The following is a 288,358-nucleotide window of genomic DNA, read 5'->3' as shown; positions in this document are numbered from 1 at the left end:
CATCGGTGTCATCATATACCACAGGATGTCGGCAGGCTTTCCTCCAGTCTTGGTCCTGAATTTCTGCTTCTGGTCAGCCAGGTTCTCTGGTTATTTGCTCAGCATACAGACAATAAGTGTGGTGAAAGGATACACAGCCCTCACATCCACCTTTCCTGATTCGACCCTGTGCATTGTTCTGTTCTTGTTTGGGTTACTGCCTCTTAGTCTATGTAAAGGTTGATAATGAGCATAATGGTGTGTTCTGGAATTTCCATTCATCTCAGTGTTATCTATAGTTTGTTATGAGCCACACAGTCAAATGCCTTGACATAAACAATAAAATACAAGTAACATCTTTCTGGTACCCTCTGCTTTCAGCCAAGATCCATCTGACATCAGCAATGATATCCCTTGTTCCACATCCTTTTCTGAATCTGGCCAGAACCTCTGGCAGTTCCCTGTTGAGGTATCACTGTCGTTGAATGATAAAAATGACAAAGTTTCCACTCTGTTGAATCATCTTTCTTTAGGATGAATACAAATGTGGGTTTCTTCCCATCAGTTGGCCATATAGCTGCCTTTCAAATATCTTGGCATAGGTGTGTGAGTGCTTCTAGTGCTTCATGAACTTGTTGAAACATTCCATTTATATTTCATCAATTTTGGAGCCTTACTTTTTGCCTTCAGAGCAGCTAATATCTGTGCGTGTATATTTAGTTATATAATTATTTGTGTAAATATATATTTATTTAAGAAAGAATAGAGGGAATGACAAGATATTTTTAAAAAACAACTACTCATGAAATGCATGTGTTTCTAACTTTTTATTATTTATAAATCCAATTTATAGAGAAAAATTAAACCCCTTTTAGGACTCCTTCAGTCTCTCTTTTCAAATCGTTATGTTACTGCTGCTGTGCATAGTTGAGACAGTTAGAGTTGGGAACAAAACATTCCTAGTGGCTCCTGAGATTCAGAAACAGTTTACAAACACTTTATAACAAAACACTAGCAAATAATTAGGTTAGTATTGTCTACGAGGGGTAAATTCTGTGGCACAACTTTCAGTTCCAGACGTCTTCCTCAATCCATTCTTGCCTCCCCTGGAATGTCCTTTGCCTGCCTTGATCTGAGGAGTTAGTTTCATTTCAAAAGACAGAAATATTAAGTATAATATCTCCATATAATAAAAAAGTCTCCAAGGAGCACTGTCTTTGATATGTATTTATTTACCTGCTTACTTACTTCTTTACTGGTTGCTACCCCTAATGAAATTCAGCCTGAGAAGATCAACTATTCAATGTCCAGTGGCCTGGGCTGACAGACCACATCCAGAACTGTCGCCTAGGGTGAGGACAGGACCAGACTGAGGGCAGTGGGACTGACAGGGAATCCCTCTGTGAGGCACATACAAATGCCACAGCTTGAGGTCAAGCTTGTAGATTCCTCTCACTTTCCCATCCTCCTCAGCTTATAGCCTAGCTGTCAGTGATGCTCAGCCACTTCTCCCAGGCCATCCAGAGAACACCATCTTCATCACACTGGCCTTTTTTTAAAAAAATTCCTGCTTCCCAAGGAGTTCCCAGCTCCCCACTGTGGCAGGATTGAGCATCCCCCGTATTTCATGTCATTATTTTGCCATTTCCTATCCCCTGCTGCTCATTGGATTCTAACAGTGTGGTCCATTTATATTCTTAAAAGGCAAGAGAAGCCGTTAGACTTGCTTATGTACTCAAACGCTTCTTTTCAGTAGCAGTGGGAGATGTTTGGGTTGATGGATTTGGGGAGCTGAGATCTTTGACATATAAAATGCTTTACAGAGCCTTTAAATCCTAGGACTGAGTTATTTGGGGGTAGAAAAACATAATTTTCCCAGTGGGTTGTATTTCTTGATGATTAATGTTTGTACCAAAATAATAGGTCCTATTTTATAGAAAAAATATCAGATGAAAAAATTTAGCTCTTCACATGAATTACAGGGATTTCATTTTTAATCCCACCTTCCCCTCCAATCAGGAGCTCTGTGGGCTGGGCTACTGACAACAGGATTGGCAATTCAAACACACCAGCTCCTTAGCATAACAAAGACAAAAATATTTGATCACCACAAAATTTGAAGACTCAGAAAACCTATGTATGACCATTATGGGTCAAAATAGATTTGATGGCAGTATGTGTGTTGCCCCTCCAAGTCCTGGTGGTGTAAGTGGGTTAGATGTTGCCCTGCTAACCGCCAGGTCAGCAGTTCAAACCCACTAGTCCCTCTGAGGAAGAAAGATGAGACTTTCTGCTCCATAAAGATTTACAACTCTGTACTATAGGTTCACTAGGAATCAGAATCGACTTGATGGCAGTGAGAGAAAGAACACTTATTCACCATGTCAAGAAAAGTATTAAAAAACAGAAAGAGTAATAAAATTAAAATTATTCCTTCTGTATTCAGTTCAAATGGTAGTCATATTTCACCCCTTTCCCACAGTAGCAGGTCAACACACAAAGAGGTCTTACTTTTTGGTTAAGACTTTGTGAAGAAAACAGAGGAGCCTATGAAAGAGGAAGAAAAATAAGGAGGCTTACAGAAGTGAAAAAAGTTGCCGGGTGTGCATTACATACTCTACAGAGGATGATGGTATCATTGCCAATGAACACTCACTATCTCCCTGCTGCCTTCAAATTCACTCTCTGAGATGGGAGACAGGGGTACTAGCCAAATGGAAGGACGAATGGACATAGCCCAGGGAGTAGATGACACAAGTTTACTGAGAATATACTACAAAGAACATAGTGATGTAGTCTCTTTGTCTGCCTTCATGTTACCCTTGAATTAAGTCCTTTCAAACAAAGTCTCTAAAACACAACATAGGGGTTGGGGGTTCAGCAAAATGAGCCACAAAACTCCCACAAATGAATGCCTAGGAGGCTGTTAGAAATGTTCTCGACATTCTAGTGGTTTCCTCAATTATTTTCTAAGCTGTTTGCAAGCCACGTGTACATACTCAAACCTTGACACGCTGTCATCAAGTCAATTCCAATTCATAGCGACCTTCTCGGACAGGGCAGAACTGTCCTTGTGGATTTCTGAAACGGTAACCCTTTATGGAAGCAGAAAGTTCCATCTTTCCCCCATAGAATGGCTGGTGTTTTGAACCGCTGACCCTGAGGTTAGCAGCCCAAAGAATCAGCACAACTCCACCAGGGCTCCAAACACATACACGTACATCACACGCATTCATGAAACTGTCGTGGCATAAGGAAGATTTGTCACTAGACATAAGGCTAAACAGTGAGCTGATCTCTCCTGACTCTGCCCGTGGAGATAAAAATGAATTAAGTAAATACACTTTCTGTCTCAAAAATGCCTATGTGATGGCTGCATTACGTAACCAACTGTGGCTGTAAATGGAAAACTCTGAAGAATTTGGAAAAACTAAAACTAAAGAATTTCCAAAGGAAAATCAGTGGCTGGTTCGTAAGCAAAGGTGATTTGATTGAATTTCAACACGCTTGAAGGACTAGATAAACTGACTGAGCATGAGCAGAGGAGAAAGCCAGATAAGCACATGGCAGAGAATGGTAGTAAAGTCCCAGCCTGCCCTTCAGAGGACAAAAGGAAACTTGGAGGGTGTGAGCTTTCCAAATAGGTTAGCTTATTGTAGAAGACACACTAGTCATCAGCCGTCACTCAGCCTGAAGGAAACGTCCCTTCAAATCATTTCACCACCGTTTGCTCTGATTGAATGCGTGCTTACTGAACAGCTTTCTGCTTCTCCATTAGGCTTTGGGGTAATTTGATTCCAGAGGTGAAAACATGCCCTCAATTGAGATTGCCGCCATCCCACTCTAGCATTGAGATCTGCCAGGGCATAATCATAAATTGTTAGGCTACCTATGTCCATCTCTTTGGCACTTGATTGGTATTAGCATCCCCGAGTCCAGTGAACCCCGGGATACAGGTGATCTGGACCACTGCAAGCTCCCCAGGGTGGCACAAGGACCACGGCCAACCTTCAGGCTCCTTAGTGACACCCTACTTTTCTCTTCCTTTTCATACTTACAACAGTGATCAAATATCCTGTTTAGCTTCCATTGGAAGGTGGGAGCAATTTTTAAATGACAGACAGGAAATGAAGAAGATAATCCTTTTGGGTGGTATAATAGAAAATCATTTCCTCCAGTTTCTTTGTTTTTACTTATTTTTCTTCATTTATCTTAGCTTAGATGTGGGAGGGAGTACTTCTCAAATCACACATCTCAAATGAAATGTACCAAATTGTAAAACAAGAATGAAAAACATGCCATAAAAACAGATCCATATAGGGGACAATTCCAATGATCTCAGAAGCATGGGATCCCAAAGCAAGATAAAATGCAAACTTTTCCAAAACAAGAAAGTGAGATATACTTCCCCAAAAGAAATCTACAGGAAACTGTACCTTAAAAACATACATATATATGAAAGGCAGTGTAACTCAATTATTGCTACAGGTCCCACACAGTGTTAATGTGAAGTACATCTCATTTTATTGTGCTTGCCACTGAAAATTGAAAACAGAACCACATTCAATCCACTTTGTTGGACTATTCAAGATAGAGAACTGTCTCCCAGGTCCTTTGGAAAAAGTGGCAAAATTCAAGAACAGTACTAATCCACTAAGACCTTCCAAGGGTTAATATCAACTACTTGACATGACGATAGCAGTAACACCACTGCTGTTGACTTCACTTCCATTTCTCAGAAGTATTGCTTCGCTGTTGAACCGTGGCTTTAGGGGCTATTTGGACCCCCACCCCCTAAGCAGCACTCGTAATTTATTCCATCTGGAAGATTTGCATCAAGCATAATTTAAAATCTGCGGGCCTATTCTCCCTGTTGCAGAAGCATAACTAGCATTCGCACTAATGAAAGCTATCTGTACATCTCAAGAGTGTACCTTTCATAAGTGTTTAAGAACCCAAATGTTTAATCCTTGGAAGAGAAGCAGCATTAGTGAGAATTTGGATACAATTTAACAAGGTTAAAATGCAAAGTGTGGACAGTTTTCCAGGTGACTGCATCCCTTAGAAAGTGTGTCTCACACACACACACACACACACACACACACACACACACACACACACACACAGTGAAGCAGGGCTCTCACAGACCCACAAGAATAAAAGGTGGCCCAATTGTGCACACACATGAAGAATAAATGCTTCCATTAAAGAAGCAGCAGCTTAGATTTGCGACTATTGGGTTGCTTTTATTTTGTAGTGGCTGCGATCCCCACGGCTGGCAGTTTGAAACCACCAGCAGCTCGTGGGGAGAAAGAGGGTGTTTTCTATCCCGCTGAACAGTTACTGTCTCTGAAACCCACAGGGGGTCACTATGAGGCAGCATTGATTGACTCCATGGCCCTGAACTTGGCTTGTTTTTTTTCTTAGTTTCTTTTGAGAAAAGCAGGGTGTTTGCTTTGTAAGAGTAAGATACTATCTGCTGAGTACTTATTAGTCCTGGGTGGTGGAACCAATTAAGTACTTGCTGACTTCCAGCTGAGAAGCTGGTGGCTGAACCCACACGGAGGTGTCTAGGGAGGTAGGACTGGGGATCTGCTTCTGAAGTCACAGCCTTTGAAACACCAGGCAGCAGTTGTCCTCACCTGACATGGGGTCAAGATGAGTCACAATCAGCTTGATGACAACTAATCACAGGAGGTGTAACCAGCCTTGGGTGGCCATATATTGCCCCTGTTGGCTTGATTATGATAGAACCCGAAAGGTTGCTTGTTTGGTTCAGTGTTTGAATAAAGGCTTGCTATTTCACTTCCCCTTTGCTTGTTACTGCAGCTGTGTTTCATCTTCTCACCAGTGTGCGGCTGCAGTTCACACAATGCCCCCATCCACCTCCTCCTCGGAACCTGCAGCCTTTTCTTCCTTCAGCAGCTCCGGCATTTGATTTCCTCCTGGAAACTCCACTTGCCTGTGTGTGAGCAGGTTTGGAATACCAAATCCCTGGGCTGTTAGAAGCGCAAATATACCCCATGCTCCCACCATCGATGCTCCGTAATGCAACCAGAGGGATATGCAATGCTTCCCAAAAGCTCAGAAGTAATCCTCAGGAAGATTAAAGGAATGTTATCATACTTTGGAATCAAAAAAAACTGTTCCCCAAACTGGGACAGTCTCCAAATTTTGATGGCAGAAAGAACTTGGTGATCACAACATTATCGTTGTGGCTATACACCGCACAAAACATGGATATACTGCAGCACTGCTGATTAAACACTATGAGCATATCCATTTGGAAACAAGAATGTAAACACAGATTTCCAATGTTTACACCACATACCCTTGTAATATTCATCTTTGTTCAGAAGGGAGCAGAGACTCTGAGACAGGAGGAAAGCTGTTGTGCTCAACTCTAAGAATGTGTAAATGACTGCTTACAGCGACTTAGGAGGTTTGATTAAATAAAAAAATAAACTGGCTCAGTTCTCTCTCTCTCTCTCTCTCTCTCTTTTCCCTTTATAGCTTGTAGCTATTATGTACTTGTGGTCCTGCCAAGTGGAATGTTGCTGGAAGCATCTGCTTAATAAAAGTGTTTGTAGGCACACGAGCATGCATACACATACACACACACACACATACAGGACATTAAAGCAATATCACGATCCCCTCTTAAACGGAGAGATGCCAGGCACTTTGGGAATTGGAGCACTCCTGTGTTTTAACTCTACACATTATGCTCAGGCACTTGAATACATTTGAACAAAGGGTAAGCTTTCTGCACATCAAGCACGGGGTGAGCTGACAGCAGGCTGGAGCAGTGAAGTTACTTTTGTTTATATGGAATTTTTTTCTGTATCTTTCCCTGACTTTTGGCTTGATATATTTCCAAGGTACCGAGAACAACTTGGTATATGTTGTGTCTGGGTGATATACTCTGTACTAATCTCTACCAAACAAAATGTATTGTTAAAAGTCACCTCCCATTTCTTCATGGAATAAAGGTAGTCATAAAGGAACCAATTTCATGGAAAAACAGTAAGATTATGATGTGAACTCATGTTTACGTTGGCACACATTATACTTTCTCCTTTACTCTGTGGACATCAAGAATTGAAAAACAAAACAAACTCACTGCCATTGAGTCGCTGCTGACTCATAATGACACTCCTGTGGGTTTCCAAAACTCTAATTATTTATGGTGGTAGAAAGCCCTGTCTTTCTCCATCTGAGCTGCTGGTGGTTTAGAACTGTGAACCATGTGGACCTCAGCCCAACACATAATCACTGTACAACCAGGGCTGCAGCCATCAAGGATAGAGTATCTAAAAGAAAATGTGCCTTGAAGTCAGAAATGAGTTCACACCCAGATTTTTCCATTTGCTAGTAAGGATCCCTGGTGGGTGTTAACCTCAAGTTCAACAGTTGAAATCCACTACCTGCAACATGGTAGAAAGAAGAAGTGATGGGCTTCTGCAAAAATTTGCAATCTCAAAATTTCTGGAATCAACTCAATGACAGTGGGTTTAGTTTTGTATAATGAGAATAATAACTATACAATTTTCTTCTCATCACTTAACCATTACAGGCTTTGTTGCTCTATGGACAGGTGCAAATACCTATGTGGTTTTCAGGTTGCTTTGAGTTTGGTGTTTTGGTTCTGTTTTCAGTAATAGAAGCTATTTTCATACAAAATCTTACCTAGAATTCAACATCTAGGAAAAACTGGGATAGCTGAAGTTGAAGCTGATGGAGTTTATAAGGCCTCTCCCATCCTCGTCCTGACATCACATTTTACCTTTACCACTATCTCCCCTAGTACCTCCTCAGAGGAACCTTCAGAGTTTTAAGGAACAGTACTGAAAACCTGGGAAGTACATCAGCCCATGAATCTGTTCAGATCAATATTATTGTATTCTAAAATACCTGGACTATATGTGATACTCAGAACTTTTCGTGTCTATATAGTATGGGTACCAACCAATCAGAAGGGGCTATAGCAGAAAACAACAAGTAACCTATACCTCAATATCCTAGGTAAATATGAACCATGGCTTAGAGTTTTGTAGACTAAATGAGCTAATAAATCATCAATAAGAATAAATTCTGTGTTCTTAGAGGCTGAGGAGGTGGTGAGATGAGTTGGGAGAATACAATGAGAGAGGAATGGTAGAAAGCACAATGCAAGTTATCACAGGTCACCCCAGTGAAAGAGAAACTAAAACTCCCCGAGCAACAATCCCCAAATATGAAGCCGATAATCAACCTCAAATTTCCAACAGAAATCCCGTTGGAATTCTGGATTTCGGCAACTCTAGGTGTGCAGAGGAGAACTGTGACCTACAGGACTTTAAGGATGTGATCTTTCGATAGCAGATAGACATGCCTTCTGAAGTACCTCTGGGTAGGTTTGAAGAGCCAATCTTTTGCTTCGTAGCTAAGCACTAACTTGTTTGCCCTATACAGGAACTCCACGCAGAAACACACATTTCCGCACAAACGAATAGAAACTTTCATATATAAGGCAATCTAAATCTTTAGTTTGGGGGCTAGGGGGGGTCTTCACTAAAGGAAATAGAAACCTCATAAACACCCACCCAAAGCAAACCAACCCCACTGCAGCCTAGTTGGTTCCATTGCATAGTGAGCCTATAGTACAGAGGAGGCCTGCCCTATGGGGTTTCCAAGGTAGTCATCTTTATAGACGCAGATTGCCACATCTTTCCCACAGAGCTGCTGCTGGGTTCAAGTTATCTACCTTTTAGTTAGCAACCAAGTGCCTTAACACTTGTTATCAGGCTTCTCTCATAGACACAGATGAGCTAAAAATTGCACCCAATTTGACATGACACTTAACTTCTGAATTTCCAGTGCCTGGCATTCAAATCTTACCTAAGGGGGTCAGGAGGGCTGGTGATGGTTTCAGGTTGGGTATTGGTATATGCAGTTTGCATAATTTTATTGAGTTATGCTTTTATGATATGCCTATTTTTCTCTATGTATTTATGCTTCAATAAAAAAGTTTTTTTAAATGTTTCCCAAGAACACTAGGCAGGTAATTCATTTAGAGTTATATATGTGCATTGGTTTTGGCTTTTGCTACATAACAAGTTTACAGCACATTTATTTACTAGCTCATGGCATGGAAGGCACTCTGGTGGTGTAGTGGATACAAGTTGGGCTATGTGGTACTTACATAATCTGCTGTCACTTTGAGAGGATTTTGAGTGGAGGGGTGGATTCTGTCCTATCAATGAAGATATAACCAATGAGGCCCCTGTGTGAACATGGTCTTCTCCTGAGAATTCTGAGAACTCTGGCATTTCTTCCTTGGAGGCAGGAGACACAGTCTATCTGTTCACTTCCTGGGAGACATTGCAAATGACGAGACACATGGAACTACACTAGTTCCTGGAGCTGGAGAAGACACATGGAACTATCATGATGAAACCAGACCTCTGAAGCAGAGAAGCCACATAGAGACCCCTGCCAGCGCTGAGATGCTTACACCGCCACTGGATCCAAAGACTTTCTACCCACTGGCCTGTGACCGTCCTACATTCGGCATCATTGTATGTGTTTCATGAGTCTGAAGAGGACTTTATAGATTGGTATGGGACATATGGGCTAATATTGGACTTATGGGCTTGGACTGGACTGGGTTGGGATGCTTTCTTAATGTACAATTGCTCTTTGTATAAAACCCTGTCTTATACATATATGAGTTTCAATGGATTTGTTTCTCTAGTCTATCCAGACTAAATCATGGTACATAGGGAATGGGGCATTGAAGAAACAAATCATAAAAATGGAGAGTAGATGTTTGTTTGACTCATGGTAGTGCTTCTTCTTTGGCTAACCAGAGGTCAGATACGTCCATGCAATTTACAGGGTTGTTTTCTGGAAAGAATATGGGAAGTGAAGGTTTTGATTATTTTGTTTAGTTATAGTTTGGGGTTATACCTATGTGAGTGGCAAAAGTGAATGTGATTTATGTATATTTTGAGCTCAGGGGTAGCAATCGCCATTTGAATTCCTCAGAAACCATGCTCCTTAGGGAAAATGGCACACAGAAGGTCAAAATGACCGACAGAAAGTCTGAATCTGTTTTGATGCTCTCACGGGCCTAATCCCATATTTTAGTACAAATAGAAAGTTTAGATAAGGATTTAGATAAGCTAAAGAAGAATTAAACTTGACTTTCAAGAACTGAGTTTAATATATGATTCCACTTTTTTTGTACTGATTTCTGCTGCTTATTACTGTTGATATAAGGTTTTATAGAAATATTATTGAGAAGTATGAAAATAGCTTCTAAGTCCACTTGCTTTGAACCATTACAATTCTTTTCTAATCCCATTATAATTCTAGTATATATCTTTAGATGGGTTTCCCACACACCTGAAGGAAGTCTCAGAAAAGATAAGGCCCACCCAGTGCTTTAGAGTACTCAGGCCATTTGCATTTCAAGATGCTTGCCTGGGGGCAAGATTGACAAATTAAAGAATGAGGAACTCTGGTTTTTTGGAAATCTTGAACTAGTGGTTTTTGTTAGAAACTTGAAAAAAATCTGGAACCATGAAGAAAATTTCTCTCAAGGACTGAACATTAAAGAGAGCCCATAGGCAGGCTGAAATTCTTGCTAGGTGACCTCCTGGATCCACTTGTTGAGTAGAAGTGGGAGAGATGTAGCAATAAAGAGATGGGTTGAGTCTGGCCACTGATACTCATGGACTTGGTTTACAAGAACTAGAGGAGAAGATGAGAGCTGATTTACTGATTTAAGTTCATGGCCTAGTACAAAGGGGCTAGGCTTGTTGGGAATTTGTGAAGGGGCCATGGTCTAAAGGCAAGGTGACCAATGGACACCCTGGTGAGGCCAAGTGAGGCAGCCCACATTGTGTTGACCAGAACCCGACCAGATGAAGACAAGACATTTGAGCCTGTGAACTGGTGCATAGTGCTGCAGATTTTATGGATGCCTGTCCTGATCTGACTTTGCTTATGGATGTAGACTTCACAAGGTTCCAACTGGAATGAGGATTCTTCATATTGAAAAAATATTGATTGTCTCCTCAGAGTACTAGGTTGATGTATTGGGCAGTATAGAAATTAGATACCAAAATTGGGGGAATAAAAGCATGAAGTGGTTGTCTTACAAACTTTCAAAGGTGGGGGAATATACAGTCATAGAATTATAATAGTAAGGTGTAGGTGTTACTTAACTGCAATTGTTAGGCACAGGATATTTTTGTTTTGTTCACTTATAGAATGTTCTGTTTAAACAAGGGTGGCACATATTGAATTGTATGCATTTTAGTTTTTTCCTGTTAGGTACAGATATGATTTTATTATTTGTTTGAAAATTATATATGGCGAAAGAATGGGAGTAGATATGCTTCCAAGCTCATTCTGGTTGTAGAATGCCATATTCTTGTGCTAATAGGATGTATTTCCCTGTTTCTTATGAGCTTTGGGGAAGAAGCCACATCCAGGTCCTAAATGCCACCTGCAGGTCCAGGCCATGTGGCCCTTTGGCAGTTTATAATGTGGCAGTTGTTTTCTTCAAGGTCAATAGATTCTGCAAAAAAAGGATTCCTATTTTTAAGATTTAGGAAGTAGGGGAAAAACACACCCTCTCTGCCATAGTCTAGGAGAGAAAAGCAAATCACAGTTTCACCTGCACATAGGGAGGGAGCAATGGATTATACAGACCCGTGCATCATTGGGAGGGTGTCCAATGCAACACACAAAATTACCTGCCCTCAGTAGTTGAGTTCTGTGCTTATTTTCCCCAAACTATTTTTAAAAACCTTCTGCCATTGAGTCCATTCCAACTCATAGGGACAGCAAGCCTTCATAGGGTTTCCAAGGCTGTCAAACTTTACCAGAGTAGACTGCCTCCTTTTTCTCCCCAGGGTGATGACTGTGTTTTTCAATCATCAAAAGTGCAACCAGCAGCTCAATGCTTACTTACCTGGTGCCTTCAAGATCAATGTTGAGACCATGATGAGACATTGTCTGAGTCAACAACTGAGACAACAATGCCACTGTTGTTTCTAAAAGAGAACTCAAGCCTTCAACACATGACAGCTTCTAAGTCCTTCTAGCCAAGGATTTGGCCTCATGAGGATCACTGTGTTACCCAAATAATCAGTGAAACAAGAATGACATATTACTTCATGAGCTTGGGAGAAATGTCCAATCTGGAGAACGAAATTTAGGAATCAGTAAAAATTGAGAGAGGTTTGACACCCCAACATCCTTACACTATTTTGGAGTTGTGTCATCTCAGTTAACAGAAGCCAAAGGGATCCTGATGGAGAGATTTTGAAACTATGGAAAATGTGGGATTGATCTGATATTAACTTTGTGTGTCTCAACTCATGTTACATAAAATATACATATCTAACAAAATCAAACCCACAATGAACTAGCATGGGGGTTCATAGGTTCCTAAACTTATTTTGCCTGTTGCTCCTTCTTCAGAAAAAAAAAATCATTCAGTGCCCACCTGGCAATTAAAAGTTGTTGTGCTATAATTCAGGATAAAATATAGATTTCTTTTCTTGAAGACTTCCCCTGGACTGTTTCAGTACCTGCAAAGAGGTGGTATCACCCTGTGTTAGGACATGTTGACAACAGAAACCATTCCAGTGACACTTATATATGTGTAAGGGACAGTTTCATATCAAGGAGTAATTATATATCAAGAAGACAGCCCATTCACATCTGATTAAAATCCATCAGGCTGATACTCATCCATACATCCCTCTTGAAACACACAACCATACGCAACGATGCAGAATGCAGGAATATCACAGGTCGGTGAGTGCAAAGTTTTGTGGATCCAATGGCAGTGGAAACATCACAGGGCTCTGGCAGGTCCCAGAGCGGCTGTCAGCGGGAGGTGAAGGCAAAGAGAGACGGGAAGGTTCCCAGGGCCCTCCTTATGAGAAGGTCACACCCGCAATGCGGCCCCAGTAGGGTGCAACCTGATTGACAGGTTGAATATCACCCGTAAAATTTTTATATCTTCAAGTTGACATGAAATTGGGCAACTACAACACATGCCTTTCGGTAAGCACTGGATTAGATTGAAGCAGGTTTTTAAATGATCATATTATGACTATAGACCTATTATGGGTGTTTCAATTTGAACTGCTTGTGGGCATCTTTGTCTAAATAATAAATGATAGGTCTTCACCATCCTGCTCACAGATTATGTCCTAGATCTCTTGAGATTTCAAAATAAGCACACTCTGATGAAATCATTCGGGAAATAAAAGCTGATGGCTCAGGTTACTGACAATTGTGTTTCAGGTATTGCAAAGAAAGTGGTAGCATGAATTTTAAAAGGAGAAACAGTATCCTTTGCGTTCTTTGCAGCTCAAGCATCCAGGATATTTCTCTTGAGAAAAAATATATAAAAATACTTAGAAACTGCTCGCCGTGAGCTGTTTCTCGCGTGGAGCCATGGACCGAGGCACACCTGTCCCCGGAGAGGTCGAAAAGAAGCGGTGCTGTGTGATTTGGAGCTATGAGGTGAAAGAACTGGAGAAGCGGGCCTCTGGCCAGGCCTTTGAGCTGATACTCAGCCCCCGTTCAAAAGAGGCCGTCCCAGAATTTCCTCTTTCTCCTCCAAAGAAGAAGGACCTTTCCCTGGAGGAAATTCAGAAGAAATTAGAAGCTGCAGAAGAAAGACGCAAGTCCCATGAGGCGGAGGTCCTGAAGCAGCAGGCCGAGAGGCGGGAGCACGAGAAGGAGGTGCTGCAGAAAGCAATCGAGGAGAACAACAACTTCAGCAAGATGGCCGAGGAGAAGCTGACCCACAAAATGGAAGCCAACAAAGAGAACCGAGAAGCACAAATGGTGGCCAAGCTGGAGCGCTTGCGAGAAAAGGACAAGCACGTGGAAGAAGTGTGGAAGAACAAGGAATGCAAAGACCCCGCTGATGAGACTGCAGCCGACTAGCTTGTCCTGAGGACTGACTTTCTCCCCTCCCTCCTCGAGATCCAAAGACCGTGCTGGCCAGTGTCATTTTACTACTATTACTATTTCCCTCCTGACAAAGACTAGAAGCCAACGTAGGACGTAAATAGGTAGATCCAGACCATGTGATGTTGTTTTAGGGGCTAAAGGGGAGAAACAAAAAGTGTTTGACTCTTTTTTTCTAAAGTGTTGGAGTGTTTCTAACGTAGCTATTTTTCTTGTTGCCTCTTTTCTACTTCGGTGCACTCAGTGCGCTGGGTGAATGGCTAGCACTGTATTGGCCCCGTGGAAACATGTTTGTGAAAGAGTATGTAGTGGCTTCTCAAAACTGTTAGATGCTGAATATCTGTTTGCTTTTAAATCCCAGTTCTGTCCCGATTTTACCAGATGCTACTGTACTTGAATGGTTAATAAAACTGCAAAGTGCTGCTGGTGGCAGTGAAAAAAAAAATACTTAGAAACTAAAAGTACTTTATAAAAACCATTATTTTATGTCATTTTATAGACTTTGTTCAATAATGCTATGTGAATAATGTGTTAAGTCCAGATAGACTAGAGAAACAAATTCAGACACTCATATGTGTATAAGAGAGAACTTCATATCAAAGAGCAATTGTACAATAAGAAAATATCCCAGCCCAGTCCAGAGTCCAATGTTACCCCATACGTCGATCATAGTCTAATCTATAAATTCCTCTTTATACTCACGTAGTGGTAAAATGACACCGAATGCAGGAAGATCACAGGCCAGTGGGTGGAAAGTCTTGTGAATTCAGTGGTGGTGGTGGAAGTGTCTCAGTGACGCTGTGGGTCTATACGTGGCTCCCCCAGCTCCCACACCCTGGCTGTATCAGTGTAGCTCCATTGTTTCTTAATGGCATGTCTCGCAGACAGTCTGTGTGTCCTGCCTCAAGCAAGCAATCTGTCTCCATAGCGCCTCCAAATGAGGTCATCAAGCTGCTTCCTGATTGACAGGCTAAACCCCACCCCTTGGCAAGTTGACAGATTACGCAACTGCCACAAATAATAATTAAAGAACTTTTCTAATGAATAAAATAACACTTAAATTTTAAAATAGATTGATTGTCTGCTATCACGTACAGTTAGATGCTGTAGAGTCCGTTCGGGTGGAACAAAGCAGCACAGTCCTGTGCCCTCCTGGCACTCGTTACTAATCTGGATCATTGTTGCAGCTGCCATGTCACTTCCTCTTGTTTTCATCACTGACCCTCCATGCTTCTGCTCCATAGCATTAGGTTTCAATATTTTCCCAGTTTCTACATAAGGAAAGATAATAAAAAGGTATATAAAAGTCCCCAAAGTACTCAAACAGTAAGTGAATGCCCAGGTCTCAAACACACATTTTTTTGACTGTAATCTACTTTTTCCCTGTTCTCAGACTAGGTCGCTTTAAAACAAGCCACTTGATCACCTAGGAGTTTCGGCAAAGGGTACTCACAAAGGTAGTTTTCATATTGTTGATCGGAGAACATCTGCAGAATTCATTGCCAGAATCTCTGCTTTCTTTTCTGCTTTGGTTTATGTTTTTGTTTTGTTTTTTCAGATCTGATTATTTGTACTATAGAACTTCTTGCCTATAATGAGGTCTTTAGTTTCCCAAATTTTCCTGCATCCACCATTTAATACCACCTTTCCCCGATTCTCTAGCACAGTCACACTCATAAGCTCCTTGTTTTCCTGGCAAAAAAAAGTTTCAAATAGGTAAAAGTTGAAGCGGCTGTCTTATGCTGAGAGTGGCAAAGGATTGTAGCAACACATGAGTCCATAGTAGATTTCTTCATCCCGGTAATGTTAGTGTCAGTAAATTTCATCTTCAGCTCGCCAGAGAGTATATCAGGTTTATCCAGATTTCTAACTTTTAAAGTTTTTCCTAGCTTGATTTATTATAAGTTTTAAATAATGTTCCTGATGATTTTGCTTGCCAATACTCTAAAAAAGAGGGAGCAAAGAAGAAAATATTTACAAAAAAGAATTAGCATGAAACCCAATAGCTCTTTGTAAATTAAAATGAAAATTCAGGAATATATAAAATCAGCCTAGATTATCTTATCATGCCAGGAAGTGAGGAAGTGCTTTTAAATTTTTGAGTGCATTCAAAGAAACACAAGAGTCGATGGAAAGAGTTCTCAATAGCCAGTGCTAGAACATTTTGTTTCAAATATAATAGTATTGAATTACAACACAAAGTGTAAACTAGATGTCCATGAGTCATAGTGACATAAATCAATGATGGAATAAATAAGTTAATGGGAAAGATAAGTCCCCAAATAGAAGAATTCCAAATTCTACATCTAGGACAACGAATAAGGACAAGTGCAGAAGAGGTGATGCGTTTGAACTATGGTATCGACGAAGAATATTGAAAGTACCAAGGACTGACAGAGAACAAGCAGTCTGTCTTGGAAGAAACACAGCCAGAATGGCTGTTAGAAGCAAGGACGGTGAGGCTTTGTTTCGTGTTTTATGGATTTGGGACCGGTTATTTAGAGAGACTAGTCCTTGGGAAAAGACATAGTGCTGGGTGACGCGGAGGGCCAGAGACAGACAGTGAACCTTCCGTGACATGAATTGTTACAGTGGCTGTCACAGTCACATCGGCTCGAACACAGCAGTGACTGGGAGCATGGCCCAGGACCTGGCACGTTTCCTTCTGCTGAGCACTGTGCTGCCGTGAGGTGGAACCCACTCCAGGGCGCTAACGACAAAAACACATGCAGCATTCCTGCCCCAGCTCTCATGAACTTTAATTCCCCCCTTTTAAATGGGGACTGTGCATGTTGACTCTTCTCCTAACATCCCAACATGGAAAGGGGTCAGGGGATAAAAAGTCTGTAGCATAGAAATATGACAAACATTATCTCAGTCTAAAGTTGACACTTTCCCTCAGTGGTCTTGTTAGGTTTCTCTCTCCGGCCTAAATCTCAGCCTCAGTCCTTGGCTCCACGCGAGAAAGATTTCACGCCGAAGCCGGGCTCGTGATCCAAGTGAATTTAATGAAAGTTCAAAGAAGCATCAGATTTTACGCGGCACCCATAGGATTCCTTTGACCATGCGGCCTGGCAGAGACTGCTCCGGGACACGCAAGGGTCTCTCCCCTCCCACGAAGACGACCAGACGGCACAAGCAAGCCAAGACCAAGAGCCCCTCTCCCTTCCCCTCCCTGCCTTTTCAAGGGTTCCCGGGGGAGGTGTGGTGAACGACCCCAGGTCGCTCCCATTGGCTGAATTGCTATCACCTGGCCCAGGTGGGCTGCTCCAGGTGTAATGCCCATCCGAGCCCACCGGCGGGAAAATCCAGCTTTGTCCTTTGCTGGCTCTCCTGGGCATGCGTAAATGGACTTCCCACTTCCCTAGGCTAAGCTACCTAACATTCTTTTGTATTCATTCTAATAATGAGAAAAACATGAGACAAATTTATAGTGAGAGCTGTAGAACAATACAGCTGTAGAACAATATTCTTCATAACTGTCATGTTTACCAAAACAAGAAAAGTTTGAGGAACTGTCGCAGCTGGGAGGAACCTAATGAGACATGACAAATAAATGCAATGTGGTATTCCAAGCGGAACCCTGAAACAAAAGCCCAAAAGGAACTTGACTGCATACAGCACAGACTTTTGCTAGTAAGAACACTAGGAGATGCTGGAACGGACTATATGTGCATTCTCTTTAATAGTTTACCAATTTTCTGTAAATCTTAAACTTTCAAAATAAAAATTTAAGTTTAAAAAATTGTTTCAGAAGGGGTAAAAGAAAATGCAGCCATACCAAACAACCATTCAACTGACAGGAATCCGACTGCATATGCCAGTACAGAGAGAGTGTGGTAAAGAGCGAGCATAAACATGAGAGTAGTATGCTATTTGAAACGTTCAAGGGCATGTTTCTCCTACGTTCTCTGCTCTTTCCTACTCACCTCCCACATTGTACAGTCAGTCTTAAAGCGCTCACTGCAAAACCAGCAGCAAAGACTATGAATCCCCAACTGCCAAACGTTAATTTCTTCTCTGAGACCAAAGAGAATTCAAATGCATCTTAAAAAAAATAAACTATCTCCCTCTCTGAAAACTCAAACCAAGCTTACTTCCATTGAGTCAATTCCAACCCATAGCGGCTCTTGAGGACAGATTAGAATTGCCTCGGTTGGTTGCTGAGATTATAACTCATTTTTAATAGAAATCATTGTATTAGGGGCTCTCACAGCTGTTATAACATTCCATACAAAACAATTGTATCAACCACATTTGTACATTTGTTCCATCATAATTTTCAAAACATTTTCTTTCTACCTGAGCCCTTGGTATCAACTCCTCTTCTTTTCCCTCCCTCTCACCCTCATGAACCCTTGATAAATTATAAATTATTATTATTTATTATTATATCTTACACTGCCCCCTTCACCCACTTTTCTGTTGTGGGTTTAGGTCAATCGTGGCCTTCAGTTCCAACTTTCTCCCCCTTCTTCCACCTTCCCCTACCCTCATGGAATCGCTATTCCCGTTACTCTTTCTGAGGGGTCTATCTGTTCTGGATTCATGTGTTGAGAGCTCTTATATGTACCAGTGCACATACTCTGATCCAGCCAGATTTGTAAGGTTCAACTGGGGTCACAATAGTGGGGGTTGTCGGTGGTGGGGGTGGGGTAAGAATGAAAGAACTAGAGAAAAATTGGATGTTTCATTAGTGCTATACTGCACCCTGGCTGGCTTGTCCCTTTCTTGTGACCCTTCTGTGAGGGATGTCCAATTGTCTAAAGATGGGTTGTAGGTTTCCACTCCATTGTCCTCATTTGCATCAATATGATTGGTTTGTTTGTTTGTTTGTTTGTTTTTGGTAGTGTGGGGGGGTGGCGTGTCTTCTGATCCCTGATACCTGATCTTTCGATACCTCAAGATCACACAAGCTGGTGTGCTTCTTCCATGTGGGCTTTGTTGCTTCCCTGCTAGATGGCCTTTCAAGACCCCACATGCTATATCTTTTAGTAACTGGGCACCATCAGCTTTATTCACCACATTTGCTTCAGCAATCTTTTCGGGGAAGGTGAGCATCACAGAATGCAGGATTATTAGGGGGAAAAAAAGTGTCCTAGTGTTGAGGAAGTACTTGAATAGAGGCCCAACATCTGTCTACCTTACCACCCACTAGCCTGTGATCATCCTGCATTCAGCATCATTACATGTGTTTCATGAATCTAAAGAGGAATTTATAGATTGGTATCGGACTAGTGGGCTTAACACTAGACCTATGGACTTGAACTGGACTGGGCTGAGATGTTTTCTCAATATTCAATTGCTCTTGTGGGTAAAGCTCTTTCTTTATAGTGAAAGCTCTTGCCCTCATACACATATGAGTGTCTATGAATTTGTTTCTCTAGTCTACCCAGGCTAACACAATCTCTATCACTATATATAAATATAATTATATATGTACATGGCTGTATTTATACCTCTGTAAATGTCTTTTGCCTCTTAGTTCTTTCCTCTATTTCCTTTTACTTTCCTCTTGTCCCACCATCATGTTGGACCTTCATTCGACTCTCAGTAATTCCTCTTGGCTACTTTGCTCTTGATCAAACCCCTCCAGGCATTCTACACCCTCCTTGCCATTGATTTTAGATCTTTTGTTGTTCCCTTGGTCCTGGGTTTGTTGCCTCACCTTCCCTTTCCCCCACCTCCTCCTCTCCCTTGTACCCCCGGCACCATTGGTTCCATTGTTTTCTCCTCAGGATTATTTATCTTATCTTATATAAACAGACATGGGGGAGGGGAGCCTATAAGCCCTGCTTCCCAAAGTCTATTTCGGGATTCCTTGGGACTCCATTGCTTTGTTCCTCTCGCTGCTCTCCTGTGATCCCTTTGTGTTTCGCCCGGTGTGGGAGGGTCAGACTGAACACCATTCCCACCCCGTGTCTCCAGTGTTATACTCAGTAGTGCTATGGGTCAGTGAGGGGATGTCATGTCTCCTGCTGAGGCTGACCCTATGGTTCTCTCCACATTGGCTGCACAGATATTGGCAGGAACGTCGTCCTTGGGACTTGGTGGGCCAGGCTGCAATCCTCTCTCTCTTTCTCTCTTAGTTTGCTCCCATGGTCTGCGCCCCCCTCCAGTGCCTGTGTCTTAAGTGCTGTCTTCTGCAGTGCATCCTTCTGGGGAGAGGTTGATGTAGCTCAGATTGGGGCTGGTCCAGCAGATCTCTATGTTAGTTTCCTGTTTCATGCAGGGATGTAGCAGCAGGTGGAGGTCTAGCTCCTCTCACCCTTTCCTGTAGAGATCTAAACAGTACCCTCCCCATGGCTAAATTAGTGCCCTGTTCTCCCATTACCCACATCCTGTTTCTTTGTTTTTGCTTTTCCTCTCTTTTTCATTGGCTGCCATATGTATCCATGGGTTGTTCTGACCCCTGACAGAGGACCTGGAAATGTTTGCATTTAGTAGATTTTCCTCTCTGCCCATTGTGTTTTTTAAGCTTACCTCAATGGACTCATGTTGTACTTGTCTATTTGTGCCTGCCTTACTTCACTCAGCATAATTTTCTCCAACTCTTCCCAGGTAACGATATACTTCATGCATTCATCACTGCTTTTTAGTGATGTGCAGTACTCTACTGTATGTATGTACCAGAATTTTTTAATCCACTCATCCATTGATGGAAATTTAGGTTATTTCCAAAGTTTTGCAGTTATAAACTATACTGGAATGAACATTGGAACGCAATTGTCTGGCCATGGTCTGTTTCTTACCTCTTCTGAGTATATGCCTAGTAGGGGGATTGTAGAGTGTTAGACTGGGTAGACTAGAGAAACAAATTCATAGACACACATGTGTATAAAAAAGGGGTTTATATATAAGAGCAGCTGAATATTGAGAAAATAACCTAGCCCAATCCAGATCAAGTCTCTAAGTCCTATATTAACCCATATGTCTGATACCAATCTATAAAGTCCTCCTTAGACTCATGAAACACATGAAGAAGAACACAGGCCAGTGGGTGCAAAGTCAATGGTGGTAGAAGTATCTCAGAATTCGCAGGGGTCTCCACCCAGCTTCCCCAGCTTTCAGGGCTGCATCAGGGTAGGTTCATGTGGCTTCTACTAAGAGATGTCTCACAGGAAATCAGTCTTGTCAATAGAGTGTCTCTCAGAGAATGAGGCTGAAAGAGAAAGAGAATCTGTCTCCAGCCTCCAAGGAGGAAATTCAGGAATTCCCAGAATTCTGAGAAGAGGGTCATGCTCACACAGAGGCCTCCCTCCTTGGCTATACAAAGACTGACAGACTAGACTCCACCCCTTCACTCTTCATCCTCTCAAGTCCCAAATTGACACCAGATTATGTAACTACCAACAGCTGGGTCATATCGCTCAATTTCCATTTGTTTTAGGTATTGTCAAATTAATTTCCATAATGTTTGCATATACCTACCGGTCCCCCAGCAATGGATAAGAGTTCCTATCTCTCCCACTCCAATATTTGTTGCTTTCTGATATTTTGAATTGGGCTATCTTTGAGGGTGTTAGGTGGTTTCTCATGGTTGTTTTAATTTGCATTTCTCTTGTGGCTAATGATGGAGAACATTTTCTCCTATGTTTAATAGCTATTTGGATTTCTGCCCTTCTGAAACTTCTGTTCAGGTCTTTTGCCCACATCCTCAATGGTCTATTTTTTGTGTTTTCTTATTGCAGGCCAGCAGAGTATTGTCTATTTTAGTAATAAGGCCTTTGTCTGATGTGTCATTGGTAAAATGTTTTCTCAGTCAGTGGGATTTTTTGTTACTCTCTTGTTGAAGTCTTTTGATGTACACAGGTATTTTATCTTCAGTATATCCCACTAAGTCAATTTTCCTTAGTCAGTATATCCCACTAGTCAAGTTTCCTCCACGTTTATGTCCTCCCCTATTTCTGATGGCCTATGTATTCCCTGTGCTAAAGTTCTTAGGTTTGTCCCAATTCCCTCATTAATGGCCCTAATCGTTTGGGGTTCTACTTCAAAGTCTGTGATTCACCTTGAGTTTATTCTTGTGCATGGAGTGAGGTAAAGGTCTTGCTTCATTTTTCTGCAGGTGGATATCCATTTATTCCAGCACCACGAGTTGAAGAAGGCATCCACTTTCCATTTGATTTTTTTGTGGGCCTTATCAATGATCAATTGTCTATATGTTGATGATTTCAATTCTGGGGTTTCAATTCTTTTCCATTGGTCTGAATATCTGTCAATATACCAGTACCATACTGTTTTAATTACTGTGGCTGTATAATAGGTACTAAAGTCAGGTACAGCAAGCACTCCAACTTTGGCCTTGTTCTTGAGCCGTTCTCTACTAATCTGGGCTTCTTCCCAGATTAAAAGTTGGTAGTCACTTTTCCTAATTCTTGGAAGAAAGATGTCGGTGTTTAAATTTATATAGTGCCTGGGCAAGACTGACATCTTTACTATATTAAGTCTTCTGATCCACGAGCGTGGGTTATTCTTCCATTTGTGGAGGTCACTCTTGGCTTCTTCTAATAGTATTCTGTAGTTTTCCTTGTTAAAAAAAAAAGTCGTTTTGGTTAGGTATATCCCTAGGTAATTCAATTTGTGCTTGGCTATTGTAAGAGGCCTCTTTGATTTCCTCTTCCATGGTCTCGTCTAAGGTATATAGCATTCTGATAGACTTCTGTTTGTTGATCTTGTATCCTGCCACGCTGCCATATTCCTGTATTACTTCCAGCAATTCTCTTGTGGAGCTTTTGGAGTTTTCCATACATAAAATTATATTATCAGTGAATAACAATATCCACCTCTTTCTTTTGCCATACGAATGCCTTTGATGTCTTTCTTTTACCTTTTGTTGTTGGCAAGCACTGCCAGTATGATGTTAAATAAAACTGGGGGCCAGGAGCATCATTGTCTGGTCCCATTTTTAAGTGGGATTGCTCTCGTCTTTTCTCCATTGACTAACATGTTGGCTGTATGTTATGCATATATAGCTTGTATTATATTGAGAAATTCTCCTTCCATTCCTATCTTTTTGAGTATCTTTAGCAGGAATGTGTGCTGGATGTTGTTGAATGCTTTTTCTGCATTTATCAATATTATCATGTGGTTCTTATCCTTTTTCATGTCAATATGGTGTAAAATGCTGATGGACTTTGGGATGCTGAACCATCTCTACATCCCTGAAACAAATCCCACTTGATCATGGTGGATTATTCATTTTATAAACTTCTATATTCTATTGGCCAGAATTTCATTAAGGATTTTTCCATTGATGTTAATTAGAGATATTGGTTTGCTGTTCTCAATCCTTCTGAGATCCTTGCTCCCTTTAGTTATCAGTGTTATACTATCTTCATTGAAAGAGTTCGGAAGATTGTCATCTTTTTCTATGCTCTGGAAGAATTTGTGTAGGATTGATGCCAGGTCTTCGCTGAATGCTTGGTAGAATTCTGTAAAGCCATCTGTCCTAGAGGGGTGAGGGTGGGGGCGCGGATTTTTGTTTGTAATCCCTTTATAACTGTGTCTGTTTCTTCTATTGCTATGGGTCTGTTGAGATTCTTGATGTCCATCTGGGATACTCTAAGGAGGGATTGTTTTTCCAAGTATTTGTCCATGTCTTCCAAGTTGTTGAATTCATTGGAGTTGTGGCCTTTGTAGTACTGGGCAATTATCTGTTTGATTTCACTGGGGGTCAGTTGTAATTTACCGATTCATCCTTCATCCCAACTATTGATATTTGTTCCTTCCTTTCTTTGGTTAGATTTTCCAACAGTCTATTGATTCTCATTCATTAGGCTGTGGACGTTTTCCTCGAAGAATTCCCTGCCTATTGATGCAGTTGACTTCTTCATTGTGTCTTGTTCTGGTAGTCCAATTATTCTAATGTTGGTCTTCTACATAGCATCAGATATTGTTTTCAGGTTTTCTTTAGCTTCTCTGATTATTTGTTTTACTGTCTTTCCTGTTTATTAAAGTCTGCTTGATTATCCTGTAGGTTACTGATTCTATACTCCTAGCCAGTTGGTGAAGTCTGTAAATTTGTTACTTGCTTTTGTTATCTTTTCCCTTAATTCTTGTACTTCCCTTTGGTGCATGGCCTTTATCTCTTCTATCATTTCATCCTTTTTCTGTATTAATTCTCTCATATCTTTTATGACTCCAAGTAGCATTCTGAAGAATTCTTTCTGTGGCGGATCAACGTCTGCTTCTTCTATAAACGCCATTAGGTTCAGGACGTTTTCTGCCACTGCATTTTGTTATTCCTGTTTTCTCCTTGAGGTTGTTAAGGCAAGTTTCTGTCAGTGTGGTCTTTTGGAGGAGCTTGGTACCATTTTCCTTGGAGTTGAAGAGTCCCGGTCTCTCTTTGGGAGGTTGGTAGGAATGTTTCTGTAGGCTGCCTCTAGTAACTGCCCTGCCACTTATGCTGCAGCTTTGACCCACTGGGGTTTCCCTTTCAGCCTAGCCTATCAGGATTCCATTTGGGTTGGGGCGGGGGGCAGGTTGTATGGTCCCCTCAGTTGTCAGGGGGTGGTCATGCTGTGTTGCACTGAGCACCAGTCAGGCTTCTGTATGAGTCTGTTTGCAGCTGTGAACGCCACATGCAGTTATTCAGGCTGCAGTCCAGAATTAAATACTGGCTCAGGTGCCAGAGCGTGAAATGCAGGGGGTGGATGGAGAGGGTTGAGCAGTATTGTAGGGTCTGTCCACAGCTAGAGGCACAGGGGGGTAGGGGGGGGAGGTGGAAGGCAAGCCTAAGCTGCAGTTGTCAGAGTTCAGGTCCAAGTTTGGGCAGCAGGAAAACACTGAGTGGAGCAGGGGAAGGGCAAACTGCTGCTTCAAGAACCTCTGCTGAGAAGCAGGGGAGCGTGGGGTGCAGCTATAAGGGTGCGTCAGACAATCAGGGATGGTAGCCATGGTGGGATCCATGGCAGCACAGGCCTGAGCAATCCTTGCACCAGACCTTGGATTCCTGGCACTCCCCAGAGGGTCCAGGAGAGGGTGTGAAAGTCAGCTCCTGGTTCAGGGAAGTGCTATAAGCTGTCACAGTGATTAACTGACAGCCTCAGATTCCCTACTGGGCCTCCCAATCTCCCTACTAGCTGATCTCCACAGAACTCCCAGCCCTAGCTGTCCCACTGGTGGTCATTTGCCAGAATCCCCCAGATTGTAAAGCTTATGGTAATAGAAAGCCTCGTCTTTGTGTTCCAGGAGTGGCCAGTGCTTTCAAACTGCTGACTTTGCCATTAGCAGCCTAACACATCATCACTCTGCCACATGGAGGAGTCTCCTTCTCTGAAGTACTAAGTAAGAAGACAGTAGGTTAAGGGAGAGAAAGGGTATAAGGAGTCCGAAGAATGGGGGAGTGACAAGGTAAGAACTTCGACTGGAACTTTCCCTCATTTTAATAATATGAGGTGAGTCCATTCTCCTCATTGCTTTCTAGAGAGGACGCCAATGATAGAAAACCCACCACCTTCATTTCCTTGCTTGTTCAATGGGTCAGAGAACGCATTCCAGCCTTTAGGGTTTTAAAGACCACACATTAAAAGCTCTTCAACCATGACAAATATTAACTGAAGAATTGTGGTTATAGTTTTTAATCCATTCATATGAAGGGGCAAAGGCTGCCCAAATTAAACGAAGAAAAAGATTCCATCTTTACACTAATGATCCTGAAAGAACACATATGGAATATTACTCAAGTTACCTGATTTTGTTATTTCTGTTTATTTCACAGATATTTTTATTTAAATAACATATCCTGGCAAAAATTTTATGGAATATAAGTACTGCATTCTGCAGAGAGAGAGAGAGAGAAAGAGGAAAACTGAACAGCATTCCCCCTCCAGAGGCTGATACATTAATTATTTTGAAAATCCGCCAGACTAATTTCAGGACCTCTCTTAAAAAGTCTACAGCCACGGTGACATGGCTTGTCTCTCCTGCTATACGTTGAACTTTTGCACATAAGGTCATCCTCACTGTAGGGCCATTTTGTGAACGCCAGACTGAAGAAGTTTGGGGAAGAGAAATAGCAGTCAAATTGATCTCAGTGGTTAACATTCTAATACAAAATATTCTATGCAAATTGAGATCAAATTTTCCTCCTTCTGGAATTAACTATTCTAAAAATAATTTTTTTCCTATCAGAGAAATAAATAAGCTAATATGGGCCCTAGGTATGGTCAGTGGCTCTCCTGAAGGAATGTTATCATTCTACCAAATAACATATGTCTTAAAAAAAATTCTGGATACAGTCCAAAAGTATTTGTGACACAAATTCAGTATCAGTCATTCAGAACTAATAGTCCATTTGGGGCTCTTATGTTCTATGAGGGTGCCAAATAGAATAGCAATGCTTCAGTACCAATTTTTAAAAAAAGAAAAAGGATTGTTCAGAGCATGAAAGCAAGATAAATAACCCTTCAGCAACAGTAATGAGAGTAATGATTCCCTGAGGGTATGAGAAGAGAGGTGGGGAAGAAGGGTATGGAGTGCTGATAGCAATGATGACTAATGATGTATAAGCCCCCTCGAGGGGAATGCATAACAGAGTTTCAGGGGAATGGATATATTGGATGGTATAAGATTTGGCAATAATAATAATAAGGGTTCCTGAAGGGTAAGGTGAGGGAGGGAGGGGATAAAGGGGAGCCAGTATCAAAGAGTTTAAGAAGAAAGAAAATGTCTTGAAATTGATGGTTGTAGCAATTGTAAAATTATGCATGATCTAACTGAATTATGGATTGTTATAATATATGTAAGAGCTCCCAGTATCATTATTAATTTTTTTAATGCCGAGGAGCCCTAGTGTACTGGGTTATGTTTTGGACTGCTAATCTCAAGACAAGCAGCTAAAAGCCGCCAGCCACTCCATGGGAGAAAGATGAAGCTTTCTACTCCTACTAGGAGTAACAGTCTTGGAAACCCACAGGGGCAGTTCTACCCTGTCCTACAGGCTCGCTATGAGTCAGAATTGACTTGATGGAAGGAAGGGTTTCATATCTATTAAGAATGGCATGTACATTGGTACAGATAAGTGCTTTCTACACACAGATTCTAGGACAGAAAACCTCCTCAGAAACAGTAATGGGAGTAGCAATACCATAAGGGTGGGGAGAGGGGTAGAAGGGGAAATGATAGCAATGATGGATGTATACCTCCTCCTCAACAGAAATGTGAGTGAAGGGATACAGCGGACAGTATAAGATATGAAAAATAATAATAACATGTAATTCAATAAGGTTTCATGATGGTGGGATGGGGATAAAGAGGAGCTGATATCAAAGGATTCGAGTAGAAAGATAATGTTTGGAAATGATGACAACATATGTACAGACTTGCTGAATATAATTGATTTATTGATTGCTATAATATCTAAAAGAACCCCTAATAAAATGATTTTTTAAAAGAATGGTGGTGCAAAGTGCTGAAATGCACAGTGCTGGGATAATAGTTAGATCTAAAGCAAAAGGAGTCTTGAGTTGTCCTAACTGTTGCGTCTTTCTTAATAGGATCGAGAACAGTGAGATGGGCTGAAAATCCACAACCCGGTTAAGTTTTAAGTCAACTGAGTCACAGGGTGAAGGGAAGCCCCTTTAATGATTGATTATTTTGTTCAGGTCCAATAAGAAATAAAATTTTATGTGGTGAAGAGAGTGGATGGTGCCGGCTATCAAGAGATATAATCTGGGGTTTTAAAGGCTTGAAGTCAAACACGCAGCTATCTAGCAGGGAAGCAAATAAACCCACATGGAAGAAGCACACCAGCCTGTGTGATCATGAGGTGTTGATGGGATCAATATCAGGTATCAAAAGGTCCAAAAGAAACAACTATATCAATGCAAATGAGGGGTCTCAAAGTGGAGACCCAAAGCCCATCTGTAGACAATTGGATATCTCCCCACAGAAGATCTATAAAGAAGGGGTGATTCAACCAAGGTGAAGTACAGCACCTATTAATCAAAAACCATTCCTCTAGTTCCTGAATACCCCCCCCAATCACCCCCACCCACCATGATCCATTTCTACCTTACAAATCCGGTTAGACCAGAGAACACATATTGGTACCGATAAGTGCTCTCAATAGATGGGGTTCAGGTAAGATAAAACCCTAAGGAACATAACGGGAGTAGCAATATCACAAGGGTAGGAGCATGGTCAAGGAGGGGGAAAAGAGGATCTTATACCAAGGACTCAAGTAGAAAATGTTTTGGAAATGATGATGGCAACATATGTACAAATATGCTTGATAAAATTGATGTATAGAATCTTATAAGAGCCCCCAACCAAATGACAATTTTAAAAGATATAGAATTTTAGATTTCCAGCTATCTGACCTGTTGTGATTTTGTTTTGTTTGTAGCTTTTTGTTTTTTCCATCTAAAATCTGTTTAGGGAGTTGTGTCCTCTTGCTCAGAAGACCAGCTAGAATGAGCATGAAAGGCACCTGTGTGGTACCCAAAGGAAACTGGGCATGAGCGAGGATTTTATGGATACAGACAGTTTGAGCACCACTAGAACGCTTGGTAAATTTTTGCAAATTAAACTCTTAGTTCATAAAGTATGATGTCTGGACGTAGTTGGCTCTTAGAACTATTAGAGACCACACATTTAAATGTTTTCTCCAATCGCGTTCATTCTGCTTATACACCGGCCCATTCTTTCCTGTATCCATCCCTTTATTGTAATGTTTTGTTAAATACATTAAGTAACAATCAACAAGCACTGGTTTTTCTGGCCCTTTTCAGCTATTTTGTGACAGCTAGATACTCATCAGGAATTTAGTCTATATTCCATCCATACTATCTATGACTCATGAGAGTTTTAGTAAAGTTGAGGCCTATTTTTATAACATTCAATATATGTTTCCTCACCACCTATGCTTTAATTCTTCCCTTAGTATAATCTTTAATTGAACCCTTACTAATTAAAATTTTGATTAAGGCATTACCTAATTTCAATTCTACATTATTTTAAGATGATGCTAAATCTGTAGCAAATCAACTCCCAAAATTCATGGGTTTCATATGACATATATAACAGTAGTGAATGAATGATTTAGTGAGCCTATCAACCCTCATATAAGGTAGGCAGGTTAATGGCCCCCTGAAGATATCCACATTCTAATTTCTAAAACATTTGCAAAAAAAGACTTCACAGATGAGACGAAGAATTCTAAATTTCTTAGATTATCCTAACTAATATCCTAAATTGTCGAGCTGGATCCAATGTAATCACAAGGGGCATTCTTCAAGGGGCTCAGGTGGGTCAGGGAGAAGAAAGTACGACCATGAAAGCAGAGCTTGTTGTAATGCAAGGAAGAGACCACAAGTCCAGGAATTCAAGTGGCCTCTAGAAACTAGACTAGCGTGCTGGGTGGGGATTCTCCCCTTCAGCATCCGGCCCAATAACTTAGTCAAAGAACCATATACAATGGAAGTGAAAGTATGAATCATGACTTTCGGTGGAAAGCAGATCATTTCTCCTATAATATTGAACTAGAAACAGGGTGGTAAATGAAACAGAGTGGTGGCTTTCTATCTCCTTTCTCTCATCTAGCTTCCAGAATCCCAGCAGCCAGGCTTGCACTTCCCAGATCTCACACAGATGAAGTCTCTTTTGGAAGAACTGTGCAGCTCAGTCAACACTGATCCAGATCATCCTGCACACATCTCACTCCATTTCCTTCTCTGCCCGCCAATTAACAAGACTTTTTCCCCACCTCTCTTCATCCGTGTGCACAAAGAAACCACAATCTAGTATGAAAAACAGAGGCCAACATATAAAAAAATAAAACAGTAGCAATGCATTAAGAGGTAGCAAAAAGAAAACTAACGTTAAAATTAGAGTTCCTGTGTTTTCAAAAAGAAGAAAATAAATTGAATTCTGGATGCTAGAAGAAAAAACTTTATAAAAGAGAGAACAAGACAGGGAAGTGCGCTTAAAAATGAAAAACATGACAATGAAATTTTAAATAATTATGAAAAGGTCAAAAGAGTAAGAGGAGTACTCGGAGTATTGATAAAGACACCTGTAGCCATCAAATACTCTGCTCAAATATATTCCCAAAGTAGGAAGGTGTGATGATAGTTTTTTGTGTCAACTTGACTGAGCCATGATTTTCAGTGCTTTAGCGATTAACACCTAACAAACACTGATCTGACCTGAAACAATGTTATCACAGCCAATCAGCTGTAAGAAGGTTAAAGAGGGATGCCACAACATAGCTCAGATCGAGGACCTATTGCAGTCACTTGGAAGGAGGTTTCCTCTAGGGGTGTGGCCTGCTTCGTACATAAGTGGACTCTGTGGAAAAGATAACTTGTTTTGCTAGGTCTGGATCGGCAAAGCTCCCGTTAATTGGACTTGAGCCAACAGCTGGGCAAATTTTATTGCAGATTCTGAAAGTTGTCAGCAGCTTGCAATTTAACCTGAGGGCCTTGGATACATTTACCTCTGCCATCACAAGTATGACCTGCCAACCTTGTCTTCTTTGCAGCCACAGCTCTACGGTATGGCTGCCCATCTTAGGTCCACCAGCCTCCAGAGTTCCAAGAGTCCAAAGAAGGCCCCCGCTAAAGGGTTTGACTTACACACTTAGACCCTGCCTGTATTCAAACTTACCTGCTTCTGCAACTTTATGAGGCATTTTCTTGACTTAAATTTATATTGATATAGATAGGTGTGTGTGTGTGTGTGTGTGCGTGTGTGTGCGTGTGTGTCTGTCACTGGTTTGGCGTTTCTAGTGAACATAGCCTAAGACAGAAGGTTTATCCTGGGAAATGTACTTGAACAACAACCACAAAACAATTGGGATTACCGTTTGTTTTTGAAACGTCACAGCCATGAAAACATGATGAAGCACAGTTCTACTGGCCACACACAGAGTTTTCCTAAGTTGAAATCCACCTCAGCAGCAACCACCAAAACCAAAGGATCGTATGGCCAGTTATGGCCCATGAAGTGTGAGCAGAAGTAGCATGGGCATGCGCAGACTGGGGTAGTGAGAAGTTCAAGCAAATACTCCGGTCTCTTCCCTGCTGCCGCGACACTGCTTCAGGGAGCTAGGGCTTTCACTGGCTTCGGTGGCCACGTGGACCAGAACAAACCACTCGTCTCACATGAACAAGAAATGAACATGTGTTGCATTAAACCACGAAGACAAATCTCACAAATGAGATGTATTATAGCCCATCTGGTTTATACAAGGAGTCCAGGACAAACGAAAGTTTCAGAATAAGAATACCAAGAAAATTGCTTGACATTTATAGTAAGACTTTATAGGTCTCGTTTACTTTTAAAATTATACATATGCAAGAGGACTTCAAAAAGATTATGGGAGATGAAATTAAAATAGTAAAATATAAGCTTTATTGCTCCACATAAGTTCCACCAAGAACAAGATACTTTTTAAAGCAATGATACCAGCCCATTCATAGAGAACTGAGGGTCCAAGGAATGTCTCTTTTATATTACCAACTGAAGGAAGGTAGGTCCCCTTTAAATGTTTTTTCAAGATTTGGGGACCAAGAACATACTATAAGCCTGGTGACTTCCCACTAAAATTCTCACAGAAGTGCCCTTGTTTGAGGAGAAGAAGGAACAGAAGTGGTGTTGTGGTGAGGAAGGACTCTGCGAAGCTTTCCGAGGTGTTTTGTTGTGTCTTGTTTGCTAATTTTCCCAAAACATTTTCATAATAAGCACACATTTGTGTTCTTTGGCTATCAAGAAAGCCAATTAGCAAAATGCCTTGAGCATCTTAAAAAACTGTTGTCATGACCGCTCTCCTGACCAGTCTGCTTTTGCTTTGACTGGACCACTTCCACCTCTTGGTTGGCATTGCATTGATTATTCGTGGTCTTCAGCATGGTTCTGGAAACGTCATGTTTCACCTCCTGTTTCAACTCTTCCAAGAAGTGCAGCAGGACCTTGATCCACTTGTTTAAGCACCCATGGAAAGCTACACGTTTATCTGCAAATTATGGCACTTGTCAAGAGGAAAGCTCCCTCCCCTCCAAGTGCTCAGTTAGAATTGTGAGCTGAACCAGTTGAGATGTCATGAGCTGTTTTTTATACTGGTAATTGTCAGTCCTTTTCAATTGGAGCACAATAAGGTTAATAGTTTCCTCAAAAATTAATATGAATGGTGTGCCCCTGCATATTTCATCTTCGACACCATCTCGCCCCTTCTTAAAATTAGTTACCCCTTTGTTCAGATAACTGATGAGCTATTTGGCACATATCCCCCATTTAAACATTTGTTCATAAAGCATCAATGATTTCACCACCCTTCCACCCAGACTTCACCATAAAGGTAATGCTTGCTCTTTCTTTTATGTTAGCAGAACTCTTGGTGCTCCATTAGAGATTCTTTTAAAACTTATATTTCATTCACTTTTAGTGCCTTAAACAAGAACCAATCCAGACATTTACAACATTTTAATACAAGTTTATTTAGTGCCAAAAAAATCCATCATATAAATTTTCATCATATAAATTTTCAAAGAGTTCTAAAAATTCTTAGGTAAATTTGATAAATATTTTTGGTCAATAAATTATTTAATATTTAGATTTATTTTAAAATATTGATATTAAGCAGTATATAGAAGAGAGTAGAAATGGGGCACTTATGAGTTATTGATGTACACATACATCAGTATGACCTTTTTAAGAAAGCCATTTGGCAGTGTCTACCAAAATTTAAATTTAAACACATTTTGACTCACACAAATGTGTCATATATTAAAATATTCAATAAGGCATCTCTTAGAATAGCATAAAATAAAAATAACAAAATATGAGTGGAGCAAATGCTACATAAAGCTTATCCTTACTAATTAGATAGATACATAGAGAGATAATATAAAACTTGGTATGTTTATAAAGTATATGTACCTGTATTATTATGAAAAGCTATCCATTAATAAATTGGTAAATGAAAGTAGCAAAATCCAGAGCTATATATATGTGATGATTTCCCATTTATCTAACTAAAATTTAGAACAAGAATCTGGATCTGTGAGTGAATGTGTATGTGTTTTCACAGAGAACAAAGAAAAGAGGATTAAATTATATAAGTAATCAAAATGTGCAATGTTTGAAGTATGAATCTAGGAAAATTGCAAGTCTTCAATTTTAATATATGTGCTGCTGAAGCATCACAGAAGTCTTCAAGAGTGAAATGGGACTCATAAAGATTGATATTCTAGGCACTGGTGAGCTGAAATGGACTAGATTAGCCATTTTGAACTGGGCAATCGTGTGGTGGAAATGACAAATTCCAGAGAAATGACATTGTGTTCTTCATCCAAAATCCTTCAAGACAGTTGTACAGTAAAGTGCTGCATGTGACAGGGTATGTGACATGTGTTGACGTACAGAGGCCACACGTAGCCACCTCTGGCTACACAAGAGACAAGAATTCATCTTCACAGCTGCCCAAATTCCCTCCCTTCTTGTCCTCCTAGTGACCTTTCTTCCCTGGCTCCCTCCTCACACTTCCTCTCTTCATTGCTTTCTTCTTTGTTCCCTTTTTGCTCCTCCTCCTCCTCCTCCACTTCCACTTCCTCCTCCTTCTCCTTCTCTTCCTCCTCTTTCTCTTCCTCCTCCTCTTCCTGCTTCTCCTTCTCCACCTTCTTCTCCTTCTCCCTCTACTTCTCCTTTTTCTTTGTCTTCTTCATCTTCTTCACTCCTTCATTCTTTGTTTTCTTGAGCAGATAATTGTTGTGTACCTTCTGTGTGCAACTGCCAAAAAAAACATGGAAGGTTATATCTGACTTCCTCTGGCTTCCCCATTGCCACAAACAGAGGTCAGATATGCCTTCCCCCATCCCTTCCTTTACCTATTCTGGCACCAACCATTCCTTGCACAATACTCTACTATTTTGCTGGGTTCAATAATTTGTGGCAATGGCCATACAAAACTCACAGTGTTTTATTAAGAAAGTAAGCATATCACTACAAATAAGGATCAGTAAACAGTAAGGATACGTCACTGGTTCACCACACACAGCACTTCTTCTCAGCCAGCTGCCAACTATCTCAAGGTCCTCAACCTTTCAGCTGCATGGGTGGTCCCTTGGCTGCTGCCCCTATGGGCCATGAAGCCACCTACCACTACACCTCACTGTCTCACCAACTCAGACCTCAGAGCATGGTCCCTCTGCTCTGTCCTCTTATTCCTTTGTTCTGTCCCACAATCCCTGGGTCACTGCCACTTCAGACAGGCATTTCCAACATGTTTGCTAGTGACTCTTCTTCCTCCATGATCGCAGGAACTCTCTATGCCTCTGAGATGATTTTCTTACACACGGAGGAATGGCTTTGATAGGGGTGTGGTTTCCTGTCTTTCAGCAGACCATCTTTCAAGGAAACAAGGGGTGATGATGTGATTCACACCGTCTAGTGAGGTAAAGGGAAGCCTGGTGGTGCAGTGGTTATGAGCTGCTTTGCAAACTACCAAGTCAGCGATTCAAAACCATCAGACCGCTCAGCAGGGAAAAGACAGGACTTTCTACTTCCATGAACAGTTAGAGTCTTGGAAACTCACAAGGACAGGTCTACCCTATCCTACAGGGTCACAACGAGTCAGCATCACCTTTATGTCAGTGATGTCAGATATTTTGCTTTGTTTTGTGTTGTGGAAGAGGAAGACTCAGAATATATCCCACCATAAACCTGACCATTACCATAACAGAGACTCCATCCTAAATGGGACCATACCCATGGATAGAGAGGCTGGAAATTACAACATATCATAAAGGGAATATGGCAAGAAGGGGCTATGAATTGGCCTGGTTACACATCTTCAAGGAAGACAAGATAGGACAACTAATATTCAGATTTACAGACCCAACACGAAAGCCAAAGATGAAGAAACTGAAGAATCCTACAAAATTCTTCAGGCTGAAATTGATCAAGCAAGCAATCTATTGGTCCAACAGAATACAAAAATTATTGAACAATGCTATTACTAGCCCATGCAAGAAAAATTTGAATATAATTATATATGTGTATAGATGTATTTATATATATAATTTGATGTGCTGTTGCAGTAGCATATCAAATGAAAGCTGCCAGAAATACAAGCAGGATTCAGAAGAGAATGTGGCATGAAGGATATCATTGTTGATATCAGATGGATCTTGCATGAAAGCAGAGAATACCAAAACGTTATCTTCTTGCACTTTATTGTCTATGCAAAGGCATTCAACTGTGTGTAGCATAACCAATTATGAATAACACTGTGAATAATACCAAGCTCAGTTTGCTTAATTTGGCTCATGCAGAGCCTGTTTATAGACCAACCAACAGGCATTCACTGGAACAGAACATGGAGTTATTATACAATTGAAAATCAGGTTATAGCCTTTCTTCTTTTACTCAACCTGTATGGTGAGCAAACCTGTAAAAATGAGCTACATGAGCAAGAACACGGCATTGGGATGAGGGGAAGACAACATGCAGAAGGCACAGTGCTGCTTGCGAAAAACAAGGAAGTGTTCAAGCACTTCCTGTGGAAGATCAAGCACTACAATTTTCAGTACGAATTAGAGTTCACCGTGAAGAAAGCACACATTTTCACAAATAAACTAATAGACAACACCAGCATAAATGGAGAAAAGGTTGAAATTGTCAAGGATTTCACTATACTTGGATCCAGTCAGTGGTCATGGCAGCAGCAGTCAAAAGCTCAAACCATATGTTTCATTGGGCAAATCCACTACAAAATACCTCTTTAAAGTGTTAAAGAGAAAATGTGCCACTTTAAGTACTGAGGTGTACCTGGGCCAAGCCACGGTAATTTCAATTGTTTCTTTTTTTGTTGTTAATACTTTATTAGGGACTCATACAACTCTTATCACAATCCATACGTACATCAATTGTTTCATACGCATGTGTAAACTGGACAACAAATAAGAAAGACAAGAGAAAGGTTTACGCATATGAATTCTGGTGTTGACCAAAAAAAAGTATTGAAAGTACCCTGGCCTGCCAAAAGAATCAGCAAATCTTATGGAAGAAGTACGGTTAGAATGCTCCTCAGAAACATGGATGGGTAGATTTCATCTCAGGCACGTTGGACATGTTACCGAGAGAGACCAGTCCCCGGAAAAGAAGCTCATGCTTGGTAAAGTAGAGCATCAGCCAAAATAGAGGAAAGTCCTCAACAGCATGGACTGGCAGTGGCTGCAAGTGGCTTCAAGCATCACAATTGTGAAGGAGTCACAGGACCAGGCAGTGCTTCATTCTGTTGCACTTCAGGTTGCTATGAGTCAATGTTTAACAACAACACAGATTGAAAAGGAGAAAATTTTATTAGTATTCAGCATCTTCTCACTCAAGTTGCACTTCCCCCCAAAATAGAAGTTTCTTGGTTGCTCAGCAAGCTCCAGAATTCCTCCATGTGTGGAAGAAGCAAAATTGATGGATGTCATAGCGAGCTAAGTAAGCAAGAAGAGAAAGGATGGTTGCTTGAGGCTGTTTGGAAGGAGAATTTAAAACAAACTTTTAAAAGAAGTTACACAGGGTTTTAAGAGCATCTTCCCTTTAGACAGACATTTGTGTGGGAAACTTGGATAATATTTACTCTCCAAGATTGCTTTCTATTATTTTTGATCTCTAGATTTCTTTTAATATAATTATATCAGGGAGAAGCTGGGAATATAAAGGTTATGGTTATACTTGTAGGCAGAAGATAATAGATATAAAATAAAGGGGAAATCTATAAATATGAAAACATATTTGTATTTTTCTGTTTAAAAAAATTATATTTATAATTAGACTCCAAACTATTCCTAATTCTTACCTCAGAGATTGTAAAGTGGGAGATAAGAAAAGGGATATTTTTAATATATATGTGAATTGTTTGTAATATTTGTATCTGAAACAAATAAAACAAATAAATGTAAGCTATATCCTCTTCAGAAATACGTTTGCTTATATTTTCTAATTTAAGAGTAAAAACTGTAACAGACTGATAAATTGGTATTTCATAGGTAACGTGATTTCCTAAAATTCAAAATTCCTCATAGTCAGTAGGCTATACTGACAGGAATATACAGAATATAACAGCCCTTCAACGAAAGCATGGAAGTTATTGAGGTCAAAAATAGTTTCTAAACTGGGCATATGCTTTCAATTCCATTCTTCAATTACAAGCATCAGTACATAAGATCGAAAGATCAATATCCACCAAGATTATTTTTTCTCAATAAAACTCCTTCTGGACCTGTGTAGTCTCCTATTCTGTAAACATAAATATTCCAAGTATCTAGAGGAAAACTGGTGTCCAATATTTTTAGACAAAGTAGCATTCTGTAGACAAATGTTATTTTTAAGGTAGTAAGGATTTAAATTAAACAAAAATGGCTGTTTAAAAATCATCAAGGACTGCTCTCTAAATCAATTTATACAGAAAGAAAGACAAATGAAGACAGCGTTATAGATGAGAGGAGAACTCTAGCGCCACCTAGCAAATCTGCGGGAGACCATCACTAACATTCTCTCCAGATTCAAAAAGCAAGGTTTAGACTCTTTGTTTTTTAGGTTGGAGAAGGTGGGAGGAGACTGGGTATTCACTTTTTCATGTATTTATTGTGATTTGGGTGAAGTTTAACTGAGTGAGTTTTCCATTCACCAAGAGATATGCATTTTCTTTCATGTCACTGGTTGTAATTCCTTCACTGTAACATCTTTTATCCTATTTTCTTCTTGTGTTTTTCATTTCCGTCCATCCTTGTTTCCTGACCCTTTCTGCCTTCTGAACTTTGTCCTTGCCTAAGGCTGCCCCTTTGATCTCAAATGTTTGATTATTCTGTGTATACCTACCTAGTTATTACTCTCCCTGCTCTCCAGGACCGTCTAATAGGGCCCTGTTCAGCAGGGTCAGTAATGGTAGCTGGGTACCATCTAGCTCTTCTGGTCTTAACGTCATGCGGACCTCGGTGCAAGCAGTTCATTATTCCACTGGACTAATTATTTCCATGTGTATGCTAGTTTCCTCATTTTTCTTTGCCCTGGACAGGAAGTGATGGATAGATGCTCCATAGACGTCTTTTAAGAGTCCAGACACTGCTAATCAAAATAGGATATCGAATATTGTCTTTGTGAACAGCTGTGCCAATTGACCGTGGTGTCCACTGAGACTTTGGTTTTGAACCCACAGTTGATTCTGACTCATAAGTATTCCATAAGACAGCAGCAGTTAGTGGCTTTGAACTGGTGACCTTGCAGTTAGCAGCTCAATATGTAACCACTAAACCACCAGGGCTTTCTAGGCATAGCCAAGGGTCACTGAATTTTATGTTGAATGCTGAGCTTGAAAATTCTACTTAAACTTATCTTTAAATTTTAAAGTTAAAGGAAAGGGGGGGAGAGGTCTTTTCAGTTACATCATGCCTCAGAGAGGAAAAGTGGCTTGGCAAAGAATAAAGACAAGCAAATCTAAATTTGATAATGCATCATTGTCATCCTCATAAAGGCAGGGATATTTAATGACAAATCACAAGTGTCATAATAAAGGGAAACTATTGCTAAATTTGTTCATTTGTAATAGGGCTATTTTTAGTCATTAAAGTAAAAAGAAACAAAACACATTTACCTTTGCCACCTTCCCACCCAACACACACACACACACACACAAAACTTACTTATATTTCTAGTATGCCCATGTATACAGTTTGTCAGCATTTGTGAGTACTTGTGAGTACCTATTAGAAGTAAGTTAAACGTGTGTGTTGTGTTGTTCATGGAACCCTGGTGGGGTAGTGGCCATGCACTGGGCTGCTAACTGCAAGGCTGACAGGCTGAAACCACCAACTGCTCCTTGGGAGAAAAATGGGGGTCAGGGGGGTTACAGTCTGGAAACACACAGGGAGCAGTTCTGCCCTGCCCTATTGGCTCACTCTGAGTCAAAATTGACTTGATGGCAGTGAGTTTGATGTTTGGTTTGTTATTGTTTGTGAGTCTATCCAAACCAGCTAGTCAATAATTTTCTAGGAAAAAATGTATTTAAATGAAAATCGGTGAAAAAAAATTGGTTAAACCAAAAAAAATCTCTCTTGACCTTCCAAGACCTTAAGGTCTGAATAAATATTATCATGCATATAAAAAGATAGTTCCTGACACTTGGCTGCTAAAATATCTAAGAGTATGAAAATATATTGTAATAATAAAATCACAAGTGTCACAATTCCAGATAGATTTTAGTAATAACAGGAAAAATGTCACTTCATAATAAAGAAGACATGTATGAATGACTACTAGAAGTATGAATAAATAAAATATCTATCACTTTGCTATAAACCACAGAAAATATTTCAAAAACAGCATTGATCTATTACTTTCTACTTATAAAGAGATTCTTCTAGAAATTTAATATTTTGAACCTTCTAAAAGTTTATATGGTATTGTTTTTGCTGTTCTCCAAACAGCAGGAAAAATATAAATAGTAACATAACCTTGTGATCTATAACAGAGATAGTCTTTCATATCTTCAAATAAAAAAGACCCGTGAAAAAGGTTCCTTAAGTGCAGATGTCCAATAAAGTAAATTCATTTGTATTAGTCAGCATCTGATCAAGAGACAGCACCCATATGGTAATTTGAACAGGGAACTTATAATGCAAAATATGTTCATTAACTTCAATAAAGGAATGCCTAGTAAGAAAAACCCAAAGAATCAGAAAGAACAGATAAAAAGAGCTGTCATTACACTTCTGACTGAAGGAAAGGCTCTCAAGGAAGAGGCTTGCCTCCAAGCAAGGCCTGAGATCCAGATGTCCTTGGTGAGGATGCCCTGCATGGCAGAGAAACCGTTGAATTCTCTGTCAGTGGGATTTACTGAACATTGACTCACTTGAAGATGAGCGAGGTTGTTGACAGACTAGTCCTTCACTACTGGCTCTGTTGTAAAGCTACTTGCCAGGGTGCCAGGAGAAGCTGCTGGCCTTTGGGTGCTGGAGAAGATGCCCACAGGAGCCAGATTTTCAAGACGGAGCTATGTGTGAAAATTCCGTTGCCATGGAATTGAATACAAGTCATGGTGACTCTGTGTGTGAGAGTAGAACTGTATTTTATAGGCTTTTGAGTAGTTGATTATTGATTGTTATTTTTCAATAGATTACCAGATGTGTTTTCTAGGAGATTTCTGGGGTAAGACTCCAAACCCCATCTTTTTGGTTAGCAGCTGCGTACCCCCATCATTTTCAGCCCCCACAGTGCCTAACAAGAGAGCCAGAAAAGAAGAGCTCAGCGGGATAGCAGCATGAGAAGCATCTTTCTCCTTCGTGTCTGTCCGGTGCGCTTTACTAACAAAGCTCAACATGGCGCCAACTGACAAGGCAGCCTAGCTCTGTTTGTACAGAGCACACGCTGAAAGGTGGATTTGGATCTGAAAGCAATACATTGATAGTTCTTTTATCACTCTTTATTTGTACTCAATAGCACACACTCTGCTTTAGGAATGGCTTATTCTCAGCTCACCAGTTTCCTCAAACTTAATATCCAACACATGATCGTTGTTTTGCTTTTGGAACCAAATGATTTTTAAATGCCTGATAAAAAATCTACTATAAATTTAGAAGTATGCAATGAATGATGATTTGACTAAGTTATAGCAACTCCAGACCATTGCAGGCATTAGTTCAGACATGTGTGAGAGACATACTCAGTCTCCAGGAGAGTAGTTCCATCAAATTACGTAGCACCCTGTTTTAATTATTGGTTCACCTGATAATTTTTCCCACTAGATAGAGTACTTTATGAGAATAGTTATGATCCTCCTGAGAATCAGTCACTTCAGTGTTGCACACAGGTTTCTTAAATGACATAATAGCCACTTTTATGTTCACACCCCAGCCCTTCCAATATCTCTGTAAGCCTCTAATCTCCTGCATTAGACCTCTTCTTATTCAAAACACCTACATTAACTTTCACGCTTCTCATTTGCCATGGGCCTGCTAGTAGTTTACTGCCTGCCTTGTCAATTATGTCTTCATATGTAATTAGGTTACCTGCACAGCTCACCTTCTTTTTAAAACTAGTTTTTTGTTTTTGTTTTTTATAAATAATTTTATTGAGGAATCTTACAACTCATAACAATCCACACATCGACTGTATCAAGCACATTTGTACATATATTGCCATCATCCTTTTCAAAACATTTTCTTTCTACTTGAGCCCTGGTATCAGCTCCTCTTTATCCCTCCCTCCCCACCCCACCTCCTAACCTCATGAAACATTGATAAAATATAAATCATTATTATCTTCATATCTTACACCACCTGCTGTCTCCCTTCACCCTTGTTTCTACTGTTTGCCCCCCTTTTGGTGGGGAACAGTTATATATCGATCATTGTGATCAATTTCCCCTTTCTCCCCTTTTCTCCCTCACCCCACCTTCCCCATACCCTCATTATATTGCTATTCCCAGGACTGTTCCTGAGGGGGTTATCAGTCCTTAATTTTGCTTTTTTGGGAACGCTTATGTGTACTAGTGTACATGCTCTGGTCTAGCCGGATTTTTAAAGTAGAACCGGGGTCATGATGGGAGGGTGGGGACTAGGAAAGAAGCATTAAAGAACTAGAGGAATTCTATCTCATAAGTGCAATATTGAAACTTCTCTTAAAAGAACAGTTTCAATAATTATTGATTTGATTAAATACAGGTATAAATAAATTTTAACTGATATTATATTAGCTATCTTTTCAAATGTTGAGGCAAAATTTAAACTACCAGGCCACTATTCAGAGTTTCTATGGGCTAAGTTTTTCTCATAAGTACCACACACTAACTGATTCACCACTGGAGCTGCCCTGAAGTTAGAGTTTCAGATGATCTCTTCTGCCAGTAAACTTACACAGCTGTTTAGAATCAAGTATTTGCATCCATTCTAAATATCTGTAAACATTTTTATTTGGACAACTTTGGGTCAAGTAGGCTGTTACAAGCAAAACTTCCTGCTCTACTTTGTCTAGCTATTGCTAATTTTTCACCTTGCTAAAACCCCTTAATATTATTTCCACCAGTCTTTTCTAACTGCTCATGCATCTAATTTTTCTTTCCACTCTGGGGTATAAGAGACTGTACATAAACAGAGAGAACTGTACAGAGCTTTGTTCTTAAGACACAAACTTCTCTTCCTATTTTTTCTGGCTTTAGCAGGTTGGGTATGAATCCCTCTAAATTCATGTTGACCTAGAACATCAACACAGGGCCTTATTTGGAAATAGAGATATTGCTGTTAAAAGTAGTTAAAAGCTTGGAGATGGAGTCAATCTGGTTTTAGGATGGGCCTTAAATCTAGGGATGATGTTCTTGTAAGCGAGAAGACGGTCAAAGGAAACATACAGAACAGAGCGAGGGGTGGAAGTTACGCTGCCAAAAGCTAAGGAATCCCCGAGACCAGCAGGTGCTAGATGAAATGAGCAAAAATAAATTCTTTTCTAGAGACTTTGGAGGAAGCATGGTCATGCCAATGCCTTGATTTGGGGCTTCTCGCCTCCTGAACCAGGAAAGAACAGATTTCTCTCGTTTTCATACAATCAATTGTGATAATTTGTTACATCAGTTCTAGGAAACTAACAGATGAACATAGATAATATATATGTTTTCATAAAATCCAAATAAACCTGTAGACATAAAAGTATACATTAACTTGTGAGAAAGTTGATATCACAAAGTATTTCTAATGCACATTCACCACTGTCTTATAAGGTTCACAGTCAGAGGTCAGAGTTATGAATAAAGCTTCTAGTGAAAAATACCTATAGTTAATAGTTCATTAGGAAAGTCACTATGCCATTGAAAGATAGTTGTGTTATTGTTGTTGTTGTTGATGTTGTTGTTGTTGTTGTTGTTGGTAAGAGCCACGGAATCGGTTCTGACCCATAGCAACCCTATGCCCAACAGAGGGAAACACTGCACGGTTCTGTCCCATCCTTACATTGGTGGTTATAGAAACAGAATTATCCTGGTAAAATATAGCTCTCTCTTTTTAAATTCTGAACACGAAATTTTGGAATGTTTTAAACCTTAAAACTCCATGTCCATCAACACATAATTCTCTTTTCCCTCTGGGGACAAAGCCACTGAGAAAACATTATCTAGTATATAAATTTCTCCTCATAAACATAACACCCAATCTGAATTTTATATCCTAAGTCATGACATAAAACGTAAGTGCATAAATGGTTGCATCCCTCTATTTGTAACACAACAAACAAATTTAAAACACATTCCAAAATTACAATCCTGAAATTGAGCATTGATTCTCAAAGCTGATACAGTAGATGAATTTTTATTTAAAGAATATATTTTATACATCATTTCTTTCTCAAAGGAAGGTGGTAAGATTAGGCAATTAATAACCTTCAACTAAAGAGAGAAATGCCCACGAGTCGCTCTAGCCAGATGTTGACCAGAAGAATATGTCATGCTGTGTTGTTTCATGCCCTGGAGTCAATATTGACTCCTTGCAGCCCTCTGGACAACAAGAGCCCGGCCTCGTTCCATCCTCACCACTGCTCTTCTGTCTGAGCCCAGCTATGCAGCCACAGTGGCCACACAGCTTGTCAAATGTCTTCCTGGGTGTCCCTGCCCCACTACCTCAGCGAGAATGACGTCCCCCAAGTACTGGTCTCTCCTGACAACAGGCCCAGAGTCCATCTAAGTCGCACCATCCTTGTTACTCAGGAGCATTTGGGCTGTATTTCTTCCAAGATAGATTGATTTGTTCTGTTGGCAGCCCGTGGTCCATTTAATATTCTTAGCCAGCACCATAATTCAAATGCATCCATCTTTATTTGACATTCTTTATTCAATTGTCAACTTCCACATGTATATGAGGCAATTGAAAATACCAGGGCTTAATCCTCAAAGTAACCTACTTGCTTTTCAGCACCTTAAAGAGGTCTGTGCAGCAGAGTGGCCCAATGTAATGTGTCACTTGATCTCTTGACTGCTGCTTCGATGAGACTGACTGTGGATCCACCACTTCTCTGTCAGTCTGTTGCACTGTGGTGGCTTGCGTGTTGCTGTGACGCTGGAAGCTAGGTCCCTGGTATTTCAAATGCCTGCATCCAAAGTGAACAAGTTTCAGCAGAGCTTTCAGACCAAGAACAAACTGCAAATAAAGAGAAGGCTATCCAGTTCTGAGGAATTAGCCACTGAAACCTTATGGACAGAAACAAAACATTGTCAGTTGTCAGTCGAGAGGGTGGAAAATCCTAGACTTTTTCTTGTTATTGTTCTTCATGTGTCATCTTTCCAAAAAACAATGGCTTCTAAATCAATGGCTATGTGTGACTGAAAGAATCTAAGTTGTGGTCTGGAGTCTTAACCGCATTCTACATTTAAAATTCATCATGAATATGCAAAAATTCCAAAGTTCTTCTATGGTTTTTCTAAGTATTCAAAATTTCTATGTCAAAGAAAAGAGGTTTCAAGAACAGCTAAGTATGTTCTTCTCTGAAATCTAGTTGGCACTGTGGGATAAGCATTGAGTTTTGAAGAACAATGTTAGCAGTTCAAACCCACCATTTGAGAGGCAAGAGAAAAATGAGGTTATCTGCTCTAAAAGATTTACAGTCCAAAGAAATCTTTATCGAATTTCTATGAGTCAAAAAAAAAATCAATTCGGTGGCAGTGGGTTAATTTTGGATTAATGACTTTAAGAAGTAACACTCAATAATAATTCTGAAGGGGGAGGATATGTTCCTGAAAAATGAAGAAATTGGAATGATTCGTACTGGGATCCCAATTAGAGACAAGTCTTAAAAGAAGGCACCTCTGCCCCAGGTTTTCCAATTTGTGTCAGACAACCTCTAACATGTTGTGTTCTGGTTAGGTGACATGAAGTCAGTTCCAACCCACAGTGACCCAAAGTTCTATAGAACAGAACTAAACACTGCCCAGTCCTGTGCCATCCTCACAATTGTTCCTATGCTGAGTCCCTTGTTGCAGCCACTGTGTCAATCCATCTCCTTGAGCATTGCTCTCTTTTCTGCTGCCCCTCTACTTTACCAAACACGATGTTCTTCTCCAGGGACTGTTCTCTCCTGACAACATGTCCAAAGTGTATAAGATGAAGTCTTGCCATCCTTACCTCTAAGAAACACTCTAGCTTTATTTCTTCCAAGAACGATCAGTTTGTCATTTCAGCGGTTCATGATATTTCCGTCTGCAGCACCGCAATTCAAATGCATCAGCTCTTTTTCAGTCTTCCCTAACATGGCCTCAAATAACTCCCACTGCCTAGTGTTCATGGCCTTGTGTGGGCCACCTTCTTGAATGTGGGGGTGAGCTCCACTTAGCAACTCACTTTCAACAAACAGAATAAGAGGATAAATCTAAAAGTATTGCAACAAAATCATAAAACCTTTCTTAAAATTACTAAATATGAAGCTATTGCCTCTCAATATGTACTCTGTGTAGCTCTGTACACTTCTGAAGTCAGTGTGAATGCTCTCGCTGAATAACTGTCCCCTTCCTTTTACTCCGCATCCAAATGGAAGTTTTGACTTCCTTGAAGGCCTCGAATCATGTTTCTGCTCAATGTTCTTTTAGTTTTAGGAACAAAAAGAAGTCTGAAGGGGGAAAATGAGGGCTGGAGAATGGATAGAGTAAAGTTTCCCAACAAAATTTTCATAAGATAGCTTAACCTCACGAGACAACCTCTCTACGTTGAATTTAATTGACCCAATAGATCATGGTAGTGATTATACAGCACTGCTTGGTATGACTGAACTAGTGAATGGTATGGTGCCTGGGTTGCCCTAATAAAATAAGGGTGTGTTTTTTGTTTTGTTAAAAAAAAGCAACCATTTTGATTGAAACTGGTTCTGAGTTTTGTTGTTTTATTATATTTTTAAGGCACCCTATCAAGCATACCACTGAGAAATATGCCTGCAGATAATCCACTGATGAATGAGACATGTTTGTTACACATTTCGTGGAATAAACCCATATATATGAACTGGAACCTTGGTAGTAATGTATTTAGACATACCCTTGTACAGCAAAGATGAAGGTATGCCACTTCTGAGATAAGATTATCAGGAAATGTGTCCTTTCTATATTTTGAGGGGAAAACACAACAAAACAAAACCAATTATTATGAACTGCCATATGCACAGTACCAGGCTGCAAGAAGCGTAACCCCTTCATCCAACATCCCACGAGAGACTGAATCTAGCTAACAACCACGTGAGTGGGCTTGGAAGAGGACCTTCCCCATTGAACCTTAAGATGGCTGCAGCCCTGGCCTTAGTCCAGTCTTGTAAGAGAACTTGAACCAGAAGCACTTTACCAAGCTTAACCCAGATTCCTGAGCCATGGAAACTATGTGATAATAAATGTTCTTTCTTGAAAAACAAAATAGGTAACTAATAGATAGTGCAACTCCCATATCTAATGTTAGTATATTCTTAGTTTTCAGGGGCCTGAGTGGCAATAGTAGTGACTCAATGGGCTGCAATTCACAAAGTCAGAAGTTTGAAACCAGCAGCCAGTTGGAGGGGAAAGACAAAGCTTTCTACTCCTGTAAAGAATGACAGTCTCAGAAACTCACAGGGCAGTTGTACCCTGTCCTCTAGGGTCTTTATGAGTCAGAATCCACTCAATGGCAATGAGAACACACACATCTTCCCTTTCATTTGTATAAGGTCATATTATTGCTTGGACAAAAGTAAAGACCGCTGTCTTTGGAGCTGCATACTATTTTGGATGAATAAATTTAAGAAACAACTGCTTATAGCCAAGGACTAGATTATCTCCTTTTCAAAAAAAGCCGATTCAGAAAGTGACTAAAACTGATATTAGGATAGTCTCCCTTACTAAGACAAAAAAACTATGAAAACCATAAAGACTACTGTATCAGCACCGTCACTCCTCCTTTTAGGACGAGTAGAAAATAAACTCATTTTATTTGAAAAAAAGCCCAGCCATGTTGTTGTAATCCTTTTCAATTCAGTGAGTTATATATACTCACTACCATCGAGTCAGTGCTGACTCAGAGGGACCCCTGTGGGTTTCTAAGACTACAGCTGTTCATGGGAGTAGAGAGCCCAGATTTTCTCCTGCGCAGAGCAGCTGCCGGCCATGCAGACCGTAGCCCAGTGTGTAACGTAACCACCGCAGCACTGGGGCTCCTAGTGATCAATGTGGGAAATGGAAAACAACGAGAAGGGCCACCGTACCTCCTCTGAACAACAAAGATAACCTCCATGCGCCAAATTGATTCTAGGCACTTATTCTGTAAAGGAACATAATTCCTCTGCTTGCTGCAAGATACCGTTTTATTTCAGATTCTATTCATTGCTTATTCATTTCCCCAAACAATTCCTTCTTGATCAAACTTGCCTATACCAATAAAATACTTTGTTAGATAATGTTTACTAATAAACTGGAGGCAATGGTGACTATTAAAATAGATAAAGTATTCAATTAGAATAGCTTAATTACAATGTGACTTTGTGCAGAGTTCTAGTCTATAATTTTATCTGATAGCAATGTTGTGTTCATTCAAAATAAGACATCACACAGTTAGTTCCTTTCGGATTTAACTGGATGAATTGGACAATGAAAGAGTTATACAAAGATTCTGAGTGTCTAGGTCTTCATAAAAATGCTGACATTTTCTGTGTTTTACGGTGGAAACTATAGTCATCGGACACCCAGTCAGAGCACACAGCTCACAACATGAGCTTCCACCATGAAATTTTGTTTGGATGATATTCAAGTTGGGGCTAAGATCGGAACTTCTCCTTCAACATCTGTTCTGAATTTTCTTCTCACAGGCTTCCCCCTTCTGATGGCCGCTAAATTTATAACTGAGAACAGGCGTGTTCTCTTCCCCTGGAATCTTTGAGACTTATTTCTTGATGGATAAAATGTTCCAAAGATTCCCTTAACTTCTCACTTTCTCTACATTAATCCTAACTGAGCCAGTGATATTGGAAAATGATAGTCTTGTCCAGTTGGGTGACTGAATACATTCTTGCTATAATCTATAAAATTGTCATTACCCCTCTCTTGAACAATTATTGAACAAATTACTAGCAACTACATATTGACAGCTGGCTTAACAAAGTTCAGGCTATCTTAAGATCTCACTTTTACTTATTGATTAAAATATAAATCAGTCCTCTTAACATTGTATTTTTCTTCTTATATTTTGCATCATTGATAACATATTTTGTTTTATTATCTTAAAAATGGGTATCCTATCTGAAGAAAAAACATGTGATATTTCCTTCATATAAGCTCTACTAAATTATCTACTATATTTATAAAGGTCTATGACTAGCCATAATAACTTAGGTGGCAATTCTCTGGAATTTTTTTCAAAGGATAATCTGAATTACATAACTGAGGACAAATTATTTAATTCTGATATACGTACTTTTTCTCTCATTTTTTAGTTTTGTGCTTTAGCACTGACTCCGGACAGATGGCTCATTCACACCTACTTTTCAACTACAATCAAGTCCCACAACTAACCACCAGAAAAATTAGTGTGAAAATATAAAGTTGTTTTCACTTTTCTACTTAAAATTCTTCAGTGAGTCCTTAAGAACTGGCCTGGTTCCAAGCCTAACCTCCTCTGAATGTGCAAAGGAAAATCTACCTCCGCAGCAGCTCAAGGCTGATTGCCACAAAGGAGAGGTGAGACGTGCCTCCACCCTCCATCCTTCTTTACCCTATTCAGACATCAATCATCCCCCCAAAGACCCTACTTCCCCTCTGGGTTAGAGAATCTATTGCAATGGCCACATAGAATTCACAAAAAATACTCACAATTGTGGGGTTTATAACAGAAGCTAACAGTTTACAAAATGTTAAGGATACAGTTCTTCTGTCCACTATATCTCCTCTTGGCCATGCTGAAAGGCATCTCTCTAGGCCTTGGGCTTCTCAGTCACATGTTCCCTTGACATCTGCTCTGCCTTATAATCTTGGTAACTGATCCTCTGCTGTTTCGTCATCTTAGTGTTATGACCTCTGTGGCCTCTGTCACTTCGGAAACAGATCTCTCATGAGCTCCGAGGTGACTCTTCTTTCTTAATGGGCACAAGCATCTCTTTCTTCCTGCTTCTGAGATGGCCCAGCTCTATACCTAGTGGAATAGCAAAACTGACCAACACCCTCCATTAGGGTTTCACAGATTCTATTTTCATGGTGCCACCAAAGCATTTGGTAGGAATTCAAGGACATAGATAAAAGAGCCATGTTCAGCATTTCACATCTCCTCAATCCTCTTATTCCTTTCAGGACAAATTTAACATTCTTCAGACTCATCTATGAGGCATTAGTTACCTGGATGTAAGCAATCTCTTCAGTCTCATCCTGTCTACTCTTACTTTAAGCCTACTCCTAAGCACGCTTAGCACACCTAAAGCGCTGACGTCACCATGTTCAATTTCACCTTATATCTTACGATTTAAGCATCTTATGCAAGAGCCATTGTTCCTACCAACTTTACTAGTGACCAATTCCTATAACTTTTTAAGGCCCCCCTCAATTTCCCTCCATCTAAAAATCTCTTTGTTTTTACTTCCTGAGTTAGCTAAATATGTTTCTTATATGTTCACATAGCATTGTTGAGATAGTAAGTTTATTGTGCCAGCCTGGCCGATAAACACCTGTGGGATTAATTGAAGGGTGGAAAGATGAATGGCTCGGTGGGCCTCACCTTTCTTGTCTCTCACTCTTTGATCACGGACCAGTGTGCGGCTGCCTTGCTTGTTCTGTGCCTCAATTTACAAGTTACACTACCTGTGGGACACCTAACCTGTGAACTGTGTTGCTGTAATTTGAGGACCCTTTAAGACTTACCTCGCCAGAGAATTAGAATGTACATCTCTGGAGCTGTTGACTGACAGTTGGTGACCTGGCTGACAGTTGGTGACCTGCCTTTCTGTTTGCTGCCTGTGCTGGCATAGCCTAGCTCTCTCTACGGAAGACTACCTGGCGGCCCTCAAGACTTGAAGGACTGCTAGTGTCTCACAACTCTCTCACGGGAGTGAGTTGCACTGAGCCCTTTGTACTGCTTTATAATTTAACAGTTCATTTCTTGTATTATATATCTATCTTTATATAATTTAACAGTTCATTTCTTGTGTTATATATCTATCTATCTTTATAAAAATATATATAAAATTATCAGCAATCTGGTTTTATCTCTCTAGAAAACCCTGTCTAACACAATTGTGTTCTACCATCTGTCACTACATTATCACTCTGTATTGTCCTTGAGAAGCTTGCTCTGAATCCACCACTAAGCATGAGGTCTTGAGGAAGATGTAGCTTCTTAATTTTTTCTCTCAAAATGCTAGTGTCTGGAATATAGTAGCCACTCAGTAAATATTTGTTGAGTTAGCTAGATTATATGAGGAAGTGCCCAAAAAAATAATTTTTTATAAAATGTGTATTTAAATTTTTTTATGAAATAACATCATCTTCAAAATACCCTCCAATACACTTAATAGATTTGTCAATTTTGTGATTCCATTCTTGGGAACATTTTTCAAACTCATCTGTTTGAATGGCTGACAGCACCTCCATTTTTTTTTCTTCACCTCATCTACATTGTCAAATGCTGTCCTTTCATGTCCCTCTGCATTCGAGGAAATAAAAAGAAGTCACACAGAGTGAGATCAGGTGAGTAAGACGTGTGGGGAAGGAGAGGCATGCTGTTTTTGCCAAAAACTGGCGCACTGGCATGGCTGTGTGAGCAGGTGGCAAAATCAGTACCCCATCTGCCACAAATCAGACCTTTTTGTCACATTTTGTTATGCAATCTTCTCAGAACTTCTAAATAGAAGCTTAATTAACAGTTTGACCTGGTCGAAGGAAATCCAAAGGCACTATGAGTCAATATTTGCATCCATTTGGGAAGTTGACAAACATTCAGAATGAGATTTGTCATCAATAGATATTTCACCTTTTTGGAAATGAGAAAACCACTGTACACTTGAGTTTTTCCTAAAGCATTGTCCTGGTAAGCTGTGTTCAACATCACAACAGTTTCTGCAGCATTTTTCCTGAGCAGGAAGCAAAATTTCACAGCCACATGCTGTTCTCTTAAATAGGCTATCACCAAAAAAATGAGGTTTGAGTGAAACTGATTTTATGAAAAAAAGTCACTGTGACCAGAGATAACCTTCCCAGGTGACGCCACTGGGTGAACTAACTCAAAACAAGTAGCTTGGTGCTCATCTAGTGGGGAAAATGCGTAATACAAAAGTTCTGCTCTACCCAGCACAATTTTGGGGGGTGACCCCTTGCAAAAGTAAATTACGAAAAAATATTTTTCTTTTAAGAGAATTCCAAGACTAATGAGCCACAGCAGAGATAATAATTTAGAATTTGCCATTTATAACTCATTTATGAAATACATTCACACATTTTAGGGTATCAGTTATCTTTCCAATCACCTACTGGAAAACCCAGCTAGATAAGAACTTAAGAGCTGTGCTACTCTTTGATCAAATAAAATCAAAAGCTATGAAAAATAAGGACTTATACACATTATTGAAATGTGAAATAAATAAAATATGCACCAGAGAGAACCCTTGTGGCATAGTGGTTAAAGTGGCTGTTTGGTAAGTATGAGGTAAGAAGTTCAAAGCCATGATCAACTCCACAGGAGAAAGATGTAGCCACCTGCCTCCATACCCTGCCCTGGAGAGCTGCTACCAGTCAGAGTAAACTCAGCAGAAGTGGGATACCTAAGAGGCAGAGAAGAATGGGGAGAGAAAGAGAAAGCTTTTGTTTTATTTAATCAAAAATGTGGAAAACGCCTTCTGTTCTTGTAAAATTACCCTTTCAGCATTTGATCGACAAGGCACTGAGTCTAAAAATGGAAAAATAAACCAAACGTAAAAACATCATTGCTGTTCACGGTTTTTCCATCCTAAGACCTTTCTCAGGTTTATCCTGTGAAATTTACCATGTCACAAATTTTACACTTCTGGAGTGTAAAATTTACCTGGAAAACAAATAATGCAAACACTTTCCAGTTCTGAAAGCTAAAAGCAACCCCAATGGACAATCTGTAGTAGCAGTAATTTCAAAGGAGTTTATTTCATTCCACATTTCACTGTTTTTGAAATTGTCTCCTATTAAGAAACCCATTTCAAACACACATGCTCCCTTCACTGTGATTCAAACGCGCTCTGCTGAAGATAAAAAGCCTTCCATCTGAATTTATGAAGATGCCCAAACCCATATATAGGTACATACTCTTATTGCCTCAACTGTCAAAAGAAAGGCAAGTTAAATTAAATCCTGCAGTGCAGATGTGGGATGGTAAAGCCGCAGATGGCAAACCCTGCGCTAAGTGAAATCCATACACTCTACTCAGAGAATACATCTGATTTAAGCTACTTTAGGAAAAAATCAAGAAACAAACACCAGTTTGACTGCAAGATCCCCAAATCACTAAACCTATTGTAGAAAGTTATGGCTGTTATGTTTCATCAAGTCCGCTCTAACCCAGAGCAACCTAAGATGCACAAGAGAAAGAAACACTGCCCAATCCTTCACCTTCCTTAAAATTGTCCCATCGCAACTACTGTGTTAGTCCAACTCTCTGAGGGCTTTCCTTTTGGCCCCGATACACCTCTACGTTACCACGCATGATGTCCTTCTTCAGGGACTGGTCTCTCCAGACAAAATGTCCAAAGTATGTAAGATATAATCTTGCCATGCTTGCCTCCAAGGAGCACTCTGGCCTTACTTCTTCCAAGAAGGTTTGTACTTTGATCAGGCCATGGTACTTTCAATATTCTTCACTGGAACCACAATTCAGATGCACCCGTTTTTCTTCTCTCTTCCTTATTCGATGTTCAATTTTCACATTCATATGAGGTGATTGGAAATATCATGACTTGGGTCAGGCCTACAGTAACCCTCAAAGTAGCGTCCTTGCTTCTCAATACTCTAAAGAGTTCTTGTACCTCAGATTTACCTAATGCATCTTTTGATCACTTGACTGCTACTTCCATGAGTACAATTGTGGATCCAAGCAAGAAAAAATCCTGGGCAACTTCTAGCTTTACAAAGTTTATCATGTTGGAAACTATTGGTCCAGTTTTGAGGATTTGTTCACATTGAGCTCTAATCCATACTGAAAGCTACAATTCTTGATCTTCATCGGCAAATGCTAATTTAGGGGAAAATGACATTTTGATAAAGTTGAGTCTTCTCGTTTATATCTATTATATGACTCAATTATGTCAATATTCTTTCATTCATTTTGATAAAGTTTTACATTTTTCTCTGTAAATTTATTTTCTGTGATTTGTTATTTTAATCCTGTTAAAACATGATCTTTCTTAGGCTGGGTTCTCTAGAAAAGCAAACCCAGTGACACTTATATATGTATGTATATAATTTTTTTAATTGCTGTCAAGTCAATGCTGACTCTTAGTGACCTCCTGTGTGTTTCTGGGATTGTAACTATTTATGGTAACAGAAATCCCAGGCTTCATAGCTGCTGGTGTTTTCAAACTGCCAGCCATGTGGCTCACAGCCCAACATGCAAGCACTATGCCATTAGAGCTCCATGTGTCTATATAGAGAAAGATGTATATCAAGATATAGCTCACACCATGACAGAAGTGGATAAATCCAGTCCAGTTCGAGTCCATCGGGCAGATGTAAGCTGAAGGGCTCCCTGGTTCCTGAAGCTGCAGGGGCGGATGAACAAGAAGCAGGAAGATGAAGCTGGGAGACGACAGGCTGCTGGATGCCACACTGAATGAGTCTGAGATGGGCAGAATGAAATCCAAGGCTGCCCGTTTGCTGATGGCTCCTGGGATCAGTAGGCAATATAAAAGGAGACGGGGAAACAAGAGGCAGGTTCCAAATCTAGGGAACATGAAGGGAGTGCAACAGAGCAGCAAGGGGAGCAAAGCAAAGAAGCAAAGCAAAGCAAAGAAGTTCCCAAAGAATCCTGAAAACAGACTTCTGCCCCAGGGCAGGGCATGGTACCTTATCAGGCCTGATCAGAAAACACGCATAAGGGCCCGCAGACAGACTTGGGCCTATTTATAGACTTTCTTTCTTTCTTTCTTTCTGTTTCTTTCTTTCTTTGTTTTTTTTTTCTATATAAGATAGGCAGCAAAAGCAATCCTGAGGAGAAAACAATGGGACTGACAGTTCTGGGGGAACATGGGAGAGGAGGAGGCTGGGGAAAAGGAGGGGGGAGCCAACAAACTTAGGGACAAGGGATCTAAAATTGATAGTGAGGAGGACGTAGCATGTCTGGTGGGGTCTGATCAAGTGCAATGTAGCCCAGAGGAATTACTGAGAGACGAATGAAGGTCGAACATGATAGTGGTACAGGAGGAAAGTAAAAGGAAATAGAGAAAAGAACTATGAAGCAAAAGAGATTTATAGAGGTATAAATATTGACTTGTATATATCTAACTATATTAATAAATAATGATAGGGATATAGGTCTATGTACATGTATTTGTATGTTAAGTATCAAGGTAGCAGATGGACAACAGGCCTCTACTCAAGTACTCCCTCAATACAAGAACACTTTGTTCTAATAACCTGGCATTCTTCGTTGCTCACCCTGCTGACGTGATCACTGTAGTCAAAATGGGTACACAAGCAATTGTGGTAAAGAAAGCAGATGGTGCCTGGCTCTTAGAAGATATAGCATCTGGCGTCTTAAAGGCTTGAAGATAAACAAGTGGCCTTCTAGCAGGGAAGCAACAAAGTCTACATGGAAGAAGCATACCAACCTGTGTAATCACGAGGCATCAATGGAACAGGTATAAGACATCAGAATATTCAAAAACAAACAATCATATCAATGTGAACAAGGGGGATAAGAGTGGAGACCCAAAGCTCATCTGTAGACAATTGGACATCCCATCACAGAAGGGCCACAAAGAAGGGATGAGTCAGCCAGGATGCAGTATAGCACTGACAAAACTCACAACCTCCCTCTAGTCCTTTAATGCTTCCTCCCTTCACTATCCTGACCCCAGGTCTATCGTACAAATCTGGCTAGACCAGAGCATGTACATTGGTACAGATGAGAGTTCTCGACACAATGAATCCATATTGATAAAGCCTCCAGGAGCAATAATGGGACTAGCGATACTCTGAGGGTAGGGGGGAGATGGGGGGAGAGAGGGAGAAAGGGGAACAGAAAGCAATGATTGTTGTGTAACAATCCCTCCACCCGCACCCCACAGGGGGACGAACAACAGAAATGTGGTGAAGGGAGACAGCGAATGGTGTAAGATATGAAAATAATAATCTATAATTAATCAAGGCTTCATGAGGAGGTGAGGAAGGGCAAAAGAGGAGCTGATACCAAGGTCTCAAGTAGGAAGAAAATGTTTTGAAAATAATGATGGCAACAAATGTGCTTGATATAATTGATGCACGGATTGTTATAAGAACTGTAAGATCCTCCAATAAATTTTTTTTTAAAATAAGGGATAAGAGATTCAGTGAAACAAGGCTCGCTTTCTGTGGGAGATACTGTTTAAATTTTCTGAATTCACCTCATTTTCAGACACCATTCATCAGTCTGCATGTTGATGTGATGTGCAGGTTTCAGCCAACTTTTCAGCCTAAAATAAATTAGGAAGAAAGACCTGGATAACAACTTTCCGAAATCTAACAGCAAAAAATCAGAATTATCTGATCTGCAGTTGATCATGAGGTGTTGAAGGGGTAGGCAGCGCTGTTTCCATTATGCATGATTTTGATATGAACCAGTGGTGACTCCACCACAGCTAAAAATAACAAAGCATCATAAAATAAACTGAGAAATAATATTCCTCAGAAAAGGATGTGAAAGATGGAAGTTATTTGTAAGCCAAGAGGTTGGTAGAACGCAGTTGCCTATATAAATAGTTATGTCAACTATATCAACCTGACATTTTCCAAAATTTTTTGAAATTATCGTTTCAATGTTCTTAATAGCTACATAGTCACTTATATTTACTGCTTTTATCTGAGTGAACTGTAATTTCCAGGAATGCATCCATTTCATTCACATCTACATATTTTGTCATAAAAGCATTCAAATCTCTTGTTTTCATCTCTTTTGATGCTAGAAGGTATGTGAGTATTATTTATTATTTATAATATTTTCTCTATCTTCCTGATTGATCTTGATTTTTAAGGAAAAAAAGACACACACAAAGTAAGAATAAAATGGAACTTCTTCAATTTGATGGAATTACCTAATAACCACCGACAGCCCCTCAAGTCTGAGGAGTTTGGTAGACCTCCATTGTGTACTTTCAGCTCCTGCCATATTCTCTTCTCACAGCGAGCCAGACAACCTTTCTCTTTTTCCAGTTCCTTCTCAGCTACAGCAGAACTGCCGCTTTCCTTTCAGAGGAGGTGCACAGTGACTCACTGACACACAAATTTCACTCAAAGAATAAGATCGTTGCCTAAGACACAGTGAGCTTCTGCTGTGATGGAAAAATCTGAACATTAGTAATGTGATGACTTCACAACACAACGAACATCTCAATGTCCCTGAATTGTACATGAGAGAACGTTGCAGTGGCAAATGTTCGGTTCTTTGCTCATTTACCACCATTGAAAATAATGCAGTTGTTCTTGACAGCCAACTGGTCCAGCAACTACTGGGGCTGTGATAGTCATGACATCCAGACTATCAATTGGCAGGGTCTGTGGAAAAACTGGGAAAGAATAGATCTCTATAAAATATGGAATACATGTGAAAAATAGATATTAAACAATCTACCACAGAGTTTAAAGACAGTGCAATGACTAGGTCATTATTTTTGGTATAAAGGTAAATGTTACTGTTTTTACTTTTAATTTATAATAAACCCTGTTGGCAGCAATGAACTCAGAAATGGAACGAATAGTTAATAAAAAATGAAATACTACATATATCACTGAGAAACTTAATGATGATTGTGCAACTTGGTAAACTGATTGACACTTACCATCCATTATGGAGGCTATAAAAGTGCCTGGGTGTGCAATAGTTCGGCTGTACCTACCACCTGAAAGGCTGGTGGCCCACATGCAACCAACAAAGCCCCACAGAACAATTCATGACGCTCCATAGCACAGTCACTGTAAGTTGGAACGGGCTCCCTAGGCAATGGATTTGGTTTTGGTTCTACAGTGGCTGTGATAAATACACCCAACACATGGAAACCAGAAAATAAATATTTTCTGAAAAATTACAGCATCTGTTTAAAAAGTAGCTAAGAAGTCTGAGTCAGAACATAACAATTCAACATGGGCAGCTGCAGAAGCGGCATTTGCACAACAATAATCTATCTTTTTATTTAGACCAAATGCTTCTTCCTCTAAATTAATTTCACTGACTCCAGATTTTAGTGTAACACATACAAAGAGTGAAGTAATCTCTATGGCTTTGTTAACTCCATTAGCCATTAGCAGCAACAGAAATTTGTGAACTGTTAAATGTCGCCAGATTTTAGAATAATATTTTCAGAATGATCTGACACAATTATAAATTCCACTGTAAACTCTGCTTTAAGATGCACTCAATAATGATTAAATTACAAGTTATGAGGTGTAATACAAGCATATGTGAAGTATAATAATCTGGTCAAAAACAATGTTCTTACCAAACTAAGAAATCTTTATGCATACATGTGTGTGTTCATTTTCATAAGGAGACTTAATAAAATTTGTAGAAAACAGAATTGTTGATTATGAAACTGATGATCTGTTCTGTAAACCTTCACTTAATTCACAATAAAATGTTTACATAAATAAGTAGATAACGCAATTTGGGCAGAAACACACAACCATAAAAAAGGAAATCAAATTTTTCCATGAATTTAAGTTCCTTTGTATTAGTAAATAGGTCCTGCTTATATATATATATCCACATACATATATAGGCATGCCTCATTTTATTGTGCTTTGCTTAATTGGCTTCCCAGATTGTACAAATTTCACAAATTGAGGGTGTGTGGCAGCCCTGCACCAAGCAAGTCTACCCACACCATTTTCCATAAGCTCACTTCATGTCTTTCTGTCACATTTTAGGAATTCTCACAATATGTTAAGTTCATTAGCCATCAGAGCTACATAACTTGGCGAACTGTTAAATGTTGCCAGATTTTAGAATTTCTCCATAATGCCATTGTACACTTAATAGACTACCATAAAGTGAAGCATAACTTTCATATGCACTGGGAAGCCAAAGTGCTTGCATGACTAACTTTATTGCAATATTTGCTTTATTATCATGGTTTGGAATCAAGCCTACAATGTTCCTGAAGTATGTCTGTGTATGTACACATATATGTATGGATATATAGTATTTATAGATGTAAAATAGGTTTTTTACCATTAGTTAATATATAACTGTATCATAAAATTCACTTCTATTATATATTGTATAGATGCATATAAGTGTGCATATGATATGTAAAGGTCACTATATTTGTTATTCAAATCTTCTATGATTGCTATTTTTTCTTCTTTTTGTTTTATCAGCTATTGAGTGGTATATAAACTGTCCTTATCTAACTATAAACTCATCCATATATAGGATATGTTGAGTGCTCTGAGGTCTATATTTTGTAAGTTAGAGAAGATTCTCAGCTACAATCTCTGGGTGTTCAAACTACCGGTAAGTATTCTCTCTCCTGGCCTTCTTGGGCACAAGGTAAAGTTATGGTAGCCCTTCTTGCTGTATCCTCTATATCTGTTTCCCATTTGCGTAAGGCTGGATTTTCTAGAGAAACAAAACCATGATGCTTGCATATGTATAAGAAAGAACTTTATATCAAGAAGTAATTTTATATCAAAAAAGAATCCCAGACCAGTCCACCTTAAGTCCATCAGTTCAATGCTAGCAGAAGCCCTCTTCAGACTCAAGTAGCTACAGGCCAATGAAGCAGAATGGCAAAGCAGCAAGCAGGAATGTCACAGGTTGGTGCAGGCTCAGTCAAGTGGATCCAAGTTCATTGACAGGGCCATGTCAGCTGTCAGGTCAGTGGCCCACATAGGGTCACCCATGGAGGCAGACACAGATTCCAAGTAAGCAGGGAGGCAAAGAGCAAGAGGTAGAGAGACAGGTGCCCAATGTCTCTCCCATAAAAAGGTCATAACCCCAAGAAAATATCATCAAGCCATGACCTGATCGATAGGTTGAACTCCACCCTACACTTCCTTCTAGGTATAAATTGAGTTAAAATCTAACCACCATGCTTCAATATTTTCAAGAATTTAATCTTCCTATACTTTATCGTAATTAATTTCTGAGTCATATAATTCAGTTAATTTTCTTTTCTACCCTAATATAGACTCAATTGTGGTGTTTTTCTTTTTAACTTTTAAAATCTGTCTCACCATTTATATTTTAAAGCTATATCATTTTGTAGCACTTGCAGACATCAATCAAAATTGCATACCGATGATGTCCTGACTCGCAACCTTCGTGCCACCTGTTCTTGGGTCACCGTTTCCTTTGTCTGCTTTCTCGTGGTCCTTGCCGAGAGGAGCGTCTTTCCTTTGGACCCAAATGATTAGTGTTGCATGTCAAGATTTAGCTTGAAAAGTTATTAGTAACACACATTTAGTTTCCAAAGATGATTTGCCAGAGTGTTTGCCAAGCCCTTGAGAAAACTAGAAATCTAGAGTGACTTAAATCTCGAGTCAAAACTTAAGAGTTGCACCTGATTAGAGCCTGGCTTTATAATACAGTCATTTTGAGAAATGTTTTTCTTCTCTTTCAACGTTGCTCCTTTTATTTGAGTGTACCACCCAGTTACACCCTGTATATAATTTTATTTCAGCATCACAAACTCTCTAAAGCATCTATGTGGGGGGAGGGGGTTCCCACTTAGGTGTTTTTATCTGTCTTCACTACTACTGTTCAAAATCTTAAATCAATGTTTATGTAGTAAATATGTCAGTAGTTTTAGAGCCTAGTATAGTACCTATCCACTAGTTAGCACCCAATCATTTTCATTAGTTCTCGATTTATTGAGCTCTTTCAAAGGCCAAACACCATGATGTACAATTAGAATCCATTGTTGAATATATATATGATTTCTGACCTTGTGGCACCCAGTCTAATTGCAGAAGCAGACAGTCAACAAGCAAATGACATATGAGTGTACTTCCATGTGGAGGGTATTGTTTATGTCTCCACAGAAAAGGGGGAGAGGGTCCAGACCTCACTCTGGAGTGCCAAACCCGAGAGTGTGACAGGGCCAGGCCCAAGCGGAGCTATGCTAACCCCCTCCCCAGAAGAATATAATACAGAGAACAACACTGACGATATAGCTAGGGGAGAGTGGTGGGTCTGTCGGGAGCACATGGGTGCAAACTAGATGGAGGGAGAAAGAGAGAGAGAGAGAGAACATGGCCTACCAAGCCCTAGGGACAACATGTCTTCTCAGAGCAGCCAGTGTACAGGCAGGGCAAACAATCCCGAGGAGAATACAACAGGACTGATGGTCCCATTGGGTCATAGGAGAGGAGGAGAGGGGTGGGGTATCAGGAAGCCAACAAACTCAGGAATAAGGGAATAACAAGATATCTAAAATTGATGTCCTGGGGGCATATAATACCTGGTGAGGTTTTATCAACTTTAATGTCTCTGAGAGAAATTGCTGACAGCTGAAAGGAGGGTGAGCGTGATAGTGCGACAGGAGGAAGGTGAAAGGAAATACATGAAAGAGCTAGGAGCTAAAAGCTGCTTATAAAAGTATAGCTATAGGCATGTATATATGTAAATATATTCATTTATAATGATAGGGATAGACGGAAATGTTCATATATTAACATGTTAAGTATTAAGATAGCAGATAGACTTTGGGCCTCTACTCAAAACCTCCCTAAACACAAGAACATTTTGTTCTAATAACCTGACACTCTTTGACACTCACCTTCCTGACACAAACACTGATGACAAAATGGATGCATAAGCAAATGTGGTGAAGAAAGCGAATGGTACATGGCTATCAAACATTATAGCATCTGAGTCTTACAGGCTTGAAGTTAGACAAACAGCCATCTAGCAGGGAAGCAAATAAGCCCACATGGAAGAAGCACACCAGCCTGTGTGATCATGAGAAGTTGACGGGATCAGGTATCAAAAGATCCAAAACAATTATATCTACATGAAAGAGGAGGGTTGGAGTGGAGACCCAAAGCGCATCTGTAGACAATTGGATCTCCCCCCACGGAGGGGTTATAAGGAAGGGACAATTCAACCAAGATGCAGTATAGCACCAACAAAACACACATCATTCCTTTGATTTCTGAATGCTTCCTCGCCACGCCCCCGCTCCCAGAAGCATGACTGAATTCTACCTTACAAATCTGGCTAGACTGTAGTACACACATTGGCACAGATAAGAGTTCTCAATACATGGGAATCAGGATTGATGAACCTCTCAGGAACAGCAGTGGGATTAGCAATATTATGAGGGTAGGAGGATAGTTGTGGCGGCTGGGGGGAAGGAGGGCGAACCCACCACATGGTTGGAGATATAGCCCCTTATCAAGTGGGACAAATAACAGAAATGTGGGTGAAGAGAGACAACAGACAGTGTAAGATATGAAATATATAATTGATCAAGGATTCATGAGGTTGAGAGGGTGAGGGAGGGAAGGGAAAAAGAACTGCTAATACCAAGGGCTCAAGAAGGAACACAATGTTTGTTCATGGCAATATACATACAAGTGTGCTTATTACAATGAATGATGAATTGTTAGAGCCCCAAGATTTGTAAGAGCCCCCCAATAAAATAATTAGGTTAAAAAAAGATATGTGTGTGTCTATTTAATATGAGTTTTAATAAGTACTATAAAGAAAAATATTATACAACAGTGATCAAGAATCAGGCTACGGATCACGTGGAGAGACGGAGAAAGGCTCAGAAATGACCGGGAATCACCTGAGTGAAAGTAACAAGGCAAATTATTCCAGGTAGAGGAGACTCGGGGAGAGGAAGATGGCAATAGAAGATGACAGAGTGCGACACAATGAAGATAAAACAATCAACTGGAGCCAAAGGGGGAAAGTTTGGAAGTCATAACAAGAAATGGGATTTTTATTTGAAATGCAATTGGAAGAGTTCAAAAAATGCCCTAAATATAGAGGGGCATAGGGAAAATTCATCTTAAAAACATACCTCTATCCATGAGGAGCAGAAGGTACTAGGAGGACAAAAACAGATGCAAAAGGATAAAAAACCCTATGGCAATCATCCAAGCAAAATGCAAAGTGGCTGGTTTTTGTTGGGTTCTGTTCAGTCAAGTTCAGCTCCCAGCAACCATGCGTGACTGAGAAGAGCTGTACTGTGAGGTCTTCTTGCCACCAAGCTTTGCGAAAGCAGATCAACCGGTCTTTTTCCCACTGAGCTGTGTGTGGGCTCTACCTGCCAACCCCGCACTAGCATCAGAGTTTAGCAATGGAGATGGAGAGGACCACACATACTCATTATATGTTTCAAAAGTTACAGACGACACAAGATTTGTTGGCAAATTGCATACAGAAGCTGACGGGCAAGGCTGGATCCTAGGTGACCATCAGTGTCGTGGTTTGAATGACTGGAGGGGGCAGTGACTGAAATTTGGAAGATCAGAAGTGGGACGAATTTGAAAAACAAGCCTTCAAATTTTGACATGTTATTTTGAAGTGCCTGTGAGATAGCTAAGTGAGATGTCAGATAGAATTAAAATAATGAAGTTTAAGATATACATTTGCATTTAGCAGTATAATAAGTGGCATGTATAGCCATGGGTAGAAACTGTAATCCCTAGTGAAAAAAAGTCTAGCTAGAGGAGAAAAGCTGTTCTGAGGCTGGGTCTTGAACGTCACGGTTGAGAAGTCAAATAAAAGGAGGAACTTTGAGAAGCAGATAAGTAGAAGTAGAAACACTGCCGTGGTAGTGACGTGGGCACCAAGAGAGGTTTGTTTCCACACAGATATTCCCACCATGACTCTAAACAGCAAGCAAGTCATAGACAGCAAAAGAAACCATCTGATTGAGTCACATAATGGTCACAGCTGCTCTGGACAAGAGCATTTTCCATGGAATGAAGGAGCAGAAACCAAGGCTTTAATTTTGTTGAAAACAAACCAAGATGAGATGATCCCAGGTAACAGTATTGTACTGTCTCCTATAGATTATCAATATATTCCATTATCAGACTGCTCATCTCACAGTACAGGTACCCATCTCTCCCTTTGGACTCTAATGGTATCTAAGGAGCATCCACTTCTTACAGATCCTTGCTTCCTCCAAAGCTGACTCGTTATTTTTTGCTATTTCTGTGTTTGTCTAGGTTGACTAGAGAAACAAAACTCATGGACACTCATTTGTGTGTAAGAGATAGTTTTATATCAAAGAATAATTGTATTTTAAGGAAACATCCCAGCCCAGTCAAGATTGGGTCTGTAAGTCTGATATTAGCTCATATATCTAGTACCAGTCTATAAATTCCTCTTCAGACTCATACAACACATGCAATGACTCCAAATTCAGGAAGATCATAGGCCAAGTGAGTGGAAAGTCGTGTGGATCCAGTGACATTGAAAACATCTCAGCACTAGCGTGGGTCTCCATGTGGCTCCTCCAGCTCCCGGGCTCTGGTTCCATCAGTATAGCTTCATGTTTCTTGTCAACAGGAATGTCTCTCAGGGAGAGTGTGTGTTCCGCCTCTAGGGAGGAAGACCAGAGTTCCCAGAATCGTCAGGAGAAGGCCATGTCCACACAGAGATCTCATTGGCTATGACTTGATTGACAGGCTAGACTCCACCCCTTCGCTCAAGTTTACAGATTATGTAAATGCCACAATCTGTGTTTGTTGAATTAATAAATTTGGCTCTGGTCAAGTCTCCCTCCAAGGGAACACTGTGAATTTAATATCATAGTCTCTCTGCTATATGTCAACCATTGTTGTAGTTGTTAGCTGCACTGAGTCAGGCCCAACCCATAAGAACTCTAGGGGCAACAGAACTATATACTGCCCAGTCTTGTCCCACTCTCACAATTATTACTATGATTGAGCCTATTGTTTTAGCCACTATGTCAACCCACCTCATGGAGGGTCTTCCTCTCTTCCACTGACCCTCCACTTGACCAAGCATTCCCTCCTTCTCTAGGGACTGGTACCTTCTGGTAACATATCTAAAATATTTGAGACAAAGTCGTGCCATCTTAGCTTAAGGGGAATATTCTTACTGTACTTCATAATGTGTTTTTCTTCTGTGGCAATCCATGGTAAAAACAAAAAACTCACTGCCATCTAGTCGATGACAACTCAGAGTGATCCTACAGGACAAAGTGGAATCTTCCCCCCACCCCACATGAATTTCCGGGATTTAAGCTCTTTATGGAGGTAGAGAACTCCAGGAAGATACTCGTGGATTTGAACTGTGACCGCGAGGTTCACAGGCCAACTCCGTTAGCCACTGCGAACTCCACAGCACTTCAATATTCTTCACCACCAGCATAATTCAAATGCATCAACTCTTCTCTGGTCAACCTATAACCAAAACCAAACTCACTGGCATAGGGTTAATGCTGACTCAGAGTGATCTCCTGTGAGTTTTTGAGAGTGTAGCTGTTTATGGGAATAGAAAGTCCAGTCTTTCTCCCGCAGAGCTGCTAGTGGTTTCCAACTGTAGACTCTGCAGCTCGCAGCCCAACACTTACCCCTTCAACCAACAGACTGCCATTTGACCAATAGGCACTTTGGAAGAGAAAACTTAACGGCATCCACCACTAGGGGGCTCAGCTCAACAAATGTTTTGTTTTGTGTGGCCCTCCAGGTATGAAGCTGGGAGCACTGAGATTTCCAAATGTCTGAGCTCACAAGAGTGTTTGAGATGTTGAGGGGCAACAGCAAATCTTGACAAGAAAAACAAGTTGGAAATTAGCTATGGGGAGCTCCTTCCTATGGCAGCTGTTTTTGAAAGGAGCAGGAGCATTTTTAGAACAAAGAAGCTTCTTTCCTTGGAATTCTATCCTCTGTAACTTTGAAGGAAAAATGGTCTGCGCTAACTCAGGGCTTCTCATCAAAAAAGAGTTCAGATTCTTGGTTTGTCCTAAATTCCTTCATTGAGGAAAATCTATAAAAATGGAGATCGTGGAAAAAAAGAAAAAAGATGCAGATAGAATTCCTCCTGCGCACATTTAGTAAACGTGAGCTAGAAGCTATATGCTTTGCTCACATTTCAGAAGCAGCATGAACGGTGGGAGCCAATAAATAAGAAACCACGTGTACTGAGGGAAATCAACAGAATGCTTCATAAGAGAGGAGAGGAGGGCCTTGATGTACTCTTGAAGAAGGAGAGGGGAAAGGGAACTCATTGCTGCCTAGTGTTTCCAGCCAGACAGGACAGAGTCAAACTGCCCGTGTGGTTTTCTGAGACTATTTAATGTTGAGGGGGTAGAGAGCCTCGTCTTTCTTCAGCGGAGGAGCAGGTGGTTTTGAACTGCTGACCTCGTGGCTAGCAGCCCGGCGCATAACCCACTAGACCAGCAGAGCTCCTCTTGAAAAATAAGGGGGGGGGGGCACCTGCAAAGGTGCAAACCACTTTGGTTTGTCCGGCAAACCAAGCTTGTGTATGCAAGAAATATAGCTTTATTACAATATAATATAATTTCTTTTTTGAAGTCCTACCAATGAAGTAGCATATATAATTTAATTACTGTTTTTGCCTTATCACTCCATGGTTTGTTTTTAATGTTGGGGAATGTGGGGCTTACAGAATGACAAGGCCAAGAGACTGGACAAAGACAGAACAGAAGGCAATTGTGGCCCTCTGTCTACACTAGTATCGTCTAAGATCTTCATCTCTATGAGTTCAAGAAGAAGAACACTTGCTCACTCGTTCACTCGCACTTATTGCGTGCTATTTCAGGAGACGCAGGAAATCATTGACTGTTCTTCAGCTGTGTGCAAGCATGCGGAGGAAATCAGCAAGCCCCCATTTCTGCCTGCACACCACGCCAGCAATGGGAGACTCGCTGCAGCGTACGTCAACATTCCACCTCACCTGGGAGACAAGGCATCAGCTTGCTTTGCTCTGATCCCCACGCCTATTTGGAGACGCATCAGTATTCCTCCGACCAAGGTCCAGTACCCAGAGGTTAGAGGAGTGTTGGACTCTACACAGATCCGCCAACGACTCCCTGTGCTTCCCTTGGATTCTCCTCTCTCGCATCCTTTATTTGAGTATCAAGAAAACTACCTCTGACTAGCAGCCCATTCCTTCATATCTGTCACTCAGGGTATAAATTGTGCCCACTGTTCTCAGGGCCAAGGTCTATGATACCTAACATCCAGGTATTTTTATTCTGTGAACTAAGGAACCCTGGTTGCATAGTGGTTACAGGTTGGGGTACAATATGAAAGGTCAGCAGTTTGAAACAACCAGCCAATCCATGAAAGAAAGACAGTGCTTTCCACTCCGGTAAGGCGTTCCAGTCTCAGAGCCTCACAGGGACAGCTCTAGCCTGTCCTATGGTTTCACTATGAGTTGACGATGAGTTGGCCTCGACTCGATGGCAGTGAGTTTGTTTTATTTTTATTCTCAGAACTATGCTCTGAAACTCCTCCCTGAGTTAAAGACCTGCAGTTCAAAAACATTTAAAAGAAAACTTGTCTCCAAAGCTGATAAAATACAGTCATGAATGAGTATGCCAGCTCAGTCTGAATAGGTGTGCCAGAGAAGGTCCTCTACCTGTTTGCATACATGAAGTACAAAGGAAAGGGTATTCTGGCTGTGTATATGCCCTTCATTGCGTCATCTTCTAGACACCTTCTCATCGTTCACGGGCCTCATAATCTGGCAAACTTTGCAGGGTTCAAGTTGGCTCTGACACTAAAAGAACTTCCCTTCATTTCCTATAACCCATAACAAGAAACATTGTTATGGAATATAATGGAAAGGCTGGCAGCAAGTTAAGGATCTAGCCTAAGACTTAAAATGCTGCAGTGATCAGTCAGTCACACTACAGAGCAGGTCATGCATAATAAACAGCTGCTTTATTAACTTGATGGAGTATGCAGCAAATATGAAATGATAGAATGCAGCTACAGACCAGAAGCTGGGGAGTCACAGGAAAATGCGCTGGTGTGGGCCAAATGGTGGGTGCCATTGGCAATAACACCGGAGATCAATTCTGACCAGTGCACATCCTTTATCAGGAAACCCCTGGTAGATGACAAAGCACAGGAGTCACAGGCAAGACAGCCAGTGTCCATATTGAACTGCACTGTTGGTTGAATAACAAATCCATTTTCCTCAGCACTGGCATATGTGACTAAATAAATAGTTACCATGAATGCAAGGATTGAATGCCTATTTTTTATAGTAAAGAAGCAAAAATATTTGGGATTTGTTTCATAACTTCAAGTCAGGCAGATTCCCCTCTCTTATTTGACTGAAACAGACTGAAGAGCTAGTGTGGCTTTCTCCATCCTGGGAACATTTGTTGATGACATGCAGAAATAGTTGTCTAGCCAACAAGTCACAAAAGACAAGTAATATGAGGCCGAAGCCACTGTTGGAAAGTGTCCTGTGATTCCACTTCCATGCCTTCAGACCATGAAGGTTATTAGAGGTTCAAGTCCACCTTGTGGTGCTTTGGAAGAAAGGTCCGGTGATCAACTTCAAAAAAAAAAGAGAGAGCCAGTGAAAGCCCTGTGGTGCACGGTTGCACTCTGACCTGGCGTGGGGTCAACATGAATCATCATAGACTCAACTGCAAGGAGTTCTGTTAGTATGAGAATAAATCCCCACATCCCACCTGAAAACTCACAACTCAACACACGCAAATTTTGGCTAAAAGCTCTCCCAATCCTATTTCCACCTATTCTTTTCGGCCTTCAATAGCCACATCAATCAATTTTGACTTTCTGATCCCAAATAATCACATAACAACATATTGGCCTAGTTGAAATCACCAAGCTGCAAAAGCATGTGGCTACGTCAAATTAAATTGGAGCAGTTTATTGGAAAACAAACAAACCTAAAACCTTACATAGGTATTCCATATTAAATCCTTCAGGTCACTATGTCAACTTGATGCCTGTTTTCTTGCATCGTCCAAGTACTTGTCACAATTTTCCATTTTACTTTGTGTGAATTCCCCAACATTAGGCATAACAATTTGAAGTATTCCACCACAGCTAGTTAAGACTGACTCTATATGCAGTGATCTTATTTCAGAAACAAAAATGAGTAAGCTTGAGCGGTAGCAGGCCAAAGGGCTTTACATGGACCGGAGGCTGTGACACTGTTCCTTCTCCATCAAGTCAGTTCTGAGTGCTGTCACTGTCATTAGCTCCCTAAATTTAAAATCTTATCATATGCTTCAAACCCTTGACTGTCTCCCCTCTATTCTACCTCCTCAACCTCACACCTAACTCACTGACATCAAGTCTCACTCGCTGCGACCCTACAGGACCAGGTAGGACTGCCCCTCCGGTCTCTGACACTGTAATTCTGTACAGCTGTACAAAGCCTCATATTTCCCCTGCAGAGTGGTTTCTGGTTTTGAAATATTGACCTTGTGGCAAGCAGTCCAACGAGTAACTCACTACACCAACAGAGCTCCTGAAACTTCACAGAGTCCAGCCAGGATGAACTTTTGACCAGTCCGAGGTCACAAAATTTTCTAGATTCCATATCTTGTGCCTATCGTCCTTCCTGTAGAATGTTCTTCCTACACACACACACACACACACACACACACACACACACACTTCTATTTATTGTACAAGACAGATTCAAATGCTCCCTGGGTATCTTTCCCAGATCTGCCAGGCAGAGTTAGTTGTTTCTTGGGAACTTATTTGTGCCTCTATTAAAGCAGTCACCACATTTTGTATCCATTTGGATCCATTCCTAAATTGTATATACTTATGTATATTTGATTCTTCTCCTAAACTAAAACATGATGCAATTGTAAATAAACTGCACTGAGAAATAACTGCAAACGATAGCAGTTGGCTGGAATCTGACTTTCTTTCTCCTCACCATCCATCAGGAAATGTTTTTGTTGTCGTTGTTGTTTTTCAGGAAATGGGTTTTATCTGAGTCCAGACCACCACCTGGGGGAGATGTTGTAAAGATGGTACCAGCATTTGAGGAGAGGAGGGACAAAGTGACCTCTAATAACCTAAAGTGTTATGTATACAATAATAGAAATAGTGCAAAACACAGGGCTCTCATTATGACTCATGTAAAGAAAGAGAACATATTAATTATAGATCACTCAACAACTTTATATTCAAAACATAGTTTGGGTCTAATAATCATGATTTTGATTTATCTAGAGAGCTAATTGCAAAAAGTGCTCATTCCAATTTTTTTGGTAACGAAAGAAGAGCGTGTGTTCATGTGTGTCTATTGGAAAGTCCTGAGAAGCTAAAACAAGCAAAGAAACTCAATATCATTAAGTCAATGCCAATGGAGAGTGACCCTACAGGTTAGGGAAGACCAGTTGCCACTGGGGGTTGCCAGATTGTAAGTCTTTACAGGAGTAGAAAGCATCATCTTGCTCCTGTAGAAAGCCTGGTGGTTTCAAACCGCTGACTTTGCATTTGGCAGCCGGCTGGGTAACCACTATGTCACCAGGGCTCCTGTAAGAAGCTAAAGAGAATGTTAATTTGAATAGGTGCTAATTCCAGAGAAGAGGGCATAAAAGTAACAAAAAATATACTTTCTTCCCCTTTCACAGATGTTTCTTTCCACTATAATTAAGTATTAATCCAGGCAAATGACATTGCTTCAAATGCATGGGAAGCTACTGGTACTCTGGGTCTCTGAGGAAGTGATCTCCGTCATCCCAAAATATGCTCATTGTGATCTTAGAGCTCTAGAGTTAATTAGGACCCACACCACGTCCAGGTGTAGGGTCTGTATTTTAACTACAGAAAATGGTAACAATAATTCACGGCATCTCATCTGCAAGATAAAACAGCTTTAAAACAATGTCCAAAGAATAATAGGGAACTTCTTTGTCTCTTCATGGGGTGGGGGGTAGGCAAGGGGCAATCTAAGGGGGAAAAAAAGTTACCAAAAATAGGCTATTTTTCTCATTTCTTAATTTTCAATGACCTGATTTACAAATTGTTTGTTTGTTTATCTTGCCTAGAAAACATAACCTCCTCTACTGAGTATCTGAAATAATGCAAAAGCTTTTGTTCTGAGAACACACAGCCTTGCACCGGGCTGCGGAACCTTAGAGGTGCAGTCTCCAGCTCGCGTGCACGAACAGGGACATATGAACATGCCTAGCTGTGTCTTCGGCTGGTCTCCGCCTTGTCACAGGTCTGAGGCCAGTTCAGCCATGGTATCTCTTCTCACACATCAAAGAATCTGATTCTATGCAGAATGAGAATGTAAGATGTGCTGACATTGGACTTGATGGAGTTCTGCAGTAAGATTAAGGATGAAAACCCTATTCAACATATGGATTCTATGCAGTTATAAGTCCCGGTTGGCTCCTATCTGCAAGGCTTTGCTTCAAGTGCTTGCCTGTATCTCCTTCCTCAGGAGCCTCCACACCCATGTGCCACATCTAGGCCATTAAAGAAGAAAAGCTATGAAATAAGCAGAAAGTAAACCCACGCTGAAGGGAGATACCAGGGAGCAATATACACGAACAATTTATCATCACCTCCAGATGGTCAAATTGATCAAAATAACAGGGCCCTCACAAAGTGGCCGCCTTTCCTCATCGGTACACTTAGCGAAAAGAATAGCCCATTTCTCTAAAGTGTCCATTCCCGGCGGAATTCTGCTTCACAGAACCTTCACACTTTGGGTGTGCTTGCTGCCTCTTTCCGGAATCCTCAAAGGTCGCTTCGTCTCGACATGGGCACCAAAGGCAAATTATTCTGAGACAAGTAGTATGCAGGCCAAATTACTTTAATGCCAAGTATGTTCATAAGAATAGCTATTCAATGTAAGCATGCAGGGTTCAGGGGGCAATTTTAGCAATCCTTTATCAGACAAATAGCCGCATCCTTCAGCCTCTTGCTCTACCCAAACAACGGAGTTAATACACCCAGAAAGGAGCAGAGGCTTTCACGGAATTTGCATTTCATCCCCAGCCTGTTTCACTTCCTCCTCCTCCCAATTATGACAGTGCTTGCCTCTCTTCCTAATGATGAAAGCCAAAATAAAACCTCAAAATCAGATGTTAACACCCAAGAGCAGTCGGATTTCTTAAGACATGCTTACATTGGACTTGATCTAATTTGGCAGGAAGATTAAACATGAAACACCTACTCAGCACACATCTAGCATCTAGGCTGCTTTGAGGCAATCCCACATTTGTGTTTCCTCCTTGTTGGGGGAAAAATTACACAGAGAGACAGTACCACCTGGACAGTGAAAGAAAGGATGGCCTCGGCCTGGGGAGGCACTGTAACCACGTGCAAGCAGTTTATCATTCAACATACTAACACGGCCCTTAACAAGCCTGCGCCGACGCTCTCATCTGTCCTGTGATAGAGTGCTCGTTGCATGGGAATTTAATATCCCCAACCCGATCAAACTCTGCAGCGCTCAGAATGTGCCTATTGTCTATAAACTAGAACTCACAGTACTACCGTACTCACTCCATCCTGGCCTGGGGCCAGTCTGCCACCCAACCAGTGGACTTTCAACCCTGATAGAACAAAAGACGCATCTGGGGGTGCCTGAGCACAAACGGTTACGTGTTTGGCTGCTCACTGAAAGGTTAGCACAGTGTCACCAAAGGACCAAAGACCTGGGGACCTGCTTCTCCAGAGACTGCCACTGTTCGGTGCCATGGAGTTGATTTTTGACTCAGAACAGTGTCATGGGACAAAGCAGACCACCCTAGACTGTAGGGCCTACAGGGTTCCTGACAATAGAATCTTGGAAGTAGATTGGTAAGACTTTTGCCAGAGGAGCCACTGGGGACATTCAAAAAGTGGATTTTGGTCGCCAGCTGAGCAGTAAAAATTCTAGCCAGGAACACCCTGTAGGGCAAGCAGCTTCCTCCGTCACATGGCGTCGCGAGGACTCAGACGCTACTCGATGGCAGCCCACGGCAGCAGCAGGTCTTGTCTCAGAGTGCGGCGGTCAGGGTGGTTGCTGTCGTGCTGACCTTCCAGTGCCTGTTGCTGAAGCAGTGTTTTGAATCCAGTCAAAGCAGCACACGTGCAGACAAGTCAAGCAGCCTCACTTGTGGCTGCTACATAAGAGTTTTCCCTGCAGGTACCCTCTGGGGAGCGCACTGAGGGGTGCAAATGCCCCTTTCCATAGAATCAAGCCAATCTCCTGGCAGTTCCCCTCCAATTAACCGGGACAACCTTGGGTTCAGACAAAGCATGTGTTGTCATCACTTTATCAATAAAGAAATGGATAGTCTGAGAGCTGAGATGCCTTTCCCAGTTTCACACATTGACGAAAAGGTGTTCAGAGCAAGGAGTAAGATGTTCAGTTTCTAATTTTGTTTTTTTGGGGTTTTTTTTTTTGTTGCTGATTTTAAAATGTACATTGTATTGTAACTTCACCGATGAATACAACTTAAGGTTTGGAGCAAAAAACAAGTTTATTTTAAAACATTGGTCCTGAACTGACAGCATCCGAGTCATGTGAGAATTTACTGGAAATGCAAATGATCAGGCTCCATGGAAGACTCAAAGAAGCAGAACCTCTGGGTATGATGATGTTTCCCAAATTTCAAGAACCACTGTTTTAAGCAAAATTCAAACTACAAACTCTTTCCTCAAAACCTTATTTAAGTAGAACCGTTAACACCCTGTTTTAGAAATTAAGAAAGCAAACAGGACTTCCAGCAAGATGGCAAACTAGTCAGGTGCATTGTACAGATTCTTAGAAAGGCTAAGGATGACACTCCTAAATTGTGAGCTTTCGAGGGTAGGCTAGAGAGGTGGGTCAAATACTAAATAGGAGAGGGAGTTGAACAAAAACAGCAAGAAATAAAACAAATGGAATAGGTGAATGGTCGGCTGGCCTGACTGGACACAGCCGTCTTAAACTTTTGCAAGGGGCATTTCATGATGTAGAGATCTGCAAACACAGACCAAGGGCAGGTAGGGAGAAGGTTAAATGCTTCCCTGTCATACATCCCCGAAGCATGGCCAACCACTAACCTACCGATCCAGTGGCCGGTGATACCGGGCATGACCCACGTCTACCTAAGGTCAGGCCACACCCTCCTGGACTGGGCTCCTGGGCTACACGCCAAGTCCGGAGGCATATGAGTCCCACCTCATCAGACCCTCACAACTCCAAAAGAGGGGTCTTTGGCCACCCGGTGTGAGCAGAAGCTCCTTCCAGAACCAGCTGGCCTGCCAAGAGCTGTCTTCTGGGCCTGAAAGGATTCCTTTTAAGGATAAGCACCCAAACTTCAGCCACCATCTGAGCCAGCACAAAATATGTCCTGATTCCAGACATCCAGACATCATCTACACCCGCAGGAACTACGTCTCAGACTGAGCATCTCACTGCCCACTCCTACCCCTGGGCCCCCTTGGCAGGCAGAGGGTGTCCAATCATAGCAGATTCCCGACGCCCCACAGTTTTTCCTCTCTGGGTATTACCTTGCCCCTATCTTCTCCTTTCGTTGTCTTTTGTTGCTTATTTTTCTCTTTTTTTCCTTTTCATTGTTATTAATCTTTCTTTTCTATTTCCTCTTTCATTTTTCTTCTGTCTTGTTTCTTCGTACCCTTCTATTTTCTGTCTCCCATTTTTCTTTTCTCTTAGTTTTCTCACTATTCAATTTCTCTTTTCTTTCCCCATCCTTAGATGTCTTCTTTCTTTATATTTTCCTTCGTTTTTATTTATCTTTCCTTCTTTGTTGTAACAGTTACATAGCTGGTGCCAACACAAGAAGCAGATAGCAGCACTTTTTAAAAGAATTTTTAGTTTTAGACAGCTGAAATAATTAAGGATATGAATAATTTAAATATCATATTTTTTAAAACTAGTCAAATATGTGTATATATTTCAAATAAATAGTATATTGAGGGGCTTGAAATAGATGAGTTGAGAAAAAAATTATAAACACCATTTAACATAAAAATTGAGGATCCACTTTGTTAACTTGTACCTAATTCACAGTGAAAAAAATAATTACAGAAAATTAAAAAAAATAACTTATTGCTAATCTGTTAGAAGACCAACCAAATAAAAAAATGAAAAAATCTGAAAGAAGCCTAAGAAGTATGAGGCGCATCCATGTCCAAAGCACATGGGACAAAGTCTCACCATTCTTGCTTCTAAAGAGCATTCGGGCTTCCCGTCTTCTAAGACAGATTTGATTGTTTGCTTGGCAGTTCGTGATATTTTCAACAGTCTTTGCCAGCAATAGCTCAGACACAGTGATTCTTCTTTGGTCTTCCTCATTCGGTGTCCAACTTTCAAGAAAATAGAAAGCAATTAAAAATACCATGACTTCAGTCATGCGCACCCTAGTCCTCAAAGTAACATCCTTGCTTTTCAATACTTTAAAGACATCTTATGCAGCAGATTTGTCCAATGCAAATGCATCGGTTGATCACTTGACTGCTGTGTGCATGAGCATTACTGTGGATCTGAGCAAGGTGAAAACCTGGGCAACCTCAATTATTTCACTCTTTATCAGGATATGACCTATTGGTCTAGTTGTGAGAATGTGTGTTTCCTTTTCATTGCACTGTAATCCCTATTGAAGGCTGCAATCTATGATCTTCATCAAGAGTGCTCCAAGTCCTCTTTCATCCAGTCCAGTTTAATCAAGCAAGAGAGTGTCGTCTGCATATCACCGATTATTCTTAAGCCTCCCTCCAACCCTGATGCTGCTGTCTTCTCCGGATAATCCAAGTTCTCAGCCTACAGACTGAATCAGTATGATGAAAGGACCCTGATTTTAAAGCCTCGTTCTGTTCACCTCTTTATCCATGCCCAGGTTCCACATGAGCACAACGTAATGTTCTGGGATGCCCATTCTTGTCCAGGCTAGCCAGTTTCTTGTGACCTCACAGTAGAATGCCTTGGAAAGTCAGTGCAACACGATTCACATCTCTCTGGTATTATCAGCATTGAGCCAAGGTCCATATGACATCAGCAATAATATCCCTTACTCTATGCCCTCTTCTGAATCTGGCCTAAAATTCTGGAAGGTACCTGTCAATGTACTGCTACAACTATTGTTAAATGAGCTGATATTGTTCTATAATTTTAGCACTCATTAACCTTTCTTTGGCATGATTACAAATATGGATCACATCTTGTCTGTCGGGTACTTAGCTGTCTTCTAAATTTCTTGCCATCCATGAGAGTGAATACTTCCAGTTCTTCATCAGCTTATTGAAACATTTCAACAGCTATTCCATCAATTCCTGGAGTCTTGTTTCTTGCTAATGGCTACAGTGCAGTTTTTGGACTTCCTTCAGGATCATTGATTCTTGATAATAGGAAACCTCCTGAAGTGGTTGAATGCTGACTTGTCATTTCTGGTGCGGTGGCTGTGTGTTCTTCCCATCCTTTTCCAATGCTCCCTGCATTGTTCCATATTTTTCTCATAAACTCTTACAGGATTACAATTCAAAGCTTTCTTGAGTTATTTCCATTTATTAGCTGAGTATATTTTTTTTCTTCTTGGTTTTCTAACTAATGACTAAGAACAAGTTTTATAATTGCTTCTGACATCCACTTTTATCTTTTATTTTTATTCTTTTTTAAAAAGTCATTTTATTGGGGACTCTTACAGCTCTTATCACAATCCACACATACATCCATTGTATCCAGCACATTTGTACATATATTTCCATTATCGTTTTCAAAACATTTTCTTTCTACTTGAGCCCTTGGTTTCAGCTCATGCCCACCTTGCCCAGCCCTCCCTCCCACATGAACCTTGAAAATTTATAAATTATTACTTTTTTCATATCTCACACCAACTGTTGTCTCCCTTAACACACTTTTCTGTTGTTCATCCCCCTGGGATGGGATTATATTGGATAAGTTCCCCCTCTTCTCCGCCCCCTTCCCCTCCCCCTCTTGTTAGGGCTACTCTCATTATTGGTCCTATTAAGCTGTGGGAAACAAAGATTTCTCCCAAGTTGTTCCAAACTTAGCTGCCTGCTACATGTGCCAAATGACTGCACTTGGAGGTCATTGAAAGTAGGTCAGAGGTTATTCTCCCTAGGACTATCAGCCATCTAGAACAATCAGGTTGTGTAGTCTGTCCAACCCTAAATAGGGCCCACTCCCTTCTGATAAGTATAGTAGTAGATTGTTTCCCTGAATGAGAGCCCAGGAAGGTCAAGCCCACTTAAGAGTGACCGAGGTTAGGCCATCATCATGAATCTAGGGTCCACCCACCTTGCCACATATAGACCTTTAGTCCCTCCTCTTCCTATCAGCTCATTCCCTTCCTGTTAATGCTTATGCCCATTGTATATCCCCCTCCGATTGCTCTTATTGCCTATTGTACAACCCCTTCCTGTAATGTATGTCTTTACCTGTAATTAGGAGGCATGCACACCCCCAAAGCTATATAAACCCTGGTAGCAATCACTCTCTCTCCTGCTGTGTACTACCAAGAGGAGATGAGGTGAGAATGTGACTATGCAATGTGTCTGACATCATTATTTCTATCTCTCTTCTATCTCTCTTATTTTCTCTGACTTTACTATCATCTTAACTTATTATTGCTGTACAATTGTGCCTACTGGACCTGTGATGATTTGTGAGGGGCTGACTCCTCTGACATTAAGCAAATGTGGCGAAGAAAGTTGATGGTTCCCAGCTATCAAAAGACATAGCATCTGAGGTCTTAAAGGAAAGAAGATAAACAAGCAGACATAGAGCTAAGAAGCAACAAAGCCCACATGGAAGAAGCACACCAGCCTGTGTGATCATGAGGTGTCGATGGGATCAGGTATCGGGCATCAAAGACCCAGAACAAAAAGTCATATCGATGTGAATGAGGGGAAGGACAAAGTAGAGACCCAAAGTCCTTCTGTAGGCAATTGGACATCCCCTCACAGAAGGATCACAAGGAAGAGATGAGCCAGTATCCTTCTTCTTAATACATGTGTCATTTACTTGATGTCTTCCCACAGCTCATCAGTTCTGTTATTAGTCTTTAATGCATCACATCTGTTCTTGAAAAGTTCTCAAAATGCATATAGGATATACTCAAGGTCATATTTTGGCTCTTGTGGATTTGTTTTAATTTTCTCCAGCTTCAACGTGAACTTATATGCTATGTTCTACAGTTAGCCACTGTCCTGGACTAAACTGATGATTGAGCTTCTCCATAGTCTCTTCCCAGAGATGTAGTCAGTTGATTTCTGTGTATTCCATCAGGAGAAGTTCATGTGTATAGCCACCATTTCTGTTGTTGAAAGAAGGTGTTTTTGATGTAGAAGTCTTGCAAAATTCTATCATAAGACCTCCATCTTTGTTTCCACCACCAAGGACATTTTTCTAACTCCTGTGCCTTCCTCTTTTTTTCCAGCTTTTCCATTCCAATCATCAATTATCAATGCATCTTGATTGTGTGTTTGATCAATTTCAGACTAAAGACATTGCTAAATTTCTTCTATTTTTTCACTATTGGCTTTAGTGGTTGGTACATGAATTTGAATAACAGTTGTGTTGATTGGATTTCCTTGTTTGTGAATAGATATGGTACTATTAGAGAGAGCATAGTAGGTCAAGACAGATCCTGAAATGACCTTTTTGATGATAAATGCAATATCATTCCTCTAGAAATTGGTCATTACCTGCATAGTAAATCATATGATTGTCTGATTTTAAAAATGCCAAAATACCAGTTCATTTCAACTGACTCCTTACTAAGATATCAATTTTTATGCACTCCATTTCATTTTTAACAACTTTCAATTTTCTTAGATTTATTCTTTGTATCTTACGAGGTCCAATTATTAATTGATGCTTGTGGCTGTTTATACACATTTTTAGACATGCCCCTTCAGCAAATGATTGTCTCCAAGGCTTTACTTCATTTTGCCTCAGTCATATTTTGAGGCCTTCTGATGTGAGGGGCTGATCTTCCCGCACTGTAATTGACAAAGTTCCACTGCGATTCCTATTTTCAATGGTTTATTCCGTACTAGTCTACAGTTTATGTCTTCTTCATCATGGTATGTTCTTTGTCTGGAAATTCTGCTGAATTTCACTTTGGGCGCCTCGGTAATGCCAGTGACATAGCTTCTTATATCGCAGCAGCACAGAGACCACCACAGTACAACAAACTAGCAGACAAGGGGTAGAAAACAAGCCTGCAAGATGGAAGCTAGAAAACCATGAATATCACTTTAGAGCAAAGGTAATTACACGCTAAAAAGGGAAAATAGTATAGCAGAATTTCTAAATGAAAAATAAATCAAATAGATTGAATGTTTGAAAAAGGAGAAGGCAATACACAATAATAGGGAGTAATTGGAAAAAAGAAAGAAAAATAATAACAGGGAGGCTAGAAATAAAAAGGGAGGGAGGGAGGAGGGAAAGGCACTGAGATGAATGCAGGAATTAAAGGCAACAGAGTTAAATATGGCTCTCTTAAAAACTTCATTAATGATGATCTATGAGTGAATGCATGCATAGGCACTCGGGCTGAGTAACTGTAGAAGTATACCCACAAATATGATAGACAGATTTGACAGATGATATTTGGGCATTGGTATTTGCCTTTCTTCAAATATAGCCACAAATACATGAACATCACAGGGGGATAAAATTATAAAACTACTTAAACACCAACACTTGGAGGAAATGAGTCACAGTATCAGGGAGCCCAAGAATATGGTCTCAGGAAACATAAAAGCAAACCTGCATAATGTAATAAAACTCAAACCAAACGCCTGCCATTGAGTCAATGCTAGCTCATTGCGACCCCTCTGTTAGTTGATAAGACTGTAACTGTTTATGGGAGTAGAAAGCTATGTCTTTCTCCCACCAATTGTCTGGTAGTTTTGAACTACTGACCTTGCGTATCACAGCACCACGACACCATTGGGGCTCCACAAAGACAATGCTTAGCATCCAAATTTAATGAGTATGAAGTGGAGTCTGAAAAGCTCACAACTCGGGTACAGCTGTGAGTCTCTCTGTGCTTGAAGGGAAGAAGAGGAAGGAAAACTGAAAATACATGGAAATAATTAGCCCAATAGACTAACAGATCATGAGAACATCAGTCCCCATGGCTGAGAAAACAGATGAACTATGTTAGGTCCAGGAACCACTTCTAACTTCTCTGGAACAGATCACACTAAAAGGTCCTTTATAGAGTGGGATAAAAATGGGAACCAGAATGAAAAATTGTTAGAAATCAAAAAGCAAATCCAATAGACACTGATTCAACTTTTGAGACTATATGGCCTTTTGTCACTTTTTCATGTCTGGAACTAACATGACAATTTTCAAACAATAGACAGGTCTATAAATAGAACAATAACATTAAGTAACACATCTTAGAATAACCAACCATTTGCGTTCAAAATAGCTGCATTTACCTGAGGGTAAAGTTGAGAAGGATAGGAAAAAGAGAAGGTATAGAAAGGGAGAAAGTGGGAGGAAGGTACAGAGAAGGGGGAAGCAGTAAAGGATCTGTAATCAATGAGATAAATCAAAATGTGTGTAGGCTGTCAGAGTAAAACTGATGATCTCCGTCAATCTCCACCTACTTCACAATCAGGACTTTAAAAAACAAACAGAAACCCAGGTAGAGATAGAAGTAATAGTTCTTTGGGGAGGTCAACAAGTCTGATGGATAAGGTTGTGGACTTTTGGGCCTGATAACCATGTGAATATTGTGAAGACTGACTTCAAAATTATATTTGATGAAAAGTTTTTAGGCAGGCAGAGACAGTTCATGGATAGAAACTGAATAAAGAAAGTTAGTGTTCTCTGACAAGGAAGACATCAGGGCTGAATTAGCAGAATATATGGAGAAAGGATCCTGTAGAGAGAAATAAACAGGTTTTCTAATCCTGCTTCCCTTTTAACTTGGGGGCTCAACTGGGCTCTATTCTTCAGTGTCTCCAACAGCAAAGGCTAACCTCACCACCGGGGTTTGACCACAGTACTAAGAATGTAAGGGATGGACACTGTGCACCAACGTGCCACTTTCTTGGTCTCAAACAACTTCTCTACCAGTCTCATGGCACCTTTGTCTCTTCTTCTAAGCTTCTATTTTACTCCATTTCCATCTCTAAGATCCTAGTTCAACCTCCATGATATGCTTAATTTTTTCTCTTTCCTAAGCCCTCTCTTAGAATGTCTGCCTACCTATATGTGCCCGGGTCATAATTTTGCATTCACTTGTCAGGTTCTTTGATCAATGTCTATTATCCTCCCTGACCCACGAGAAGGCCCTGATGGTAGTAACTATGTTTTCTTTTGTTCCACTCATACCTTCAGCCACGAAGTCATGTAATAAATATTTATGTTTTAGGATATACTAAAGATACCATAATAATGATATTGCAGACAGAGTAATAATAAAACAGAGAAAGGTCCTCGCAGTACTTGCACTATAGTGATGATAGGCAACAACAAAAAGAAAATAGATTTTTAAGATGAGAATGAGAGATGATAAAAGTGGTACGTAGAAACAATAAAATGGGGTCATGAGATAGGATATGCCTGGATGGTTGCTTCAGACTTTAAGACTTTTTTGGAGTGATGGCATTGATCATTATCATTAAGATTTGAATGAAAGCTAAAACCAGGCAAATGAAGATCAATGGGAAGAACATTCCAAGCAGAGTGAACAACTGTGAAGGCCATAAGGTGGGAACAAATTCTTGGCACAATGTCAAATTCATTGCGAGTGTTCAATAAATATGTATGGATTTTTTTTTCAGAGGAAAAGCAGGCTTATGAAAACGGCCGGTGGAACAGCCCGTGGCAGCATCTTTGAGTTTTCAGGTTGTGAGAGATGAAGACTGTGGGGGAGGGAGGGGCAGGTGACTTCCATGGTTTCTGATGTAGCAGCTGTCGGATGGCTCTGCTACTGTGCTGCTTTCCAAGGAGTTGAGGTGTGACACATTGGTTTCTGTAATTTCTATGATGAGGCAAGGGTGGCTGGTCTTGCTGACAAGAGTGATGCCGTAACTTGCACACCGTACAACTATGGACTGGCTGTAGCTGCTGCTGCCCCTAAAGTACAGCTGACATCAGTGAAGCGAATCCTATGTTCTTGATGTAAGGCAGTGTCTTCAAAGCTAAACAGGTAAACAAATTCATAATGTCTAGGGGATATCTTGAACATAAAACACAATGTTTAACTCGAGACTCCTCTCGGGTCTGCTTCCCAGCCCTCGGGGACTCTCTCAAAGTGCAATCATCCTCCGTTATTTTTCTCCTCCTCCAACTCTAGCGTGACAATAAAATCTTACACGGCGCATGATGAAGCAGATATGCTCTTCCCCAGGCAGAAAGCAGGATCAAAGCGAACTGCGTTGCTCAAACCTACAGCCTTTTTGAAAAGCAAATATTTCTTCACAGGGTGAACTAAAATATTTAATGCTTGAGGAAAATGCAGTCTAGAATATGCTTTAGTTAGCTGTTCAATTCCATAAATACGTTGTTCTACGGAATACGAGTTTTAAAAAATCAGGTTTTTAGTTAGACTTTTTTTTCTTAGTGTAAATGTGGATAGGTAGATGGGTGTGTGTGTGGTATAAAGAGAGCAAGGACATTTCCCCCGCCCAGCCGCCCCCACAAAAAGACCACTGAAATACAAGTATTATTATGTCTTTATTTTTTACAAAGTAACTTTTGAAAACAAGACTTGAGGATGGTGTCATTCATGAACTAATACTCAAAATGTAAGTGTTAACTAAATCAGTTTGCTCAATGTTCATTCTTCTGAGAAAGTCGCTTAACATAGCTGAGCCTCAGTTCCTGGGAATGACGGCTGCTGGTAATAATGGCTGTTGGCTGCAGTCATCAACCCTCCTGGCGACATCATGAACAATGGGGGAAAGGCTGCGCCCGCCATCTTGAACCATCCCCAGAATCAGGAGACTGGACGACTGTGATCCATAGAATAATACTTGATTTGCAGAAGTAGATTGACAAGCCTTTCTGCCTAGTTCACATTAATCTAAAAGCTCCCCAGAAACTTGTTCAGCATCACAATAAACACAAGTCTTCCCTGACAGATGGCTGGCAGTCATGCGTGAGGCATGCTGGTTAGGAATCAAACCTAGGTTCTCCGTGTGGAAGAAAAAAATTCTGCCATGGAGTTCTCCCACTGCCTCCATGGTGATAGGAATGTCTCTTCCATGTTTAAGAAATGCACGCCGCGTCTTCCGTCGCCCACATGTAGAAGGTGGTGCGTCAAGGTGCAGCTATCGTTGGTTTGATGTCTTCTAAGGAAGATAAGAGGACTGTGAAATTTGAAAGCAGGCGATAGTGAGCCCATGATCCAGCTTCTCTGATGAGCTGCTCGACACACAGACTGAATGGTGAGCGAAACAGCCCTGGTACATACCTTGGATTTTAAACTGTGCAATATCCCTCGTGTTGGGTGCACCATGGCTTCCTGGTCCGTTGGCAAGGTCTGCATGTGCACAATGAAGTGTTCTGAAATTCCCAGGCTTCTCATAGCTATCCACAATTGGTTATGAGCCACGCAGTCAAATGTCTTGACAAAGTCAAGCAAACACAAGTAAATGGCTTTCTGGTAGTCTCTGCTTTCAGTCACATCCATGGGACGTCAACACGGATATCACGAATTCCACGTCCTCTTCTGAATCCACTGTGAACTTTTGGCAGCTTCTGGTCAATGACCTATTGCAGCAGTTATGAGATGACCGTAAGCAAAGTTTTAGTTGCACGTGTTATCAATGATATTGTTCCATAATGTGAGCAGTCTGCTGGGTCACCTTTCTTTGGAATGGGTAGAAATATGGATCTGTTTCAGTCAGTTGGCCAAGTAGCTGGCTTTCAATTCTCTTGGCATATAAAAGCGAGTGTCCCATGGCTTCTTCAGCATTTGGAAACATTTCAATCAGTAGTCTATTAATTTTTGGAGACTTGGTTTTGGCTAATGCTTTCAGGGCAACTTGCACAACTTCCTTCAGCATCACTGGTTCTTGCTTAATGCTGAAATGGTGAGACATCAGCTAGGTTTTTGTGGTCCAGTGACTCTATGTACCATCTTCTTTTGATGCTTCCGGTATCGTTTAATGTTTACTCACAGACCCTCTCAATATTGTCACTCGATGTGTAAATATTTTCCTGACATACTTCAGTTTAAGATATGCTGAGCGTGACCTTCCTTTTAGCTTTCCTAACACTAGGTCCTTGCCTATTTCATAATAATACACAGTTGCTAAAATTAAAGGAATAAATGAAGTAAAGGAACTGAGTAGAAGATTTCTGTGGGGGCCTCCAGAAGACAAGGGAAATAGGTTAAAACCCCAAAAGGGAAAGTACACTTACCATTTCTCAAAGAACTAAAGAAAAATCCTAAGTTGTATTGCTTCAGGATTGTGTGACCAAAATAATAATAATAATATAATGATTCAGTAAATACCAAAAATATTTCATTGAAATGTAATCATGTCAGAAAATGTTATATGGTCGAGAGCTAAAAGTATTAGAAAAGTCCATGCTAAACCGATGTCACATGAAACAAGGTTCCATAGATATAATACTAGAATTGTTCGCTCATTTACGTCAAGAAATGCAAAACACAGTTAACTGGTCAACCAACTGGAAGTGTTCCATACTGTGAAAGTTACATAATCTTGTGTCAACAGGAAGGTATTAAGAGTGAAGGGGTGGTGTCTAGCCTGTCAATCAGGTCACAGCCTGATGATGCCCCCTAGTGTGTGTGAGCTTCTCATGAGGATTCTGGGAACTTCCTCTCCTCCCTGGAGGTGGGTCACCCTTTCTCTCTGCTTCAGCTTCCTGTTGAAGAGCTACACTCAAAGAGCTGGAGGAGCCAGCCCTGATGCGCTTCCTCCATCCTGGGTTCCATGAGATTTCCGCTCACCAGCTTGTGGTCTTCCTCCATGCAGCAGCACTGCGTGTACTGTGTGAATCTGAAAGGGAATTTATAGACTAGCATCGGACACATGGGATAATCGCAGTGTCTCTGGATTTGTTTCCCTAGTCAACATGGACTAACACACATTTTTGTGCCCATTTAAAAGAAAAGTTATTCAATAAATGCAGACTTTATTGAAAAAAACTATTAATATAACACTCAAATAAGATTTTGCTGAATGTAAATTTAAAATAGTTCCATCAGTGTATCAACAGCAAACTGCCAGAAATTAAAATCAATTTCACAAGAGGACATGGCACAAGAGAGTAATAGATTTGGGTTGAAAGTATAGATGTGTATTTGCTGATTAGGAAAATGTAATAAACTATATGGATCATAAAAAGAATTATGGATAGCATTATGAAGAAAATAAATTCCAGACCAATCAACTCTGCTTATGTGAAACCTATGTAGTGGTTATATGCCAGCTGCTAACCAAGAGGTCAGCCAGCAAATTGAATCCACCGGTTTCCCCAAGGGAGAAAGATGAGGCTTTCTACTCCCAGAAAGATTTACAGTCTCAGAAACCCCACAGGAGCAGCTCTACTCTATCCTACGGGATCACTATGAGTCAGACTCAATTTGATGGCAGTGAGTTGTTTTTTATTTGTTTGTTTGTTTGTTTGTTAGTTTGTGCACATAGACCAAGAGGAAGTCAGTCAAACAGAACAAACAAGTAGTGCATGCCTTCAAGTCAGAAAAGATGTATGTCAGAGTTAACTTCACTTCCAAATTTATTCAATCTTCTGCTCACCAAATGCTCTTGAGAAGCTGGAGTATAAAAGGAAAAATATGGGACATCATGATTGGAGAATGGTTCATTGGCCGTCCCCAATATGCAGACAAAACAACCTTGCTTGCTGACAAGAAGGATGACTTGAAACACTTACCGACCAAGATCAAAATCTACAGCCTTCCACATAGATTATGCCTCCATAAAGAAAATAAAAATCTTCACCTTCACCTAACATCATGGTAAGCAGAGAAAATATTAAAGTTGTCAGGGATTTCATTTAACTTGAAGCTAAAATCAATATCCACTGAAACCGCACTCAAAGAATCAAATGACATATTACATTGGTCAAATGTGCTGTAAGAAATGTCTCCGCCGTGTTAAAGAGCAAATAAATGTTGCCATGAGGGCTACAGTGTGCTTGACACAAACCACAGTATTTTGAATTGCGTTATACTCAAACAAAAGCTGCATAATGAGTGAAAAAGACAAAAAGAATTGATGCACTTGAATCACGGCATTAGCAGGGACTATCGAAAATATGGACTGTCAGAAAAATGAGCAAACTTGCCTTGGGAGACATACTATTCAAATGCTTCTTGTAAGGATGGCTAGACTTCATCAATCGTCTTACTCTATATTCATCAAGTTCATCTTACCATAATTTGGGGAATGTTATCAGGTGGGACCAGATTCGCTGACTTGGCATAGGCGCAGCAACCAAGAGGAAGACCGCAAGAAGATGGTGTGTTACGCTGTGCTGACTAGAGAAACAAATCCAGAGACACTCTTGTGTGTATGTGAGAGCTTGCTATGGAAGAGCAATTGTATATTGAGAAAACAACCCATTCCAGTCCAGATCAAGTCCTTAAGTCCAATATTAGCCATAAGTCGATACTAGTCCATACCAGTTTCTTCAGACACATGCAGCACATGCAATTATGAAAAATGCAGAAAGATCACAGGCCAGTGGGTGAAAAATCTTATGGATTCAATGGCAGCGGAAGCATGGCAGGGTTGGCACAAGTCTCCACATGGCTCAATGTGTCTTGTCAATAGGAAGGTGAAGGCAAACAGAGAGGAAGTTCCCAGAACCCTCATGAGAGGCCATGCCCACAAGGAGGCATCATCATGCTGTGTGACCTAACTAACAAGCTACTTATTCAATTATCACAGATGGGTTGACACAGTAGTTCCAACAGTGGGCTTAAACACAGTAACAATTGGGAGGTTGGCACAAGAAAGGGCAATGTTTTCCTCAGTTGGATATCTGGATATTTTGACTTGGAACCACCTCTACAACACCAAAAACAACAACAGCATTTAATCAATAAATTTTTGTAACCCTCAAACCCCTGCAGGTAAATCTTTAAAATGGGATATGTCTTTAAAATGAGAGATAAGTCTTTAAAATGGGATATGGTGCCTTATTGTGAATAAGGATTGTATGTTTTGAGTGTTTGGTTTTTGGAATCATTTTATTGGGAGCTCATACAACTCTTATCACAATCAATACATACATCCATTGTGTCAAGCACGTTTGTACATTTGTTGCCATTATCATGTTCAAAACATTTTCTTTCTTCTTGAGCCCTTGCTATCAGCTCCTCATTTTGGGGGTGTTTTTATTAAATAGCAAAACTAAGGGAAAATACGGGCAGCTGAAGGAAGATGTCTTAGTGTGTGTGTGTGTGTGTGTGTGTGTGTGTGTGTGTAAGAAAGAGAGAGAGATTATTCAAGAAAATGAGGCAAAGAAGACATGTAATATCACTTTGAGTGACATTTCTTTCTGTCCTAAAATTTCTAATTTATTGAATTAACTCAGATTGGTTGTTAAAAGAAAATATAATCTATAATCTGTTTTAAATGTAAACTCTGGAAGACTCAAATTTAGGTTTCTAAGATAAAAAAGTGTGTTCCTATTGAAGTGTTTAGGAAAATTATCTTTCTTAAAGTTTATACATTTCATTGTGAACTATTCTAAGACTGCTTATAATCAGAAACTATCATGGGACTTTCACCCCTTCTTTATAGTATAACTTTAATTTTTGGTTAGTTTTATTTTAATAGTTACCATGCTTCTAAATCTCCATATAAATTAGATTTTATAGTAGATGAGCACATTCATAAAAGCAAAGAACAGAATTAAAAAGTCATACTGGTTTTAATGTATATGCTAGAGAAACAAAATGGATTTTTCCTTATGAATGCAGAATGAATTTTCATTTATGAACCTAGACTATGGATAATGAGACAATTGCAATGGTTATATAAAATAAGCATGTAACTCTAATGCCAGCTTTCAAAAGGATGTATATTACACGTCATCCAGATGCGTAGGAAGTAACCACTTTAGACTCAAGAATAAAATGTTTTCCCATTTTTTTTAACTCTGGACATTGAAAATCAGACTAGATGAAAACACCCAGGACATATAAAGGACATAATCTCTGAGACAACCTAAGATAGGTAAGATCCATTGGCACCTAGCAGGCATCCCAGAAGCAATTAGGAAACACTTCATTGAAAAGGTACTCACTGTAAAATTGGATGTTGACACTGGAAAGGTGTTTGGGAGGTATTGCCACGAGGTAGAAAACTAAAAGAGAAATTGAGGAGGCTGATGCAAGAACTCCAGAAGGAGAATAAGAAAAAATGCCTTAACCATGACAAATAGAAGAGATTATTCAGTTTTTGTTTGTTTGTGTTTTGAATGATCTAAAGTATGTAAACAACAGTAGAAAAGAGTTCTAGAAAGGAGAAAAGGAATTTGGTCAAGTGAGATACCTGGATCCAAATTAATCCAAAAGAGCAACTATTCTCTTTGCTTTAAGTCTGAATTCTTCAGGCTATATCTTCTTATGCCATTTGACCACCTAAGGGGATCTAACCACAGTAAGACCTCAAATATCATGGACCAAAACTACCTCCTATTGTAAACCAATATTAACTTTCTGCATTACAAAGAGGTCTCTTGAGAACTTGTCTAGCTGCAAGAAGTCTCCTGGAAAGGGAAAGCAGAGCAACTCAGTGGCAGAGGGCAGCCGTGTTCATTGGGGGTAGGCCAACACAACATGACAGAGGTGGCCAGAAAGACAGAGGAGGGGAGACAGACACTGAAAAGAGTGAAAGAGCTCACAATACAGATTAATACGATTATATATGAAATTCTGCAATAGAAATCTACAAGTGCATGGATAGAAATGCAGGCTGAAAGGACATGGGAAGCAGTAGATGTATACCCACAGATCGATACCAGTTTAACAGAGGATATTTGTACATGGATATTTATCTTTGCTGCAAATATGCCAATTAATGTGGCAGAACATAAAGGGGACACAGTTATGCAAAGTTCTGCAACACAAACATAAAGGCACAGAAATATAGTCTTGGGGAATATCCAGATCAATTAGAATAACATATTCCACAAAGACAACATTCTATATCCTACTGTTCTGAGTAGCTACTAGGGTCTTAATAAATCGTGAGTGACCATCTTTGGTGCAACTTTTGGCTTCTCCATGTCTGGAAAGAAAGAAAGAAAGAAAGAAAGAAAGAAAGAAAGAAAGAAAGAAAGAAAGAAAGAAAGAAAGAAAGAAAGAAAGAAAGAAAGAAAGAAAGAAAGGAAGAAAGAGCTGCTATCAAGTCAATCCCAATACATAGTGAACCCCGGGCGGGGGGGGGAGGGGGGGAGGGAAGACCTGCCCTGTGGGTTTCTGAGACCATAACTCTTTACAGAAGTAGAAAGTCTCATCTTTCTCCCACAGAGTGGCTGCTGGTTTTGAACTGCTGATACGGTAGTCAGCAGGTGATCATAGAATCACTTCACCATCAGGGCTTCTTGTGAAAAAGGAAGAGTAATAAAAATGGAAAGACGCATAGAAACAATTAGTCTGGTGGAATACTAGTCTCCACCCTGAGATCAGAAAAATCACTTGATGCTCAGCTACCATCACCAACTATTCTAAAAGGGAGCACATTAGAAGGTTCTGGATAGAATGGAAGTAAAAGGTGGAATGAAACTCAAAATTCTAAAAGACACCAGGCATGGTGGGCAAATAGAAACCAATGGAACACTTCAGGTCCGGAAATGAACTCAGGCCTGTGGCTCAATTTTCAACCAAACGATAGGCAGGGAAATACTTACAGACACATCTTAGAATAAGGTAAATTCTTTGAGATCAAGGAAGCAACATTTGTCCAAGAACAAAGTTCAGAAGGGTTTGGAGAGAAGGTAGAGTGGAGGCGGGAAATACAGGGAGCAGGTGGGATGTGTAGTGTTGCTTTGAAAGGGTTGCAATGCATGAGATGAGTCAAAATGTGTGTGGATTGTTGAGTGTAATACTTATGATCTGATATGTAAATGTTCACCCAGCTGACCTTAAAAATTGTTGAAAGTCTCCCCGAGATTGCTAAAGCAGTGCCTAAAGGAGACTAACAGAGACAGCTCTGTGAAAGTACAATGGTCAGAAATATCACCTCTATATACAAGCACGCAATCACATAAGCATACACACAAATGCAAAAAACACTGAAATGTCAGAAGACTCGGACTTCATAAAATATCACACAGAAAAATTGAATTGTAAGATTTGGCTAATAAAAAATATGAATGGCAGCTAAATTTAAGTTTCAGATAAAAAAATATATAAACATGCTCCACACAACATTTAGAAGGAACCACTGAATGGTGCAAACGTCTGAACCCTCAGCTGCTGACTACAGAGTTAAGATTCCTATGCCCTCATGAGGCGCCTTGGAGGAGACGTCTCCCTGGGGAGTGCTTTCCACGCTGCCGCACAGGGAGTAACCATGAGTCACTGGTTGATATTTGGGACACATGTAAAATAAAAATTATTGGTTGTTTGCCCTACATCATACTGTAACCAAAAATACCAAATCAACTGCCTTTGATTCAATTCCAACCCATAGCAACCCCATAGGGCAGAGTAGAAGCACTGTAGGGTTTCCGGAGCTGTAGATATTTACAGAAGACTGACCCATCTTTGTCTTACAGAGCAGCTGGTGGATTTGAACCACAAACCATTGCTTAGCTGCCAAACACTTGCCCAATACACTGCCAGGGATCCCGTAGGAACGACAAGATGAGAAAGAAAGAAAAAACCTAAGAAAGGAGGAAGGCTAGCCCAGCCACTAGTTGCCATTGAGTTGATCTTAGCAACCGGAAAGAGAATGTGGCACTGCCACATACGATTTCCCAGGCTGTACTTTTTATGGGCGCACATCGCAGAGTCTGCCTTCCACAGGGCCCCTGGTGGGCTCAAATCACCAGCTTCCCAATTAGCATTCAAGCACTTACTCGTTGTGCCACTGAGAGACCAGGGAGACTGTACCCGAGGCAAGGCTGGATTGACTGAGATGGAGCTTGGCGGAGAACGTGAAGGAGCCTGCCGGTGACCGTTCACCAGGTGATGCTCCATCTCAGCACCTCACAGGGAGGGCTTCCTGCGCTGCTCAAGCGCCCATGCTGTTGCTCGCGTAATGAAGTGTTCACGTTGTCAGAAAAACAGCAGAAACTACGTAGATACATGTGTTGATAGGAGTAATCCAAAAGGGCTAAGGTTATGCTCGTGTTTTATTCTCTAATTTTTATTTGTGTCGTGTCTAAATTTCTTTTACAATCTACAGAAAGTGCTCCGAGTAAGAAAACCATTGTGAATCTGGAGAAAAGATGGCTTTTAGACAAGAAAAAGGCAATGTTTTCGGCATTGTTTCCTGTGTGACAAAACACATTGCCTACTTCTGGAAAAAGCAAGGCTAGCAGAAAACGTAGAGGTGACACAGTTTCTCCCTCTAATCTTAGAGACACTAGGGTTTAGAGATGCTCAGCTGTATACACTATAGACCACAGCAGGAGAGTTGGAAATACCGTATATTTGTTGGTTCTTTTCTCAATATTTTTATGAGATGGCAGGAGAATCAGCATCAAAACAGCTTAAGGTATTATAGTGTCTCCAAATAATTCTACCTAAAAGAAGAAGAAAGGTGGACAGGACAGAAAGATTTGTAGGCCAACTACAAAAGAAATTAATCGGCAAGACTTAATAGTTTTAAGTGGAACCAGTGTGGAAGGGTTGTCTTAAACCAATGGCCAACATCCCCGGTTGCATTGAGTGCATAAAGATCTATAGTATGCATCTCTGTGATCCGTGTTCTAGATCCACTCCCTTGATAGCCTGTTGCCCTGGGTGAAGCCTGTCCATGCCCTCCCCAGAAAGTGGAGCAAACATTCTAAACATCACCTTTTCTCAGTGTCATGTTTTCAAATGTCTGTCCCTAACTAATAAAGAGTAGACACTTTCCCTGCATCTGTCTCTTATCTCTTCCTTAAGACGAGAGCGTTAAGGAAGATTTTGACAAGTCATGCCTCCAGCTCGCCTCCGGGAGAATGAATGTGACAACATCTACAAAGTCGCGTGAGCCCCTCAAACACAGGCATCACAGAGGAGCAGTGGAAGAGATCTCCTAAGCCGGGAAAATCTTCAAACCAGAAAACAAGTTTCCCACAGGGTACCTGTTTCTCTCAACTCCGTGGAGAAACGGAAGCTAGCGTAAAATCATTGCCAAAATAGCTCTGCAGGCTGCTTATGCAAAACGGCGAGCTATTCAAAGGGAAGCTCTCTGAAAGCGGAAACGGTCATGAAGTCGACCTTCAAGTGCACTTCCTCCTTTCCCACGTAATCTAACTCTGTCGTCTTTCCCATCGGTCTGCAGATGGCACCGCGTGTTGACTGTCATGATCTCGGAAGGGCAAAACTGGAACTGAAACCAACAAGCTGTGCCCCTGCGGGATCAGTTTTATTCGCGAAGTCAGCCCTGACTCCTTTCCAAGAGCCTCCCCCACAAACGCCACTCCCAAGAGGGAGCGCCCTGGCCCTTTGGTGTTACCTGGCCCTCCTAGCGGTCCAGTTTTAATCTAGCTCCATGACAATTCAATACAGTTAGTTTACATCCATCTCGAACCTGATTTTGTGATACTGAAGACTGAAGCTTCCTGATTGATAAATCTCACCCAGCAAGGAAAATGATTTTATATTATTATAAAATATTGTAAGCTACTATAAAATAATATTTAAATTTTAATGTTTTATATTAAAATTGCCACCAAATAATTACTGTATACCTGGATTCCATCACCAATTGTTATCACACTTGACTTGGGATGAGACCCACCAGCCACTTTGTGGGAGAGATATGGCAGGCTACTTCCATAAAGACTGCAGCCTTGGAAACTTAAGTTCTAGTCTGTACTGTAGAGTCGAATTCACTTTCTGCTTTTGTTGTTTATTGGTGATGTTTTGAAAGTAGAACATCCATTCTTTCCTCTGAAGTGCCTCTGGGTGGTTTTGAACTCTCAGTCTTTCAACTAGTAACTGAGTCATAAGCCATAGGCACCACTCAAGGACTCCTTAAATGGTTCTTTTCTATTGGAGGGTCTATTCACATCCATAAAGGAAGACTTCTGAAAAGTCCTGTAAGTAGAAAAAACATTATATTTTTTCTTCTGGTGGGCAGAAGAAAGCATGGATTTGAATTAGAATGACCAGGAATTACTAAAAAGATAAAACTGTTGCAAAAGTATCCACAATATTGATGCACATTTTATAGCATTTGCACCTTTGGCATAGAGAGACTCAGAAATGTGTGCAAACTATTCAGCCAAATGGTAAAGATCCCTATATTCATCAGAAGAAACCACTGCCAAGGCCTTTGCCATTTTCACAATTATTATGTTTGAGGGACTGTATCAATTCAGCTCTTTTTCTTTGTCTCTGGCCTTCTCCTTTAACTACTTGATGTCCTTTTCTGGGAACTGGTCTCTAAGCTTCTGTATATAAATAACATAACTCACTGCCACTGAATCGGTGCTGACTCAGTGACCCTAACTTACTGCCATTGAATCGATGCTGACTCATAGTGACCCTATAGAACAGGGTAACATTACCCCTGTGGGTTTCGGAGACTGTCACTCTCCAGGGAGTAGGAAACATCACCTTTCTCCTGTTGAGAAGCTGGTGTTTTCTGCTGACCTTGTGCTTAGCAGCCAGTGCATACCACTATGCCACCAGGGCTCCAGTTCTGTCTATAGTGGATAGTTAGCAAAAAGGAAAGAGGAGGAAAACAAGGAAACACTGTCTTGACTGAAACCCAGTTTAAGAAATTTGATCAGTGACTGCAGCTTGATTCAGAGATAAACTGAGACAGATAGAAACCATTAGAATGGCCCTAACAGAAAGTGAGTGGGTAACCCGAGCAGTTTTCTTGAGAACCCACTGCGCGTGGGAGGCTGTGGTTAACTAAGTGTGAGACGCACACAGAAGGCAGCATTTGCCTGCAGAGAACACGGAGTGGAGTTAGAGGGCCAAGAAAAATAATAAAGGGAGCCCATACTAGATGGCTAATGACAGTTACATAAAAATAGTGCTTTGAGGCTCACAAATGAAAGAAGTCAAGAGACTCAGGGGTCAGGAGGTGATGAGGTTAATTTATTGTGCCAGCCTTGCCAATAAACACGTGGAATTAATTGAAGGGCGGAGAGATAAATGGCTCCAGAAACCTCGCCTTTCTTGTCTCTCGCTCTTTGATCATTAGATCTATGTGCAGCTGCCTTGCTTGTTCTGTGCCTCAATTTGCAAGCTACACTATCTGTGGGACACCTAACCTGTGGACTGTGTCGCTGTAATTTGAGGTTCCTTCAAGACCTACTTCACCAGACCATTGGAATTTACATCTCTTGAGCAGGGGACTGACTGTTGGTGACCTGACTGTTGGTGACCTACCTTGCTGTTTGCTGCCTGTGCCCGGAGAGCCTGAATTTTCTCTACAGAGGACTACCTGGCATTCCTCAAGACTTGAGGGACTGCCAGTGTCTCACAACTGTCACTGAGTGAGTTGCAGTGAGCCATTTGTACTGCTTTATAATTTAACTGTTTATTTCTTGAGTTACATATCTATCTGTATAAATATATACATAAAATTATTAGTAATCTGGTTTTGCCTCTCTAGAGAACCCTGTCTAACACAAGAGGCAAATAAGAAAGGAGGTAAACAAAGGAGCAAGCCATTGGAGCTAGAAAATTGAGAGAGTTGTGGGACATTTGGGAGTAAGTGTAAAGAAAAGGCAGTTCAAAGTTATGTTGAGCTGCTCTAGAGGAAGCTACAGAAAGCATAATGAACTGTGGAGCACACCACACATGTTCAGGGAGAAACAGTGAAACCATCTGTATCCCAGGGGCTTTCCAAGTTGTGAAATTGCAACCAGGCCCTCAATGAGTTAAAGAGAGCCTTTCACTGGACGCATGTGCATATGCCAAGACATTGTTTTACACTCATCCTCGCGACACCTACCCAACTATGGGCTAGAGACAGATCTCATTCTGGAGACTGGAGAATAATACCTCTGGTTGGAGTAGCACAATTAATTAACAACACTTTCGGGGACACAGTAAGTACCTATAAGCCTATGTATCTCTGAGCTGCATTCGTAAGATGTATTGCACTTCTATGCCTCCACAGAGTATCTTCTATGAAGCATGGCCTCATATTTTAAAATATTTTAAAATATAAAAATCAATCTCTTCTGCTGTGGAAATGAGGTGGAAAATTATGTTCTTTTGTGCTTTATTTATGCAAATATGCATTGTATGTATCCGATAAATTATTCATTGACTTGCCAATGCAATCAAGACTCAACCATCTCCCAAATATTCAACTGTCCCTTTAAAGTGCCGCAAATATTTGTACTCTATTAAAAATGTAAATAAAATATCTGTAAGAATATTCAAGCAACTTATTTTTTAATTGTTTTAGTGCTCTCTGTTTGGCAATCAATAAAAAGTGTTATGGCAAAAGGAAATGGTTAGAGTAAAATCTGATCATTTGTTGTAGATAGGAAAATGTCCACATTCTAATTTTCAAAATTAGAAGACCCCAAAAAACTTTTTTATGTGAATTGGGAAAGGCAGATCATCAGTTTTACACCCAACAACTCATACACACTTTATTTCGACCCATTCATTGCAGTTGCCTCAGTATGCCATCGCTTATCTCAATTACTGCCTATGTTTCCTATATCCATCCCTGTTTCTTTCCTAATCCTCTGAACTTTCTCCTTGGGAAAATACCACCCCTTTGATCTTACATGGTTGCTTATTCCAGAGTGTGCATGCCCCAATAGAGTTATTGTTCCTCTTATTGGCTCGGTTAATATTGACTGAAAATTGAACGACCAAGTGAGTTCAGTTCAAGGCTGATGGTTAATGGCCATAGTCTTGGGGAGGGGGGTCCCACCAATTTCTATCTGACCAGTAAACCTCAACTCTTTTATGAGGCTGAGATTTGTTTCACCTTTCTCTCCCCCTCAGATCCAGTGCCTACCTTCAGAATAGCTGGTAATGGAAGCAAGATACCATCTAATTCTTTTGGTTGCACAGAAACTAAGAATGATGTTCAAATAATTCATTAGTCCACTGGAATAATTGTTTCCATGAATCTTTTGATTTTCATCACTCTTCTGGACGGGAAGAAATTAACAGTTGTGCCTTAATTGGCCATTCATGAGCTTTTAAGACCCTTGGGCTATTCATTGAAGTTGGAGGTAAAGCCATGTTTCCCCAGTAGGATTATACCACTCCACTGAGAGGCAGTGGAATGAGCCAAGAGAACTGAAAAGGGAGATACCTCTACTTCATCATAGATTGTGGGCTAGAGCACAAAAGTTTTGATTGTCAGGGGGTGCTGAGTAATAATTTTTTTTCCCGAAAGGAGGTGGAGGACTAAATAAGTTTGGGTGCCTACGTTCTACACTGTAGACCCTTGTCTTTGTGAGCTAGGGTACACCAATTGACCTTCGTGCCCACTGAGACTGGTCCCAAGCTCCCAGCCCCATAAATTCATTCCCTTGGGCTGTTTGGCTTGTCGAAGAACTTTTCATAATTTTGTCCCTATACTCCATTAAATTCGTGGGTGGATGTATTTACAGAAACGGTAAATGCACATATACAAATACCTCTGCCAAGCCTACATATATGTTCTTACCTGATCCCTAAATGTTCCTAATATATTACTTTAGAAAGCAAAGGAGACTTTCCAGATGAAGTTAAGGATCTTGATATGAGGAGACGATTCTAGATCATCCCAGTGGGTTTAATGTAATAACAAAGGTGTTTATAAGATGGGACAGAAGAGTCAGAGCCTGAGAAAGAGATGTGATAACAGAAGCGGAAGTTAAAATAATGTGAGAAGGGGCTGCAATCCAAGGGATGCTGATAGCCTTTAGATGCTAGAAAAAGCAAGGCAATGTTTTCTCTCCTCCAGTCTCCAGAAGCAGTACAGATCTAACTCATTGGACGTATTACCTCCAGAACTGTAAGATAATAACATTGTGTTGTTTTGAACCAAGAGTTGTGATTTGCTATGGCAACAATAGGAAACGACTACAAAATCTATCTTTAAGGTCAAAATCTTGCCGCTAGTAAGATCAGCCTTCAACCCTGGGTTAGGTCTTCCCAACAAGCAGAAGGGAGCTGCTTTCCCACTGATGGAAAGAGGATTGATGGAGAGTTCAGTAAGGACTCCCACTGAGCAGCCGTAATCCTTTACAAGGAAGCTTTCTGGGGTTAGTGATGTAAAGTAAATGTAAGAGACCGATTTCATTATGCTCTGGCCAACTACTCTTAACTACAAACCTTTTCTGCCCAATAGCGGATCCTCTTGTCCCTGCAGTGCAAGGACCAGTGCTGCAGCTGAGGGTTTCAGCCGCGGCGGGGAAAGCAGCCGGAGTGCACGCACCAATGAATCGGCTGTGTGCCAGTAAATTTAAAAAAAGGAAGGGGGGTTGGGATTTGCCCCGACGGCCAACCCATGAACAAGGTACAGAAGTTCATCAGCAGTCACAGCAAGGTTAAATAGTCCCTCTTTGAGATTAAACAAAAACCCACTGCCATCCAGCAGATTCTGACTAATCCAGCTGGACCTGCCCCGTGGGTTTCTGAGGCTGTAAACTTCCGGGAGCAGAGACCCCCATCCTTCTCTTGTGGCTACCAGTCTATTGCTGGTCTGATCGCACATAATATGAAATAGGTCAAAATACCCCTTTCACGGGAATAAATGTTTGAGAGGAGTCAGAGAGGTTGATGGAACCCCTTGGCTGACAAAGAACTCTGGGGGTTTCACAGGAGCACACCAGAGATGAGTGTAAGAAACTCCCTCTGTGTGGTTAAATATGCATGGATTGCCCTGTCTGGAGCAAGGTATTCAAGGGTACCTGGCCCTGTTTCTCCACCCTGCCAGTTAAAATGTATTTCTTGCCGCAATTTCCAGTCCCTACATCTTTTCCACCACAGGCAATAGCAAATTTTCTCTGAGAAGAGCATTTCTAGCCTACAGAATTCTCCACTCTTAGTGTTGTGACGGCAAAGCGTAATTTCAGTCATACACCGGGCTCATTGCCAACATAAAGGGAGGGATGGCGTGCTGCATATCTTCCTTTGTTCCTTTTATACAGTTGAGTGTCTTCGTGTTCTACTGGAGCGTAGGAAATATTTCAACTCCAATTATCACCACGGGAATGAGGGCTTTTCCCCGCCCCTATTTTATAGTTCAGAGGTGATGGCAACAATTTTTTTTCCTTTAAATCTCTGCATTAAATGTGTTCTTGATGAGTAATTCCACTGAAGGTAGATTTTTTGTTTGCTTGCTTGATTTTTGTGACTGCTTTAAACATCGTTTACTCAAAAGAAATCGTATGTAGACTTCAGAAGAACAATGCAAAGATTCTCATTGTAATTTCAATTACTCTTCCAAAGGCCTGGGCCCATTGCCCTAAACCTAGTCCCACATTTCAAGTAAAATGACTACTTATTTTCCTCCTCACCACGCCCTTCCTTTCCAGGGCTTTTTTTTTTTCTGTCATAATTTTTCATCCATCTTGTTAAGCTAATCAATCCTTCAACAAGAATGTGATGCCTGTATAATAAATTCGCCTGGGGGTGGGTGGGTGTTTATCTTTTACCCAGAGAACGGTCATCTTTCCAATGGTTCCTCGATGTCTCTCTTGATGCACCACCTCAGCATTTCAGTGCCCCCATGTGGTCCTGCATGGGAGAAGCATGGGAGAGCAGGGACAAGCATTATATTAAAGGGGCACTTAGGAGTGCGAGCTTTTTGTCCGTGTAAAGGAAGAAATCATCTTTCCGTTCTTGCACGTGAACGTGATGTCAGGGAAAGTGTACACTTGCAAGTCTGGATGGAAAGATTTGAGATCGCACCTCTAGCAAAAAGAATGTCGAAAGGTTAACTGATGCCCCAAGTGGTCTAGCTAGATTAAAATACAACAGTGATGACAGGCATTCGATATTGAAGTCAACAGAATGGAGCTGATTGAAGTGACTCACACGTAGTGACTGAATCTTTTTTTCCTGTAAATCATGTGTGACTGAACCTTAACAAGAGACTTTGCTGTTCAGACAAAATTTGTTTGTGACCATTTATTTTTATCTTAAGAAACCTGTTTATTTTCAAACATTTCATTGTTCTGGGGGTTTCGAACTGCGGACCTTGCAGTTATCAGCACAATGAGTAACCACTCCACCACTAGGGTATTACCCCATGTTTCTGATTAACATGAATGAATAAAGCTGCTATACACAAAAGAATGGGTTTTTAATGAAAAGATGCTTATAATTATGAGTACAGCTGCTAATTATGAGTACTCACACCAATATTTATGGCTGCTTTTTTCATCTCTTCAGAAATGGAAATCAACTAACATGTCCCTCAGTAGGTGAATAGATAAATAAACTGTGGTACATCCGTATAATGGAATATCCTTCTGTGATAAAAACGTTACAAAGCCACATGGAGGAACGTTAGATACCTATTGCTAGGTGGAAGAGGCCAGTGAGGAAAAGGTATACTGGTTGATACAAATATCTGACATTCTGGAAAGGGCAAAACTACAAAGGCATTAAAACGAGCAGTAGCTGCCAGAAGTTCAGCGGGGAGAGAGTAGATAAAACAAGAGGGCATCAAAGGGTTTATGGAGAAATGAAAATTTAAATTAGTGAATTTGGGACGAGAGCTCTTTGAAGTCACCACAGGTGTGAAAAAGAAGGTACTTCTAGAGCAGTGAAACTGCTGGATCACACTGTCATGATGGACACACGACATTAAGCTTTGCCTTAACCCCTAGAACTGGACAACACAAAGATCAAATCCGAGTGCAATAAATGCACCCCCCACACACACACCACAGACAGACACACTGCAGTTGCTGTTAAGTTGATTCCACTTGGCGGATACTCCACATGTGTCCAAGTGGACCTGGGCTTTCAATGGCTGGTTCTTCGAGCATAGCACTGCATCTTTCCTCCCAAGGCACCTCCGGAGGGACCTGCACGGCCCACCTTTGCATTGGTGACGCAGTGCTTTGAACCCTTGCAACACCCAGGGACTCCCTGTGGACTTGAGTTCATATCAATGCATCAAAATTGGTTCGTTACTTGGAACCAACGTGCCACATAAATTAGTAATAGGAGAAAGAGTGTGCAGAGGGGAGAAGCAGTAGATGGAAGTTCTCTGTATTTTGAACAGTTTTTCTGTAAACCTAAAAATAGTCTATCCATTAAAGATGATGTGACAGAGTAAATGAAGTATGCTACAAGGAGACGGGTAGCATGGACCAGACCCTGAGAAGGGGCTGAGAGGAGACGACACATACATCAGCGGCGGCTGCTGCAGCCTCCGGTCCTAACCCCCGACACTGCACACCAGGGCAATGCAGGACCCGGTGCTAGCAATGCAGGTGCAGTTGCTGGAACTGCTTCTCTCAGGTGAGATGCTTGCTGTTGGCTGGTCTTGATCTCGCAGACCTCAGACAGCTCGTGAGGCAGATGCTCCACCTCTACCAGCAGAAAGTGGCCGTGAGTAGCTCAGCGCACTCCCTTGATCAAAGGGAAGTTCAAGCAAAAGGAAGCCCCAGGGCATTCACCCAGGAAGTCCTCTCTAGCCGCTGTCATGAGCTCCAGTGAGCAGTCCACTTACACTCTGCTTTTCCTTTACCACTGAAAACCCTAGTTGGATTTTCGTTTTCATCAGAGGCCATGCTCTATATCTCTGTATTTAATTGCCTTTCCTCCTACAATATTAGTACAGAGTAGATGTTCAATAAATATCTTTGAATGAATAAAAGTAATAATATCACTACTTTTTAACATTCTTGGTCCTTAAAACCTACCCAGAAAAAAAAAACCTACCCAGAAGCATCTCTGAATAAAGGCCTGATGAACTGCTTCCAAAAGATCACAGCCACACAGACCTTATGGAGTTCAGTTCCACTCTGGAAGATGTGAGGTCCCCATGAGTCAGAATCAAATTCACGGCAACAGGAGTGGGTTTGGCTCATATTTCTTCTTCTTCTATTTTGTTATTCTCACTGTGTATCTTGCACAAGGTACTCATTAATTGAAGTGGTATTGTATAATCAATAATGGTAGTACTTGTTTTATTACACATGCTGTACACCGAAATTAAATAATGAAGTGAGGCTCAGCGAAGGAAATGGCATCTTATGGTGACATAGATACAGGATGAAAATTCAGTTCCCTCTTGCTCAGAATACATTCTGTTACATAAACTGCTCTTTAAAGAGTTACATTTAGGCTTATACACAGAAAAAAATAAAAGGAAAACTAGTGATTATGCACAAAAGTCTTACAACCTCTATTATTTATGTTTCCTTAACCTTATTTTGTATTTTAATTAAATACTGGATTTGATGGATATGTGCTGTGTAAGTCTTATTGCTAAGGAACTCTAAGGAAAGAAAAGAGGTCAGCATATTTTAGCAGGTCTGTTTTGAGCAATGCTTGTGACAAAAAAGAAAAATCAATAAAAAAAATCCCTACTTGCAAAGAAATATTGGACTAATGGTGAATCAGAATGCTTTAAGCAAAAAGCAGGGCAGAAATTGGATAGACTAATGTCATTCTTCAAAATCCATTTGACAAAACTCAAGAGGAAATTTTTTTTTGATAGGTTTGAGTGAGAGAACAGATTCAAGCCACTTCGTGTAAATTTGAGTTGATACCCAAGAACTTCAGTTCTCACCTTCTTATCAGCAGCCTTGGTGCTATGAGAGTGTAAATGTGCCCAGCTAGGGAGAAATAGCTCCCAGCTTGCAGAAAAACTCAAAGAAAGAGGTACCATCGAAAATTGATGAGCTTGACCCCCAAAGAGAGGCCACCATCATCCGGGAGCTTTTGAAGTGTCCTGGTAATGTGATGGGCCCCTAAAACAAATACTACCATCATTGGCACAAAACTGATTTCATTTAAATTGCTTCCCAAGGATACTTAAAATGTGATGCAGTATATGTATGTGTGTATTTGTGCACATGCGCACATGCCCCCACTCACACACGTAGGTGTGTTATGATGCATTTGTGATTGTGATTTGTGGTTCTGTGTGTTTGCACTGATGTGAATATATGATGAGAGTGAATGAATGTTGAAGACAAAAAGTAATTATGTCTTTGCTCAGTGAGAGTGGAGACTGGCAAAAGCCAACAATTACCAGCAACACACTAAATGAAGAGAGGGGAAAGGGTGAAGTGCATTAAGAATGTTTACTGAGGAAAACACAGCTCCTTACAGATACACCAGCAGAGAAAGTAGTTCTTACATAAATTAGAAACTAGTCTTTACCTGTCAGTTAGGGGAAAGTCGAAAGAATCGATCGCCTGCCCTACTGGTAAACTGGAGGATACAGTGCTATTGCACTGATCTAGTGGAGACGTATTTAGTACATGTTTTAGGACCGTTCTTAAGTGAAATACGATAAGAACATTCCTTAGAAGGCAGGAGGGGGAGACCTTGACACACTTAGTTTGGACGCGTCATCAGGAAAGACCAAAAGAAACTCAAATTATTTCTCTCGAGTCGATTTCTGACTCATCATGACCCTACTGGACCGTGGGAACACTGCACAGGATTCCCAAAGCAGGCCGCCGCAGTTTCCTCTCCAATCACTGGTGAGCTGCCCTCTTCTGTGGAGTGCTCCAGCGCTTCAACCTCCGCACCACCAAGCCTGCTATACCATTCGAGAGAACAAGACATCGTGTTTAATCGAGGGAAACGTTCAGCGAGATGGATTGGGACAAAACCTGCAATGGACTCAGACATATCAACGACCATGAAGATGGAATAGGACCAGACAACACGTCATTGTGTCATACGGAACATGGCCACGAGTCAGCGATGATTCAACGGCAACTAATAGCAACTACAACGTAGCCAACACGATGTCCTACGATGTAAATGATGTAGGCTGTTTGACCCAGAAATTCTATTGAGAAGAAATTTTTCATAGGAAATGAAAGGATAGATGCGGCAAGATGTAGGTGCAAAGACAATCCTTGCAGCACCATATGTAACAGAGGACATGCCTAGTAATAAAAGACGTGTTCAATAAATAATAATGACGTTTGCAGGATGAGCTGTAGGTCCCTCTAATGTGGAGGTGAAAGATCACATTACAAAATGAAATATGTGGTGTGGCTTTGTTTCAGTAAAATAAAATATGTTCACTTTTCTGTGAAATAATTGAAATGATAAACAAGGGGTGCACCACCAGAAGCACTGCTGGGTAACCATTGCATTGCTAACCACAGGTTGACAGCTCAAACCTACTCACTGCTCCTCAGGGGGTGGGGGGTGGGTGGGGAGGTGAAGCTGTCTGCTCTGGGAAAGAGTACAGTCCTGGAAAACTATATAAGATCTCTAGGAATTGGGATCGAAACAGTGGCAGTGGGTTCAGTACGTACTACATCTGGGTGTGCTGGCATTGGTAGAAAGAGAATTTTACATTCCATTTTATGCATTATTGTTTTTTCCAAACAGCATTTAGTGTTTTACATGCAGGGGGAAATCACAATAAGGATGGTGCCACTTAGGAAGGAAAAAGAGGGAGGGAAGGAGGAAGCAGAGAGGGAGGGAGGAAAACGGAAAGAAGATGTTTCTAATGTCCTTTAGTAAAGAACACACAGTTCAAATGTCCCCATTTCTGATCTGAGGTGGTGGCTAGAGAACTAGGCTATGAAAGAAGCTAAAATTTATATGCCCTGATTTCTGCATCTGTGTTCCCACTGATGCACCGGCTGGTGTTTCCTGCTCCGCCTGTGCATTGCAGCCCCTGCTGCAAACCAGAGCTACTTCAGTAGACAAAGCAAGGGAAGTGCTCTTACAGGAGGCCACTAGTGCTAGCTAACAAATAGAGAGGAAAAAGACAGCTTTGGCTGTTTGGGGGCTTATAGATGGTTTAATTTTCTTCTGTAGTAAAAATGAAAGCAAAGGCTAAATGTGCTCTTACAAGAAAACCTTCAAAAGGCACTAAGAATGCGTGCCATTCAGCATACAAATGTACAGTGTACCTTATCACCCTTCATAGATAGCAGCAATGTTTAGATCTCAGAGAATGCGTTAGAATAAAGAAACAGCATCATCCTACTTCCAATATTGCTCGATCTCTATTCACTTGGCTTGGGCTTTGTTTTCTGCCTGTGCTTTACCGAAATAGAGCTTTTCATCATTTATAGCTTGTCTTGTTTTCACAAGTACAGTCCCATACCTCTCCCCTGTGTGAAGAGATAGCCCTCGTTATACGAACAAAGACAGCTTCATTTTAGACACCATAAGGAAATTTCATTTTATATCACATTTTTCCTGCAATTACTCTGAATTTAATACTTTACTGGCCTTACAAATTTTCCAAATCTTTGCCATTTTTATTGATATTTAATCAGTGCTATTTCCTGAAAGATTTATCTTTCTCTGTCTGCTCTTCCTTACTACCAGCAGCTTCTATTTCTTTGTGCTCTATGAATAAAAGCCTAGCTATTTAGACTCATTCCACTTAAAAGCATCTTGCTGGAAAGGCCTTTCATAAATCATGAAAGTATGCAGACTAATTCGGCACTTCAGCTGTTTTATGGCAGAATTTGACAATGGTGGGGTTTTTTCCAGTGGATATTTCTATATGAGGAACTGCAAAAATGTTTATGGAAAAATTCCATTGTCTTTTATGTCCATTTTACCAGGAACTTTGGAAATCCCCTCAAATCGTTTCCCTGTTATATAACTATAAAGAGAAAATAAGGAATGGGAAAGCAATGTTTTGAGACAATTTGGGGTTTATTTTGTTTTATTTTTCATTTGCAATTTAATGTTGCTTGAATCAAGTCTAAGTCTCAGATACAACCAAATTGTTCTTAGGATTAAGCCAAAGAAATTTAAAACCCAACCCCAAACTCAAGCTTGAAAATTGACCTTCCTTCAAAGAGAAGCAGGAATCCATTGCTAGTGCTAATTTCTCTGAGAAAATTACTAGTTAGCTATACCTAGCATCAGCATATTTTTCTTGGGTAACACCAAAGACTTCTAAAAATCACTTGGTGTCAACACTTCATTGATCGTCTTGCATGACCTGGGAAGCAAGAAAACAAAAGCAAATAACTGACGCCATATACAAAGGCTGGCATTATAGGAAAATAGTCAGAAATACAACCTGTCTGGTCATCAATTTTATCATCTTCAGATGACAACAGAAAAATCCACATGGGAAAAGGCAGTGGACCAGATAAAATGCATTGCTAATGGTCCTGAATCCTTTGCTGTTCTCTGATTTTGATAACTAAACTACTTTCTGTTGGAAATGCAATAGCTCTCCAGCTCGATCTCCCTCATTTGCATGCAGTTTTTTAAATTGTTTTATTAGGGGTTCATGCAACTCTTATCACAATCCATACACACATCAGTTGTGTAAAGCACAGTTATACATTCATTGCCCTCATCATTCTCAAAACATTTGCTCTCCACTTAAGCCCCTGGCATCAGCTCCTCATTTTTCCCCTCCCTCCCCACTTCCCCTCTCTCATGAACACTTGATAATTTATAAATTATTATTTTGCCATATCTTGCCCTATCCGACATCTCCCTTCACCCACTATTCTGTTGTCCATCCCCCAGGGAGGAGGTCACATGTAGATCCTTGTAAGCAGTGCCTCCTTTCAAACCTACCCTCCCATTACCCTTCAAGTATCTCCACTCACACCACTGGTCCTGAAGGGATATCCGCCCTGGACTGGATTCCTGTGTTTCTGGTTACTATCTGTACCAGTGTACATCCTCTGGTCTAGCCAGACTTGCAAGGTAGAATTGGGATCATGATAGTAGGGTGGGGGGCAAAAAGGAACAAGAGGAAAGTTGTATTTTTTAACGTTTTATTAGGGGCTCATACAACTCTTATAACAATCCATACATACATCAATTGTGTAAAGCACATTTGTACATACATTCATTGCCCTCACCTTTCTCAAAGCATTTGCTCTCCACTTAAGCCCTTTTCTGTGCCCTGGTTGACTCATCCCTTCCTGTGGCCCTTCTGTGAGGGGATGTCCCATTGTCTACAGATGGGTTTTGGATCTCTGCTCTGGCACCACCACCCCCCATTCTCAACATGGGTGGAGCTTTTGTAGTGCACATTTTCCCCACTAGGTAAGCATCAAGCAACTCGCTCTGAGATAGTGCACCCAGTGGCATCACATGGGAAGGTTCTCTGGTCACAGTGAATTTTTTCATAAAAGCATGTTCAAACTCATTTTATTGTGATGGTGGATTTAAAAGAACAGCCTACACTATGATATTTTGTTTCCTATTAAGGAAAAATGCCACAGAAGCAGTTGTGATGTTGAACATAGCTCACAGCGACAGAGCTATGGGAAAAATTCAAGTGCACAAGTGGTTTTCTCCTTTCAGGAAAGGTGAAATGGTGATTGATGACAAACCTCATTCTGCACATCTGTCAACTTCCCAGACAGACAAAATGTCCACTTCTAGGGCCTTTGGATTTTGTTCCATCAGATCAGACTGTTAATCCAGCTTTCTATTAAGAGGTTCTAAAAAGAATGTGTAACAGCATGTGCCAAAACACTAGGCCTGATTTGTGGCAGACGGGGGCCTGGTTTTGCCACCACGACAATGGACCTGCTAATGCAGCCACCTCAGTGCACTAGTTTTTGATAAAAAAAAAAAAAACAGCATGTCTCTCTTGCCCCATGCACCTGATTCACCTGGCCTTGCTCCTTGTGACTTCTTTTTGTTTCTACAAATGAAGAGGCACATGAAAGGCCAAAGATTTGATAACATAGAAGAGGTAAAGAATAAAACAATGGGGGAGAGGGGGAAGATGGCCGACAGGGACACCCGCATACTCTGAGAGCTCCTCCAAACAAAGCGAGATTGGCGACCAGGTAGCTGAATAGTAAGAGTCTGGTGAGTGAAATATCCCCCCTGGGACAGCACCCCAGTCCTACCCCACGTATTTGTCCGGAGCAGGGGTCTAGGTGAAAGAGGACCGGACTCGTGGGACGTCTCTGGCCACTAAGCTGCCGTGAGCTCACTGGCGACCGGCTTAGGCTCCATCCCCAAACCGGACGCCAGCCCAGAGCCGATTGCCTGCCCTGCCTACTCCAGCGGCCCACTCCCCACTCCCTATCGCGGATCCCCACTGGGAGAGAAGCTTTCCTCTCCCGCGATTCCCCTCTCCCCGCAGGGCAGCGATCTGCCCTCGGGCCCACGTCCCTTCCTCCATTCATCCAAGCTCAGGGGAGCGGACCCGCGGGTTGTCTGGCGACCCCCACGGGGGACCATCCACCCGCACCGCTGCCGCGGACCTCTCCACCTGCCCTCCGTGCGCCGGCCTCCCACCCCCGCCCGCCCCCGCCAGCCCCTGGCAGCCTAGCGCCAGCTCCACTCCTGGTGGGGACCCTGCGCTGAGCACTTCCCGCCAAAAGGAGCCATAGCCCAACCCGCGCCTGTCCCGGACCCTGAGCTTCCGCGGAGCGCCGCGCCCCGCGCTGCTGAGTCTGCCCACCAAGGGCCCCCCCCTGCGCAAGGCACAAGAGTAGGTGCCCTCCCCAGGGTGCTGCGGGGACCCCGGCGGCCTCGACTCTGAGCCTGAGCAGAGGAAGGGCGCCATTGCCCCCTGCGGTTTCGCGCCAAGCCTCCTTTGCCGGCGCCATTACCCCCTGCGGTTTCGCGCCAAAAGGGCGGAGAGCGAACACCATTGTTCCCCGCAGTGTCCCGCAGCTGCCTGCACAGCTATCCAAGGGGCCTCCCCGCGCCCGCTCACAGCCCGGGCAGATCAAACACTCCACCTGCAGTGGAGCCTGGGTCTCGGCTTTGCAGTCCCTGAGGAGCCATCAGTGAGCTCCAGCCAGCTCTCACCACCTGGGGCCCTGTTGGGTCCCCAGTGCCAGCCCTAAGCCTGCCGCAGCCCGCCCCAGCCACCCCAGGAGACGGCACAGTGGCCTGAGCCTCCACACAATAAGGTTACTCCTGTCTCCCAGAAGCATGGGGCCTATTAAAGGATCAAGGAAAAATCAACAGACCACATCACTCCCAACAAAAAAATCAGAAAAACGAGGCACTTTAACAGACCTAACGTCACTCATAGAAGAAACAGATATAGATCAGCCACAAAAGGAAATCTTCAGAACTCTGCTTGCAGTAATACAGGAGCTAAGAGAAGCAAACCAAAATAAGGATGCAACGATAGAAGGGATGAAATGCACAATAGAGGGGATGAAGTCCACAATAGAGGGGATGAATACTATCCACCAAAAGGAACTGCAGAAACTAACAGAGGAGGTAGCAGAGGCCACACAAAAGGTCACAGAAGCTATATCTAGGCTTGAGGAGGCTGAGAACCGTATCAGTGAACTCGAGGACGCTCAAACCAAACGAAGCAAGCGAGAAAAACAATCAGATAGGAAAATTAAAGAAACAGAAGACAGCCTGAGATCAATGACAGATGCTATGAAGAGGAATAATATTCGAATAATCGGTCTACCGGAACACAACATAACACACAAATCGACCGCCAAGATAGCAAAGGAATTCCTGGAAGAAAATTTCCCCAACCTAACAAAGGAGAATCCGACTCTCATACAGGAAGCAGAGAGGACGCCGGCTAAGCTAAACACCAAGAAGAACACGCCAAGGCATATAATTGTAAAATTATCCAACTTAGAGGAAAAAGAGAAAATTCTACGAGCATCAAGAGAAAGGAAGACAGTCACATACAAAGGAGCGCAGGTAAGGGTATGCTCAGACTTATCAGCTGAAACCATGAAGAGGAGGAGAGAATGGAGCAGCATCTTCCAAAAACTGAAAGATGAAAATGCCTCCCCCAGAATCCTATACCCTGCCAAGTTATCCATTAAGATAGAGGGTAAGATAAGGGTCTTCCAGGACAAGGAAGAACTCAAAAAATATACTGCAAGTCACCCGACCCTGCAGAACATACTGGCTGACTCACTATGGCCAGAAGATCAAGCTCCAACTAGAACCACCAGGAGACCACCATATAGCCCATCTCCATCTAGAAGCCAACATGCCAGCAACACGTACCAGGACAACACGGTCTCAGATGGAAAAGAGGACAGGATAGAAACCCTCCACTCAAACGCAGTACACTGATATGAAGGAAGATAGGCAAAGACCCAAAACACAAAACAGAATATGGCAACCATGAAGCCAGAGATTGTAATAATCACTTTGAATACAAATGGGCTCAATTCATATGTTAAAAGAAAGAGGCTGGAGGATTGGATTAGAAAACATAACCCATCAATCTGCTGCCTGCAAGAGACACACCTTAAGCAAGCAGACAAGCATATGCTGAGAATAAAGGGCTGGCAGAAAGTTTACCAAGCAAATGGTAACTCCAAGAAGGCAGGAGTGGCTATCTTAATCTCCGACAAAATGGATCTCAAGATCCAAAACATAAAAAGAGACAAAGAGGGACATTACATAATGCTCAAAGGCTCAGTAAACCAGGAAGCAATAAGCATACTGAATATTTACGCACCTAATAATGGTGCGGCAAATTTCGTCAAACAAACTATTAAAAAAATGACAGAAGAAATCACGGAAACAACAATAATAGTGGGGGACTTCAACACTCCACTATCAGAGAAAGACAGGTCACAGGGAAAGAAGCTCAGCAAAGAGGCCAGAGAGCTAAACAATGTAATTAGGCAACAGGGCCTGATAGACATCTATAGAGCCTTTCATCCAAAAGCAAAAGGTTTCACATTCTTCTCCAATCCACACGGATCTTTCTCAAGAATAGATCACATGCTGGGGCACAAGGCCAGCCTGAGTAAATTCAAACACATAGATATTATCCAGACGTCTTTCTCAGACCACCATGCCATAAAGCTGGAGATTAATAGAAGGGCACCCAGAAAAGCAAGGGCCACCAATTGGAGAATAAACAACGATCTCCTGCGACATGAATGGGTTAAGATCCAGATCAGAGAGGATATCAGGAAATTTCTAGAAACTAATGAGAACGAGCATACAACATATCAAAACTTATGGGACACTGCAAAGGCAGTTATCAGAGGTAGCTTGATATCACTGGATGCATATATGAAAAAAGAAGAAAGGCGTATGACAGATATGTTAACACAAAACCTCCAACAACTAGAACAGAGTCAACAGAACTACCCCTCCAATAGCAAGAGAAAAGAAATAATAAAAATCAGGGCGGAGTTAAACCAGTGGGAAGACAAAAGAACAATGCAAAGGATTAACGCAACTAGAAGCTGGTTTTATGAACGAATTAATAAAATTGACACTCCCCTGGCAAAGCTTACCAAAGATAGAAAGGAACAATCATCAATAGCCAGGATGAGGGATGAATCGGGGGCAATAACAACAGACCCCAATGAGATAAAAAGGATAATCACAAAGTACTATGAAGGTTTGTATTCTAATGAATTCAGAAACCTGGAAGACATGGATAAATATTTAGAAAAACAATCTATCCCTAGATTATCTGAGACAGAGATCAAGAACCTCAACAAACCCATAGCGAAGGAAGAAATAGAGAGTGTCATCAAAAACCTACCAAGGAAAAAGGCCCCAGGGCCAGATGGCTACACAGCAGAATTTTACCAAACATTCAGGGAAGAGCTGACACCGATCCTCCACAAAGTATTCCAGAACATAGAAAAGAACGGCAAGCTCCCAAACTCATTTTACGAAGCCAGCATTACATTGATACCCAAACAGGGAAAAGACCCCACAAGTGTAGAGAATTATAGACCAATATCTCTAATGAACATAGATGCAAAAATCCTTAACAAAATATTGGCCAATAGAATACAAAGGAACATCAAACATATCATTCACCACGACCAAGTAGGATTCATCCCAGCGATGCAGGGATGGTTTAACATCCGAAAATCCATCAATATCATACACCACATCGAGAAGAAAAAGGATAAAAACCATATGATAATATCCATAGATGCAGAAAAAGCATTTGACAACATCCAGCATCCATTCCTAATCAAAACACTCATGAAGATAGGATTGGAAGGTAAGTTCCTCAAGCTCATACAAGCTATCTATGAAAGACCAACAGCCAACATCATAGTCAATGGAGAAAAGACAAGAACAATACCACTGAAAAAGGGTACAAGACAAGGATGCCCCCTGTCCCCTCTTCTATTCAATATCGTTTTGGAGGTTCTGGCTAACAACATAAGACAGCGGAAGGACATCAAAGGGATCCAGTTGGGAGAGGAGGAGGTGAAACTATCGTTATTTGCAGATGACATGATCTTATACATTGAAGACCCCCAAAACTCCACAGTTGGAATACTTACAGCAATAGAGGAATACGGAAGGGTAGCAGGATACAAGATCAATAAACAGAAGTCAGTAGGGTTTCTATACACATCGGACAGGGCCATGGAAGAGGCGATTAAGAGGGAAGTACCCTTCACAGTAGCCAAGAACAAACTGAAATACCTAGGAATATACCTAACAAAAAATACTAAAGACCTATATAAGCATAATTATAAAACCCTATTACTGGAAACCAAAAGTGACCTTCACAAATGGATGAAGCTCCCCTGCTCATGGTTAGGTAGGCTGAACATAGTAAAGATGACAGTTCTTCCTAAAGCACTCTACAAGTTCAATGCTATACCAATCCAATTACCATCAACCTTCTTCAAAGAATTGGAAAAACTGACCACCAACTTCATATGGAGAGGGAAGAAACCCAGAATTAGCAGAGAACTCCTCAAGAAGAAGGACACAATTGGAGGACTCGCCCTGCCTGATTTTAATGCCTACTACACAGCTACAGTGGTCAAAACAGCATGGTACTGGCACAATGATAGACACTCAGACCAGTGGAAAAGAATAGAAAGCCCAGGAGTAAAATCATCAGCATATAGACAACTGATCTTCGACAAGGGTCCCAAAAACGTCAAGTGGGAAGCAGATGCCCTCTTTAATAAGTGGTGCTGGAAACAATGGATATCCACATGTAGAAAGTTGAAACAAGACGCCTACCTCACCCCATGCACAAGAATACACTCAAGGTGGATCACAGATCTAGAAGTCAAACCCCAAACCATCAGGACCATTAAGGAGGGAATCGGGACTAATCTCAGAGCACTGGCCCAGGGAGCACATAGGCTCACTGCAACAGGGAAGGGGACACACACAGGTGATCTGGAAATCGACAAATGGGATCTAATAAGAATAAAACACCTGTGCACCTCGAAAGACTTTGCCAAGAGGGTGACAAGGCAACCCACAGACTGGGAGAAGATTTTTAGTAATGACACGTCAGACAAAGGGCTCATTACTAAAATCTACAACACCATCATGACCTGCAAAAAGAGGAAAACAGTTAACCCCCTAAGGAAGTGGGCAAAAGAAATGAGAAGAACTTTCACTAGAGAGGAGATCAATATGGCCAATAAATATATGAGAAAGTGCTCGAAGTCCCTTGCCATAAGAGAAATGCAAATCAAAACAACCATGAGATACCACCTAACACCCCTGAGGCTAGCCCAGATCAGTAAATCAGAGAGCAACAAGTGTTGGAGGGGCTGTGGTGAAATAGGAACCCTCCTCCACTGCTGGTGGTCGTGCAGATTTGTACAGACACTGTGGAAAGCAATCTGGCGATACCTAAAGAAAATGGAAATTGATCTACCTTACGACCCAGCCATCCCTCTACTGGGCATATACCTGGTTGAAGCAGCAAATAAAACACGACCAGTCATATGCGCTCCAATGTTTATTGCGGCACAATTCACAATAGCAAAGACTTGGAAACAGCCTAAGTTTCCATCGATAGACGAGTGGATTAGCAAACTTTGGCACATACACACAATGGAGTATTATGCAGCACTAAAAAGCACCGATGAGCACATGAAACACGTTATTTCATGGGAAGAGCTGGAAGGAATTATGCTAAGCGAGGTAAGTCAGTCCCAAAGGGACAGGTACAACATGAGTCCTCTGAGGTAAGTACAATCAGCATGACAGAAATGGGGCATTAATCCACCCAAGGGGAGGGTATGGCTTATATCTCCACAGGGAAAGTGGGACCAGACTTCAACCCAGTGTCGCAAGGTGTGAATGCAATATCCCGGCGTGGAGGACGGAACCGGTGGAGAGGTCTGGGAGGCAGGCCCCAGCACCATAAATTAAGTGGATTCCTGCCCCTCCCCCGAAAAGAACTTGTTCCAAAGGACGACATTGACCCTGCAGCTATGGGAGAGGGACATATTTGATCAGAGCACACGGGAGCAGATGAAGGGGCAGGAGGAGAGAGTGGAGCACAGCCTGGCCCACCAGGCCGTGATGATGATGTTCCTGAGTAGAGCAGCCAGTCCACAGAGAGAACAACATGGCTGGCCCTACTATGAGACATGATGCCCCTCAGTGACTAAGGGCGATACAGGGGACAGCACCGGAGACACTGTGGGAATTGCACCTGACCTGATCCCACCACACCGAGGCAATGCACTGGGGGAATGCAGCGGAACAGCAAGGGAATGGAGTGGCAAGGTCCCCAGGGAATGCTGAAAGTGGACTTTGGGGCCAGGGCGTGGTGCCCCAACAGACTGGACTGGAAAACGCTCCTAAGGGCCAGCAAAGATCCCTGAACTAACTACAAGCTTTTCTCTTGTGAACTGTTTTGTTCTGTTCTTTTTCAGTGGTTTGTTTTGGTTGTTTTGTTGTCTGGTTGTATACTGTTGCTTTGTGTTCCTCTGTCTAGTTTTCGTGCATGTTAGTGACTCCACAGGTCTGTCTGAATAGGACAGGCTGGATGAACTATCTGGATGAAAAACAACGGGACCGACAGTTCCGGGGGGACTTGGGGTGGGGGGTAGGGGGGGTAAGGAAGTGGTGTTAACAAACCCAGGGACAAGGGAAAAACATGGGACCCCAAAGGGTAGAGAAGGGGGAGTGGCAGGCCTGGTGGGAAATGATCAAGGGTAAGGTTGCTTAGAGAAGAGGTATACTCTAGCCCAGGTGGCAATGAAGCATGGTAGTAGGGCAGGAGGAAGGTCAAGGGAGATGGAGGAAAGAGCTAGGAGTCAAAGGGCATTCATGGAGGTCTAGATAAAGACATGTACATGCAAATATATATAGGAGGTTGGGGAAATAGATCTTTGTGTCTATATTTATAGGTCAAGTATTAAGGTGGCGGAAGGACCTTGGGCCTCTACTCAAACACTCCCTCAATACATGAATACCTTCTTTTATTAAATTGGAACTCTATGATGCTCACTCTCCCGACACAACAGCTGGAGCCAAAATGGGTGAACAAGTAAATGTGGTGAAGAAAGCTGATGGTGCCCGGCTATCAAAAGAGATAGTGACTGGGGTCTTAAAGGCTTGAAGATAAACAAGCGGCCATCTAGCTCAGAAGCAACAAAGTCCACATGGAAGAACACACCAGCCTGTGTGATCGAGTGGTCCCAAAGGGATCAGTTACCAGGCATCAAAGAACAAAAAATCATATCATTGACTGCACACCTCCATGATAGGATCGCTGAAGACAAATGGGTGTACAAGCAAATGTGGTGAAGAAAGCTGATGGTGCCCGGCTATCAAAAGAGATAGTGTTTGGGGTCTTAAAGGCTTGAAGGTGAACAAGCGGCCATCTCGCTCAGAAACAAATAAGCCCACATGGAAGAAGCACACCGGCCAGTGCGATCACGAGGTGCCCAAGGGACCAGATATAAGGCATCATGCAAAAAAAAAAAAAAAGATATAAGTGTGTGTATGTATGTGTATTTATGTGTATATGTATATATGTATGCGTATATATATATTATATTAAATGAAGGGGGAAGTGCAGAGTGGAGACCCAAGGCCCAAGTGTCGGCCAATGGAGATCCCCTCATAGAGGGGCTTAGGAAAGGAGATGGGTTAATTAGGGTGTGAGGTAGTATCGATGAAGAACACAGCTTTCCCCCAGATCCTGGATGCTTCCTCCCCCCAACTACCATGATCCGAATTCTACCTTGCAGGGCTGGATAGGACAGAGGCTGTGCACTGGTACATATGAGGGTTGGAGATACAGGGAATCCAGGGTGGATGATACCTCCAGGACCAAGGGCGTGAGGGACGATGCTGGGAGAGTGGAGGGTGAGTGGGTTGGAAAGGGGGAACTGATTACAAGGATCCACATGTGACCTCTTCCCTGGGAGAGGGACAGCAGAGAAGGGGGGAAGGGAGACCCCGAATAGGGCAAGATATGACAAAATAACGAGGTATAAATTACCAAGGGCATATGAGGGAGGGGGGAAAAGGGAGGGAGGGGGAAAAAAAAAGAGGACCTGATGCAAGGGGCTTAAGTGAAGAGCAAATGCCTTGAGAATGATTGGGGCAGGGAATGTATGGGTGTGCTTTATACAATTGATGTATGTATATGTATGGATTGTGGTAAGAGTTGTTGGAGTCCCTAATAAAATGTAAAAGAAGAAAAGAGGAGAAAAAAATGATTAGGGCAAAGACTGTACAGATGTGCTTTATACAATTGATGTATGTATATGTATGAACTGTGAAAAGAATTGTATCAGCCCCAATAATTTGTTAAAAAATAAAAAATAATTTAAAAAAAAAAAGAATAAAACAATGGAGGTGCTGTCAGCCATGCAAACAGATGAGTCTGAAAAATGTTTCCAAGCATGGAATCACATATTTGTATTAAGTGTAATGGAGAGTACTTTGAAGGTGATAGGTTGTATTATAAAAAAATTAAGTACATAGCTTTGAAAATTCCATTTTTGGAGGGTACCTCCTCACATTGGACATAGTCACATAAATGTGCACCATAACTTGCCATCGGTCCTGTCTCTCAGCGTGGTTTCATTTCCTATATTCCATATCTTGTTAAATAGTTCCACTATCAATTAATTGTCTTTGCTAGAAATCTTAAAAAGATTCTTGATCATCTATCTTCTATATACATAGGGCAGGAAGTTCTACATATTTCATTGAAATATATCTTAAAGTCCATTTCCCTTGCTCACATATCCTATTCCATCCATAGTTTTGGTTCTCCTAGTCATTTGCCTGTACTCTTGCAACCTTGTCTTCACGTACCTTCTGCAATTTCTCATTCATTCTGTTTTCTAAAATTCAAATCTGGTATTTTTTTACCCTCCTCCTGCTCACAGCATTTCAATGAGTGACTATCATTTATAGAAAGGTTTGTCAGAGTTCAGTCATATATAGACCAACTTTTTAAAAATTGTTTTATTAGGGGCTCATACAACTCCTATCATAATCCATACATGCATCAATTGTGTAAAGCACATTTGTACATTCATTGTCTTCATCATTCTCAAAACATTTGCTCTCCACTTAAGCCCTTGGCAGCAGGTCTTCATTTTTTCCCCTCCCTCCTTCCCCTCTCGCCCCTCCCTCATGAGCCCTGATAATTTATAAATTATTATTTTGTCATATCTTGCCCTGTCCGACGTCTCCCTTCTTCCCCTTTTCTGTTGTCCATCCCCCAGGGAGGAGGTCACATGTAGATCATTGTAATTGGTTCCCCCTTTCCAGCCCAATCTCCCTCCACCCCCCAGTATCGCCTCTCACACCCCTGGTCCTGAAGGTATCATCGCCCTATATTCCCTGTGCCTCCAGCTCTATCTGCACCAGTGTATATCCTCTGCTCTATCCAGACTTGCAAGGTAGAATTCGGATCATGATAGTGGTGCGAGTGGGGGAGGGGGGCACTAGGCAGGAAGAAGCATTTTGGAATTGGAGGAAGGCTGTATTCCTCATCGGTGCTACATCGCACTCTTACTGACTCATCTCCTCCCTTAGACCCCTCTCCAAGGGGATCTCCAGTGGCCAACAAATGGGCTTTGTGTCTCCACTCTGCACTTCCCCCTTCATTCACTATGGTAAGATTTTTTTGTTCCAATGATGCCTTACACCTTATCCCTTCGACACCTCGTGATCTCACAGGCTGCTGTGCTTCTTCCATGTGGGCTTTGTTGCTTCTGAGCTAGATGGCCGCTTGTTTATCTTCAAGCCTTTAAGGCCCCAGATGCTATATATTTTGATAGCCGGGCACCATCAGCTTTCTTCACCACATTTGCTTATTCACCCACTTTGTCTTCAGCGGTTGTACCGGGAGGGTGAGCATCATAGAATACCAATTTAATAGAAGAAAGTATTTTTGCATTGAGGGAGTACTTGAGTGGAGGCCCAATGTCCTTCCACCACCTTAATACTAAACCTATAAATATAGGCACATAGATCTATTTCCCCATCCTCGTATACATAGTTGCATATGTACATGTCTTTGTCTAGAACTCTATAAATGTCCTTTGACTCCCAGCTCTTTCCTCTATTTCCCTTGACTTTCCTCCTGTCCCATTATCATGCTCTGTCCCCACCTGGGTTTCAGCAATACCACTTCATTACATTACCCTTGATCATGCCCTACCAGGCCTCCCACACCCACCTCACTACCAATTGGGATCACTTGTTTTTCCCTTGTCCCTGGGTTTGTTAACACTACTTCCTTACCCCCACCTCCCGCTATCCCATTTCCCCCAGAACTGTCGGTCCCATTGTTTTTCCTCCAGATTGTTCATCCAGCCTATCTTATTTAGACAGACCTGCAGAGATAATAACATGTACAAAAACAAGACAGAGCAAAACCAAGCAAAAATATACAGTAAAACAACAACAACAAACCACTGACAAATAACAACAAAAAAACACAACAAGAAAGAAAAGCTTTTAGTTAATTCACGGATTGTTTGTTGGCCTTCAGGAGTGTTTTCCAGTCCAGTCTGTTAAGGCACCACAACCTGGTCCCAAAGTCCACCTTCAGCATTCCCTAGGGATCTTGCATCTCCATTCCCTTGCTGTTCCACTGCACTCTGCCAGTGCTTTGCCTCAGTGTGGTGTAATCAGATAATGTGCAATGCCCACTCTGAGTCTCTGATGCTGTCCCCTGCAGGGCCATGGGTCAGTGAGGGACATCATGTCTCATAGTGGGGCTGACCATGTGGTCCTCTCTGTGGACAGGCTGGTCTAATTAGGGTCATCGTCCTCAAGGCTGGGTGGGCCTGGCTGTGCTCCACTCTCTCCTCCTCCCCCTTCATCAGCACCCATGTGCTCTGATCAGATATGTCCCTCTCCCGGAGCTGCAGATTCAATGCCGTCTATTGAAATAAAATTTTATTTGGGGAGGGGTAGATGTCCACTTAGTTGTTGGGACTGGGGCCAGCTCCCCAGACCTCTCTACTGGCTCCCTACTCCATACCGGCATGTTGCATCCACACCTTGCGGCATTGGGTTGAAGTCTGGTCCCTCTTTCCCTATGGAGATATAAACAATACCCTCCCCTTGAGTGGGTTAGTGCCCTGTGCTCCCGCTATCCATTTCTTTTTTATTATTTTTTTTTCCTTTACCCACCTCATTTTTCGTTTTCTACCATGAGTATCCATGTATTTGATCTGGTTCCTGCCATATTACCTGGTCCTCACCCCAGGAATGTTTATATTTAGTAGCTTTTACCCTATGCCCCTTTTGCATTATTTTTTTTTTAAGCTTACCTCAGCGGACTCACGGTGTACTACTTGTCCTTCTGTGCTTGGTTTACTTTGCTTAGCATGATTTCCTCCAGTTCTTCCCATGCCGCTATGTGCTTCATCCGTTCATCACTGCTTTTTAACGATGTGTAGTACTACTCCATTGTATATATATACCACAGTTTTTTTTAATCTAATCGTCAGTTGATGGAAATTTGGGTTGCTTCCAACTCCTTGCAATTGTGAACTGTGCCGCAATGAACACTGGAGCACAGATGTCTGGCCTTTGTTTGTTTCTTCCCTCTTCTGGGTATTATATGCCCAGTAGGGGGATTGCTGAGTCGTATAGTAACTCGATTTCCATCTGTTTAATATATCACCAGATCAGTTTCCATAGTGGTCGTACATACTTACAAGTCCACCAGCAGCGTATGAGAGTTCCTGTCTCCCCATAGCCCCTCCAACACTTGTTGCTTTCTGATTTTTTGGATTGGGCTACCTTTGAGGGTGTTAGGTAGTAAATCATTGTTGTTTTAATTTGCATTTCTCTTATGGCTAAAGATTGGGAACATTTTCTCATATGTTTGTTAGCCATTCAGATTTCTGCCCCTGTGAAACTTCTGTTCCGGTCCTTTGCCCACCTCTCAGGTGGGCAATTAGGTTTCTTTTTTTCTTTTTGGAAGCTAGCAGACTATTGTAAATTTCAGTAATAAGGTCTTTGTCTGATGTGTCATTGCTAAAGATGTTTTCCCAGTCCATGGACTCTCTTATTACTCTCTTGGTGAATTCTTTTGATGTACACAGGTGTTTTATCTTCAGTATATCCCATTTGTCAATTTGTGCCTCCTCTGTGTTTGTGTCCTTCCTTGTTTCTGATAGCCTGTGTATTCCCTGCACCAAATTCTCAAGTTGTTCCCAATTCCCTCATTGATGACCCTAATAGTTTTGGATTTAACTTCAAGGTCTGTGATCTACCTTGAGTTTATTCTCGTGCATGGAGTGAGATAAGGGTGTTGCTTCATTTTTCTGCAGGTAAATATCCATTTTTTTTTCCAGCACCACTTGTTAAAGAGGTCGTGTGCTTCCCATTTGATATTTTGGGGGCCCTTATCAAAGATCAGTTGTCTGTATGATGTTGATTTTATTTCTGGGTGTTCAGTTCTTTTCCATTGGTCTGAGTATCTGTCATTGTACAAATACCATGCGGTTTTGACAACTGTGGGTGTATAGTATGTTCTAAAGTCAGGTAAAGCCAGTCCTCCAACTGTGTCCTTCTTCTTGAGGAGTTCTCTGCTAATTCTGGGCTTCTTCCCTCTCCATATGAAGTTGGTAATCAGTTTTTCCATTTCTTTGAAGAAAGATGAGGGTGATTGTATCAGGATTGCATTAAACTTATATAATGCCTTTGGCAGAACTGACATCTTGACTATATTGAGTCTTCCAATTCACAAGCATGGGATATCCTGCCATTTGTTGAGGTCGCTCTTGGTGTCTTGTAATAGTGTTCTGTAGTTTTCCCCCTATAGATCTTCTGTTCTTTTTGTCAGATATATCCCTAGATATTCTAGTTTGTGTTTAGCTATTGTGAAGGGTACCACCTTTTTGGTCTCCTCTTCTGTGGTTTTATCCGCTGTGTATAACAGTCCAATGCACTTCTGTTTGTTGATCTTGTATCCTGCCACTCTGCCAAACTCCTCTATTGCTTCCAGTACTCCCCTTGTGGAACTTTTGGGATTTTCCATATATAAAATCATATCATCTGCAAATAACGATAATTTCACCTCTTCCTTCCCCCGACAAATACCTTTGATGTATTTTCTTTGCCGTATGCTGTTAGCTAAAACCTCCAGCACGATATTAAATAAGAGTGGGGATAAAGGACATCCTTGTCTGGTCCCCTTTTTCAGTGGGATTGTGTTAGTCTTTTCTCCATTGACTACCATGTTGACTGTTGGTTTTTCATATACAGCTTGTATTGTCTTGAGGAATTTTCCTTCCATTACTATCTTCTCAAATGTCTTAAATGGGAATTGGTGTTGGATGTTGTCGAATGCTTTTTCTGCATCTATCAATATTATCATATGGTTCTTATACTTTTTCATGTCAGTGTGATGAATAATACTAATGGTCTTTCGTATGTTGAACAATCCCTGCATCCCTGGTATGAATCCCACTTGGTCATGATGAATTATTTGTTTTATATACTTTTGTATTCTGTTGGCTAGTATTTTGTTAAGGACTTTTGCATTGATGTTCATTAGGGATATTGGTCTGTAGTTCTAGAATGTTGTGGGATCCTTGCCTGGTTTGGGTATCAGTTATACTAGCTTCATAGAAGGAGTTCGGGAGTTTGCCGTCTTTTTCTATGTTCTGGAAGAGTTTGTGTAGGATTGGTGTTAGTTCTTGACTAAGTGTTTTGCAGAATTCTCCAGTGAAGCCATCTGGTCCAGAGGATTTTTGTTGTTGGTAATCCCTTGATAACTTTGTCTATTTCTTCTATTGCTATGGGCCTGTTGAGATTCTTGGTATCCATCGAGGATAGTCTAGGGAGGGATTGTTTTTCCCAGAATTTGTCCACGTCTTCCAAATTGTTGTGTTCATTGGAGTACAATCCTTTGTAGTACTGTGTAATTATCCTTTTGATTTCATTAGGATCTGTTGTAATGTCCCCTGTTTCGTCCCTTATTCTTGCTATTGAAATTTCCCTCCATTCTTTGGTTAGGTTTGCCAGTGGTTTGTTGATTCTGTTTATCCTTTCAAAGAACCAACTCTTAGCAACATTAATTTTTTCATGCTTTTCTTATTTTCCCTGCACTGAATCTCAGCCCTGATTTTTTTATTTCTTTTCTTTTGCTATTAGTGGCTTACGAATAGCTGGATGCTTTGCATGTTTAGCATAGGTTTTTTAAAGTGCCTAAGACACAGTCAGAAGAAGCCACACTTTCTTATGACCTACTCTCATAAGCTACACAGCATCACTTCTGTCATACTCTATGAGACCAAGTAGTCACTTATTGGTGGGTGAAATATCTCCTTTTAAGAAGAGCTTATATATCAGATAGATAGTAAGATAATCAGATGAAAAATAGAGCTCTTGACCCTGTTAGGCAAAATTAGTTAAGTGCGGTGTACTAACCAAAAATTTGGCAGTTCAAACCCACCCAAAACTACCTTAGAAGAAAGACTTGAAATCCAAAACCTCGAAGTTATGGAAGCCCTAGAGAGTGCACTTATACATGGAGGCCATCAGGTTACCAAGGGTGAGAATCTACTCAAAAGAACTGATTTGGTTTTCAGTTTAATACTCATGTATATACACACAAATGCTCACCTTTGGAAAACAGTCTACCACAGTCAGAATTAAAATACAAGATTCCCTCGTTCATGTTTTGGCACATTAATTTTGAAATACCTTAGATTAACATAACCAGAAGTTAACACAATCCAAGGTTATGGTCATGAGGGAGTGATGCCTAAAAGGATGCCTAAAAGGTCCCAGCTAAGAAAGAAATAGTACCAAATGGAAGTAAGATAACAACATGATATTAGAACAAAATGCATTCCCACAAATACTGCCTCGCCATATCCCAGCCTCCTGGGGGGGTTGCTATACAAATGAACTGGTAAAGACATCAAAATTCCATGAATTATAACACACAGAGGAATGCACAAAATGACTGGACTATATGCCCGGCCCCAACCACAATCAGCCTGACCCCCACCATGAAAGGGAGTGCCACAGAAAATTAAAATAGACCGTCTGGTGAGGGAAAGGAACCAACCTACCATATCCAGAAGGAAGCTGAAGCAAAGGAAGGGGGAGGAAGTGAGTGGAGAAGAACAGCAGGGACCACCAAGCTTGGAGGACAATAGCCCTGCTTGGAGAGGCCAATGCACAGAGAAGATCATGTGGCCAGCCCCATTGTGAGATGCGACATCCTACACTGACCCATGGTCCTACATGGGACAGCACCAGAGACTCAGTGTGGGATGTGTGACCGAGCTGACCCCACACTGAGGCAAAACACTGGGGGCATGCAATAGAGCGGCAGGGGAAGCAAAACAAGGAAGTCCTGGACTTTGGGGCCAGGGGGTGGCACCCCATCAGACTCGTCTGGAAAACACTCCTAAAGGTCAACAAACAGACCTTGAACTATGAACAGGCTTTCCTTTCTTTTTTTAGATCTTGTATGCCGGTGGCTTTTTTGTTTGTTAATTTGTTAGTGTTGCTGCTGTCATCGCCTTGTGTTTATGTGCCACTTTGTTTGGTGCTGTAGGAGCCATCCACATTTATGTGCACACAATTATCTCTGCAGGTTTACCTAGATGAGATAGGCTGGATAAACAATGTGGAGAAGAAAACAAGGGTGAGATGGGACATGGGAGAATGGGAGGTGGTGGAAGGGAAGAGGTGTTGGTCAACCCAAGGACAAGGGAGCAGTGAGTGGTTCAAAACCAGTGGCAGGGAGGGGATGGGAGGACTGGTAGGGAGCGATCAAGGGCAATGTAACTGAGAGGAATTACTGAAACTCAAATGAAGGCTGAGCATGGTAGTGGGACAAGAGGAAAGCAAAAGGAAATAGAGGAAAGAAATAAAAAGAAGTAGAAGGCAAAGGGCATAAATAGAAGCCTAAATATAGGCACGTACATATGCAAATATATTTATGATTATGGGGAAATAGATCTATGTGCATATATTTATAGGTTTATTAGTAGGATAGCAAGTGGACATTGGGCCTCCACTCACGCACTCCCTCAATACAAGAACATCTTGCTCAACTAAATGGTCATTCCATGATACTCACCTTCCGGACATGATCGCTGAAAACAAATGTGTGCATAAGCAAATATGGTGAAGAAAGCTGATGATGCCAGGCTATCAGAAGATATAGTGTCTGGGGTCTTAAAGGCTTGAAGGTAAACAAGCAGCCATCTAGCCCAGAAACAACAAAGCCCAGAGGGAAGAAGCACACCAGCATGTGTGATCACAAGGTGTTGAAAGGATCAGGTAACAAACACCAAAGAACACAAACCATCATTGTGTGCTCACCTTTCCTATATAAACGCTGAAGCCAAATGTGTGCATAAGTAAGTGTGGCGAAGAAGGCTGATGGTGCCCGGCTATCGAGAGATATAGTGTCTGGGGTCTTAAAGGCTTGAAGGTAAGCAAGCGGCCATCTATCCCAGAAACAACAAAGCCCACATGGAGGAAGCACACAAGTACTTGTGATCATGAAGGGTCAAAGGGACCAAGTACCAAGCACCAAAGGGGAAAAAATCATATCATCGTGAATGAGGGGGAGTGCGTGATAGGGACCTAATTCCCATCTGTAGACAACTGGACATCCCTTGCAGAGGTGTAGTGGGGAGGAGATGAGTCACTCAGGGTGCATGGTAGCATCAATGAAACACACAACTTTCCTCTAGTTCTTAAAGGCTTCCTCCCCCCACCACTATCATGATCCCAATTCTACCTTACAAACCTGGTTAGACCAGAGGATGCACAGCAGTGCAGATAGGAGCTGGAAACACAGAGAATCCAGGATAAATGGACCCCTCAGGACCAGTGGTAAGAGTGGTGATACTGGGAGGAGGGAAGAGGGAGTTGAAAGGGAAAACTAATTACAAGGATCTACATATAAACTCCTCTCTGGGGGATGGACAACAGAAAAGTGGGTGAAGGGAGACATCAGGCAGTGCAGGATATGTTAAAATAATAATTTAAAAATTATCAAGGATTCATGAAGGAGGTGGAAGGGGGAACAGGGAGGGAGGTGGGGGGAAAAAGAAAAGAAAAATGAGGAGCTGATTCCAGGAGCCCAAGCAGAAGGTGAGTGTTTCAAGAATGATGAGGGCAACGAATGTATAAGTGTGCTTTACACAATTGATGTATGTGTGGATTGTGATAAGAGTTGTATGAGCCCCAATAAAATGATATTTTAAATTCCATGAATTTAAAAAAAAGAAAAAAAATTCCATGAATTTAAATTTATTAGTGCCAAATCTGAGCTCCAACTTCAGAACAAACAGTTCTAACAATGTGGCACTGCTAGATACTCACCTTCATGAAATGACCACTGAAGATAAGAGTGCTGCAGCAAAGTGTGGTCAAGAAAGCAGATGGTGCTCAGCTACCAATGACAATAGTGTCTGGGATCTGAAAGGTTTGTATTCAAACAAGCAGCCTTCTAAGTGAGGTGTCAACTAAGTCCACACGGAATAAGCTCACCAGTTTTTATGTGCCAAAGATGAAAATTAGAAAATTTGAATATGGTGAAGAAAAAAGTATCCAATTTAAAATTATGAACACCAAATTTATAGAACACTACGGAGATCAGTGGGCACCCAAAACCCATCTGTAGAGTATCTTAGTCAGACTGAGCCACTGGCAGATCCGCTCTAGCCACAGGCAAGAGTCTCCATCAGCCAATCAGGCAGAGACCATTGTCATCTTGATTATATTGGATCAAACTTGATACGTAGGCAGTGGATCACCCTATACACGTGACCTGGATTTGTTCAGGGTGCAAGTATCTTACTGGTTCCATGACAAATTTGTTCCTTGGCTTTTTGAATGGTGTTGGGGGCCCTTTCCTTCTTACGCATTATTTGTATTTTTGTCTGTATACTATTATGTTTTTATCCGTAACATCTTAGTGCAATTTTGTTTTTTCTTGTTTTCTGTTGTGTCTCCCAACTGTGCAGCACAAGAGGAGTGGATGCAAGATGATAATAGCTACTTTAAGGGGACACAGGGAAGCAGGGTGGGGGTGAGTGATAGGGGGTTAGTGACAGGGGGGGAGGGGGATTTCTGCATAAATAACAAAGACTGGAGCGAAGAGGGAGCACTAGGATGGATTGGGATTGCATAACTCCTTTTAAAGATGATTTAACTATGGTGGTGATGGTAAAATTCTTCCTAATGTGATTGAATTGGATATGTAAATTAATTGCCAATAAAAACTGTTGGAAAAATAATCACTCTTGTGAATATTTGTATATAGATTCTCTGATTTTTAGGTTGTTTATAATAACTGGCTAATTGTCTGAGTCCTTTTGAATTGGTTTCTGTAGACATTTGACATATGGTATTTAAATAAAGCACAACTTTATTCTACACAAAATATTTTTGAAAAATTATTAGTGTCATCATTGAAATAACTGTTTCACCTACCTTACTGGCAAAAATTAAGGTGATTAGCATTAAAACTGAGTTAAAATTGTGTTAAAATTATAACCTAAATTGAGTTTTAAGTTGTCATTAAAAGGGAACAGTTTATTCATGTTTATATAACATTTTAATCTCTGTATTAATAAACATTTATATAAATGATATCAACATCTAATATCCAAAGCTTTTACTGAATGACCTTTTCAGCAGATGATTACTAAAATAAGTTAAGTATTATATTAATTAGGTTAATGGGAAGGCTTTCTTATAAACACATTGGTAAGCTCTTCATAAATGAATCTAGTTTCTTTAACTTCTGGGCATAAAGAAAATATCTAAAAAAAGAAAATAGGCTATAAACCAAATTATTTATTCAGAAAGCTTCAAGATTTCTGGAATCTGAGTACTGAACAGAAAGCAAGCATCCATGGAGAATAAACTATTGCATAAGGAAATGATCCAGCAGAGATTTTGTCAGCATTCCTGAATTATTTACATCAAATTGACCTGATGGATTCTGCTAGTGTGATTTGAAATATGCACAAAGAGTTAGAATAACAGCAAAGCTTTGTATAATGAAAATAAAAATGCTGAATAAAAAACATTCATTTGTGCTGTACAATTTTATGAGGGGGTACATGTGTTGTTACTTCATGGACATAATTACTACTCAGCACTGTTTCATTGGCTACATTTTTTATATACAAGAATTTCTATATGTACTCTATTTCATCAATGAGGCATTAATGGACATATTAACCCCTGTGCCAGCTCTATTGTCTAGCTCTTAATAAAAAAACAACATAGATTTTCTACTGAGTGTCAACTTTTAATCTTTATATTGGTACTATACAGGAACATATTTTAATGGAACTAAATAGTAATTATTACATATTTTTAAGGATCCATAAGTGGATATAATTAAACAGTTAATCTTTTGGATAGCAATAGCACAAAGAACAAGCTCATTTGGAAATGGATTTAAGACACTTGATCATTAAAGGGAAAAAAAAACTTTCTTTTTCATGCCAAAATTTCCAGTTTGAAAATGTTGTATGAGCCAGAATTCCAACTCACTGTCCCTTGAAAAGGTGGTGTATTGGTTCACATCACTGAACAATCCAGGAATCAATATTCATGGACAATTGGAGTCCGCTACTCAGGTGATGCCATCAGTTCTTCACCAGATCTATGGCATCCAGTCTTTCTCCAGGGAAGCTCCTCCGATGTCAGGACTTGAAACATGAGGATTTGCTTGAAAACAGTTCAACAAAGAAGAAAAGAGAAGAGGGAGCGGCGGGAAAGAAAACGTGTTTATGAAGTGATTTGTAAGAGTCTCTGAGTAGCAACAGTTGAGCACTTGACTACTAGCTGAAAGGTTGGCACTTTGAGCCCATCAGAGACAACTCAGAAAATAATTGAAGTGATCAGCTCCTAGAAAACTCGATGGAGCGCAGTTCTACTCAGACCACGTGGTCACCATGGCTTCTAGTCAACTCAGCTGCAGCTCACAACAGTTTAATGTTACATGACTTTCAATGCAATACAATTTATTTTTTTAATCATTTTATCACAATCCATACATACATCAATTGTGTAAAGCACATTTGTGCATTCATTGCCCTCATTCTCAATACATTTTCTCTCCACTTAAGCCCCTGGCATCAGCTCCTCAATTTTCCCCCTCCCTTCCCACTTCCTCCTCCCTCATGAACCTTTGCAATACAATTTATGTGTAAGTAGTTTTGATTCTATGGGAGTGAAGTTGACTTGTGTTAGGTCTTATAGACATAGGGTGGTTTTTCACAACTGTGTTCTTTCTTTGTCTTTTGGGTAACTCGATAGCTGTTAGATCGTGAATTCAGATCAAGGGAGGGTGCAGGCTGATCGTAGGGAAGCAGAACGAGCACTGAACTCAAAACCACAAGATCTGATTTCTGATATTACCTAAATATATGACACTGGGTGGGTGATTTCAGTGTGCTAAGCCCCAAATTCTTCATCTTTAATCCTCTACAAATTTGAAACCACTGTGATTTTGAACTTGACTCTAATGTGAAATTCCAGATATGTGAGAAGAGAATAGAAGGCTGGTTGTTTATGTTTTGTTTGCACTTTTAATATTAGGCTTCTTGCCTCATTTTTACTTGAAATCATGCATGGTTTTTCTCATAAAAAGAATATTTAAAATATATGAAAGAAACAACTTCCCCTAGAGCAGTGGTTCTCAGCCTTCCTAACGCCGTGACCCTTTAATACAGTTCCTCGTGTTGTGGTGACCCCCAACCATAGCATTGTTTTTGCTTCTACTTCATAACTGTCATTCTGCTACTGCTATGAATCGGGCGACCCCTGTGAAAGGGTCAATCAGCCCCCAAAGGGGTCACGACCCACAGGTTGAGAACTGTTGACTTAGAGCAATTGCAGGCAAAAGCTAGAAAGGATTCTTTTAAAGCCAAAAGCAGCAAAATATCTTGTCCTTTAAGTTCCAAATGGATTTTGATGAACACACACACACACACACACACACACACACACACACATCTGAAGGACAAGAAACGGAATGATGGCTTTGTGGAAAAGGCTATTGGAAAAGCCCAGGTGAATGAGATGAAGCCCGAACTCTCACTCACTCTTCTCACCACAGTCCATCTACTTGGCCTTGAGCTTCAAGGACTCAGAAAAATTACATATTGCCCACTGGGACCAGACAGATATGGGGAAATAAAGTAAGTTAATAAAATGGAGCCAAATTTGGGGGGCATACTTAGATGATCTCAAGGCTTTTAAAATTTTTAACTTTTTATTGTGAATTAAGACAAGGTTTACAAAGCACTCAACAATGTGTAGGTCACTCACCAAGTTGTACGTATCTCATTTCAACTCATCCTTGGCAATCTCCCAAATGCACGATCCCCTTTTCTGTTTTCTCCTCATATTCCTGTCTCTATGCCGCCTTCCTCCACAACCCTCTGGACTCTGACGACGAGTAAATGGCGAATGCTTCCCTTTTCAGTTTAAACGTTTGATGATTGTACGGGTTAGTTCAGTTCCAGACTGACGGATGCCTGGTCTAAGGGATTGTTTCTACCTGACATGAAACTTAGTCTCTTTTATGTTGTGTCTTTGTTCGACGTTTTCTCCCACTCTGACCAGGACCTTCTAATGTGATCCTTTTCAAAATTGTTGGTGATCCTAGGGAGTTACCTCCTGGTCTCATGGTTGTGGAGACTGAGGATTGTGTGGTTTATTAGTTTATTAGATTAATAGGTCCCATATGTCTTTGGATTTCTATCACTGCTCTTTCCTCTAGACAAGAAGAAACCAGTGATTACACCTTAGATGACAGCTTATGAGCTTTGAGACTCCAGTCATTACTCACCCACATAAGATGGACGACATGGTCTTAATGGATTATCTTATGCAATAGACTTTGGGGTCCCCTAGACTACAGTCACCAAGCTTTCTTTTACGTCCTAGTCTGCTTTAGGCTTCGGAAGAAGCACTTGCCTGCTTTCTACTTACCTGCCTTTCTCCAAGCCCTCTCGGTGTCTCTCTGCTAAGGCAACCCAAAGTACTTTTTCTAGGGTTCTGGTTCCCTCATGCACAAGTTGATCAAAACAGGTTAAAATTTTTCTCTGCAACCAATAGAGGGGTGTATACGAGTTTTCCAAATAACACATTTGTTTTCTTCTCGTTAAGGTGTCTTCAAACATTACTGTCTGAATAAAACAGTGACGTCCACGGGGATGGCTCTGCTGGGCAGAAGGATGAGCTCAGAGGGTGATAACAGCCATTTGGGGGACTCCAGAGGGTAATCTTGACAGATTTTCTAAAAGGACACAGGATCATTACAGGGACTTATTAAGAACATTTAAGAAACTTGACAATTGCCTTGGTCAGAAAAGACCAGGAAAGTGGAGCTGAGGAATGTGTTTTTCCTCCTGACAATGCATTGCTCCTTCCTCATCCCTAGGAGAACTTCACAGAGAAATGAGAAATGTTGCCCCGCCCACCGTGCTGCCCCAGCATGCCCCTCTGTGCTGTCCTTTTGTACCCCAATATCAAAGAACATGTCAAAGGAACCCACTCTGAGTGCCTCAAGGGTGTTTCCATGTGGTGTTAATTGAAGAATGCAAAAACTGGGAGGAGGGGATGGGCCACTAGAGAGATGGAAGCACCTCCTGCAGCAGTCTACGGACCTAGATGTGAAGAAACAATAGCTTCACATTTTTCTCTTTGCTCTTACTTGGAAGGAATATTTTAAAGTTATCTTTGTACATACACAGTCTGTATCTCCTCCCTCTGGGTTGCTTTTAGGTTCAACTGAATCCATTTCAACTCATAGCAACCCCACCGGACAGAGTTCTAGGCTGTAATCTTACTGGATCAGATCATGGGGTCTTTTCCCTGCAGTCACTCTGTGGATTTGAACTGCCAATCTTTCAGTTAATGTGGAGAGCTTAACAAGTGTGCAACCAGGGCTCCGACACTAGCCCGCCCCCACATCTAAGCCTGCACAAATGCCCACTGCAGACAGACTCCTGGAGGGTGTAACAGGACAGCACATGAGACCTCTGGGCAGGGCAGTGTGACCAAGCGGGCTAGAGCCAACCTCCAGAAGGAGGCCGCCTTTTCACTAGTGTCAGCTAACTTGTCACTAGCACTATCAGAGAGCAGTTTCCCTCTTTCTGGGCTGTGAGTCGTCAATGCCTGTTTTCTCTGGCCGTCTTCCTAGAGGGGCCTTCCCTCATTTCAGTGGTCAGTCAGCACGTTGAACTCCCAAGAATGGAAACCGTGAGGAAGTCGTAAAACTAGGGTTTATTGGAAGTTTATCATCAGTTACATGAAAAAATAAAATTAGGTATCATCCACCCTGGATTCCCTGTACCTTCAGGACCAGGGGTGTGAGGGGCGAGACTGGGAGAGTGGAAGGTGAGTGGGTTGGAAAGGGGGAACTGATTAAAAGGATCCACATGTGACCTCCTCCCTGGGAGATGGACGGCAGAGAAGAGGGGGAAGGGAGACTCCGGATAGGGCAAGATATGACAAAATAACAATCTGTGGATTATCAAGGGCTCATGAGGGAGGAGGAAGTAGGGAGGGAGGGGGAAAAAACAGAGGACCTGATACAGAGGGTTTAAGTGGAGAGCAAATGCTTTGAGAGTGATTAGGGCAAAGAATGTGTGGATGTGCTTTATACAATTGATGTATGTATATGCATGGATTGTGATAAGAGTTGTATGAGCCCCTAATAAAATGTTTAAAAAAGAAAATTAGACTTGTCTCAATATTTCATTTTATATATTGAAAAAGTTGAAGGTCAAAGTGGTTAAGTCCCTTTGCCCAAAGCCATCTATGGTAGCTGGATACTTTTATATCAACTTGAATTTGTATGAGAGTGTAGGGGAGGACCTCACAGAAGGGTCATAAGGAAGAGACGAGCCAGTCAGGGTGCAGTATAGTACCCATGAAACATACAACTTTCTTCTAGTTCTTTAATGCTTCTTCCCTCCCACCATCATGATCCCAATTCTACCTTACAAATACGGCTAGACCAGAGTATGTACACTGGTACAGATAAGAGCTGGAAACAGGGAATCCAGGACAGATAGACCTCAGGACCAGGAGGGTAAGGGGAAGGTGTGGGAGAGAGGGGAACCGATCACAATGATCTACCTATAACCCCCTCCCAGGGGGACGGACAACAGAAAAGTGGGTAAAGGGAAACATTAGTCAGTGTAAGACACGAAAAAAATAATAACAATTTATAAATTATCAAGGATTCCTGAGAGAGAGAGAGAATGGAGGGGGAGAGGGGAGAGGGGAAGGGATGCCAAATAGAAAGAAAATGTTTTTAAAATGATGATGGCAACAAATGTACAAATGTGCCTGACACAATGGATGGATGGACTGTGAGAAGAGCTCTATGAGCCCCCAATAAAATTATTTTTTAAGTTATGGGTGGAGTCCAACTTTTCAATCAGATCACACCCCCTGGCCTTCTTTTAAGGGAGGCAATGGGAAGTTGCCTCTCTCTCTCCCACTCTGCTATCCTGCTTACTGGGATTCTGCCTGTCTCCAGGGCAGCCCATGATTGCTCTTGACTCTGAGAGCAGTTTGTCTATCCAATCCCAGGTTCTACAAACCGTCCATCTATACCACAGTGGTATCCATGGAAGGAACGGCTATGCGATTGCAGCAGCCTGCCTAGAGCACACAGGGTGGGGGTGGCTAAAAGAGCATGGCGCGGTTTAACAGAGTGGTTCACAAACCTTATAACCTCGCAATCATCTCTAGAACTTGTTTAAAAACATATCCATAGGTTCTTCTCCAAAGCTAATACACACCTCTGGAGAGGGTCCTAGAGAACCCAGATCTTGACCAAACTCCACGAGGTATTTTCACACAGATGGTCTTGTACCACAGGTTGTGAAATACTTGTTTCATAATTCTCATTTCAAGGATCTTTCTCGAACCCAATGGATCTCAAATTGTGGTCCCCAGATTAGTGCATCTGCAGTACCTGGGAACTTGATAAAAAATGTAAACTACCAGACTCTGGGAATAAGGCCTAGTGATCTGTCTTAATTAGCCCCCAGGTGAGTTAAAGACCCATGGTGGCACAATGGTTATACACGGGCCGCTAACTGGAAGGTGAGTCTTAAGACACTGAGTGTGTCTTAAGCATGTTGCAGCAGCAATAGAACAAGAATGCATGGCACAGCACCAGGTTTAGAAGGTTCGCTCTATGAAACATAGTGCTAGGGGAAGAAAGCAAAGCTACATGCTGAGGGGAAATAGTATGTATTATGCAGATATTACAAATATTTTATTATTAATACATGTGGCTTCACATTTTAACATTGTTACATGCATGTGCGTGCATATGCATGCATTACATGTGTAAATATGAAGCTATGGTGGAATGGTGGGTAATGTGGTAGACTAATTGCAAAATCCGCAGATCAACTTCACCCGTTCCTCTGTTGGAGGCTTTCTGCTTCCCTAAAGATTTACAACCAAAGGAGAAGGAATACTAAAACATGAGTGCCCCAGAACATAATTAAAAATATTACAACTCCATATAGACAATCCAATTTTTAAAAGTTAGTTGAAGCAATTTTAACAATTCCCAAAATAAAGTGGACAGATGAGTATAAACTCATGAAAAAAATGTCTTAACTGGTTAGGTCTGGGGAATACAATTGAAAACTATAATGGACTATTGCTACATACCCACTCAAATGGTTAAAATTTAAAACATTATAATACCAAGCTCTGGCAAGAACATAAAGCAACTAGAACTCTCTGTCACTGCTTCAGGGAATATAGTATGTTATAATCATTTTGAAAAATCATTTGGCATTTTATATTAAAATTAAATGTACATTTACTTGTGATCAGAAATTCCACTCCCTTTTATTTCATTTAATAGGAAAATGAAAGCACATGTTCACATAATGATACAAATTCATATTCACATAAACTTTATTTATCATAGCCAAACATGGAACAACATTATTCATTAACCAATGAACAGGATATATATAATTTCAGGATCTTCACAATTTTCATTGAAAAATTCCATGATCTTTTCATTTCAGTTCCCCATGAAAACTGCAATACTTTGGCTTCTTGACCACTGTTTCCATGGGAATTGATTATGAATTTAAGTAAAATGAAATCATTAATAATTTCAATATTTTTTAATTTATTGTGATGATGCCTCGTAGTCTAGTTGTGAGTATTTTTTGTTTTTTTGTGAAGTGTGATTCAATTGAAGCTGTAGTCTTTGAGCTTCATCAGTGAGAGTTTCAAGTCTTCTTTGCTTTCAGCAAGCAAGATTGGTTCATCTGCTTATCACAGGTTGATGATGAGTTGTTTTTTGAAGCCCGATGTCAATTTCTTCTTTTCATAGTCTAGTCTCTTAGATTATGTTCTAAGCATAGAGACTGGATAATGTGGTGAAATGATGCCATCTGGATGCGCCCTGTCCTGTGTTTGAAACCGTGCAGTACCCCCTCATTCTGTTCCAACATTGGCCTCAGTGGGTGTGCAGGCTCCACACGAGCACAATTAAGTGCTCTGGACTTCACATTCTTCACAATGTCACTCACGATTTACTAGGATCTAAACAGCCAAATGTCTTTTCATAGTAAACAAACAAAGACTCATGGGTAAAAATATCTCTGGCATTCTGCTTTCAGTCAAAATCTATCTGGTACCAGTAATGATAGCCTTCATACGACACCCTCTTTTGAATCCAGTGTGGATTTCTGGAAGTTCCCTCTCAGTGCACTGCTGCAAATATTTGTGAATTTTCTTCAGCAAAATTTTATTTGTGTGTGATATTAATGATACTGGTCAAAAACGTCTGCATCTATTATATCACGTTCCTTTGCAATGAGCACAAATATGGATGTATTTGCGTGTTGACCAAATACAAATTTTGTCAATTTCAAAATTTCTCAATGCATTAGCCTTGGTTCTATAGAGAAGCAAAATTAATGATTCTTAGATATATGAAAGGAGACATTTACACTGAGAAGACTGGCTCAATCAGTTGTAGGAGTAAATAAACCCAATGTAGTTCAAGTTTGTCTGTCAAGTGTTAAGCTAAAGGTTTCTCCTGCCACATGTTGCTCTGGGGGATTATGAACCGGGAAGCTGAAACTAGAAGACCACAGACTGGTGAATGCGCCGTCAAAGGAATCCAAGATCAGCAGTACTCTGATGGCTCTTGGTATCAGCAGGCCATCAGTGACAGGAAGTCAACAAACCAGATGCAGAATCCAGACCCAGCAGAAGTGACAAGTTTTTCCACTGACACAGCTTTCAAAAAAACAGGCCACACCCCTCATGAGAGAAGTCTTCTGATTGAATCAAGACTGTGACCTGACCAAGATGTTGCTATTGTTGTTACTTGCCATCAAGTGGGCTCCAACCCATAGCAACCTGATGTACAATAGAATGAAGCACTTCCCAGGCTGGCATCATCCACCCAATTGTTCCCATGCCTGAACCCATTGTTGTCGCCATGCCAATCCCTCTCCTTAAGGGCCTTCTTTTTTGCCACCCCCCTATTTTACCAAGCATGATGTCCTTCTCCAAGAGCTGGTCTCTCCTGACAGCATGTCCAAAGCATGTAAAACGTCATCTTTGTACCTAAGGAGCTCTCTGGACATCCTTCTTCTAAGACCGATGTGTTTGTCATTTTAGCAGTCCATGGTACTTTCGATGTTCTTTTCCAGTGCCACATGACAAATTTATCTATTCTTCCTCGATCTTCTTTATTCAATGTCCAACTTTCACATACCTATGAGATAACTGAAAAAAACCATGTGATATCATTGATATCACATGAAAGTAAAACTTTACCTGAAGATCATTTAACTGGTTGCAGCAATACATTGACAAGGAGCTGTCAGAGCTTCCGGTCTGATTCAGAAGACAAGGAGCAAAGGGTTTCACTCAGAGTTGCTGACAACTCAGAGTTGGTTACATTCTGTTAGATCTCATCATAGAGTTAATTTCATTGTACTAGTTCACACCATGGAGGATTACTGAGAATCCTGACACAGCCACGTTGACACAAACTGAGTTATCACATGTGTTATAGAAAATAAGAGTTGCATCCATTTTTGAAGCATCTCAACTGGCATCTACTTTCTGGAGCTGTGTTTTCCCCCAATGCCTTCAAGGCAGCTTGGAGTTATTCCTCCAAGACCCTAGGTTTTTGACCAGATGACACCATCTGAATGGCTGAACACCAAACAATTCTTTTTGGTACAGTGACTCTGTATTTCTTCCATCTTTTTTGACCTTCCTTTGTCATTTGATATTTTGCCCATGTCATCCTTCAATGTTGCAACTCAGTGCTTACATTTTTCCTTCAGTTATTTCAGCTCAATAAATGCACAGCATGATCTTCCATTCTGGTTTTCTGTCAGTTTTTGGACATTTCATTATAATAATTTAACTTTTAAAGTTTCCACTGCTGTCTCATTTATGATCTTGTTGTAACTGATATTAAGCTTCTTCAGCATCACCACAGATGTAGTCTATTTGATTCCCATTGCTGTCTATTTTGTTGAAGAAAAGACTGTGTGCAATGAATAAACTATTGTCTCTGCAAAAGTCTATCATGTGTCTCCAGCCTCACTCGTATCACCGAAGTCATACTTTCTGACATGTCTTCCTTGCTTCCAACTTTTGTATTTCAATCACCAGTAATCATCTTAATTGCATGTTTGATCTGTTTCAGACTATAGAAATTAGTAATAAAAAAAAGAAATTAGTAAATATCATCAGTGTGTTAGGCTGGGTTGACTCGAGAAACAAATCCAGGGACATTAATATAGGTGTAAGAGAGAGCTTTACATTAAGAAGTAATTATATATCAGGAACATCCCAGCCTAGTCCAGATCAAGTCTTTAAATCTGATACTAGTCCATACATCCCTCATCAGACTCACGCAGCCACATGCAATGATCTAGAGTGCAGGAAGCTCACAGGCCACCGGGTGCAGAGTTGTGTGGAGTGAATGGCGGTGGTCGCCCAGCAGGGCTCGCGCAAGGCTCAGCGTGGCTCATCAACAGAAAGGTGAAGGTAGAGAGATGTGGGCGGGGGGTGGGGGCGTGGGGGTCCTCAGGACCCTCCTTATGAGAAGACTACACCCACAAGGAGGCACCCTCATCTGTGACCTGATGAACAGGCTAGACTCCATCCGTTTATTTTCACTTATCAAGCAGGCATGAAATTATGTCCTAATTGCCACAATCAGTTTCTACATCTTTGACATTAGTGGTTGATACATAAGTATAAATAATTGTCATATTAACTGATCTTTCTTATATGGATATGGATATTATCCTATCGCTGATCACATAGTACTTCAGGATTGACATTGAAATGCTCTTTTTGATTAGTGCTATGCTATCTTCTTTAATGTTTCATATCGAGCAGAATAGACTATCTGATCGAAAACATCTGCTATCAGTCCATTTGAGTTCACTAATGCCTAAGATATTGATCTTTAACCCTTTCGTTTCATTGTTAACCACTTCCAATTTTTCTAGATTCATAATTTTTCTGTTCCACCCTCTAATTATTCCAAGATATAGCCAGCTGTTTCCTTTCATTTTGAATGAGCAAGTGAAGGTATCAGCGGTTTTGTTCCATCCAGCTCTTTCAGATGGCCCCAACTTTGAGCTTTTCCCAGCTGTATTTTGCGTGCCTTCCAACCTGGTGGCTTCATCATCTGGCACTAAACCAGACCAGGGTTCCCTGTTATTCATAAGATTTTCACTGGTCAATTTTTTAGAAGCATACCACTAGTTCTTAGATACCATGGGATACTACTCAGCAATGGGAAGGGACAAACTATTGATGTATGAAACAGCAGGAGTAAATCTCAAAACATTATGCTGGATTTTTTAAGGCCGATGCAAAAGAATATACACTGCATGATTTCATTCACATAAAGTTCTAGAAAAGGCAAATGATTCTATAGCAGCAGAAAACAGATGCATGGTGACTTGGAAGTCAGGGTGCAAGGGGGATTGCGAGGGCGTAATTACAAAGGAAGAGAAGGGAATCATGTGGGGATGGGAGTATTCTGCATCTTGAGTTACATTTGCTTAGTTGTAGGCAAATTAAAAACTCGGTGAAGTTGTATTATTAAAAAGACATAAAAATGAAGAGAATGGTCAGGGTTGGGGTAAAATGAGAGCAATAAGGATCATGACACTGAGACTGTAGCCAGAACAGCAGGATCAGGGGCTCCTCGTGTGTTATCAGGAGTCACGCGAATGATCACTTAGAGTAGTTTCATAGACTGTGATTTCAATAATAGGGCAAGTGGCACTGGGAAAACTTGGGTTTTATTCAATGTTTGAGAAAGTCTTTCTAATGAGAAGTTGTTGGGCGAAATATGAGAACATCAACTACACATTTAGAAAGAAATCAATTTTACATAGCAAATTCTTGTGCCTTATATGTACCTTATATATCAAAAGACTGAATTGAATGGACATAATGAAAGAGCTACCTGGAGATAATGTCAACAAGAGAGCTTTCTGGAATTGTTTGAAGAGTCATAAGTCTATAACAAAAATAAACAAGGAGAAGTACCACAGTCTCTGTCAGAGCCGCAGGGATTGTCCACTTATTAAACCATTACCCCTTTGAAAGTGGATCGTCTTGGGTTGAGAGAGGCTTCCCACTGGTTCTGCAGTAAGTAAATGAATAAATTTCTTCTATGACTCTATATCTAAACTGGCTCGTGTCAATGCTGTCCAATGCAGAGACAGTGGGGGCATTCAGACAAGAAATAGACTAAGCAGCTGTCCAGATGTTACAAATAAATGCAGACATTGTTCTTAGAGATAATGATGCCTAATAATTTCACAAAAAGCTAAAAGAATACATGGGTGGGTTGCATGCCCTTGTGACTGGGTTAAAACTCATGATGACAACCAGGATTGTAGCCAACGTTCCTCATTCCTCCCTTGTGCTGCTCCCTACTGGCCCCTCCACTCCACCAGTGACGAAGAAGCACACAGCTTCTCTGTTCCTTTAGTCAACAAGTAAAGGAGGGTTTTATCATGTATAAGTTACACTCACAGAAGGGATTACATTGGGGTGTTCAGGAATAAGCCCACCCCTACGCATCAGTAAGGAATGCTTAGGGCAGGGGGTCACAGAGCAGTGTGTCCAACCAAAGATGCCGACATCTTCATCCTCAAAACATACGGAGGCTGCCTTTCGAGGCAAGAGAGACTGCACATGCAACCACACTAAAGCTAATAGGACAGGGATGGCATCCTAGCTCATATGGGTGGGCCAGGGCAATCACAAGGGTCAGAGAGAGGCCCTAGAGTTACCATCAGAGGAGACAGGATGACAAAAGCAAACATTAACCATTATTAGCTTGAAGATGGAGAAAGAGGCCACAGCCCCTTGACTTTAACCTGGAGAGCCCAGTTCAGATTTATTAGCAACAGAACTGTAGGTTAATGACTTTGCGCTCTTATGACCCCCTATATGTATAGGAAGTTGCTACAAAAATGGGAAATGAATACTATCAACTCTACGCCACTCCGCAGCCAATGTGAAGCATTAAGATACTAACATAAGCTTCAAAATGCTAAGTCCTTCGCTCGTTCAAGCCCCAAACACCCTGCCTCTCCTTCTTTACCTCAATCCTTATTCTTAATACTCCCTTTTCCCCTTCTTCTTCAGTAAACCGTCTCAGTTGACTTACTGATGGAAGGGAGTCGATCTAGGGAACTGGAAGTTGGAAATAGACTGCCTTATTCTCATTCATCTTCTTTGGTTCTCTCCTTGCTCCACTTGGCTCCCCACAAATGTAAATAAATTGTTTACTGCACATAGGTTTGTTTACATATACCTACTTGTCTTTCTGGTAGAAAAAAAAGTTCTGCTTTGTCTTCTTATAACTTAAAAAGTCTTCCCCCTGTCCCTAATCCTAAATTCATTTCTCATTCTCAAGGACCCACTTTTTCCTTACTTCTATTCCTCGAAAGAGCTGACGATTTGACAGAGGCTGCATTTATTATGAAATCCCATTGAACGTTAATGCTCCCTTCTGACTAGGAGCCCTGCTGGCACAGGGAGTGTGCATTGGGGTGCTCCCTGCAAGGTCAGCAGTCCAAAAGTGCCAGGTGCACTTTGGGAGAAAGATGAGGCTTTCTACTCCCAGAAAGAGGTGCAGTCTCAGAAACTCACAGGGGCAATTTTGTCCTGTCTTCTGGGGTCTCCGTGAGTAAGAGCCAACTCTGTGGCAATGAGTCTGGTGGTGGTAGTGCCGACTGGGGTCTGAACAGGGTAGAGAATGGGTATCTGGAAGGTCAGTCTAGCCTGATTTCACAGGACTGACCACTGTGCCCAGAAGCATTACATAAGCACTCATTTTATCCTTAAATAACCCTGCAAACTATCACTGTCTCTTTGGAGACAAAGAAACTGAAGGACAAAAGAATTAGGTAACCTGCCCAAGGTTGTCCAACAAATAAAGTAAAAGAGCTGAGACCAGAACTCAGGGCTTCCTCCGCATCTTGTTGGCTAAGTACAACTGCACCAGGGTTCTGGGTAAGAGGGACAGCGTCCACCGTTCCCTTGTGTGATTTCTCTTAGTTCCCACAACCTCTGGGTTATTCTTGTTTTTGATACTCACTCTCAACACCCCCCTCATTCTAATCCCCAACTCTAATCCCATCCTCAGTTAGAGAACGCATCTGTTTCTTATCTACCAGAACACAAGGAATAAAAGAAATCTCATTTAGCAATTCCTTGTTTTCCAATAATTCAGGCTCTAGTGCGCTTTCCTCAGGCTCCTGCAACTTGGCTACTTTGTCAACTTTCTCATCAAGCCCAGGCTTCCAGATGAAAAACAAGCACTCTCAATGGGACAACAATTCGGGCACAAAGAAAAACACCGTCACCATTTCCACCAGCCCCATCCAGAACCCAAACCCCTTGGCCTGAATCAGGGACAACTTACAAATGAGGGCAGGTTGTTTGCAGTTCTCCAACTCTGTAACTGCATGATTCTCTCGTCCAAGATCACTAGGCCAAGCATAAGCCCTGGAGGGGTGGGACAAAATGAGTGCAGATGCTTGGAAGAGACCTTGAGGCCAGGCAGAAATTGGCCTCCTATTTCCTTTTTCTGTATCCCAGAGAGACATCAAGAGAAATATATGCTCTTCCTAACCTCCAATTCCCAGTGGAGGCAAAAAGAACCACAACTAACCCCCTGCCTAAAAAATCAGTTTTGAAATAATGACTCCACAAACTATCCACCATGCAATTTTGTAATTTTTGATAAATTGAGGTCAGGAAATGTTCTCATAATTGGTAGGCTGGGTTTAGGTCCCTAGTGTTCACAGAGCATTGAGTAACCAGAAGAGGGGCGAGAATGATGAAGAATTTCTATTTCAGGGCTTGTTCCAGGCAGCTCATTTATGCTTGATGGCCAGCCCGCCGCCACCAGCGCTAGCTCATACGCATGCAGCGCTGTGCCTCCTCTACTGCTCCCTGACATGCTGTTGATTTAAGGCTAAAACCCCTCACAATGGAGAGTCTCACCGGTCTCCAACGGTTCCGAAATAATGATGTGCTGAGGATGAAGACACACCATTTATTCTAGTCTTCTTCCTCCAGCAGAGACCCAGAGAAAGAAAGGAGTTATTTAAAGGCAACGGTAAGAAAAAAAGCACTTTAATACAATTACATTTTCAAAGGAGTTGCCAAGAAAATATTTTCAGCTGCCAACTCAGCACTTTTCCACAGATAGCCTATGATAGAAAAAAAAAGAATTAATGGAAAAGAAATTATCAGGGGAAATTTAACTATAGTTTAAAGAACAGCAGGTGGTGCACAGCCCATTATTACTGTTGTATTCATTACTTGCCTCAGACCCAAAAAATAAAAGTCCAACCAAGCTGACAGACAGCAGCCTGATATTATGGCCTTATGAGTAGCAAGTCTGTGCAATAATAATAGCAGGCTGACCTTCGGCCTCATCACCTACCTCATTCGTGTGCTCCATGGTTGCAGAGAAGAAATCTGAAGCATCAGAGTTGGAAAGATTGACTGGAGATGACATGAAAACACAACATGACTGGAGTTTCCCGTGCTACAGTATGCGAGGCGAGGGCCTTCCACTCTCCCAGTCCCACGGCTCCCCTCTCCTCTCCAATGGTGCTCTTCAATGCCCTACCCCTCCATCACCAACCTGGGACTCCTTTCTGATCCTGGCCAGAAGGATCCTTCTTCCAATTCAGACCAACTGAATGAAAATGGGGAAATGGTGACCAAGCGTGAGCAGTTAGTTCAAAATGACTCCTCCATTTTCCTTGTGGATTTTAATTGAAGTAGATAAAAATGGATGCCTTTATGGGTGAATTGAAGAACACTGTGAATTGTGATATACACGTGAATTTTGGTAAATTGCCATGGGAAAAATAGGAGGACTTTTCTTGGTTTGTATCAAGTTTTAATTTATTCTAGAGCTGTTTATCCAGTGTGTGTTATTTCTATTCTTAATTCTCTCTCATGAAGTCTACCATTTTAATATTCTCCAAGCTTTCACAGTAACATGACATGTATTATTTCACCACTTTATAGTGTCACCACCAGAGTATGGAGAGAAATTTAAAATCCTAATTACTTCATCTTTTCAGCAGCTTAATACAGTGAGCATGGTAGGAAAGAAGTATAAGTCAGTGTTGTAATTAAAAATTGAGGGTTGTCTGTGCATTTCATTTATTTTTACTATAAATCTATCAAATAGTATCTGGTAAATACCTGCTGCATGCAAAATATTTTGGGGGGAAATGTGTGATAGAAGAGTAAGGGGGAAAAAGACACATGGTTTTCAGCTTAATAACCACATCTCATATTTGTTTAGTGTAAATGTCAAAGTGTTCTCCTACGTGGTATTTATTCCTTCAGTGTCACATGTTGAGTGCCTACTGTGTATCATACTCTCCAATAAATTCCAAATATATATTACATTGCTAACTTGAAAAACAATGGGAAATTCAAGTAAGAGTATACTTCATAATAAGACCGACCTTTTTATTAAGCACTTATTATATGTAAGTACTGCATAATATTTCATTTATGGCCAGGATGATTAATTTCACATGTGTTGGGAGATAATTCTCCATGAATCCCTTGTGTTCCTTCACCTTTCAAGCAAATGTACTGACTTCCTGGATTATTATTTCAAAAATATTTGCGTAGCTAACAACCTTGGAATAAAGGTGACTCTCTTTCTCCTTAGCAGTGGAATATATTTACTGACTACTCATCATGAAAAAATGGGGCTTGCTAGAATTAGAGCTTCTCGCCTGTAAAGAAGCCCACTGGGTCTACAGCCATTGCCTAAGTTTTTCCTTGGGGTAAGTGGGGCCCAGGAAAGCAGTGTAGTCACCGACTGTCTCCTAATATGCTGGGAGTCATGAAGCCCTTGGTCTCTGACCCAAGACCCGCTATCTTTTACCAGAATCCAGGACACTGACGCTGGTGAATTTGTGCATTTCAAAGTAGAGTACAAATTCAGAGCCATTCTAATTCTCGACAGAGTTAAATGTTTTATATGTACTATTTCACGAAATCTTTACCAATCATTAATACGATTCCTACTTTAAACATGAAGACCTAATGGAATTCAAGAAGCCGTTCTAGGGGCCAGAGAGCCTTAAACTGTAAAAGCTTAAACACACAACATGCGTCCATACCCTGCCCCCCCATCCCAAAAATAATCACTAGAGGTGCACCCTACTGTGAGTGAGGTGGCAAGTTCGGGGCAGCGTGCGGCAATAGATGCGGCAGCATGTGAAAGGTCTGTAATGCCAAAGTAAGACAGTTAGACTTTCTCCTGTAGGACGCAGGCCTTCTTACACGTGTTGTACTTGAAGTCCCTTTCCGGTTGATGCATTTTGCCACAACCCTGGGTATTTGGTATATAAAAGAAGTATACAAATCAAACAGCACTTTTAATGCATGGTTTTGATAGCATTTTAAATCACAGCATCTAACTCTGGTGATTTTTTTTTAACTACAAGCTGATTTTGTGTGTTCAGAACCACAGCTGTAATGAGGTCCCCGGATACAGCATGGGCAAGCACTGCCACAAACGCCTGGGATGCCTTATGTACTTGATTTTGAAGTACACTTTGACCGTTAGGCATTCAGAAGCCAGTTACTGTTGCCACATGCTCCCCAAACCCCACATTCAGTTATCCCAGCCCAGGTGAGGTCATTACCCGCGATGGAGCCCAGACCTCTCCGTTTAAGAAGCTCCATCGAGAGCTGGCCTTCAACCTCCGACTTGTTCATGTTGTTTGTTCATAATGACTTTCCTGACTCCAACCGCAGGTGTAAAGCCCAAGTGGCCAGGTGTGCAACATGACTCGGAGTGGACACCCAGAATAAGGGCTGAGACATGCAAACCTTGGAGGAACACCAGGAGAGGATGCTGTGCAGTGAAAGGAGCTGATTTAGAGGACTTCTCTTCAGGCCAGCCCCCAGCGTGGCACTTGATGGCACTGAGGTGGAGAAAGACTGAAGGAACCACATTTGGTAAAGTGATTCTATTGAGAAAGATGTCGCTGGAAAAGCACCAGGCAGGGCTCGAAGACAGGCAATGGCATCTGATTGGAGAAGGGAGAAATCCAGCAGAGCTATAACCACGGAGGCTATTACTATATCTCAAACATAGCGTGAAAAGGCCTGGCAACGCTCTCACTTCAGAGTCACTGACAGGAAGGTGACCTATAGAACTCGCCCACCTGTAAAGAATACTGAGAAACCATTCTGGAAATAGTAAGCAAAAACCAAGGAGAAGCCTAATCTCTTAGTCTGTGTCTAGAGTTTCATTTTCATGTTACTCCAAGACAATGTAAGAGGCCACAGCAGTGGTTCTATGCCATGTCACCTCAGGAGAACACATTCCGAAGCTCGTAAGCCCTGCTCGATGGGGAAGCACGCTGTCCTCCTGACAGAGACCCGAAAGTGGGCCTCTTATAAACTCGGTTTGATGGTCCAAGATCCCAATCTTGTCCCTAGAAGAGAGTTTGTCGCTAGAAAGGGGATTGTCAGCAAGATAGACAGGCTGGGGAAGAAGCCTGGCTTTTCCAGAAGAGACTATGGCATGCAGGGAAATCAAATTATTATCCTCAGGTGTGATGGCTTAAGAACAAAACAACTCACTACCACTGACTATATTCTGATGCTTGGCCACCCTTGGACAGGAAAGGACTGGCACTGTGGGTTTCCAGAACTATCCATCTTTTTTTTTAAGGATAATAGTTATTTTTATTTCTTTTTTAAAAGGCATTTTATTGGGGACTTTTACAGCTCTTATAACATTCCCTACATCAATTGTTTCAAACATATTTGCGCATGTGTTGCCTTCGTCATGTTCTAAGCATTTACTTTCTATTGGAGCCCTTAATGTCAGCTCCTCTTTTTCCCACCACCCCCCCTCCCACCCTCGTGACCCCTTAATAACTTGTAAATTATTATTGTTTTCATGTCTTATACTAAAACCACTGCCTCTCTTCGCCCTCTCAGAACTATGCATCTTTATGAGAGCAGAAACCCTCAGCTTCTCAGGGAGGTAGCCAGGGCTTTAGAACTGCTGGCCTTCAGACTAGCAGCTCCACAGGCAGCCCACTAAACAGCCAGGGCTCCCAGCCTGTCCAGATGTAGACCACCTCCCCAAAGGAGGCAGAATCCTAAATAGCACTGTTTGAGTGATGTGGGAATTTCAGAACACCTCATTGTGCTTATGAGGGACGTGTCCATATACAGAGCCTTCTCTGCAACAGAACAAGGGGATACGAAGCAGTTTCAAATGAGGACTGGGCTGCGTGAGTTCTTCATCCTCCCCCACAGTTATTCAGTCACACAGGGGCAGTTCCACCCTGGCCTGTAGGGTCTCTGTGCGTCGGCATCCACCTGATGGCAGTGCGTGTGCGTGTGCGTGTTGAAGAAACGTCCAGGAAGCTGGACTGCATGGCGACAAGTGTGGCATCGGCGTTGGTGGAGGACTCATTAAAAACTTGGGATATACAGATGACAGAACCTTGCTCGCTGTCAGCAAAGGAGAGTCGGGGCACTTACTGATGAAAGTGCCGAAATCTTCAGTATGGATTATACCTCCCCTAAAAGACAACAAAAATTCTCACAATTAGACCAAGAAGCAACACCATAAAAACAGACAAACAGAAGGTGGAAGGGGTCAGTGATTTCGTTTTCCTTGGGTTTACAATCAATTCCCATCCAGCATTAGTCTAGAAACCAGACGATGCATTGCCCTGGGCCACTCTGCCACCGGAGACCACTTCAATGCCTTAAAAAGCAAAGATGTCCCTTTCAGGACTAATGTGCACTTGACCCAAGCCAAAATACTTTCAGTCACCTTAGATTCATGTGAAAGAAACACAATAAATAAGGAAACCTGAAAAAGAATCAATGTATTTGAATATGGCATTGTACAAGAATACTGAATATTCCAGGAACTGCCAGAAGAATGAGCGAATTTAGCTTAGAAGACGTATAACCAGAATGCTCCTTAGATGGACAAAATAGTGTGTGTGTGTGTGTGTGTGTGTGTGTGTGTGTGTGTAATGGCAAAACAGAAGTTATAAGTAAGAAGTGCTGTCTAAGAGGTAAAGGTTAGACAACACTGCTTAATATACAAAGCACTGAGCAAAAGTGCTGATACAGGAGAGATGACTATTGATTAAATCTGATGCTTCAAATCCCTGCTAATACCGTAAAATTTAATGGATTATGAAGTGAACGCACGAGCCCCAAGGAGAGGCAGGGGAAGTGCAGCTTTGGTGACTCACCTCATTCAGACAAGCGCCAAGAAAAGCTATAGAGGCTTTGTTCTTCACCAAACCTTTGAAGCTGGGAGAAAATGGCATCCTTATTTACCCTTGCCTAATGCAGCATTCTCTGTGCCGTTCGTGAAGGAAATTGCCTGCTGGCAAGGGGACCGCCCTGGACACTGCAGGGCTGCTGTGCCTCTCATTGCTGCTGGCATAGTGTCAGCTTGGCAAAGTACCCGCTGGGCAGCCCCTGTCGGATGCCCTGCCCTGCTGTGGGAGAGCTCAGAGCAGCCATGAGCTGCCTCTCGCCGTGGCCATTCTCTGTGGCCGCACATGTCCAAGAAGGACGACAGCGGGAGAGTCTGCTTCTCTCTCTGCTTTCCAGTGTGGTTGCTGTACTTCTTGTCACACGGGCACAAGACAGCTCCACCCAATGATGGCTGTGGACTCAATGGTCTCTCAATGTCCTCCACTGCACACCTGCCAGGGTAGCCCAATCAAAACAAGTCTGCCCCTGTGACTTCGCTTCACAAGAATCTCAGGTGTATACAGCAGACACCAACTCTGACTTAACTCAGACACACACACACACACACACACACATATGTTAGAGAATCAATGTGTAGCCTTGAAAATCAGACGTTGAGAAACGACAGCATATGTCAAGGGAGACAAAGAACAGGCCGGCTGGGCCATAGAAATTGTCTGTGTGAGTTCCCTGGCCACCATGACACCTGCTGCTGCTGCTGACCACCACGTCTGAACACTCAGAAGGGACAGACTCACACTGGAGCACCCATTTGACCAGGACAAGGTTATATGCCTGCCCCTAATTTGCCTGGTGGTTGTTGGAAAATATACCTCAACAAAAAAAGAAAGAAAGAAACTGAAGAGTTCACTGCTATTGAGTCGTTTCCACCTTACGGAGACCCTAAAGGACAGGGGAGAACTGTCCCTGTGGGATTCTGAGACTGTAAACTGTAAGCTTTTACAGGAGTAAAAAGCTTCGTGTTTCTCTCGTGGAGTTGCTGGTGGTTTCAACCTGCTGACCTGACGGCTAGCAGCCCAAAATGTGTCCTACCGTACCAGCAGCGCTCCCAGCAGAAACAAGGGAAAGAATCAAATGGCATGCCGCCCAAACTCAACATTCTTCAATAAATCTCCATTGCCTAGAAGGGAAAGTCCAAGCTCCTTGAACCTGTCATAAAAATGGACTGAAGATACATCCTAGATTTTTCCAAGCCAGTTCTAGTTATTCCGTGTGGCCCCTGAGAAATTATTTTTAAAATCATTTTATTGGGGGGCTCTTACAGCTCCTATAACATTCCATACATCAACTGTATCAAGCATATTTGTATAGATGTTGCCATCATCACTTTCCAAACATTTGCTTTCTATGTGAGCCCTTGGTTAATAGCTCCTCTTTTTTCCCTCCCTCCCCCCTCCTAAGTAAATTTTATTAATAGATCTCTTTCACTCTCAAAAATGCCCTGGTTTGGAAAACACACATGGTCATCCCATATGTAAAAGATAGATGGAATTTTGCCAATGGGACAAGCTGGTTTGTCAATGGAACATGGCTTCTTCCCGCTTCTCTAGCTTCAGTCTTACTCTTTCCTGATTCATCTTTATGGTTCAGCATAACTAAAATGCTTGTAATTCCTTACACACACAATTCTAATTTTACCACCAAATCTCTGTTCATGCTTTCTCCCTACCTAGGCTCTCCTTTTTGGATGTTCAGCTTCTAGACTGTGAAAAAATCAATTTCTGTGGTTAAAAACTACCCACTTAAGTTATTTGTGTGATCACCTCACTAAGAGATTGAGGTAGAAGTGAGGAAAGACAAGAAAAGAGACAAGAGTGCAGCAAATCGTGTGGCTGACGACACCTGGCAGAGAAGTAAAGGAATCCAAGTGACAGGCATCAAAACAGCTTCTTCAGTCAAGCTCAGAGGAGATCCGACTGGCAAGTGGCTGGAGACGGAGACGGAAAATTAGAGAAAGAATGTCTCCAGATGGTTCGCTAGACTTTATAAAAAAGACCCAGCCAGGGTTTGGGAGGTGCTCCCTACCATATGGTGCCCCCTCAATAGTTTGGGCAAGGTCTCATGCCCAGCAACTCCACTGGAGAACAAGCCAGGGACAGGCCACCGTTTACAAGGGAAGCACACAGGAAAGAGGCAGAAGCCTCTGGAGCTCATATGTACCTTGCCTGGCTCCAACGACAAAGGCTCTACTAGAGCAATAATGCACTGATCCTGCGACAGCAGAAATCCCAGTTCAAGAGCCACAGGGCTTGCCACTTAGCAGGTCAGAGAAAGGCAGGGGCTGTGATGAATGGCAACCTGGAGCAGGGCTTCAGATAAAGGAGATCTGTTTGGGGAGGGCAAGGAGCATCCATATGCTCACCTTCTGAAGAAGCCAATACAGATGTTTGGGTCTATTAAACTACCTGTTCATCTTCCTTCAAGGCAAAAAGGATCATCTGTCAGGGAGCCCTTGCCCTTAATTGCCATTGTGAAGACTAGGTTTCATCAGATACTAAAGGCAAGTCCTGAAAAGGGAAAACTTACAGGCCTGAGAAGCAGGAGAAGCCACGCAGAACTCCCCCTTCAAGGCTCAAAGTGGACACCTGGGTGGCCCTAGCATGTGTTCTCTACATAACATTTCTTTAGCTAAGCTGTGTCCCCCTGTTGCTCGTTGTACTGTGTCTAGGCTGCCACGGGGATAAACTAATGCATAACTTTTTCCCATCAGCACTTATTTCACATCTAGTTATGTAAGCCTAGAGAAGGAATTGGTTAGAAGACGTCAAAAGACAGACAAAGAGCTGTTGGTTGACTGTCACTTGAGCCCTGGGAAGTCGAATAAGCGTGGGTTCTAGTCTCCTCTCCACCATTTACTAGTTTTGTGTTCTTGAACAGTTCTGTTATGCAACGAGCATAATATTATTACCTACTTCAAATTTGTTAGGGGAACTGATTTGTATGAGCATGATTCTTGACACACACAGTAAAAATGCAGTAAAGTGTGTGTGTGTGTGTGTGTGTGTGTGTGTGTGTGTGTTCCAAGTGTGTCTTGTAGTGCTGGTCCCGAAGTCATAGGGCTTCAGAGAGAGCAGTCCCTCCTGCACTACTCTTTAGACTGTAGGCACTTGGTTCTGTATTATCGATGCTACTTGGAATCAAATTCAAGGGCCAAATTTCAGAATGTCCCAATGACCAGAGCACTGCGACATCACCAGCAAAGCAAGGTCCTTAGTCTGTCATCTTAAATAACATTTCTGTTTTTCATGATCATTTTAGGAGCCTAACAAAAAGAAAATAGCTCCTGAAAGTAGATCTCCAGCTTTCAAAACCCCTGGTGAGTAAATCATAAAGTCTTATTCAAAAGAAATGATGTCTGATTGGACAAAACCAGCTTGTCTCATTAGCAAAATTCCATATATCCTGAGTCATTTTTTTTCTCCATGGAAAACGCAGATAATGAACTCATTCTTTAATAAATGCCAACAAAATTTTCCTGTGGAAAAATATAAAAGTGGCCTTTAGGCCTATGTTATAATTATCGTAGTCATCCTAAGACAGAATACGGAAGTGCATGCTACGTAAGAACCATGAGTTGCACTGTTTGTGAGGATACATCAAAAAGTATTGATACAAAATCATAGAAGCATTTTTCAAAAAAAATACCAGAAAACAAAGCTATTGTTTCTAGACATATCATCCATCTAGGCCTACACAGGGCCGAAGGCAGTGTTTCCCTCTCTTGACTCTTACTCCAAAGAATGAGGTACATGCCAGTTCATACCACACTCAAGGGGCAGAGCTGACATCCTTGAGAGACTCAAATTATATTCCCTTTAAGTGTCTGGAGTTTGAAGAATAAAAAGAAGCCTAAAAGCACAAGATCAAGGCTTTAGAGGGGATGAGTTTGTTTTCCCCACCAAGTTCTAGTAAAAATTCTCACTCAGAATGAGCATCGGTGCGTCCCGATGGAAATAAATTCCTCAACCCAACTTTCCAAGCCTCTCTCTGTCCGTGAAGTTTTCAATTTTCTGAAGACTTTTTTATGATAAATCCCCGTGACCAGCTTATGTTCTTTGATAAAATCTATCCAGATTTCCCCCTGGGAAAAAACAAGGGACAGAATTCAAATTCTTTAAAAGTCCAGGCATTCTGGACCAACTGAGCTTGAGGGACACCCCTGAGACCCTGAGCCTGAGATATTCTTTGTACCTCGAACCCAAACTGCCCCCTACGAGTCACAATTTATCAACATAATGGAGTGACACACACAGAAAAGGATATTACCTTGAATATAATGCTCAATTTTTAAAAGATTTATATGATACCAAAAGGTCAACAATTGCTCTAAAGTGAAAATGAGAGGATAAGGGATCATGGAAACTCGAGTACTAGAGTTGAACCATTAGGGACACACTGTAAAAAATAACATAACTAATGTCACTGATAAATCTGTGTAGAAATTGCCAAACGGAAACCTAATTTATTTTGTTAGCTTTTATCAAAAACACAATAAAATATTATTTGTTCCAAAAGAGAGAAAGAGAGTGCGCATGTGTATAACCAAGAAGATATGTGCAATTTTGACAGAGGGTAGCTGTACCTGTGTAGAAGTGCACACAGACATTTTCTCCAAGAAAGCCCATAAATGTGGTGGAGCATACGAGAGATAAAGCTATAAAGATGTCTTAGACATAACCAAGCAGCTTGAGGAATGAGTCACGGGACCTGGGGGCTCAGGACCACCTTAATCTCAGGAGACATCAGGTCAACTGGCATACCATAGTCCACAAAGACAATGCTCCACATCCTACCTTGGAGAGTATTGACTGGAGTTTTAAACACTAGTGTCCACAGGTCTGAGTCCAGAAGAAATAGATAGTGCCTGGTCGCTACCACTACAAACTGCATTGAAAGGGATCACACTGAAAGTCCTGGATAGAATGGGAAGCAAATGAGTAAAGTTCTACAACATAAAAATAAACCAGGTTTCTTGGTCGGATAGAAACTAGCAGAACCACTGCGGCTCTAACCCTCTCTTCCCCCTCTGGAATTGAACTCACCTCCCCACGGTTCAATTTCCAGCCAGACAGACAGAATTATAATGGAAACAGGGTGCGCCAGAAAGCAGTGGAATGTGATATTGTATTGTGGGGGCTGCAGTCAAGAAGAGGAAGCAAAACGTGTATAAATTGCGGAATGTAAAACTGATCGAATGTAAAACTTGACCCGATCACAATAAGAAAGCTTTAAAAAATAAAAATGAAACTGTACACACACACTCTCTCACACACACACAGATTCCTGAGAATACAAAAATGGGTCACTATAACCTTGTGAGCGGACCTCTTTGCCTTGAACTGAGGTGGCCCAGCAGATGCCCTCAGAAGCCACTGTTGGATCAGACGACTGTTGAAGGCACTCTACTGGCCCTTAAGCCAGAGTGCCACTGGAAGGGCTTGTCGCGGCCAGCCATCAAATACAGAGACATGGTTAAGCATGTCTCTTCTTTCCAATAAACTGAAACTCTAGATACAGTCCTTCCTGACTGTCCCTTATCATTGAGAATGGAGCAGCTCAAAGGGAGGCTGAGGAAGGCAGGCACAGCTCTCCTGGGGCACTGGGCTTCCCAGCGGGCGACCTGTCTTCCTGCACAGGGCTCCCACCTCTGACTCACCTCTCCAGGAGGGCAGACCATGCTCACGAGCATCATGCCCTTCGATGTTACACCTCTGTCACCAGCACTTCTGTGAAAGCATGGTGCTCTCCTGATCCAGTACTTGAAGGGTTGCTAGCTGGCTCACTGGTTGTTTTCTCACATTTTAAGGTCAAACAATTCTAACTCAAATAGGTTAACCAAACCCTGACCTTCAAATAAAAGTAAAAGAAAGAAAATCACAGCAAAACTCACCTTCTGCCTGACCTACATGGGCTGAATTCTGATAACTTACTAAGCACATGTCAAGCTACATATAGATCTACTTCTGAAATCTGTAAGGTCTCCATGAGTCAGAATCAACTATATGGCAGTGAATAAAACCCTATTAGGGAATTAAGGAAATTCGATTCACACAAAAACTAAAATCAACAATTCAACTTTTAACTACGGAATCAAAACTACTGATTTCTGAAGACAAGCATCCTTAACAATAACTGCTCTTATTTTAAAATCACCAATAACAACAACGCATTGCCATTGAGTCAATTCTGACTCAGAGTAACCACACAGGACAGAGCAGAACTGCCTCTGTGGCTTCTGAGACTCTCAGTCCTTGTGGGAGCAGCGCGTCCCCAGAAAGGCACAGCAGCAGACTTCAAAAGTGGCCAATATGCTTGAAAAAGGAATGATCTATGGATACTAATTTACCCTACCGTGCGTAGTTAAGGTAAACAGCGAGCATGCTCTACAGCTAACTGAAAGACTAGAGGTTCACTTCCTATCCGCCCAGAGGCCCTTCAGAAGAAAGGACTGAAGACATATTTCTTTAAAATTTTGCCAATTTGGGGGGATTTTCTTTAAACCTATGGCTGAAAAGGAGTAGAAAGCTCTCTCTCTCCTGGTGGCTTCAAGAGGCTGAATGGTTCGCAGCACCTGTGACCACCGTGCCACCAGGCAGCCCTGTTGTGCAAACCCTCAGAGGCAATTCCGCCCCATCCTAGAGGGTCACTATGAGCTGGCATCCACTCTACGGCAACATATTTGGGTTTGGTTTTCTGTTTGTTTGTTTGTTTTTGTGGATGAAAGGGAGAAAACTCGGATCAGAATTTCTCATTTTCATGGACTCCAGACTCAGTGGAGCCCCAGAGACTGGGCTAGCCCCTGAAACTATTCCATAGAGATCACCTTTAAACCTTCAACCCAAAAACATCGCCTGAAATCTTCTTACCACCACACACGGTTTAGCATGACAGGTAAAGAATCTCTGCCTTGAGCACTTAGCTCTCTCAGGAGCTCTTCCCAGGGCATCCCACTGACAGCGGCACCTTGAAAGATTAGACAGGAAGCCCGGGGGACAGTTAGGCTATGTGAAAGTGGGAGGGACCATTCAGAACAGGGGAGGAAGAATGGCTTCGCAACCAGAAGGATATAATGTCACTGGATTATTCATGTTGAAATCCTTTCACTCGTGTACGTTTTTCTGCATATATACGCAACTAAAATAACCAAATTAGGAAAACTTTTAAAAATCATTTTATTGGGCGCTCGTACAACTCATCACAATCCATACATGCATCCACGGTGTCAAGCACATTTGTACATTTGTTAGCGTCATTCTCAAAACATTTGCTTCCTGCTTGAGCCCTTGGTATCAGCTTCTCATTTCCCCCCTCCCTCATGAACCCTTGATAATTTATAAATTATTATTATTTTGCCATATCTTACACTGTCCAAGATCCCTTCACCCACTTTTCTGTTGTTCATCCCCCAGGGAGGAGGTTATATGTAGATCCCTGTAATCAGCTACGCCTTTCTACCCCAGTCTCCCTCCACCCGCAGCATCTCCACTCTCACCACTGGTCCTGAAGGGATCATCTGTCCCGGATTCCCTGTGTTTCCACTTCCTACGTGTACCCGCATACATTCTCTGGTCCAGCCAGATTTGTAAGGTAGAAATGGGATCATGATAGTGGAGGGAGGAAGCATTAACAAACTAGAGGAAAGTTGTGTGTTTCATCATTGCTACACTGCACCGACTGACTGGTCTCCACCCCACGACCCTTCCGCAACTTTTTAAAAACCCTATTTGGCAGAATTCTGCTCCCACAGTTAATTGCACCCAACCGGTTTTGTTGTTTGTTTGTTTGTTTGTTTTTACATCGCATAGCTTAAGGTGAGTGTAGCTCCAGGAAGAAGGAAGAAAGCCCTGGGACCAGCCCTCAAATCCCACGAGGTGTCCAGCGCCGAGCTCTCTCTCGCCCACTGGATGCTGAGCCAGGCTCATGGGCGCCCGTGTCTCACTGTGGCTCTCAGTGCCAGCTCTCTCCTCCCATCTCCCTCTTGAGCTCATATCCAGGGCCCACGGTCCCTTTATTGCTGAGTGAATTTGTACTTCCCTAAAAGTAGCACCCTCGAGTGGCTTTGATGCCCGAGCACCCCTGACACCCTGCAAGCGCCTTCTCAGGATGCACTCCCCCTCTGATGGCACTCTTCCCCTGTTGCCTGTGAAGTCAGCCTCCATTCGTATTTCTCCCACCCCCTCTGCACCCAAGCACACAAGCATCCTATGTGCTAAGGGGTTAGAGGCCTTTTCCCTCTTAGCGTCCACCTCACTGAACTGAGCCTGTCTTGCAATTTAAGGTGTCGGGCTATTCAATCATAAAGATCCAATGGCCCACAATCTGCAGAGGAAACGCTCCCTGGCAGTGGCCGCCAATAAAGTCCGTTCACTAAGGAAGGACTGTGGCCATGGGCCCGATCTCTCGACCACTCCATGACCAGCATCTCTCATGCAACCTCTCAATTCTTTTCATCAGTGAGATAAATGTTCATCTTGGTTGTGATAAAATCACAGGACTATTTTCCAGGAGCATGAGATTTGAAAAGGTTATAAACTATTCCTAGGTTAGCAGTTTTCAACACAGATTATAGCAACAATCCAATTTTGGATTGTGTGGGTTTACAAAGAGACCCTGGGCTCCAACTGTGAATGATCTGTCACTTGGGCTAAGGAATGTATCTCCTGAGACCCAGGATTCCTTATTAGTTCCCCTTCTTCCCTCAGCTTCCCCGACTCCTAAGACTCAAAGCTAATCTATGAGCTTCCTGAACCGGTAGAATCATTGTTTATGGTCCACAGTTCCCACTCAGAGAGAATTTCTCACCCAGTTCAAATATTCTTGATTGTCTAAAGAAAGAGCTGTTCCCGTCTCCAGCTTCATCTACAAGTAAGCTTCTCTTCCCTGGGCTTGGGAATAATTAAAGTTCAGATCATTATCCCAGTGGTAACAATAGAATCCTTACTTTCCCAGGCTGCAGGAAACCTCATCCATTATTATTCTGGGAAAGCACGCCCTGTTTCTCCACCCTCCTTCCACTCCTCCAATCCAGCAGAGAATCCAAAGCCTCTGGAAAGCTGCCCTCACTCTTGATTTCCCATTTGATTCCCCCCAGCTGTTCCTATTTTCCTCTACCACACGGTGGCGTTGTTCTCTGATAGCGGCTCCCTTGCCCCTGTATTTTAAAAAATAAAGTTCCCATTACTGTCCTCAGAGTTGTTAAAGCACCTCTCCTGCTCAAAGAATGAATGTTGTTCTGTATTCTACCCCCAAATATAGCTAAGTCTGTTTCATTTCCCTCTCTCTAAGGAAATGAGTTTTAAAAATGAAATATTTCTGTTCCATCAGCCTGCATTGCATTTAAACGTCCCTCCCACACTGAACAGGAACTAGGAAGTAAGACAGCTCCAGGGCTCCAGCCTCCTTGATTCTCCCAAATGAAAATAAGTTCGCTAACCCCTTCAGTCCACCCTTCAGTCAAAAGTCACATATGCCATTTTCCGCAGGAGGTCCTTAGACAAGTGTAAAGAACCCCGATGGCCCAAGTGATGTTCCCAATTGCAGTCTCCATCACACTCTGTGTTAGTCCAGGTAGACTCGAGAACCAATCCAGAGCCACTGAAATGTGTGTACAAGAGAACTTTATAACAAAGAGCAATTGTACATTAAGAAAACATCCCAGCACAGGCCAGGTTAAGACCATAAATCTGAGATAAGCCCATATATCTGTTATCAGTCTACAAATTTTTCTTCAGACTCACACAGCACATACAATGATGTCAAATGCAGAAAGATCACAGGCCAGTGGGTGGAAAGTCTTATGGATCCAGTGGCAGTGGAAACAACTCAGCACTGGCATAAGTCTCCACGTGGCTCCTCCATCTGCAGGGCTCTAGCGTAACTCTATGTGTCTTGTCATCAGGAATACAAGCAGAGAGTGTGTCTCCCACCTCCAGGGAGGAAGATAGGAGTTCCCAGAATGCTCAGGAGAATGCCATGCCCACACAGAAGTCTCATTGGCTATGACCTGATTGACAGGCTAGACTCCACCCATTTGCAGGTTGACAAGAGATTACATTATGTAACTGCCACACACTCTCATACTCCGCTAGCATTGAAGAAGAATATTTAACTTTGGAATGAACCTGCAGCTGATTCTAACTTTATCCTTAGTGGATAGATAGCCAAACTGTCCTGCTAAGTCTCAGATTCCTCAGCTCCAAAATGGGAATAACAATATCCAGCTCAGAACTTAAATGCAATATTTTATTCAATGCGCCTGACATAGTACATGGTGTGTAATTGTTGTTGCTGTATAATTGTTGCCATCAATTCTGTCTGGACACAGAGCAACCTCATGTGACAGAATAGAATCGATGGCAACAGCAATTACATACAGTAATTATTGCCAGTAGCTAATTGACAGACTAGCTACAACTGTGGGATTAAATATTACAACAATTGTGAGGCCAGTATGGGAGTTGGCAGTGTTTATTCCATTGTATATATGGTACCCATGGAATCAGAGCCAAGTCAATGGCCACCTAACAACAAAATATATGATCTTCCTTTTCTTCTCTTATCCAAATGCCTGATTCATTATTCTGAAAACTTTTGTTTGTCTAGGCTACAGGACCCACTGATATAACATATATTCAACATATAGCCCGACTGGATTTTTTTAATCAGTTTTGTTGGCATATAATTCACGTATCGTACAATTCAGTCATTCAGTCAAAGCTGCATGATCAAAGTTTCAGAGCCTTCTCTTTGTTCTCGTATTCATGGTTATTAGCTCCCCATTCCCTCCACCTCCCTTGCCAGACTCACAAGGAACAATTAATCCAGTTACTATCCCTCTATATTTATCTATCCTGGAATTCATATCCAGAAAAACATTAAAGAAGAAAAGCAAAAAAATAACAACAACAACGTAAAATAGATAAAACCTTAATTGGAAAAAATAGAAAATATTAAAAAACTAGAACAAATTTTAAATGAATCAAAAGGGAGATCAAATGATATATTAAATTTTAACCTAACTGCATCTGCAATAATCCACTTTTCAATGCATTCTGTATAATAAGGTTATTCACAGCCCTGATCTATGGTGAGAGGGGATTCACTATAGGCTTACTGCATGTGTATTTCCACCTCACTTAAAAAAATCAAATAACTTTAAAATGGGTCAAAAGGAAGATCAAATGATAGAATATTATCTTTTATCCTATGTTTACCATAATCAAATTTATAATGCTCTCTTCTGATATTAAGTCTATTCACATTCCTCAACTCTGATCAAAGGAGATTTACCAAAAGCTAAATTAATATGTAGACCCACCAAAAGGATTTTGGGTTTTCCCTGTGATCCATACCTTTCTGTAAACCAAGCGTTAACAATTTACACTACCATTCCATTTACATACCATTATGCTACCATTCCCTCCTTTGGATTTGGATTTTATTATTTTCAATCCTTAGATCACACAGTCTGGTGTGCTTCTTCCATGGGAACTTGACACCTCGCTTAGATGACTGCTTGTTTGAAGGCAAGGTTTGGGGTTTTTATAAATCATTTTATTGGGGTCTTTTACAGCTCTTATCACAATCCATACATATATCCATTGTGTCAAGTATATTTTTACATTTGTTGTCATCATCATCTTCAAAACATTTTCTTTCTACTTGAGCCTTTGGTATCCGCTCCTCATTTTTTCCCTCCCTCATAAATCTTTGATAATTTATAATTTTTTTTCCTGTCTCACACTGGCCAATGTCTCCCTTCACTCACCTTTCTGTTGTCCATCCCCCAGGGAGGGGGTTATATGTAGATCATTGTGATTGGTTTTCCCTTTCCTCCCCCCACCACCTTTCCCTTACCTTCCTGGCATTGCTACTCATATTATTGGTTCTGGGGGGTTTATCTGCCCTGGATTCCCTGTGTTTCCAGTTCCTATCTGTACTAGTGTACATCCTCTGGTTAGTCAGATTTGTAAAGTAGAACTGGGGTCATGATCGGGGGTGGGGGGAAAGCACTAGATATCTGGGGGAAAGTTGTATGTTTTATCAGTGCTATACCACACCCTGACAGAATCATCTCTTCCTTGTGACCCTTCTGTAAAGGGAGGTCCAATTGTCTACAGATGGCCTTTGGTTCTCTATTCCGCACTCCCCCTCATTCACATTGATATGATTTTTTTCTGGGTCTTTGATAGCTGGTACTTGATCCTATTGACACCTCGTGATCACACAGGCTGTTGTGCTTCTTCCATGTGGACTCTGTTGCTTCTCAGCTAGATGATCGCTTGTGTATCTTCAAAACTTTAAGACCCCGGATGCTATATCTTCTGATAGTTGGGCACCATCAGCTTTCTTCACCACATTTTCTTAGGCACCCATTTGTCTTCAGCGATTGTGCCAGGAAGCTGAGCATCACAAAATGCCAGGTTAATAGAACAAAGTATTCTTGCATTGAAGGAATACTTGAGTAGAGGTCCAATGTCTGTCTGCTGCTTAATACTTAACATATAAATATATGTACATAGATCTATTTCCCTATTATATATATATTTACATATATGTATTCCTGTATTTAGATTTCTTGAAAGGCCCTTTGCCTCCTAGTTCTTTCCTCTCTTCCTGAAGGCAAGTTTTTAAGACCCCAGACACTATTCCTTCTGATTAAACAGCATATAGTTTTATATAGCCCTATATAAACATTTGTTTACTAATATGAACATCATTTTCCAATATGATGCAGAGGAATTCAAATAAAAAGGCAAGCCTGCTCTCTTAATGATCTGGTGATACTGCAACAGAAATACCACAAGTAGATTTTAACAAACAAAATTTATTCTCTCACAGTTTAGAAAGTTAGAGATTCAAATTCACAGAGTCAGCTTTAAAGGAAGTCTCTCTCTCTCTCTCTCTCTCTCTCTCTCTCTCTCTATCTATCTATCTATCTATCTATCTCTCTTTCTCTCTCTCTCTCTCTCTCTCTCTTTCAGGTTCTCACATCCCCATATGTCTCTACACCAATCTTTCCCTAGAAGTTCCCCACGTAGCAACATGGGTGCAAAGAATGAGCTCCAAACTTGGTTCTTCTTTCTTAGTAATAGGTCCCCCTGCCCCTTCTGCTCAATTTTCTCTCTTGCTCTCTATACAATGATCTGTCTTATTCTCTCCTATATAATAAAAGGTATCACAGGCCACATTCCAGAGAAGCTCAGTTACAATGGGTCTGGGTTGTGATGGGATTAAAAGTGGTTCATCTCAGCCTTACTCCCCTTTACAACTGATTGGCTTATCACATCAGATCATAACATGAGGAATCATTACATGACTGCCAAATTATATCCTCACACCCTCATAACTGCTAAAGCACTGAGAATCCAGTCCAGCCAAGGCAACACATATTTAGGAGAGTCATAATTCAAAACCCCTGGTGTGTTTTTAGGAGACAATTTAACATTTAAAACTAAACTGACACCAAAAAGAACAGCTTACTTATACTACCTCAAACCTAATACAAAGCCACGGTTGTCAAAACAGGCTGGTACTGGTATAATGAGAGGTACTCAGGCCAATGGATCAGGGCAAAAAGTCCAGAAATAAAAACAGAAGCATACAGACAGCTGCTTTTTGACAATGGCAAAAGCAAAACAAAAAACATTAAAAGGGAAGCAGAAGCCCTCTTCAATATATGGTTTTGGAAAATATGCATACACATGTGCAGAAGAATGGAACAAGACCAATATCTCACTCCGTGCGCAAAATCAAACTCAAAGTGGATTAAAGACCTAGATGTAAAGCCCAAAGCTATCAGGATCATCAATGAGGAAACTGGGACAAAGCTAGGAGCTCTAGTGCAGGGAATACACGGGCTAGCAGAAGTAACAAAGGAAACACACGCCGTGGAAGATAAAATAGATGAGTGGGACCTATTAAAAATAAAACACTTGTGTATACTGAAAGATTTTATTAAAAGGGTAATACGAGAACATATAGATTGGGAAAAGATATTTAGGAACAACAGAACAGACAAAGGACAAATTACTTAGATTTACAGAACTTTGACAATTTGAGAATGTGGGCAAAAGACCTAAGCAGACAATTCACAGAGCATGGCAATTGAATGGCTAATAAACACATGAGGAAATGCTCCCAGTCATTAGCCATCCAGGAAACACAAGTCAAAACAAGAAGATACAACCTAACGCCCATTACTGTAGCCCACTTTAAAAAAAAAATTGAGAACAGCAAATGTTGGAGAGGGTGTGGTGAGACAGGAACACTTACACACTACTGGTAGACTGAAAATACATACCGCCACTGTGGAACACAGTATGGTGATACCTAAAACTGATGGAAATTGAATTACCATATGACCCAGTACTAACATTACTGGGCATATGGCCCAAATCAATAAAAAACAGGTCACGAACAGATGTTTGCTCCCCCATGTTCACCGCACCACAGTTCACAATACCACGAAGCTGAAGAGAGCCTCAATTCCCATCAATGGGAGAGTGGATAAAAAAAAAACTGCTACATACACACAATGGAATACTATGAATCCCTAAAAAAAGAGGTGATAAAACTATGAAACACCTAAAGTCATGGAGGGATCTGGAAGACATTATGCTGAGTGAAGTTAGTCAAGTGCAAAAGGACAAACACTGTCTCAGTCCACTGAGGCAGGGACAAGCAGCAGAACTGGCACAAGCTTAAGGTTGCAGGCCATCCAGTCTTTTGGTCAGGGACCAGACAGCCTGGTAAAGAGCTGGACCAGTGCCCATGAACCACACATCATCCGCTCCAGGTAAATATACTGTGGGTCACTTGGCTGGAGAGCGCCTCATGACAGCTGGGATCAAATGATCAGGGGGGGTGGGGTGCTGTCTGCTGAGTGTGTGCCAGGTGGATCTGTGGTGAGGTAGAGGGAGGAGGCCCTGTCAGAGGGATGAGTCTTACTGATGGGGGAAACAGCACAGAAGAGGGGGGAGGGAATGGTCAAGTCAGGGCAAACAGGTGCATGGCTGTTGTGGGGAAGGGAGAGAGAGCTGACTGCCAGGTTGGGAGAGGAGAAACTGAGGATGCCCTTGAGATCTCTAGGTAGGGAGGGTATTCAGTGGCATGTGGAGAGAGGGCACAATTGACCTAGGACTTCTGGGGGTATCCTGAGAACCCAGCACAGGGCCTGAGGTACACTGGCACACTGAATCCTGGATCTTTGGGATGCACGTCCTGTTCCAGAGACTGCATCGGTGAGATTCCAAATGGAAACTCCACCGGTAAACAGGACTCTACCCTGGGCACATTTATAACCTGAGGATGTAAGCTAGAAAACGCAGATGTCTGCGGTAGAAGAAGACAGCTGTACCAAGAATGGTCTGCTGTTGGTCTTCCTACACCAACTCCCTGTATGCTGTATTAAGATATGTATTATCCCAGCTATCCAGTGATGGCCATTCAGTTATATTCTGCTTCTGATTGTTTGTATTAGGGTGTATCTCAGAGGGGCGTCACCACTGGGGCTCTCCCTCTTGAGGTTGTGTTATTTGTTCCTTTGTTTTTTGGTAAATGAAACCCAGGAACGTTGAGCCTACAGGGAAAAAATATATAAGAATGGCTTGTGGAAAGGGGGGTGTAGACGGGCTGGAGAGATAATAGGGAGATGATGTTAAGAAGTACAGGAAGGATAAGAATGTTTTGGAAAACATGTATGCTTTGGGAAGAAATTGCACAATTACATTTGACATGATAGAACTACAGACTGATATGAAAATAAAATAAAATAAATTTTTTAAAAGCCTGGATCCAGGAATGGGTTTGGGGCTCACACTAAGTCCTAGCTCTAACGTAAAAGCAATCAGTTCTTACATGCTGGCCTGCTCTATACTCACCCTCATGAAATGATCACTGAAGATAAGGGTGCTACAGCAAAGTGTGGTGAAGAAAGTAGATGGTGCCTGGCTATCAGTCGGAATACTGTCCGGGGTTTAAAGCCTTGTATTCAAACAAGCAGTCATCTAAGTGAGGAGTCAACTCAGTCTATACAGAAGAACACACCAGCTTGTGTGATTGTGTGATTGTGTGATTGTGATGACAATCACAAAACTCAAATAGGGGGAGGAGAAAAGCATCCGAGCAAAAATTGTGAGCACCTGACTGGTGAAGGGCTATGGGGGTTGGCGAGAGCCCAGACCCATCCTCAGAAGATCTAGTCAGGTTGGGCCACTGGCAGATCCACTCTAGTCACAGGCAAGTCGTGAACAGCCTTCCTATCAGGCAGAGAACACTGTAACCTTGATGATGCTGGATCGACCTTGATACTTGGCCAGTTGACTACCTTTTAGATTTGACCTGAATCTATTCTCTGTGCAAGTATCTCTTCCTGCTTCCATGACAGATTTTTCCCTAGATTTCCTAATGTTGTTGGGGGGCTTTTCCTTCTTACATATTATTTGTATTTTGTCTATGTACTGTTAGTTATTATGTCTATGTACTATTAGTTATTATGTCTATGTACTATTAGTTATTATGTCTATGTACTGTTAGTTATTATGTCTATGTACTATTAGTTATTATGTCTATGTACTATTAGTTATTTTGTCTATGTACTGTTAGTTATTATGTCTATGTACTATTAGTTAATATGTCTATGTACTGTTAGTTATTATGTCTATGTACTGTTAGTTATTATGTCTATGTACTGTTAGTTATTATGTCTATGTACTGTTAGTTATTATGTCTATGTACTGTTAGTTATTATGTCTATGTACTGTTAGTTATTATGTCTATGTACTGTTAGTTATTTTGTCTATGTACTGTTAGTTATTTTGTCTATGTACTGTTAGTTATTATGTCTATGTACTGTTAGTTATTTTGTCTATGTACTGTTAGTTATTATGTCTATGTACTGTTAGTTATTATGTCTATGTACTGTTAGTTATTATGTCTATGTACTGTTAGTTATTATGTCTATGTACTGTTAGTTATTATGTCTATGTACTGTTAGTTATTATGTCTATGTACTGTTAGTTATTATGTCTATGTACTGTTAGTTATTATGTCTATGTACTGTTAGTTATTATGTCTATGTACTGTTAGTTATTATGTCTATGTACTGTTAGTTATTATGTCTATGTACTGTTAGTTATTATGTCTATGTACTGTTAGTTATTATGTCTATGTACTGTTAGTTATTATGTCTATGTACTGTTAGTTATTATGTCTATGTACTGTTAGTTATTATGTCTATGTACTGTTAGTTATTATGTCTATGTACTGTTAGTTATTATGTCTATGTACTGTTAGTTATTATGTCTATGTACTGTTAGTTATTTTGTCTATGTACTGTTAGTTATTTTGTCTATGTACTGTTAGTTATTATGTCTATGTACTGTTAGTTATTATGTCTATGTACTGTTAGTTATTATGTCTATGTACTGTTAGTTATTATGTCTATGTACTGTTAGTTATTATGTCTATGTACTGTTAGTTATTATGTCTATGTACTGTTAGTTATTATGTCTATGTACTGTTAGTTATTATGTCTATGTACTGTTAGTTATTATGTCTATGTACTGTTAGTTATTATGTCTATGTACTGTTAGTTATTATGTCTATGTACTGTTAGTTATTATGTCTATGTACTGTTAGTTATTATGTCTATGTACTGTTAGTTATTATGTCTATGTACTGTTAGTTATTATGTCTATGTACTGTTAGTTATTATGTCTATGTACTGTTAGTTATTATGTCTATGTACTGTTAGTTATTATGTCTATGTACTGTTAGTTATTATGTCTATGTACTGTTAGTTATTATGTCTATGTACTGTTAGTTATTATGTCTATGTACTGTTAGTTATTATGTCTATGTACTGTTAGTTATTATGTCTATGTACTGTTAGTTATTATGTCTATGTACTGTTAGTTATTATGTCTATGTACTGTTAGTTATTATGTCTATGTACTGTTAGTTATTATGTCTATGTACTATTAGTTATTATGTCTATGTACTATTAGTTATTATGTCTATGTACTGTTAGTTATTATGTCTATGTACTGTTAGTTATTATGTCTATGTACTGTTAGTTATTATGTCTATGTACTATTATTTTTTAACCTTACCACCTTAGCGCGATTGTTTTTTATTGTTTTCTGTTGTGTCTCCCAGCTGTGGAGCCCAGGAGGAGTGGATGCATGATGAGAATAATGGATACAAGGGATGTAGGGAATTGGGGATGGGGGTAGATGAGAGGGAGGGTATGGAGATTCCGGGAGTAAATCATGAAGACAGGTGGGGAGGGAGCATGAGAACAGATTGGTTGCATAACTCATCTTAGAGGCGATTTAACCATGGGGGGGAGGGCACGGGGGTGGGGCAATGCTCTAAAATTGATGTGAGGGTGATGATACAATTATCCTTTAGATGACTGAACTATTGAACTATTGAATTATATGATATATAAATTATTTGCCAATAAAACTGTTGGGGGGGAAAGAACAGCTTAAATCAGATGAAAGATATTCATTCTCTCTCAAAAATCAGTTTCACGTGACAGTAGCTCCCTATTGGGACTCGGGTCACGTTTTCCTTGTCACTAGAATATTGCACCCATTACTACAGTCCCAAATGCCAATGGCCACAAAGTACACTGCTGTCACCAGAGAATGGAGAAAGCAAAGGATGACCCTTTAGAGTACGCAGCGCTTACAGAGAACATATTTATACTCCATTATCTCATATTCAGAACTTAGTCACAACCAGCTCCAAGCAGGCTAGGAGGCCAGATGCTACTCTGCAGCCAACTAAAAATGCTACAAGAATGAAATTAAAGGATAATACTTTTTTTCACAAAATTTTTGAAACTCCTTCCTATTACCGTGGAGAAGGAGGGAACAGGTGTAAGTGAAAACACGTCATTCCTGCCACAGGGCTAATGAGGAATGTTGCTCTACCAAGCAAAGGTCAGAGCCAAGGTAATCCTTGTAAGCTGAGAACTATTCAAGCTGCAGGTAACGACGACCCATTTATTGCCAACAAATCCATAAAGAAAAATTAACATCAGCCCCAAACATATATATAAGTGACAAAGACTTTCATCTAAATCAAGGGACTCTACGCCGTATAAGAAAGCATTAAGCATTTTACCCTATAAAATCCCCAGTTCTTAGAGCCAGTGGGCATCTTACAGGTGATTTAGTGCAACCTTCTACTTGATGCCAGAATTCCCCCTGCAGCAAGCTTGACAAAAGCCATCCCGTCTCTGGCCTGCCCACACACTTTCAGAAGATGGTGCCTGCAGCATAAAGACCCAAAGTTCCTGGGAGCTGAGCAGTAAGGAAGAAGTACGAGGCCTGCGGGAAGCAAAGACATAGTCTGCTCCCAGGACCGGAGCCCGCGTGCAAAGGGAGGAGGTAAAAGTTCCCCAGTCCCAGGATCGCCAAGAGTACAAAGAGCCATGTTTTCATTAGCTCAGATCTAGAGATAAACTTACAACAAGAATTTTATTTTTTTGCAGCATAGTTTTGGAAATCCTAAATTGCATAATTTAGCTGTCAATGCTGGAAAGTAGTAACTCATAATAACTCATAATTATTTTGAAGTTAAGGTAGTTATCATGTGTCTCCACATGATCTGGGAAGCTATGACACCAGTAATTCACATACCAGCAGGATCCCTCCTGGGGGAGCATGTTCCAGAGGACCTTCCAGAATAAGATAGGTCAGGAAGTAGAGCCAGGCCATCTACTTCCAGTAAGCTAGCCAAGAAAAATGAGCCAATGGATCCGAGTCCAACTTACTTGCTTTTGAAGGATCAATTGCTGGAAGAAGTCGTGGTGGTTGGCCAATCAGTGGGCCAGAGAGGGTATGAGAGACCTTTGATGAGAGAGAGCGGCTCAATAGCCACAGTGACATCTAAGTACTCACACCTGTGAGGAGTCAAATGGAGGACGCAGGGCCAGACACTGTTTCCCACGTGTCATCATCAACTCTCCAGCTGCTACCTTCCTAGCTACCTATGAGACAGTCAGGGGGAGATTTCAAATAAACACCTGAAGATATGTACCTGGGGCTCAGGGACAGGACCGGTACTAAGTATGTTTAATTAGCTGTGTTGTCAGGTGCCATACAGCTGCCACCAAGGCAGAGCCACAGTGCGCACAATAGAAAACGCACTGTCCCCACACGCTGCGTTAGCCCTGCAAACTTCTCAGACGGAAGGGCCAAGCCTGCCCCTCGCAGCAATTCTTATGAAATTGTTATTATTATGAAATGCTATAATTTATAAATTCTATTTATAAATAGAATTCACAAGTATGATTATCTAAATGATATTATTAAATGATATTTTAATTATTAGTCATAAATTTATTTTTACTAGCAAATGAAATGTCCTTATCTGAATGATAGCCCTTAAAATGTTTCCATTTTACCAGCAAGCCACATGTACGTACGGAAAGAGCCACCTAAGGCTTGGGAGCTGCAGTGTGCTGGCCTCTGCTATAGCCCATTGTTAGGGCTGCGTGTCAGGCCCTCTCCATGTCAGGTTCTCTCTATCAACGATGATGCCATTTTGGTGGGACTGGGCTCACCTGATATCAGGTGCAAAGCACAGGAGACATCACTGCGCCAACCTCACCTCTAAGAAGCATTCTGGTGGCACTTCTTCAAAACATATTTATGTTTATTTTACTTCTGGAAATCATGGTAGGTTCAATATTCTTCACCAAAGCCATCATTTAAGTACATCAATTCTTTAGGCTTCCTTGGCCAATGTCCAGTTTTCACATGCAACTGCGGCACGTGAGGCTGGTGCACCTTCGTCCTCAAAGCGGCATCTCTGCTCCTTAGCCATTGGCCTCGGTCTTGTACTGTCCATTTCCCCGGGCAATAATAGTTTTCACTCCTTGACCACTGCTTCCATGAGTGTCCATTGTGGATGAAAGTAAAATGAAATCCTTCTCCGCCTTAATCTTTTCTTCATTTATCTTGATGTTGTCATTGGTTCTGTTGTGCGGATTTTTGTTTTCTGTTCATTGAGTTATAATCAATACTGAAGACTGTGGCTTTTTATCTTCATCAGTAAAGGCTTCAAGTCCTCGTCACTTTCAGCAAACAAGGTTGTGTCATCTGCGCATCTCAGCGTTGTAAGGACTGTCCCTTCTCTCCTGATCTTTCCTTCTTCTTCATATGATCCAGCTTCTCTGATTATTTCCTGATCATAGAGATTGAATAAGGTTCTGTATGAGCACAATTGGGAATTCTAAAATTTTCATTGTTCACCAGGAGATCCATATAATTTGTTATAATCCTCGGAGTAAAATGCCTTTGAATAGTCAATAAAACACAAGAAAACATCTTTCCAGTGTTAGCTGTTTTCACCCCAGATACAGCTGATGTCAGAAAGGATCTCTCTTGCTCCATATCTTCTTCTGAAGCTGGCTTGAATTTCTAAAGCTCTCTATTGATATACTGCTATTGCCAGTTTTAATTATATTTAGCAAAATCTCCTTGAGTACCATATTAATGATATTGGTTGATAATATCTGCAACCTATTGGATCTCCTTTTTATGAAATGAGCACAAATATGGATATCTCCCAGTTGAATGATCAGGTAGCTATCTTTCAACTTTCTTGGCACAAGGAATGAGTGCTTCTAGTCAGTTTTTTCAGGCATTTCCTAAAATATGCTATCACTTTCCATTATTGTTTTCTGCAAAGCTTTGATTTTTTTTTTCAACATCATCTGTCGCAGGCTTGGTTCTCTAGAAAACCAAACTCAGTGCAGCTGAGAAAGATAGATAGATAGATAGATAGATAGATAGATAGATAGATAGATAGATATTTCTATATATGTGTATAGGTATATATGTGTGTATATATGTTTGTGTGAGTGTGTGTATGTATATAGATAGGTAGATAAATGGTAGACATTTTATGTCAAGGAAATGGCTCACAAAGTTGTAAAAACAAGTAAGCTCCAATTCTATGGATCAGATGTCAGACTGTAGACTTCTCAATAAAGTAACTGCAAGGACTGATTAACCCAAGACTAGTGGTCAGATGACAGACTTGTGGCTGCAAAGGTGAATGAATGCAAAGTTTGCAGCCATTTATGATTACTAGGACTGTCAGGTAATGTGGCAAGCTGCAACCTCAAGTTCAAGATCAATGAATGAGCCCAAGCAAAAGTCAGACCCATCAAAAAGCAGGTTTGTTTGTTTGTTTTTTGTTTTGTTTTTCTCACAGCATCCACATAGACTGGAAAGAGATGAGGAGAGCTCCTTGTGGGTGATTACTGCATCTTAACTGCCAAACAACTGCGGATCCGGGCCTAGCCAAGGTGTCACGAAACAGTAACACCGTCAGTTCACGATATCCAACCATACTGCGGAGATGAAATATCAACAATTCTGTTTGGTATAGTGACTCGGTAGATCCCTTCTATCTTCTTTGGATGGTTCTTTCACCATTCAGAATTTTAACCATGAAATCCGTCAATATTAGAATTCAAGGTTCGAGTTTTTCCCCCTTAAAATATGTTTTCAGCTTAAAATATGTTGATTGTAGCCCTCCTTTTTGTTTTAACTCCAGCATTTTCCTTTTGCATCTCATATAATACTCTTCTCACACTGTCTTTTGAAATTTTCTGTTCAGTTCTTCCATATCATCATTTCTTCCATTCACTTTAGTTACTTTGCACTCAAGAGCAAGTTTCAGAGTTATTTTGACATCCACTTTCTTCATGCATGATGTGCTTCATGTTATCCCTCAACTTGTCTGCTCTGAGGTCATTAGAGCTCAGTAGATCACATCTGTTCTGAGGCCGTCTCTAAATTTAGGTGTGGTGTAATCCAGGTCTTAAGTTGACTCTTGTGGACAATAAACAGACAGAAAAGCATCACTAAGGCTCTATTTGAAGTTGTGTGATACAAGAGCAAAATTTAGCTAATGTTTTTTTAATGACTAGAGAACTTCGTTTTGTTTTTCCGGATACCATTTTTTATTATTTATATATATGGCCCCCACAAGCACAATTACCCACAAATATTTTATTTATTTTAAATGTATTCTTAATCGGAAGTTAATACATATATCAAATCATTCCATAGTTCAAGTCACGTCAAGCAGAACTGCTGCCACAATCATTTTCAAACATCCTTTCTCTTTCTAGACTCCTTGACATCGTCTCCTTTTCACCCCCCCACCACCCCTGTACCCTGCCTGCCCAAAGTCTTATTCTACTTGCTGTCCCTATAGGTTCATCAATCCTGGATTTCATTTACCAAGAAACAGAAAGACATATAAAACAACTTCAAGAAGGTGACCCCCAACAATATAACACCTCTAAGATATACCCAAATATGAACAAACAAAGACAAAATAAAAGAGAATGCCTGTCACCGGTTTGCCAGACAATGCATGCCTTAGTAAGGCATATCGGACATTGATGGAGCAAGACCATGTTTGGGTGACTACCAACAGCTCAGTAATGTTGGCACAGTTGTCTTCTGCCTCCTCAGACACCATGTATGTTCCAACGTAAGTCCTCACGTTGTAGTTGCATCTGTGGTACAGTCCAGATGGGCTCTCTTGGTGCCGCCCCTGGAGCATGCTGTCTGTCCTGAAGATCCAGGATTCAGTGTCCCAGAATTCCATGACCCATGGCCTGGGTCCCTAGACACACCCAGAGCCTGAGTCAATGTAGCCCATTCAGTGTACACCACCAAAGACATCCCTTGGCCCTCCCCTAGGTTCCTCAGAAGCATTTTCAGTCATTCTTCCCCCCAAATGGAGGCCAGGCCTCCCTCTTTGCCTACCGACAGACATGCATTTGTGTTCCCCCAGACGTGCTTGCTCCCTTTTCCCTCTCCTGGGTTGTTTTCCCCAACAGTGTCCCTCATCCCTCTGATAGGACTGCCTACCTGTCCAAGGGACCTCATCGTAGATTTACAGGCGTGCCACTCAGCCAACAACATCCCTTTCCCCTCCATTGACCATTTGTCCCCAGCTGATGCGAGGCACCCTTGGGCCAAGTGACTTTCAAAATGCTTTTCTACAGCAGGTGGTGTCTGGTTCATTGGCACCTGTCAGGCTCTCTACCAGGCTGTCTGACCTCCAGCGAGCAGACTGTATGCCCTACAAGCCTGAGCTTGTGCCCGTTCTGCCCCTACAGGCATGGACTTGTACAGTATTTGACTTTTTGTTCCTGACTAATATCATTTAGTACAATGTCCTCCAGGTGGCTCCACGTCTTGAGGTGTTTCTTGGTTTCCTTGCTCTTTGGGGAGTGATGTATAGTATTCCATTGTGTGTATGTACCAGAGTTTTTTTATCCACGCTTCTACTGATGGGAATTTAGACTGTTTCCAGCTAACTTGCTATAGTCAACTGTGCTGCAATGAACACGGGGGAGCAAACACCTGTTCATGATCTGTTTCTTATTTCTTTGGGGAATATGCCAAGCAATAGTATTGTTTGATCACATGGTAGTTCAATTTCCTTGTTTTAGGAATCACCATATCACCTTCCACAGTGGCTGGACATATTTACAAGTCCACCAGCCATGGACAAGAGTTCCAATCTCACCACACCCTCTCTAGCATTTGTTGTTCTCGTTTTGTTTTTAAATTGGGCTGCACTATGGTTGTTAGATGATGTCTCAGGGTTTTTCACTTGCATTTCCCGGATGCCTAGAGGATGGGAGTATTTCTTCATGTGCTCATTAGCCATTCGAGTGGCATCCTTTGTGAACTGTCTGTAAATAACTTTGGTTTATAGGATGAAAAGTAAAAGTTCTACAAAAGACGTAAGATAAGAAACAGTTTTGCTTTTTAAGAAACAGAGCAGATGAAAGAAGGGAGGACCAGAGGAAGGAAGAGAGGGAGGGAATGGCTTTTGTGATCACAGCTTGGTAAGACCTCTGATATGTAGATAAGATATGGAAAATATTCATGATGTTTCTTTCACACTCTGTACAGAATTAGAAGAATACAAATCAACTCATTAGTTGGAGTGAGTGCATTTATTAGTAATCTTCAGAAGAGATGTTCAAATAAAATAGTCGATAGAGAGCAAAATCAAGAGTGAAGTATGAGAAAGTATAGAAACAAGAGTTGACTATGCTTTCAAAAAGTTTAGTTCTGAAGAACAAAAAAGTTAGACTCATATAAATAGCACTACTAAATTGAACTGAGATGGTTAGACTTGAGTTATGCCCCCAAATTGCATTAAGATTCCATCCTTACAAGCGGCCATCTAGCAGGGAGGCAACAAACCCCACATGGAAGAAGCACACCAGCCTGTGTGATCACGAGATGTCGACAGGATCAGGTATCAGTCCTAAGAAGACCCAAAGCAAACAATCACTTAGATGCAAACAAGAAGGGTGGGAATGGGGATCCAAAGCCCATCTGCAGACAAGTGGACAACCCCTCACAGAAGGCTCACAGCGTGGGAGGAACCAGCCAGGATGGAATGTAGTACCAATGAAGCACACAACATTCCTCTAGTTCTTTAATGCTTCCTCTCTCCCCGCCCCCATGACCCCAATTCTGCCTTACAAATCTAGCTAGACCAGAGCATGTACACTGGCACAGATAAGAACTCTCGACACATGGAATCCAGGACAGATAAAACACCCCCAGGAATAGTAATAGGAGTAGCAATATCATAAGGGTAGGGGAAAGGTGGGGGGAGAAATGGAAACCAATTGCAATGATTGATGTATAACATCAGCCCCTCAGGGGTATGAACAACAGAAATGTGGGTGAAGGGACACAGCAGATGGTGTAAGATATGAAAATAATAATAATTTATAATTTTTCAAGGGGAGATGAGAGGGGGAGGGTGGGGGAGGGAGGAGGAAAAAGAGGAGCGATACCAAAGGTTCTGGTAGCAAGAAAATGTTTTGAAAATGAGGATGACAACATATGTACAGATATGCTTGATACAATTGATGTATGGGTTGCTATAAGAACTGTAAGAGCCCCAATAAAAGGATTGATTTAAAATAAAAAGAGTCAGTCCTGACCCCTGATAATTGTGAACATGAACTTGTTCAGAAATAGGGTGTTTGTAGGTAAAAAGATGCCAAACTCTAACTGGGTGAATCCTAAACTTATATGCTCAGTGTCTTCACAAAAAGATGAAACTATACAAAGACAATGAGACAGAAAGAAAGAAAGAAAGAAAGAGAGAGAGAGAAAGAGAGAGAGAGAAAGCCTTGTGAAGATGGAGACAGAAGCAGCATTACACTGGCACATACCCAGAAACCCTAAGGATTCCCTGCCATCACCAGAAAGTAGGACAGACTCAAGACCAGGTTCTCTCAGAGCCCGCAGATGGAATCAGCATTGACAGCACTCTGATTTTAGACTTCTCGCCTCTAGAACATAGGTTCCTAAACTTATCTGACTACTGCCTTTTTCAGGACAAAAGAATTACTCAGAGCCCCCGTGACAATTAAAATGTGTGTCACTAGAGTTCCTAATCCAGACTAAAGTGTCGGTACCTGGTTTTTGCAGCCCCAGAATCATTCTGGTGCCCCCCTCCAGGGGACAGCACTTCCCACTTTGGGAAAAGCTGCTCTTGAATGGTGAGAGAATACATTCACATTGTTTGAAGCCACTGCGTGTTTGGTACTGTGTCACAGCAGCACTAGGAAACCAATAGGAGGCATTTGTTGACAAATGGAATGGATGTGGTAATAAAGGAGAAGCAAAAGAGAGGCAAGGAGAACAGTGGAGGGTCAAGCGGAATTCTCATCTTCCAGCTGAGACTTGGGCCAGTGCACTTCAAGAACAGCCACTACCCATCGGTCAGAGCTTTCAGACTAAGACAGACCCAGAAGAAAGGAGGAGCATATACTTCTGAAAATCGCTCAATTAAAATGATTGTTCGAAGTGGTCTGGTCTACACCCATCATGCAGATGGAGAGGATTTTGCTCCACTATTTGAATCGGGGTCACTATGCATTGGAGGCTCTGCCTCTAGAACCAGAGAGTCAAGGATCTGTGCTGGTTTCCTGGCTCTGATCGTTAACAAGCTACATCACCTTCATCTTTCTGTATAAAATAAATGAGAGTAATTAATTTATCCGATGATAAATATAGAGATGCACAGCGATAGACATGATTAAAATACTTGTATGGTATAGGTGACAGAGATGCAGTCAGGACATGGGTTTTAGATGAGATCTAGGATAGATAAATCTATAGAGACAGTAACTTGATTAACAATTATTTATGAGCATGGCAAAGGACGTTGGGGAAAATGGGGAGCTAACAATAATGAATACAAGCAGATAATATTTTGAAGTTGATTGTGGGGGTAATTGCAGATCTCATCTTAAAATGATATTATATTATTATTATTGCCATTGAGTGTATCCTGCATCCTAGCAGCCTTATTAACAACAGAACGAAACACTGCCCTGCCCAGTGTCTCCTCAGTATTGTCCCAATCCTTGAGCCCAGTTTTGCCCCCACAGTGTCTGTCCATCTTATCAAGGACCTTTGTCTCTTTTGCTGCCCCTCCACTTTACCAAATATGATGTCCTTCTCCAGGGATGGAGCAATTATATTGTGTGACATCTTGGATTACACTAGTCAAGACACATTTGGTGCCTCAGATATTAAATTTGTTTCTGGGCACACTTAACTTGCTGATTGAAAAATGGAACCAGTTTCCCCCATTAGCTCTAGTTTTTAAGCTACAGAACATAAGCCATATACCACTCCTCACTCTGCTAGCCCATAAGAAATCAGAATATGCTAATGTAGTGTTACCGTGTTTCCCTGAAAGCAAAACATCTCCCGAAAATAAGACCTACTTACAGTTTTGCATCTCTCTGAAATATAAGACATCCCCCCCAAAAAAAGCCCCCCGAAGCTACCGTAACCCTGGATTCTGTACCATAGCGGGGGCACCGCCACGCAGCTCACTGCTGGCCGCAGAGCAGCACAGAAGACAGGAAGTGCAAGGTCTCTTTTAATAAAACAATAAACGATAACTGTGTACCATATCCTTCTTCATGGAAAAATAAGATATCCCCTGAAAATAAGACTTAGCACATCTTTGGAAGCAAAAATTAATATAAGACACTGTCTTATTTTCGGGGAAACAAGGTAGCTATCTTGAGATAAAGGAAGTGCACAATGACTTTATTTAAAGTAGTTGGTGTTGGATTAAATATATTTAGGTCAAGTTATAATTCACATGGTGTCCTTTGAACCAAAGATACATTTGAACAAGTGTAAATTACATGAACTTGGAATTTTCTTTAAGTATTATTTCACCTTTATTACAAACTGAATATCAAGCAGTTCCAAGGTGTTATCTTTAAAGGGGGCCAGAAGAGTTTTCGCATAAGTAAGGAGCCCTGATGGATGAGTGGGGTCCATGCTTGACTGTGAACCACAAAGGCAGCTCTCTGAGCCCGCCAGCTTCTCTGCCAGGGAACAAGGAGACGTTCCAACCCCACAAAGAGTGACAGCAGCAGAAATCCGCACAAGTTCTGATCTGACCTGTGGGGTCACTCTGAGTCATAATTTGGAACAATTAATAGAGATTCAAATGTTCAAAACCCCAAAATTGGCCTATTGGAATTCTAACTCCTTTCGTAAAATTAACTCCTTACACCAGCCTTGTTGTAAGATGGCATGACTTTTCCACCTGTGCACAGAAACTCTTGAAAGTTGGATTTTTTCTTTTAAAGAATCGTAGCGTTAACCTCCACCTCTGAAACATTTAATATGAATTAGCTATTGATTTATACATATTCAAATATGTTCTGACATTTTTATTGCATAATTTGAGGAAAATTTAGGATGTCAAAATATGTGTGAAAAGTGCTATGAGGCTTAGCTTTGCAGCATGCTAAACTGTTTTCCACCTTCCACAGAGGTGCCTTTTCCATTTTCTTTTGTATTTCCCACTCCTCTCAAACTGTGTTCTCATTCTGCTGTATCCAGCTTGTAGTCTCTGTCTAGAGTGTACAGCCTCCCCACCATAAAGGAAACCCTGCTTCTATCTAGCCGATTGTAACATATAGGCACCCGATAGGACAGCGAAGAACTTTCCTTTAGGGTTTCCAAACCCTTCCATCTTGTAAAGGCTGTAGAGTCACTGATGGGTTTGAGCCACTGATCTTCTGATTGGCAATGCAGCGCAGAACCAATGAGCTGCAGTGCATCCATCCGTGGACAGCTTCCCTGGGAAGTCGCCTAATACCTCATTCTTTTTCAGGTATTTCTTGCTTTTTTGTCTTATCCTGTAATTTGTGGACCTTAAATCTTCTAATATTTAAAACTCCATATGATATAAGAATAAATCAGTTTAACTTGAGAGAGAAAAAAATAATGTAATACCTTATCTAAGAAACTAGATCTGATGCAGTTTATGAATGCGGCTTCCTGAGTCAGCACCCCAAATAAATCCAGGTCAGACCTACAGACCAAAACACCAGGAGAAAAATTATTTGGGGCTGGGCTATGTTACATGCCAATAAAACTGCTTTAAAAATAAATTATTAAAATAATTGAAAGACCAGATGGCTCTCTTAAGTGAATTCTCACTCTGCCACCTATCACTCCCATGGAGACCGGGTAGAAGATAAAGAGAGTAAATACGGCCATATGTTCCTCTTAGAGAATGTACATGTATAGAATCTACAAAAGTCTCCAATCGCAGAGCTTTCTCCTCCATGAATGAAGAAACATCATACAAACTGTAGGGCAGTTTTTAACTTGTGCAGGTGTGTTGTGTCTCCTAATCCAAACAGTCTGACTTATTGTAGCATGAAAGAGTAAACATCACTAACTCCCAGACGCTCAGCAAGTCCCTGAAGGACGATCCTTCGGTCAACTCAGAGCATTCCTTTTGACCGCTTCCTTCTTTCTCTCTACAGCCCCCCTTTCCTCCCAGCCTGCCCATGTGAACCTTTTAAACTGTGTTTTCTCAGAATTCCTCGCCTGTGTTTTAGCTTCTGCTACTATGTTTTCCCCCAACAAAATACTAAGCCTGCTCTTAAACCTTGCAAATGTGTTCAACCTCTAGCATGAGTTATAAACAATAACCAATCTTTCTTACGCCCATTTCCAAAGCTTAGTCTTGAGAAAAGGAAAGTAGGGGATGTAGATTTTCACTAAATAGCTAAATATGATCATGGTGGTGGTGGTGGTGGTGGTACGGAGACTATAATCTGAAAGTTAATTATCCTGGAGGGTGGGAAAGCTCCCACTGATTTTTTGTATAAGATCATGGCTTGCCTAATATCATAAATTTTACATAATGTTTCAAACATTTGTCTCCTTCTTGACCTCCGTCATATTCCAGTGCTACTGCCATCTTCTTGACACTAACAAAGGTCATTTCCCTGGCCTAATTCCTGAGTGATTGATATGAGAACTGGGGAGTGGGATAAGAGATATTAGTGAGAGAGGAAAAGATTAGTCACTCAAAATAGAATGGAAAGATAACTAGAAATTCAAATACGGAGGTTAACTATAGATAGGAAGTGGATGTTTTGTACTCTAAGTTGGGAAAGAATGAATAAAAACATTTTTTTAATCATGGAAAAGAGGAATATGAAAAAATTCTAATAGCTTCATCTCAATAAGCCTTCAAGTCAAATTTTCTAGATTTCAATCATCAGTAAAATATGAATTCAAATGTCTCCATCGTCCTAGTAAAAAGAAAACTTCACTTTTTTCCTTTTAAAACATTGACTAAATATTTCTCATGTATACATGCCTATTAATAACAAAAATAAATAATGTAAGTATTTAATTTTAAAAGAGTGTATTTCACATAAAGAAGGGGAAGTGGGACAAGGAGAGGGAGAAGCGGGGTGGGGAGAAACCGAGTGGATGGTATGGGGGGAACAGGGCACTAACCCACCCAGGGGAGAGTACTGGTTGTGTCCCCACAGAACTGAAACATGCATAAGGACCCCACCATGACACACCAAACTAGGAGGGCAACGTAAAGTACGGAGGATTACATAAAGAGACTGGCCCATACACCGGCCCCATCCAGAACTAGCCCAACCCCCACAATTGAAGGGAGTACCACAGAAAATGAAAATAGATCGTCTGGTGTGGGAAAGGAACTGACCCACCACACCACACCCAGAAGGAAGCTGAAGCAAAGGAAGGAGGAAGAACGGAGCGGAGCACACCTGGGCTCACCAAGCTCAGAGGATGATAGTCCGGCTTGAACGGCCCATTGTACAGAGAGGACCATACAGCTGGCCACATGGCGAGATGCGACATCCTGCCCTGACCCATGGCCCTACACGAGACAGCACTTGAGACACAGTGAGGGATGTGAAACTGAGCTGACCACCCCACCACACTGAGGCAAACACTGGGGACGTGCAATGGAGCAGTGGGGGAAACAGAGCAAGGAGATCTCAAGGGAGTATAAAGGATGGACTTTGGGGCCAGGACGTGGCACCCACCAGACTCATCCGGAAAACATTCCTGAAGGCCAACAAACAGACCTTGAACTACTAACAGAATTTTTTTGTTGTTATCTTTTATTCTGTTTTTTTCTTTATTTTCTTGTAAATTTTGTATGTCAGTGGCTTTTTTATCTGTCAGCATGTCGGTGTTGCTGCTGTTGATGCTATGTTCTTATGTGCCACTTGGGTACTGTCAAAGCCATCTGCATTTGTATGCACATATTACTAAATCAGCAGATCCACCTAGATAAGATAGGCTGGACAAACAATGTGAGAAAAAAATAACAGGACCAATGGTCCCGAAGGGACATAAGAGCATGGGAGGTAGGGGAAGGGAGGAGGTGTCACCCAACACAGGGACAAGAGAAAAGTGAGTGGTTCAAAACCAGTGCCAGGGAGGGGAAGGGAGGACACTGGTAGGTATTGACCAAGGGTGAGGCAACTGAGAAGAATTACTGAAACCAGAATGAAGGCTGAACATGGGAGTAGAACAGGAGGAAAGCGTAAGGAAATAGAGGGAAGGAGTAGGAAGCAAAGGGCATACAGAGAAGGCTAAATACAAACATGTACATATGTAAATATATTTAAGATTATGGGGGAAATAGACCTATGTGCATATATTTGTAGGTTCAGTAGTAGGGTAGCAGGTGGACATTGGGCCTCCTCACGCACTCCCTCAATACAATAGCACCTTGCTCAGCTAAACAGTCATTCCATGATACCCACCTTCCCGACATGATCACTGAAGACAGATGTGTGCATAAGCAAACGTGGTGAAGAAAGCTGATGGTGCCGGCTTTCAAAAAGATATAGCATATGGGGTCTTAAAGGCTTGAAGGCAAACAAGCGGCTATCTAGCTTGGTAGCAACAAAGCCCACAGAAAAGAAGCACACAGCCTAAGTGAATACAAGGTGTTGAACGGACCAGGTAGCAGACACCAAGGAACAAAAACTATCATTGTGTGATCAACTTCCTCACATAAATGCTGAAGACGAATGTGTGCATAAGTAAGTGTTGTGAAGAAGGCTGATGGTGCCCGGCTATTGAGAAATATAGTGTCTGGGGACTTAAAGGCTTGAAAGTAAACAAGCAACCATCTAGCCCAGAAGCAACAAAGCCCACATGGAAGCAGCACACCAACATGTGTGATCATGAAGCGCCGAGGGGGTGGGGGAATAACATCAACGTGAATTGGGGGGATGCATGATGGGGACTCAATGCCTATCTGTAAACAGCTGGAAATCCCTTGCAGAGGGGTAGTGGGGAGAAGATGAGTCACTCGGGGTTCAGTGTAGCAACAATGAAACTCAAAACCTTCCCGTAGTTCTTGAATGCTTCCTCCCCCCAGCCCATTATCATGATCCCAATTCAGCCTTGCAGACCTTTTTAGACCAGAGGATGCACAGCGGTGCAGTAGGGATCTGGAAACACAGGGAATCTAGGATGGATGAACCAGCTCGGGACCAGCAGTGAGAGTGGCAACACCAGGAGGGAAGAGGGTGTAGAAAGGGAGAACCAATCTCAGGGATCTGTGGGTAACCTCCTCTCTGGGGGATGGGCAACAGAAAGGTGGGTGAGGAGAGACGCTGGGCAGTGTAAGATAAGATAAAATAATAATTTATAAACTATTAAGTGTTCATGGGGGAGGAGGGAGCAGGGAGGGAGGGAGAGGGGAAAAAAGGAAAATTAGCTGATTCCAGGAACCCAAGTGGGAGGTGAATTTTGAGAATGCCGAGGGCAATGAATGTATAAGTGTGCTTTACACAATTGATTGTGATAAGAGTTGTATGAGCCCAATTTAAATGATTTATTATAAAAAGAGTATATTTCATAAAGCCCAGCTCTTAAGATTTCAGTGGCTTGTGGGATGAGAGAGATGTGGAAATCATTGTGTGCTCACCTTACTAATACGCTCCCTGAAGACAAACAGGTGCATAAGCAACAGTTGTGAAGAAAGCTGATGTTGTCGGCTACCAAAAGGTAGAGCATCTGGGGTCTTAGAGACTTGAAGGTAAATAAGCGGCCATGTAGCTCAGAAGCAACAAAGCCCACATGGAAGAAGCACACCAGCCTATGTGATCATGAGGTGTCAAAGGAATGAGGTACCGTATTTACCCCGAAAGTAAGATATCCCCGAAAGTAAGACCTGCTTACTGTTTTGCCTCTTGCTGAAATATAAGACATCCCCCAAATATAAGACCTCCCCGAAAATAAGGCCCCCTGATAATCAGGCGCCCCAAAGCTACCATAACTCTGGACTGTAGCAGCGGGCACAGCCACGCAGCTCACTGTTGGCCACAGCACAGGAGGACCAGACAGGAAGTGCAAGGTCTCTTTTAATCAGAAAGCCTACACCACCGCCAGGACAAGCTGCCACCTGCTGCTGGCTCTTCCCTGACGGAGTCTGGCTGAGTTACAATTAGACAGTAAGTTGTATGGAGCAGGAGTAACAAGAAATTCATGATACTATAGGATTCACAGTTTGTCTGGTTATGCTGGTTTGTGATGACAACTACTACTGTTCCGTATACAAGTAATGAATGTCCTTTTTTGTTGTTCACCAATAAATGTGTACCATATTCTTCTTCGTGGAAAAATAAGACATCCCCTGAAAATAAGACCTAGCGCCTCTTTGGGAGCAAAAATTAATATAAGACACTGTCTTATTTTGGGGGAAACAGGGTATCAGACACCAAAAAACAAAAAATCATATTGGTGTGAATGAGAGGGAGTGTAGATTGGGGACCCAAGACCCATCTGTACACAAGCAGACATTCCCTAAGAGAAGGGTGGCGGGGAGGAGATGAGCCAGTCAGGTACAGTGTAGCAATGGTGAAACATACACCTTTCCTCTAGTTCCTAAATGCTTCCTCTGCCTCTCCCTCCCCACTATCATGATGCAAATTCTACCCTGCAAATCGGGCTAGACCAGAGCATGTACACTGGTACTTAAAAAACTGGAAATACAGGGAATTCAGGACAGATGATCCCTTCAAGACCAGTGGTGAGAGTGGTGATACCAGGAGGGTGGGGTAGAAAGTGGGGACCGCTTACAAGGATCTACATATAGCCTTCTCCCTTCAAAGTGGGTGAAGGGAGATATTGGACAGTGTAAGATATGACAAAATAATAATTTATAAATTATCAAGAGTTCATGAGGGAAGGGAGCATAGGAAGGTGGAGGGAATGAGGAGCTGATACCAAGGGCTCAAGTAGAAAGCAAATGTTTTGAGAATGATGATGGCAACAGATGTACAAATGTACTTGACACAATGGATGGATGGATGGATTATGATAAGAGTTGTATAAGCCCCCAATGAAATGATGTTTTTAAAGAAATGGCTTCTATAAATATAAAGGTGTGATTGGATTGTGAGAATATCTGAAAGGAAACAGCTAACTCTGCCTGAAAGTTCCCCCAGCAGGTGGCATTGGGTTGGCTCCACAGTGTGGGTCTCAGGTTAGCAGGCAAAAGAAGAGACCAAGCCATGGTCCCCAGACAGAATAGCACTTGGAAGTGTCAGGAATGAAAACAGGCATGTGTTGAGACAAAAGTAATGAAGGAGACATACAGCATAGCAAGAGCAGAGATGTTGGGGGGCAGGCTTTGTTTGTTTGGGGGTACTTTGAAGAAATCCGAGAACAGGGAGTTAAGGGTTTTGTAAGTCAAATTTGGGTGCTGTGGCGTCAAAGAGCCCCTGAAATTCTATACAGCATGATCAAAATGTTTTTAGATAACCCTGGCAGCACCAAGGACCTGCAGTGGCATCGCTCGGGATGGTGTCACGAAGCACAGTGCCTTATGGTGTTATCCCTGTTGAAGCTGATCAGGCACTCCCTCCATCTTTACCCCACCGCACTGCCACCTCAGCACAGGACGGAGAGCCCCGCAGTCTGCAGGTCCTGTCCCCCACCCCTGCCCCCAGCTCCTTAGAGCTCCTCTCCACTCTCATTGGTCAAGCTGGAAACCTTTTATTTGCCCACCATCACTCTGACCGGTTACAGGAGTGAGGAGGGGTAGGTAGGTAATGAGTTATCACACTGACTGACAGGTGACCCCAAACACAGTCCTATCACTGCCTGCCCTCAGCTCCTGCCATTAACTCTGGAGTCACCTTAGTGTCACCCATCGCCCCCTCTGACAGTGGCCAGGCATGGATATGCCCTCTCCACCCACCTAGCAATCCCCCCGCCACATAGGGCATGCTCTGGAGTCACAATGGCTGAACACCACCTCCTAGATATTCGCAAGCTATCTACTTAATAATAAAACACCATGTTTACTTATAAATACCAATGGCCAGCTCAGTCATATATAACTTTTTTAGTTTTTCTGAAAAGTTTATGTTGTTGTTGCTACTGGCTGCCCTTGAGTCGATTCTGACTCATGACACCGTTGCGCATTCTAAATCTCTTCATGTGCCTTGTTCACCATCGCTCCTCAAAGACTGGTGACAATAAATCGGGCCTCCCACCTGTACATGGTAACAGTGGCCCATGGAGGTCTGGGATTGGACCTCATTAAAAACAGCTGGTTCTTCCCTTATCCTGCCCTAATATTACTTGCACTTCCCTTTTTAGGTTGCTTGTCTAGGCTTTCCCATTTTTTTATTGTATCTGTAAGTGAAGACTTTAGAAACTAAATAGAAGTTGAAGGGTTTAGCCTTCTTCGTGCCAGTAGCAGTTAGCATTGCATCATCTGTTTCTAAAAGGTTTCAGGCAGGTGAGAAACAAGCCTTGTCTTTGTGTCTTCAACAAATTAAATCCGAATCAAAGTGTTGCTGGCTTTGGCATTTGGGGGAGTCTCAAGCTTTTCTGCCTGCAGTTTCCCTAATACTGGTGTTATTGACTCATTCCCTCCTTTGTATTCCTTCCTGCCTGCGATCCCTCCCTCCGTGTTGTGTGAATCTGCTTCCCGATCTCTTCTGTGAGCTCCTCCTAACGTCCCCATTGTCCTATTGTCACATGTGGGAGCGAGGCTTTTCCACCGGTTTTTCTTTGTAGTTAGTGTTTTTTATAACAAGGCTAATATCTATCCTTCTTCTTCACACTTTTAGTGTGAGGTCCCCAAATACAGTGTCTGTGTCTGACAATCCCTAGCACCATTGGCCAGCACCAGCTGAAAACGGCAGTCGCATTCTTTGAAGATTCTGATCACCACCATTTTACCAATACATTCTCTCTCTCTCTCTCTCTCTCTCTCTCTCTCTCTCTCTCTCTCTCTCTCTCTCTCTCTTTGTCTCTTTCTCTCTCTCTCTCTCTCTCTCTCTCTCTCTCATCATAATTAAGTGACAAGTAGCCATCAATTCGATTATCAGACTCCTGGGAGATGAAATTACCTGCAAGGTATGAATGCATTGAACGTTCTGTCTTTGCAGGATTAGAGCTCCTGGTGGCTGTGCAAAAAAACCAAACTGTCCTCACTCCCTCCCATCTAGGCAATGTCTTGTTTCCCTACCAACGCTGAAGTCTTTATTAAGAAATAATCACTGACTCCTTTCCTGGCTAGATGTTCAACAATACCACTCTCTTTTGTTCTTAGAAAAATGTTCCAATACCATGTACTTATTCGTGCAGCATTTACTGATTACACATATGTACACCGAGTCAGACCTTGTTCTAAGGCTTGCAGTTATCCCAGTAAACAGGACAAAGTCCTGCCCTTGTGGAGTTTACATTCTGGTGGGGAGCCAGGGCATGCGGACGATGAAAAAATAAATGCAGGATGCAATGACAGGCAGCAGCAGGTCGAGTCCAAATGAGGGTAACAGGGTAGAGACTAAAGCAGGCAGGACTGTGACTTTAGATGAGATCGTGTTTAAACAGACAGGAAGGAAGTGAGGGAGAAGCTATGTAGCTATACAGGAGTGTGCATTTCAGGCAACAGGCACTCTAAATGCAAAGGCCGGAGGCAGCAGTATGGTTAGAACACACAAGAAACGCGGGGGATTGCAGGAGGGCAGCACAGAGTCTGCAAAAGCTAGATGGCAGAAAGCAATGCCCGGGAGGTCTAGGATCTTCTGGGGGTTTGGATTCTACTGTACATATTATGGGAAGGAACTTAAGAGTTATAAGCAGAAAACTGAAGTGAGAAAGAAAAAAATATACAAGGCCTGCCCTTTATGGGATATAACATACAAAGTCCACACAAAAAGAGGAGTGAAGACAGTGGAACTTTTCCATGAAAACCCTTCCTATTACTCTTTCTGGAAAATACATGTGTCATAGAAACAGAACCAGTATTGTTCACAGACAGAGAATAATGTTGATTGCTTTTTAAGGAATTGGTTTGAATGAGTGTGTGAGGCTGGCTAGTCCAAAGATCCATAGCTCCAGGGACAGCTTGGAAACTCCAGCAGTCTTATATCCCAAGTCAGGAAGTCAGACGACAGGCAGGAAATTCAGGTGGTTTTCTGTCCCCAGCTGGTAATGCAGGTGACAGGCAATCACTCTGCAAAGATGTCTCATTACAGTATTGAAGCAGAATCTTTCTCCTCTGAAAGCCTCAGGTTATGCTCTTATGGCCGGCAACTACTTGGATGAGACCCATTAACATTCTGAAGGGTAATCTGTTTTATTTAAAGCCAACTAATTTAAATGTTAATCATATGTTAGTATCTTCATAGCAGCCTCTAGATAAGTGTTGGCCAAAAAGCTGGGTCCCCTCACAAACTGCATCCCTAGTAAAAATCCTTTAGTAGATTTGTTCACCAAAGGTCATTGCAGCTCTACCCACAATAGCCAAAAGGTAGAAACAGCCTAAAAAACCATCAACTGATGAAGGGCGAGAGACGCTTTAGCACATACATATAACGGAATACTACTCAAACAGCAGAAGTAAAGGTGTCGTGCATGCTACAGCATGAATGGAGCATGAAGACTTTATAGTGAACAAAATAAGCTAATATCAAAAGGACAAATATTGGATGGCCTCACTAATATAAAAAGATGAGACCAACGGTATAGAGACCAATGCTTATAGTGGTTACCAGGGCTAAAAGGGATAGGAGGGTGGGGAAAGAGGGGACTAATGATGATGGAAAATCACATTGATTTAGCTTAGGGTTGCAGAGTTCATTGCTGCCATTGCTTTCTAAAAGTTGTGTACCTGTAAAAAACGTTTAATTGGCAAATATTTTGTGAGAGAGATATTTACACCTTTGGGGGCAGTGGTGAGAGAGTATATGCAAAGGCTGCCTATCCACAACCAAACACCTCGTGGAATTTGGTTTCTTGGTTTGGAGGCTTAGGGTTATGGTTCATGAGACACCCTGTGTGAGTCTGGGAAGACTAGAGAAACAAATGCATTGACACTCGTGTGTGTAAGAGGGAGCTTATATCAGAGGGGAATTGTATATGGAGAAAACATCCCAGTCCAGTCTAGATCAAATCCATAAGTCTGATATTAGCCCATATGTCCGATACTAGTCCACAAATTCCTCTTCAGATTCACACTGCACATGCAATGATGCCAAATGTAGAAAGATCACAGGCCAGTGGTGGAACCAGTGGCGGTAGAAGCATCTCAGCCCTGGTTTGAGTCTCTACGTGGCTCCTCCAGCTCCAGGGCTCTGGCTGCCATCAGCATGGCTCCATGTGTCTTGTCAACAGGAATGTGTAGTAGAGAGAGTGCATCCCACCTCCAGGGGAGAAGAGATGAAGATCCCCCAATCCACATGAGAAGGTCACGCCCACAAGGAGGGATCACCAGGCTAGGACCTGATTGACAGGTTAGACTCCACCCCTTCATTCCGATTTATGGAATTGACATGAAGTTGAGTAACTACCATACATCCAACTAATTAACCTAATAGCATTTTTTAGTGCTTCTGTTCTACTTCTTAGTTTGTTGTGTAGTTTCTGGACTCTTAAAAAAGCTTGACAGCAGTCATCAAAGCAACTATTGGCTGGAACAACAGAGGAAGAAGGTGAGTCAGGAAACAGGAGGGCTTGGAATGGGTGGCTAATTGCTTCCATAAATAACAGCCTCCTTTGCCATGAAACCAGTGAAGCTGGATGGTCCCTGACTATCATTACTGGACATTTTCTTTTTCCTTTTTTTTTTCATTACTGGACATTTTCATCAAAGATTGCATGAATGAATCCTGATCAAAAGGAGGGAAACGCAAAGGATAATTTCAAATTCTCTAGATTTTCTTGAGCCAGGAGGTTGGATGAACCCCTGAACTATTCTCTGAGATTATCTCTAAAATTTAAACCAAAAATACCCACTGAAGTCTTCTTAAAACCAAACAAGACCTCAGTTTTAACTTAGCTGGTAAAAAATAAATTAAAAAGTATGCTTTGAGCCTTGTGCTCTTTGAAGCACTATTTGACAACAGTAACTTGAAAGATTGGGTAGAAACATTAGTGGGCAGTGAATTGATGATGGTGATGATGGAAAAAACAACTAAGGAAAAAAGTAGGGGGAGAATGGTTTACAACCCAAAGAATGTAATAAATGATGAATTGTACAGTCAGAAACTGTTAAATTGGTGTATGATTTGCTGTCTTTACGATCAGCAATAAAGTAAATAAAATTTAAAGAAAAAAATGCTTAAATACTTCTCTGGAACCACCCTGAAAAAAAAACAATGCCAAAGCATTGCCTCCAACACATAGCAGCTACATCCATGACAGAGGAGATTCGTGTCATGGGATTTTCTTAGCTGTAAATTTTAGAGAAACAGGTCATCGGTGCTTTCTCTGTGGCCATCCTGAGTGGATTTGAACTGATCACCTTTAGAGTGCTATGTAACACAGAGCATTAGCACCTGCATGATTCTCTTCACTAAACATTGGACTCTGTGTGTGTGTGTGTGTGTGTGTGTGTGTGTGTGTGTGTGTGTGCTGGTATGTTGAGAACCCTACCACTAAGTCATTAATGCCTTCTCTGTAGCTCTAAGCAGATGAAGTTGTGTATTTTATCTCTCTATTCGTGTCTTTGTATCTGATTCTTCTAATGACAAAAAGAATTTGCTCAGAAAATTAATAGCCTTTCCAACTAAAACAACTCCCACTCAGTCCGTCTCAGGTTTGTTTTGCTTGTTGTGTTCCCCAGTACCAGCGGGGGGCGGGGGGGGAATGAGCTTATTAGTTTGTTGAAATTCTGCTTAGTTATAGATGAAAGCCAAAGACATGAGGAAAGAAGGGGAACAGAGAGGAAAGGACAAAAAGGAAATATGAATTTGCTCAAATTTTAAACAGTCAATAGAATGTGGTAGGCTGAGTTCTCCAGAGAAGCAACACTAGTGACATATATGTAACTAAAGAGAGAAGTTCGCATCAGGAAAACTGGCTCACACATTGTAAAGTGGTTACATCCAGTTTAGTTGTAGGATATTATGCTGGAGGCTTGTGCTGACTCAGTGGCCACCAGGGAATGAGAAGCTGGGAAGCCTGCAGAGAGAGATCAAAGGGTCAGATGTTAGGGCAGCTCATGGATAGCTCCCAGCATCAGCAGGCAGTATTGCGAACCACTAGCATACATCCCAAGAAACTAGGCACAGGGTCCAAGCCAGCAGGAAGGAAAGAGAGAAATTCAATTCTCGGTAGCATTTCTTTTAGAGATATCAAATATGCCATACGCACGGAGACATCATCGAACTGATGGGGAAGGGCTTACTGCTAAACCATAGAGAATCCCTGCAGGCCATGTTGATGCAAAACCTAATTACAACAATACACAAAGTAATTTGCACTCAGATTATTTTCTTTTTTAAAAATGATTTTATTGGGGGCTCGTGCAACTCTTATCACAATCCATACATCCATCCATTGTGTCGAGCACATTCGTACATTTGCTGCCATCCTCATTCTCAAAACATTTGCTTTCTGCTTGAACCCTTGGTGTATCGGCTCCTCACTGTTTCTGCTCCCCCCTTCCTCTTGAACCCTTGGTAATTTATAAATTATTATTATTTTGTCATATCTTACACTGTCCGATGTCTCCCTTCACCCACTCTTCTGCTGTCCATCCCCCAGGTCATATTATTTTCTTAAGGTAAAATTATATGAACATTCCTCAAACTAGAACTAATTTTTTTCTGGAAATTTGGGTCATGCATTGACAGCACATAAACTAAAGATGTGGACATTAGTAATTAATGTCATAGAAATAATATTTTTTCATCCAAATAAAATGTTTTACTTAGGCGTTTTAAGCTTTCTGTATATAATGGTGATGCTGTCAGTAGGCATTGAACTGCTAGCTACAAGATTGGAGGTTCAAACCCACCAGCAGCTTTGAAGAAGAAAGATGAGGCTATCTGCTTCTGTAAAGATGTACAGCCTCAGAAATCCTAAGTAGGATTGTCATGAGTTGAAGTCAACTCAATAACAGTGGGTTTGGTTTCATTTTCAATATGCAGTGCTATTACCAGTCTTTATTAATCCAGGTTAATTTTTCTGAGGATATCCTCTATGTTGCAAATGACTAATGAGCTCAGCTGCTGACAGCAAGTTAATTATTTGAATCCATTATCAGTTTCTCAGAAGAAAGACGTGGCAATCTATTTCCAAATAATCACTGATTGAGCACTCTATGTAGCACAGTTCTATTCTGACACAATCAGGCCATCATGAGTTAGCACACTCTCAATGGCAAGTAGTAATTGATAAATATTTATGAAATATGATATAACCACCCCCACTTCTATTGCGAAATGTCTAAGTAAAGAGCATTATAGAAAATGTCATTCCTTTGTTAGCCAATTTTTAGTTCATCATTCTTAACTGATAGACATGACTTCTGAAAATCACCTTAAATTTAATACCCTCTAGATAACATGTTCATTTTTGTTTCTTCAGCCCTCAGTCAGAAGTCTAAAAATCACTGTGGGTAGCAAGACCTGAATAGAAACCAAGACTTCAAGCTTACTATCATTCTCTGAGTTCAAGCATCCCATAAAATATGCTGCTATGGTTTTCAAGAACCCAGACACCCTTCTTCCTCCATACCAACTACTTGTGGGTCTTGGGGGTTATGAACCACAGGTGTATGAAGTATTAGAACTGAGCTATGTGAAAAATCAAATAAGAAGTGCTCTTACACGTGCATTAAATGCACAAAAAAACTTGTCTGAGATAAACCTCCAGTGGAATTCAAATAACCATTTAATCCATTCCCTAGCACATCCATGAAGATCCAGTCCATATTGCTGAGCGCTCAGAGGCAGATTTCAGAATGTGCTTAGACTGAAATGAAATAATCTCTTAATATAAAAACAAAATCCCAAGTTAGAGTCGGGGTGTCAATGAAAATGTTAGAACTGCTTTATATCCTGTGTAGGCATGAGTCACTTGGCATACAAAATGTTAATAAAGTATTTAGAACAATTCAGAATACACTGCCAGACTTGGCCTAGCTCACACTCTGAGGGTTTTTAGTATTGACTAAAGAATTAGGGACGCAAAGTAGACACACTGCAAATAATTGCTTTGTTCGTGTGCTGTCAATCACCCCGAGTTTGTTGGCGCTCCAGCTGCACTGGACCCATGTCAAATTGGGATGTAAGCCAATCTCTGCACAGACACTCACTTACTCCCCACTGTCACGCTGCAGCAAGTTAAGAGGTAGATTCACTGAACTAAAATAGCGTTGATAAACACTACCAAACTCATTTTAAAAATCAATAGAAATCCAGCAGGCATTTCCACCGGACATTAAAGTGGAAATCTGAATAAGACCCAGGGGGTTCTTCTTGTTTTATTCATGGTGATTATTTGAATATTGCATGTATAGGCGGAAAGTCTTTGCTCTAACCTGATTTTTAGGTTTGAGAACTTGTCACTCAGGCAGCTTAAACCCCCAGGTCCCGAAATTAGAACACTCTCTCAATTCACAGAAAACAATTGATGGTCCCCTCTCATAAAATAAGAGTGAGCTGACTTCTGCAGTTCAAGCAGCTACCAGGCTCTCCAGTAAACCCATTACTCTTCGTGGTCAGCTTCCTTGAGGCCCCCCCATCTCTCTCTCTTCTCCAGGATGACTCTCCTCAGGTAATAACAGTATTGCCAACTTCTGCAGCGGCTAGTTGGAGACACATACTGACACCTGGAACTGAGTGGGTAACAGTGTTGACTCCATCATCATAGATGTGCTCCCTCCAGTTCATTGAGGAGGCCACAGAGCAAACATAAAAAAAAAATCCTCTAGAAGGGGCCCCTGGTTTCAGAAACATTGAGTCATTGCTGACTCACAGTGACAGGAAAGGGTAGAACAACTGCCCCAGTGGGTTTCTGAGGCTGTAACTCTTCACAGGAGTAGAAAGCCTCACTCTTTCTCCCAATGAGCAGGTGGTGGTTTTGAACTGCTGACCGTGTAGTTACCAACCAAACTCTTAACCAGGGCTCCTTTAGAATCGACACCCACCCTACCCTCCCCCCCACCAGCCCGGGGTGGGGGGGTGGGAGAATAACCATAACTTTCTGAGCTGATCTTTCTGCCTTGACTTGCACTGGCCCAGCAGGTCCCCTAGGAAGCCAACTTTTTTTTTATTGTACCTTTTTCAAAAGTGCCCTCATGAGACTAAGACCTGTGAGTACTTAGACAGCATGCGTATTGGTATCCATTGATCACTAAGACAGGCTTACACATATTTGCCATAAGCCTGAGCAGGTATGAACTGGAACCCTAATGCTAATACTTTCTGACTGATCCTCCTATTTAGAAATCTATATACGAACCAAGCCCTCAAATCTCCAGAATATCCTAAGAACACACTGCATCTCAGAAGTTCTACTAACAGAATATTACAGCAGGAGCAACAGATGCATGGCACTTCCACAAATACAAGTATATTCCTCTACTTTGCCCAAGTATAGACATTACAAAGAAATCCCAGTATGTATTCCATAGCACAGAGTCCGTTTAAGATTGTTTTTCATCCTAGTATTCCAGGAAGCCCACCACTTGTCTGTCAATTTGTCAGTGTCTCGAAGGACATAGTGCTTGGTAAAAGGGAGGGGCCTCAAAAAGAGGAAGGCACTCAACAAGATGGATTGACACAGTGGCTGCAGCCATGGGCTCAAAATAAGAACAATTGTGGAGATGGCGCTGGACTGGGAAGTGTTTCGCTCTGTGGAACACGGGGTTTCTGTGAGTCAGATGACACCTAACAACGTGCCAGGCCAGTCACTCTGCGTTAGTCCTCAAGAAAACACCTAGTCAAGTCCAAGTAGTTTGGTTTATTTTCTGCCTCTTCCACATCCCAAGCCGATCCCAGCCTGGATTCTCATAATGAGCTCTACCCTGGCTAGGGAGTGCTCTCTTTTCTCACTGTGTGTACCCAGTTTCAAGGTTAAACTCAAATCTAATCTCCCCGTGAAAGCATCTTTTGCAATCCTAGACATGGCCCTTTAGTGAACTCCAGAAACAAAACCAAACTCACTGCCATCGAGTTGGTTATTACTCATAAGGACCTTTAAAAGGAGCCTAAACCCATCCCCAAAGATCGGCTAGTCTCCAACCATAAACTTTTCTAGTGTTTCCGTTGATTTTCTTATGCTTTCCTTTAGAGCTGCCCCAGGGGAGGGCAAAAAGTCAACATTCAACTGACAAACACTGGACACAGTCCACTCAGAGACACCACCAAAAAAAATGCCTGGTGATTTCCACTTCTGTTAAAGTCAGCCATTGGAAGCAAGCCCTGTGGAACACAGTCCTGCTCCGACACCCAGGACTTGCCAGGAAAAGGAATGGAAACCATGGTAATGATGGTTCCTGAGACCTGGGGTCTCCTCTCCTCATTCGGCCTGATGAAGTCCCCCTCACGCTTCAAAATGATGACGTTCGTTCGGGGCTCATTTTCCCTTGGGTGGGAAAAGTCTCTCTCTTTATAATTTACCCCATCCTGGCCTCAACTCCCAAGGTGGCCTGCTGTGCTTTCTTCCTGCTGACCCAGCAAGCACTGCATTATCATATTGCTGCTTCGTGGTCTTTCTTCACCAGGACAGAGCCAGCCCTCTGAGGGCTGGGATTTGCATTCACATGTCTTACACAGAGCCAGGTGCAGAGTCAGTAATCAAGATGTGTTTGTGGAATTGAAATGAAGTAAGGTGAAATGAAATGAAGTAAATTTGATTTATATCAACCGATAAAACCGGTACTGCTTTTTACAGGAAAATTCCAACTTCACAATATTGTATTATTTTTATGGAATCTTATCCATTAATATATAAATGTGGTTTCATTTATATAATTCAGTGAAAATGTTTTCATAAATAAAAGCACAGATCAGGAAAGAAAAATCCTGCCAGATTTCTTGTCCCTATTTGGGACATGAGAAGTATTGTCACTGAATACCGCACCATTGCATTGGCTGCTGACTGCGCTCTTGCTTGGGATCATGATCTGTGGCTGCTCTCTCCTCATCCATCCACACTTCTTAGCATGATGCTGATCCCAGAGCAAGCAGACAATACTGCTGGGCTGATAGGGAAACAGCAAGCCAAAATGAATAGAGAAAAAAATAGGCTAAGTAATTCGGAAGAAACTTCCAAGCCAATTTACCTATAAAAGCACAAGGACAGGTGGGAAAGAACCTGGCCTCTTATTTGATGTAAAATGTTGGAAGCTAGAGAGAACAAAGAGAGAGAGAAAAAAAAAAGGCCTGATAAACCCTTCAGAAATAATCGCATGTCTGGTCAGGAGTAGAGGCCAGGTATCTCCTTGAGTAATTGTCTTGTGCAGTTAGGTCTTTTTTTAAAGAAAGCTGTGCGGGATCTGGGGATGAAGATAAAGAGTAGCTGGGCAACAGAGCATTCCTACTGTTTGAGGTCTGCCTTGCAGACTGGTTTTCAGACTCTGGATTTGGAGACGGAAACGACGTCAGAATTAGAACACTTTCTTCATGCAACTGCTAGCAAGAAGGAATCACCTCGCTGCGAAAGTTTAGGGATCATGCCTGGTATGGAGTCGCCAAGCAATATTCAGACCATGATCCATCAATCGAAGTTCATTATTAGGGTGGCCAAAAAAACTGGATAAAAAATTTTAAATCCGATTATTTATTGTCTTGGAAATAGAAGAGCTAACCCCTGTATAGAGCCGATCAATGGTGCTTCAGTCAGATTGCAAATAATGCTCTGGCCGGTATGCCTGGTAGATTATTATACACAAGAATAATTAGGATTCTATGCAGGCTTCCAGACACAGGAGGGCAAGGAAACTTAACCAGCACAAAGGATCGAGGTAATACGAATGTGAAATTACATGATATTCCACTTCCTTTGTCCCTTCCCAAACACAATTGCTCCCAATAAAGTTGAATATTCCATTACTTTTCTCTGAAAGATTGCTTATTATAGTTTGGGGACTTAATGTAAGGGTTACAAATATAGCATTTTAACCACTCATCATATAGTTGTAATTTCTGAAAAAAGTTATACACATTTTATCTTATATTCTTTTGAAAAAGAAGGGTTAGTTTTGACGTATTAAGGAATCTGACTCAGTTCTACATAGGAAATCATAAATAAGAATTTGAATAAAGAAACGTTAATGAAGCTCTTTAGCAAGCAAAATGAAGGAAACAGAAAATAAAGTGAATTATAAAAGTAAATACCTAGGGTAAACCTTTATCCCCCTCGAAAGTCTAGGATTGGAAAATTGTTATGGTTTTTGTTAGGCTGGGTAGGCTAGATAAAGAAATCCATGGACACACATATGTGTATAAGAAAGAGATTTATGTACAAGAGCAATTGAACATTGAGAAAACATCCCAGCCCAGTCCAGATCAAGTCCATAAATCTGATATTAGCCCATATGTCCAATATCAATCATAAAGTCCTCTTCAGACTCATGAAACACATGCAATGACACTGAATGTAAAAGATCACCGGCCAGTCGGTAGAAAGCCCTTGGGTCCAGTGGCATTGGAAACATCTCAGTGTTGGCAGTGATCTCCAGGTTGATGGGCTGCATCAGGGTAGGTCCATGTGGCATCTCCTCAGGGATGTCTTGCATGAAGTCAGCCTTGTCAGTTGCAATGTTCTCAGGGAGTGGCAGAGAGAGTGTGTGTGTCCTGCCTCCAAGAAGGAATTACAGGATTTCCAGAATTCTCAGAAGGCCATGTCCACAGAAGTCTCATTGGCTATCTCCAGATTGACAGCCTAGACTCCACCCCCTACACTCTTAATCCTTAAATTGACACCAGATTAGGTGACTACCACATGGATGTTGCTTTCTGTTGTTTTATATATATATATAGCCAACCCATTGCCTTTGAGTTGAATGCCCTATTGTGACCGTATAAGGCAAAGTAGAACTGCCACAGAAGGTTTCCAAAACTAAAATCCTCATGGAAGCCTAAGGCAGTGCCTCTCTCCCACAGATTAGAAGGTGGGTTCAAACCACTGACCTTTGGTTAGTAGCTGAGCTCGGAAGCACTGCGCCACGAAAGCTCCTGGTGGTTGCCAGTTGTTGTCAAGTCAGCTCTGACACATGAGAACTTTGTGTAATATATAGAAAAAAATCATTGTCACCTGTATTAGTCTAGGTAGAATAGAGAAACAAATTCATAGACGCTTATATGTTTAAGAAAGAGCTTTATATAAAGAGTAATTGTACATTAAGAAACATCCCAGCCCAGTCCAGATCAAGCCCATAAATCCAATATTAGCCCATATGTCCAATACCAATCTATAAAGTCTTCTTCAGACTCACATGCAATGACTCCAAATGCAGGGAGATCACAGGGCAGTGGTGGGAAGTCTTGTGGATCCAGTGACAGTAGAGGCATCTCAGCACTGGCAGGAGTCTACATGGCTCCTCCAGCTCAGGGCACTAGAGTAGCTCCAGGTGTCTTGTCAGCTGCCATGTCTCCCAGGGAGTGAGCCTGCATCCTGCCTCCAGCAAACCATTGATCTCCTTAGTGCCTCCAAATGAGGTCACCAAGCTACAACCTGATTGATAGGCTGAACTCTACCGCTTCACTCTTAATTGTCTCAAATTGACAACAGATTATGTAACTACCACATGACCTCATGAGCATTGGTATGTTTGAGTCCACGATTGTGGCTATTGTGTCAATGCATCTTATTAAGGTTTCCCCTTTTACCAAACATGAATTTTTTTGCAAGATGATATCTAAAGTAAACAAATTGAAGTCTCAACACGCTCACTCAGAAGGAGCATTCTGGTTGTAGTTCATCGAAAACTGATGTGCTTTTCTTCTGGCAAAGAATATTCAATATCCTTTGCCAACACCACAATACAAAGCCATCAATTATTATATTGCCTTTTTTATTGTCCAGCATATGACATGCATATGATGAGGCAACTGAAAGGACCATGACTTGAAAAACTCAGAATCATCAAAGAGACTAGGCTAACTGGTCAGAAAGGGAAACGGGAAACTGAGACTATGGCCTTTACCCTTCAAGTCTTGAACTGATGGACCCCGGGGTAGAATAGTCAACCTTTTCAGAACAGAAAGGCAGATTTCACTCAGGGACAATGTTCTGAGGTTCAGAAAGAAGGAGGAAAGCAAACAGGAAACAGTGAACAAGTAAGAAAAGTGATGGTGCATTGATGGGGTTGCAGTCAATGAGTTGATGCAAAAGGTACACAAATTGTTGAATGTAAAACTGACGATTCTGTAAACCTTCCTTTAATTCACAATAAAAATAAGGGGGGAAAGATTATGACTTGGATGCACCTTAGCAATCAAAATGACATCTTTGCTTTTTAAAACTTTGAAGATATCTTATGCGACAAATGTTACAACAAATTCAATAAACAGTTTGGGTTTCTTGACTTGCTGTTTCCATGAATTGACTAGAGGGTTTGGTTGTGACTCCGTTGAGTGTTGATTTGTTTATCCAAGCAAAATGAGGTCATTTCTAGCTTCACATTCTTTTTCATGTATCACTGTGTTGCTTACCATCCCATTGTGCAGATTTTTGTTTTCATCACAATTGGATTTAATTCCTACTGAGGGCTGTAATCTTTGACTGTCATAGGTAAATGCTTCAAGTCTCCTCATTTTTAGCAAGCAATTACAATGACTAACAAAAAGAATTCACCTGCTGCAAATAATTAGGAAAGAAAAACCGCCTGGGAACTCCCAAGTGCATGCACCCGTAGTTTGCCTTGTCTTCCTCTTGTATTAAAGAAGATATACCTAATTTATAGGGCCAATTTCTTTAACTTTTTATTTTAACCTGTTTGAAACTGGCCCGTGTGTTTCGAAGGCATTGAAGTTGCCATGTCACTTTTCCTCCTTTGTAACCACTCAGAGCGACGTCTGGATCTGACGGGAAAGGAAACGGTGGGGTTTCAACAGTTTTTCAAGACTGTGAGCTTGGTGAGCTTGGCTTTCTTTCTCTATTTGTGGAGAAAAACACGCCAGTAAAACCATAGAAAGCACAGGCTCACAGTCCAGCTCATGAGAACAGTAACAGTCTCCCAGTAAACTCCTGTGTACGCAGCCCCCTTGTCTCCCTCCTTTCCCTCCATGCTACTCCCCTCCAACCCCACCCAACCTCCCCATCATCTTCAAGATCTTCCACTTTTGATATGTAAACCATCTTTCTTAGTCTTTTTAAATGTATATATAATAGTCATCTAGTATTTCTCCTTATGAGATTGACTAACTTTGCTGAGCATCATGTCTTCCAAATACATCCATGTCATGAGGTGTTTGGCAGTTTCGTCATGTTAAGGGGTACATAATAATCCATTGTACGTGCCAGTTTATTTATCAATTCCTCCACGGTGTTTTTTTTTTGTTGTTGTTTCCATCTTTTTGCTATTGAAGATAGATAATCTGCAATAAATATGGGTGTGCATATAGCTTTTCATATTTTGTTCTGCATTACTTCGGGGACACTACAAGTCAGAATTGACTTAATGGGCGTGACTTTGACTTTTTCAGTGATTTATCAAATAGGGAGATTGCAAGGTTAATATGTTTCTATTTGTATTATTTGAAGAAAGTGCCCTATTGTTTTCATATAGCCGCACAAGACTACAATCCCAACAGCAGTGTATGTGTTCCAATTTCTCCACATCCTCTTTAACATTTGTTATTTTTTCTTTAATTTTTTAAAAATTTTTTTCTTTAATTTTTCTATAAATGTCAGTATGAGGTAGTATCCCATCGTCATTTTAACTAAGATTTCTCATATAGATGGTCACAGCATCTCTTCAACTAGGCCAATTTCTATAAGCTTGCTGTGGGATTTACACTTTTCCCCATCTCTGAAACCTTCTCTCCTATTCTATGAACACCAACCTCTCTCAACTGGATGTTTCCCATCAACAAAAATGCATGCTTAATATTATAGCATCTAAAAAATCAAATTCTGAACATTGAAAAGAAAATGTAACATCGCATCATTTGATCTCCAATTTGATCCGTTTTAAAGTTACTTAAGTTTTTTAGCAATCTCTGCTCTCTAAGAGGTTTTACTCTGTTTTGTCATTGTTGGTGGTTTTCTCTTGTTTGTGTTTTGGTTTGGTTTTGTATGGTTTTCTTTATATGAAATCCAGGCTAGGAAAATCTATTGGGATCATAAATGCCCAAGGGCATGGCAGAGAGGGATGGGGAAATGAGTGCATTAACAGCAAGGAGTATGAGAAGAAAATGCTGTGAAATTCATTGTGATGATTGCACACATCTTATTATGATTGAACAATTAAACAAACTGTATGATCTGTGAAGCACATGCCAATAAAACTATTTAAAAATACATAAATGACCGCAAATAAATCATCCAAATTTCTCATGTGTATCATTTTCCATCATCCAATTTCTCTGCTCTCCTTTATAGCCAATTTCTTGAAAGAATTGTCTCATGTCAGTTTCCATTTCTCATCTCTCACACACAAATAAACTCTATTATTTTCCATGTCACTGAAACAGCATTTGCCTTATATGTCAATAAATCCAATGGACCCATTTTAGCATCCAGCCTGTGTGACTGGACAGGCTCCTTCTTAAAATAGCCATTTCCCTGCAAATCCATGATACTGCACTCCTCTGGTTTTTCGCCCTGACTTCTGGGCCTCCCATACTCTTTCTCGTTTCTTTAAGAGTTTTCACAACAGAGTTATCAGGAATGTGCTCTATGCTCTTGCACTGTTCTTTTTAGGCAATTTCGACCAGGCTTGTAGTGCTGTCTACTAGACCCTAAGCTCCTAAGTCCCAGAGCAGAACTTTATTTTGGGCTCTCAATCAATAGTCCAATTTCCACGGTGAAATCTCCATTTGAAAGGCTTGAAGGCGTCTCAACCTCAACATGTACAAGACTGAATTCATAATCTGTCCCTGACACTGCACCTTACTCCAATATCCTCACTACCAGTGAACGAATTCTGCTTTCGTCTTTCTGAAGTAAGCCCCCTGATGGCCATGTCAACTGCCACACTCTCCTCAGCCACGTTGCCCTCAGCCCTTGCCAAGGATTCTGCAATAGGCTACTGCTGTCTGGTCTTCCTCCAGTCTAAACCGTCCAACACACAGTCACTGAAACAGCATTGTGAACACAAAAATAGTGACGTTATCCCTCATGAGCCCCCTTATTTACTTCCCCAAATCATGAAATGCAACACTCTTCATACTGACTACAAGGTCCTGCATTTCTGGCCCTTGTTCACATTTTAAGCATCAAATAATACCACTGTCTGTCTCATTCACCACGTTCCCACCACACTGACCTTCCTTCAAATCCTTAAGTTCAGATCAGGACTTTAACACCCGCCACGACCTGTGCCTCTCGCTCCTGTAAATCCATCTAGTTAGCGGCCTTCAGTGTTTCAGCTAAACCATCACCTTCTCCTTGACTCCTAGTTAGGGCCTCCACGGCAGGCTTCTTTGTTGTACATTTTCATAGAAACCCATACCTCTCTTTCTTCAGGGGCTTTACTTCCAGGATGATAATACCTTTCCCTTGCCATCATTTATTTAGTGACTATCTCACTTAACTGGCTGAAGGTTCCATGGAGGAAAGTCTAAATCTGCTTTTGCTTGCCACTCTTTGCGAAGAGTTCGGTACAATATTCAACACATAGGGATCTCTTAAAAGACATGATGCTGATGCGGGGCAGTGGCATCCAGCCTCCTCTCATCTTCATAAGGGGAAGAAGAAGACTCACCATTAGCCTCAGCCCAAGGCCACTGCTTTCAGGTGAAGGTCAGACATCCTTCTACTCTTCAACCTTTCCATGAATTCTGACACCAATCAACTAACACTCTATTTCTCCACTGGGTTCAATAAATTTTTCCAGGGAACCAATAGAGAGGTCTGCTGGACCTGGCCCAATCCCAACTACGTGAACACTCCACACACACACCCTTCCCCCAGAAGAATGCACTTCTGAGGACAGCACTGAAGTGACAGCTCAGGGAGAGGGACTCGTCTGATCAGAGCACACAGGAGCAAACAAAGAGGGAAGGAGAGAGAGGGGAGTGCATCCTGGCCCACCAAGTCCCAAGGATGATATTCCTGCTAAGAGTAGCCAATGCACAGAGAGGACCACAGGGCAGGCCCCAGCATTAGACACGTCGCCCTTCACTGACCCATAGCATGATGGAGGACAACACTGGAGATACAGTGTGGGAAGTGTGCTTGATCTGACCCCACCACACCAAGGCAAAACACTAAGGACATGCAACACAGCAGCAAGCTGAGTAAAGCAGTGAAGTTCCCCGGAATACTGAAAATAGACTTGGGGGCCGGGGCACAACACCCCGTCAGACTCAACCAGAAAACACTCTTAAAGGTCAACAAACAGACCTGGGACTATTTATAGGCTTTTCCTTTTTTGTCATCTCTTTTTGGTTGTTGTTGTTGTTTTGTTTTGCTCAGTCTGTTTCATGCTTATTATTGTCTCTGCATGTCTATCTGGATAAAATAGGCAGGATAAACAATCCAGAGGAGAAAACAACAGACTGATGGTTCCCGGGGCGGGCGCAGGAGAGGGGAGGTGGAGGAAAGGAAGGGGGATGTTAACCAACCCTGGGATCAGGAAACAATATATAATCTAAAAGTGATGGCAAGGAGGGCATAGGATACCTAGAGGGGCTTGATCAAAGGCAATGTAGTGGGGAGGAATTACCGAAACCCAAATGAAGGCCAAACATGTTAGTGGAACAAGAGGAAAGTAAAAGGAAATAGAGGAAAGACCTAGGAAGCAAAGGCCATTATAGAGAGCTAAAAATGGGCATATACATATGTAAATATAATTTTATAAAATGATAGGGAAATAGATCTACATACATAAGCTACATGATAAGTATCAAGGTAGCAGACAGACATTGGGCCTCTCCTCAAGTACTCCCTCAAAACAAGAACACTGAGTTCTAATAACCTGGCACTCTGTGATGCTCACACCTGCCCTGAGACGATTGCTGAAGACAAAATGGGTCCATAAGCAAATGTGGTGAAGAAAGCTGATGGTGCTGGATTATCAAAAGACATAGCATCTGAAGTCTGAAAGGCTTGAAGATAAAATAGTGGCCATCTAGCTGAGAAGCAACAAAGCCCACATGCAAGAACACCAGACTGTGTGATCATGAGGTGTTGATGGGATCAGGTGTCAGGCATCGAAGACCCAAAACAAAAAGTCTTATCAATGTGAATTAGGGGGGTTGGGGAATGGAGACCCAAAACCCATCTGTAGACAATTGGACAGCTCCTTACAGAAGGATCACAAGGAAGAGATGAGCCAGTCAGGGTGCAGTGTAACACTGATGAAACAGACAACCTTCCTCTAGTTCTTTAATGCTGTCTACCCCCTCTATCATGACCCTAATACTACCTTAGAAATATGGCTAGATAGTGAGTGAATGAGGTGGGGTGTGGAGAGTGGAGACCCAAAGCCCATTTGTCAGCCAATGGAGATCCCCTTGCAGAGGGGTCTAGGGGAGGAGATGAGCCAGTCAAGGTGAGATGTAGCACCGATGAAAAATACAGCTTTCCTCTAGTTCTTAAACCCTTTCTCCCCTCCCTCCCCCCAACCCCTGGCCCCCACTGTCATGATCTACCTTGCAAGTCTGGCTAGACCAGAGGATGTACACTGGTACAGATAGGCACTGGAAACACAGGGACTCCAGGGCAGATGATACCTTCAGGACCAGCAGTGTGAGTGGTGATACTGGGAGGATAGAGGGAGAGTGGGTTGGAAAGAGGGAACCGATTACAAGGTTCTACATGTGACCTCCTCCCTGGGGTATGGACAACAAAAAAGGGAATGAAGGGAGACATTGGACAGGGAAAGATATGACAAAATAAAAATTTATAAATTATCAAGGGTTCAAGATGGAGGGGAAGTTGGGAGGGAGGGGGAAAATGAGGAACTGATGCCAGGGGCTTAAGTTGAGAGCAAATGTTTTGAGAATGATGAGGGCAATGAATGTACAAATGTGCTTTATACAATTGATGTATGCATGGATTATTATAAGAGTTGTATGAGCCCCTAATAAAATGATTAAAAAAACATTTAAAAAAGAGAGAAAGAAATCTGGCTAGACCAGAGCATGTACACTGGTACAGATAAGAGCTGGAAGCACAGGGAATCCAGGACAGATAAACCCCTCAAGACCAATAATGAGAGTAGTGATACCAGGAAGTTAAGGGGGATATGAGGGGAGAAAAGGGGAGCCGATCACAATGATCTACATATAACCCCTTCCCAGGGGGATGGACAACAGAAAAGTGGGTGAAGGGAGATATGGGTAGTGTAAGACATGAAAAAAATAATTTATAAATTATCAAGGGTTCATAAGGGAGGAAGGGTTCGGGAGGGGGGATAAGCTGATATCAAAGACTCAAGCTGAAAGAAAATGTTTTGAAAATGATGATGGCAACATATGTAGAAATGTGCTTGATACAGGCTGCATGTTTGGATTGTGATAAGAGCTGTACGAGCCTCCATAAGATGATTTTTTAAAAGAAAAGTAATTTTGCAAAGAACTCACAGAACAAACTCAAAGTTGTGAGATTTATTGGGAAACCACAGGTTAAAATTCAAGTTCAGAAATCACAGAGGTTACCGTTCTTCTATCAGAATAGCCTTTTCACATCTATGACAAAAAGCATGCCCAGGCCCTTGACCTCAATATTTTCTCAGGGGAGTGTCACAAAACTTTTTTAGTTCTGCCAACTAATCACTCACTTTTCCAGTAAGGCCTGGCTCAAAACGGCCTACCTCTAGATCCAAGGGCCCACAAAACTAGCTACATTCCCTACACAGAGAGAGAGAGATCAATTGTCAGGAGACAATCATTCTCCCAACAAGCCTCTTACCTGAAGGAACATAGCATTCTCACCATGAAGCCCATCACTCTGTCTTATGCTCTTGGTTCTGCTGTCTCTGCTGCCACCAATTCTCTGCCACTACTTTTCTGCCACCGCTCTCACTGTCTCTCACGAGCTGTGATATCACAGTTCTTTGTCTCCTGGAGCTAAGGCAGTTTGTTGCAGGGATCTTGGGTGCAAACAAAGCATACTATACACATGACTCTTCCTCATTGCTGTTCACTAGATCCCTTCTTTCTACCTCTGATGTCTCATTTTAAGCCAAGTGGGAAGGCAAAACTAACTGTACGCCTCATTTGTGGAATGGAAGTACTTCACTATGCTCCTTATTTGCATTATCAGCAAGGTATGCAATTGCCTGAAGAAAAAGAAAAAACTCACTGCCATCTAATCGATGCTGACTCATAGCAACCCTATAGGACAGGGTAGAACTGCCCCTGTGCTGTTCTGAGACTGTAACCCTTTACGGGATAGAAAGCCATGGAGTGGCTGACGATTTAGGACTGTGGAGCTTGCAGTTAGCCACGTGACATGTAATCACTATGCCACCAGGGCTCTCTCATGCCCTCCCCTGGTGGACTAACACACCTCACAGTTACATAGTCCTACCCAGTCGTATGGTGTGAGTAACAAAGACTAGAGCTAGGCAGACCATATCAAATAATTCAGCAAACTGCAACATGTAATAAAAAATATTTTTAAAGTAGTTCACCTAATTTGTCTTTCTCTGCTTGAAACTGCACTAAAATATCCTGGGATGGCTGCCGGATGACTCACGTAACTATCTGCGTGGGGGCAGCATAATGGTCTGGGAACTAAAAGGATAGCAGAGCCCATGAACCATGCTGAAATTACTCAGTCGGGAGTCCCCAACAATAGTCACCGTGTCCAATGAGAGAGAAGCTATGCATAGGTATACACGGTGTGACTAAATATATGTGAAAGGAAAAAAAGGACTGATCTTCTGTGGAGTCTACCCTTATCAATGTACACAGTAGGTACATTGTAGGAAAGCCAAAAGACTCCTGCAAGTTCCTATAATAATGTGGTCCCCTACGCCAGATACAATAGCACCACTTTATTTATATCTTTGTCTACCTCATTTGGGGCTCTATTCTCAAAAGACATAAGATAAAGTATGTTAATTAAAAGGTACATAGTAGGTTCATCATAAATATAATTCACTCAACAGTTATTCAACACATGTATTTTTGGGGTCCCAGGTAGGTGATGCAGAAATATAAAACAGGACAAATATGCCTTACTGAATGAAGCTTTTACTAATTTAGCTAGAAATTATTAGAGTTGCTATAAAGGAGACAAAGGAAGCACAGTGCCAGAGTCATGAAGCCGGCCTCTTTCGGTAGACTGGAGCAGGCCTGTGTGAGGAACAGCACTGGAGCTAGGATGGGAGGAAGAGGTTAACCCTGTGACGGGAGTGTGGGGGGACGTCCCAGAGAGACCAGAACACATGCTGTGGTGCTGAAGAAGAAAAGAACTTTTCTTCCTGGCGGGGGGTGGGGGGAAATATGCAGGATATGGCTGAGAGTTGGCGAGCCCTGGGGAGCATCATGGGAGATGAGAGACTGGGAGCCGTGAAGTCTTGGGAAAGGCGCGTCTACCTTGTTCTAAGAGAGGTACGTAGAAATTTTACAGATGTCTTAGCTGAAGGTGAAATCCTGCCATGACCTGATGTTCATTTTTAAATTTGACTGACAGGGGGTGATGGTTATAATGGGCTGGTGTCATCTGGGCTGTGTCAAGATCCTCCGTGGTTTGATAATTAGGGGCTTGTGATCCCCCATGATTGGCCTAACACAATGTAATCAACCCCCCAATGGTATCTGCTGCGAGCAGCCAAGCAATTGGAAGACTAGGGTGGAGTGCAGTTAAAAGGAAATGACTTTGGAACCTGACCTTTCCTGCAGAAGTAGGCAGTGGGTAGGGGACTATGAGTCTCAACACATGGCGTGAACGTGTCAAGGTTCCCAGGTGATGCTTCCTCCTGAAACTCATGATACAGAACCATGTGACATAATAACTTGGCACAACTGATCCACCTTGTGAAAAGGATGAAGCCTGTGACCGGTATCCCAAAGAGCAGCCTCCTAGACATCTGAAAAAGATGTCTGGCAGCTGCACTGTTCTTAATGACTCCCACCTCCCCAGACAGAATTGTCTGAACATGAATGGGCACGTGCTCCAGTCCGGGGCAAATTAAGATCTTTACCTAGAAGCTTTCCATTTGGAGCAGGGAGTTCTCCACTGGGGATAGAAAATCATAAGATATCATGAAACTGTGCAAAGTCATTGTTCCCACCATTCAGTGCAAACCAGTCAGAATAAGAATTGCTTGATTCCTTTTTAGATTTCATGGGCCCGTAAATGTATCTTTTTGCCTGTGACAGAGTTGGGTCTCTGTCACTTGAAACCAAGAGTGTGCTCACTTGAAACGAAGCGTAATAGCTGATGCCCACATACTTGTAGCCTCTCGTGACTGAGCAGAGTGAGACATAGGATCATAGGCCCCGTGAAACAGAACAACACATCCTAAAGCATTGGTGTGGGCGGACCATAGACGTGGAAAATACAAACACCAGCTAGCCCTACCAGGCATCTTCCAGATATGATTGACTGGCCCTATACTGAGGACTGTAGACTCTATCAACACTGCTGTTGAGTAGGCCCAGAGGTCACGGTGTTGTGTCTGACTAAGGGGACCCTGAGCTAGGCTAAGGCTAGGGAAAGACCCAGTGAAAATTAAGAGGGAGACAAAATATGTGTATTATAGAGAAACACCCTACACTGGCCGAGTCATAAAAGAGGGGTTGTTTGAAAAAAATCTAGAAAACAGGGTGAATTCAAGGAAGTGTAACAGGAGGAGCCCGTTGACCAGGAAAGCCAGGCTAGTTGATGGAAACCATGATCTTGGCGAAGAACTCGCCAGGGCAAGGACTTCACTGTGGCATCACAAAGAACAGAAACCTAGAGGCAGAGCCTACAGAAAAGGCCCTAATGTCCCAGATTACATATTTGTAAAGTGGACAGAATAATAATGTGTGAGTCACAGTCCAATGAGGAATAAAAACTGAAAAATCATGAGTAGCGAGTACACAACACATCTGACTCATGGCAACCCTGTACTGGGGGAAAAGCCTAAACCTGGCAATGAGTCCATCTGACTCAGGGAGACCCTACAGGACAGAATAGAATTGCCTCTGTGGGTCTCAGAGTCTGTAAACCTTTGTAGAAGATAAAAATCCCCTCTTTCTCTCCTGGAGTACCTGGTGGGTCCAGTTGCTGACCTTGTGGTTAGCAGCTAAATGTGCAGCCCACCGTGCCGGGCCGTCAGTGCTCCTTCGGGGAGATTACCGAGTAGGAATGGCAGTTTTAATGATCATCTAGTTCAGACAGATCATCGAAGGCAACATTGTTTCAGTCCACGTGCCCACACTCCTATCACAAGACCACATGCACCACGTGGCATTGACTTTGCCTTCTGCTATATTGTGGTTCACACAGTAAATGCAATATAGTTTCAATAATTTACGTAAGTCAGCTCGTGTATTCTTCAATGCTTGCCATACTTTCTTGTTAGATATTGTAGTGAAAATGAAAAACCAATGTAGCAAACTAAGGGATCACCAGAAAGAACTCCAAAGGATCTACTGACGATGTGCCTTCTTCTGAAGAATCTTGACGGCTGCCCCTGTTCAAGCGACCCCTTGACATAGTGCAAGAATCTCCCGCGTAATCTACCCGTTTCGAGTTTCGCTTAAGGATAGCTGGGAGTTGAAATCGACTCGATGGCCGTGAATTTGCATTCCTTTGCATCACACTTCAGAATCACCAGAGCAACTTTAAGAGCCTAAATCCTATCTGGTTCTTCTGACTTTAGTCAGTCTGGAATGTGCCCCACCCCTCTCCCACCCACCTCCTGTTGTCTACGTTGAAAACTGCTGTCCTAACAAAGCTAGATCTCCTGAGCATTGCACTGAGGCCAGTCACAATTGAGGAATGCCCTGCCTTCCTCTTATCTCTCCTCCTTTGTACTCTTAACAATGGAGCACATTATTATAATATGTGAAGATATCTGTCATCCTTATTAAGCTATGGGCTTCTCAAGGGAAGGGATTGTCAGTCAATTCTGTCCCTAGGACCCTGCCTTCCCAATTGCTTGGAGTCAGTTCTGACCCATGTGTGTCCGAGTAGAACTGTACTACACAGAACTGTCAGTCCCTGCGCTTTTGGAAATAGAGCCCCAGGCCTTTTGACCCAGGTGCTTCTGGGTGGATCGAATACTGTTGGTCCCTGATTAGCAATAGAGGGTGTTAATCTTTCAGACCGCCCAGTGACTCCAGAACCCTGTCTAAGAACTGACCAACATGCTGAATCAGCGTCGTTTGAGTGACGTGGGGAATAGTCAAATGGGTGAGAGGATGTTGTTAGTTGTGGTTTCATCTGAACGAATCTCATCAGGGTCCCATCAACCTGTACTGCGGTCACTGAATTTTCAAGACTAAAACCTACAGCACTTTTATTGGCAGGTCTATAATTTTTTTCCTCCAGAAAATTCTTGCGTAGAAATATAAGGGTGCAAGTGAGTAAATAAGTGTGTTTTGTTTGCACTGTAGAAACTCCTACAAAACTCATTTACCGAAAAAAAATAGACTTATAAGCTGCTTTTGTCAGGACCCGAGATTGCCTAACCAGACAAGCTCACTCCTTAACTAAGGACTCCTGCAAATCCTCGCCATGAGCCTGGCCTGCTCCGCCAACTCTACATTCCCATTCTAAATGGTTATAACCTGATTGTATCATTCTCAATCAAAGTCCTATATTAAAACTCCACCTATGTATATGTCTACTTCTATACCCTCTCTTTTAGGACTCTAGACAGGTCAATGGGTGGTCTCCTTATTCTAACGAGTAATATTTTCGGCGTTGCTTGATCAGTGGGGTTAGTCTAGTGGTCTTCAGAGGTGTGTGAGGAGTCAATAGCTCACATTCTTTCCTACCCTACAGTGTGGCTTGGGATAAGTCCGTTACGTTGTCAAGAAATCAAATGAGTCCAGTAATACTTGTCACATGTCTTCTTCACAAAGTCTTGCTTGGGAAGAAGAGTGTGCTGCCATTTTCTACCACACTTTCCATCCAAGGACCTCAAAGCATTTCACTTCTGCCACGTATAAATATGTTACATGAGCAATCACACGGTCCCCAAAAGAGGCAGCCAAAAGGATTTCACAGCTCCAAGGACTGTCAACCCGGCACTCTCCGAATGCAACGACTTTCTCACACCATCACCTAAGAGCGACACAGTGGAAAGAGCGGGATGAAAATTAAGACCGTTCAACTTGCTGCTACTTTCCTGATTAAGAACTAAAGAATACCCCCATCTGCTGACTTCTTTATTTGACTTCATTCGAAAATCACACATGGATGGATTCATAATTACCCTTAAATTACAAGGGCTTGTTTATTAATGTTATCAAACTAAAGAGCTGCACAACTGTCTGGGAGATGTCAATTTCAAATGCTGCGAAGCAAGCTGCTGTTGTTAATTATGATGAACCTTTCACATTTTGGATTCTAACGTTGCTTTTAGAATCTTGGAACATTCTCTCCTTATGCTTCCAGAGAGAGGAGGGGGGAAAATCCACCTACTGTTTATTATCTAACAAAAAAGCAGAAAATCATTCATAGTACTTTTTGAAAAAGATCACAAACAAAGCTGCATTAAACCTCAATAAAATTCCATTGTGGTAAATATCAGTATTAGAATTTCTCTGTAAGAAAGAAGACTCCTTCCCAATTTTTGCTACCTTGGTATTCAGTGAAAAACTTCAGAGTGTTAGTGCGCTGTTTCTATAAAGAAGGAGTCTAATTAGCAAAGTTCTAAATTATCCATGCATATTGGCGACTGCATGATTCAAATGATGTGATTTGACATTTGAATTATATAATACTGAACTTACCGGACAAAACCGGGGGCCCCAGGAAGTTAGAGGAATGTGAGGTCTCCTATGAATTTGAGATAATGGCTTTATCCCTGCCAAGATTTACTGAAACTGAATTTGTAATCACCAGAGAGGGTCCTACCGGAAACAATTTTGTAGTCTATAGGACCATTCTAATTTGTACTAATTAACTAAAACATCCGTGATAAATGATAAAATTCTGTGAATTAGAGAAAGAAATAATATAATTATTAAGACTCCAAGGCAATGAATCAAGCCAAGTGTCTTCATTGTACACAGAACAATGCCCTTCAACAGTGACCAGAATGTATCCTAGCAACATAATAAGCTCTTCACTAAGAACAAAGAACATACAATAATTGAAGCAAATAAGTGTTCATCCCTTGTTTTGTATTCTGTTCTTGGTTCTGCTACTAATGTGTAGCCCAAGTAAATCATTAGTCTACCTTAGCATTTCCAGGTCTCTTCCTGCAAAATTAACAGGGACTATTGTGGGCTGTTTGGCAAGAAAAGCAAAGATCTGGACTAAGTTAAGAAATATTAAGGCAAAGAAAAATCTAAGGTCAATGAAAAAGGAAAAAACGTAAATGTCAACTATGGTCCAAACCTCCCTGACCTGCCAACACCAGATTTCACAAAGTATTTCTTGTTCTTTTGAGACCAGACTTCAAATTCTCACAATAAAGTACAGTCAAGTCCAGCCACAGGAAGCAGCAGTCCTCCCAAACGCCCCCACCCCCCGCAATTCTTTCTCCTTACCCTGGAGTCTCTTCCCTTATCATGAGATGATTTCAAAAGTAACTGAAAGGAGTTAGAAGGAATTAAGTGTCTCATCTCCCCCTCCCAGCTCCTGTTCTCCACGTATCTCTCCACCTTTAGCACTGCCTGGTTACAGAAAAGAAAATGTAAGGTGCCAACTGCCTTTGAGCGGATTCCAACTCACGGTTTCCAACTCACGGTAACCACGTGCGTGCATCAGAGCAGAACAGCAATGCCATGAAGTTTTCCGTGGCTGACTTCCTTGGGAATTGCTCAGACTTTCCGCCTAGGTGTTTCTGGATGGAACTGAACTTCCAACCTTTCAGTTAGCAGCAGAACAAAGTCATGCCAGAGGTAAGCTGAAACCCAAATCAAATCCACTGTCCTCCAATTGGAACCACTCCACTGCATAGGGTTTTCCTTTGGTAACCTTTGCATAAACAGATCATAGACCGTCTCTTCCACAGAACTAGTGGGGGGGGGGTGTTTTTCACACGGCCAGCCTTTTCAGTGGGCTAGTAGCTAGATCCTATGAAATAGCCACTGTCAGCTCCTCCTCTGCACCACAGTCGCTGCCCCGCTGGATGCCAGCAGAAGCCCTTGAATTGGAATCCATTCCTGGGCCTGCATACAAGCATATTATCAGAAAGCATTCAGTGAAATTTTCATCTCTATTAAGGCAATGTTATTAATTGGTTCAAAAATATTTCTTTTTCCCCCACTCCGGGGCATTTCTTTTTCCACTCCTAATGACTCCAACCCCGACCACTGTAATGAGCCTCAGAAAACTCCACTATGGAAAATTAGCCTCGATTCTTACCCAAGGTGTCTCCTTGGCGGCCATTCTCGGCACTCCTTCCAGCAAATGAAAGTGCAGCTCAGAGATAAGCAGAGCGCTCATTTACAAATTAGCTACCTTGCAGTTAATATATTGTTGCTAGGATTTAATGCTCTCATTATCTTTCATTATTTACAGTCAATGTATTAATATCCCATGAAATGTTTCCTTCTGAATCATTCTGAAAATGATTTTAATCTTTCTATTTAGCTTGTTCTAAACTCATTCGCTTTGCTGTAATGAACCTGCTCCCCCTAATTAACTGTTCATGGGGAGCCTGTATTATCCTGCAAAGAACTTATTTCTCATGTGAAGTGCTCAAATGGCCCTTGTGGGGGGTAGGGATGCCAGCAGGTTCAGCATTCACAGGCCCATCAATTTCTTCATAACCATGAGCTTGGATTCTGACTAGAAATACCTGCTAACAGGTACCTTAACACCTGCCCAAGTGGAATTCTTTCATTCCATGTCTATGACTAGAGCACTGTGTGTATTAAATCAACCGCTTATATTGACATGCCTACCGTGAAACCACCACTGAGCCTGCCACTGGAGATCAAAGGATGCGTGTCCAAGGCACCGTCACAGGTCTCCAAAGCTCGCGGTCCATCAGAGGAAATCCCACAGGAAAGTGGTTTCTAACAAAAGATCTCCATGGAAGGCTGGGCATACAAAATGTCATAAAGCACTATGAGATGAATTGCCAGATAAGCAGATTAGGCGGTTCAGAACAGAAAGAGCTCTCTGGGGGTTAGAACGAGTTGGGAAGGCTTTCAACTTGAAAGCTGCTTGACCACACTCTTGATGACATGGGGGTGGACTGCTTGAAAATGGAGAAGTCACTCCATTGGGCACCAGGCCCTTGTCCACAGTAAGTCAATTACACTTCGAAAACACCACTTTTGTTTTACCTTGCTATCTTAATTTTTTCAAAGAAAAGTTGAAGCATGGAAAATTCATGATGTGGCAGAGCTACAAGTTGAACCCATTCTCCCCCTACACTAGTATTCCCACACTGCCACAAATGCCAGGCTGATTTGAGTGGAGAGGACCGTGAGAAAGAACCTGAAGACCAGGAGCTTCACGGGAACTGGGTTGACTAGAGGAAAGGGCCCAAGAAGTTACACCAAGAGGGAGAAGACCACAAAGAAGGCCGGTGGAGAATCCGGAACACCACGCAGTACGGTGGCCCTGAGCTTAGGAAGCTCCCTTTGTAGGGTCAACATTCCTGAGAAGAGAAAAAGCAAAATGGTAGGCAACCTGCAAGTAGGGCAATTCGTGCACATTGTGCGGGTCCATGTGCAAGGGAAGCTAAGGCCGCCGCGGTGGAAATCGGCAAAATAAGTGGTAGGATAGCACAAATCACAACCACCAGGGTTTGCCAATGAGCAGGACTGGCTGGTGTTTCTGCATTCGCTCTTGCCCCAGGATGAACAGCTGAACCAGGCTGTCCATCCTCTCTTGCAGATGTAACGATGAGGTGATCGAGCCAAGCCAAATGACCGCAGTAGAAGTAAGAGGAACCGCTTTCAAATCAGGCTGAAAAAAAGAAGTCCACACAATCCTTCACATTCCGTTCCCTTCTGCCGGCAACCACCAGGCCTGTGCATTGAGAGAGCCAAAGGCTGCGAGGAGCCTGCGCTCCTCCTCCAGTTCAGAGAGGAGCTGTGCCTTGCGACCTGTTAGTGGCTCTATACGTAATTAGGAAATCAACTGCTATCATGTATCAGTCACGATATGTGTTTGGATTTATTTTTACAGCAATTAGCCTTACCTTAACTAACATAACAGCAAATAAGATGCAGAAGTGCAATTAAGAACAATCACGAATAGCCCCTGGGTGCCAGGAGCGGCATTGGCAGTTGCTAGAACAGACAGTAGGAGTGAAAGCGAGGGATTCTCAGCAAGAGGGATTACACCACAGCCCCAACCATGAACTCCAAAAGCACCAGGGATGATGAATTTGGCTCAGGACCAGACAAGGAATGGTGGGTCCTGTTGTAAGTTTGTCAAGAGTCAACGCCAACTCAATGGTACTAACAACTATCACCATGTCACTAACAACAATAACAACTAAAGAAGTAGACATTGGAGTTGATATTCATAGCGCCTCTTTCAGAGAAGGCACTGGAGGATCGGCTTAGCTGAAATGCTCATGGAGCGGTTTATGCAGTGAGGGAAATGGGGGAATCATAAACACTTTGAATTTGCTACCAAAGATAAGTTGTGGCATAGGAGCTGCTGAGTTCCCAAGTGTGTGTTGAGACCAGAACTTCATGGCTGTGGGAAAGAAGGCAGATACAGGAAACTACATGAAAACCAAGAAGAAGAGAGCTACTGGGGGGAAAAGGGGGCAGGCGTTAAGTATTGGGGGGGGGATAAACAGATTTTATCTAAAGCAAGACCTTACTTCTTATGAAAATTGGATTGTAGGAAAGAAGAAAATATATGCTCACCAACCAGAATTCGTTTGCCACATTCAAGTTCGCGTATGAGTATAAACCTAAAGGCCTGGACTGGGTTGAATAAACAATAGCACCCCTTCCCACCCCCCAAATCATGTCCCTTTAAAACCTTGGAACGTAACCTTATTTGGAAAGCAGTCTTTTCAGATAGAGTCAAGTTAAGATGATGCCATGCTGTGTTGAGGGTGTGATGGGGGGACAGCTTGGAGTGATGAGCCTACAAGCCAATGAATGCCAAGGATTACAGGGAATGACTAAAATCTAGTAAGAGGTCAGGACAGATTTTCCCAGAGAAACTCCAGAGGAAGCCCAGCCTGACCAGCACCTTGATTTTGGACTTCCAGCCTCAAGAAGCATGAGACAATGAAGCCCTGCTGTTTCCAGTTACCCAGCCTGTGGTAACACACTGGAAGGGTCTTGGCAAACTCACGCAGATCTTCTTCAAGGACTGACTTTGGTTAGCAGGAAAAGCAAAGCAAAGCAGACTCTGCTGCTCAGCGGGAGAGATGAAGAAGACTCGTAAAGCTCCAAGGGGCTACTTGAGAGAGATTCTGGTATATTGTGAACGAGATCACTGTGTTTGCTCAATTGGGGACGTCAAGCTTTTAGACAGGGCTGGGGTATCACTTTCTGCCAGAGGCCATTTGGGTATTTACCCCATCATTTGCAGGCCACAGTGGTCAAGCACTTAATTAACTCACCCCTAATGTGATCGCTGGAACTGCTTCCCCTTAGTGAGAATGTGACGTTAGCTGGTATTGATGCTTCTTGAGCCTTATACAGCCTGTGGCTGGGCCGTCTCCCACCCCTAATTTAGAATCTATAAAAGGGTTATAGTAGTGGATAATGGGAATAAGGCACTAAAGATTTCCTTGTTACTTGAGATTTTGCTCTTTAGACCGGGTGGCACCAAGTTCTACTAATTATGGGAGTGGCTTTCTTCTTCCCATGAGGTCAAGAAGGAAATGAACTATGAAATCACTGTGCGATCTGTTGTCCAGGTGACAGATCAGAAGGCACTCAGCAGGAAAGTGGAGAGAGAGGAACCAGTCTGCAGTGAAGGAGGAAGATGCCCGAGTCCCAGGACATGTGTGTATATTGACATTGGCAGAGCTATAGATTTCTGTGTAGATAAAAAATGAAATTCTAGATAGTAGGTGGTTGGCAAGTCGGGAGGGGAGGGGAGTGAAGAGGCAAGGGGATAGGAAGATATAAAAGATAAAAGATACCATTTCAATTTCTCACAGAATCCAGACTTGCCAGGCCCACGGAAACTGGAGGAATCCTTGAAATTATTAGCTGAAGACAATGATCATACTTTAAATAAAAAATATTCCCTGTAGTCTTCTTACGAGTTGAGCTTAACTAGTATAGAATGTCTGCCGAAAGCATTAAGTGTTTTATAATTTATCTATCTGAGATCAAATTGGCCAAAAGCGCCTGAGTGATTAGGTAAGAACATTGGGGCAGTGGTTTTCTGTGAATGGAGGGGACGATGGCTGTCCGACCGGAAGGAGGTCTTCAGGGTCACCGCAGCGTATGTGTGGGAACGAACTCATGCATGCGTGCGCAGCCTCAAACTCCACTGAAGTAAAACTCAGCACCAGAAATAACACACAATTTTCAAAGAAGGACGTTGTCACGTTTAATAGAATTTCACTCTCTCAGAAAATGGGGGGGAATGCATTACTGAAAGGCCTCTATGCTATTACAGTCATACGATTAAGAATGATCATATCTGTGGCCAAACTTATCAAACTAAATTTACATTTAAGGGGGCTGGGGGATATCCCACTCCTGCAAATGTTTGCCAACTAAAGGAAATAGCAAACCAGGATGCTAATTATAGAAAGATGTTAGATAAATGAAAAGGTTTAGCAATTTAGTAGATTGTATGTAAGTTTATGAATGATATGAGGCGGTAGCTTTCACTTACTACCCATATGCCCTTTTCATTTCAAGATAAAGAAGCTAAAGGAAGTTAGAAAGCGGAGCCCTGGTGGCCCAGTGGTTAAGCACTCAGTTGCTCACCCAACGGTGGACAGTTCAAGTGCATCTGTGACGCAGCAGGAGAAAGAGCTGGCAATTGACTCCTTAGAGATGACTGCCAGGAGGACCCTAGGGGGCCGTTGTGCAAGTACTCTGTCACGGGGCACCCAGCAGAACAGGAAACATAACCCCCTTTACAGTTATCTTATACCTTTTATCATTTAGATAAAACTGGTGCCACATGATGGCAACCTATGTACAAATGTGCTCAATACATGGATGGATAGATGGATTGTGATAAGACCTGTAAGAGCCCCCAATAAAATGATTTTTTTAAAAGCTGGTGTCACAAACCTAAAAAATATTAGATGCAAATGTTATCGTTGATTAGGCAAAATGCGCTTACCATTTAAAAAAGAGGTCATTGACCTCGGTCTTATTTTATGGATAAGCATACAAAAGTCACTCAATAATTTACTCGGGGTCCTTAGGAGCATTTTAGAAACTTGTAATTTAGGGAGTTCTGGAACTGGGAGTCTTCAAGAAGGAGGGAGAAAGAAGAAGGCACCTAACAGATCCCCCACACACTGTGATGGAAGGAAGTTCCCCAGAACATTCTCACACTCCAAGTTCTCCGGGAGAGTATAGGATTCACTGGCCTGGGTAACATCGTTGCAACTCCTGCCCACATAGTCCCCGAGAGCTTATATGGTTTCAAAACTAGTAATGTGAGAGACAGAGCCTGAGGCTATCAACGCAGGCAGGACCCGAGAGATGGCCTGTCAAGTTCCTTCGTCACTCTCTCTGCCCCAGGCAAGCCTTGCATTGTCTGTCAAAAATCAAGAATGGAAGCTTGTCCCCGCTTTTCCTCCTGCTGACTGCGTGATCTTGAACCCAGGACTCAACGGGTCTGTACCTAAATCTCTCTATAAAATGATAAGTATGAGTGATATCGTTGCTACCCTAGACAGTTTAGGTAATCTCCAGACATCTCTTCAGAATGCCCAGACTCTCGAGTGCTCTCAGAAGTGTTCTACTCAGTGGATACACCCACAGGGAGGAAGGAGTTCCCCAAGTGCTTGATCTAGAAAGCCCTCAGCCAACACTTACAAGACACCCGGACCACTTTGTCATTATGGCGCATGCTTGTGTCCTGTCTCCTGGCTGAGAAAATGATGGTCAAGAACTTCTACTGGTGTCATCGCCTTGGAGAATAACTGCGTTTTACTCATCGGAACCGCCTTCGCACAGAGATGAAAGGTAGAATTGACTTATCCAGACTGATTGTCTAACAGGTTTAACACAGCATCTCAGGCTGGGGTGCACTGACAAGACCTATTTAAATAATTGGCTAATTATTAGCCTCAGAAAATTCATATTTTGTTCCACTTCCTCACTTCATGAAATGCAATGTTAGGTGGCACCGTTGCGAAAAGCGTCCCATGGAGAAGCTGGTATGAGGAATGTTGAGCCCGGAGATTACAAACACAGACCTCCTTGGCAGTTCACCTACGTAGCACCACTCTATTCCGACAGGGGTTTTAGAAAGCAATTGCTTAAAGGGCAGAACTCTTGTTTTGCTGTTTGCGAGTTTTCCCTTCTGAAACGCCTCATTAAGCATAAGAAGCTGAACAGCACTTTCTTCCCCACCCCCCACCCCCAGAGAAAAGTAACCCTGCCTTCCTAAATCCAAAAGTTCAAATGTGATTGTGTACAAATGCCCGGGATATCTCTTTTTACAGCTTAGCACTGTGTGGATCATGATGAATTTGTTAGACAGATAGGCAGGGATGGGATATCCATTGACGCATGCCCATGAGAGCCAAGCACAAGAAAGGGCGGTGCACTGCACATGCTCAAAGGCCTAGGTTTCTCCCCCCCCCCCCCCCCCCGCGGTGGGCATGGGTGGGCGTTAAACCTGGATTGGCCCACCTGGGCCAGGTGAATTCGATCCAGCCAATGGGGTCGATCTGGGGTCATCCACCATGCCTCCCCCTGGAATCCTTGAAAAGGCAGGAGCGAGGGGGAGGGAGGAGGAACTGGGGAGGGAATTTGAGAAAGAACTTGAGACAGTCTTTTTTTGGAGGAGAACTTGGGAGAGAGATCTTTGCCAGGCTGCATGGTCGGGAGGAATCCTATGGGTGCCGCATAAAACCTGAAACTTCTTTTAAACTCACATTAAACTCACTTGGATCACGAGCCAGGCCTTGGCGTGAATTCTTTCTCGTGCAGAGCTCAGGACCGAGGTGTAACTCTAGCTCGGAGAGAGATCTTACAAATTGTAAGCAGAATTGGAAACAATGGGAATTTCAGAAAACTCATCATGCTCATCTGGAACCTTCAAAAGGAGCAAGGGAGGTTGGTTTAAAGTCAGGAAGATGTGCCTCGTGGTGTGTCCTCCATCATGCTTATTCAAGCTGTATGTTGAGCAAATAATCCATGAAGCTGAATATATGAAGAAGGGTACAACATCAGGACCAGAGGAAGACTCTTTAATCACCTATATGCAATGAGCCTTGGGGAGAAAAAACGGATGGCAAATTGAGTTGTTAATCACAAGCTTGGCAGTTCAAAACCAGCAGCTGTTCCTGCCAGAGGAAAATGAGATGTCCTGCTCCTGTAAAGAGTGACAGGCTGGGAAACTCACAGAGGCCATGGCACTCTGCCTTACAGGAGTACTGGCTCAGAGTCCACTCCATGTCAGTGCGTTCGCTTTTTTAATATGACAGCAGACTAGCAGCAGTAATGGCAGCAGGTATTGTTGCTGCTGCTGTGTGACTCTCATGGAAAATAACTGAACAGGATACGGAGTCAAAGAGCCATGTCTAGTGAAGACAGTACAATTGCCGCGCCTCTTTGCTTCCGCAACCTCCCGGGTCTGACACTGCCTCACAACTTTCATCCACAAGTTGCTGTCCATCACAGGGGCAACTTTAAGGAAATGGCATCAAAGCCACCATTTGTCACAGAAACCATAGAAATCTGTGCCACCTTTGTGATGGCAGTTCAGGGAAAGCTTGCGACTACTGTCTGGTCATTTTGCAAGCATTCAGAATGAGAAACACTGACCAGCTCAGCTACTGGATTTCTGCCCAACGGGCAAGTCTAGGCCCTTCAACTGGGCTGTCACCTCTTTGCCTGAGATTGAAAGGAGGTAAAATAGAAGCTTGGATGTCTTTGTGAGAAAGACAGGTTATTCAACCAAAAATGTCCCTCTCAGAGGTCTCTCAAGACCATGGCAGCCTTTGTACCCCAGGGTGTCCTGTGGGGATCAGCGGGGCACAGGGTCTTAAACCATCAGCCTGATGAGATGAGATCTCATCATTGGAGAGTATAATCATTTCTAAGAGACTATAATTAAGCTGGTGATTTAGGTTAGCATTGGGAAAGGGGACGTCCCCAGGGCGAAGCTGAGCAGCCAGAGATCACGCTAACAGAGAGCAAGACCAGGTGGCTCTGGCTTCCCCTCAATTTACAGCCGCTTGAAGACTGCTGCAAAGGGCTTCCCTCATAAATCACCAGACCCACATGAAATCGTAACCCTCAACCTTCAACAGTAGGTTCTAAATGGCCCGCAGTCCCTGGCGGCTCACCCAGCATAGAAAGCATGCTTCTGAGAGATGTGACATTGCAACTGCAATTACAACCTTTAATGCATCCGAGTCCACGTCACACTGCAGGGCTTCCTGCTAGTAGTCCTCTCCCTCTTTATGCTGTTTCTCCTGATCAGTATGAGATTCAGCGCATCGAAGGATTGCAGAGAGGGATCAACAAGCTAGGTCTGTAGCCTTGAGGCACGATGGTGAAGTAATAGGTGGTAAAAACTGGGCCAAAGGTCTGTAACGAGGAAAACAATAAAATTAACCAAATCTGCTGCCATCAAGTGGGTATCCACTCACAGTAACCCGTGCTGTTCTATATGGGCTTCTTGGCAGTAATTCTTTATGGAAGCAGGTCAGCAGGCCTTTTTTCTAACATACCTCTGGGTCAAAGGTCAACTTTTCGATTCTAGGTGGCAGCAAACTATTGTATCACCACTGACTTCCTGTCACCAGCCAAGAGGTCAAATTCAAAGGCAGACTAGACAAAATGAGAGAGTTGTTCCAGTGAGATCAGGAATCACATAGGAGCAGGAGGAAGCAGGGTACATTACATACAGGCAAGGACAAGGAGATTGATAAAGATTGCTGGGGAGCTGCAGAATCCCTGAGCAAATAGTACAGGGGGATTGAGATGCAATTCCTTTTAAATTCTATTAATTATTTATTTATTTAAATCATTTTATTGGGGGCTCTTACCTGATAATATTCTATACATCAATTGTATCAAGCATATCTGTACCTATGTTGCCATCATCATTTTCTAAACATTTACTTTCTTTTAAAGCCCTCAGTATCAGCTCCTTTTTTTCTCCCTCCCCCACCCACCCTTGTGACCCTTAATAAATGATAAATTATTGTTTTCAGATCTTACACCAATCTGTCCCCCTTCACCCCTGTTTCTGTTGTTCATCCCCCTGGGATGAGTTATGCATTAATCATTTCTCTCACTTCCCCCTTCCTCCCCTCCTCCTTCACCTTCCCCCTACCCTCCTGGTATCACTGCTTCCATTTCTGAGGGTTTATCTGACCTGTATTCTATGTGTCACGAGCTCATGTCTGTACCAGTGTGCGTGCTCCGGTCTATCCAGAATGGAAAGACAGGACTGGGGTCATGATAGTGGAAAGTGAAGAAGCCTCAAAGAACCAGAGGAATATTATGTGGCTCATCGGTTCTATACTGTGCCCTGGTTGAATTACCCCTTTCTTTGATGCTTCTGCAAGGGGAATATCCCATTGTCTACAACGGGGTTTGGGGTTTCTGCCCTGACTGCATTCATTCTCAACAATATATTTTTTGTTTGTTTGTTTGTTTGTTGTGTGTCTTCTAGTGCTGATTCTGTCATACCTCATGATTGTACAGGCTGGTATGCTTCTTCCATGTGGGCTTTGTTGCTTCCCTGCTAGATGGCTGCTTGTTTAACTTCAAACCTTTAAGATCCCAGACGTTATAACTTTTGATAATGGCACCATCAGCTTTCTTCACCACATTTGCTTATGTATCCATTTTGTCCTCAGTGATGGCGTCCAGAGGGTGACCATCACAGAATTCCAGATTATTAGAATAAGATGTTCTTGCATTGAGGGAGGGCTTGAGCAGAGGCCCAAAGTCTGTCCACTTCCTCAATGTATTGCTATATAAATATATGTACATCGGTCAATACCTCTTTTATACCTCTAGCCATAGCTTTGCTTCCTAGATCTTTCCTCTGTTTCCTTTTACCTTCCTCCTGTCCCACCATTACACTCGCCCTTCTTCTGCCTCTTAGTAATTCCTCTCAGCTAGATTGTTGTTGCTCCAACACCACCAGGATTTCTACATCTTTTTCATTGTTGCTTTTAATTCCCTAGTTGTTCCCCTGTCCGTGGCATTGTTTGCTCACTGCTCCTCCCTCCTCCTCCCCACAGAGACTCAATTCTGAGACACAATCCGAAATCATTCAGAATCACTCCACATGCTAGGACAAGAAAAAATTGTACAGAAGATCTGTTGGATTAAATTAGCTGCATCTGGTAGAAAATTTAAGAGAACCCTGGTGAAAGTCAAGAGTTGGCAGAATGTGGCAGTGATGGCTGGCTTATTATATTCATGTCCCTTGAAACATATTCAGTATTGCCATAATTCACAAGGCTCCATGGCAGATGGTGGTGACAGCACACGTACCGAAGTGACTTGGCTGAAAATCACACCTGGATGTCCTGTGTGGAAGATGAGAATTCTTGCATCAAACAACCAGTCCATATTTTCAGTGGCATTTTTAGACTAAAGCAGAGTAGGGGGAAAGATCTGGCATTCTGCTTCCAAATATAACTGCATGCAATGCCAAGAACAATTGGAATAACATAGTGAATAATGACAATAATCTTACCCAACTTTGGTGAGTGGCAATGAGGTGTTACAAGCACCTGAGCTGTAGGAGGCAGGTCTGCTGGTCCAGGTGTGTCTTGGTGGGTGGCCAATTAGTCCCCTGTGCCTCTGTGTCTTTGCAGACAAAACCATTGCAAAATAACTCAGTTATCTATGACCTTGCAGCTAAAAACATTGTGAGTTATTTAGGACCGCTTTAAGATTCTTTTGAATCTTGCATATCCATATCCCTGTGCTTATCTCAGAACATAGTGCTTTTATAATTCAAATGTTAAGTGTGCCTAGTTAAGTAACATTTGCATAGATAAGAGGTTAGGAATGTTTTTTTTAAAGCAAGTTCTTTGATGTTTGTTTTGTAACAAGCATTCCCTTGTAAGAAGAGTATAAAAACCAAGCTTTGAATATACTCAGGACTTCAGTCCATCAGACTGTTGTCCTCCCAATCCCATACTTTGTCTATGTCTCTTTCTTTTTTTTTTCATCCGCACGCCTCATTTCAGATGCAGCTTGATGCGGGATAGCTGGTCTATCACCCGCACTGAGCAGCTGAATACAATGAAAATTTAAAGACTAATAAGACAAGACCACACAAACACCAGTCTCCACAAGTCTTCTGAGTCCAGAAGAACTAGGTGGTGCCCCACTACCACCACCAACTCCTCTGATAAGGATAATTTTAGAAAATCCTACATAGAGTGAAGAAAAATGTGGACTACAACTTTAACTGATCCTTGGATGCTACAGCCGTTTGACGTCCTCTGGTCTAACTGGAGGATGTGTGCACAGTCAAGGGTCAAGCAGAAAAGGGAGCTAGAAATGGACAGTAAAGGTATCTGCCTCCCTCAGTTCTGCCCCCCTCAATTCTGGCAGTGAAGAGAAAGTATGACAGTGAGCTCTGTCAGCTGACAGCCACACAGTAAAAGCCATCTAAGTCTTGGGCCCGACATGCAATTTCCAGATTTCCAGCAAGTTGACCATCTGGATGATTATGAAGGAGGAAGTGCCCTGCTCAGAAAAGGTGCTACCATATGAGAAGCAACAACTTGAAAAAGGAAGTTGTTACCTTTGAACATGCACAAGCATCAGAATTGCTTATTTATTTAGCAAATACTTATCGAGCTCCCACTGTGTATCAGTGGGGGCAGTGTTGGTTCAGTCGTAAAACTGTCGCCTTCTTGAAAAAGAGGTCAGGGTCTGGACACAGCCACCACCCGGCCAGTAGGCGTTTCCTGGGGGTTTGTGGCTGAGTAGGGTTTCAGGGTGCTTTCAGACTGAGGCAGCCTAGGAAGGTCAAGCTATGCACTTCTGAGAGTGGGCCAAGGAACACTGATCATGTTCTCATTCAAAACTGACCGCGGGGGTGGTGCAGGGCAGTCGGGCAGCGTGAGCTCGGTTGTGCTTCGGAATCACAGTGGTCCAGAGGCAAGGAGTGCTGAGGCAGCTAACAGCTGTGTGAGAGACACTGCCCTGAGGGCAGACACTGGACAGACGCTGATTCATGGGCACGGTGCAATGGTAATAAAGAAAAATATATTACCATTGCAAGGTGCAATGATAAGAAAGAAAAAATATTTCACTTTGGAAATAAAGGTGGAAAGAAAAGGCTTTCAGCGTCATTTTGGAAACGGAAGTAGAATGAGGGTAGAGAGACCAGGTCCTCTGTTATCAGGAGCCGGTGAGCAGAATCTTAGACTACAGTGAGGGGTGACTGCAAAAAGCGAAATCCACCCATCAAAAGCAAACGAACCCGAAGCACTGTATTACATCCCCGCGACAAACCTGGACCAGCTGTGCCATGGCCAACCCATTTCGGAAGTCAGAATAACAACGCTGCAGCTATAAGGTGTCATTAAATCTGTATATTCACAGTGAACGGGAGACAACGTGGCCCCCAAGAGCAAAACTTCACTAGTTCATTGCATGGAATCTACCCTCACGAAACCATGCTGTCGGTGATTTCCCCCTGCCTTTTCCTCTTTCCTGTGTTTGCGGGGGCCGTGGAGCATTTCCCATTTAGCTTTGTCATTTAGAATTGAAACGGGCCCCTTGCATCTTCTTGAAAGGATCAGATGTGTCGCTCGCGGCTCTCAGTGTGTTGTTTCCTGGGCCCTGGTACAAATCCTCGGCCAACTGCCTGCTCTGCCCATCCCGCCCAGAGCACGCGAGGCTCTGACCGCTGAACATTGGAAAGCTAATGACTGTCGCCAATTATACGGTCCGGGAAGATGCAACCTTCTTCACTTGTGTTGGGGTAACATTTCCAGAACACAGCTGCAGTGCGGTTTCTAAACCCAGTAATAACACAAGCACCGCATACTAAAGCGTTGATGGTTTCGTGCTCCCCGGAAGGAAACACTTCCCTTAGGAGGTAGGCAGACGCTATACCTCACCCCATCCGGTAGATTTTGACTCGTAGGCGCCCGGGTGGCGTCATGGTTACTCACCGGGCTGCTAACTACAATGGTCAGCAGTTCAAAACCACCCGGCGCTCCACAAGGCTTTCTAGTCCTGTAAAGCGTGACCGTCGCGGAAACCCACGGGGGCAGTTCGCCCCTGCCCATAGGGTCTTCTTGCGTATGGAGGTAGCATGGATGCCAGCCACCCCGTGTCATCCTGTCCCCCCACCCACGTGGGTGAAAAGACACCCTCCCCTGCTGTTTGTTTCTGGTCCCTCTCAGCCTCTCGCCCGGGAGTCCAGGTGTCCTGTCGGGTCACAGGTGGAAGAGCCCCCCTGACACACACATACACCCCGAGTCGGGAAGGGGAGTGTGGGGGCAACGGCACACAGCCCCCTCTTGCGCTTGCTGGGGAACCGGCAAAGCCGTGATACTGGGGGACATTGAATGCCTTTGTGAAGTGGAGGTTTATACAGCTTGACGCGTGAAAAGAAGAACAAAGGAAAGACGAAGGGAGGGGTGTTGGCTCGTGGACATCAAAGGAAAGCACTGCAAGGACGCGGCTAAGAAATGCCTCGGCTGAGGAGGGGGAGGGGGGAGAGAAAGGACGCAGACACAGCTGCGTCTGCGACTCTGGGTGTTGTTGCCTTCTCTTTCACGGATACTTTGATACTGCAGCCGTTTGAAGTCCTTCCCTCTCCCCCCCCCCCCCCCCCAATATATTTGCAATTGAGTTTTTCTGCGAGAGCTGCTACTGCGCGGTCCTGGGGAACCCGCTCTCCGCGCGGCACGGGTGCTCGGCCAAGGCCAGGCGGCTGGTGCCCTCTGCTGGCCGGCCGCCGAAGAGCCTGTGAGGTCGCCAAGGACCGCCATCAGCTCATTGGCAACTGACACCCACCTCCTGTCCTGGCGCGTCTCAAGCTCTCACTCGCACTCGGATGCCTTGGGCCCCACCCCCTAGAGTTTCTGCTTCAGTAGGTCTAGGGTGCGGCCCGAGACTTGACATTTCTAGAAAGATCCCAGGTGATGCCATGAGAGGACCATACTCTGAACCACAAGTCACTGGGCGGGTCCGTAGACGCTTTCATGAAACGGGCAGCCCTTCCTCCAAAGCAGGAAATGGCGCTGGGAAATAAGGGTGTTGAGAAAAGGTCTGGCTTTCCAATGTGTCTTGGTCAGTGCAGTAAGAGATGCCTGGGGAATGGGCGCTCAGGTTCCTTAACCCCTAGCTAGCAACACCCGCCTCTCATCTGAACGGTGTGTGGCCCATCAGCACAGTCATGCCACACCTGGGGCCAGCAAGCTTTCTCTCAGCAAGAGCAAGTGGGAGAAGCCGAACCTTGATTCTTAGGGCTGTCGGCCTTTGTGGCTCTTTGTGCTACTCTCAGAATAGACTCTGCAGAGGGCTCCCGCACACCTGCTTTCACTTCCCCCTTCTTGATGGATGCTCTACACACCTTCAATCACGACAATGCCCCCCTCACTTCCTCTTCCACCTGTGTCTCTGAGTGTTTTCTGCCTGGAACATCCTCTTCACCTGCTCCCACCATCTCGCACCTCCGCCCTTAGCCGAGTCATCTATCCTAATGATCCCTGCTCCTTCAGAGCCTCTCCTGGGCGGCAGCCTGGATCCTCCTCCCTGCCCAAACTGCTTAGGCTCCCACAGGCCCCAACACAGCCCTCCTTACTCTGCATGGCAATTGCTCATGCCTAGTGGTCTTGCCCACGAGACTGCGTGAGGGCAAAGGCAAGGAGCCTTCTCCCTCTGCGCGCTTCCACACTACAGCCCAAGGAGTGAGCAGTCCTGAAGGAGTGGTGAACGGAGCTGGAACAGAGAACTGCTTTGTCAGGGAGCCACATAACGAAGGTAGAGTCGGTGAGACCGAAGAGCATATGAAGAGCACCTGACACGTCCGTTCTCCGGCCTCAGGCCATGCAAGGCGTCAGCGCGCAGGCTCAGGATGACCCCGTCTGGCATTCCCTGAACAACTCAGCTCCTTTGCAGTATCTTGGCTGGGAAGAACCTTAGAGTTTCACAGAAACACCAAAACGTAGCACAAACTGTCCACGATCTCAGTATTCTCCGCAAAGCTATAGCTAAGTGGCACCTGGTCTGCAGACTCGGTGTCCAGCACTCGTGCCCCCACATAATGAATATAGACGTGGGATGGCCCGCAGATGAATGTTCTGAAAGGGGGGTTAGAAAGAGGAAAGGGGCCTCGTGACCACAGAGCCAGCTGTGATGGTGGTGGAGAGACACGCTACTTGACTCTCTTGGGAAGGGAACTGCGGTTCGGTTAGCCGGAAGGAGTGCTGCTAGCTGCTAGCTACTGGCTGTTAGCAACTTCTGGGTTTGTGTTGGCACTGGAAACTTAGTTACACTCTTCCCAGTTGGCATCCAGCCAGTGACTCAGAAAGGCAAGGCAACTAGGACTTGGAATTTCTGCCTAATGCCAAACTCTTCTACTGGGCAAGCTTTTTTTTTTCTTTTCTTTTTTTTTTTTATGTAAGAATCCTGTTGGGTTTGGAAAGACTGTCTGATCTGCCTCACAGCCTGAAATCTTCCTGACCCAGTTCTCCTGTTTCTCCCTTTAGTCTTCCACAGGCTTCACCCTCCAGTAAGCCTTGTGTGCTCCACCTCCAGCTTACCTTCTACTTACTGGAGGGCCAAACCCATACATCTCTCAGGATCCAGAAGACAGAGCCCACAGGGAGCCAAGAGGAAAACACAGAGGAAGGGGGTTTGTTTTGTTTCTGAATGTCTTTTTCTTTGGATGTCTATCTATATAAGATAGTCAGGATAAGCAATCCCAAGAAGACAGAACCTGGACTGAGGGGTGGGGGTGGGAGAGGAGCAGGAGGTGAGCAGTGAGCCAATGACAACAGGGATAGGGGAATATTAAGGGATCTAAAATTGATCGTGAGAAGGGAGTAGCATTCCTGGTCATGCTTGGTCAATTGAAATATATTTGAAGAGGAATTACTGAGAGGTGAATGATGGTTAAACACGATAGTGGGGCAGGAGGAAAGAAAAAAGAAATAGATCAAGGGACAAGAAAGTAAAAATAATATATATGTATAAATATAGATGTGTAAATATATAAAAAGAGTTATATTTGTTTGTGTGTGTGTGTGTGTGTGTAAACACAAGGACGCAGATGGACTTTGAGCCTCTACTTAAATCTTTCCTCAATTTAAGAATTGCTTGTTCTAATAATGTGGCAATGTATGATACCTTCCTGACAATGGGTGCATAAGCAAATGTGGTGAAAAAAAGTTGATGGTGCCTGACTACTAAAAGGTACAATGTCTGCGCTCTTAAAGACTTGAAGTTAAACAAGTAGCCATCTAGCAAAAATTCACAAACCAGCAATTAAATTGACAGGAAGGAGCATAGCAAACCCACCTATAAGATAATTAGACAGGCCCTCACAGAAGGGGCTCATGGGAAGGATGATATATTCAGGGTGCAGTATAGCACTGATGATGCACAAAAATATCCTCTGGTTCTTTAATATATCCTCCCCTTACTATTATGGTCTTAGTTCACCTAATTAATCTTGTTAGACTGCGTGTGTTCATTTGCATAACAAAGATTGTTTGATGCATGAAATCCACGCTAGATAAATTCTTCAGAAATATTAAGAGGAATACTGATTCCCTGAGAGTAAAGGGAGGGTGGGAGGACTGATAGTAATGAAGACTGTGTAACCCACTCAAAGGAAACAAATAACACAATTGTAAGTGAACAGATACATTGGATGGTGTAAGATAGGGCAAATAATAATAATACATTATCATAATACAGTTCCTGGGGGGGGCTTGGGGGGGTAAAGGGAGCTGATATCAAGGAGTTCAAGAAGAAAGAAGATATTGTGAAAATTATGGTGGCAGCAACTGTACAACTATGCTTGATATAATTGGATTATAGATTGTATAATATCCATAAGAGCTCTCAGTAAAATAAAATGTTTAAAGGAAAGGTTGTTTGGGGGGGGGGTTGGTTTTTGTAGCTGTTGGTGATTATCCAGCCCAGAGGTCCAGTCAATAATCTTTTATGAGACAATCAAGTAGACTTCCCTGGAGATAACTGAAATGATTGAGTGAATCGTCTTTGGACATTAAGGATCAAGTTGCTGGGTTTTTGTTTGTAAACTGTCTAGATTATGTGACTTTGAGCTTTTCCATGGAGCCATGTTTAAGACCCTGCTTTTGCATGTCAGGTGGATTTGGATTTAAATAAAAGAGGAAATCAAATATTTTGAAAGGAGATTCTCATCATTTAGTTTTTGAAGAGAGATATCCTATGATTCAGATGTTATACTACCTTAGTGACCAAAAATCATCTCCTTAACACCTGGTAAGCATTCATTCTCAGGGTGTACAGCATAAACCACCAGCTCAGTCATCTTCCAAGTGGAACGGTTCATACATCCTTTTTCTCACCCTTCACCGGCATCAGGGTGGTTGCTCTTTCAGTGAGAGATCCTCCAAAGTGCCAGGAGACTAGAGGGTAGACAGGTGTTACCATGGGTGAAGGGGAAGCCAGTATTCTGCAAGAGGGGCAAGAGAAAGAAAAGCAGGGGCAAGGCAAGCTGTTGAGAAGTTTGATGTGAAGTTCAAGTTGTGTACAAGATTGATGATCTGAAATATAAACTCCTGCCTAATTCACAATGGTAAATTTTGTTATGATTTTTAAGTGCCAGGAGAATTAAAGGATGACCTACTCTCATTTCAAATGTTATTTCAAATCTACAGGAGCTGACCTCCTGGAGCCCTTTCATGAAAGAGTCTAAGGTGAGCAAGTAGAAAGGAAATCAAAGGAGAAATCTTTTGCTGTAAAATCTCTCTCAAATATTTCTACAATCTATCCCTAAGCAAGACACCTCAATGTCCTAAAAAACATGCAAAGTCAAAAGTACCTCATTCATACTAGTTTATGGGACCACTATTGTAAAAACAAAAAGTCAAGGAAAGGTTTTCTCTCTCTCTCTCTCTCTCTCTCTCTCTCTCTCTCTCTCTCTCTCTCTCTCTCTCTCTCTCACACACACACACACACACACACACACACACACACACACACACACACACCCCTTCTTTGATGACCAAGGGTGAGAAGGGGAAGGAAGAGGCAGTTACTGGCTAGAGGGTAGACGCATGTTAACTTGGATGAAGGGGAAGGCGATGTATAATAGGAGGCTGTTTGGAAAAAAATTGGATGGAGGCAGGGAAGACACTGGGGGGGAGTGCAAGAGTTACAGACCACTGCTGTAAACACTGCTTTACACGTACTCTCCTGCACTAATGATGCTGGAGGAGTGGATGCACGGATAGACACGCAGGCTGCGTGGGAGGGAAAGTGGAGCAGGTCTACAAGTGCATCCAGGTTGGACCCAGGATATTTGAACTTGAGTATTTATCTCTGTCAATGTGGTAGAGCACACAGAGGACACAATCAGGAAAAAAAAAAGTCTTAGACACAGCCAAACACCTTGAGGGAATGAGTTGCTGGGCCTGAGAACTCAGGTCCACACTCTGGGGGACACGGATGGTCAATTGGCATTGCACAGTCCACAAATACAATGTCCCACACATACTCTGTGAAGAGTAAGGGTCTCAGACGCTCTCGAGCAGCCATTTATGAAGCAATGATTGACTCTTCCTCTCTGGAGGAAAGAAGGTTGAAGCAAATGGAAAACACATGGGAACAATGAGTCCAGTGGACCAATGGCCTCTCAAGCATCAGACTCTGCGACCCTGAGACCAGAAGACCTAGTTGGTGCCTGGCTGCCGCTACCAACTGCTGCCAAAGGGATCACACTAGAAAGCTCTTGATAGCGTGGGAGAAAAATGAGGAGCAAACTCAAAATCATTAAAAACAAAATAGCATTTACTGGTTAGGTAGAGATGAGCAGAACTCCAAAAGGATGACCCTAGCTCACTCTTCAGGTCTAATGAACTCATCCCGATGCCTCAGTGTTCACCCAAGGTGTTTCCATTCATATCATGTTCTGCTTTATCTTTGATGGAAACTTCTGTTTTGTCTAGTCATTGCTGGGGGTTTTGTTTGTTTGCTTTGTGTGATTGTGTTTTGTCTGACTTTCTGTACATGTAATCCAGGATAGGTAGATCTACAAAGACAGTAGCCAGAAAGGGGCATGGAAAGGGGGAATGGGGAGCTAACAACCATGAGCATGAGGGGGGGAAAGGTCTGAAATTGATTGTGGTGGTAATTACAAAAATCAAAAAATGGTTGAACAATTAAATTGTATATGTGACGTGTTTACCAATCAGACTACTTAAAAAATAAAAAAGAGGTCCATTCATGTTTCCACCAACTCCATTGTTAAGAGTCATTTCAAGAGCCCAGAGAGTTGAGAGTATGTGGGGTCAGAGTAATTCCTTCACCGAAAGGAGTCACCATAGGAGCATTAAATGAAAAGAAATCCTTTTTCATATGAATTGGTTTCATGGTGTACTTTGTAGATTTCCTTAGGCCACCATTCTTTACACACTGATTTTGCCAGACTAATTCTTATCTTTAAATATGCCCTTGCTGTGGGGAGAAGGATGTGGTGAGCGGACGGCATCATGGACAGGGGAGCAACTAGGGAATCAAAACCAATATCTAGGAGAGGGTAGAGATCCTGTGAGTATGAGAGCAACACCAAGGTAGCAGAGAGGAAGCACTAAGGTGGAAGAAGGGAGAAAGTGATGGCGGGGCAAGAGGAGGCAAAAGGAAACAGAGGCAAACTCTAGGAAGCAAAGGCATGGATCGGGAGATTAACAGAGATATGCACTTATGAAAATACATTATTCCATAACAAAAGAGGTATTGGCCTGTGTACATATATTTATAAGGCAATACACTGAGGCTGCAGATGGGCTTGGGGCCTTGGCTCCTACCTTCCTTCAACACAAAGGACACTTTTGTTCTAACAAATTGGCATTCTGTGATGCTTACACACAACCCACTTTCCCGCACCCCCCGCCACATGATCTCTGAAAACAAAATGGGTGCATAGCAGATGTGGTGAAGACAGAGGATGGTGCCCAGTAAAAGATTATCATGTCTGGGGTCTTAAAGGCTTGAAGGTAAACAAGGGCCATCCAACAAGGAAGCAACAAGCCCAAATGGAAGAAGCACACCAGCCAGTGTGGTCGTGAGGTGTCATCGAGACCGGGTAATGCATCAGAAGATTCACAACAAACAGTAAACAAACAAAAATGCATTGGCGAGAATGGAGGGGAGACCCAAAGCCCATCTATGGACAATAGAACACCCCCCACAGAGGGGTTGCAGGCATGGGGGTGACATCAAGGGGCAGTAGAACACTAGTGGATCAATCAGTAAACCTCTGATCCCTGGAGGCCTCCTCACCCCCCACTCTCATGACTCCAGTGCTGCTTCCCACTCTAGACTAGTTGGGAGCATATACATAGGAATAGGCAGGAGATAAAACTCACAACACATGGAACCCAGGAGCAGGAATGGGAATAGAGATACCAAAAGAGTAAGGGGAAGGGAGCAGAGATGGGGATGAAGGCGGGCACTGATCACAATGAATGGCACCTAACCACACACCCCCATCCAGGGGGAAGAATAACAGAAACCAGAGGGGAAGGGAGATAGTGGTCGGTGTGAGATTTGAAAAGAATTAACAATCTATAATCTCAAGGGGCCACGAGGTTGTTGTGGGTGGGGAGGAGAGAAGGGAAAAGGAAAAAAAAGAGCTGATCCCAAGGGCTCAATGGAAAGTCAATGTCTAGAAAAGAACAATGGAATATATGTACCAGGATGTCAGACACAAGTGATGTATGGATTGTAGCAACAGTTGTAAGAGCCCCCAATAAAATGATCTAAAATTTAAAAAATGCCCTTGCCTGCCTTTGCATTACCGGTAGCCTCTCCACAGGGATCTCTTTAAATATACCTTTGAAACACTTCTCCCCACACCCCATCACCACTTGCCATCTCATCTGACCCTCCAAGACACATTCCGTGGTCACAGTAGACCTAAGAACACAACCTGATACTAGTTAGCAATTTGAGATAGTAACTCTACTTTAGTGCTTACTGTCAAACACAGTTTCAAATTGGGTCCATTTTCTTTGCCTCCAGGCTGGGGTCAGAGGGCAGCTAAGAGGGCACCTGGCTCATCTACCGCCTTTCAGCAGGGCCATATATAAACCTTCCTGTCAGAGAGAATCTATATTTCAAAAATAATTCTCAAGATATGGATGAATAAAAGGAGTCATTCTATTAATAATGTGGTGAGCACTGGACATTTCTGCACATAAATGACATTGGCATTGGCATTGGCTGTGCTGTCCATAGAAATCCTGCCGGCACCAACGTGCTACACTTAGGAAGAGAATCTCATCCGGGAGACATTATCAGGAGATAAGTACGTAATGGAGCAGACGTTATAGAGCAGTTCCCAGTTTAATAAGTGAATCAAACTGACTTTCAAAGTCCTTTGAGAACATGCATGGAAACTTGGGGAAACGTATTGTTCATCTCTGAGCAACTGTGATCCACGCTCAGGGTATTTTCTGGGAATTCACAGCCAACGAGGACACCCACTGAGCCAACAATGCGTGTCGTGCCATTGACCCCAAACCGGACACTCATTTCCAGGAAATTCATTGAGCTTGAATCACTGTCACTATAATAAGCAGAAAAGAGTGAAGCACAATGATTTCTCCTGGATGAAGCCCTTTTGCCTACATCTGAGGGTTGTGTTTGGGGCACCATCCCAGAATAAGCCTCCGATTTGATTCTTGATTCTTCTTAAACTAGGAAAATGTTCCCTTAGGCTGCATTTGGAAAGGGGTGGAGCTTATGAGTTCTCCTGATAAATTGATCAAACCGAATCAGCACCTTCAGATGGGTTATTTCCTAGATGGGCTTCCGGGGGGGGGGGGGGGGACTGTTAAACCTTGCAGAGGCAGTTTTCTCACCTGCGAAATGAGGGTGAACCCATCTGCCTTTTGGATTCTTTATAAGGATGTAATGGCATTCGGCCAGCCATGAGACTAAGAACCACTCTTTGGCACCAGCCTTCCCATGGTCCTAACTGCTTCTGAGCAGCTGTGTGACTTTGCACAAGTTACTTACCCTCTCTGAGCCTTGATCCTCTCTTCATCACAGAACAAGCTCGTGATGTCTCTATGCGAATGAAACATGTTCATACAAATGAAGACCGAGCACAGTGCCTGCTGTAGAGTAAGCACCCAAAAAGCGTTCCCACGACTACTGTTGAACGCAAAGAATAAAACATGTGCAGAAATGTTCCTCAGTTCTCTCTCCACTATTTTCATTCATTCACTTCTCAGAGAGCATGTTAGGTGATATTAGTAATTACCTATTATTTGCCAGACTTCCTCTGCACAGCATATAGGAAACCGGCGTCCCCTCAAGAACTGAGACCCTCTTTGCCTCACTTCCCAGTGGAAATATTTCAGGGGAGGGGATCATAGCACTCCCAACAAAAAGCCTTCAAGACAGAATAAAAACACCTTCTAAGCCACCTGACCCCAAACAAATAACACACTATAAACCTTACAAAGACTCCTAGGTGCTTGAAATACCCATGATTCCAACAACAGCAACACACCCACTGCTATGGAGTCCACGCTGACTCACAGCGACCCCAGCGAGTGTCTGAGACGGAAACTGTTCACCAGTGGAGGACAATCACCAACTGCTAACTAGCGACCAGGCGGACCGCAGCCCGGTGCTTGACCACTAGGCCACCAGGGCTCCTTACCCAAGATTCTCTTGTCCAGTCACTGTTTGCAAAGCTCCTGCCACAGGGAACACAGAAGGATCCACACTGAGCTGCGGAGCTCACGGGCTCTGCCCCATGGCCCGATGACTAGTGAGCAGAGGGGACAAAAAGAGGCAGATGCACCCCGGAAGAGAAAGAGCCAGAGGAAAACTCTAGTAGGAGCTCAGGAAAGACTTTCAGAAGAAAGTGGAATTTGGAGTTGATCTGAACTGCAGTGTAGCGTTCCAAATGTCAGAGGTGGGAAGGGGAATTCCGAATGGAAGGCAGAGTGGGAGCAGAGAAGGAGCGGTTCAAACAGGGTGTGTGCCAAAAATGATAAGCTATGTCCTAAGGCCGGTACGAGCTGGAGATGAAACTCTGGAAGCATACTGAAAACAGAGTTGGGGGAGTGTCAGTGTACTATAAAATGGGAGGCCAGTGATGGGTTTTAAAAGTCAAAGAAATGATAGGACCAAAGCTGGCCCTCAGACAATCAATTGATGAATACTGTGGAGGAACATTGAAGAGACGAGAGCCAAGCGCTGGGCACTATTTACTGTAGTCTCGGTGAAGGGGCAGGGCTGGGGGGATGACAAAGACGTGCTGGAGCACCCACCGATCTTGAAAAACGATGGTATGCAGATGTGGAAAGAGACAGCAATCAAGAATGTGCCTCCCATCTTAGTCCTAGCTGACACTTGGTCCTCACAGAAGTGGGGAGAAAGAAGCTTCCTCCGGAGGAAGTTAACACCGCTCTTGGGGGCCATCCTTTATGAAAGCATTCATTTCTCTGCTTTCTTTCCTGGGAAATCATGGGGTGCTGGGACCCTTGAGTAGTGAGGAAAGGATGGCAGAAGCAGAGAAAGAAAATAGAATGAACGCTTCGCTTCCTTCTCAGGTGTGTCTGATAAGCATGGCCCTTGCCCACAAGGGAGAAAGGAATGCAAATTCCACGGAGGCCGATGGTCTTCCTTGTGTTCACTGGAATGTCTTGAGTGCTTAGCACCATCCCTGGCAATAAGACAAGTTCGCTGAATGTTTGTTGAATAGATAGATAGATAGATAGATAGATAGATAGATAGATAGATAGATAGATAGATAGATAGATAAGCCCTCTTGTGTGGCAAGCGAAGAGATAAAGAACAGACAGCCCATCACTGGCTCTCCCTCCCTTTCCAGCCAATCAGGTTGTTCACAATTTCAATTATTTTGCATTCTTTTCCCAAAAAAACCCCAAAACACCTAGAAATAATTCTCAAGGAGCCCTGCTTTGCACTCTCACACACTTGGGAAGCCATAGGAGCTGATGGTTGTTGGTAGATTGTGACTAAGGAAATGGTGACTCTCTAATGAGAAGCTGAATATTTATGAGGTCCAACAGCTCTGGTCCCAGCTGGGGAAAAGGTTGGCTTTAGGAATACGCAATATTTGATTTCTTGTCTTGACTTTGGTTTTCTGTGTATTGGCTCAATGAGTTATTTCACGCCTAAGTTTTTAGACGACAATTGTGTAGAAATGCACTCATTTCTCACTGTGTTAGTCTGGGTAAACTAGGGAAACAAATCCACAGAAACTCATATATGTATGAGAGAGTTTTATATAAAGGGTAAGTGTGCATTAAGAAAACATCCCAACCCAGTGTTGTCCAAGCCCATAAGTCCAACATTAGCCCAGATGTCCGACACCAATCTACAAAGTCCTCCTCAATCTCACAAAACGCATGCAATGATGCCAACTGCAGGAGGAAAGCCAAGCCAGTGAAATTGTAAGCATTTAAGCACTGGCAGGGGTCTCCATATGGCTGCTCCTGCACCCAAGGCTGCATTGGGGTAGGTTCATGTGGCTTTTTCTCAGGGATGTCTCACAAGAAGTGAGCCTTGCCAGCTGAAGCAGAGAACTGGCTAAGACAGCTGCGCCCCTGATCCGACCATCAGAGAGCAAGAGACCTGAGAACCAGAAGAGGAATGCTCACCAAGCCATTTATCTCCCTGCCCACAGGTGATTATCGGCCAGGTTGGCAAAATGAACCTTAACTATCTCACTCACTTATCTACAAGGTTAGGTCCAAAGACCAGAGGGTTATGCAAAACATGGAGAGTGACCACCCCAGATTCCAAAATGGAGGGCAACGACATCATTACGTAACCTGCAAATTACATCATGACTTCACTGCCCAAACACGGAGAATCATAGATAACTCCACATCTTGGACACATTACCTGAGCCGTCACCGTCAGCATTACTCCTCCCTACCCCCTCAGCATTCCTTACACACCATTAGTGCAAAAACCAGTCAGATGGCTGATCTTTCACTGTTGTTGTAAGTGCAAACTCTCGGGGGACGTGATAGTAGATAAGCGAAGGGTGGGCGCTTAGAGCTCAGGAATGCCATCCACAAGAATGCGAGTCTCCTTTTGACTCATGAGAGCACACTCTGCCCCCAGTGTGTGGAGATCTGAGGCACGGATTCTTTTAGCCGCTCATGAACATCGTCAGGTCCAGGAGTTGGCATGGGAGAGAGGACAGCAAGGTAAAATAGTTTTCAGTAGAAAAAGATTGGAAAGCAAAAGGATGTTATTCAAGAGAGTAGTTTATGAGTCAGGTTGGTCCTGACATCAGAAACCTCTAACACCAGGTCCGCCCATCCGGACTCACTAAGTTAAATTGTGGCTTATCTTCCTTCTCTGCTTCCTGAGACTTAATCATAGTTTCCTCAGCTGCCTATGGTATCAGCAGCTGCCTATAACTCTACAAAATAATATATGTGTGTGTGTGTGTGTGTGTGTGTGTGTGTGTGTGTGTATGTTTTCTCTTTTGGAAGCTGCTGCTCAAGGCAGAAACTGACTTTCAAACTCACAACTTTAAATTCTGTAATGCTTGACATGAGCAACTCGGTCTGCTCTTTCCAATGATCTGCAGGGGTCATTTATTATGTGCCTGTTGAATACAGACACAGAGATGAAAAAGACTTTGTCTCTGCCCTTCAACCAAACAAACTCGCTGCCCTTGAGCCGTATTGACTCTAGGACAGGGGAGAGTTGCCTAGGTGGGTTTCCGTGACTGTAGCGCTTTTCCAGAGTAGAAAGCCCGCTTTCTCCCACAGATTGGCTAGTGGTTTTGAACTGCTGAACTTGTGGTTAGCACCCCAACTCACAGCTACTACCACCACCAGGGCTCCCTAAAAAGTCCACAAATCTGAGCTGGAGAAAGCCACACCCCCATTCTTCTATGACACTAGTGCAGTGGCATGGGGTCCTGGAAGGCCTTTTGATCAGTACGTAGGGGATCATTGCTGCTTCGCCTTTTTAGATGTGCTCTGTTCTGTAGCTCTGCCATGGCTAACTTCATCCTTTCCAGCAAGCTTTAAGAGAAAAGATAAATCCACTTATTTGTTTATTTAACAAACATGTATTGTGTAACACATTCTAAAGTGTCCTCTAGGCATCCCCTTCTAGTTAAATCCTAAAGCGGACTTCTCATAGGAGACAGCAGCATAGCAGAGTGTGTCAGGCCGGTTGCCCAGAGAAAGAAACCCAGTGACACTCATGTATGTGGGAGAGAGAGCTTTACATCAAGTGTAATTAGATATCAGGAAGCATCCCAGCCCAGTCCAACTCAAGTCCAACAGTCACTGCTGGTCCACAAGTCCCTCTTCAGACTCAGGCAGTCCCTCTCAATGATGAAGAATGCAGGAAGATCAGCGCCTGGTGGGTTAAAGTCATTTAGATCCAAAGGTGGTGGCTTTGGCAGCAATCAGGGTCAGCCAGCAGGAAGGTGAAGGCAGACAGGAAAGGGGAGGTTCCCGGGGGGGCCCTCCTTATGAGAAGGCCACACCCACACAGAGGCACCATCAGGCTGTGACCTGAACGGCGGAGGATTGAATACCACTCTTACACGTTTATAGATCTTGAAGTTTACGTGAAATGATCTGACTACCACACAGAGCTACAGCTGAAGGTGGGGAGATTAGTCAAGTTCAAGGAGGAGACAAAGTTAATTGAGTGGGAGCCAAAGAAAGGAACAGAAAACATGGGAGAAGAGGGGATGTGGCATCTAGAAGAGAGATAGCAACAATGACCACAAGACTCTACTGCTGTGAAGCCAATTCCAGCTCATGGTGATCCTCCATGGAATTTCCAAGGCTGAAAATCTTGACGGGAACAGCCTCATCTTTCTCCCTAGAAGGGACTGGTGGGTTCAAACTGCAGACCCTGCCGTTAAGAGATGTAATGAAGAGGCATGAAACACCAAAACGCATGAAGATGCACATGACAGAAACTATTTTTGCCTTCTCCCCAGGACTTAGGCTGTTAGCTTAGGACAAATAGACTGTGAAACTATTCATTGGGTGAGTTCCTTTTTAGTTTTGAATCTTACATTTCTCTTTGGAATAAAAAAATTGAACCCCTTCCTGCCATCTCTGCTTATTCTCCCAGGTCATTTCCACATTACAAATAGCCTCTATTTTGGTTTCCTTGCAGTGATTGGCTTCGATGTGGTAAATCTACCTAGGAAGGCCAGAAAATGTGTCAACACTGCCCAGCAAAACTTTATGCAGAACTCAAAAAATATATACAAGTCGGTAAACCCGTGAACACTGTTGCTGCCTGCTTGGGAATTCAAAGGCAATTGAATTCCCTGCGACCTGCCACTGTAGCTCTCCTTTGAATTCCCTGCTACCTGGCACTGTAGCTCTCCTTCAGAAGAAGCCCTCTCTGGCCCTCAACTTGGTGAATGTCCCATTTCCAGGAAGAAGTTTCTCAACCCTGCTTCCTTCCCACGGTCACTCCTGCTGCCTTGACGTGCCCTATTCCCTGGCATCACAGCGCTGAAAGAGAAGGCTGTCGGGGTTGGTGACTGCCCGGGAGGGTTGCTCCCCAGGGACACGGTGCCGGCACAAGGGACTCTCATAAGCTCAAATCCGCAGAGGCTCCTGCTTCGGGTACCAGCCCTGCTCTCTTCTCTCAGGGCAGCCTAGGAGGGGGGATGCCACGAAGCTGCTTCACTGAAGAGTTTAGGAGCTGTGAGTAAGTTTGCATGAATGTATGATGAAAACGTTTCCACGGAATTGTCAAGAATTTGGAAGAGCTGTGAAATATCCTCCTATGTCCAAATATGAGATCCTGAGATCCCAACCCACCACACCCCTGCTCAGCGCACCCGAACTTTCCACACGCTTCCTTCCTTCCAATCAAATTTGCCTAGATTTCTTTCCTTCAGATCCCTATCTGACTTGACAAGAAACCTTATGATTTTTTTAATAACAAATTTTTATTTTAATTTAAGTTGGGGTTTACATTTCAGGGCATCAGCTTCATAGTCAATGGTTTAAACTACCTATCAGCAGCCCCAACCCCCCCCACCCTGGGTCCCCCAAAATCTACTCCTTCACCATGATTCCTCTTCTTTCTCTTGTGGAAATCTTCCATTTCACCCAAGTTAATGCCCACCCACAGTCTAGCCCCTGCTTCAGCTTCCTTCCTGTGCCCTCCCCCACTTGGCAAAGCCAGTTCCCTTCAGTATGAAAGTCTTTCTCTTGTTTTTTGTTTGTTTGGGTGTTTTGGGGGGGGGGCAAAGGAGTGTCCCCTTATAGCAGTGAAGAGGTTTGGAGGAGATGGGACCCTCATACACTGTAAACATGTTCAACCCTGTGCCACCTCAAACAACTGGGAATGGAAACAGGCTCCAGCAAGCCCTCTGCTGGTAGAGAGCCTACAGACGTCAGGGGCCTGACACGAACAGCCGTGTGCACAGCCACGTGCAGGGTGGCACTGTTCACAGCAGCAAGACCACGGAAAACACCCACAGGCCTTCAAGTAGGAGACTGGATTCAGAAACTCTGGACCTCCACATGGCGGGCTACGGCACATGGCTGCAAATGCATACATGATGAAGCGGTGAAACACAACATGGCATGGATGGACTTGGAGAACATGATGCTGAGTGAAATGAGCCAGTCTCCAAACGGCAAATATAATATGAGCTGTGAAACCTCATGGACCCCACGTTTTAAAATACAAATACATCCAAGCTATTAAACTTCTCCATCTCCACTACTATCATGGTCCCAGCCAACATGACCTCAAGCACAGACTTACTGCAGTGTTCTCCTAACTTCCACATTTGCTTCCCCCACTCCCCCCGCCACCAGCCTGTTCTGAACTCACCATCCAGACTGTTCCTTCACATTAGCCAGACTGTGACACCAGTCCATGGAAAACTCCCCCATTGGTCCCCGGGTCTCTCCGAGTACAGCCAAAGGCCTCATGCAACCACCTCCGGTCCCGCCATTCCTCTCTTGCTGCTCCCTTCCCGGGGTGTTGCTGGCACATGCCTAACCTCTGTCCTGGGCACTGGCTTTGTCTTATTCGGGAACACTTTCTCCCCAGATAGACAGGGTTAACACCGTCCACAACCTAGAATCTGTGCTTATATTTCATCTGAATGATGCCTTCAAAGCTACTCCACTTGAAACTGGTCCCACCTATGTTTGCAACTCCCATATCTGTCCTTCATGGCATTTTATAACATACCAGATAATCCACTAACATGTTGTATTTGGGTTTCCTTGGGGGGGGAGGGGGTTGTTTTGTTTGTTGATTGGTTTTCTGACTGTAGGATCTTGCCTTGGAGTTTCTCTCTCTCTCTCTCTCTCTCTCTCTCTCTCTCTCTCTCTCTCTCTCTCTCTCTGTCTCTGTCTCTCTCTCTCTCTCTGTCTGTCTGTCTCTCTCTCTCTCTCTCAGAATGAAAGCTCATGAGGAAACCTGTACCAATCTCTAGAGCTTGGTGGATCCTCAACAGGGAGTTGGGTTAGTGAACATTTGCAACCTCTGACTGACAGCACAACCAAATGCCAGCTCACCGGGGTTCATTTAGAAGAGACCTGATGCTCTAACACTTCCGCTGCAATACATTGAAAACCTCTTCAAAGCAATTCACTTTCTTCCTCCTATTTGCTCTGATGGTGATTTATACACAAATAATAATGTGTTGCTTCCCATAAATAGATGCAAGTCAGTGAGTCAGCCCATCACTTTATGTGAAGATCACCTTGGACCAGGGAGGTAAAAAAGTCCATGCTTCTCACTCTCGAGGAGTTTACACATCGCATCTAACAACAGAATACATGGCTTATTCTCTATTCAGATGCCTCCCCGAAAAATGTTGCATTGTTGTTTACTTTTTCCTCCTGTCTCTAAAGCAAATTAAATCTGTTGCATCCCCCTCATCCAAGCATAAGTTGAGATTTTCCTCTGTAAGTTCCAACAGGACCACACAATGTTTGGTGACACTGGTTTCCACACACTTCCATCCTAGTGACTCAGGAGGATGCTTCAAAAGATGCCAACACAAGTCCCTGACACTCAGAATTTTCCAGCATAGATCCCCACGGGATCATCTCTCCTTCAAACAAACAAGCAAATGCCCACCACGCAACCCTCCCCCTTAATGATCCTGAACTAGTATGTCTTATTTCAGCATGACAAAGGTCAGGGTATGCTCCATAGGGCACAAGGAACCATATCTTACAGCCAACTCTTCACCTGATGTTATGCATCCCATAAGACAAAATAGCTTTAGAGCAATTACAACCAAAGAAAATGTACAATAAAGTCTTTAAATGAAACCTATAACTCCTCAGACAACAGAAAAAGAGAATGTATCAGAGATATACTCTAGAAAGAACTAGATTTTGATGCAAGACTTGAAAAGGTAGTGCACAAGCAGAAACTTCTTGATTAAAGATAAGGGTTTTCCTTTTACTACATTATAAGGAAAGGAGGGGGGCTGGGAAGCAGGTCAGGAAACTGTGAGTCATATATTGGGGAAGAAGGTTCAAGGTCACACTGTGGAGTGCCACAGTCACCAGGGGATTTCACCATGGCAGAAACGCAAGTCTAGAGAGGGGGAACACAGCTGGAAGTCTGGTAACACAAATCAGGCATGACTCAAGACCAGTTCTGATTCTGGGAAAAGAGAGGGGGGAAAGAAAATATTCCCATGACGCCTGGGTGGGAGAAGACCCACACAAAAGGAGAAGAAGACCAAATGCCACAATGAAACATCCCGAACGTGGTATTGGGCGAACCATTCCAATTGAAGCAGTGCGTTTCATTCGCCTAGTGTTTCACAGATCTATTTCCACCGCTGAGCTCATCCAAACCCATTCCTCCTTCCACTGGTCAAGAATTTGTGACCACAGAGGCCCACTGACAGGACTTGGCGGCTATCTGAGATGAGGTTTGCTAGCCCTGCTTTTCCCCTCGGAAACCCAAACCCCTCCAAAGACACAGAGAAGATGCTGCGACTTTGTTTCCCTGGGAGGTCATGTGCTTATTTCCAGCTGCTGTTGCTCAAGCATGTGTCTTTTTATTATTCCTGAAACTTGTCCAGCCTTTATCCTTTGACGTAAATGGCGATGTGAAATAGCTAAAAGTCCTTCGGGTAAGTCTGCTGATTAAAGTATGTGACCCCACTAGGTATACTGCTAGTTTTTATGATAATAAGTAAACAGATTGATTTTCTCATGATGTGGTTCCCTGTGGAGGCCCTTGGTAGAGAGCCATTGAGTCCTCACTCTGGGTCAAGAACAACAGAGGAGGATGGATGGGTTCTGTGGCCCCTGCCATCAAGGGGCTTATGTTTTACGGCAACATTTATTCAAGTAAACTTGTTTAATACCAGAGCAAAGTAAACTTGCATAAAGCAAGATAAGAGAGAAAGCCATTGTTTTAATTTGAAGTGTATCGAATGGCTTCATAGAGAAAGAAATCTTCATGCTGGCCCCTGGGGGATAAATAGAATTTGAAAAAGCAAAGAGAGGGATGAAAATGCATTCCAAACCAAGTAAGAATAACAAAGGCACAGCGATGTGAAAGAAAAGGCTAACTTCGAGAAATAACGAAGAGTTCTGCGGTTGGAGCTCTGGGCACTTGGGAGCCAGTGGTAGAAGATGAAGCCAGCTGGTGGGGAACCGTCAATAACAGGCGCAGGGTTGCATTAGACCCAGAATCGCTCCTCATCCAGTTCGGAATGAGGACCCTGTTGAGATAAGCAACTAGTCTCCTGGGACAACTCCTTTGAAGGACAACACTCATTGGGATACTTAAGTTCCAGGACTTTGTAAAACCAAATCTCAGTTCAGGAAAAATTCAGCACCAATTCGATAAGAAGTCAGGCTTCAGAGCATGCCATGAGTCATCAGTAGACCCGCAAAGAAGGAAGACTCGGTTCTGCTGGGGTGTCTGTTTTATGAGGTTGCTAAAGTCAAAGATAAATTATTTCAGGAAATTCCCTTGGGAAAATCTCTTTCTGGTGCCAGAGTTTTTGGACTGTTGACTTTTCAGTTAGCAACCCAATATATAACCCACCAAACCACCAGCCCATCGCCCAAAGCTACCAGGATCATTATTTGTCGTGGTCGGAATTGTCCTTGGAGCAGTGACACACAAACATTCAGCTATGACCAAGTGATCAGGGAAGCTGATCAAAACCGAGATTTCCACACTCCACCCTTTGAGTTTCTGATTCAGATGGTCTAGGATGGACTAAAGGATTTACTTCCTAAGAACTTCCCAGGTGAGGCTGAAGTTGGTGTTAAATCAGGTTGACTAGAGAAACAAATCCAGTGACATTCATATACGTGCCAGAGATAGCTTTGTATCAAAGAATAATTGTATATTGAGAAAACATCCCAGTTCAGTCCAGATCAAGTCCATAATCCAGTATTAGCTCATATGTCCGATACTGGTCCATAAATTCCTCTTTAGACTCATGTAGCACATGCAATGATGCTGAATGCAGGAAGATCATGAGCTGGTGGGTGGAAAGTCTTGTGAATCTAGTGGCATCTCAAGGGCTCTGGCTACCATCAGCATGCATAGCTCCATGTGGCTTGTCAACAGGAAGCTGAAGCAGAGAGAGATTGTGCCGGAACTCTAGAGAGGAAGTTCCCAGAATCCCATTGATGCCATGCCCAAGGAGGCATCCAACTGTGACCTGATTAACAGGCTGCACTCCACTACTTCACTTAATATCTGGTGTCAAGTTGGCACCAGATTATGTAACTACACAAGTTAGTCTATCAGAACCACTGGCCCAGAATGCTAAGCACTGAAGTGCTCAGGGGAAGTCTCTGTGCAGGAACCTGAGAAGAAGCACACAGGGTAGGAGCTAATAGTTTTCCAACCAGTCTACCTGAAGGAGTTCTATAAACTCAAGAGACTGTAAGCATCAAAATACACAGTTATGATGTGGTAGATAATGAGAGGAGTGGGGGATGGAATCTGGCCATTGGCCCAAAGACAACTAAGGGTATGTTGAGAAAGAAAGAGTAGCATCTCTGGCATGTTGATCAGAATCTACAACCCTCTTCTCACTTTCTGCCCTTGATAATCATCAGCGTAGGTTCCAATTGATAGTAGGCCCTGGGCTTTACCCTCAGACAATTACAACAGGATCACTGCAGTTGAGACCTGATTATGGGGGTTCCAGGACTTTCTATTCCAGTAAAGAGTTACCATCTCAGAAACCCACAGGGACAGTTCTACCAAGTCCTTTGGGGTCACTATGAGTTGGAATTGACTCGATGGATGTGGGTTTGGAAGGGTGTTTTTTATTTTTATTTTTTTAGTAGTCTCAGAGAATTACTTTATGTAACCACAGTTGAGAGCTGCTGCTCTAAGAGAAAACTGATCTTATTGAAAGAAAATTTAAAAACTCCAACACGTCTCAACTTCACAATGAGCCCTCAATTCATGCTTTGGCCTTCCTAGGCCTTCACATTCATTTTGTGATTGTGTGCTTGGCCTGAGTGGTTTATTTACTGTGCTTTGCTATGCTTGGCAGCCAAAAAGGATAATGGCTGAAACATGGAAATATGAGGGGGTACTAAAAAGAAAAAAAAAACAGAAAAAAGTGATGCTGAGTGACCCTTTCATAGTATGCATTTTCCCCACTAAGTTAGCAGCATCCAGCAACTCGATCTGAGTTGGTGCACCCAGTGGTGTCACCTGGGAAGGTTCTCTCTGGTCACAGTGAATTTTTTCATAAAACCAGTGTCTCTCATTTGTTTTTTTGTTTTGTTTTGTTTGTGATGGCCAATTTAAGAGAATCGCATGCAGCTGTGATACTTTGTTTCTTGGTCAGGAAAAGAGTCACAGAAACTTGTGATGTTGAACACAGCTTACAAGGGCAGCAATATGGAAACAACTCATGTGTTTGGGTGGTTCTCTCAATGCAATAAAGGTGAAATGTTGATTGATGACAAACCTCATTCTGAACATCCATCAGCTTCCCAAGCAGACAAAAATGTCAACTCCTGGTGCATTTAAAGTTCATTCCACCAGGTCAGACTGTTAATCAACTTTCAATTTGGAGGTTCTGAAAAGATTGCATGACAGTGTGTGACCCAAAAAATGGCCTGATTTGTGGCACACAGGGGATTTGACAAATGTATTAAGTGTAACGGAGAGTACTTTGAAGGAGATGAGGTTGTTTTTGTAAAAATATATATATAAATACATAGCTCTGGTGGCAAAATCTAGTTTGGGGGGAGGTACCTCCTCATAAAACAGTCCCTTTCTCCTTGTCTTTCAGGGATACAGCCTCCAAAGCAAGTTCAAGAGAGCTTTTGTCTTTGCCTAGCCACAATTCAACGGATCGCTCATTTTACATCAAGCCAGACTGCGGGCTCAAGAGTCATGAAATACCCTCGTGGAAACAAAGATCTGTCCCTCACCCACAAAATGCCTAGAGAGGTCATCGCTGTTGGTGTCATTACGAAAATCCCAGCTCCTCTGCACCCTGTGTCACAGAGGAACGGCCTGCCCTACAGGGATTTCTCAGCTGTAATTTGTATGAGACTAAACAGTGCCCAGGTGCTCCTTGTCATTTTGATCGGCCAGCCTTTCAGTTAGCAGCCACGTGCTCAACCACGGCAACACCAAGCCTTCTTAGGGAGGAAGATGGTTGTGGGGTAGACAGATACATACATACATACATACACACACATAATACACATATATACATACGCACATATACGTACAGACACGCATACACACATGCATATAAATACATACACATATGTACATACATACACATGCATATGCATACATACATACACATGCATATATATGCATGGATACACGTGTGTGTACAGACATGTGCATGCATACATACACACGCATAGACTGACTCTCAGGATATAATGTTACATGAAATTCCAATATAAGAAACAGATTAAAAGGGGCACTGTGGAATAGCATATGTGTATGATATGTTGCTCTTTGCATTAACAAAAGAAAGGCACAGCATGTGGGGAAATATCTGTAGAAAGGTAGTGTGGGAGAGCTGGGCATTGCTCTCCACTGTCAGAGGGAAATGGAGACAGGTTAGTACAGGGGCTTTTCATTGTATGTTATTTTGTACCTCTGGACTTTTGAGCTACATACCTGAATGACCTATGAAGAAATAAATGAAAATAATAATAATAACTATTATTATTATGTGTGGAGCTGTTCTGATTTGAGTGTCTGGACCTTCCCTACCACCTCTCTCCCTCACCCAAGATCTTCCCTTCCTGACTTGGTTCATTATATGTCTCATCTCACGAAGATCCTCAGAAAAATCCTCGGCCCCCATAGCGGGAAACGTACTGAACCTTTTCAATCCACAGCTGTAGCAGCTAGACGATGTTTTGGAAGGCCAAGTAACTCAGTCACACAGCTAAGCCATCAGCCTGAGTCTGTCTGCAGTCCTTGTTTTCTATGACCTCTCAAACATGTAATCTTTTAACACAACATCGCAGTAGCTGAGCTTCCACAGCTACGCCAAAGGGATACCACTAATATAAACACATATCAGGGTCACAGAACATCTGGCAAAGAAGTAAACATCAGCCTCACTATCACAGTGTGGAAAAGTAACAGTAACATCTCTCATTGTTTGTGGTAAGCTGTGCTATTTAGCACAATATGTAGGGTATTGTATGTCTTACATTTGTATGTTGTAGCATGAGTCACAAGACAAACATTTGGAAGATGAAGACACCTTATATAGAAAACAACTAGGTTTGGGTGGGTTGGGGGCCTAGGGGATGGGTTGTGTGCTGGCAGAGCCCCAATGACCACTAGGTGGCAGTAGGGTCCCAAAAACAACACAGCCAGATTTAAAAAGAAAACAAAGCAAGTAGAAACCTCACTGCCATCAGGTGGATTTGATTGACAGGGCCCTCCAGAGCAGGGTAGAACTAGCCGTGAGGGTTTCCAAGATGCTAACTGTTTAGGGAAATAGAAATCCTCAACTTTCTCCCACAGAGTGGCTCGTGGTTTTGAACTTCTGACTTTGAAGTTAGCAGCCCCAACATGTAACCACACTTAGCACTATTTAAATAGTTACTTAGTTACTTAGCTAGCTAGTTAGTTAGTTAGTTAGTTAGTTAGTTAGTTAGTTAGTTAGTTAGTTAGTTAGTTAATTGCAATCTTGAAATGGTGTTCCTTTCCAATGACTTTGTTCTAAATCCTTTGTAACATAAGTCAGATAACTTCTTTTGTTCATTAGTTTTCAGTAGTGATGCCTTTTCAAAGATCAGGATTTTGTAAATCTGATATGTATCAATCGTAGGAGGGCCGGAAATATTAGAGTTAAACATCTGGGAGTGAATATCTGACAACGGTAACACGGCTAGTTACATGTTGCAACACAGTTTGTAGTATAAAAATAGATAGTGGTGAAGGGGCTAGATCTCATTTGACTACGATGTCACCTGGGAACTACCTGTAAAGAATTAATATCACAAAGCTAACCCATTCGGCTGTCATGCCTCAAAGACCTGAGATAATTATTATCACAATGTTCCAAATGAACACTTCCTTTGCTTGTCCACTATATTGACAGCCAAGAATGCTTTTGCTCCGTCATAGTGCAGAATCTTAACCCCCAGCAAATACACAGAACTTGCTCAGCGGCACTGCGTGTGCCTAAGCAGGACTTGACTTTGTTACTTTGTTTTCCTCTGAAACCTGGCTCTCAACCTTCCTAATGCCATGACCCTTTAATACAGTTCCTCATGCTGTGTTGACCCCCAACCATAAAATTATTTTCATTGCTACTTCATAACTGTAATTTTTCTACTTTTATGAGCCAGGCAACCCCTGTGAAAGGGTCCTTTGACCCCCAAAAGAGTCGCCCGACCCAAAGATTGAGAACTGATACTCTAAAATGCCTTTCCATGGAGCAGGACCTCGACACAATTCCCAACATTCTTCCATGTTTTATTAAGGCTCTTCACACATTCACACTGAAAATTGACATCCCTGACCTTAGTTAGCATCCATGCTAAAATCTCCTGTTCTTAATTTACAATGAGGTCTCAATTGCCCTCTGGTTTGTCTACCCAACTACCTTCACCTTTCCCATCTCGTGTTCTTCGTGGTATTTCCTGTGTACGCCCCAAATTCTTCCCACTCTTGAAAGCCAGGATCAAAGGTTATCTTCTTCTTCCATAGTTAAGCCAGCCTGAAAGCTATGTTCTCAGCCCTTTGGTAGCACACAGAGTCTATAAAAGGGTCCTTCAAAAAGCGCGTGGAAACATGTAAGTAAACAATAATAGAATTTGTCCACAAACGTTTTGAAGCCTCCTCATGCTGCTTTGTTAGTGCTTATTTTCTACTCAGTCACTGTCGACCTTGTTTGCCCTGGAGCTGATCCTGTCGTTCTTTGCCCTGGAGCCAGTCCTGACTCCCTGACTTGTAGCGATCCCCTCTGGGCGCAACAGAGGGAAACGCTGTCCTGCCCTGGCCGCCAGTCCTCACCACCAGTCTTATGTTGCAGCCACGATGTCCATCCATCTCATGGAAGATCTTCTCGTTCTCCCATCCTGTAGCTCACCAAGCAAAATGTCCTTTTGCAGGGACGGGACCCTCCTGGTAACATGCCCAAAGTATGTAAGAAAAAGTCTCTCCGTTCTCCATTCTAAGAGCATTCTGTGTACACTCCTCCCAAGGCAGGAGTGTGCATGCCTCTCAGTGCATGGTATACTTAACATCCTTCACCAACACCATAATTCAAAGGCTGCACTTCTTTGTTGGGCTTCCTTGCTCACTACCTAAATTTCACACGCATATGCGATCTCTGGAAACACATTCCTCGCTTCATGACACAGCTAGGTTCCGAAAACCACATCGCTATTAAAAATCAGCATGATGGGAAAATGGATGACATGATCAGAACGTGAAATAGAGGATGATTACATATTACCAAATTACATTATTACATAACTGGCGCGTTGCATTATAGTATAACTGCCAAGTTGCTTCAATAGCATAACTGCCAACTTGCATCAGTAGAACCTGAAAGGCACTGAGAAATACGATCCAGTCTCATTGACACCAATCTTAACCATCACGCTTGGCGTTCCTTACTGCCATATGTTCACAACGGATGTGTGAAATAGATAGTAAAGTTTTTATTACTGTTGCTAAGCCAAAAGATAAGATAACAAGATAGTAACAAAAAGGAGTAGGAAGGGTACTCCAAAATAACCAGAATTCTTTGCAAAGCTATGTATTTCACTTTTCTAAAAACAACCTTATCACCTTCAAAGTACTCTCCATTACATTTAATACATTTGTCAAATCTGCGATGCCATTCTTGGAAACATTTTTCAAGCTCATCTGTTTGGATGGCTGACAGCATCTCCCTGATTTTTTTCTTCATCTTTTCTAGGTCAAACCACTGTCCTTTCATGTCCCACTTCAGTCCTGGAAACAAAAGGCAGTCGCACTGAGCGAGGTAAGGTGGCCGGGGCTGGTTTTCTCAAGCCATCCTTTGTAATATTTTGTCCAGCCTTTTACTAAACCATTTCTGACATTTACTCTAGGAACTTTAATTTTAGAATCGTCTAGTATCCAGGTTGGTCTTTTCTTTCTTGTCTTTCAATGACCTTGTGCTCGCTTCATGTATGATGTTCTTCATGCCATCCCACAATGTATCTCATCTTTTGTCATTAGTGTTCATTGGGTCAGATCTATTCGTGAGATGGTCTCCAAATTAAGGTCAAGATTACACGTTAGCTCTTGTGAATTTGTTTCAAGTTTCTGCATATTCATCTTGAACTTACATATGAGCAATTGATTGCCTGCTCTTCAAATGACCTCTGGCTTTTGTGATCATTAAGGTGTTTTGTGCCAACCTGGCAAACGAACACATGTGGGATTAATTGAAGGGCAGAGAGATAATGACTCAGAGTTTTGCCTTTCTTGTGCGGCTGCCTTAGCCGGCAAGGTTCACTCCCTGCAAGACATCCCTGAGGAGAATCACATGAACCTACCCCGATGCAGCCCTGGGGGCTGGAGAAGCCACGTGGAGACTCCTGCCAGTGCTGAGATGCTTGCACATTCACTGAATTGGCTTTCCTCCTGCAGTCGGCATCATTGTGTGTTTTGTGAGATGGAAGAGGACTTTGTAGATCGGTGTCAGACATATGGGCTAATGTTGGACGTAAGGGCTTGCACTAGACCGGGTTGGGATGCTTTCTGAATGTACACTTACCCTTTATATAAAACTCTCTCATAAAATATGAGTGTCTATGAATTTTGTTTTGTTAATCGACCCAGACTAACACACGTTTTTCTGACGTGAACTTTTTCCTCTTTCTACAGATGTGGTCAATATGATTCCTGTGTATTCCATCTGCCAAGGCTTACATGTCGAGTCACCATTTATGTAATTGAAAAGGGATTTCCAATGAGTAGATCATTGGTCTTGCAAAATTTCATTCAATTTTCAGGGTCATTTTGACCCCCAAGTTAATGTTTCTCAACGACTGATCCTTCTTTGTTTTGAATTTTTGCATTCCAATCGCCAATATTATCCATGCATCTTAATTTCACCTTGTTCAGTTTCAGACGAGAATTTGGTCGAAGTCTTCATTGTTCTTCATCTTTAGCATTAGCAGTGGTTGTGTAGATTGGAATACCCCTCAGATGAACTGGCCGTTCTAGACATCCGTGTATCCTCCTAACACTGACAACATTGTACTGGAGGATAGATCTTGAAATTATCTTTTTAACAATTTTTTCCATTCCTGGCACCGTAGACCAATGAGACAAAATGGCCAATCCCAGCTCATTTTTGTTCATGAATGCCTATGATAACCATCTTCAAGCCTTCCATATAATTTTCCCAACGCCTAAATTTCAAGCTCCAATTACTAGTGGTTATTTGCAGCTGTTTCTTCTCGTTGGATGAATCATGTCCCATTAGCAAATCAAGACTCAGGCGCTTTGCTCCATGTGCGTCAGTAAGGTGACATGACTGGAAGGAGGCCGTTCTGGCCCAGGTCTGCATGTCATCCAAGCGGCTCATCTTCCAGTTCCGTCTCACACGATGTTCTTCATAAGATGTTTTCTGTCCCATTTATGCGGAAGTTGATTGCCAAGTCCCGCTTCCTGTTCTGTCTCCATCTACACATTCTGCTGCAGCCCCTCTACCTGGGTGATACTGAAAGGTGATACACCTGGGCAATGGCTTCTTGCATCCTAGCAACGCTCGCATCAGCACCATCTGGCAGACTAATAGTTGAGCGGTGGGTAGGCAATTTACTTCCCCAAAGCCAGCCACGAACAACTCTCTGAAACACAGTTCTACACTGTTTGTGGTTGTCTGTCTGTTCACTTTTTTCCAAAGATGATTGTGAGAAAAATTAGAAAACCATGTAAGCATGCAGCAACTGTATAAAAATCAATGAGCTCTTGAGAACTGTTCATGCATTTCACATATCAATCAATTGCTCCCTCATTATGTCTCCAGCACTATTCACTTGACTCTCGTTCCTTTGCTGGCATCGAACTCTAGAAGTCACGCTGCCTCCCATGCTCTCCCGTGTTCTCAGCAATGAGCACTCATGAGCTGTGTGTTTACCTCCCTCCCCCAGCCTGAGGTTCAGAGCCCCCAGCAGTTCTCATCAGCTGTGCCAGTGTGCTTGTCTGAGACTCCAGGCACCTCCTTCCCTCAGAGAGGAGGCTGGCCTGTGTGCATGACAGCATCACCCCTGGCCGGCTGTATTGCCACGGGCTAGGACTCTCTCTGTCCAGCGCTTTGTCTTAATTCCACAGCTGAGAAATACGGATAACAATCCTCACAAGGAGGCAATGAGGATTAATGAGTTAATCTGCTACAGCATTTGGGTAACAACATAAAATGAGCAAATTCCTATTCAACTCTTTCTTGAACTAAACAAATAGATATAACACCTGCTATGTAACTAAAACCACTTCAAATAATGTTTTATTGGAAGAAGCAATGAGAAACTTGAATACCTGCCCCCCCACCCCCCCACCCCACCCCCACAGTAGAAAATACACCACACCCCTGTGAGTAAAGAAGGGCAATAGTTTCTGCCCATTGATATTTTCCTTATCAGAGGCTAAAGGAAGCCAAAGAGAAAGGATGACCCATGGTCTGACTTGGGTGGGCTGTCTGCTAGCTGTCTGCTAGGGATAAGGAGACGAACCGCAGGCTCTCCTCCAGGGCTCTGGAATAAATACATGTGTCTGAAACCGAGACACGTGTAAGGCTAAAGGCTGCGTGGGCGGGTGGAGGGAAGAGATGAAGCGTAGTAGCTTCCTCCAGCAACTGGCCCGGCGAGCGCCATTCGCCCAGGCTGGCCATAAAGAATACCAACTTAGTTGCCCCGGTCAAGTCCATCTCACGGGGAGCCCATGTGTATCCAGGTCTGAAGCAGATTCCCAGGCCTTTCTTTTGAGACACCTCAAACTTGGGTGAACTCAAGTCTACAACTACTCAAGTTAGCAACCCATGGGTTAACCCACGGCACCAGCCAAGGTCCATTCCTGGCTTGATAAGAATAATACTTTGAAGCCTTTCGAAGTTAGGAGTACTTTTGCAGCCAATACACGAAGCCCTTTGTCCAGGCAGTTTGGCCACTTTTAAAACACCACAGGATGATTGGTGAAAATGTCTCTGTTTGCCATGTTTCATTATTACCTCGTGGCTCAAAATAACAACCCCCAACACGCCCCCCGCCCCCCCCCCAGCACCCCCCTCTGTGATTGATCGCCAGTGAACATCTACACTGTTTGGTCGGAAGCCCTATCTCCATCCCATTTCCTGTTTTCCTTGCCCCATTCTCAGGAAATTATCACTTCAGTGTCTGGCCCTAGAGATTGGGAACCTAATTTGGTTCCCTAATCCATCCTACACCCTCCTCACACAGTCTTCTCTGGTTCTCTCCTCTTATTCGGTTCTCCAATTTAAAACAATGAACTCCACCTCCACTCCCATCCAGTGTTCCAAGGCTTCGGCATAGAAGGTCAGCAGAAATTCCCCAGGCAGCGAGAAAGAGTGTATGCGTGGGTGGCAGAGAGCAGAAGGGGCACGGGGGGCAACAGGAGCCAAGAGAACAATGTATCCACAAGTCATGAAAAGAAAGCAGGGCCTGTTTGGAACGACATATGACTCACTAAAACTGGAATCTAAGGGACAAAGGGAAAGGAGAATTAAAGTTGGCAAGAAAAACAGAGCCAGGTCACAGAGATCCTGGAGTCCCAAGTGAAGGGGTTCATATTCTATGTAGGAGACACTGGGAGCCATTGAAGGGTTTCCCATCGAGGAACGTCACAAACACACTTGCACATTAGAAAAAGTTTCTCTGGGACAAGAATGGAGAATGCATTGAGGGAAAACACTAGAAACGGGTCTACCATCTGGGAGGCCATTTCAATCATCCAGACTTGATGGTGGCAAGGAATCAGATGTGATGGCAACTTAAGCAGCATAGAGGGCTTTCTTGGTGATTCTCATTCCTTATCTTTGGGGGTCAGTAACAAACAGGTCCCACGCGGGTCCTCTGAATGGCACTGAGTCAACGCCCTTGCTGAATTGTTCTGATCGAGGTCAGAGTGAGAAGGTACGCGCAGTGCTGGGTGAAGAAAGAGAGGCAACACTAGCTGCTATCCACTAGTAACCAAGACAGGCATGGAAGAGCTAAGAACCAAAAGAAAGAAGCTGGCTTCTGGCGTCCAACTTCCATGGCCTTTAGAAGCCATCAGAAATGGGTTCAAACCCCAACTTTTAAACTTCCTGTGTAAATATAGGTGAGTTGCCTAACTGCTCAGACCTTCATTTTCTTGTCTGTAAAGTGGGGGTAAGAGTAGTTGCTATAGCATGCCATGACCTGGTAAGTACTTACCTAAATGTACTGAACACCATGAAAATGAACAGAAAAGATGATGTGCAGACAGTGAAAAGGCGGGTTGCACGAAAAAACACATGGTTGGGATTGTGCAGATGTTGGCTATTCTGGATCATCAAGAATCTGTCAAAAGATATAAAACCTTGCAGAGAAGTTCTGATCCAAGCAAAGTGGCAAAGCCCATGTTTCCTACCCCTCCTACTCCACTTCTCTTTCCCAGACCCACTCAACTTCTGCTTTGAGCTATATTTTGCTTTGAGCTATCGAGACTAATGGTCTGTTCCCAACCATAGCCTCAGTCTGATAGCAAGGCTCTGCGGTGGTACCTGTTCCGTCCCTGCTTGTATTTTAGGTGCTTATCCGAATGTAAACCAATCTGTCTGGGAAGATATACAAGATTTCTCTTTGGTGAGAGTTTGCTCGCTTCTTTTGGAACATGTTAGCAGGAGAGATCAGTCCCTGGGAAAGGACATCATGTTTGGTAAAGGACATTGAAAGAGAAAAAAAAAACCCTTAACAAGATGGATTGACACAGTGTCTGCACCGATGAGCTCAACTATAAATACAAAATGACAGCTCTCATAAGACACTGCAGGATGTGGACAAAACTAGAGAACATTATGCTTAGCAAATATAGTCAATATTACAAAGATAAGTATCTAATCACACCACTATTATAAGAAAGAAAAGGACATGTGGTTTGGACACCAAGGGACTAGACTTTGATGACTACAAGGGGGCAGGAGCAGAAAGAAGAGAGGGCTAGTCTATTGAGGGAGGAGGAGGGGGGAGAGGCAGGAGAATGAAAGAGAAGCACACATATGGAGGACTTAAGAGCATATTGTTGTTACTGATGTCATTTCTTGAGATGGGCTGTGTAAATAGATACAGTGCTTCTTAAATAAATAAATAGATCCTGCCAGATGCTTTATCCCTCAAACCTCAAACGTGGTCTGAGTGGCTTAAAAAGAGAGAGAGGAAAAGAAAAGCTGAAACGGATGTGGAGTCTCTAATGACAAGTAAGTCCATTTCAAACAAACAAATATAAATAGAATTTAGAACATGGTGCAGGACAGGGCAATATTTTTCTGGGTTAATAGATGGCTGCTGTGAGTTAGAACTGATTTTATGACACTTGCCTTGGTGGAGTAGTGTTTTCACATCTTCAAGGGCAGCAGTTCAAAACCACCAGCAGCTCGTTGGGAGAAAGGTTGGACTTTCTACTCCCATAAAGAGTTACAGTCTCAGAAACTCACAGGAGAGTTTGCTTTTAGCATTAACTTAATGACAGTAAGTAACAACAACAACATTACCCAATGCCCAGATACCTTTATTACATCACCTGGGATCCTCCTGCCAACCCTCATCCCACAAAAAATAAAACCCACTTTCATTGAGTTGATTCCAACTCAAGGCAATATGGTAGAATTGTCTCTGCGGGTTTCTGAGAACTGTAACTCTTTATGGGAGTAGACAGCCTCATCCTTCCCTGGTGGAGCAGCTGGTGGTTTCCAACTGCTGACTTTGTGTTTAGCAGCCCAACTTATAACCACTGTGATACCAGGGCTCCCCTAAACTCTGCACCTCAGGCTTTATCGTGGTACCTATTTGTAGACAGTTGTCCTTAAGACTACACCAAAAGCTCATTTTCGCTTTGTTTGGACTTCTTTGCTTGTTTGCTAGACCGTTATATAGTATTATAGTATGTCACTAACATAAAGCAACAGACTGTGTAGTCTGATGGAAACTATTTCCTGTAGTTGATGAGACAGCCCTGATTGCCCACCACGGAGCAGAGCTTGCTTACGTTTAGGCTATGAGTCCATCTTAAAATTCAAACCCTTCTCTACATGATCCTGGGGCCAGGAAAAATAGATAGATGGGTATTAGCTAAGAGTATTTTGTGGTTTATACAGCATTTTAAAAAGTCCATTCCCATTATTTCATTCAGCCCTCCCATTATAGTCATTGAATTGTGTTCCCCCAAAAGATACATTAAAGATTTGAGCCCCATCCAGGAATAATTATGGCAGCCAACTAAAAAGGAGGGGAAAGAAAGAAAGAAAGACAGACAGACATGGGTAGCAGGGGAATAAGGCACTAACTCTCCTGGAGAGGGAGAGAGGGACCAGACTTCAACTGGTGCTCCAAGACCTGAATACAACATACTGGCCTAAAGCACTGAACCAATAGAGAGGTCTCTGGGGCCTGCCCCAATTCCAACTACATGGAACCCCTCCCCCACCGGCTCCCCCAAAGAATGCACTAGAGAGAACAGCACTGAAGCTACAGCTCAGGGAGAGGGGTACATCTGGTCAGAGCACACAGGAGAAAATGAAGAGGGAAAGAGATTGTGGAACACATCCTGACCCACCAAGTTGTGAGGACAATATTACTGCTCAGAGCAGCCAATGCACAGAGGAGACCATAGGGCCTGTCCCATCACAAGACACGGCATCCCTCACGGACCCATAGCACTATGAGGGGCAAAACTGAAGACACAGTGAAGGTATTGCCCCCATCTGACACCACAAACACCGAAAATAGACTTTGGGGCCAGGATGTAGCACCCCATCAGACTTGACCAGAAATCACTCATAAAGATCAATAAACAGACCTGGAACTACTTATCGGCTTTCCTTTTTTTCTTGTTGGTTTTTTGTTTTCTTTTGTTGCTTTGTTTGGCTTTGTCTTGCTTCTGGGCCAATTTATTCTCTCTGTATTTCTATCTAGATAAGATAGGTGGGATAAACAATCCGGAGGAGAAAACAGTGGGATCAATGGTATGGTTGCGGGGTGGTACATGAAAGGAGAGGTGAGGGAAAAGAAATGGGATGCCAACAAACCCAGGGACAAGGGAACAATAAGTGATCTAAAATCGATGGTGAGGAGGACATGGGATGCCTGCTGGGGCTTGATCAAGGGCCATGTAGCAGAGAGGAATTACTGAAACCCAGATTAAGACCAAACATGATAGTGGGACAAGAGGAAAGTAAAAGGAAATAGAGGAAAGAAGTAGGAGGCAAAGGACATTTATAGAGGTCAAAATGCAGGCATGTACATATGTAAATATATTTATATATAATGATATGGATATATATTTATGTACATATATTTATATGCTAAGTATTAAGGCAGCAGATGGACATTGGGTCTCTACTCAAGTACTCCCTCTATGCAAGAACACTTTGTTCTAATAACCTGGCATTCTGTGATGCTCACCTTCCCTGATAAAATCGCTGAAGACAAAATGGGTACATAAGCAAATGTGGTGAAGAAAGCTGATGGTTCCTGGCTATAAAAAGATATAGCATGTGGGGTCTCAAAGGCTTGAAGATAAACAAGTGGAAATCTAGCTAAGAAGCAGCAAATCCACATGGAAGAAGCATATCAGCCTGTGTGATCATGAGGTGTCGATGGGATCAGGTATCAGGCATCAAAGATCCAAAACAAAAAATCATATCAATGTGAATGAGGGGGAGTGTAGAGTGGAGACCCAGAGCCAATCTGTAGACAAATGGGCATTCCCTTACAGAAGGGTCACAAGGAAGGGATGAGCCAGTCAGGCTGCAGTTTAGCCCCAAGGAAACATACAGCTTTCCTCTAGTTCTTTAATGCTTCTTTCCCCCCAACCCCTGCCCCATCATGTCCTCAATTCTACCTTACAAATCCAGTTAGACCAGAGCATGTACACTGGTACAGATAAAGCTGGAAACACAGAGAATCCAGAAGAGATAAACCCTTCAGGACCAATAATGAGAGTAGTGATATCAGAAAGGTAAGGGAAAGGTGAGGAGAGAAAGAGGGACCCAATCACTCTAATCTACATATAACCCTCTCCCAGGGGGACAGACAAGAGAAAAGTGGGTGAAGGGAGCCAGAGGTCTATGTAAGCCATAAAGAAATTATAAATTATCAAGGGTTCAAGAGGGAGAGAGAGGGAGGGAGGAGGGAAAATGAGTTGACACAGCAAGTGCTCAAGTAGAAAGAAAATGTTTTGAAAGTTATGATGGAAACATATGTACAAATGTGCTTGACACAGTGGATGGATGTATGGATTGTCATAAGAGCTCTAAGAATCCCCAACACAATGATTATATATATAAAAAACCTGACCCCTGCACCTTGAATGTTACCAGTTAAATTTTGCTGAAGTAAACAAGGTCATAGTAAAGTATGGTTGTTCCTAATCCTGGTTTGTTCTTTCTGGGTGTTTAAGAAAAGGAGAGTGCCACACAGTGAGGAAGATGCATGCTCAGTTATGAGAAGGAGACAGATTATGAGCAGCGATAAATGGATGGCTAGCATCCACCGGAAACAAGAAGAGAAGCCTAGACTGGTGCCTCCCTATCAGCTCTAGAAAGTGCCCCACGTGACTGCGAGCTAGTTCTGACTTCTAGCCTCCAGGACTGTGAGCAACACATTTCTGAGCTAAAACCCATCCACTTCTGTGGGGTTTCGTGATAGCAGCCCAGCAAACCAAGATATTCATAGTAGTTTTTTAAAAATCAACTTCCCTTTTTACACATGACATGTAGGACTTTCAGCGCCCAAACCAGGACAATTTTGGCAAATGCAGATGCCAGTCGAGAGACTGAGCTAGGATTTGAAACCAGGGCTTGCGGCCCGGCACTATGGGAGTGGCCTCAATAAATATTTGCTAACTGAATGACATGAAGTCTGTCCTTCCACAGGCCCTCTCATAAGCAGCATCTTCTTTAGATTTATCCATAAAAGTCATATTTGCCTTTTTTCTTCCTAAAATAGCAATCACTGGAGAGGGAGGAGGGAACACTGCTTAGCATGAGAAAATCTTCCTTGCATTAGCTCCCATGTAGGAATAAACACCCGTCGTAATAATCTCAACAAAGGGATTAATTAAGCAGAGTCTGTGATTATCTTAATAAGAACTTGAGATAAAAAGTGATTGTAAATGGGCCACTAATCCAATCAATATACATACTCTGCCCCAGGATAATCAAGGCCTGATTGCATACATGAATATTCAGGACATGTAAATTTTAAATCCTAGTATCACATAAGGATAAAGGGTTATAGGAGACAGCCAGGAAGAGGTCAATGTGCTTAAATTCAAGCCTAGCCTCACTCTAACCAACTCGGGAAAGAAAGCAATCGCTGGCACCGGCACCGGGAGAGCCCTGCAGACATGGCTTCAGGTGCTCCTGCTAACCTTTGGCCAGAAAGAAAGGAAGAGAGAGGTGCTGATTGGTTGGTGCAGGGTAGCTAGCTTAACATGAAAAATCTCTCCCTTTTCCTTCACTCACCTTTCATTTCCCAATGAAAAACAAAAAAATATAAGCAATAATATCCCCGGAGAAATCAGTGGCTCCAGGCTGTTTCTAGGCAAATATTTCTTTACAACATCAGCATTAAAAAAAATATATCAAAACACAATCCCTTTGAGGCCAATGCTAGCCAGAGATGTGCAAATTGCAAAACCTCAGCCATTTCCAGGGACCGGGTGGAACAGAGCACCAGTTAGAACAGCCCCTCACCACGCTGGCAGGACACACAGCTTGCCCTCTGGGTGAGTGGAGAGCAGGTGGGCTGGAAGCCAGCCCCCATTTGTTTCCCCTCAGCCAGACTCTCTTATGCAGGACACAATCTAGAAACCATCACAGCTACCCCCTGCCAGCTCTAGCTCCCCACTGTTCCCCATAGGCAGTTATACAGATGCATCCCCAAAATGTCTAGTCTTTCAATAAATTGCATTTCTTAGCTTCTATCATCTTTTGAATAATTAATTCTGAAGACTCAACCGTATTGTAACACATCTTTTATATGTCCTCAACTCTTTTTTAACCTATTTACAGTCAAGAAATGTCTGCATATCCAGTATCTATCCATTCAATAAGCATTTATGAAATGCCTGCGATGTGCCAGGCACTGGACTGGGTATTGAAGCTAGTCAGTATAGAAGTGTATTTTATATATCTGCAGTACAATTTGTACAATACGCCAGGCATGGAGGGTGGGAATTAGTAATTGTTAAGAAGGGAGCGTGGTGGGATAGTTATAGAGGGGAGACACTTTTGAGGCCATTCAGAGAACAGAGGAGAAACTATTAAGTTGTCAAGGATTTCATTTTATTTGGAAGCACAATCAGAAATCAAATGGCATGTTGCATTGGACAGATCCGCTGCCAACTACTTTGTGCAAGTGTTCAAGAGCAAAGCTTTCCCTTTGAGGACAAAGATGTGCCTCTGGAGGACCTAAGCCATAGTATTTTCACTTACTTCATACATACAGGAATGCCGGAGAATGAAAAAGGAAGACCAGAGAAACATGATGTACTTGGATTAAGGCGTTGACGAAGACTGTGAAAGTACTGCATGCTGTGAGACGGACACAGGAAGAAATCCAGTCTCTGGGAAGAAGTGCAGCCAGGTGACTCCTTCAGAAAGGAGGATGGCAAGACTTCCACTTTTATTTTGGACATGTTATCAGGGGGGACCAGCCCCTGAAAGGCTATCATGCTCAACAGATCAACAAAGAGAGGAAGGCCCTCAACAAGATGGATTGCCACAGTGCCTGCAACAAGGGGTTAAACACAGCAAGGATCGTAAGATGGTCCAGGACTGGGGAGTGCTTTGTGCAGTTGCACATAAGGTCACTCTGAATCGTAACCAACTTGATAGCACCGAGCAACCACGAGAAGAAGGGGACAGAGGGAAGAGAATGCATTTTAGGAAGAGAGGACAGCACCACGCGAGCCATAAAGTACACGCAGGAAACTGTAAGCTAGTCCAGAAGGGTCAGAAGCAGGACATCTTCGGATTGTTGGCAGAACATGAGCCAGGATAATTTGATGCTTTCCCAGGAAGTCTTCTGTGGATGATACCTGGCGAGTCACTAGCATCTGCCCCCATCACCTGGAAGGAGCGTGAAGCAATCAAGGCTTCTCCTCTTCTTCCCTATTTTCCAATTTCCAAATGCTTTTCCACTGATGAAAATATCGCAAGCCCTATTTTCAATGTTTTCCCATCTGCCTTCTGTACTTATTCTCAATGTTGGTCCACACCAGAGTTTTCTACCAGCAACTGCTGGGAAGGGTGGAGTAGGCAGAGCTTCCTGTGACCCAGGAAGAAGAGAAAACAGACGCTATCAGCTCTCTGCTAGTAACCACTGAATCTGTAGTTGTGTTTCCTCAGAAGTCTGGTTAACCAACCTTTACACATCAAAGGCCTGTCTCTGCTAAGCATGCCCTGTTAAACTCAATTGCTTATTCGCCCAAAGATGCTTTTCAGTGGCCAAAAGAGGGTGAAGGGGAGGACTGGTTAAAAGTGGTCTGTATTAAGAGTAATACACACAGAGAGGAGGCGACAAGGAGGAAGACTCAGAAAAGCAACGGAGAAAGGAAAGGGGGCTCGATGGAAAGTGTTCCTGGCCGTCAGCATTAATAGGCTTGTCAATAGTATGCCTGCCCGTCCTTCCCACAGGCTGCCCTACAAGTTTCCTCCCAGTCCTTCCTGCCAAGCCTGAGATGACTGGAATCCATCCAAGGACTGTCAACCACGGACTGGAAAGTTAATGACAGATAATGTACCACTGTTGATGGTAATCATTACAACAGCTACAAGGCTGGGTGCCTACAAATCGTTTATCTCCTTTAATCTGCAAAACAACTGAATGGAGTAGATACATTTATGATCTCCATTTTGCATATGACAACATGGGTCTCAAGAAGTTCCACAAGTCTCTCCATGTCAAAAGATTGAGTCAAAATGTGGTCTGTTTCTAAGACCCACCTTCCCCTCATCTTTCAGTATTGCTGCAAATATATTATTTTTCTCTCTGCTACTAGCCTCGCATTTTGTTAAGGGCAGGAGCCCTGGCGGTGCAGTGGTTGGTTTGCTAACAGAAAGGTCAGCAGTTTGAAACCAGCAGCTGCTCTCTAGGAGCCTTTCATAAAGAACTACGGAGGGTCATCATGAGTCAGAACAGAATTGATGGTCGTGAGGTTGTTTGGGATCTGGACATGCACTGGGGATTAAGACTAACAATGCCTCTGTCAAGTTCATACTCCACAACAGAGCTAGATGGCACAGAGCAAGCAAGAATCAACGAAAGTATGTGCGGTCGGAAGAAATTCTGTGAAGAAAATCGACGGGTATCATGGTAGAAACACGTCGAGGAGACCTATTTAGCCATGTGATGAGGATACGCACAGACAGATATTACTCTGTATAAATTTTTGTATTGAATGTGTGGTGATGTGAAGTTGAATGCCATGCTCTTCTATCTGCAGCCTCTGTAACTCACCCAGTGGCTGAGCGGGAGCATGCCGATAAGGTGCGGAGGCCTGTAACTCGGAGATTGTTCAGTTTCCCCCTCCTACTGTGTATAAAAGCAAACCATCTCAGAAGCAGAGAGAAGGGCTTCTGTGGCCATCGGGAAAGACAAACTACTAGCTGAGCATATGTGAAAGTCTACCTGAAGTCGTGTACACAGCAGAGGCTCAGAGGCTGCATCCCTGAGACCATGAGGCAAAGCAAAACCATGGCCCAAGTAACGAATAGAGCTGACTAGCTTTTGGCTGATGTCGGCTTGCAGAGCATTTGCACTGACTTGCACGGTAAATGCCTTGGCGCTTACCAGTGCTACAGGAGATTTTCCACACTTGCCTGAGGAGGTGGAAGCCAAGAGACCCCATAGCTGAGACGGCGAGACAGAGGGACACAATCTCCTTCTTCTTAGTCTGCTAGTATGGCTCAGAGACACGATGAATTTCGGATTAATGCTGTCTGATCCTGATTTACAGTAGACTTAACTTCCTTGATAACCTAGTGCCTGTAAGTATTGTCTGTGAGGTCTGTGTAGCCATTATGAAGCCCAAAGAGAACTAGAGTCCCATGGTTTGGTTGGTGTCAGAATGAGGTAAAGAAACTTGGAAGACAGAGGCATATCTAATCTCTGTGTCACAGGACTAGCCTTTCGGCAGGTGTGAAGGTGAATTCTCCCTGTGCCCACTGAGCGGAGGAGGTCAGACATGACCCCCACACTATTTCCTCAAAGGAAATGTTTATATTGAGTAATATTGGCATCTAGCTTCTTTTGCTCAATAGTGTTTTTGAAATTTATCCAAGTTCCTGTACATATTTAAAGGTACTATTTCATTTCCTTATTATAACTTGAATACAATAAAATGTATGGTTTTTAAAGGCTCAGTTTAATACATTTTGAAAATTGATTACATTCATGTAACCACCATGCAAAACCTTTCCATAATCTCAAAATTTATCTTCTAGCTTCTTGATGTCAATTTCTACCATATCTCTCTCCCTTCAAAAAAATTATTTTTTGAATTTCTATTACCAATTATTCTGTTAGTCTATTCTAGTGCTTTACATAAATGGAACCATAGGGAAAACAAACAAACAAACAAACAAACCTTGACTGTCAGGAGTCACTTCCCAGAGCACAACTGCCCCTTTAGGTGTCTGAGACTGTAACTCTTTATGGTAGTAGGAAGCCTCGTCTTTCTCCTTTGCAGAAACTGGTGGTTTTGAGCTATCGACCTTGTGGTTAACAGTCCAACTTGCAACCCACCATGCCATCAAGGGGGCTGCTTAATCATAGATTATGTATTCTTTATATTTAGCTTCTGTCATTCAACATAATGCTTTTTAAATGTAATTTGCTTATTTGCCTGTTACTTGATTTTTTTACTTATGTTAGCTTTATTTTTTCTATATTATACATAATAAATATCTCAAACTTCTTATACAAGTCTTTTTGTGGATTAAGTATTTGTTTCTCTTGGGGTAAATTCCTGGAATTATAATTGTTATGTCATGGTGTAGATACATGTTTAACTTTATAAGAAACAACCAGTTTTCCCAAAATAATGGTAATATGCTGTCCTTACCAAATAGGCATGTGTTCCAGTTGCTCCATGTTCTCATCAACACTTTATATTGTTACTGCATTGGTTCTTTCATGAACTATTCTACTGGGTGTAAAATGAGTTAGGCACTGGGTTGCTGACTGCAAAGTCAGCAGTTTGAAACCATGAAGAGCTACGGCCTCAGAAATTCATCGGGGAAGTTCTACCCTGTCTTACAGGGTTGCTATGAGTCAGCATTGACTCGGCAGTGAGTTTGTTTTCTTTTGAGGAGATTAATGATGTGTCTTGAACTCACTTTCATGTGCTTATTGGTCATACATATATCTTCTTTGTAAAGTTTATGTTCCACTCTTATTTTTGTCCACTTTTTAAAATTGTTTGAAGTATATTCCTGCATATATTCTAGAAACAGTCCTATTCAGAGAGAGATGTTATGGCTTGCTTTTGTATTTTCTTAAATTATCTTAAAATACACAGAGATTTGTCCTTATACATCCTATACTTTCTGCCTAAGTGTTCTCCACATTTGAGCTTAGCCAGAGGACTAAGAAGCAGTAGCCTAAGCATTTTCCTTTCCCAAAGTCACACACACACACAAATATTTACTTCTGGAAGCATTAAATTTTTAATTTTATATTTAGGACTTTATTCAACCTGAATTAATATTTGTTATGGTATGAAGAAGAGATCAAGGTTCTTTTTTCCCCTTAATGTGATATGGTTTGAAAAGGCATTCCTTTCCTCATTAAAATTGCCATGATACCCTTTTGAAATCCAATTGGTCATATATGTATGGAATATTTCTGGCCTTTTTATTATATTCCATAGTTTATTTGTTTATTTTTATACCAAAATGAAGAATGGACGAAGTCAAGGAACTGAATAGAAAATTTCAAAGGGCAGCTCAATAAGATAAAGCCAAAGTAAAAAATAATAATAATTTTTAAAAGATAAAGCCAAATTATAAAGAAATGTGCAAGGAACTAGAATTAGAAAATCAAAGAGAGGAACCCATTCAGCATATCTGAAGCTGGAATAACTCAAGAATAAATTCAAGCCTTGGGTTGTCATTTTGAAAGATTCAGTAGGCAGCGCATTGAACAATGCAGGAAGCACCAAGAGAAAATAGAAAGGATACACAGAGTCACTGTACCCGAAAGACCTAGCTGACATCCCACCATTTCAGGTGGTAGCGTATGAACAAGAACCAATGGTGCTGAAGGAAGACGTTCAAACTGCACTGAATGCATTAGCCAAAGACAGGCTCCAGGAAATGTAGGACTGCCCGTTGAAGTGCTTCAGAAGGCTGAAAAGCACCGGAAGCACTCCCTACTCTCTGCCAGGAATTTGGAAGACAGCTACTTGGCCAACCAACAAGAAGAGATTCTTATTTGTGCCCATTCCAAAGGAAGGTGACCCAACAGAATGCCCTGATAACACATACAAGTAAAATTTTGCTGAAGATCATACAAAAATGGGTGCAATAATACAAAATGACAGGGAACTGCCAAAAGTTCAGGCCAGATTCAAAAGAGGATGTGGAACAAGGGATATCATTGCTAATGGCAGATAGATTTGGGCTGGAAATAGAAAATACCAGAAAGCTATTTATTAGTGTTTCATTAACTATGCAAAGGCATTTAACTGTGTGGACCATAATAGACTGTAGATAACCTTGAGAAGAATGGGAATTCTGGAATGCTCCATTGTGCTTATTCAGAATTTGTATGTGGATCAAAAGGCACTGGTGAGAATGGAACAAGGGAATGCTGCCTGGTTTAAAATCAGGAAAGGTATGCGCAGGGTTGTACCCTCTCACCATACTTGTTCAATCTACATGGTGGAGAATTCATCAGAGAAGCTGGATTACATGGAAAAGGGTGTCACATCAGGATTAGAAGACATTAACAAACTGTGATATGCAGGTGAAGTGAGGAGAAGTGAGGAGATCTTGAAGCTGGAAGTGAGGAGATCTTGAAGCACTTGCTGATGAAGATCCAGGATTGAAGGCTTCAGTCTGGATGACAACTCAATGTGAAGAAGACCAACATCCTCACAACTAGACCAATAGGTGACATCATGATAAATGGAGAAAAGATTGCCACTGCCAAGGGTTTTGCCATACGTGAATCGACAATCAGTGCTCATGGAAACAGCAGTCAAAAGATCAAAAGACATAGTGCATTAGGGAAATCCGCGTCATAGGACTTCTTTAGAGCGTTGAAGAAGCAGAATGTTCTTGAGGACTGAGATGCATACGACCCAGTCCAGAGTATTCTCCATTGTATCGTATGCCCGTTAAAGTTGGGCATTGATTAAGGAGGACCATAGAAACACCCATGCATCTGAATTATGGTGCTGGAGAAAGTACTGTGGACTGCCAAAAAGACAAGCATCTGTCTAGGAAGAAGTATGGCCAGAGTGCTCTTTATAGACAAGGATGGCAAGACTTCACCTTATAGACTTTGGGCATGTTGTTAGGAGAGACCAGTCCCTGGAGAAGGCCATTATGTTTGGTAAAGGGGAGGGGCTGTGAAAAAGAGGACGGCCCTTGAGGTGATAGACTGACACTGTGGCTGCCTCAATGGGCTCAGGCCCAGCAACAATTGCGAGGGTGGTGCCAGACCATGCAGCGTTTCCTTCTGTGGTGAACGGCGTTTCCATGAGTCAGAGCCAACTTGATGGAACCTAACAACAACATGCCCAAACTCAAAACCCAAATCTCCGCCATCAAGTCAATTCTGACTCATAGGGACCTTATAGGATAGGATAGAACTGCCCCTGTGGGGTTCCAGAATGCTTTCAATATTTTTCACCAACAACATAATTAAAATGCATCTGTTCTTTGTCAAGCTTCCTAATTCGATGTCGGAATATGTCATTCTTTATCGGGGTAGACGGCCTCATCTTTCTCCTGTGTAACACCTGGCGGTTTCCAACACCTGACATTGCAGTTAGCAGCCCAACATAACCCACTAGATGCCAACAGTACACTGTTTCATACTGCCGGTTGTGGTTGGTAGGTGCCTTCGACGCAGTTCTGACGCATGGCAGCTCTAAGTTCAATAGAAGTAAACTCCACACCATCCTCATCTGGCCATGTTCGAGCTCATCACTGCGGCCTCTGTGTAAGCCCATCTATCCGTGGTCTTCATCGTCTTTATTGCCTCTCTACTTTGCCAAGCTTGATGTCCTTTTCCAGGGACTGGTCCTTCCTGAGCACATGTCCAAAGGATGTGAGACTGTCCTACTATCTTGCCTCCAAGAACATTCTGGATGAACTTCTTCCAAAACAATTGTTTTGCTTCTCCTGATTTGGGCAGTCCAGGAAACTTTCAGTCTCTTCGCCAGCACTCTCATCTGAATGTATCTGCGTTTCTTTGGTCTTCCTTATGTAGGGTCCAACGTTCACATGCACATGAGGCGGTTGAAAACACCATGGCTTGAGACAAATGCATTTTACTCCTCAAAGTCACACCCTTGCTTTTCAGCACTTAAAAGAGATCTTGTGCAGCAAATTTACCCAATGTGACATGTTTGATCTCTTGATTGCTGCTTCCATGATCACTGATTGTGGAGCCAAGCAAGACAAAATCTTTAGCAACTTCAACCTTTTCTTAGTTTATCATGATGTTACCTATTGGTCCCGTTGTGAGGATTTGTTTTCTTTACGCTACAATGTAATGCATACTGAAGACTGTGAGCCTTCTTTTTTATCAACACGTGCTTCCAGGCCTTCTCTTTCAGCAAGTCAGGTGTGTCGGAGTGAAGGTGTGAAGAGCTTTCTTCCAACCCTGATGCCAGGTTCCTCTTCAGATTGTCCAGCTTCTCTCTTATTCTTTGTTCAGCACACAGATTAATTAGAGATGCTGAGGGGATACAACACTGACACACGCCTTTCCGGATTTTAAACCACGCAATATTCCCTGGCTCTATTCACAAAGTTGCCTCTTGATCCATATAACACTTGTACTTGGAAATCAAGTAGTGTGGCTATTTTTTTTGTCAACATTGTTTTGGGCATTCAGTTTATATATCTAAATTAATTTTATGTTCAACACGTGGATTCCTACCAAAAACCTAGTTAGTTTCTGACTGGGATTGTATTCAATTATTTAATCATTTTAAATACTTGACAATAATTAATATTGTAATCAAAATATTTACCTCTTTACTTGCTCTCAGAAGTATCACGTCGTTTTCAGTGTAGAAATTTGGCATGTCTTCTGCCATGTCATTTATTATGATTTTGTTTATACTCATACAAATCCAGTTGGTCTTTCGTTTCCATTTTCCACTTGCTTGTTACAGGTATATAGAAATAAAGGTTTGTATTTTAAACTTATGTCCTGAAATCTTATTACATTCAGTTAAATTCCACAGGTCTTTGTTGATTCCATAGGAGTTCCTGTGTAAACTATTTTGCATCCAAATACGGTTTTTCTTTCCCCTTTGCAATCTATATTCTATATCTATACTCACGATCTTTTCTGCTTTCCTTATTCTTTTGGAGCTTCCTGATCAACGTAAAATAAAAGTGATGAAATTAGACACCCTTGTTCTATTTCTAGATAGAGTGAAAGTGTTCAATGTTTCACCAATACACTGTAAATTTGTCATGGATAGCCATTGTGAAGTTGAGGAAGTTTTTTTCTAATTTCCTTTAGTGAGAATTTCTATCATAAATGCATGTTTCATTTTGTCAAATTCTTTTTCTTCATCTATTGAGCACTGTCATGGAGTTTCCTCCATTAATGTATGATCATTTCAAAGGACTTTATCGAAGTTTGCACTCCTAGGACAAGCCCTAGTTAGTCCCACCGCATTATCCCTTTGACCTCGCTGCCTTTGATTTGCTGTGCTTGGTTAAGTATTTGCATCTATATTTATGAAGGGTACCTGTTTCCAGTTGTGTAGGTTGATATCAATATAATTCTGACCTTATAAAGGAAATTAGGGGGGAAATGAAGTTGTCAAGGACTTTGTCTTGCTTGGATCTACAATCACTAGTCATGGAAGCAGCAGTCAAGATTTCAAACAACACATGGCGTTGGGTAACCCTGCTGCACGGGACCTCTTTGAAATGTTGAAAAGCAAAGATGTTACTTTGAGGACTAAGATGCACCTACCCCAAACCATGGTATTTTTAATCACCTCATCTGCATCTGAAAGTTGGACATGGAACAAGAAAGACCCAAGAAGAGGTGCATTTAAATTCTGATGCTAGCTGTGGGAGTCCCCTAACGTGGTGTCAATTGAAGGATTAAGAGTGTAGGTGTGGAGTCTAGGTTGTCAATCTGGAGATAGCCAATGGGACTTCTATGTGGGCATAGCCTTCTCCTGAGAATTATGGGAAATCGGGGGCATCCTGCTTGGAGGTGGAAGACAAATCTCTCTCTTTAATACTCCCTGGGAGACATTGGAGAAGATAAGCCACATGGATGGAACCAGACTTCTGAAGCCAGAGAGACCACAGAGAGATCCCTGCCAGTGCTGAGATGCTTACACCACTGGACCCAAAGGCTTTCTACCCACTGGCTTGTAATTGTCCTGGATTTGGCTTCATTGCATGTGTTTCATGAGTCTGAAGAGGACTTTATAGATTGATATTGGACATATGGACTAATAATGGACTTATGGACTTGATCTGGAATGAGCTGGAATGTTTTCTCAATGTTCAATTCCTCTTATATATAAACCTCTCCCTTATATGCGTATGTGTGTCCATGGATTTGGTTCTCTAGTCTACCCAGGCTGACACACGAGCGAAGAATATTGAAAGTCCCGTGGGTGGCCAAAGAACAAACAACTCAGTCCTGGATGAAGTACAGCCAGAATGCTCCTGAGAGGCAAGTATGGTGAGAATCCATACTTGGGGCACGTTATCAGAAAGGGACAGGCCCTGGAAGAGGTCATTAAGCATGGAAGAGGGGCAATGAAAAGGAAGAACTTCCATAAGATGAACTGACACAGTGGCTGCCACCATGGGCTTAGCCATGAGGACATTTGTAAGGATGGCACAGGACCAGGCAGCGTGTTGTTCTGTTGTACATTGAGTTGTTATGAGTCAGAATGAACGGATGGTGGTTAATAACAACAGCATATTTTTTGTGGAGTTATGTGTTAGTGTGGGTACTTTAGAGAAACAAATCTACAGAAACTCATATATATATGAGAGAGTTTTAGATAAAGGGTAAGTGCACATCGTGAAAACATCCCAACCAGTGCTGCCCAAGCCCATAAGTCTAACATTAGCCCATATGTCCGACACTGATCCATAAAGTCTTCTTTCATCTCACAAAACACACGCAATGATGCCAACTGCAGGAGGAAAGCCGACTCAGTGAGCGTGCAAGCATCTCAGCACTGGCAGGAGTCTCCACACGGCTGCTTCAGCGCCCAGGGCTGCATCGGGTAGGTCCACGTGGCTTCTCCTTGGGGATGTCTTACAGGAAGTGAGCCTTGCCAGCTGAATCAGGGAACTGGCTAAGGCAGCTGCACCCTGGTCCGACCATCAGAAAGCAAGAGACCTGAGAACTAAAAAGGCCAGGCTTACCAAGCCATTTATCTATCCGCCCTTCAATTAGCCCCACAAGTGTTTATCGGCCAGGTTGGCATAATAAACATTAACTATCTCAAGTTAGCATTAGATATTTGCTACTTATATCTTAAATATTTGATAGATTACATCATTAAAATCACCTGGGTGTATGAAGTCAGGTACTTTGGGTACAGCACAAAAGCGATACCAGTGGTCTCCAAATCCCTGGCCTGTACCAGCTTCGGTTTGAAGTGGGTCTCTCGTGAGCTGCTGTGTTCTGTGGGATTCCATGCCTACATGTCAGGGGTTCTGTAAGCTCCAGTGCACAGGCATTACTTGAAGCTTTGTGTTCCCCGAAACAGATTTCTCTCTCTGTAAAAATAAAAGTTTGGCCCTTCCAAGGTGGAAGGAGCTTAATGTCACGGATGACCCATCAAGTTACTGGGTGTTTTACTCAAGGTGTCGTGTCATATTGCCACATCAGGGATTCAGCTTTGATCTTTGGCACCAAAGCAGTGACAGCTAGATTGGCATTGCTCTGTGAGGTCTGTGCTGTGAAGCTATATGTAGCCTCTACACCCGCCATCGTAATACTTATACCCATTGGAAGGAGGCCTGTGACGAACATCAACTGACTAAATAAATAAGTGGTTTTTCAGCCCCGCTTTCCCGGTAGATGCTCTCTGCTGTGAGTACTAACACGTTAAACAAAATTCCTGACACCCTGTGTCCCATCACTCCTTTCCTTTCAGAATATTTTCTCGTCTCCAAAACACCTGGACTTCAGCCTTCCAGCCCTTTTCCTCTAAGCCCTGGCAACAGACGGGCCATGAGCCACTGTCCAAGGATGGTCATGTATTTCTCAGCTCGGGCCACTTCTCCCCACACACACAGTAGATGGCACAGTCCACCTCTCGCTACGGTGCCTATCAGGAAAGAAATTTCCTCCCCACAGTCTGTCGGGGTCAATCTTGATTGCAGTTATCGTGTAACTGCTGTTTGCTTTAGCTTGTTCACAGATATAAAGGCAAACCACGGACAAACCAAGCTCACACATTTCCTCTTCCTCGGCTGGCCTTAGGAGACGCCTCAGATAGTCATGGCGGTGGGCTCTAGGTGTGAGAGGGGTAGTTGGAGACCTGTGGAGAGTGACATGCGGGGGTACACAAGCCCTCTGATCAAACTTGAGCTGGCTCCCAGATGAACAGTATGGCAGACTGCTTCTGCACCTGCCAACGTTTATGATTTGGCAGCTTCCACCCCTAACACCTCCCAAACAACTAGGTGTCGGCCATTTGGCCTAAGCAGTAGGGATGCTTGCACCACTGCTTTGGCCTCCACAGAACGCTTTCCTGCTCTGGGCCACACTCACCACGCGTGCTGTTCACAAATGGAAAATGTGTAGCTCTCAGAACTCAAGATGCCTTCTAAGCACCGGGTACTTTTTTTTTTTGTGGCTGAAACTTTGAAGGCGCTCTCTCAGCTCCTCCGTGATCCATGAGAAAATGTTGTCAAAGGGACAGGTCCCTGCGTCTTGATGGTGCCTATTTTGCGTGTGTCTTAACACGGCTTTCAGCGTATTATTCAATCAACCATTGGATCAATATGCTTTCCAGTGGGACTTGTCTTCAGCCTATTTTATAAGAACTGGGAAAGATTCAAGATAGCCCTCGGCAAAGCAGCGATTGAATATTATTCGTGTCAAATTAATTCAAACTGCTTCTAGTCCTCTTTCTAATTGGAATGCAAAAGAATTCATCTGCCAAATCAATGGCCACATTCCACATACCTGAAGCCTTATTAACTCGTTTTATTTATTTAGCAATAAAACTGAGCCCATTACAATAGCCAAAATCAGGGCGACTGCTTGATTGAGCCTGTGGTTTCTCTGCAGCCATTCTCCAGGACCACCCAGTTTCAGTAGGGGTCAGGTTGCTAAATTAAATGAATTTTAGGACCACCATTCTTGCTTCCTTTGTTGTTGTTGTCTTGGGATACCATGGAGTCAGTTCGACCTGCAGTGACCCTGTGCAAAATAAAAGGAAACAGGGCCCAGTCCTGCATTCGCCTCACAATTGTCCCTATGCTTTTTGTAACCACGTTGGCAATCCATCTCATTGCTTCCGTTAGTGGCAGTACATGTTTACCCCGGGGTACATCATTGGGCCGAGGGCGAAGTTGAACCTTCAGGCAGGCTACCAGAGCCTTGGCTTATCCTATGGGGAGTTCTGGACTTGATTAGGTTCTTCGCGGTTGTTCTGAGCTAAGCCAAGGAGGGCAGGCCTTTGCATCCTTATTTCAACTAGTGTTGGGTGAACTGCTCTTGGGCTGAGGACAGCGCCTAGGAAAGGAATCAGCTGAGAGCTACTGGCAGTCAACACTCCCAACAATCGGAATATTGAGTGTCTTAATCCCTAAGGAGAGATCTGCACGGTGCACTACACCAGCATTTTTGGGAATCATCCACATAGAGATGGCATTTCAGTTCCTGGTTAAGAAGTCTAGGGATCAAATGCAGAAAGCCAAAACAAAGAGTGCTTAGGACCTAATCCTGAATCAAACCACCAGCAGCCAGTTAGTTAGAAGGGACCTGAAAAACAAGAGAGAGAAGAATGTGTATGATAGAAGAAAGTTCAGAAAAGCAAGTGGAAGAGGGGGTGGGGAGATGACATGGCCCACCACGTGGAATGCTGCAGGGAGACTGAAAACTGTGCCTTTAATTTTCTCAATGACATATAATTGCCTGGGGGCCTAAGTGTCGGCCGGTATACTGCAGAGCTGTTTCTACCCTACAACATCACGCTCTGGTTCTCACCATGACACAGGAAGAGAGAAACAAGGTGTGGCTTTGCAAAGCTTACTGCAGCTTGGCACACTGCTTTGTTTCCTTGTCTTCTTTCACTTACAGTCATGTATGCCAATTCTCAGACTGGTAAACAGAGGGTGGGACTAAAGGTCAAAAGGTGGTAAGATCTCAATCTGAACTCACTGGCGTGATCAGCTGTGCTTCCTCATTATGGTCAGGAAATCCTGTAGGGGCCAAGCCAGCAGGAGCACATCTGGAAAGCTAGAGGGGGGACGAACAGGGAAGGGTCATGCAACAAGGAAGGGAGGGGCTCATCGCTTTTTTCCTGGGCTCAAAGCGGATCTTCATTTCTGTAGTCTGCATCTTTGCATATTTTCAAGAAATGCGTGTACATGTACCTCTGTTTCATCTTTCTCCCCTTCAAAGCTCTGTTGTTTACATAATTTCTTTCCTGACTAGAAGGGATTTCACTGCATTGAGCGATACTGTCTGTTGACTTACAGGTAGAGTCAAGAAGATCGACATTCCATCTTTTTGGCTGTTGTTGTTATAAAGCGCACAAATGTTAGGAAAACAAAGCAAAACAAAGCAACCAGCAAAATGTCTTTATTAGCATGGAAAAATATGTCCAATGTATTGCTGAGCAATGAAAACCGATTTTAATGTGTAGATGGCTAGGTGGATAGGTATGCAAACATATCCACATGTTACGTGATTTTTACGTACTAGCTCCAATGTGAGTTCCGAGTATTGAAAATAAAGTTGAGTTCTTTAACTTTAGCAATTATGAGTAGTTATGAATTTTTCTATATGCATTACTTCAGTGTATAAAATGAAAAGTTAATTTCAGAGCCAGTATCAAATCCTGGGTATGGCTTGCCAATTACATGCAGCCTTTGAGTGTTTTGGACATGAGGCTCTGGAGTTCTGCCCTTTCTCCTGCTCTAGCCTAACTTGAATCCCTTCTCTGCTTTGAGTAACATGTGCCATTGCTCCGTGTCTGAGCTGGGAAGGTCACGTATAAGGGAATTATTTCCTGGGCACCATAACTTGCTAACAACAAATCATGTGTGAAGCTACACTGACTTAATCGAATTCCTGCTTTCTTCTCAAAGAAGCCCTCTGAATTTTGAAAAGCCTCGCATGCTTCCCATTACTTCAGTGCTTGTGACTTTGACCTCAAATGTCTCTTAACTACTTGAGTGCCAAAAGCAGCCTTATGCTACTGGCAATGTCACTGAGAGGAGGTTTTAAGTACTTCACCAACACTCTAAAGGGTCTCATTTTTTTTCACTTTGTCTCAATTTCACCTCATTCAGTACAATAAGCAAGAAAACCCTGTTCTTTCTCTCTTAAAAGGTTTGGAAAGTAAAATAAATTAGAGGAAGAACTAGGAGGCAAAAGACATATATAGAAGTATAAATATTAGCATGTACATATGTAAATATATATATAACAATAGGGATATAGGTCTATGTACATTTGTTAAGTATTAATGGAGCCAATGGACTTTGAGCCTCTGCTCAAGTCCTCCTAAATACAAAAATATTTTGTTCTAACGACCTAGCATTCTGTGATGCTCACCATCCTGGCACGATCATTGAAGACAAAATGGGTACATAAGCAGATGTGGTGAAGAAAGCTGATGGTTCCTAGTTTTCAAAAGATAAAGCGTCTGGGGTCTTAAAATCTTGTAGCTAAACAAGCAGCCATAACAGGGTGTGTGATGGAAAGGAAGAAACACACCAGCCTGTGTGATCATGAGGTGTCGACAGAATCGGGTATCAGGCATCAGAAGACCCAAATCAAATAATCATATTGATGCGAACGAGGGGGGCTGGAATGGAGACCCTTAGCCTATCTGTAGACAATTGGATATCCCCTCACAGAAGGGTCATAAGGAAGGGACGGGCCTGCCAGGGTGCAGTATAGCACCTTTAATGCTTCCCCTGCTCCCCACTATCATGAGAAGAGCTCTCAGATACATGGAATGCAGGACAGAGGACCCCCTTAGGAATGGTAATGGAGAAAGGGAGAAATGGTCACATGGGATGAACAATAGAAACATAGGTGAAGGAAGACAGCAGACGGTGTAAAATATAAAAATGGTAATAATTTATCAAGGAGACATGAGGGTGGGAGCATGGAGGAGGAAGGGAAGAAAAAGAGGAGCTGATATCAAGGGCTCAAGTAGAAAGAAAATGTTTTGAAAATGATGATGGCAACAAATGTAAAAATGTGCTTGCTAAAATTGATATTTGGATTCTTATAAGAGCTGTGAGAGCCCCCAATAAAATGATTTATTTTTTTTTAATGTGGGCACAGAAAGATTAAGCTCCTGCTCAAAGGAACAAAGCGTGTTTTCCCATCATGTGTCTGATATCTTAATTCCAATCAGGAAACATTACCCTGATTGCCAGGTAACTGTTTATTTTTTAACCCTACTATCTATCTTCTATAAATTTAGCTATTCTTCAGGAGTAAACCTGCCTCCTAAATTCTGAAAGTGCATCACCCATTAACCTGCTGATGATAACAGGCACATTGTTTGCTGCAAATCTCTGTTTCCCTCTTGAAGTTTATCTGAATGCTGTTACCCCACATTTCCTATTAAATCTCCCTCTGGTTGTTGTTATTACAGATCACAATGGGATGGGCTGGCAATACAGGTCCCTGAAGGTAATATTTGACAGACAATGGGAGGATACATAACTTCTGCAGGAAGACAAAATCCAGAGAATCCCAAGTCCTAGAATCACATATCTTGCTTTATCGAGGAAGATTTCTGGCCCCAATGTAGGTGGATCTTGGTGTGCTATTTCCCCAGAGTTTCTATCGAATCTTCTCCTGAATCGATTGAGCTTATTTTGCTTAGCAGATAAAGAATGCTCTTTATTATACTTTTAACTTTCGCTTTAGAAAACTATCCCTTTCTTAAACCCTCAGCATAGACAACCTTGAATTTAAACAAAAATAAAAAGTGAGTGCACTCACATGCACCAAAAAAATAAAAAATCCAAGCTCAAATGCTAAACCGTTGTCATTTATTTCCTAGTGAGTACTTTCTCTGCGCCCTATTTGTTCCTGATTGCTGATTTCCGCTGTGGTTATTTAGCCCCGATTCGCACTAGAAGTCAATTAATGTTCCTCCACTTCCATCTAAATGCTGATTGTGGGTAAGAGCAGGCTGGGGTTAGGGGCAAGGAGGCTGAAAGGTTAAAGCCAGACCTTGGTCACAAGTAGAAAAATGGCTGGGAATTCATGACCCATTCCAAGCGGGTTGTGACAGCTCCTTTGTCCGCAAAGGTCAGCCTATTCCCTCCTGCTTCTTCCATTCTAACTCTCATTCGCTCTCTTTCCCCAACAACGCGGCAGAGGAAAGGGACGCGGCTCCCAAAGAGAGAAGCAGAGTGCTTCTGGGAGGTCACAGCAGCGGATCAACCTGAACATCCCAATTCCATGCTCAGTACTTGCAGGATCCTCAGGCCGACGGAGGAGCCCTGTCTACTGCGTGTTTCAGGCGCACCGGCACACGCGATGCTTCAGGAAGTCCCTGGATTCGGCGGTGGCTGCTGCTGCGGTGGGGTGCGGGGCCTCCCCTCGACGCAGGGAGACCTCACATCTCACAGAAGAAAATGGGGCCCTGTCCTGTGCCGTCTGCATGGTCATCTGGGCAGATCTGGTTTCGTTGCTGAGGCTTTTCTTTTACCAAGAATTTTCTTTGTGGGTGCTGACCCGCTAGTTTGCAGTGACGCTTCCCTCTAGCATTTGATCCTCCTGATGGGGTGTCCGCGGTAAGTTAGGCAAAGTTCAGCCCTCCTCACTTTGAAGGTGCATTCCGCTGTGTTTATTCTGCCATCTCCTGGAACACCACAGCAGAGCCGCTGCCTTCACCATTGCGTCAAATCTTCTGTCTTCGTTTTTCGTTGTCCCGTTTTAGCATGCTTATGAGGTGGTGGGAACGAGCCTGACTTGGTCTGGTGCACCTTAGCCATCGATGTGATGTTCTTGCCTTGGAAAAAATTAAAGAGGTCCTTTAGAGAAGCTGTCCCCAGAGCTTGCACATTAGTAAAACTCCCAGATACATGGGGTCTCGGTTTACTTTTAGGTTTATGAGGATCATTTTAAAACTATCAAAATTCCACATTGAAATGGCCTCTTAGGCATGCCTATGCGCATCGATAACTACAGTATTGACTACAGATAGAAACGGGTTAGCAGTCTTGCTTTTCCCCTCGAGTGCTCCTGACGTCATTAGTAGTGGCATTTCCTGAAAGGCCACAGCAGCTTGAGGGAAAAAATCTTGTACCTCAAAATAACCGAGAAACTTGAGGACTGAGCCTTGGCCCCTTCCAAGCAAGAGAGAATTTGCTCCCCTTCATCTGAAAGAGGAACCTGAAAAGATCTTTCTTTGCTATGAAACAGAGAGCCCCATAAACATCCTCCTTTTTTTCTTTGAGTGCAAACCACTCAAGGGGAAGATTCATCAAAGACTACTAAGAAGGAGCATTCACAGAGCAGCAGCTCTGGGAGCGCTGGTCTCACAGGAGTCACGCTAGCAAACTTGCTCACAACTTTGAGCCTTCTGCATCTCTGATGAATTCAGATAGCACCGGGAACTTTGTTGGCATCATGTGTGTTTCCATTATTAAGTTGGTAAGAGAAGAGTATTGGGTCAGGAGCCCAGCAGAGTGCACTAGGACTAAGAAAGCAGAAAGAATAAATGTAATCAATTTGTTTGAAGAAGCTTTACTCTAAAGTAGAGCAAATCCACTGAGTGGTAGATTGAGGAGAATTTGGTTTCTTTTGTTTTTATTATTGTTGTTTTCTTTTTGTTTTCTAGTGAGAAATGGAAGACTTTGTAGACTGGTGATCACCATTCAGTAAAATAGCAGTGTGATGGTGCAAAGAAGAAGAAAGAGACGGACAAAGAAGAAGAAAGAGAAGGAAGCCAGAGGAAAGAATATGCCGGTGGGGGGGGGGAGGAAAAGAGTCAATATGCTTTCTTTGTGTTTATGCAAAGGGCCACCATGAGCCAGAGAGACTCAATGGCAGTGGGCTTGGGTTTGTATATGCATGTGTGTGTGGACATGTGCATATATTTATATATACAACGAAGTATAAAAGAGACACCATTATGGATTCTAATCATGGGATTGTTTTTCTGGATGTAAAGATTTAGAACCATCATCTTGTGGGACAAGCAGATCAATTGGTATAAAATTTTTCCATATCCCCATAGGGTAAGTTGTGTGTGTGTGTTTGTAGGGGGAGGTGTGTTCTTCGATTTCTGTGATCCACCATTGAAAATAAATTTTTGGTCCTTATCCAAGCAGAGCAGGAGAAAAAGAAAGAAATCCAAGAGTCAAGATGAAACTAGTCTATAGGACTATCTACATAGACTGCCGTATCCACAGTGATACTTTTTTTTGCCTGTATTTATTTATTTATTCGTTTGTTTGTTTGTTTATTACATTTTATTAGGGGCTCATACAACTCTTATCACAATCCATACACACAGTATACTCCTATACATTCTTTTTATTTATTTATTTATTTTACTTCTATACATTCTTATCAAAGCCACAGTACAGTCACTCACAGCTATTGAGCCAGTTCTGACTCCCGGTGACTCTACAGGGCGGAGTAGAACTACTGAGTAGAGCTGTTTCTAAGGTTGTTTATAGGAGCAGAAAGATTCATTTTTCTCCCTTGAAGAAGCTGGTAGGTTTGAACTGCAGACCTTGTGGTTAACAGCCCAACACATAACACATTGTTCCACCAGAGCACCTTAATGCCACAGTATCAGGATCCTAATAGAATGGGGGTGGACTTCATGGCACTGATGGGTAAGCATTGGGCTATTCACCCCAAGGTCAGTGATTCACACCAATTAACTGCTTTGTGGGAAAGATGAGGCTACGTGGTCCCATATAGATGGCAGTGGTGTTTTGGTTTGGTTGTTTAATAGGATGAGACAAATTTATGGAACAGAAATAAAATTCTTTAAAAAACAAAACAAAAAAAACACACAGGCTTTCTGGTCCAATTAAAACCAGAGGACTCCCAAGACTTTTTCCCAGAGATACTCTGCAACTTTAAGCTGAATCGATTCCCTGAGGTCACTTTTGAGCTGAAATAGGGTTTGGCTCACAAATTAAAGAATGTTGTCTGTTAGTACACACTACATTAAGAAATCATTATATGCAACCACATGGTCAGCAACTACTTTAAAGCAAAGAGAAGAAGGTATGGGCACAGGGGCACTGGATTACCAAGTAGAAGGGAAATAACGAGAAGGCTGGCACATGGCGAAGAATAAAACCACTGGAGAATGTGTGTAGAAATTAATAATTGGGCACTTAATCCGTTGATTTGCTGTGTCAAATTTCATTGAACCAAGTTGTTACTTTTATAACATTGGTAACAGCCTAAACAACAAAAAGAGGGGTGAGGGGTGGGTCCTGGCCTGCAAGGACAAAACAGAAGAATGGAAGAGGAAGTGGTTAGATTAGCTTTAAAAAAATAGAACCAAAAATAATATGGAGACCTCTACTGTTAGCAATTTTGAGTGGGTAAAATCTGTGCACGTCTTCTCATTTCCTGGCTTGTACTGCTGTCTTTACCAACACCAAGATCAAAATAAGCGGTCATCAGACCATTAGTCAGCACTTATAATAGAATTGCATCAAACATTAATCATCTCTGCACAGGAGTTTCCCCTATTTTCCTTAGAAGTAATGGCTTTTAGATAAGCCATTATGAAATAATTTTTGAGTTCCATGTTCAAGTTTATTATGAAATATATCATTCAATTTTCATTATATATTCTATCTACATTTTTTGTTCAGAGAAGCTTGCCTCGATGGAACGGGTTTTGAAGTCAATGAAGCCTATGATAAAATGCTAGCTGTGCCACATAACCAGTTCTGTAACTTTGAGTGCTTTCCCCTTCTCTCACTCTCAGTTTCTTCCTACATAAAGTGAGAATTCTAAAGATTAAATGAGAGAACCAATATAAACAGCCCTTCTAATATCCATTACATAATAGGTGCTTGATAAAATATTAAAAACCAAAGCAATGCATGGCCATTGAATTGAGTCCCATTCATAGCAGGGACAGAGCATTAGGACAGCGCAGCATTGCTCCGCAGTGTTTCCGAGGCTGGCAACCCTTCCCAGAGTGGACACCTGCTTTGTCCCTCAGACAGCGGCTGGCAAGTTTGAACCACTGTTCTTTAGTTCGTGGTCTAACCACTGCAAAACTCGCAGTGCCATAGAAATGATTACTGTTATATTGAGAAGTCAATGCCCGAGGAAGAACAAAAGAAAAATCCCAGACAAAGAACTGGTGAAACAGGGCACTTCAATGGACATATGAACCTCTATAAGAGGCTTGGTGGAGTAGTAGGCTCCATACTGAGCCGCTAACTGTAAGGTCAGCAGCTGGAACACCCAAGCCATCCGAAGGATCGAGATAAGACTTTCTACTCCATAAAGACGAGGCCCCAGAAGCCCACACGGGCAGTTCTACGATGTCCCATAGGGTTTGTATGAGTCAGAATCCATTCAACCAGCAGTGAGTCTGGGTTGGAACAAGGAGAGAGTGATCCATCCACAAGAGCAGAGAAAAATATAACGGAAACTAGGAGGGAGATCTCTTCAGTGCTCAGAAAGATGAAGAGCACATTCTAAAGGGCTTAATGTATGGAATCTGCCACTGGCTTCCGAATCACTGAGTCGTGAGCGAAGATCCCAGGGCCACTAATCACCTAGCTATTGAGAATATCATAACTCTAATAAGCAATTCGGTCTTTCAAGTTCTGTGACAGGAGCAAAATTCTAAATCTTTCACCTGCTCTTCTCTCTTTGCCGGCTTAACTAGAAATCTTCACTGGTCTGCCTTAGGCAACCATTTGCCCAGAGGGAAGACTGCAATTTAGCAAAGAAGTTAGATTGAGGAAGAGTAATGTGCTGCAGTCTGACATTCAGAAACACAGGGTCATGCCAGGGCTTATTCCAAGAGATTTACTAAGCTTCTTTGCGAAGTCTTGACATTTTTAACAAGCTGGCCTGTGGGCCTCTGGTGATAGGGTTCTGTCACGGGACTGGAGAAAAACTAAACTTGTTGCTGCTAAGGTCTAGCTAGGGGCTAGGCAACAGGACAAAGGTTTGATGGAAAGACAGACCTGCCCTTTTCTAGTGTGGAGACTAATGACAAGTGAAAAGACAGACAGACAGAGAAAGGAAGTGGAATGATAGACAGGTTGGCCCAGTTGACCCTCCCATGCCTCAGTAGGAGAGGATGCAGTAGGAAAGCAAGGCTATTGAAGAAGTGAGCTGGTTTCATATGTGTTCTCCACACAGAGGGCCAAACCATCCCGGGCAGTGTGCTGTGACACTGGCAGAGGGGTGTGACAAGGACCCCCCGGGAAGAGAAGGGCTCTGAGCTTGGCCTAGACAGATAAGGCCAAGACTGGATGAGAGGCCAACCAGACTTCAAAGGACCCACACCAGAGGAAACTGAAATGAGGGCAAGGTCAGACTGAACCTGCTCTAGGACTTTGACCAAACCCAGAGGGATCAACCTCAGCTCACACCCAGAGAGATTTCAACCACAAACACCCACAGGGTAAGCAGCACCCAGTAGAAAAGGGACAACGGGCTGGGGATACTAGCCCCTCCCTATAACCATGTGATTGCAGAAACCTCAGCCCTCCTCCATGACCCACACCAGAAGGCAGAGAAGAGCCGGGCCACTTTTAGCCACCAGAGGCAGAACATTAACCAGGCAGACTAAATGTTTTGATCTGACTACATTTAAACCAAGGCCTTAGATAACATCATTTATCCCTCGAACCAGGAGTGGGGGCTTTGAAGGGAAGGCAGAAGAAAAACTGAAGAAAGTTCCTTTTTCCGCAATTCCATCAAACATTCTTTCTTTGGTTTCATGCAAAAAAAAGGGAAAAAGAAAGCCTTAGCATAAAATATAAATGTGGACTGGCTCAACTGCCACACAACTGAATTCTTTGAGAGAGCAGGAATATTCGTATGATGTGGTCTAGCTTGCATGGTGCACATTGGATCAGGTGACTAGGACGGAGGAAAAGGGAGGGAGCTTGTCTATCTGTTGTCCCCTGCTGCGTCACCCTGCCTGGAGCTTAGTGGGTGTTCGTCGAAATACATTAAGTGGATAAATAAATGAATCTGATGGAACTTTATCTTTCACCAAGCATTGTATAATATGATTTTATTTCATTCTCATAGCATCTTTTGCCATATTATTTTCTGTCATTGGTGAGAAACCTGGTTTAATTCTCCCAGCATCCAGATTTCTGGGGTCTGTGCAGCTGGGCTAACCTACTCAGGCTATTTTTCCTTTGATGTTCTTTTGAAAACAGTGATTGCCCAAGGCCACCTTCAGAGGATCCCTGGTGGTTACAAGTTGGGCTATTTAGCTACAAGGTCAGCAGTTCAATACCACCAGCTGCTCTGCTGGAGAAAGACAGGGCTTCCTACTTCTGTAAAGAGTTACAGTCTGGGTAAGTAGCAATACCATGAGGTAGGAGGAAGATGGGGGGAGAAGGGGAAGAAAGGGGAAACCAATTACAGTGATTGATGTATAGCACACCCACCCCTACAACAGTACAACAGAATGAACAATGACCAACAGAAACATGGGTGAAGGGAGACAGCGGATGGTGTACGATATGAAAATAATAATTTATAAATTATCAAGGGTTCATGAGTGAGGCTGGGAGGGTAAAGGAGGGAGGGGGGAAAAGAGGAGCTGATACCAAGAGCTGAGGTAGAAAGACAATTTTTTGATAATGATGATGGCAACATATGTACAAATGTGCTTGATACAATTGATACATGGATTATTATAAGAGCTGAAAGAGCCTCCAACAAAATGATTTATTAACAACAACAAAAAAGAGTTACAGTCTTGGAAATTCACAGGGATAATTCTACCTTGTCAGATAGGGTTGCTATGAGTTGGCCTTGACTTGATGATAGTGAGACTTTTTGTTTTATTTTTTTTGGAAGGCCACCTTCAAGTCTAACAATAACCTAGCAAGCAGTTTAGTGGAAACTGTTTTTCCTTGGATATTGGATATGTGCAGCCAGTTTAAAGATGCAAGAATTCCATTGTACGATTGGGAACTATTTTTAAATAAACTGTTATTGTATAAAGGGATTTCAAAAAGTTCATGGAAAGATGAAATTAGTGGAATTTTTCCCTTGAACATTTTGAAGTCTCCTGGACTGCTAACTTCAAGGTCAGCAGTTCAAAGGCACCAGATACTTCTCAGGAGAAAGATGGGGCTTTCTACTCCTGTGGAGTGACAATCTCAGAAATTCACAGAGGCAGTTCTACCCGTCCTATAGAGTCTCCTTTTTTTTTGATCTTTCGACAAACCCTTGTGTCGAGGGCTGACTTTCAATAGATCGCAGCGAGGGAGCTGCTCTGCAACGTACGAAACCCGACCCAGAAGCAGGTCGTCTACGAATGGTTTAGCACCAGACTCCCCATGAACGTGCGGTGCATGAGGGGCGAGGGGGCGGCCGCCTTTCTGGCCGCGCCCCGTTTCCCTGGACGAGGGGCACTCCGCACTGGACCCCAGTCCCGACGCACGGCGGGGGCGCGCACGCCTATAGAGTCTCTAAAAGCATCGTTCTGCCTCTCCCCAGTATCTTTGGCAGTGTTAGTAAGATGTGGTATCAGAATTTTGGAAGTTCTTCACTTCAGAACATTGTATACTCTAATCAAAATGTTACGCCAATTTACAAATTATCTATTAAATCGATGCCAATCGTTACTGTTGAAAATAATTTTTCTATTATTGACTTAATAAAATGTGAGTCTCATCATCTCTGTTTTCTGTTGTTGTTTCGATTTTTAATTGAATAAGGAAATGATTTACAATAAGTAAGAGAGCTTCTCCAGGGTCTCAATCCTAGTAAACTGTGATGGGAACAGGAGGCAAACCCAGGTCAGACTGACTACCGCGTCTTCAGGATGTGTTTCCTGATCTAATTTCTTCATGTTTAAGAAATCCCAGTGGTATTTCCGCCCTCCATTTTATATTCCAACTCTTATCCTGAGATGTTCTCCACAGTGACCAGACTTCTATCACAAAAATCTGTTCTTCCACCGACCGCCATGACCACACAGTGAAGGTAGAGCTGAAATCGAGGCAATTGCTAGGTCTAAGCGAAAATGGGCACAAGTCCCCTGGGTAGGAAAGCATCACAGGCTAGTAGAAAAGAACTGTGTGGGCAACCAAAAATGGAAGCCCAGCACAAGGAAGGGGGGAGAAAAAGAAAAACTATAACCCTAATTAGTACTTTAACTGAAATAAGCATTTCCAAACGTCAAAAGAACCTTTGAGCTTTGTGCAATCAAAATAAACAACAAAATGGGCCAAGTTGCAGGAAATAAGTCCTTTCTTGGGTTTCCAATGACGTTAGAAACCACAAAAGGCTATCCCATCTCTTTAAATTACAGCATAGTCTTTTACCCTCTGGTGGCTGGTTTAGTCAAACACAGTCATCAACATTAACATTCGCTGTGCCTGTCTGCTTTGATCTGCAGCTCCCTCTAAATTCGATAGACATTCACACTGCTACAGAAGGAAAACCATTGTAATTTCAAGGGCTTGCATTCCATTTATTCCCCTTGTAAAAATTAGCAGGAATCAATAGCTGCTGGGTCTAAAGAAAATCTAGCTGAATCTAAAAGGAAAAAAATAAAAGCAAACTAGAGGCATAAAATTGGAAAGATGGTCAGCAACGTACACATCTCCCTTATAATTGCTCTTGGTAACTTCGTTGTGATTCGTAAATAGGATAGGGAAAGGGAAAATGATTCGGAGTCAGAAGACCGAGCTTTCTGTTTTGTCTGTTGAGGAAGTCTCTCTGGGAGCCATTTGGACATGCTATGCTCCCTTCCAGCTCTAAGGCTCTGTGACTCCACGCCTGGGAAGAATGAGGGTGTTTTCTTGAATTTACTTTGCGATGGAAAAGCAAAAGCTGACTTCACTGGTCACTCTTTCTGTGACGTGGGGGCTGCTGTCTAACCCGAGCAGCCTGGTGTCTTCATCTGCAGGGGCAGGTAGTGACATACATTTCCTACGATTGTCATGTGTAGGGAGCCGGCTGCCAATACATGTTTTAAGGCTTTGCATTTTAAAAGAGATTTTAGAAAAGAAGATCTGTGAGAGAACTAACACAGAGTGCTACGTATGTTCAGTGTACATGGCTAATGTCTCAATTATGGCACTACGTTGTACCATACTGCACCTTGAAGAGAGTGGCATGCCACCACGGGTGGCCCATCAGCATGTAGTGGAAATACAAGAGCTCAACCAGAGAGGTTGCTTTCAGGTGCATGGTACCTTCTAATCAGATGTGCCAACCAAGCGGCCTTCCCACCCAGAACCTGAGCTGGTTTCGCCCCTATTCTACCCGCTCCATCACATCCCGTCTCCTGCTCCGCTTTCTGATTGACATTCCAATGCTGGAGCTCCAGGTGAGGACAAGCTCAACTTTCCGAAAGTTCACTCGTTCCAATTTAAACCTGCGTGTAAAAGAGAAGCCCTGGGCTTTGCCTTGCCACTACCATGTCTGATTTAATCTGTGGAATATTTTTTTTGTTTGGGGTTTTGTTCTTAAAAAAAAAAACTGAATCAGTTAAACAACCAATTGTCTTTGAGTTAGTTGGCTGTGATTCGTGGCGGCCCATGCATGTCAAAGTAGAACTTGGCTCTATAGGTTTTTCAAAGGCTGGTTGGCCAGAAAAAGATTGACAGGTTTTTACTCTGAGGTGTGTCAGGGTTGTGTAAAAATCAAGAAGTTACACAACAAAGCCCAGAGTTCCCTCTCTGACCATATGGGGTTCACACAGAAGGGACGACAGCATAGGAGAGCGGCTTTCCCTCGAGACAGACCTTTGCTCTCAAGTTCAGCAGGTCCTCGCCTGACTGCCCTCCCTCTTCTCATTTCGGAGCATTTGGGTGCAAACACTGACTCCAAACATCGAAGCAGTCTCATAACTGCCAGGCTGCAACGGCGTCTTGGCATCTAAAGTGACTTTTTCAGCATTTCACCGCAAAGCGGATATTAAAACTGACCTATTTTAATTAGGGTCCCCTGGAATCCAAGTATCAGAGGGACACAAACGAGCTCAGTGCTGTAGTGACCATGCCGGAGGCCCTTAAAACCGTCTGTGACAGCATAGGGTCATGCCAGATGCAGTGTTTTCATATTGCGATTGCTTTCAACTGCTCTGCCGTACATGCAATATAAAATGTCATTTTTAAGTGACATGTTAATTAGCCAACAAATACATGGAGGAATTTTTTAAAAAGAATATTTCCGCCTTCTTAGAGCTGAATTCAAGTAGTGCTACCTTAAAGTAATGCTCTCAAGGTCTAGAATTCTCTTCAATAAAAATATACCCAGTTCCATAGAGAACTCTAGAAATCGCAGAAATTCTGACAGAGCCTAATTGCCCCAAAGCTTGTAACTTGACTCCTATCAGTGGAGTGACTTTTGTTGCTCCATAGAGCTCTTTCCCGTCCCTGGTGGTTGTCAGCGGAGTGCCAGACCCTGCATCAAGTCTTCCTCGTGGGAAAAGACTCCATGCACTTAGATTTTTCTGCTAGTTCGTCCCATTAAAGAGCATACGCGTTGTTATCCTTTCTGAACCTTGGCAGGGCCTCTTCATGCTCTTAGAAGTTAAGTGAAAAGCAAAACTCTACACTAGGCTGCTAATGATTCCTAGTGAGAGCCATGAAAGCTGTCAATCCTAAGAGATTGTTCAAGGGTGCAGCTGTAAATCCCAGGGCGCCCTGCCAGTTCAAAAGACATGGACAACCAGGAGGCCGCCTGCATGCCTGCTCCTCCCTCCTCCTTAAACTTAGCACCAAGAAATCTGGAGAGGGGAAATGAGGCTGCGACCTGTATGAGCTCTAACCAGGAAGTTACAGCCTGTGAACCAAGAGTTAGAGGCTGTGAATCTCCTCCCAAGTCCAGGAAAGCTCATGGAGCGAGGAATAATGAATGGGGAGAGTTTATAACATGGAGAAACTTCTCTACTGTCCAAGACTCCTTTTGTATGGACTACAAATTGCCCTTTTCCTCTTTTTTTTTTCTTTACACAGATTTAAATGAAAACAGAGAATAAGTGAGAGTGCTTTCAACACGAAGAAAATGTACCGGATTCCTTTGCTTCAAATGGAAATTTCCCGTCAGTTGCCAGTGGGTTCTGCTTTGATAATGAAACTGCAAGTCTAGAGTTAAAGGATTGCGGGAACACAGACACAAAATTCCAGATGAGTCCAAGGTCTGTATCATCAACAGTGCCGAACTCAACCCGACATGACAGAAGGCAGTCCAGTGCCCCGGCCATGAACACTGCCCCAACCAGAGAAGGAATCATGAGATTTGATCAGAGTGCGGCTTTTCAATGAATCTCATCTCTGTCTAGTGTTTGTCGGCAGTGTTTACTCAATGTCTCCAATTCTCCACCAACTTAATTCCATCCAGTAGTGCAATATTATACGCTCTGCGAATAGGAGTGTCTTATAACAGAAGCGGAACCTTAGAGAATTAGAAAAATTGCATATTGCCTCTCAAAAAGCTACTATCTAAAGACCAAAAGTGCATATTTTTTAAATGAAAGAAATAAAAATTATTGTCCATTCCTTAAGTAAAAAATAGTGCTATTTTTCAAAGAATGTTAGTCACTGAATTAATACATCCATTCTAAATACTCATATTAGGGAGAAACTACTTGATTGATTTTTTTATGCTAAGGCATACACAAAGAGGTTTCTTTTCCTCCCGTGATAATTTGTTGTTGCTTTTGAGCATCCGACATGCTGCCAGGCTTCTAGTACTTAGCTATGCATCTTTGGCTTTTTAACATAGAAATTCCAACGCTGCATCAGCCAGGAGATTGGCTCATAATTTAGACTTGAAGAGACACACTAAACCCTGGCATTTTTACATAGAAAACCTAGATGAGTGTAGAAAGGCACCAAATAAACCCTAGAAATCGAAATCCTCACCTATAAGTCATCGGAGCCTCAGCTCCGCTCCTGACACTACCAAACACACTACCAGGGAGTCAATCCTAACTCACAGTAGCTCTGGAGTACGGAGGAGAAAAGGCTGTGAGCCTCTACGGAAGCGGACTGCCATGCTCGCCTCTCCCAAAGCGTACCTGGTGGGGGTGAGCCGTGGGCTTTTCAGCTAGCAGAGTGTTTTAACCACTGCAGCACCGGGGTTCGTCACTGGTCCAACCGTACCCCTTAAAGGATGTGTGACTTACATTCCATTGCTCGATGCTGACTCATGGTGACAGACAAGAACAGCCCAGAGAGGGTTTCCCGGGGTGTAAATCCTTCCCAGAGTAGAAAGCTTCCTCGGAGCGGTTGCTGGGCTCAGACGGCTGACCTTGTGGTTAGCACCAGCCCTCTAAGACAGGGTCGTTCGGTACAGGTATCTTCTTTCACCTTTAGCTTGGTAACAAATCCGTAACTAATTTGTTTTTTATTGAAGTTCCTAGAAAAAATGAACAGAGAATGGAAATTCACTGCACACAAATCACTGGCGAACATTTAAATTACTTTTTTTCTAATTAAAAATCACTAATTATGAAAAGAAACACCATAAATATTGGATGAACGTCGTTTTAAAAATAATAAAATGAGATGAGGCAGGTAAAATTGTTTTCGGAATGTAATTATGCAGTTTTTGTCAACATTTTAGAATTAGAAGGTTCTTAATCCATTATCATTTTGCCTCCCTTTGCTATCATAATCCAGCTAGGACAAATGTTGACCTGACATTCAGATAATTGAGGCAACGGATTTCATCATGAGATCCTCTAGGTAACTCTTTGATGCCCTAATTCACTCTGCACGTGTGAACGGGAATATGAAAATCTATGTTTCTCTAAACACTGCATGTAGAGGAGGAAGAGAAACCGAGAACTATTTCTGAAGGCGGCCACATGAAGCTAGCTGAAGCAGAACAGCATGTGAATGCTAGCCACTATTTCTAGAAGCGCAAAAGATCTGCAGAGGCTTAGCAAGTGGAGAATCTGATAATTAATGACATTACAAGTGATTGAACACAAGTCTCCTTTTTTAAAATAGCTTTACTGTTGACCTAAATTTGTTTTTCTCTAAAGTGTCTAGACGGGCACAAATGAAACACTAAAATAGAAAGAGATATGGTTTTCTTTGTAGCAAAAAAAGGGGGGGGCTACTAATCCTCCCACCCATAGACTTTATGCTTTGAGGGGAAATCAGCTAATGGTGAGGACATTGTGAACTATTCTCTCTCTCTCTCTCTCTCTCTCTCTCTCTCTCTCTCTCTCTCTCTCTCTCTCTCTCTCTCTCTTTCTCCCCCCCTCCCTCCCTCCCTCTCTCATTCAAAACCGTTTTATTGGGAGGTAATACAGATACCATATCATCCCACAGTTCAGTCCCATCAAGTAGAATTGCACAGTTGCTTCCACCATCAGTTTCCAAACATTATTTTCCTTCCTGGACTCCTTGACATCAATGCTCCTTCCCCCCTCTGCCCCCAACCACTGTGCCCCCCACCACTGTGCCCCCAGAAACCCTGACCCTACTTGTTGTTGCTATAGGTTCATCCATCCTGGGTTTCATGTATTAAAAAGCAGAAAAACTTATAACAATAATTCATCTTTGAGGCCCTCCTGCTTGAAATGGAAGTCAGGTGTCTGATGTGTGAGTCAGTTTGGTTCGGGGGGGGCGGGGCATTGGCGTGTGAGACACAGTGCAGAGTTCTTGGGCAGCACCAGGAGCGCACTCCACCACCCGGACATCAAGACAACTGAGAAAGCAGCGTCCAAATGCCCCCCTTAGGCCCCTCTCCCTAGTCTGGATCACTTGCGATTGCTCAGTATTGCACTAAAGTCTCAGGAGCCCACAGGGCCAGTTCCACTCTGTCCTACAGGGTCACCAGGAGTCAGAATGGATTCCATGAGGGGGAGCTGGGTTTGGTTGGTTGCCGTCCCACGCCAGTGAGCTAGCCACCATCTCAGATGTATCACCACGTAGGCTTCATTTGTACATTTCAGGCCAAGCGACTCAACCCAGCACAAGGCATAGTAGGGCTCTAGAAAGAAAAAAAAACAACGCCAAGGTCAAAGGGGAGCTCACAATGTGGACTGCTGGTATTCCACACAGTTGCTTCTTTACCATCTAAAGTCTAGAGCAACCTGAGCAAGCAAGTACTGATCATTGCAGTAGCAGCTAAGTGGTAGTTCCCTGCTTTACGATTTTTCGATTAAAGATATTAGTAAAAAGTGAAAGACTATACGCTGCTGACAGTGTTTCACACTGGCAACTCAGTACCTTAAAGCTTACAATAAGCGAAGGTCATGAGTAAAAGTAACTGCTGCTGTTGTTGTTGTTGTTATGCCCGGTCCCTGGGATCTCAAAGGGCTAATTACTGGGGGAAAGAGAAATGAATCCTAGGAGGGCAAAAACAAGGCCAAACCCACAGCCACAAAGTTGGTGCCTACTCATAGTGACTAATAGGACAGGGGAGCTGGGACTGCCTCTGAGGCTTTGAGAGACTGTACACTTGGTGCCTACTCATAGTGACTCAATAGGACAGGGGAGCTGGGACTGCCTCTGAGTCTTTGAGAGACTGTACTCTTGAGTAGAGAGCAATCTTCCTGCCA

The 288,358-nt window shown here is 42.4% G+C and overlaps 1 pseudogene; it reads left to right on the top strand.

The window, feature by feature from the left end:
- The first annotated feature begins 13,443 nt into the window (after positions 1-13,443).
- Positions 13,444-14,361, top strand: LOC142436127 (stathmin pseudogene; annotated as a pseudogene).
- The last annotated feature ends 273,997 nt before the right edge of the window (positions 14,362-288,358 follow it).

This window comes from Tenrec ecaudatus, chromosome 1 (genome assembly GCF_050624435.1).
Source record: "Tenrec ecaudatus isolate mTenEca1 chromosome 1, mTenEca1.hap1, whole genome shotgun sequence".
Taxonomy (NCBI): domain Eukaryota; kingdom Metazoa; phylum Chordata; class Mammalia; order Afrosoricida; family Tenrecidae; genus Tenrec; species Tenrec ecaudatus.
Note: the sequence above shows the minus strand (reverse complement) of the source record. Positions and strands in the feature narration are given on the sequence as shown.